Source organism: Equus asinus, chromosome 5 (genome assembly GCF_041296235.1).
Source record: "Equus asinus isolate D_3611 breed Donkey chromosome 5, EquAss-T2T_v2, whole genome shotgun sequence".
NCBI classification, from domain to species: domain Eukaryota; kingdom Metazoa; phylum Chordata; class Mammalia; order Perissodactyla; family Equidae; genus Equus; species Equus asinus.
In genome coordinates, this window is record NC_091794.1 from 113,694,024 (window position 1) to 113,967,811 (window position 273,788).

Here is a 273,788-nt window from a genome sequence, read left to right on the forward strand (position 1 = left end):
CGAAACCCCCGTGGCTATCCTCCCTCGGGAGCCTGTGCCTCCCTCCCCCATCACTTCTAGGGCCCACACCCCTTGGAGGCTGCAGCTCTTGGACCAGCCCACCACCCTGGTCCCCCATGGCTCCCTGTACGTTCTGGGAGGTGGTCCCCGCCCACACTGTGACATCAGGAGCTCAGGGTTGAACACTCTGCCTCATAACTTGCCTGGGACTGGCGTGTCACTGCATCTGAGCCTGGAGTGAGGCGGGAGAATCATTAACCCGCCATCGCTGTGGGGTGGACGCCTCTCTCAGGGTAGGTGGGTGTTCTCAGACCATTTGTGCTGGAGGCCGGCCCAGCTCCCCCTCTGGGGCCATGAGGAGCAGCGGGGAAAGGCCCAGTGCCCCTCTTGCAGCCGTGCTGGGGGGGTCTTCGGGGCAGGTCAGGCCTCGGCCTCCCATTGACAGTCAGTGCCTTGCTGGGGCCGGGCTAAGCCGCCTCACGCCGGACCAGGAAGCTCTCCTCGCTGGCCCCGTGTGGCCTCTGGCCTCTGAGTCCCTCTGCTTGGCTCCTGCAGGTGTCTGCATGGTCCCCAGTCAGTCACCTGCTCAGGAGGCCTTCCCAGGCTGAACTCACCCCAAATGCCTTCTCGACTGCTCCAGTGGTGGCCTGGCGTGTCCTGCTCTGGGCCCCCGTCACCATCTGTCCTTCCGTCTCAGGACCTTCCTCTTCCCCCAGTGTGTCTAGAACTGTGACTGCTCTCAGGGGGCGCTCAGGAAGGAAGGAGGGAGGGAGGGAGGAGGAGGCCCCTGGGACTCTGGCCATGGGGCACTTGGGGGCGGGGGGTGTAGGGTCTGGGGCTCTGTCCTCAGCAGGTCCTTTGCAAAGCCACGGGTCAGGATCCAAGGACCTGCTTGGAATTCTCAGGGGCAGGAAGGGGCTTTAGGGGGCAGCCAGGAGGCTGGGGGTGGGATCAGCATCCCAAAGTTTGGTTTGGGAACTGCTTTAGACAGAGGACACCTTGATGAGCCTCATTGGGTCGAGCAGAGGGGGGCAGGGCAGTGGCTACAGGGTGGGGCCCTGAGGGCAGGCCCTGTGACAGTGTAGGGGCTGCGCATCCTTCCACCCCCACATGAGTGGTCACCTGCCCTGCACCCAGAGAGATGGGCCTGTGGGGACCCGGTGGGGGCCCTGGGCTGAGGCCTGTAGAAGGAGAGGTGGCTTGCGTTCCACCCCTGCCCATCTCACCCCCTCCCCCAAGCTTCTTGCTCTAGGCTGAGGGCCGGGTCTCATCTGTGGGGTCACCACTGTCTGCACCCTCCAGGGTCCTGGCACCACCTGGGGTGTGGGAGAGGGTGCCCCAGGAGTGCTCTTCCTCTCCCTAGGTTGGGAGTTTGGGGGGCTGGGGCTGCTTCTCTCTTGTCCTCCTTGGGCCCCCAGCCTGGTACCCCAGGCTGAGGTCACCTCTCTGGAGAGGGTTCCAGGGTGGGGCTCTGGGGGGTGCTGACTGCAGACCCCCAGGTCACTCCTGGGTGGTGGCAGTGCTGACAGCGCGGTGGCTGCACAGTCTACTTACAGACCCTCAGTGTTGAGCCTGCTGGGCCGCTGTGGAGTGGGTTGTACCCTGCCCGCCCGGCCAACTGTGCCCCTGAGGTGAGCAGTGCCAGCTGCCGTGGTCCTCACAGCCTTTATTTCACCAATGATTCATTGTGTCCACAACAGAAACCCCACCTCAGGGTCCAAGGGCTCCCCCGCTCAGGGTCACGGGAGCTGGGAGGTCTTGGCATGGCCTGTGCCCTGGGGGGACGCAAGGGCCCCAGGCCTGGGCAGGTGTGCACCACTTGGCTCAGGGCCACTGCTGGTCCTGACGGACCACGGGCCTTGCCCTCCACCCGGCACCGGGCAAGGCCCCTCCTCCGGCGGCGGTCAGGCCGTGGATGGACGGCATTACCAGACAGTATTAGACAGAAGGACGCAGATCTAACCGTGTCTGGTAAGACGCCCATCTCAGGCTGCGGTGCAGGCGCCTTGAGTCCGGCGGCCCCTCCAGGAGGGCCCAGGAGCAGCTTCTCCCACCTCTTGTCCTGCGGCACCCAAGCAGTGGGCAAGTTCAGCTGGGTGGCAAGAACCCCGGACCCTCCTGAGTGTGTAGAGTGGCTCCCAGAGGCCCAGTGGCCTGGTTTCTGGCCCAACCTCCCGGGACCCACCTTGCCCTCAACTGTTCCAAGGAGGGCTTTCCACAGACCCTGACCCCGGCACGCAGCCCCCCAGGCACGTTTGTGGGTGCAGCTGGGGAGCCATCTGGTCGCCCTGCTCCTGATCCTGAGTGACACTCCCTGTGCCCCTCGTGGTGTCCTGAATGGCTCTCGGTCGGTTAATGAGTAACTGCAAGGCCAGGGCAGACCCCTCTTCCCCCGGGAGAGACTGGCTCGGGCCTAGTGCAGGGTGGGGTTCCTGGGGCCCAGAAGGCCCGCCCCTGTGCGTGGGGCCAGGCAGGTCTGGGGGCCGGTGTCCTGGCTTCAGATCAGAAAGATAAAGCAAAGGGCCATCCTGGCCTTGCTGAGTGCAGACACTGTTCCCATTCTTGCCTGCGACACTGGGGGCTGGTGTGGGGAGAGGGAGACTCTGTCCTTGTCAGGAAACAGCACAGAACGTCCACTGCAGTCGTCCTGTAGGTTGAGGCCGAGGCACCTGGACACACCCTTGACCTTCCTATGTCCCCTTTATGGTATAAGAGAGGCCACCACCCATGGCCAACCCCACCTGACTGGGGGCTCTAGGAGGAGGGCCAGCTCCCGATGGCGAGTGTGGCTGGGGTACCTGAGGACAGCCACAGTGGACATCTGACCCTGTGTGGTGTGTGGGAGGGGCTGGGCAGAGAAGGTGGGCTGCCTGCTACCAGCTCTGTACCAGCCAGAATATGCATTTCCCTGTGTGGCAGCTGATCTGGGCCCAACAGGCCACTTCTGCTAAAAGCTCTCAGAGACCACCTCAACCCATTGGAACGAAGTGGGCTGGTCTGGAGGGTGTGCTGGGCGCACAGGCTCCCAGGATGAGGTCAGTGTTCAGGACAGGGCTAGTGGCCCTGCTCCAGTCCTGGTGTCCTGGCCCTAATAGTCTGTCCCAGGGATCAGGTCACCCTGAGAGCCCAGCCCAGGAGGGAGCCGGGGAAGGCTCGAGAGGTCCCTTCCTGGGTCCCTTGAGGAGGTGCCAAGGGCCCCGATGTGGCTGAACTGACCCCATGCCAGGCTTGGTCCATCTCTGGAGTCCGGGAGCTCAGGACCGCGCATCCTCGGTCGCTCCCCAGTGGGCGGCAGTGGGTCACCTTTGAACATCGTTACCAGACAGTGTTAGAGTCGAGCCGAGAAATCCAGCACTGTCCGGTAAGATGCCCACAGGGGCCCAGGCGCCTCAGCCTGAGGACGTGGACGGCATGTGGCACCCGCCCCAGGTAGGCAGGCCCATGTGGAAACAGGACCGGGACAGGAGGGCCATGGGTGGCCCCTGCTCTCTCCAGAGTGAGGAGACCTGGGCCGCGGACCCTGTACCACGGCTGGCGGTGCTGCTGGTGTATGAGGTGGCCACCCACCCCGCGCTGGACCTCCGCCCCCTGGAGCCTCGGTTAGGGTTCTGCCCTGCCCACACCTGCCGCGTGTGGTGGCAGCACCTGCTCGGGCACCATGGGCAGGGCCGACACCTGAGCCTCCTAATCCGGGATCACTGGGGGTACTCAGCACGGCGGCAGGAGGCCTCACATTCTGGGGGCTGAGGAGGGGCTGTCAGACACATCCAGGCCTGGGGGGCTGCCTTAGGTCAAGTTTCTACCCCATAGCCCCACCCAGAAGCCACAGGCAGGACAGGCCAGGGTGCTGCGGGCAGGCAAGCCGACTCTGGATGTCGAGAGCTGGGGCCTGCGTGGGGAGAGGGAGGGCGGGGGGGCCGGGCTGGGGCGGGCGGCCCCCTGGCTGCGTGCAGGGCCCCGCCGTCATCATTACCAGGCAGTATTAGAGACCAGACACATCCAATGCTGCCCAGTAAGATGGCGACGGCCGCCCCGAGGTGGGTCTGGGGCCGCCCGCTGGGTCAGGAGGGACTCGATGTCGGGGACACTCAGCAGCCTGAGGCAGAACAATGTCCTCGTAGGGCATCAAGGTGGCGACGGTCCCGCGAGGGGCAGGGGATGGAGCAAGGGACCCGTGTGCCCCGAGGCCACAGCACTGGGCAGGCCCTCTCTGGGGGCTCAGCCCGGGAGCGCTGGGCTGCAGCACCTGGAAGCCCTGGAGGCTGGGACCACAAGGTGACCTCCCTGCCCGGTCAGCCCCACTAGCCCAGCATGGCCACCAGCTCCGGGCATGGTGTGGCACCTGAGGGGGGCCAGGTGTCCTGCCCACAAGAGGCTGGCAGCCCCACGGAGCAGAGGCAGAGTGGGACCCTCCCTCTGGGCAGCCCCAGGGAAAGGCCTGGACGTCAGGCCCAGACCCCTCGGGGTCCCGGGTGAGCGTGAATATGTCTGAGGCCGTGGTGCTGCTGTGGCCAGACAATGGGCTTCTGTCTCCCAGACGCCGCCCCAACGGCTGTCTCCAGTCCAGCCCCTTCCTGCCCTTGTCAAGGGCGTGGAAGGGTGTCTGGATGGGGATAGAGTGGCCGTGGCTCCGAGGCAAGGGCACCCGGGGGGCCCTCCCCAGCCCTCATCCCATCGAGCAGCGCATGTGTTCCCCGGCCCAGATCCCCTTCTTGCTGGCTGCCTTGCTCACCAGCCGGGTCATAGCTGGGGCTGTCTGTCCCCAACTTCTCCATGGCCCTGGGTGCTGGCCGCCGCTGGCTGTGAGGTCGGAGCGCGAGATGGCGCTGGGCCTGCAGGAGGGGTGCAAGAGGGGCAGCCCTGGGCAGCCTGTGCCTAGTGGTCACTGCGGCCTGTGCACCCACTGGTCTGGGGCCCAACCGCCCCCAGCCCCCAAAGGCAGAATGCAGGATGACGACCCCCCAGCTGCCTGTGGGAGCCAGGCCAGTCCTTAAAGGCACCCCCAGGACAGGAGTGTTCAGAGTGAGGGGGTCAAAGAAGTGGGCAGCTTGGGGCCCCTCCCCTGCCCAGGGCCCATACCTGGAGCCCCTGCGTGTTGCTGAGAGACCCCGGCTCCCTGCCCTGGGGAGACTGAGGGGTCTCATCCTCCGTCATCCCTTCTTTGTCCCTGCATAGGTGGCACCAGGGCCTGGAGAGCTGGCCAGAGCAGCTCCTTAAGTTTTCTGGCACCTTCCACCCACAGAGGCTACAGGGAGGGGCTCTGGCCCATGCCGATTGCCCCAGGCCGCCCAGCTGACCACAACAAAGACTCTGTCCACCCCCCTCCTGGCCTCAGCCGGGTCTACCCGGTTCTCCAGCTTGGCCCTCGAAATGGCCAACATTTCTCAGAGGATCTGACACTCTCACAGGCCTGGCGTTGGGGCACTAGTGGCACGGCAGTCCTCCGCACGGGGAGGGGGCTTCGCAGGTGCCTGGACCATGTGGGTGACCACGTCCAGTCTCAGAGGTGGAGCCCATGGCCAGGCTCCTGCCCTGTGCCCCATCCCCTCCTTGGCTGCTCCTGGCTCGACACCTCGACTTTCACTGTCCATCCCGTGGACCCCGTAAAATCAGTCTGCTTGAGGAATGCAAGTCCACTTTTTTCTGAGCTGAAGGAGACCATCTAGACTTTGCTTTCAGAGCTGAGTTAAATTTCAGCTCCACTCCCAGAGGCCAGCCGCACGGGGAGGTCTGGGGGGCTGGGTGAGGGGAGGTGGGCAGGTGCCCAGCGCCCCCCCCCCCCCCCCTGCCTAGCCAGCCCACTGTGCACAGGCTGGCCTCCTACTGTGTGGCCTCCGGAGCCCTGCCTGGAGCACCGAGGGCCCAGAGACCCCCTGGGCCCAGAGCCGGCCTGACCGCAAGCCAGATGGACCGATCACCCTTGCTATCTGTTGCCCACCAGCTCATCAGCCATCATGTTCTCACCTAAGAGGTGGAGAGCTGCACGGACAGATGGTCAGACACAGACAGACCTGTGGCAGGTGGGTGGGTGGGCAGCAGAATGATGTCTCCCAGGTTCCAGGACAGAATCCCCTCTCTTCCTGAACTCAGAACCTGTAAATCCACAAGGGAAGACCGATGCCTGGCCTGGGCCTCTGAGCACAGTTCGGAGTGGTGTCAGGGCCTGGTCGCGCGCAGCACAGGCTGGACGACCGGCAAGTCTCACGGCTGAAATGAAAAGTGAAGGCGAGTGTCTGCTTCCGAGTGCCCACGGCCTCCCTGGCCCGGCGTTGGTGGGAGTGGAGCCAGAGTGTGGTCCCTGATCTGGGGTCTGGTTAATCATCGCCACCATGACTAGGCACAGCCTGGGGAAATCGAGGAAGGAGTTGAGGCCCGAGCATCACCCTCTGGGCTCTTCTTTCAGAGCAAACACCTCACCTGCAGGCACCCGGCTGCCTGGCCCTGGGCGGTCCCACCTGCACAGGCACAGGGTGGGGTGGGACGCCACCCCAGCAGGCAAACCTAACTCACCGGTTAACCTGCCCGACGGGCCTTAATCAATGGTGAGGGCCCCAGAGAACAAAGCGCGGAAACCCAACCCGAGTGCGCGTGCTGGATCCTGGATCCGCCAGCCTGGACGAGTGCTGCGGGGCGGGGGCGGCTGCGAGCTGGCCTGTCTGCACGCAGGGCATGTCTTCAGCGTCGGTCGAGCCGCGAGGCGAAGCCGCCATTTCCCCCACTCGGCCTCGCCCCATGCTCAGCTGCCCCGGAGAACAGGCCAGGCTCCCTGGGGGACGGGGGGCTTCCATGGGCCATTTTACTTTCTCCTAAATTCACCAGACACATTCTTACAAACTGATTTTGCAAATAAAGTATTTGCAAATTACCAAAATGTCTGAAAATTAACAGCAGACTGTGCCCATATTTTATGGTGGTTTTGCATCATGCAAAGCTTATTTTGCCTCATTCGAGGTGCTGCCAGTTGCTCTAACTTTTAGGTGTTTCACCGGGTTACTAGGGAGAAGTGAACAGAACAAAGCCGAGCTCTTTTTCCTGACGCTCAGCCTGAAAAGGCCTAAAATGCTGCCGGTGGATGAAGTGAAACATTGTATCGTGATGCCCTCAAAGTTCTGTCTGTCAAGAACTGAACTGTATATTAAGCCGCAAAGACAGTTACCTCTCGGTCCGTCGGTGTTATCGCCTCCCACAATTTAGAACTGTCTAAGAAAGCCAGCGATTTGGCCACGAAAGCTGCTCTTGTCCGCCATGCGGTGAGTTCAAAGCCGGCCATGCCTGCGGCAGCTTCGCCGGACAAGGTGTGTGGCTTGGTCCCGGCTGTTGGGCTAGTTTGCATTTAAGTAAAGAATCTGTGGGATAGACTTTGGACCTGACGCGAGTAATGGTGTCGGCCCCGGGCCAGCCTACGCCTCTCCAGGGCGGTTCCGGCTCTGTTGGCGCCTGAGACACGGCGGGTGAGAAAGAGCCGGAATCTGGGCCAGACCAGCTCTGCCCCCACTCCAACCGTCAGCCGTGTGGCTGCCGGCAAAACCAAGCCCTTCCTGAGAGCAAACCCAGAAACACACCTGCACAGCCATGCGGCCTTCCCCATGCCCGCTCCGGGGGACGAAGTATCTGAGGGGCCTTGCCTTGGGGACGATTCAGGAAAGAGCTTTCCAGAAGGTCCCAGTCAGGCGGAAGGCGGGAACCCTCACAGTCGGCAACCCCCAGCTGCCCTCGGGTTGGCGGGAAGATGCCGCGCCCAGGCCCGCCCGGTCCCGGCAGACACGGCCCATGGACCGCGGTGGCCCAAGATGGCTCCGCACCCGACACCCAGCACCCGGCCCCAGCGCCACCTTCTCCTCTGAGAGGACGGACCACCCTCTCCCAAGGCCTCACCCTGAGCTGGACTCGGCCGCTGAACGGGCGTCTGCCATCACTACCCTGTCTTCTCCAGTCGGCTGAGGGGACGTCAGCGTCCACTGGGAGGCTCTCCTGCGAGCGGCCTGCCTGGCGCCTCCGCCTCCGCCTCCCGCACGACCTGCCCCGACAGGTTCCGCGCCCAAGGAGGAGGGGAGGCGGCTCCCCGCCCCCAGCCCACCGGCTGGACCGGTGTGTTCAGCACCGTCCCTGTGCCTGGGACCCACCAGGCCTCAGGACAGACATCAGAGAAGCTTTGGCACCAGTCACCCCAGATACCTGTCAGCCCGTGGTCGACAGCCCAGGCGCCCAGGTTTGGCTTCAGCCCAACCTGCCCCAACCAGGATCCGGCCTCGGGCAGCAGGGAGCGGGTGAGGACTGCCCGCCACCAGGGGCCCAGCTTTCTGCCCGTCAGCTGGGGCTCCACACAAAGGAAAACCTGAGGTTCCCCAGGTGGACAGCTCGCCGGGCCTTGTGGGAAAGTTTTGAGAGCGACTGGGAACAATGGAGGTGGCGGCGAAGGGCAGGGCAGGGAAGAGACGGCGTGGCCCCGGGCTCGCCTTACATGTAGGGCCTCACCCCGCCCCACGCAGGTGCCTGCTCCCGGCCGACCAATCTCTGCTCCTGGCCGCCGACAGGTGTGTCCCCTGGGCTCCCATAGGCCGGGAGGGAGGCAGCTCGTGACGCAGCAGCAGGGCGGGCAGCAGGCCCCGCACACATTCCTGCCCCCGCCTCGCCTGCCCGGGGCCCAGGTTGAACAAAAACCAGGGCAGAGAGCTTCTGCAGGAGCCGCAGTGGAGCGTGTGAGCCAGCGGCTGGGAGGCCAGGGCGGCGGCTCCTGTCCAGGCCCCTGGGCACTGCCTCGCCAGATGAGGAAGAGGGCAGCCTCGTGTCACGCCCTCCACCCTCTGCCTTCCCCAAGGGCGGCCAGCAGCGGCCCCCTGCCACTGGGGGCTGCGGCCTCCCTATGACAAGGGGCAGAGGCTGGACCTGCCTCTTCGGCTCCAGGCCCCCAGCCCCTGATTGTGGCAGCAGTGAGGGGGTCTGCTCTGCATGGACCTCTGAATCCCTTTCATGTGTGGCCCCAGCCGCCACCCCACTTTGGGCAGGTGGCCCTAGAGCCAGGCCGTGTGTCACACAGACCACATGAGGGGGAGAGGCTGCTGGGCAGGGGGCCCTCCTGCAGGATTGGGGGCTGGCCTAGTGGCAGAGGCTGCAGCAGACCCTGGAATGCCCCATTTTGGAACCCTGGACTAGGGGTGCAAGGTTCTGTGTTGGGGTTTGGAAGAGCCTGGGGCCTGTGGCTGCAGGGTCTGGGGAACAGGGCCCCACTCCAGTTTGTGGAAGTGCCCAGGACTTCATGTTCAGGCCCCGCTCCCGGCGGAAGGGCCTGTAATGAAACAACAACGATCCCAGTAATTAGCCCGAACGGCAGAGCTGCAGCTCCCGAAGGGCCGGACTGTTTTCCGTAACAAGCTCCTGAGGCTCCTGGTGACAGAGGCCGTCCCCTGGGCTGCTGGCGCTCCGCCCGCTCCGCCAGGGACTAGGGCTTTGTGGAGCCTCATCTTTTGGTCTGAGCTCTGGTCCTTAGACCCAAAGGCTGTTGGCCAGGGGTGGACGTGGCCAGGGGGATGAGTCGCCACCACGGAAGGCTCCCTGGGGGCTGCACAACTCCAGGGGGTGCTGTCCCTCAGCTGCTGCCCCGTTGGCCTTTGTACCCCTGTGCGGGGGGACCCTGAGCAGGGCACAGCCTCGTGGGAGCCTGCATGGGCCTGGATCACTGGGGTCATCTGAACACCCTACTGCCCCCTCGGAGTGGGGTTCTGAGTCCACTTCCCCCTGGATGCCCCACCCGGTCCACTCCCCACCAAGCTCAGCCTGTCCTCACGCCCCAAAGCACTGTGCTGGGGGTCAGGGCGCCTTAGCCAGGCAGGCTCCTTCCCCAGGGCAGCAGCCAGGAGCTGGTCTGGTCCCCTCGGCCCCAGGACAGGGTGTCTGGAGCCAGTCCCGGGAGCATCAGTGACCTCTGACTCCCAGCCCCTAGGGCTGTGGAGGGGCATGCCCCTCCTCAGGACTGTCAGGACCTGCCTGACACCCACTGTCAGGAGGTCTGTGTGTGGGGGTGGGGTCAGGACACACCTGGTCCATGGTCACTCTTGTTTTGGGGAGACTGAGGCATTGCTCACTGACCCCAAACCCAGAGGCATTTGCTGTTGGACGGGAGTGGGAGGAGGGGCTTTCCCTGCTGACCCCTTCCCAGGCGCTTGCCCTGCCCTCCACGCGGCCTCATTCACCCGCCATGGAGCCACCTGGCGCTGCCGCAAGTCTGAGCCACTGGGCTCAGACCAGAGATGCTGGGTCGGGGCTGATGGGCGCAGCATTGCCAGACTCCAGAAGCTCCAGGGGGATGTGGGGCGGCCGGAGGGAGCCACAGCCAGTGTCCGCTGAGCCCTAAGTGCCAGGACGTGGTGGGGACGGGAGGGGGACAGTCACATGGAGCACAATGGAGGAGGGCAATCGGCCGTGGTCCATCAGACCCTGAGTTGGGACAGGCGGCTTCTCTCCCATTACCACAGCAGTGCCTTGCCAGCCTTTTCTGCTCTGGTCCTACTGTCGGCTGGTCAGACGCTGTGCCGTTTCCACCAATTCTAACGCTCCACGCGCAGACCCGGACAGTCTGTGTCTGTGACTCTGTTAAGACCACATGGTGTTCTTGGGGGTTAACAAGGTGGCTCTCCCAGGTTGTGGCCAAAGCAGCAAGGCAGTGCTGTGATGGGCCTGGGACGTGGATGACCCCTCGCCAGTTGCTTCTCTCCCCCACAGGGCACTTATTTCAGCAAACTCCCCATCCCCTGGGAGGACACCCTGCTGGCCAAAGCTGTGTCGTTGAGGCACATTCTCAGCCCAGGAGCTGAAAGGCCAAGGAACAGCTGAGCATTGCCACGTGGAGGCCAGCTCCTCAGCCAGTTCCGTGACAGGAGTCGAGGCTCTGCGCTGCCCACTGGGGAGGCCCGGGGTGCACATGCTTGGGGTAGTGAAACCCTCCTTGACCATCTCCCCTGGCTCGTCACTGCAAAGAGGAAGATTCTGGTCTGGCTGACCACCTGCTACCTGACCTTGCAGTGACCGCTGCCCGTTCTCCTTGCACTGCTCTGCCCAAGTCCCAGCTAGAGTGAAAATGACCCAAAGTCAGACTGTGAGACCTGAGCTGCATCCACCATCCTGGGCCGGCCAGATGGCCAAGGTGGGGGGCTGGCAGCACAAGCAGGGTTCGTGTACCTGTCATCTCTTGGTTTCAAATGAACGGTCAGTCGAGATGCCCCCTTTGCCCCTACAGTCATCACAGGTAGCCCCTGCCAGCCCCGGCTGGGCCCCACGGACCCTTGGGTGCCTCTGAGCTCTGGCCGACTTCAAGGCCCTGAGCCCGGGGTGGTCACTCCTAACCGAGCAACTGTGGGCTGCCCCCGGTTCCCGGCTGCAGAGCATCTCACCTTCTGCCTGTGCAGAGGAGCTGGGAGGGCGGGCCTGGCACCCTTGGGGGCACAGGACTCTCTGGGGGCAGCACTCCCCCACTCTTCAAAGATGTGTGTAGACAAGAGGGTCAGTGGGGCAGGGCCTGGAGCCTCTGGCTTCCTCCAAGGGGAGAGCCATAGTGGCACTGCCAGCTAGTGTGAGTCGGGCACCTGAGCCCTGAACGGCCAGCGTCGGGCTGCCCCACAGAGCACACCAGGCCTGTGTCATCCTGGCCTGGCGGGTGGCAGCTGCACTGGGTGCCTGGATGCTGGAGAAACTGGTGGCTGCCAGACAAACGTTCTGGCTGGCCCACCTGCTGGGTGTGGACTTTGCCGTGGCAGCAGGAGGGGGCGGGCAAGCAAGGCCATCAGGACAGGAGGCCTGCGTTGGGAGGAGTGACAAAAGCCACCCCACACTTAGGGACACAGTTGGTTTTGTGGCAGAGCTGGCGTGGGGGGACCCAGCCCCCGGCCCCCCAGCCCTGACTGGGGCTGAGGCCTCCCTGGGTGGGGCAGGTGGGACAAAGAGCCCTTGTGCCGTGACTCCCGGTTACTTCCTGCATGGCGGCCAGCCACAGACAGCCGCAGGGTCTCCCACCCCCATGGCCCAGCCTTGGCCCGGAGGTCAGGTAATGAGGGGCAGACGGAGGGCCCGGAGCCCCTAGAGCCTTGGACTCAGGGCTGGGACCCCTCCCAGAACCAGGCCAGCTCTGTGCTCCAAGTGGCCGCCAGCTCAGAGACACCTACACTGGTCCTTCCACTTCTGGTTGGGTCGGGCTGTTTCTCCTCTGCATAGTCAGTGTCTTCCTGCAGGTCCCGGCTCCTCTGACTCAGCTCCTGGCCACAGCAGAGCTAACACCTGGGGCAGGTGTGGGTGGATGCTGGAGGCCATGTGCCAGCCCCACGGGGTTCCTCTTGGGCAGCCGTCCCTGAGGTCAGCACTCCCCATGGGGGGTAAATGTTGTTACTACCCCTCGCTGGCCCTCCATCAAGTCAGGCGTGTTGGCCTGGGTCAGGGAGGGGCCTGTGACTCCCCCTCTTCTGCTGATTTTGCCTTTGGCCACCCTAGTCAGCACTGCCCTGGGACACAGACATGCTTCGTGTCCAAAAATCTGGGAGGAAGATCTAGTCACAGGCCCAGCAGAGCTGGATCCTCGTGTTTGGGGTTCAGACTTGGAGGTTCTGCCCAGGAAGAGGGCTCCCCCGACGGGCACTGTCTTTGCCTTCTCGGGCCTCCCACCTGTGTCTGTCCCAGCCCCCTCGCCACCCCCTTCCCACTGTGAGCTGCCCGATGCCACGGATACCCCTTCCCGCCTGCCAGGAAGGCCCTGGAGAGGCCTCTGTGCTCCAGCATGGGGGTGGGGCTGCAGTGCCCGCGCCCGGACCCGCCCGCCAGCCTTGCCAGCCTCGCTTCCTGCCCTTGATCCGCGGGGCCAGGTGCTTCCCTGCCCAGGCCACTCCCTCCCACAATGCTGACAGGTGAGCACAGCCTGCTGGTGCAGGAGGGTGGGCCCTGCCATAATTAAAACTGCACAGAGGGGGGATCCCCCTTCACCCACCTTTTGAGCGATCTTTCCACCCCTTCAGGCCCCTGCTCCTCTCACCTGACCCCAGGGCCCAGGGACCCATTGGCTGACCCCAAGCTCAGGGCACGAGGGTTTAAGCCAGAAAGCTGGGCCAGTTCTCACCTGAGGTCCCTCCTTAGCCCCACAAAGCTGTCCTGGAGGCCTGGTCATCATATGAGGCCTCAGACGTGCCCACAGATGGGGTTAGGGTTAGCCCAGCACTGGGGGCCCTCTTGGCCCTCCCAGACAAGTCCTGGCCATGCCCTCTCACCTCCCTGCCTTGGACCACACTCTCAGGCCCCAGTGTCCAGGCAGGGCTTAGCAGCGACACCCACAGGCCATCCCAACACCACCACATGCTCCTGCAGCCTGACTCAGCCTTGACCTTGACCTCTCTTCCTGAGCCCCCAAAGCACCTGTGTCGTCCCAGACGCATGTCCCTGAGGGCCACATCTGGTCAAGGCATCCAGCAAACACTGGCTCAGAAATCTGAACACCTGTGTCCACTGTTCTCACACATGGCCTCTTGCCAGCCAGCACTTGCCTGACCCTCAGCCTGTCCATTTGCTTCCTGAGTGCTCACCGAGAGCCACCCCAATCCTCTACAGCCACTACCACTGTGGTCCCCAGTGGCCTCTAGGGTGCCACCTCCAGTGGTCAGCCCTCAGGCCTCCTCAGCCTGGCCTATCTGTGGCTGGTCACTGTGTTCTCAGAGCCTCTGCTCTGAGCACGAAAGCCACTGTCCTGGGGGGTCAGGTGAGAGCTTTTGTTCTGATGGCCTTGAGGACCTGGGGGGCAGAGATGAAAGCTCAGGGCCCCCAGTAAGTGAGGGTGTGTGTCTAACAGGATGCCCTCCCATAGAAAGCTGGGAGCCCCAAAGGTCCCACCCGACAGTGAGGATGAATTGACAGGGAACCATCATCTCAAGGTCTTGCAGCCCTGTCCAAGCCCCTGGGGTCCTCACGGACCTTAGCTCTAAGTGGTCCCGCTGAGTGGGGCCCAAGTGCCTGGCAGAAGAAAACCACATTCGGGAGGTACCTTCACCCCAGGCACCAAGTTTTTCCTACATAATAAGTTTTCAAGTGCAACGACTGGCACAAAGTCAAAGATAACCAGGCACACAAGGACATGGGGCACCACGAATGAGGGCCAGCAGGAACGACAGAAGGACAGAAGAACCTCAGAGGTTCGGATTATCAGACACAGACCGGGAAGCAGTGGACATTACTCTGTTGAAAGTAGAAAAAGAAAGATTAATATCTGCAGGGAGGTGGAGTTCATAAAAATGAGGTCATAGATTTGAAACAAAACCAGGTGAGCTTTTAGAAATGAAAACATACAATAACCACAACTTAAAACTCAATGGATATGTTAACGTGAAATTGATAGCAGCTGAAAAGAAAATTGAGGCGGGAGCCGGAAGAGAGGTAGGAAGAAATTATCCAGAATGGAGGCCAGAGATAAAAAAAAAAGACATTACGGAAAGCACAGAGGGAGTGTGAGACTGACATAAAGCAGAGAACTGGAAGAGGGGAGAGTGAAGAAGTTAGTATTTGAAAGGATACTGTCTGAGACTGGACGACTAGAGTCACGTAGGACCCGGGGGAAGAAAGAGGATATCAGTGAAAAAATAAGGAAATCTGAATAAAGTATGACCCTGGCTCATAGTAAGCACCGACGTGGTTCATTGTGACAGATCTCGCACTGGTCTGAGATGTTAGCAACGGGGGGCAAGTGTGGGTCTGCAGGAGTGCTGTGCTATCTTTGCAACCCCATCTCTGTACATGTGAAACGATCGGAAGTCAAAAGCTATGTAAATATATTTTTAAAGAGTCCCCACGTGACGCTGGCAGGGGACAGAAGTGGGACGCCGTGGGCAGAGGTTCAGGGAAGCGGAGGAGCTGGAGGCAGGGATGTGAATGGCTGCTGAAGATGAGCCACCTCCAAGACTCAGCTGAGGCACCAGGGAGGCTGCGGCCGCGGTGCCCCCACCTGCTTGTGGTTGGTGCTTGGAGCTCAGGGTCTCGGGGGCCTCTGAACGTTCCTGGGGCCCTGACCTGGCACTCAGCACTGCCACAGTCACCTCCACATGTTGTCTGCTGGGGCCACTGTTGGGCGGCCTTGCCACCTGGAGCCTACTCGGGGCCAGGTGGGTCGGCCCCTGAGAGATTGCGGGGGCCCAGGAGAGATGGACCTTGCCCTGAACAGCAAAGTCGGCTGTGCAGCAGGGCGAGCCCCAGGAGCTGGCCCTGGAGGGGACAGACTTGGGGAGCCAGGAGTGCATTCATTGTCCACCCAAGGTCCTAGGTGTCAGGCTGGGCACAGAAATTGCCTGTGGACAGAGTCAGAATGGAGCAGCCGGGCAGGGACCCCATGCAGGGGCTGCTGCTTGGTCCTGGAATGCACCCTGAGCTGTGAGGTCTGGACCAGGAAGCCTCCAGACTAAACCCATGGGACCAAACCAAGGACCCTCTCGAGGATGGGCTGGGGATCTCAGAGCCACAGGCACTTAGATCCCAGCCAGTGCTCACAGGGGCTCAGTGACCAGCACCTGCTGAAACCACAGCTACGGGCAGGCTGCCCGGCAGGTAAATCGCAGAGTGGCCGAAGCAGTGACGGAAATGACACAGGAAGATCCAGCATCACAGGGAGGTGCAACCCCGGCAGTGCTCGGGCCTCACACGGCCTCCCTCCCCGTCCTAGCCTCGCTCCTCCCGGCCTTCTTGCCTCCTCTGTCCTCTTCTGATCTCCATGAGGCCCAGAGGGAACACTGGAGACTCAGGGCCCAGTGGGGGCAGCTGCCCCGCGGGGGCTCCCCAAGGAGTCCAAGGCTGCCCTGCACGCCCCATGGTGTAAGGAGCTGCCCAGAGGCTCCAAGCAAAGACTGGCCCAGGGTCTGAGCGGCCGGTGGGTGGCCCCTTTTGTCCTGGGGAAGGGCAGCAAAGAGCTGACCTGGACCACCTGGAGGGGTGGCAAGGAGTATCCATACCCCAGTTCCCTCGTGGCCCCTCAGCTCAGGACCCTGAAGCTCCCCGCCCAAGAAGGCTGGGGAGGGGCCCCACTGGGGGTGGGGCTCTGGTCTCTCAAATGGGAAGGTCAGCTGAGCCCTGCCCACACCCTGACCTCAGCCGACCTGCCCTGGTGACCCCTGGCCTCTTGACCTCCAGTCTTTCCCAGCCTCCCTCTCTGTTTGGCTCTGGTTTCTAACTGCCCACTGGCTCGGCCAGCCAGGCCAAGGCACGGTCAGGGACAGTAGCACCGCAGGCTCACACCCCTGGCTCGGTACATCGAGAGCGGTATTTCCTGTCGTAACTGACAGGTGACCTGGGTGGGTTCCTGGCCTCTCTGGTCCATTTTCCTCATCTGCGAGGCCCAGGACAGAGTGGGGTGCCCTGCAAGGGTGCAGAGCAAATGCTGAGGAGTAAGCAGTGGAAGGACCTGAGTTCAGTCCTCCTGGGCCGGCCCGGTGGGGACTCCCCGTCCACAGGCCGGGATGGGCCAGCTGCTTACTCTTGGCCGTGCCCCCCACCAACTACAAGGCGCCCCCAGCCCAGCGGGGGAATCTGCCTCCACCTGGGGTCTCACGGTGGTGAGGCTGGTGCTGCAGGACCCCCAGGCTGTATCTGCAGGCCCCGGGCACGGAGGGCCCCAAGTGGAGCCAGCTGGAGGGGCTGGCTGACCCTCTGTGATGCTTCTGCTAGCTCCTCTGGCCCCGACAGCGCAGGTGAGGCCAGGGCCTGTGGGCAGGGGGTGCCGCTTGGTTGGGCTCACAGGGGCCCTGGGAATGGGTCAGGCCCGGAGCCCTGGCTCCTCTCTGTCGATGGGCAGCCACTGCTGGCCACACAGGGCCCTGGGGGGAATGCATCTTCCTCTCACGGTGCTCCTGCCTGCCTTGCAGGACTGAGCAGCTCCAGACGGACAGCCTTCCTGCCCCTGGGGGCATCAGCAGTGCCAAGGGAAGCCCCTGCCCTCTCCTGCCCTGCAGGGCCCATGCCTGGCCCAGTGTGGCCTGAGGTCCAGCCCTCTTAGGTGGGGCTATGCCCAGTGACTCAGTGGCCCCCCAGGAAGAAACAGAGAAGCTGGGGGCATGGGGGAGGGGCTTCCATAGGTGCTGGAACAATCACCTGGGCATCCGTGGACACCGCACAAACAGGGTGTGGCTGGGGCCTGAGGTCATGCACTTGCCCAGGAAAACAGGAAGTTTGGCCCCACCTGTGCCCACAGCCACGGCCAAGGTTTGCTAATGTCACTGTTGCCCCTGAGAACCACTTCCAAGGGCATCAGCCTCAAACCTAGCAATTGAGAAAGGAGGAGTGACCCCCCTGCCCCCCGGGACCTGGCCTCAGGGGCCCCATCTTCCAGGTGCAACGGGAGCTCAGATTCGGAGCCAGTCTGGCTGGGGGCCCCAGGCCTCCACTGACATCTCTAGTCCTGCAAGAACCTTCTGGAAAAGGGCCTGCTGCCATTGCACTCAGGGCAGACCCACCGAGGCCGCACAGCTGAGCCTGGAGTGGCCGGGCATGGGCTCCCTCAGCCTCAACTCCATCGCCAGCTGTCCAGCGTGCACTTGACCGCCCGTGGGGTCTTAGACCAGGCCCCCGGGCCTCCACCTCGTTCAGGGGGAGCACCAGACGCCGTCTGACCTTCGCAGCCTCGCAGCTACTGTACCCCCAAAACCAACCTCTTTAGCCCAGAACCCCAGCCTCCCAGGCCAGCCCCAGCCTGACCCCCATGCAGCAGCCTAATCCCTGCCCCCGAGGCCCTCTCCTGCCTGGGCTAGCCGCCCTCCCTCCGGCCTCAGGCCCCCACCTGTCATCGCCTCCTTGCCCCGTCCCTCATCCCTAGATGCCTCGAGCCGGCCTCGCCGTCAGGTGCCTCAAGGCCAAGGTCCTATTTCTTGGATGGTGTCGGCGGTAACTGCAACCCCACGACCTCAGTTCCCAGCCTCTCCGCTCCATGCTTCCAGAACCTCCCGCAGCAGGGTCCTCTGCCTTCTGCACGACTCGGCCCCAGAGTTCCCGCAGGGCCTGCTCAGTGGGAGCTCGTTTTGCTTTAAATCTTTTCCTTCACGGCATTTTTTCCCTTTATTTTGAAATAATTTCAAGCTTACAGAGAAGTTGCAAGTGCAATACTGTCTGTCAGACGGGGCAGCTGAGACAACCGAGGTTTGTCCTCACAGCCTGGGGGGCTGGGGTCCCAGATCAAGGTGCCGGGAGACTCCGTGTCTGTGAGGGCCCCTTCCCGGCTTGCAGACGGCCACCTTGCTGTGGCTCCCGTTCCTGGAGGCATGTGAGCAGAGAGGGGAGAGCTCTCTCTCCCTCTTCTTACGAGGGCACTAATCCCATCATGGGGTTCCACCTCGTGACCTCGTCCAACCCTGATCACCTCCCAAAGGCCCCCCCTCCAAATACATCACTCTGGGGTCAGGGCTTCCACATACAGATTTGAGGACACAATTCACTCCATAGCAAGTACTAAGTTTCTTCCAGGATGTTTGGGTGAGTCATAGCTGGATGCCCCTCACCACTGACACTTGTGTGTTTGTCCTACGAGCAAGGACCCCCAGAAGCACCACACCGTCCCCCACAATCACCCTCCCCAGGTCCTCCAGTCTGGGCTCCAACCCTGTTACAGTTGTCCCAATAGTGTCTGTTGCCACGAAGGATCCACCTAGGACCACGTCTTGCACTGAGCATCGTGTCTCTTTAGTCTCCCTCGGTCCGGAACATTCCTCGGCCTCCCGTGACTGCCGAGACCCTGACCAGCTGAAGGTTCCGGCCGTCCTTCTGCACACAGTCCCGCCACAGGATTTGGCATTTCCGGGTGCGTCCAGGGCGCACAGAGGTGCAGAGTTGGCGTGGTTCTGCTCCCTGGTCACGGTTCTGTCCATGCCCGCCTCTGGAGCCCTCCGAGGGAAGATCCTTCCTGTGTCCACTTGCTCATTTTGTATCTTTCTGCTTCATTCACTGGCTACAACCCGCTACCCTCTGTGCCGGTTTGAGCTGTGGGGCCTCCAGGCGGCTCCCATGGCCCTCACCCTGAGCGTCTGCTCACTTTCTGGCACAGAAGATGCTCAGTGTACTCTGCCCCCCGACTCGCTTCTCCAGGTGCTGTGCTTCCTGGTGGGGAGCAGGATCAGAGGGGGGCCAAGGTTCCCCAGTGCTCCCGGCTCCTGGTGCTGCTGGTGGGGGAGCTCCACGTCCACGTTCCTGCCTCTCCCTCTGGGGGTGAGGGAGTCACCAGCACACACCGATGGACTCCAGCCTGCCCCACGGGCGCCCTCATTTCTCCCCGTGCTGGGCATTCGGTCTCCCACGGTGTGGGGCTGGCTCCCGGGAACTCAGCATCCTCACGGATCCCAGCTCCGGTCACCGCTGCCTCCCCGGCAGGGACTCGTCAGCCCCTCAAACATGCTTTTAATTAATGAAGAAGAGGGTCTGTCGGGGTTCCCATGGTGTTTGTGAGCTTTTAACAGTTGGCTGTTTGTTTTGATTTCTTTTCAGATTCTAAATAAAAATCACACTTCATCCCAGTTTTGCACTTATTTTGTATTATTTTTCTTAAAGAGGGTCCCAACCCACAGGAACCTCACCAGCCGAGGTCGGGCCTGTTCTCTCTGCTCACCGAGTGATCCGGGTCCTGGGCTAGGATGCCCTCTTGCCCACACTCTTTCTTCTGTTTGTCAGTCCCCTCGGGACTACAGAGAGGCTGACAGGGCCTCGGGCTGCCTGTCCCCTCTGCCAGCACGGACCCTCCTGGTGCAGGGTCATCGCCAGTCCTCCCTGCCCCCTGACCCTCAGGTGGCCTCCCCCTCCCCCAGCTGCTTGTGTCAAGGTTCACCAGAACTTAGGGCTTGGCTGTCAGCCATTTCCTGGGACCTTCTGCAGGCTTGATGCCACGGGTCACTCGTTCCACCTCAAAGTATTTTCCTCATTTGGCTCTGAGCAGCCCCCTCCAGCCTCCTCCCTGCACCCCCTCCCACCCCCAGCCTCCTGGTGGCTCTTTCACGGGCTCCTCCTTTCTCCTGACCCCTGAACCTGGCAGGCCCCCGGGTCTGTCTGTGGTCTCTGCCCCTCACACTCTTTCTGGTCCCCAGACTGGAACACCCTCTGCGTGCCAAGGCTCCCCAAGAACTTCTCACAGCCTCCCCACCCCTATACTGAGTCCAATAGACACTGCAAACCCCTCACGTCTGAAATTGAACGCCGCCATTCCTGGACCTGTTCCTCGGCCCCTACCCTGTGTCCACTGGAGCCCTCCATCCCTCCAGTACCCGCCATCCCCCGGACTTTCTTCCTCCCCGGCCCCCACCCCCAGGTCAGCTGGCTGTGCTGTCAAAGTGCACCAGACCCAAGGGTCCTCCCGGCCCATGGCACTGCACGTTCTGCCCACTGCTGTGTCTCCTGGGTCAGTGCCGTGACCCCAACTGGCCCTGGCATCTGCCCTCACAGGCTACTCCACCAGCAGCTCACAGATGCCCACGGTCCAGGCACATCATCTGGCTCCAGGCACTCTGCCAGCGGCCCCACTCAGAGCTGGCCATGGTCTGGCCCACGTCCCTGTGCCTGTTCCCTTGCACCGCCTCCCGGCCTCTGCACAGGGGTCCCTGGCCCCTTAGCCCCTGGCATCTGGCTCACCTGTGACCTCTCAGTGAGGCCAGACACCCTGCTGACTCAGCCCGGCCCACGATCCACCTGCACGCCGGGTCCTCCTGTACCCGTGACTCATTTGTCAGTCATGTGCACAGTCTGATGTGGGTCCTGCCACCAGGCTGGGGTCTGTGTGTTGTTTGGGGCTAATCAGGAGCTGAGGCGTGGCACACACAGAGGGCACTGTGGGCGTTTGCTGAATGAACAAGTGAGGGAATGATGCTGGAGCCTGAGCTCCAGCATGCAGCTCTCTCCTCCGGCTCTCGAGGTGCATCTCAGGGGTGCAGAGGACTGATGGGACAGGAAGATGACCCGCAGGCAGCCCCTGGCCCATGGCTGCAGGAGGACAAGGCGGGATCAGCAGGTTGGGTTGGTGCCATCCCTGTTGGCCCCAGCACCAGAGAAGCTGTGAGGGTGGCGTTTGCTCAGCAGAGGTGAAGTGGCAGCAAACCTGCCCAGGTCGACTTTAACCAGCGCCGGTCAGAGCTGACCCTGCGCCCCCGCCCTTGCCCCAGCTGCGGCTGCCCTGGAGCAGGAGCAGGGGGCCCCGGACCAAGTGGGCGAGTCAGTCCGGGCACAGGAAGGGCCCTTGGTACGCGCCAATGCTTGACACCTCCTGGCGCCAATGCTCTAGTCGAAGCACCAACAGGGGTGACTCTGCCTCCTGGGGAAGCCTGGGCAGAACCCCCCACCCCGACTCTCGCCCGTGCGACCTGCCTCTGACCCCGGAAGGGATGGGCCAAGCAGCAGCGTGGGGTTTTGCAGGTGGTTCAGATTTGCATTCCAAATTGGCAGCTGTGGCCGCATTAGCATCTAATTTGAATGAAAATTCTCAGATTAGGGAGAGGGTGGGGGCTCCAGAGCCCAGACTAGAGCCAGAACCAGGCTGGACTGATGACTGACTGACGGACTGACTGACGAAGAGGGGCCTTCCCAGGACAAGGGACTTGCCCACCAGCCCCCAGACAGTGCTGGGCCAGTGGGGGGCTCCGAGGAGTGTCCTCCTCCCTCCCAACCTCGCTGCCCAATGGGGTAGGTGCTAGGCCGGGGGTGCTTAGGGCAGGTGGGTCTCCCCAGCTGTGCCCCCAAGGTTGTCTGCGGCCTCCTCGTCCCTGGACCCTGCACCCTCATCCTCATCTGGCTCAGTGGCCGTGCTGCCTAGCGGACTCTCCCCTCTGACCCTTGACACGCCCTCTCCAGCCTCAGTGGCAGTCATAGGTGAAGAGGGCCTGCCTGCAGCCATGATCCCCCTGAGCCTCAGGGTGACGTGGGGATGGTGGCAGCCCGGGCACAGCACAGGGGCAGTGAGCGTGGCCAGCTGCCTGCTGGTGGGTCTCGGGGTCCAGACAGGACTTGAAGCAGCCCTGCATCCTGCCCAACGCCCTCGATAGCTCCCGGGGCCTGCAGAAGAGGGCGCAGGCCACATGGATTCATCTGCCCTGTCTGACCCTCACCCCCAGCCTGCCAAGGGCTTCCCTGGCCACTGGACACGCTGCCCCTCTTCTGGAAGTTCCCCTGCCTCTCTCCCTGGTTAACCACTGAGACTCAGGGCCCCACCCCCAGCAGGCTACAGGCCCCAGAAGCCCGCAGTGTCCCCAGTACCGGCAGGAAGTGAGAGCTTGGGAAATCCTGGTCAGAGGAGGGAGGGGAGGAGGTCACTCTGGGTGGTGCAGGCTCTCCTCCATCCCTTCCGTGGGGGTCCCACCGGGGATGCCCCCTCCTGCTCCTGGGTGGCCCCATGGACAAGACCACTCCTAATATTCTAGGCACCCTTTGGGGAGCAGCTGCCCCGAACTGGAGGAGGGTCCTGGAGCCACAGCACCTCTGCCCATGGACGCCCATCTGCAGCCAAGTGGGAGCAAGGGCATCATGGCCCTGGGTTTTCTGCCTCAAGGGGGACAGAGAGGCAGCTCCTTGGATCCTGGAAGGTGCCAGCTCAGGGCCTTGGGGAGCGAGGGGGCAGAGGCCGTGGGCCCCTCCTGCTTCCGTGGAGGGTGGGCAGGGGCTCTGGATAGCTGTGGACCCTGGCTCTGGCCACAGCAACATTGAGAGGCATCTGGGGGATCAGTGGCCTATTTGGGAAATTGTTCTAAACCAGCCTCTGGTTGGGCCTTGCCCCCGACCCAGTCTTCCTTACAGGGGTGGAGGTAGAACCATCCGGAAACGCCACATCTACCAGGTCTGGAGCAGCAGGGGAGGAGGGGCGGATGGGGCGATGCTGAGGGGCGGAGCCCAGCCCACAAGGCAGTGGAAACCCCCCCAGGCAGCTCTGGCCTGGTGCTGGGGCCCGAGGGGCTGGGGGTGGGGCACGCCCTGGGCCTCAGGTGCTGCAGGAGCCCTCCCGGGCCGCCTGTCTGATGCAATCAGGGCACCGGGATGCAGGCATCAGCTGGGCTGTTGCCACGGCAGAGGGGCCCTGCAGCCAGTGCCCCAGACCCTGGGGAGGGCAGGAGTTCCTGGGGGCCGGGCCAGCCAGGCTCCTGCACCTGCAGGCCTGCGGGCCGGCCGATCGCCCTGGACCAGCCTCTTTGCTGGGCCCTCCCTTGGCAGCAGGTTAACGAGACCGCTGGGCCAGCTTGTCTCCTCCACCTGGTAATTGGTCTCCAGGGCAGGAAACTCACCTCTACGCCTGGGCCTCCGGGGGACGCGGCTCGAGGATTAGCCCCCTTTCCACTCGCTGAGTCTAATTGTGCCCTGGGCTGCCCACCGGCACTGAGCGGTTTTGTTTTTCAGATGCACACAAGGGAAGACTGGCTTCCCGGCTTCCAAGGGCAAAGGCGGTCTTCCGGAGCTGGGGCTCACCCAGACAGCCCAACACGGAGATGGCGGGGGCAGCTGCAGGGGGTGAGGGCCAGAGGGGACTCGGGGAGGCACCGAGGGGCCCAGCGGCCCACGCGGAACCTGGATCCTGGCCTGACGGGACTGGGGGCTTTGAGGTAGTTTTTTTTAACTGAGGTGAAATTCACATAACATAAACTTAACCATTTTAAAGTGAATAATTCAGTGCATTCACAATATTGTGCTACCATCACCTGTATCTAGTTCCAGAACATTATCATCACCCTGAAGGAAAACTCACTAGGCAGCCCCCAGCCTCAGGAACCCTGAATGTGCCTCTGTCTCTGCAGACTCGCCAGCCTGACACTCCCTATCAATGGACGCCACGCTCCCCACGGAGTCTGGTCTGCCCCCACCCCGTGCTGCTGATGCTCCGTTTGGGTCAGATACAGTCTAGGCCCTGACGCCCATCCTGAGCAGTGGAGTGCCAAGCCAGGAGGGAACGAGAAGCCAGCGAGGGCTGAGGTCGGGGGCCAAGGGCACCCTGAGAGCAAGGGGTTTGCATTAGACCGGCCACTTCTCCCCATGGACTGGGCCAGGAGTTGGGGGGATGACGCGGTGCAGGCCGGAGGAGGGGAGGGTCAAGGTGTGTAGAAGGCTGAGGCTGGCAGGGCTGTGTGTGGTGTGTGTGTGGTATGTGTAGCTTTGGGAAAGTGAATGTGATGTGCTGGCCAGATGCTTCCGCTGGGGCTCGGGGAGGAAGCTGGATCCGAGAGTCTGGAATCCAGGGGCATCTGTAGGCCCACCCAACTTGACCCAAGTCAAGTCAGGCTGTCAGTGACCAGGGGACTGACTCCCACGGGATCCACAGGCGTCAGGGCTAATTGGGGAAGACAGTCTACGGCCCTCGACCCAGCGTGCCCATAACCCTCGCTAGGCACGTGTGGAGGGCGACAGCAGAGCTGGGTCCCCCAAACACAAGAACAGAGTTGGGAAAGAACCTGTGAGGTGATATTTTAAAAGAGGCTGAGATGTCTGATGAGGAGGATCAAGACACTGTCGCACCTCCCTCCCTGGTAGATGCGACTCTGCTTAGAACTGTGGCCAGGGTGGGGGGCTATGGGCCTGGGGGGCTGGGGGTCAAGGGGCCAGAGGGCCATTGCTGTCACAACTCCCGTGGCTGGGCTAGGTCTGGATCTGGCCTGACCAGGTACCGCTACCTGTTCCAAGATGTGCAGGAACTCCGTCCCAGGATTTTAGCATCACTGGGGGCCTGGTGTCTGGGGATGTAGCAGCTGAGGAAGGAAGAGCCCTGGGAGCCGCCTGGGCCTGCAACGTTAGCGGGAGGAGGAGGAGGAGGTGGAGATGGCTCGGATGCAGAGGTAGGGGGAGCCAGAGGGGTCCTGGCAGCATCTGAGGGCAGCACTGAGGGCGAGCCGGATGCCCAGGCCAGGCCAGCAGGAGGGCTGGAGCATAGAGGTCACTGTGACCTTGACTAGAGCGTAGGGTAAGCAGCAGGAGGGAGGAGCCAGACTGGATTCTGGAGGCTGGAGGGGTCACTGAGGTCAAGGAGGACTTTGTTTAAAGATGGGGGCAGTGTGCTTGGGTACCGAGGGGGCTGGTACAGTGGAGATGAAGATGGACACTGTGGGAGAGTGGGGCTCCCCTTGGCCACGAGCACAGTGTCCACCCCCAGGGATGGCTCAGGTCTGACCACGGTTTGAGTGGAGGCCACCGGCTGGATGTTTCCTGCAGCCACGGGCAGCCGTGGGAGCTGCAGTGGTGGAGGGGGAGAGCGGGCACCGTCCGGGCTCTGGGGACCAGAAGCAAGCCCGACATGAAGGGAGGGGAGGGGTCCACAAACTGCACAGTGTCCCACCGCATCCCACCTGAGGGGCTGCTGGGGGCCTGTGCTCCCAAGGCCGAGGCTGTGCAGGGAGGAACAGAACAGACGGGAGCGGGGGACGCAGCCCAGGAGGCCAGGCCTTGCAGACGTTCGGGGGCTGGGATGCGAGGGCCCAGTGGAGGGACACTTGTGGGTGTGGCGAGAGGAGGTGGGAAGGCCTGTCAGGACGGGGTGGGCACTTGGCCCAGGGCAGCGAGCAAGGGGTGGGTGCGCTGAGAGCTGTTTGGGAGGCAGGAATGCTTGGAAGGGGCATGGAGGTGGCGGCGGGCATGCACAGATGGGGGTGCTGGGGAGGAGGATGTGCTCGTGCTCGTGCTCAGCTCTGGAGCTGGAGTCCGGGACACTTGGGGGCCTTCGAGGAGAGGGCGTGGGGACAGTCAGAGGGAGAGGCCCGGGCTGCTTTGATGATGGGGATGGGCGATGTCCCACCCACCAGATGGAGCAGGTGGGCTGGGCAGCTCTCCAGTCCTCACTGGAAGCAGACCCTGCCCCCACCCTGGGTCTGGGCAAGTCTCGGGGCAGCACAGGCCCTCCCTGGAGCCTACACTGTGTCATGGGTGGGGCCTCCTCTCCTGCTCTGTACTGCAGGCTTCTGGTCTGACTGTGGGTTGGGACATGACCCAGGCAGCGCCCCGGGGACCACTGCATCACATGGGGGTGTGCAGGCCTTCACACCCAAACCAGCAGCTTCTTGGGTCCTGTGGCCCTGCCCCATTTCTGCCAGCACTGTGGTGCCCCCAGAGTTGGGTGGGGGCTGGGCCGGGGTCCCCGGGATGTGGGAGCCTCTTGAAACCCCCCTGCCCATTTGATCATTTACTGGCATCTATGGATGGGGTCCTGGCCCAAGGGGTGCTGCCTCCCCTGGAGCTGGGTGCTATGGCGACTAGGCATTCCGCCTGGGCTCCTGTCTGGGTGGGGTGCGGGCTGGATGCTAAACTAACCATCGTCAGGGGTGACAGGGCTGCAGGGAGCAAAGCCAGCGGGGCAGGGCTTCCACAGTGTGGCAGCGCTGGCTCCCGGAACTGTCCTAGCAAAGTGAAATGCTGTACAAGTAGGGACAGCTATGAAAGCTGGTGACTGGATGAACGAAAATCGATTCAAACAGCTTCCGAGTGGTCCACAGGGGAGGCTGCCAGGCAGGGTGGACACTGTGGTGAGTGCATGGCTGACTTCAGATTGTCATACCACGTGGGGCAACAAGTGCTGACAAAATAATAAATAACAACAGAAGGCAGGCAGGCAGCTGCGCCCAGAGTCCAGAGCGCCCACTGTGGCCGGCTGAGCACAGCAGGATGTGGCCCGGCTCCAGGACAGTGTTCCAGTTTCAGCCAATGAGTTCCATCTGGGCTTTTGGTCTTTCAAGGAAAAAGTTGACCTGGGGTTTTCCACACCTCGTCCCAAGGGCGCCCACAGCAACCGCATCAAGCAGACCCGGGGCCTCAGGGTGAGGCGGAGGCTGCTGTGTAGATGGGGCGCATTGGAGGGTACCCCACTTTTCTGCCCTCAGGGGCCGGGGCGGCTGCGGACCAGACCTGCCCGTGAAGGGGGTTCTGGACACGATACAGGGACAGCTACCCATTTCACTGCTTCACGCGTCCACACCCATGACTGGTTTGCGTCCTGGAAAGCTCCCCGGGAGCAGATCACTCTCAGGGTGAGCCCCTGAGGCGTCCTGGGAGCGGCACATCCATCTTGTTAAGAGGGGTCGTCCCCCAGTGAACCTGCAGGCCTGGGCCCAACCCCTGCCTGGGAGGGTCCCTGTGTCCCGGTCAAGAGGGGGACCCTGGACTCACCGGCCCAGGCCTCACTCAGGACATCACCACCACCCCAGCTCTGCCCCACACGGCCGTGCTGCCCAGGGCCTCTCCCCTCAATCTCACCCTAGGGTCACACGGGGGTCCTCCCTCCTCACAGTCACATGGGGGTGTTCCTTCCTCGTGGTCATATGGGGGTCTGACCTCCTCACGCCATGGGGCTCCTCCCTCCTCAAGGCCACATGGGGGTCCTCCCTCTCAGGAGGTCTGGCACCCATGAGGTTTGAGTTCCGGCAGGAGGGAGGAGGCTGCAGTGTGTCCCCCCACCAAGCACAGTGCCCCTCCAGCGTGGCCTGCACCCCTGTCATCACCCCTCCATGGAAGGGGTCCCCTCCATCCCATTGGGGTCCCCGTCATCTGTCCTGCCCTCTGAGGGGACAGGCTCTCACCCCAGCTGCTGCCCCAGACCCCTCTGGGGAAGTGGCCTCTTTCCCATGTCCGGGTCCGGCCTGCTCTGCTCAGGCCCCTGGGGGTCTTTTTGTGGCAGGCGCGAGTAGTGAATGCTCGCACGCCCCCCACCCTGTGCACGGACCATGGAGCACCTGCGAGGGCTCACTGGGGTCTCAGATCCTGGTAGGCTCTGTGTGGACGGAGGTCAGGGCTGGTGGGGCACTGCGTGGGGCTGAGGCTCCCACATGGCATGCAGCACGAGTGTGTAAACCCAGGCAGGTGCATGCGGGCAGGTAGACACATGCGGGTAATGCAGGTGTGCACACACGTGCACACTCCCTGTCCCTGGGACTCCCTCTCCTCCTCCGGTGTGGGGGGTGACAACACGGGTAACAGCGAAGGGGAAATGGGCAGTGTGGTGTTTGGGGACGTGGCCTTCCCCCAGCCCATCAGAGATGCAGGGCAGAGGGGGTCTGCCTGTACCAGCCTCCGAGTTCTTTTCCTCAGGGGCCCCCAAGGGAGAGCAGCTCAGACCCTGGGCCTTGGGCATGAGGTCTGCTGGGGCCAGCAGGGGCAGTGGCCACAGCAGAGTCAGGAGTGCCCTCAGCGGGAGCTGACAGTAGGGCTGGGGGCATGCTGCCTGGGGCTCTGAGATGGGGTGGTCAGGAGACGCCACGAGAGACCCTCTAGAGGAGGGTCTGATGGGCCAGAGCAGCCAGGAGGCTGCCGGGGGAGAGCTGACAGTCAGTGTCCAGCTCAGACCCTAAGGTCAGCTCATGCCGGGGTGGCGGGGGTGGGGGTGGGCCCACATTGTCAAGACACCTGTTCACCCCAAGTCTTTCAGCGCAATCCCCATCCCAGCTCCACCAGCATGTTAGGAACCAGGCAGGCCTAGTCCAACAGCCACCAGGAAAGGAACACCGGCGAAACCAGCTGAGACAGACCTGGAAGGGCAGAGTGGATCGGGGACATCTGCCCTCACAGTGTCCCTTAGGTCGAGAGCGATGCACCGACGCCAGGGCAGGACAGACAGACAAGTGGGCCCGCAGAGACCAGGAACAGCCTCACCAATGCGGGAGTTCACAGGAGAGAAAAGAGAGCTGGTCAGCAATGCGGGTGAGAAAAAGAACCAAGTGGAGCTGCATCCACACCTCCCGCCTCCACAAACCAGGACGCAAAGACCTCGGTGTGACAGAGAAGAAAAGGGACAACGTTCTAGAAAAGTAAAGCGTGTTTTGCACCCTCGAGATGAGAAGGCTTTCTCCAAGCACAAAGGCGAACGAAAACTCACAAAGAGGAAAAGCACCAAGTGAACGGGACGTTTCAGGAATGACGCCGAGAGCAAAATCAAAATTCAGGTGACGATGCTGGAAGAGCGCGGACACCTCTCACAGCTCAGGATTCATAGCGAGAACACATGTCACTTCCTCTTGCCCATCCTGTCCCCCAGGGGCCTGGAGCGACCAGGGCACCACCTGAAAGGCAGACATTCGCTGGAGCCGCCCTTTGAACCGGGAGGGCAGAGGAGTTTGTAGGCAGGACCCAGAGCCCTGAAGCCAGAGGAACTCCAGGCCAGAGGAGTGGAGCCCCCACGTCCTGCCCAGACCCTCCTCACTGAGCCTCAGTTTCCCCATCCGTACCACCTCCTCGAGGGACCGATGGTGAGGGACACCATTCCCCCTTCCTCTGCCTTCTGTCTTTTCCAAAACAAATCCAAGTTAAGGGTGGGAAGCCGGAAGCAGACAGCAGCCGCAAGGGCTGGCAGCAGCGGGAAAGGCCATGAGCTGTGGCTGCCATGAATCCTGCCTCCACTTTGGCCAGAGGCCTGTGCCTGTCACACGAGTTGGTGAATAGGAACGAAGCACATCTGTACCTAAACACAAAGCTTCTAAGCCCTAGTTTTCAATTCCTGCCATCTTAGACCCCTGGTTCTCCCCTGTGTGCTGCCCGCAGGCTGCCCTGGACCTTGCGTCAGCAGCCACCACACATGGCACCCTGCCAATCTCCAGGACCCAGAGACGAGGAAGCCAGAGCCAGCCCTCAGGCATCTGGCAACCTCCCCCTGACCACCCTCCCCGAGGATGGCCCACACTGGGAACAGTGCTGACCCAAAGCCCCAGACGCCTCAGACCAGCGGGGCAGTCGGCAGTCAGCAGGCTACCTGACCCCAGGCCCCAGCCAGGCTGCCCCTCCCCCTCTAGGTGGCACAGGAACAGGGCTTTCAGCCACTGTTCTGCTCCTCCCCTCAAAAATGCAGACCTGGCCACACTGTCCTGGACTGTGAGGACTAGCATGCATTTATTTGACAAAAAAGTCATTCAAAAATGCTGCCATCTACTAGCCATCATTTTACAAAGCAAACGTTTTAACGCCAACAAGTGGGGAGGATACAACCTTGGGACAGAGGATGCTCCCTTTAAATCGCACAGGTTTAAGCTCAGCTTTCTGGAGAATTCACTGCATTCCAGTGACCATGGGCGGGGAGGGAACTGGCTCGGCTCTGAGGGCCCTCCATGGCCTGGCTGGTGCAGCTTCCTGCTCTGCAAACCCGCAGGGCTGTCTGGCAGCCCCTTCTCCTCTCTCCCTTCTCTCTCTGACTCCTCTACTCAGCCACTTCTCTCCACCTGTGGGAGCGAACACGGTGCTGAATATCCAGTGTGATGGGAGCTCAGGGAGTAGTCAGAGAGGGCTTCCTGAAGGAATCACCTGGGAATGGGGGAGAGGAAGCGTCATGCCCTGTTCCTGGAGTAGGTGGAAGGCAGGAGGAGCTGGTGGCTTCCAGCCTGGTGGAGCCTGAGTGGGAGAGAACAGCCTGGTCCAGGTGCAGCCCAGAGCAAGATTGGCACAGGCCCTGAGGAGACCCAAGAAAGCAGAGTCAAGGATCTGGAGCCTTTTCTCTTCGAGGCTGAGGTGGGGCTGCCTTGCCCCCTCCCAGGGCCCCACGCATGGGAGGACTGACTGAGATGTGGGAGTGGAGCACCCAGGATGGGGGCAGAGAGCCCTTGGCAGTGCTGTCCCCTCACTGCACTGCAGGTGCATACCTGTGTGTTCGCACGTGACTGAGCACACATGTGACTGAGTGTGTGCATGCACACACAAGCGTGTGAAGCCCAGAAGAGGAAGGCAGGCAGAGCCACAAGGGAGGGGACTGGGGGAGGGACCCCAGAAGAAGGCCAGTGCAGGTGGTCCAGGCCCCAGACCCTCTGGGGTGCCTGAGAGGCAATGAGGCCTTCGCCATCCCAGGGGACATCCCCTGGAGCCTCAGGAGACCCCCGCTGCCCTTGCCTCTATTGGCTCCTGTGACCGGGGAGGCCCTGAGCCCTTCCCCAAAGGCACAGAGATTTGAACCCAGGCCCAGAGGCTGTACCGCCCCTGAGGTGGGCCAGGTAGGAGTTGGAGTCCTCTCTCCAAGAAGCCCCTTCCTCTTTGTGTCCCCAGACCCCCCAGGGGATGCTCCAGCACTGAGGCTCAGGGGGTCCCAGTGCACCTGCGACACTGCAGGTGGCTAAGGCCCCTGAAGGACCCACAGCACTGGACACTGGAGATAGCAGGGTGCCCAGGACCCAAGATGGGCCTGGGGAAGGGGGTCAGGATGCCACCCCAGCAAGCGGCTGCACTCTCCAGGAAGCCCTCTCCGAGGACTGATTTGGTGAAGGGACGAGAAGATGGACCCCAAGGAGCCGCCTCTGCGCGCCTTGCTCCAGGCTCTGCTTCAGTCCACAGGGGCATGGCCTGTGGGGCATGGAGGTCGGCAGGGGGACAGGCAGAACTTCGGCCCTCTGACGGACACTGCTTATCACTGGCCTGACCCGCATCGGAAGGCCGCCTCCCGGTCTCCCCTTCTCCCCTTCCTCCCTTGTCCTGCGTGCTGCATGCAGACCCAGACTGGAGCCTCCGCCCCCCAGCTGCCCTCTGCCTTTGTCTCCTCTGCACCTGGCGGGGCTCGGGTTTCCCCCATCGGCTCTTGCCCCGCGCCATCCCAACACTCCCCGCCCTCCGGGCCAGCATGGTCCTGAGGCCCCCCAAATCGCCCCGCGCCCTGTTGGGTGGAAAACCAAGGGTGGGGCGTGGACAGGTGTGCGGACTCAGGCCCAGGTGCGCACAGTCCTAGTCTCGATGCCACCCCGCCGGCCAGCAGGGTGCGGTCCAGCGTCCCCACAAAGGTGCCAAGTGAGGCTGAGTGCCCAGGGCCCACTGACAGCCTGGCCAGGGAAGGCCTCCGGGCCTCCTGCCCCCACCAGCCTGCGCCCCAGGCTCCCGAGCAGCCCGGAAGGGTTAAGCCGGCCTGGGGACCGCGCCTTTGTTTGCGGATCTGCACCTGCGCTTGAATTAACCTGGACAATGAAGGCGAGACTGCACGAGTCCCACCCGAAAAAGGATCCACCCTCCTGTGGGCCCCAGGGGACCAGAGCCCCCCACACCTGCCTCCAACCAGCAGCAGAAGGCACATCTGCTCACGTCAGAGAAGTTTTCAGTTCTGCGCTGGGATTCTACCTGGTGGGCAGGTTTTGGGGTGTCTGCCCAGCAAGCCTTCAGCCTCCACCCTGTGCCCCTGGGGCTGCTGTTCTGGTGGGAACACCCGCTGTACCCAGAGAGCTGAGGCCCCCACCCCCTGCTCTGGGCTCCTTTTGCAGGGGGTGGGTGGTGGGGGTGGGGGTGATCAGAGCTTCTGGGGTAAAGCCCCTCCCAGCACCCACAGGACCTTCTGCGCCCACAGTGAGGCCTTCGCTGCCCTCAGGACACACACCAGAGCTGCCCGCACTCAGTCTTTATCCTGAGGCTTGAGGGCTGACCATCCCAGCTGGCCCAGCCCGCCCACCTGGTGTGGCCCCACAGGCCCCTCCCCAGGGCAAGGGTCCTCCACTCACTGTGCCCCAATCACTCCCATCCTCCCTCCAGGGCCACCTCCTAGCAGCCCTCCCCCGACCGCCCCAGGGCACACGGACAGCTGGGGAACAAATGGCTCCTTTTGGCCTCAGAGGGCGCGTGTGGACACGAGGCTGCCGATGAGGATGCCCTCCCTCAGTTGCCTCTGCACGCTCCCACGTGCCCCGTCAATTCTGTCAATTCTGCCCGAGCTCAGCAGGGCCTGTGGTGGGCCCCTCAGCCCAGGCCTAGGCAGCACCAGCCCCGCTGGGGCCGCGGACCACGGTGCCAGGGCCCCAAGACCTCTGCTTTCTGAGTGGGGCACCTGTGCTGCCGCAGTTCATGTTCCACTCAGGCCCACATGGGAGGAACCGTGAGCTCCGGGCCCCTCGCCCAGCGGTGCTGGATGATTCACATCTCTTCCCAGCTCAGGGCTCACGGCCGCACCTGGCAGCTTGACCGCCACAGTGGGTGTTAACACCATGGAAATGGGCAAATGATGGTCAGGCCCCACCCGAGGGCCAGCTGTTAAGCATTTACCAGCCCACCATGGCCTGGAACCGTCCCATGCCAGACCCTCTGAGACACATTCCTGGGGAGGAGGTGGCAAGACCCTCCAGTCCCCATCCAGGAAAGGGTCGGGGGTATGGGGGCACTGGTCTCCTGCAGGCCCAACGGACATGGCCACCAAATGATCCTGGGAAGCCTCGGGCCTGGTCAGCAGGGCAGTTGGAGCCACGGACAGTGGCCTTGGGACCTGGTTTTCTAAGAGCCCTGGGGGATAGTCAGAGGCTGCAGGCGGGACACCTGCCCTGGGAGGTGGGATCACAAGGTGGGGGTCTCCTAGACACAGAGGCCTCAGTGCCATCCAGTACCATGGAGGTTAAAACTTGTTGAAGCCACAAGTGTGGATGGTCTGGGCCCAGGTTGGAGCAGCCCCTGAGGATCCCATACATGGTTGGGGAGGAGTGAGGTCATGGCTCAGGAAGGGTCAGGCAGCCCTCTATACCCTCCTCACCACCCCATCCTCAGGAAGCAGCCGTGCTGCCTCACAAATGGGACATCCAGTGAGATGAGTGTGGGGTCCCAGCCAAGGTCAGTGTGGGCCACAGACCTGGCTCCTGGCCTCTGAATGCCGTTTCTGCAGGGGCGGGCTCTGTGGAAACATGGGCCCTGACGATGCCTTCTGAGGGTGCTCTGGGAACCTGTTCAGCAGGATGCTGGAAAGAACTGGTGCCCATCCCAGGGGACCCAAGGGGGTCCTACAGGTGCAGCTGCAGGTCAGGGGGAAGTCCTGAGATGCCCCGTGAATAATGAGAGCTCTTGAGGTGCAGGCTGTGCCCAGGGTCTGCTGCCTGGGTGGGGCACATGGGAGACCTTCCCTCCCTTGAGGCCACCTTGCCTGCCAGGGGACCACACAGTGGTATCCTATGAGGCAGGAGCAGCCCCTGTGGGATGTTATTGGTGAGAAGCAATGTGGTGGGGGGAGGCGGGGAGAAGGGCTGAGAGTGGCCATGTGGGGAGCCAGTGAGCGTGCTGGTGGAGGGAGGGGATGGGCACCGGGACCCTGCAAGGGGCCGTGGCGTGGTGGTGATGGTGGTGATGTTTCATTGTGCTGTTTACATGGGCCTCCGTGTCTTCGGAGGGAGAGCAAACCTTGGCGTCTTCCTGACCACTGACCACACGCATGAACTCACAGCAAATTAATCAAATCATTCTTTTCCAGGAAAACAAACACAGAATCCATGTTCAGGACATTTCCCCTCCCCAGACAATGACCCACTGGGTGAAACTCCAGAAAACTGCCTCGTCCACACAGACCTGGGAAGCCCAGACCCAGCCTGTGGGCAGTCAGACGGTGGTCCCCAGAGTTCCTGCTGCTGGTCCAGCACAGCTGGCAGGTTATAGGGGAGGGTCATGTCCCCCTGGGAGGCTCAGGAGGCAGATTTCTTCAGAAAGAGTTAAAAAGCCATCCAGGGTTAGTCACACAGAGGAGGAGGTGACACATTCACATTCGAGGGCTGAGGAGCGTTGTCCTGGTGCCTGTGCACGACCTGCTCCTCCTCCAGGAGCGGAGCTGCAGAGGCCCAGGGCTGATGGGGAAGGCACCACGCCCTGCCAAGCTCCCAGCCTCTCGCAGGGCCTCCCCTGCAGCGGCTCAGACGACACTGTCCACCTGGGAGCATCACCCTCACAGTGACCCCACTTGGGAACCAAAGACACGGGGCCCAGGAGGCCAAAGACAGGAGGCCCAGGCCCCCACTGGGGCACCCTGGACAGACCAGGTCCCACCGGGGCACCATGGACAGACCAGGCCCCCACCACGGCAGCACCCTGCACTCCTGAATCTCCAGGTCACCCACCAAGTCATTTCCTCTGTGTCTTTTCCTTGTTCCAAGCTCTCCACCTCCCTGAACCTGAGCACACATGGCCTGGAGGATATACTGTGTGACTGTGCATTTTATGGCAGTTTTACAAGAGTGACGTGTCATATGAACTTTCCACCTGTGTCTGGGATGCCCCTGAGTCACCTGGACACGTCTCTTCCATGGAAGGCTGCACAGGCAGATGCTGTTATGACTGAACTGTGTCGCCCCTAAATTCTCACGCTGAAGCTTTGACCCCCAGAATCTCAGAATATGACTTGAAGGCCCTTGAAGATTGGGCCTTTAAAGAGTGACTCAGTGAAACCAGGCTGATAGGTTGGGCTCAAACCCAGTCTGACTGGTGTCCTTGTAAGAAGAGGAGATGTGGACGCAGACACGCTGAGGGGAGGAGGCTGCAGGGAGGGACAGCCGTCTGCAGGCGAAGGAGAGAGGCCTTGGGGGCAACCGGTGCTGCTGACACCATGATCTCGGAGCTCGGCCTCCAGGATGGTGAGACATGCATTCCCGCCCCAGCCTGTGGCGTTGTCGTGGCAGTGGAGCCCACCGCACGCCCAGCATGCCAGCGCCGTGGGTGCCCAGCATGCCAAGGGGCTGGATTCGCAGATGCTCCTGGCTGTAGCTGATGTGGCCGGACCACAGTGCTCCGCATTCCTCTCGGCACACAAGGCTCGCCTGCCCCACATCAGCCCCTGTGGCCATCAGCACTTTTGCTTTTTCATTTTTGCCAGTGTGACATGTCCCAAGTGACACCTCACCCCTCATGAAGCCAGTGCCCACCCAGGTCCCTTCCAGCAACGCACAGCCCCTGCTGCCCAGGGCAGGCCACCCTCGTGGTGACGACCAACTCCCGGGCAGGGTTGCCCCCAAGCCAACAGCTCCGTCCCCTCCCAGTCCTCCGCACTCCTGAGGTATCTCCCCAGAGGCCCCCACCTCCAGATGCCCCTGTCCCAGAGAGCAGCCCCCGTGTCTGTGGTGCTCGCTTCCCTGACAGCCAGTGCACCCGAAACCTTCTCAGGTCTGATGGCTCGTGGACTTGCTCGTTGGTTCGCCCAGTCAAAGCCCTCTCCCATCTTCCCATAGAGTTTGTCTCTTTCTTGACAACTTATAAGAGTTCTTAGTACAGGGGCTGGCCCCGTGGTTGAGTGGTTAAGTATGTGCACTCTGCTTCGGCGGCCCAGGGTTTTGCTGGTTCGGATCCTGGTTGCGGACAGGGCACTGCTCGTCTGGCCATGCTGAGGTATCATCCCACATGCCACAACTAGAAAGACCCACAATGAAAAATACACAACTATGTACCAGGGGGTGGGGGGCTTTGGGAGAAAAAGGAAAAATAAAATCTTTAAAAAAAAAAGTTCTTAGTACAATATGGACTTTAGCTATCTGTCACCTGAATTAAACTAGTTTCTCAAATCAATGATTTGTCTGCTGACTTGGCTTGTGGAATATTTTGCTACATTCAAGTTTCAACTTTGACATAGTTAAGTGTGACTGTAGGGAAATATGGAAGTATATATATAAGAGATTACTGTGTTTCTCCAGACAGAGTCTGTATAAGGAGAAGAAAACCAAAAAAATTAATATCCTCAAAGAGATGAGAGAAAGTATCGTGACCACAGAAAAAGATCAGAATGCTACAGAAGTAATTATTCAGAGAACAAAAACAAGCTCTTGGAAATAAACATGACGGCAGAAATGAAAAGCTCAGTGAAGGAGCTGGAAGTCAGAGTTCAAGCGTCTCCTTGAAAGTAAAGCCAAAGACCAAAAAAAAAAAGGAAATAGGAAAGGTTTTTGGAGTCCAGTCTGAGAGGCCCGAGATCCTGACAGTGTTTACCACAGAAAGAGGGAGAGAGAAGACACAGGGAGGAGATAATTTAAAATTAGTAATTCAGGGGCTGGCCTGGTGGTGCGGTGGTTAAGTGTGCACGTTCTGCTTTGGTGGCCCAGGGTTCGCCGGTTCGGATCCCTGGTGCTTGGCAAGCCATGCTGTGGTAGGCGTCCCACATACAAAGTAGAGGAAGATGGGCATGGATGTTAGCTCGGGGCCAGTCTTCCTCAGCAAAAAGAGGAGGATTGGCAGCAGATGTTAGCTCAGGGCTAATCTTCCTCAAAAAAAAAAAAATTAGTAATTCAAGAAAATCTCTGGAACTGAAAGACAGGAATTTCCAGATTGAAAGAGCTGCTGGGCACCTAGCAATGGGATGAAAATGAAGCCACAGAAAGGCCATTTTCATGAACTGTGAGAACACTGAGGACAAAAAGAAGCCCTAAAACTTCAAGCCAGGAAAACCAACTGGGAGCAGCTCCAGTGGCCTGGTGGTTATAGTTTGGACGCTTGGCTTCGGCGGCCTGGGTTTGGTGTCCCCTGTCAGTATTGTCTGTCAGTAGCCATGCTGTGGTGGTGGCTCACATAGGAGAACCAGAAGGACCTACAACTATGTACTGGGACTTTGGGGAGAAAAGAAAGAGGAAGGTTGGCAACAGATGGTAACTCAGGGCAAACCTTTCCCAACAACAACAAAAAAAGAAAAAATGAAAAACCGAGTGGGTTTCACACCATGGATCAGCAGTGACAATAACATCGCATTTACCCACAGCAGCATTGGAAGCCGGGAGATGCGAGGACAATGTTCTCACAGCTCGGAGGGAAAATGGTGACTGTGCTGGAGTTTTATACCCAACCAAACTGTCATCTGGTGAGCATGGACTAAAGGCATTTTAAAGCCACGTGTCTGCCTGCCATGTGCCCTTTCTCAGGAAACTACTGAAGGACTACTCCACCAAACAAGGAGTAAACTGAGAAAGGGGAAGGCATGGGATCCCGGAAAATCCAACCCAGGGAAGAAGCAAAGGGAATCTTTAGGATGAAGACCAAGGGAGCTCTCAAGGTGCCAGCCCTGCCACAGACCCAGGCAGGATGGTCCAGGACTGCGCAGGTGGGGGCTCCTGCAGGGACCTCCTTGGAAATACCCTTGTGTTAGAACGTAAGCCACTGGTGGGAGCCTGAGGGTGAACTGGTGATGAGTTCAGAGAAAACTCAGCTGGCACGAAAAAAGAAAGGCAATTATTAACTCCAGGGAAAACAGCGCATCTGTGGGTAGGAACAGTAACCATGGCATGCCACAGGCCTGGCGTGAATGCAAATCTAATTGCTGAATACAGAGCTAACTAGAGATATAAGGTAACTCTGTTGGGAATATAGGAGGACCCAAGTGTGTGTGGGAGTGGGGAGAAGTGAAGAAATAATTGGCATCTTCCTTAGAGTGAATTTAACAGATAGCACCTGAGACGGAAACACTGAGAAGCTGATATTCAGTCACGTTCTCACGCAGACGCTGGCACAGGAGTCGCATGGGAAGATGGAAGTGGTTGCCCGTGGGGCTGGTGTCGAGGGTCTGGCAGAGGCTGGATTTGTTCAAGCCTCACAGAAATGTCTGACTCTTAAACTACATACAAGTATAACTTTGATAAAAAATGAAACTAAACATTCAGTTGGTGCACTCCCCATCCTCTGAGGCCTGGCAGTCATTTCAGCAAAACGGAAATGACCTGTAATGAAAGGTCAGCTGGAACTTGGCTGTGAATGTATCTGTTCTCATTCCATTTTCAAGGAAATGTCTCTGAGCACCTTTCCTGACTCTTCTACGTAACAGGCCACCTCACATTTCCACCCCCCTTTTGATAGTTGATATTCTGCTGGACAGCATCCATTTCTCTGGGTTTTCCCAGTATGGGGCCACATGCAGTCCAGCACCCCCAGCCCACTGTCCACCCTCCAGGTCAGGCACGGTCTCCATGGCGTCCACTCATTTTGCTGCGTGGCCGTGAGGCTGTGTCGCTATGGCGCTACCCTGTGCCTCGGGCCTCATCTCAGTTCACTGTGCCTGTGTTACCATGGCCCCCTGGGCACTGAATCTCGGCAGGATTGAATTCCACACATAGACGTGTGTCTTGTCAAACAGGATAAATATGGTTTCCTTGCAAGAGTGTCTGGCCATTGTCGTGTCCAGGAAACGTAAACCAAGCCATCTGGGTCTTGCTCCCTGCCTCCAGGGCCCCCAGGTTTCAGGCTGTTATCTTCAGGGATGGCTGGGTCATAAATAGGCCCGTGAACAGTTTAGGCCCTTCCCACAGGAAGTTCAGAAACACACACAAACGTCACAGAGGTCCAAGACCCCGACTTCTCCTGGGGAGCCCTGGCATCACCTCGCAGCCTTTCCATGGAGACGACTGGGGCTGAATTTCCAACAGGCCACGGTGCTGTGGGGTCTCGGCAGCCCGGCCGACCAGCACTGGCCCATTTTCAAGCCCCAGCTTTCCCATCTGTTTTCAAACACTCCCACGTGTGTGTGGGCACAATCCCCACCCATCCCCCCAACAAATAGCATAAATGGCCGCTTTCTGTAAGACTGTCCAGCAAGGGCATCCACTTCCAGAGGCCCCCACCTTCTCCCGTGGGCTCCTTGCCACCCAGGGCACAGCCCCATGCTCACAGCTGGGACCTTTCCAGAGTCCCTGATGCCCCAGTGCCACCAGCAGCATCAGGACACCTCAGAGACAGAAGGGAAAGCTTCGGAATGGGCGCTGGTGGGGGTGGGGCACGGGTTCTGGAGCCAGCTCCGTCCAGAAGCGATCAGGTAACCTCGGACCCCAGGAGACAAACCTCTCCGGACGCTCCCCATGAGCCTCAGTCCTACCTGGTTCCCGAGGATGGCGGCGTCCCGGCACGGCTCCTCAGGGCACCCGCTCTGCCTTATCATGGCCTGGCTGGTCGGAATGCGGTGGAAACCTTTGCCTGGTACAAGCGGCCTCTGCAACACAGCCCAGGAATTTTGCATTGAATAATTTTTAACTTCTGCTCTGAGAGAAAACCAGGGTTGTGTAAAGTGTCTGTCTACACAGGAATGCCAAGGGGCTTTCATTTGCAAGTAAATACCTCAATAATAACGAGGAAAACTGCCTTGGGGGAAAAAAGAAGAAAAAACAGAGAAAGAAAGTGCTCACAGGGCCTCAGGGCCCTGCCGGTCAGGCGGTCTTACCTCTCCCCCAGGGAAGTGAGGGCAGCGTCTCAGCCGGGGACCCGAATGGTGGACCGGCTTCTCTGGGGGCCGGCCCGCCTGGCGACTGCTCCCACTCTGCATCCCCCCACCTCCCCTGGCCTCTGACCCCATGCCCCGTCCTGCCATTTCTTTCAACAGCTTCAAATTTCAGAAACTGCCGGAGCCAGGCACCACCCCGGCGACCTGCCACCGCCTCCAGCACTCCCTGGGCTGCTCTGCACTCATCCGTGGCTCGGGCCGAGACCCTGTGACTGGACGTGACAGAGGCCGCACGCAGCTCCTGTAGGCCCTGTCGCCACATGGGGGCTGGCCCTGCTCCGATGACCATCACCCAGCGAGCTGGAACATGCACAGCCCCAAACCAGAGTTTTCCTTTAAGAAGACCTCCAGTTCCTCCAGCTCTGGGTCAGGCGTGACAGTCGCTCATAGTACCCAGGTAAGGCCTGCACACCCCATGTGGGAGGGCACCCAGCCCCCATGCGGCATCACCACCCACGGCAGAGGATGGTCCGACAGCCCAGCTCTGTCCCCCACAGGGGCCACAGGCTCGGCACCCTGCCTGCCGCCATAGAGAGCCCTGGGTGTTGGAGGGCTGAGCTTGGGAGGGGCTCTTGTCCAGCAGCCGGAGGTGCGGCCGAGAGAGAGGCCAGACACGAGGGGCCTGGGCAGGTGGGGTAGGAGGGGCTGGTTCTCCAAACACACCCAGGCTCTGCTCCAGGACAGTGGGAAGCTCGCCTCGCAGTGACCCGGCTGGGCCAGGCGGGTGGACGGGACAGCAGTAGGCCCTCTGTCCAAGGAGGCGGATACTCTTCCAGCAAGGCCCACGCTGGGAACCATCCTCGGGGACACGCATGGGGCAGGCCCTCAGGACCCGCGCTCTTGAGGGTGGTTGTGGAGGGCCGAGTGAGGAAGAGGACACGGAGCAGACCCAGGCAAGGCGGCGGGGCCAGGGCCCCCCACAGCCGAGGGCGGCCTGGAGGGGTGTAGGTGGCTTGGGGTTCTGGAACAAGAGGGCCCTGTCCCGCTCACCTGGGTGGGGGCACAGGTCCTGCCCCTGCCCCCGCCCGCCCCCACTCCCTGCAGGTTGTTTTGGGTGTGACGCCTGGCTGGCTTTCTTCCATTTCTTCCCTTGTTCACTCAGCATCGGATTTCAGGATGTGTCAGCGTAGCCCTGGAGCCGCTGATAGGCTGCTAGCGTTGCGTGGAGCCCACCACGGCCGCAGCCCCACGCTCAGCTCTGCAGGGATGGCCCCAGCCCGGCTGCCCTGCTGGCCCCTGGAACCCTGTACACACTGGGCCCATGGCCTGCACGTGCACCAGTGCGCCACACTGGGCAGGTGGACGCTGAGAGAGCCCTTCTCGTGACTCACTTGCATTTCTCTAACTGCTGATGAGCTTGGCCGTGCCCCTGTGCCAGGCCTTCCAGTTCAGGGTCTCTTCTTCTGGACGTGCTCACCCATGGCCTTTGCTTGCTTCCTTCTGTGTTTGTGAGATGTCTATCCTCTTCCTGTAAAAATGCAAAATCCCTTGTATGTCCCAGACCAGAGTACCTACGGATTTGCACATGTCAATTATCTCTCGGTTCTGTCGTGTCCGTTGGGCAGGAAACCCTGATTCTGATGTGATCAAATGTGTCCACTTCTCGCCGACAGTTTGTGTGTCTGAGGTTTGGTTTAGGCCCTCCCTCCCCGTCCCTCCAGGCCACCAGGCATCACCAGCGGTTCTTCGAAGATGGCTGACCCGCACGTGCGATCCGGGACTCGTTCTGTTTTGCCCACAGCACGAGCCTGTCCCCAGCCCCCATCCCGGCACTGTCATCCTGTATTAAACACACACGACCTCAGGTCTGTCCCCAGACTCTCGCTCCTGGGCCCGCGTGTCCTTCTTGCCCAGCTCCCCTGGTTTCGTAACCACCGCTTTGCCATGTGCCCGGACACCTGGAAGAGTGAGCTCCTCTCTTCCCTTTTTTTTTTTTTTAAGGTTTACTTAGTTATTTGTGCCTTTTTCTTCCATAACTTTTAGAGTAAGTTTATCTAGTCTGACGGTAATTTTCAGTAGGGTTGCGTGGACCTACCAGGTTAATCAGGAAAGACTGAGGTCAATCCAAGAACATGGACTCTCCGTGGCCTCAGATCAGCATCCGTGGCCTGTATTTGAGCTTACAGCTCTCTCCATAGAGGCTGTGTATATTCCAGCTTATGTTAATTCCTAGGTACTTTATCATATTCCTTGCTATTTTGAATTCTTTTTTTTCTAATTGGTTATTGCTGGTATAGAGCAATATTGTTGGTTTTTTCTTTTTTTAAAAATTGAGGTGAAATTTACATAATATAAAATTAACATTTTAAAGTGTATGTTCTGGTGGCTGTTAGTGGCAAGGTTGTGTAGCCACCACTGCCTCTCTCTATTTCCAGAACATCTTCATCACTCCAAAGCAAGCCAGTACCCACGAGCAGTTCCCCTGTTCCCCACGCCCCAGCCCCTGGCAACCACCAATCTACTGTCTGTTTCTATGGATTTGCCTATTCTGGATATTTCATATAAATGGAATCATACAATATGTGGCCTTCTCTGTCTGGCTTCTTTATAATACTATTGATTTTTTTATTGTGATAAAATACACATAAAATTTACCATTTTAACCATTTTTAAGTACATAGTTCAGTGACAGTAAGCACTTTCACATTATTGTGCAACCCTCACCCCCCCATCTCCAGAACTCCTTCATCCTCCCAAACAGAAACTCCGTCCCCATTAAACACTAACTCCCATCCCCCTCCTCCAACACCCCACCCTCCATTCCACTTCCTGTCTCTGAATCTGACGACTCGAGGGACCTCATATGAGTGGAATCAGCCGTATTTGTCTTTTTGTGACTGGCTTATTTTACTCAACACAATGTCTTCAAGATAATACTATCGATTTTTGTAGGTTGGTCTTTTATTCAGCAATTTTATTGGACTCTTATTCTAATATTTGCCCATCAATTCTATTGGTTTTTCTAGATAAAAACCAATAGGATTTTTATCTCTTCTCTTATAACTGGCATGCCTCTCATTTATTTCTCTTTATCACGTTGGCTATGATCTCCAGCACTGTATGAGGCAGTACCATGATATGAGATCACTCTCGACCTGACCCAGATCTTAAAGAGAATGCACCGGAAGTCTCTCCACTTAGTGTCACGTTTGCTATGAGGTTTTGGCGTGTGAGCTTTATCACATTAGTGAACTTCCCTTTTATCACTAGTTTGCTAGAGGTATTTTTCAAATTATAAATAGATAGTGAAATTTATTAAAAGCTTTTTCTGCATCAACTGAGGTGATTACATCTTCTCCTTTAATCTATCAAACCATCCTTGCATTCTTACGACAAAGCCATTGGACCATGATATATCTTTTTAATACACTGTTGCACAGAGGATCTTGATGCTACGAGCCAGCCCCTACATCCTCTTCACCACAGGGCCGCACAGCAGGACCCACCTCCTCACTGCACTGCTTGACCGTCCTCCGCCCTGACCGCTCCTTGGCCTTCCCCGACCTGTGTGAAGGTGGGCAATGCACAGGAGTCAGGGCAGGCTCAAGACACCAGAAACAATGCCAGGCCTCCAGTGCATTGAAGCCCTCCCTGTTTCTCCACACCCTGTGTTGGGCACTGGGGGTTCAACAGCGAGCAGGTCCCTTCCCTGACATCCCAGGGCATCAGGAGGTCCCCTTGGAACTTGAGTGGAGTCCTCATAGTTACGGTAGATGTTAGTGTGTTGTAAGATGTGAATTCTAATGGCATTTAAAATGCTTACACCGTTCTCAGGAGAGAGAATCCAGGCAAAGGGAACAGAGATGGCATTTCAGAAAATGAATCGTTATATACAGGGCACAGAGCTCATCTTTTCCAGTGGAAAACATGGCAGGAAAAGACCCTACTGTCCAACATATAAGACATTTAAAGAACGGACGCATTGGAATCCTCAAGCTCTCACAGTAACTCCTTTTCACAAGGGAAGCACCTCCAGGACGCTCTGCTTGGGAAAACACCCAGCACCAAGAGTCAGAAAGCAGAAGCATAAAGCACCCTGAGGACTGATTCAGACAGACGGCCTCGCGGTGGGGCCAGTGCTGCACCCCCAGGAGCCGGCGAAAGCATAACCCTGACGGTGCACCTGCGGGCCCTTGGTGTGCGCTCTTGCTGCTGCCCAATCTGCAAGCGTTGTGCCCCCTTCTCAGGGGCGGCCACTAACGCCACAGCGGCAGACCAGACCACCCAGGGGACGGGAGTAGAGAGGGACCCCAGGCCCCCAAATGGTATCCGTGAGCACCACCCAGGAGCAAGTCGGTACCAGGCACCGAGGCTGCGACAGCAAAGGGCGCAGACCAGGTCTTGGGAGATGGGGGGCTTTAGTGGGGACAGTGCAGGCTGAACAGAGGAAAGGAGGCAGGAGTGGGATCTCGGGGCATGTTCCGGGCAAGGCCCTTGCCTGAGAGGGAAGGTGCACAGAGTGGACAGGCGGTGAGGGCTGGGGGCAGATGGGGGGATGGGTAGGTGCAGCAGAGGGGGAGGTATGACTTGGGGGGGAAGGATTACGGCTAGGGGGCAGGTATGGCTGGGGGTGGGGAAGGGCCAGAGCATGTGTGATCTTGCCTGCCAGCCGGGGCAAAGGATGGGATCTGTGGGGAAACCACAAATGCACAGGAGTTGGCAAAAGATGAGATGCCCTTGCCCGGCAGGAGTGACGAAAGTGGGCAGCCAACAAAGGCCGGGGAAGCCATGCTGCCAGGGCAGGTTTGAGGACCAGGTGACCAGCAGGGCCAGCCAGAGAGGGTCAGAGGGAGGCCATGGTGCTGGAACCACAACCACATCCCAGACAGCCGAGGGGTCAGAGGTCTTGTGTGTGCCCTGGAACAAGCACCAGGTCAGGGGCCTGCAGGCCGTCCGCTCTGGTCTCAGAATCCCATTCTTCCCGCTGAACCCACAGCACCCCTCTCCCCACAGCAGGGCCCCTGGTCGGCTCTGGGCTGGACGTGAGGGCTGATGCATGGGTCCACACGATCACATTTGTCCTCTGACTGACACCTGGGGGCCAACACGCTGGTCTCTGGAGAGAAGGCCCAAGCCAGGTTGGTGTGTGACCACACATTTGTGTGAATTAAGTTAAAACAAAATGTGTATCTTTTCAAAAATGCTCCTGCGTTATACTCTTAACCAACAACCGCCAGTCCATCAAAACAAACCCATAGATGGGATGACGGCTTCCAGGAAAACACAAAACAAGCCAAAACCGAGTGAGCAATGATCCCGACCAGGGGCTGCTCTACATCCAGGTGCCCGTGGCGGGCAGCCCCTGAGATGCCATGGGGATCCCTCCTCTTGGTGTCCACCGCCCTGTGCCTCCCCTCCCCGACTCCCTGCTAAATGGACACGACTGGACACAAATGATGTCTATAAAAAGACTGTGGTTTGTCTGGGGCTCTCTCCAGGACTGCTCACCCTGGGGGCAGCCTGCCCTTGTGGCAGCCCAGTGGGGCGCTCCGGGCTGAGCTCTGAGATGGCGTGGCCCCTCCCACCCTGCGATGGCGGCCTCTGCTATGCCCGCTGCTCTGGGTTCCTGAGCCACTTTTAGCTGTTATATTTGGGGTCCTTTGTTACCAGGCAGCAGGTCACTGATATGAGAAGCCACGTGAACCCCACATGGAGGCCCCTATTCCTGCGCTCTGTTTGATGCTCAGGACCAGCCACATTCTGGCTGACCTCTGGTGTGGGCGAAAGCTCCCCGTGCACCTCACATGCCCCTGATCTCCTGCTGCCCCCGTCCTCCTCGCTCCCTGGGCTGGCCTTTGCCCTGCGCCAGGTCAGCCAAGCGTCAGCGCTACCTTCCGGTATGGAAAAGGAGGCCTGGAGCTCAGGGTGACCCCAGGTCCAGCATCCGGCACACTCCCACTGCTGCCCGGGGCTCCATATGGCTGCCAAAGGACCCTCCAACTTCAGGCCCATTTAATACTTAATCCTCAGCACCAAGCCACACCCTAGACAAATATTTATTTGGCAGTTAAGGGCTTACCAGGACGAAGGCCACGAGAGGCTTCTCGCAGCTGTGGCGGCGTGTGAGCAAACCAGGTGCTGACTGGTCTGGGAAGGGCTATCAGTGTTGGGTGGAGGGAGGGTGGGGACCAGAGGCCCCCTGAGCTGTGGGAGGAGAGCTGGGATGAGCCTTGAGGACTTCAGGCTTCTCGGAGATGCAAAGCAAAGATGTCCCACCTGGCAGGAGGACCTGGGTGAGGGTGCTTTGGACACCCGTCCCCTGTGCAGAGGGCGTGTGGGGCCCTGGCTCCGGGAGCCGGGCTGGTGGCCTGTGCCAGCTCAGGATATGTCCTGACGCCCAGGTCTCAGAGCACTGATGCTGTGATAACGAGGCAAAGCCGATTACCGGGCTACAGCCCTGGGAACGCCTTCATCCTACAAGGGTTGTGGTCTGGAAAGACGCCCGGGGGCAGCTCTCAGTGAGGCCCCAGATGATGGGTGGCCTCTGGGCCACACTGGGCAGATCTCCCAGCCCGCCAATGGCCACCCTCGCCCAGAGCTCAAGAACAGTGGTGGGAAGGGGGTAGGGTGTGTCCACCTCGAGCCCCTGGGGACCTGGCAGAACTCTCCTTGTGGCCCCACCCCCAGGCCTGGCTCACCTTGGAAGGGGCTGTGGTGGCAGAGCAGTGTCCTGCAGGGACCCCAGGCTTGTGGACTCAGAGGCCAGGAAAGGGCTTGTCCCTGAGCCACAGCTGAACCCTCCCTCCTCTGACCTCAGTGGTAGGTGGCTGCCAGCTGAGCTGGGTTGAGGCTGTTCAGGGAGGACCCCCGAGCCAGCCCTGGGCCCGTCAGTGCTGATCCTTGACTTATGCCTGGATTCCAGATAGGATGGTTTCCGCCTGGCCGGCAGGGGTTGTGTCCTTGGTCCAGCCTCCGTCCTCTTGCTGACCCCTGGGAGGCACAGGTTCCAAGTGTCCAGGGCCGTCCACTGCTCAGTCAAGACCTTGTTCCCCTCTGCTCTTTGCGCGCTGGGCCTTCGGTCAGGGTGCTCGGAGGGGTCACAGCCCCTCCAACGCAACCTACACTCTTCCGGAGAGCTGAGCCGTCCAGGGAGTGATGAGTCTGATCCCAGGGAGAGCTCCCCCAGGCTTGTTGACAAGATGAGGGAGCAGAGGTGCTGCGTGGTAGAGGGGTGCGATGGCCCGGGATTGCCGGGCCTCCTCTGAGGTGCTGGTCAGGGTTCTGGGGACCCCAGGAAGCCATGATTTGGGACTTTTGGGCACCTGGGTCAGGGAGTCACTGGGTGTCACAGGTTGAAGGAGGGGCCCCTTCCTTCCCCCCAGGAAGAGGGTGCCTCAGTGCCAACCCCAGGAGCACCCCATGTTCCTCAATGGGGCGGGGTGGCAAACTTTCTGATCCTGAGAACCCCTACTTCGGCGTCTCTCCGAGACAGGGCCCAGGCCTACCCTTCTCCCTTTGAGCCTCAGAGTGGCTGGGCAGCGAAGACAAAGCAGCACCCCGTGGTCCAGGCCAGCCTCCCGCTGGACAAGGGCGCCACCTGCAGGTCAGCACGAGAATGTGCCATCCCTGAGGGACAGGCTGTGTCCCACTGTCCACCCCAGCAGCCTGGTGGCCCAAATGGGAACCTGCCTTGGCCCAAAGGGAAGGTGGGGTCCCACTTCAGCGCCACAGCAGGCAGCTGGGCAAGGCCCCGCAGACAGAGGATCGGGGTCACCGGGGCAACCTGCAATACGCCCAGACCCCAGCCAGGGGCTGGCTGAACCCCAAAGGCAGGTGTGACCGTGGTCACCTCAGCCCAGTGCGGAGGTGGGGCCGTCCTGCAGGCCTCAGAGCTTTGCTGAGGACAAACGGGAGACAGGCTGCCCCGTGAGGCGCAGCTCCTGGAGCTCTGAGGAGGGTCCAGCAAAGGCCAATGGGCTCTTGGGCTTTCGGCAGTGAGCTTTCAGCACACGGCCAGGGGCACAGCCCAGCAAGCACTGTGTCCCATGAGGCCGGCGCCCTGGGCCCCGTCCCCACCCAACCCTGCGGCTGACCCGAGGCCTCTTCCCAAGCTTCACCAGGCGACCAATGCTCCTGCCAGGTCCCTGCAGCCCACGGGATGCCCCCAGCCCCACCCCACAGTGCCAGGCACATCTGTTGTGTGCTGGGGTCCTGCTGCAGGTGCCAGGCCTGCCAGCAGCTACAGTGACTACACACGGGTGCCCACGCCGTGAGCACTCAGCAAGCTGCCCCTACACTCCGAAAGGCAAGGCCGGAGGGTGGGGCAGAGGGGGGCACCCAGCCCGGCTTCTCCCCGGTCTGAGTTTCTCCCTGACAAAGACCGGGCACCATGCAGCCCAGGTAAACGGGCACAGTTGGGGAGGACGGGAGTGGGAGGTTGTAAACACAGCAATTACAGCCTCCTTCTAATTGCCAGTGACTAATTAACAAATAATTGAGCCTCCCCCAGCACAAGGCCTGTTTGGGAAGAGCTAACGACCTTCACCTGCTCCTCCCTGCACAGATGCTCCTGCAGGGGACGGGGGTGAGGGGCTCCCAGGGGTTGGGTTACGAAGCCTGCCTTGCTCCCCACATCCTGGGGTTCCCCAGCCCGGGGCACGTATCCTAAGGTCTGCAGACATCTGCGCCCTGGAATGGCTGCATGCGACTCGAGCACCCTTGTGGTCAGGGCAGAGAACCCGTGCTCCTAACAGGGCTGAGGAGCCAGCAGGGCAGCCCCGGGGACAAGGTACAGGTTCCACCGCCCACATCCCTGCCCCCAGGAGCAGGCAGGCGAGACTGGGCACAGCTCCTCCCTCACCACCGAGCCGCCTTCCTGAGCCACCACGACAGAAAAGCCCAGGGACGCCCCTGCAGCGAGGTGGGCTCAGGCTGCTCTGGGGCCGTCCTGGCCGGATGGCTGGTCTGGCTCAGTTGGCAGCTCTGCGTGGGTCTCCTATTTCTGCAGCTGCGGGTTATCGAGGGTTGTAATCCCTTTGTCCAAACAGCCATATTACAGGAAAAAGCTGAGCCTGAGAAAGGTCACAGGGTTTCAGGAGACAGGACAGGAACCAAGACCCAGGGACAGTCAGGTCCAGACCTACGCAGACCGGCTGCAGGGGCGGGAAGCTCAGACCTCACAGGGTCCCTGGTACAGATGACCCAGCAGTAACATCTTCCTAAAACCATGGTGTGTACCGCCAAGTGGCAGAGGCAGCATGTCTACTTCTGTCCTCTCACCCGTGTGGTCTCTGTGGCCACCTTGCAATCAGGATGCAGGGGGTTCCACCCACAAGGACCCCTGCTGCACTTGTCTGGCCCCACCACCAACCCGGACCACTGCTGTCTGCTCTCCATCACCACAATTTCGTCCTGTCAGGAATGTGAGATAACTGGAACCGTACGCACGTGACTTTTCGAGACTGGACTTTTTCACCCAGCAAACGCCCTTGAGGCCCATCCAGGTTGCTGGGTCCTGTGGTGTGGCTGTCCCACAGCTGGTCCAACGGTTCACCTATTGCTGTTTTGGTGGTTTCCAGTTTTTGCTTACTACCAGTAAAGCTGCTATGAACACAGGTTTGTTTTTTTTTTTAAGTATGCTTTTTGGTGAGGATGATTTGCCCTGAGCTAACATTTGTTGCCAATCTTCCTCTTTTATTTTGTTTTTTTTCCCCTCCCCAAAGCCCCAGAACATAGCCGTATACCCTTAGTTGTAGGTCATTCTAGCTCTTCTCTGCGGGTCAGGGCCACAGTGTAGCCTGATGAGCGGTCCACAGGTCCGCACCCAGGATCCCAACCTGTGAACCCCAGGGTCGTGGAAGCGGAGTGTGAACTCAACCACTTGGCCGGGGCTGGCCCTGCGCACAGGGGTTCATGTGGCGCGGTCGCACTCCTCCAGCAGTGCCCGGAGCGCGGCAGCTGGGCTGCCCGTGAGTGCAGGCTCGGTTTTCCAGGGAACTGTTGGTGGCCCTCCAGACCAGCCGCACCATCTTACACTTCCCCCAGCAATGCAGCCGATCCAGCTTCTCAGCCGCCCCGCCAGCACTCGGTGTCCTCACTGTCTTTAATTTCAGCCGTTCTGACAGGTGTGTGGTTTTGATCTAGGTTCCCCTCGCGGCTCATGATGCTGAGCATCTTTCCATCTGCATCTCTGCCATCTGCACATCTTCTTCCGTGAAACGGCTCTTCATGTCTTTTGCCACCTTCACATGTTTTAAACTGTGTTTACAAATGTGATACATTCTACTTCTTTTTAAACTTTATCTGAATTAACGAAATCTTCACAAATAGCCGATAAACACCTAGATTAAACTTATACATATCTTATTCCAAAAATTCTCTTAAATTTTCCAATACTTACACAACTTAAGTAAGATTTCACTGAAAATATCAAGTCTCAATAGTTTCCTTGTTTGAACAATGATTCGGTGGCAAAGCTGACCCTCTCAGGGGACACGTGCTCTTACGCATGGCAACATGAAACGTGTACGGATTCCACTTCAACACAGAAAGCATGAGTGTGGCTTTCAAGTCCTCCTAGCCCTTTCCCACACAGAATCGAAACCTCACTGGGGTGGAAGCACCCACTCAGGGACACCATCAGCTCAGTGGCCAAGTGGTACCCTCGACCCGAGGGATTTGTGCAGGATGCCCTCGGATCCGCTCACTGACCTCTCTCGGCCATGTCGGCCACATGGGGCCACCGCCCCTCAGCACATTGACCTGACATGCTTGTCCTCGTGTTCACTGCGTGCCCTCACCCAACGGCAGCTCACAGGTCTTGGGGGCCCCTGTCTGCCTTACGGAAGAGGGGGCGGCACCCAGGGAGCTGATGTGAGGTTTGCACAGGCCAGGCAGGTGCTCTGCTCCCAGGAGACCAGCCTGAGGCAGCCAGCAAGGGGCCTGGCCCAGGAGGGGGGTGCCCTGGTGGGCCCTGCTCAACTTGCAGCCCAGCCCCTGCACCGGGGAGGAGCAGACCACCCTGAGAGCCTGGACAAGGCAGGGAGAGGGGACGCTTGTGCAGCAGACACATGGAGGACAAGAAAACAGTCACCCAGGACCACAGCCAGAGGGCTGTGTGTGTGTGAAGGGGAGCACAGATATGAGGTGCTTGCTCCTGGGGGCTCAGGCTCCAGAGGACCAGGCAGGCCAGGGAGGGGGTACTGCTTGGGCAGGAGCTGGGAGGCAGAGTCTGGCAGGGGCTGAACTTAGGAGGGGCCTAGGCAGAGAAATGGTCAAAGCCCTGTGCTCCGTCCTCTGCCCCGGCAGCATCTGAGCAAAGGGGGCAGCTTGGGGGACCAGCTATGATGGGGCGGGGGATTGGGTGACAGGAGTTCCTGGGGGGTCAGGAAACAGCTGGCTGCCTGGGAGGTGGCCAGGCTCATAGCCCAGTCCCCAAAGGGTCTCTTGGGCCAGTTCCCTCCGCTCAGCCTTAGGTCGGGGTCCTGGGTACCGAGCCACAAAGACAGACATTCAGTGTGGCCCCTGCATGGGCCCAGGATCAGGAAGTGAGGTCCCTTTCCCACCCCTCCACCTGGGGCTCTGCACCTGGGAAGGTCCAGGTTTCCTCTGTGTTTCCCAGGCCCCAAAGGGAGGGGTCTCTGGTCCTCCCTGGGCCTGACACCCCCCCCCCCACCCCTTCCCTCCCCACCCTGGCTCAAGACCAACGTGGACCAGAATGGATGGAAAGGCTGCAGCTGGCCCACGGGCCTAACCGGGAACCGCCTACAGTCACCTCCTCCATGGCCAGCGACTACGGCCAGTGCCGTCTGCCCTGGGGCTCTCGCAGCAAGTCCATGCCCTACAGGCTCCCCGGAGGGCTGGCCACCCCCCACCACCAACCCCAGAGCTAGGCTCACGATGCACCTGGTGTCTGGCCCTGGGCACCTGGATACAAGTACATGGCTAGAAGGAGGGGGTGGGGTTTGCATGCCTCTCGTTGCAGCCAAGCACCTGGCCACCAGGTGGCACTGCTCCTGCCAGGCTGCCTGACCACGTGCTAACCCTAACCCTGACCCTAACCTGCCCCGGGATTAACCCTGACCCTCCACTGCGTGGGGAGGACACGATGAGGGCGTGTGGCACCAGCATCCTGCCATGGCCTGGGCAGGGCACCACCCTCTGGGAAACGATAGCCGTTGGCGCCCAGGCACAACCTCTGACCCAGCACTTCTGCCAGACCTGGAGGGAAGGTCTGGGCAGCAGGTGTTCACTTAGCGTTATGTGTAGGAGCACAGACCGAAGCAATGAGAGGTTTGCAAATCACGCAGCTCAACAACAGCGTTTAAAGCCGTCTACATTTCCTGTATTGTTAACGCCCTGCCTTGTTCAGAAAGGGTAGACTGGCTGACAAAATACACAAAACGCAGGAAGACAAAATATAAGTGGAAAAAAAGCGAGGGCCAGTGCTCAGGGAATTCTGCGGGATCCTCTCGCCCATGCCCAGCCCTGCGAGCCAGGGCCTGTGTGTTCCTGGACAGGCTGGGCAGCCCCCTGGTCAGTCTCTCAGCTGCATGGCAGTGCTGTTTGAGGCCTTGCTGAGAAACTGCGTAAGAGTGGCTACGAGGATAGCTGCAAACAGTGAACGTGCCTTTAGAGAACAAGATGAGTTCTTAGAATCTAAGTCATGGCAGCAGGAACACTGAAAACTAGGTGTAATGACTGGAAAATAGAAGAAAAAAGGAAATAAAATGTGGGAAAGTTACAGGTCATTCCAAGAGGTCCAACATCCAACTGCAAAAAGGGAGCGAAGGGAAGAAGCTGTCACCGCCACAGCACCAGCACACGCCCAGCGCAGGCGGCCTCATGTCAGAGTGAAGGGGCCCAGGTCCAGCAGGACAAACAGAGGAAAGGCCCACACTGGGGCCCGGAGTCACAGGACACCTCCTTCCAGCGGGGATGAAGAGAGGCTGAAGCTTCGAGGGAGAAAACAAGCCATCCACTGCGTGTGGAGACGGGTGACGTCCACACTAGGCCAGAAACTCCGAGGGGGTGTCTCCACGTCACATTCTACAATCTGCCGCCTGCCCACCCCACTCCAGATGTGCAGCGGCCCCGGCTTTCCCAGTGCACCCCGTCCTGGGGACTCCTGGGGGACGTGCTCCACCCAAACCGGGGAGGGAGACGGATGAAGGCTCCAGGCCACAGGGCAGCGCAGGAGGCGTGAGAGCACCCCTGGGGTGACGGTCAAACGACCCCAGAATCAGACCAAGGGAAGCACCTGTCCAGAAGGGAGCACAGAACGGAGCAGCCCAGGAGGGGCTCCTGGGAGAAAAGGAGGCCAGGGCATCTGTGTCCCGAGGGGTGGACACTGCTGTTATGTTGGGGCCTGGACACTGAGCCTACGCGGACCTTTACTCCCTGCAGGAGTCAAAGCATGTGGCCAGCAGACCCCTGAGGAGAGGAGACGGAGCTGACGGTCAGGGAGACCAACGCGGCTGGAGCTCACAGGACGGAGCAGCAGAGGGGAGAGCGCCTGCGTATGCCCTCTGAACTCACAGGGCACTGGCAGGGACTCAGAAGGGCCTCGGTCGGGAGCGAACGATCACTGCCCCAGGACCACCTCACACAGCTCACGAGAAAGACCCAAAGGACCAGGCTGCTCCCAGGTCCTCTGATGATCCCAGAGGAAAGCCCAGGAGTGCTCACACAGCACAGAATCTCCTGCACCAACGAGGTACAATGCACATTTGGCGACCGGTCACAGAACACCGAAGCCAACTGAGAGTAAGCAGACCGCTTCATCAAAGAATTGAGTGTGTAGTTAAAAACCTCTCACAAAGGAAACTCCAGGTCCAGATGGCTTCGCAAGTAAATTCAACCAACATCTAAGGAAGAGACATGGATTCTATGCCAACTGGCCCAGGAGCCTGAGGAGGAGGGGGCACCTTCAGCCCATCCCACGAGCCAGCACGACCCTGCTAACAAACCACACTCCAGCACCACAGACCCACATCCCTTACAAGACAGGTGCAAAATTCCTAGCAAATTAGGTCTTAACTTGGAAGGTTTTAGCAAGGTGTATACAGCAATATGTAAAAAAGACAAAATATCGTGACCGGACAGGTTTCCACAGGAATGTAAGGTTGGTCTAACGTTAGAAAACCAATGGAATCCACCATATGAATAAACTAAAAAAGAAAAACCATTTTTAAAAGTGTTTGACAAAACCCAATATCCATTTCTGATTAAAAACAAAAACAAATAAAAAACCTCTTGGCCCAGTGGGAGTAGCAGGAACATCGTCTGCTCAGTAAGATCAGGACTTCTGTGGGGCCGTGGAGTGTGAGGGGAGGAAACCTCCCGCAGAGGTATCTAGGGGCCAGATGGTTACTCGAGACCTCAAGAAACCTGTGTAGAAAGACCCAAGTTGTAGACAACTTTATTGTTCATTTCAGAAACTTTAAGGAAAAAAATGGAAACACCAGGTTTTCAATACATCCTGCAAAAAGGATGTTTACTCCCCATTCCTCAGAATCCTGGCCCTGTGGTGTCCACCATGCTAAACTGCCACCCCCGGACCCTCCCCTCGATGGACGACCCAGCTCCACCCAGACACCAGCCTCCCGGGCTGGGGCTCTGCGGAGACTCACTCAGCATCATCTTAGCAGCAGGTTTCTTTGGTGGCGTTTTTGGGGAGGCCGCATTCCACAGCCTGAGAAGTGCTGGAGTGAAAACGTCACCCTCTGATATTACATGAGACGTGATTAACGGGTGATCTGATACTAGGGAGACTCGGAGCTGAGGCAGGCAATAAATAACACAATCCTGGAAGACCTGCATCCACTGGTCTTCAGGAGATAACCAAGAAAGGGGAAACGCCTCAGCTCCTGGGCATCTGTGACATGCTTGGCAGGTGCAGGGCCCCAGGGGAGCCGTCAGCAGATGGCAAAGCTGGTGCTTTAATGCAGAGGAGAATGGAAGCACCCGGGTTCAGGCAAGGGCTAGGTTCCTCTCCATCACAGTGGCCACATAAGCTGTCACGTTCCCAGGCACAATTTAGTTCTCACGAGTTTTTATCATCGCTGTCAGTCACACCATTCTGAACACTTGCTGTCATCAGTGACCTTCTCAGTCCTGGGCGCTTAGGCCCAAGTTTCTGACAGAAGGAAACACAGTGCTGTTTGGAAGTCACACCTGGAGACGACATCCCGAGGGGCACCCTGGGAGGTACCTCCTGCTTCTGATCACAGAAAGTCAGTGAACACGACTCTCCCTCCTGTCCCCGGTGCTCTTGCTGGGAGAATACCCTCAAGCCCGAAGACAGACACTCTATTTCCATTGAAAACTCTGGACATTCACAGTTGGGACCAATGTCCTGAGGTGGTGTCCAAAAGGGGAAGAGAACCCCCAGGACTTGGGGCTGGATGGCCAGTTGGGACAGAGGCCAGCAAGGAAGGAGGCTGAGCAGCTGTCCCAGAGTCAGGGAGCACAGGGGCTGGGTGTGGATGGACTCCAGCTGTTCTGTGGCACCCATGTGCCCGTACACCTGAAAGTCCTAACTCTAACCCGCATCCGACTCTCACCCAGGGACGCTGACAGGGTCCAGACCCTTTCATTATCACATGCGTGATTCAATTTACTGACAAGCTGTGAGGGCTGCAGGACACACACACGGTTCTTTTTGTCCACGCGGCGCAGAGGCAGAGCTCGAGATCACACATGCGGAAATTCCCCCTGCCACGGTGTCATCTTGTTGGGATAAAGCCAGCCCAGCATGCCAGTCAGTCCTGTCACCTAGACCTCGTGGTCTTTGGGACTGTGAGGTGCATTCACAGCCCCTCCCCATCCATGAGTCCTCAGGGCCACAGGGTGGAGCTTTAGTGGGAAGAGTAACCAGTCTGACCGGCTTCTCCAGCTCAGACCAGAGGTCACACTCTCTCGTCTCTGTCGACTGTATCCATACAGAAGCGCAGCAGAGACCTGGAAAGCCTGTTAAGAGTGCCTGCTGACAGCAGTCCACCCAGCGCCCCGCACCCATGCCCAGCTGTAGGTGCCCTTCCTGGTCCAGGCCAAAGCCACATCTCTCTGTTCAGACTCATGGCCCAGACACTACTCTCAAAGTAGGGGCCCTTGAGGAAAATCAGCCCCGGCCCCATGGCACAGAAAGCAGCCCCTCTTTGTTCACGATGACACCCTCTTGGGACACCCAGTGTCCTTTCCTGCCTCCTCTCTGTGGGGTCCCCCCACCTCCAGGGAAGGTACACCCAGGCCGGACACGACAACGGCAGGGGTCAGTCTGACTCTCTTCTCCCAGAAGCTCCTTTGCACGCGCCTTCCCCAGGGCCGGCGCTCACGCCCACGGGGGAACGCGGGAGGGCAGCCCCGGTGTGGGCCGGGCACGCGACGTCCCCGGAGCCCCGGCCGGCGAGGAAGGCCCTCCGCACGGGCAGAGTCCCCCGCGGCCAGGAGCCCTGCCTGGTCTCCTCCTGCCGGCCGGCCGGGAGCCCGGGGCTGCAGCCTCGAGCGGACACGGCCTGAGGAGGAAGACGGACAGAGGGCTCACCGGAGCCTTACTGAACTGAGCGGGGAGCGCCGCCCGCTCCGGGCCAGATCGGGAAACGGCCCCGTCCCCGCAGGCGCTCCACCGCCAGCCGCCCGAGGGGGCCGCTCACGCCGTTTCCACTTCGCCCAGTGAGGCCGAGGGCGGCCGCGTCCCGGGGCTCCCTCCGCGGAGGCCGCGCCGACACCCCTACTCGCCCGGGCGGACGCCGCGAGCCTCCACCCGCCGCCCCGCTCCGGGCTTCCCATCTCCTAACGACGCCGAAGCCGGCCGGCGCGCGGGGAATCCTGGGGAGTGTAGTCTTTCTCCTTCCTTCGTGCGGCGCAGGGTCAGACGTGCCTTAGACCACACTTCCCAGGTCGCTCCGCGCGCCTCCCTCGGCCTCGCGAGAACCCTGTGCCGGAACCCATCCCGTGAGGGTGGACTCCCGCGGGACCTGCCGGGAGTTGTAGTATGGGGCTGGGAATCGCGCCCGCGAGCACCCGGGCTGGGGCGACGGAGAGACTACAAGTCCCAGAGGGTGAGGCGCGACCGCCTGGAGGGCGGGGGGTACGAAAGAGGAACCCGGAGGGCGCCCGGGTGAGTGAGGGGCCGGAGGCGGGGGCGGGCGTGGGCGCGGGCGCGGGCGGCGGGGCGAGGCGGGGCGGGGGCGCGGACACCCGAGCTGGGCGGGCTGGGCGGCAGGGGGCGCAGCGGCCAGACAGCGGTTGGCGGGGACCCTGGTCCTCCCCGGCGTCGGCCCGCGCCCCTACCCCTCGACCCCTGGCGTCGGGAGCTCGGAGCCCCAGAAACCGGAGGCGGGACCCCTAGCCCGACGCCCGCGGAGGCCGCTTCCCGCGAGGCCGCCGGGTCCTGGGCTGCGCTGACCGCGTCCCCGTGGACCGGTGATCCGGGTTTGTTCCCGTCGTCGTCGCCCGAGCAGTCGGGGCGCAGTCGCGGCGCCAGCTTCCCCACGACGACCGTGCCGCCCTCGCGACAGCGTGACCGACGCGCTCCCGCGGTCCGACGGGGCCGGGCGGTGTGGACGCCGTCCTACCCGACCCCAAGAAGCGCGCCCCGGCAATGCAGTTTCTGCCCCAAAGCCACGTGACCGAGGTCTCGGCCGCCGCGTCCTGCCGAATTCCAGGGGTCAGCCCGCCCGGCCCTTTGTTTCGCGTTTTCCCAGTGTTATCGTCGCGCGCGGAGGGAGGTCGGGGCCTGGGTCTTCTCGGGGTTTTAACCTGGGGAAGCTGGAGGCCCACCGGGTGGTCGGGCGCCCGGATCCTCTCGGGCCCCCCGCGCTGAGGGCCCCCGCAGGGGAGTCTGTGTGCAGCCAGGATCTTAATGGCCACGTTTTCAGAAGCTCCTGGAAGGAAATAAAGTCTGGACTATCCAGAAAGGCTCTTCTCCTGGCGCGTGCACACCCCCGCCCCGCGTATTCCTCCCCAAGGCGGAGCACGCAGATGTGTTGGTGTGTCCGCTGAGCCGGGTGGTCCCCCCGCAGCATCGGCCCCAAAGGCACCTCCCAGCCCCTCTTGCATCGCCCGTGCTCTCCAAGGTAAGCTGGTAATTCCTTTGAAGAACGACCTCCAGTCACTATAGCCCTGAGAATTCCCGTCCCCAAGGGAAGGATGCCTTCGAGTGTTTTCCTAGCACGCAGAACCCCACAGATAGGCTCCCGGGGTCCACATCGCTCTCCGGGGTGCTGAGTCCGCAGAGCCGTGCGCAGCGAGTGTGGGACATATCAACAGACTGGAATGTTTCCTTTACTTCCAATCAGGTCGTTCACAGCATTTACTCTATCCCAGCCGAAATGGGATAGAGACCCATTTTAGACCTAGAAGCAGTTTATGGGTCCGCATTGGCCTTGGCTCCGTTTGCTTGCTAAGAAGGTGACCAGCAGTACCTGCGGCAGGGGTGGCAGTCCAGCGGGCCCTCCTGTGTTGCCCACAGTGGGAGAACTGGAGGATAAGCACGTGTGAAACACATGCTGAGTGAGGAAGACGAGTTGCAGTGAGTGTTTATGTGGTCGCCTAGCCCTGGCCCTGCTCACCCAGCGAGGCTTCCTGATAGAGAGCCTGTTTGTCCTGCCAGCACCTAAGCCCTGTTGACTGACCAAAATAATTCCACCCAGTCACCTTGATGTGTTACTTGTTTAAAATCACAGTGACCTGGAGACATTATTTCTTCACTGAAACCAATTCTAAGGAAAAATAAGAGTTATGAAAGAACATATAGTACAATTTAAATTCTCACCACAGATTCCATTACCTTGTAGAAACTTTTTTAGCCAATTATTTAGCTTTTGGCTTCAATAAGATTTTCCAAATAGAAAATGAATTGCATTTATTTAGTTAGTTATTGAGGTGTAATTCACATATAGTGAAATGGGTAGGTCCAGTTTGACTAGTTTTGGCAAATGCATGCAGCTGTGTGACCTACACACTTGTCGTGATAGGAAACGCTTCTGTCACCCCAAAGGCTCCCTGGCGTTGTGGACTGAATGTCTCTTCTCCCCAGAATCCACATGTAGAAGCTCTGAGCCCCCAGGGTGACATGATATTTGGAGGCCTGGACTTTGAAAGGTGATTAGGGTTAGATGAGGTCATGAGGCGGGACCCTATGAAGGGATTAGTGCCTTTATAAGAAGAGGGGGAGGAGGCTGCCTGATGGCGCACTTGGCCTTGGTGGCCTGGGGTTTGCAGGTTTGGATCCCAGGCATGGACTGGTACACTACTCATCAGCCATGCTGTGGAGGCGTCCCACATACAAAATACAGGAAGATAGGCATGGATGACAGCTCAGCAACAGTCTTCCTCACCAAAAAAAAAGAAAAAGAAAAGGAGAGAGAGAGAGCTCTCCCCTCTCCACTCACATGCATCCAAGAAAGGGTGCCACAGCGAGAAGGCCGTCTGCAAGCTGGGAAGGGGCCCTCACCAGACACAGAGTCTCCTCGCACCTTGATCTGGGACTCCAGCTCCCCAGACTGTGAGAAACAAATGTCTGCTGTCTAAGGCGCCTGGTCTGTGGCGATTGGTCAGGACAGCCTCATGAGCCTGTCCAGACCTGTCCCCAGAAGCAGGCGTGGTTCCTGCTCTGCTGCCATTCCTTGGTCCTCCTGGCGCTAGACCTCATTTTGATGGTGCTGGCTGGTGGGTGTTTGTTGGGCTGCCGCTCTGAGGCCCTTGATATTGTGGTCAGCACTCCTGGGGTTGTCCTGCAGTGCACTCACCGCCCGCGGTGGCACCTGGTGGGGTCCTCAGGTCTGGTTTGCAGGACTAAAGGGATGCGCATTCCTGTGCACATTTTCTGAGCGGGCTTTCCTGCTCTGGGAGAACACATAGGAGTGAGGCTGCCCTGGTGGCCTAGTGGGCAACGCAGTGTTTCATCACGGGTTTGATTTGCATTTCCTCCAGCTTAGTTGTGGAGCGCTTTTCCATCTGCTTGTCACCCATTTGTACCTCTTCTGAAGTGTGTGATCAAGTCCTTTGCCCTTTTTTTCATTACCGAGTTGTAGAAGTTCTTCATATCTTCTGGATACAAGTCTTGTCAGATAGATATATTGTGAATATTATATTCTTTGACTTGCCTATTCATTTTATTAATGGTGTATTTTTTAAAGTTTTTTTCCCCCAGAGATTGGCCCTGAGCTAACATCTGTTGCCAATCTTTTTTTCCCTTCTTCTTCCCAAAGCCCCCCCAGTACGTAGTTGTATATTCTAGTTGCAGGTCCTTCTAGTTGTGCTATGTGGCATGTTGCCTCAGCATGGCCTGATGAGCAGTGCTAGGTCTGCGCCCAGGATCTGAACCGGCAAAACCCTGGGCCGCTGGAGCAGAGTGCGAGAACTTAACCACTAGGCCATGGGGCCAGCGCCAATGGTGTATTTTTTAAATTAACTTTAAAAATTTTGGAGTAGTTTGAGATTTTCAGAAAAGCTGCAAGGATAGCCCAGTTTTCCCTAATGTGAACGTCTGACATGACCACAGCACATTTGTCAAAACTAAGAGACAGCACTGCTACTCGACTGTTACTGCCCTGCAGACTTCAGATTTGTGCGTTTCCCCAGCGTCGTCTTTCTGCCTCAGATCATGTCCAGAACCCACACTGTGTCGAGGGTCACGTCTCCCTTGTCCGCCCGGGGCTGTGACAGTGTGTCGGGCGCTCCTTTTTTTCACGATCTTGACAGTCTCGAGGAGGACTGCCGGGGCTTTTGTGAATGTCTGTCATCTTGGGTTTGTCTGATGTGCTTTCTCGGGGTTAGACTGGGGTTGTGGGTTTGGGGAAAGACAGCCCCAGAGGTGAGCTGGCCTCTGGTCACATCGTATCAGGTGTCGACCTGGGGCGCCTGGTTCAGGTGGTGTGGCCAGGTGTCTCCTGTGTAGAGGCCCCCTGTCCCGTCCCCCCTGTCCTCTTGGCAGCCGCTCCCTGAGCAGCCCAGCCTTGGGGGGGGCTCTGGGGGTGGTCTGCCTCCCGCAGGGAAGAGCCGAGTGCTGTTTGGAATTCTGTGGAGAGGGTTCCTCTCCTCCCCTGTGTGTTGACCGACGGGTCACTTACGTGGATCAGGATGGACTCGCCATGTGTGTCGCCTGCTTGGGTTGTGGTGCAGCGCTGTGCTGTCTCCTCTGCTGCTCACGTTGTCCCAGCTTGGCTGTCGGGAGCTCTTTCATGTGCCTCTTGTGCCTGTGACGTGTCCCCACCCTGCTGTCTGTCCAGCACTGCCAGACGCTCCAGATTCATCGCGTTGTATCCCTGTCTCAGCCCTGGAATCAGCCGTTTCTCCAGGGAGCCCTGGTTTATTTGACTGGAGAATGGCATTTAGAAACCAGGCTCTGGCCCTGGGTGGGCACGCCACTGAGGGGCCGTCACTGCCCATGGTCCTCTCGGGGCGGGGCTACCTAACACATGTATGTATTCATCTTTGTGTCTGTAACCTGCCCACCACCTGCCATCCATTTTCTGGTTTGTCCAACCGCAGTGTACATATAAGGCAGTTTCAGAATTGTTTGCCTGTAACCCCTCACGATAAACAAATTTACAAACGAGAGTATGGTTTTTATGTGTGGTTTCTTTTTATCTTTAGGCTTACAGTTTCTAGTCAAAACACCGTTTTCCAAAGATGCTGAGATCGGCTCCCTTTCCCATCTCCTTCAGTGTCAATGCATCCGTTGGTAACGCAGCTGGATTCAGGAGTCACCGTCTGCGTTCCATCCTAAGATTGCTGGCATTCTGGTTGACATTGGTGTTGTTTGCATACATTAAAGTTTATTCTCTATGAGATATAGTTCTATGGGTGTTGACAAATGCAGAGTCTTGTGTCCACCATAATGATGTATTTTGATCAGAAGTTTTTATTATCGATGAAGTTCAATTTATCAATTGTTTTTCCTTTTTGGTTTATGCTTTCTGTGTCCTATCGAAAAGTCTTTGCCTAACCAGAAGCCATGCAGATGTTCTCCTGTGTTTTCTTCTTGAAGCTTTATAGATTCCGTTGTTGTGTGTAGCTTCATGATTCATCTCTAATTAATTTTTCATATGATGTGAGTTTAGGTTCAGTTTTCATTCCATGTGAGTAGCCAGTTGTCCAGCACCATTTGTTGAAAAACTTTCTTTCCCCCATTGAATTGCTTTGGCATCTTGTCAAAAATCATTTGACTGGGGGCCTGCCTGGGGCATAGTGGTTAAGTTTGGCACGCTCAGCTTCGGCAGCCCAGGTTTGCAGGTTCAGATCCTGGGTGCGGGCCTACACCACTTGTCAGCCATGCTGTGGCGGTGACCCATATACAAAATAGAGGAAGATTAGCACAGATGTTAGTTCAGGGCAAATCTTCCTCAGCAAAAAAACAAAAAAAACAAATCATTTGACTGTGTTTGTCAGGGTTTATTTCTGTATTCTCTATTCTGTTACGTCGATCTGTTTGTTCATCAATCCACACTGTCTCGTGACTTTACAAGGAGTCTTCAAGTAAGGTAGCGTAAATCCTCCATCTTCATTCTTCTTTTAAAAATTTCTTTGACTATTCTGGGTTCTTTGCATTTTTATATGAATTTTAGAATCAGCTTGTCAATTCCTCAAAAAAAAAAAAAAGCCTGCTGTAATTTTGACTGGAACTGTATTAAATATTAGATTGATTTGGGGAGAATTTACATCTTAATAATATTGGGTCCTCTAACCCATTGACATGGATTAACAGATATATCCATTATATATATAATGGTGTATATATAGATATATAGATATGTATATAGATATATATATGTATCACTGTGGTCTATCTTTCCATTATTTGGATCTTGAATTTCTGTCAGCAATGTTTCATGGTTTTCAGTATACAGGTCTGACACATTTTTTATTAAAATTTATCCCCACAAACAAATTATGTTTTTGAATGCCATTGGAAATGATATTTAAGTTTCATTATCCAGTCATCTGTTGCTAGTATATAGAAATAACAATTAATTTTGTACATTGACTTTATATTCTCGGAACATTGCTCAGTTCACTTATAAATTGAGGTGGCTTTTTTTGTAGAATTGTTAGGATTTTCCATGTCAACAAGCATGCTGTCTACAGAGGCAGTTCGCTTCCTCCTTGTACCCTTTCTGGTTTTTGTTTGTTTTCTCTCCTTACTGCACTTGCTGAACCTACAGGACAATGTTGAATGGAAGTGATAAAATTTGACTTTTTCAGTCTTCAGGGGGAAATGTTTAATATTTCACTATTAATTTGATGTTAGCTGTAGGTTATTTTGTAGATGTCTTTTGTCAGGTTGAGAGTGTTTACTTCTATTTTTCGTTTGCTGAGAGTTTTTATCATGAAGGAGCCTGAAATTTTGCCACATGCTTGTTTGCAGCTGTTGAAATGGTCATGTGCCTTTTTCCTCCTTTGGTCTCTTGAGGTGTGGGTAGCAGCAATGGGTTTTTGCATGTGAAGCCCATCTGTGTTCCTGGAAGGAATGCGTTGGTCATATTCTGTCACCTTTTTAATATTTTACTGCATGCAGTTTGTGAATATTTTGTTAAGAGTGTTTGGGTCTCTGTTCATGAGGGATATTAGTCTGTATTTTTTTCCTTGTAACATCCTTGTTTGGATTTCTATCAGGGTTAGACTGGCCTATCTTTGAGTCTTGCTTGCTGGCCTTGTAAACGAGTTGGGACGTGTTCCCTCCTCCTTTATTTTCTGAAAGACTTTGTGTGATGTTGATATTGCTTCTTCCTCAGGTGTTGGATAGACTTCACCAGTGAAGCTGTCTGGGTTCGTCCTTTCTTTGTGGGAAGTTTTTAAATTATGAATTCAATTTCTTCCACAAATATAAAGCTATTTAGATTTCCTGCTTCATCTTGTGCCTTTTTTTTTCTTCTCCCCAAAGCCCCCCAGTACATAGTTGTATATCCCAGTTGTGAGTGCCTCTGGTTGTGCTGTGTGGGATGCCGCCTCAGCATGGCCTGATGAGCGGTGCCATGTCCGTGCCCAGGATCCGAACCCGCGAAACCCTGGGCCACGGAAGCAGAGTGCGTGAACTTAACCACTCGCCACGGGGCCAGCCCCCATCTTGTGTCATTTTTGTAATTTGTATCTTTAAATAAACTTGACCATTTCACTTAAGTTGTTGAATTTGTTGGCATAAGGTTGTTTATAATATTGCCTGATTATCCTGCCATGTTGTAGGATTTGTGGTGATATCTCCTCTTTCATTTCTGATACAGATAATTTGCGTTGACATTTTTTTCTTGATTATTCTTGTTAGAGGTTTATCAATTTTATTAATCTTTTCAAAGATTCAACTTTTGACTTTGCTTATTTTCTGTAATTTTTATCCATTTTTTATTTCATTCATTTCCACTCTCATTTTTATTATTTACTTTCGTCTACCTAATCTGAGTTTAATTTACTCTTCTTTTTCTTTTTTTTTTTTTTTGAGGAAGATTAGCCCTGAGCTAACTACTGCCAATCCTCCTCTTTTTGCTGAGGAACACTGGCCCTGAGCTAACATCCATGTCCATCTTCCTCTACTTTATACATGGGACGCCTACCACAGCATGGCTTTTGCCAAGCGTTGCCATATCTGCACCCGGGATCTGAACCGGCAAACCTTGGGCCGCCAAGGAGCAGAACGTGCGAACTTAACCGCTGCACCACCAGGCTGGCCCCTTTTTCTATCTTTTTAAGATGAAAGTATAGATGAATGATTTTACACTTGTCTTCTTTCCTTCTTTTTTTTTTTGGTGAGGAAGATTGTCCCTGAGCTAACATTTGTGCCATGCTTCCTCTATTTTGTATGTGGGATGCCGCCATAGCGTCGCTTGATGAGCATGTCTAGGTCTGTACCCGGGTTCTGAACCAGCAAACCCTGGGCCGCCAAAGTGGAGTGTGTGCGCTTAACCACTGAGCCAGCCCTTGTCTTCTTTTCTTGTATAGGCGTTTAAAACTATAAATTTCCTTCTATGCATGGCTTTAGCTTCTTACACAAAATGTGATATATTGTACTTCGTTATCTTTCTGTTAAAAATATTTCAAAATTTCCTTTGTTCGATCCATGAGTTATTTAGAAGTCTGTTGTTTAATTTCAAAAGATTTGGAGGTTTTCTAAATAGCCTTTGTTATTGATTTCTAGTATAATTCCTTTGTAGCCAGAGAACATACTCTTGATTTGATCCTTTGAAATTCATTGATGTTTGTTTTATGGTCTATCTTAGTGAATGCTCTGTTTGCAGTTAAGAATGTGTATTCCATTGTTGTTGAGTGTCATGTTCTGTAATTGTCAGTTGAGTTGAGTTGGTCAATAATATTGCCCCAATATTTTATATTCTTATCAATTTTTTGGTCTACTTGTTCAATCACTTATTGAAAGAGGGATATTAAAGTCTCCAACCATGACTGTGGATTTGTCTTTTTCCTTTTAGTTCTGTCAACTTATTCTTCCTGTATTCGAAAGCCTTTTATTAAGTGCATACATATTTAAGAATGATTTATCTTCTTGATGAATTTACTCTGTTATCGTTGCAAAAAGTCCCTCTATTACGTAAAGCAGTACTCTTCTTGAAGTCTGCTTTTTCTGAGGTCAGCATGTCTGCACAAGTGTTCTCATACTCAGTGTTTTTACGGACTGTCTTTTCCATCCTGTGCTTTTAGTCTATCTGTGTCTTTCTACTTAAAGCTTTTTTCTTATAAGGAGTATACCATTGGGTCTTGCTTTTTATCCAGTCTGACAATCTCTACTTTTTAAAAAAGGCACTCTATAGGCATTATATAATTTTGTTTTTCCCAGATTTTTTTTATTGTGGTAAAATATACGTAACATAAAATTTACCATTTTAAGTGTATAGTCTGTGGCATTAAGTATATTTACATCGTTGTGCGACACTCACCACTATCCATCTCCAGATCTTTTTGATCCTCCCAAACTGAAGCTCTGTCCCCATTAAACACTAACTTCCCACCCCCTCCCCCACCCCCTGGCACCCAGCATCCTACTTTCTTTCTCTATGAATTTGACTCCTCTAGGGACCTCATATAAGTGGAATCATATGATATTTGTCCTTTTGTGACTGACCTCTTTCACTCAGCATAATGTCCTCAGTGTTCATCCATCTTGTAGCAGGTGTCAGAATTCCCTTCCTTTTTAAGGCTTAATAATATTCTCTTGTAGGTGTAGACCGCATTTTGTTTACCCATTCATTGCTTGATGAACACCTGGGTAGCTTCCACCTTTTTGGGTTTTGTGAATAATGCTGCTATGAACATAGGTGAACAAATATCTTTGAGACCCTGTTTTCAGTTCTTTTTGGAAATATGTGCACAAATGGAATTGCTGGGTCATATGGTAGTTTTGTGTTAAATATTTTGAGAAACCACCATTCCGTTTTCTCCAGTGGCTGCACCATTTGACATCCCCACCAGCAGTAGACAAGGGCTCCAACTTCTCACATCCTCCCAACACCTGCTCTTTCTGTTTTTCATAATAGCCATCCTCAGGGGCGTGAAGTGGTATATGTCTATTTCCCTAATGATTAGTGATGCTCATCTCTACTTTTTAATTGGGATATTTAGTCCAATTACATTTAGCGCAGTTATTGGAGTATTCGGGTTTAGATCTACCATCTTGATGTTTGATTTCTATTTTTTCCATCTGTTTCTTTGTTCATCCTTTCTCCTCCTTTTTTAGGTGAATCAAAGATTTTTTAAATTTCATTGTATCTCCTCTACTGACTTTTCAGTTCTGCCTTTTTGTGTTTTTTTTAGTGCTTCCTCTAGAGATTAAATGTGCATGTTTACCTTTTCATGGTCTACCTTAGAAAACATCCTTGTACTTCACAAACAGCGTGAGAACCTTGCACAGCAGGTCCCAGTGACCGTTTCCCACTCTTGGCGCTCTTGTCGGTGTATATGTTACTTCTGCAGATGCTAGAAAATTCTTCCACACACTGTTATCATTTTTACTTTAGTTAGTAGACTTTTAAAATAGTTAAAGGTGTATTATATTTATTTATTAAGTCTTGGATGCCTTTGTGTTAAATTGAGGATTTCTGTAGAACTGTACTGTACTTGGCCGCCTGTGTTAAACATATTAGTTGAATGTTGTAAAACGAGCAGTGTGCATCGGCTCCAGTTGAAGAACCCTCACATGCCAGTTTAGTGCAGTGGGAAGTCGAGGCTGTGGACCCAGGGGCCTGAACCAGTCCTCACCTGCCGCGTACTCACTGTGGGGTCTGTGCAACGCTGTTTCCTCTTTAAAACGGGTTGCTAATAGGCGTTGCCAGGAGGGTGAAATGAATTACTGGGTGTACGTGGCTCAGAGTGGTGCTTGGCGCACAGTCAGGGCTATGTAAGTGCTATTCGGGCTGCCGCTTGGCAGTGAGCAAGTCCACATCCTCTGGAGAGCCAGGAGCTCAGCAGATGGAGACTTCTTGAGCCCCTCAGACCAACGTGGGCATGAAAGGCCAGCTCTACCTCAGATACAGTCTGTATGACGAAGCTCTAAGGCCATGAAATTACATTTCTAGGAGAATAAATCTCAGAAGATTACGAATTTGATCATTCTTTGGGGAGCGCTTTAAAGATGAAAGGGCCTACTAAAATAATGCTAAGGGTAACTTAGTGGCTTAAATCTATCTTTTTGCAATTAGATTCACCTTCTTCACCATGAAGTGTGTTTAATGCATCCTTGATTTGCTTTTCTGAGGCCCACACAGAGACTGTCTCATCTGTCAGTTAAACGTCTGACCCCTTCCCCGTGAGCGAGACTCTGGGACTTGTTCCCTCAAGTGCTCGTTGCCGGCAAGAATGCTGCTCTCAGGAAGCTTCTGTGCCCGCCGAAGTTGCTTTGGTTTCTGAAAACAAAAAGCCATGCAGGGGCTGCCCAGTGGCCTAGTGGTTAAGTTCGCGTGCTCCGCTTCAGTGGCCCAGGGTTCGTCAGTTCAGATCCCAGGCACAGACCCACATACCACTTGGCAAGCCATGCTGTGGCAGGCGTCCCACGTATAAAGTAGAGGAAGATGGGCACGGATGTTAGCTCACGGCCAGTCTTCCTCAGCAAAAATAGGAGCATTGGCAGTAGTTAGCTCAGGGCTAATCTTCCTCAAAAAAATAAAAATTAAAAAAAAAAAAGAAACAATGACCAAAACTTTTCCAAGTTTGGTGAAAGACATAAATTTATAGAATTAAGAAGCTCAGTGAATCCCAAACAGGATAAATATAAAACCACACCTAGACACATCATTTTCAAATTACTGAAAACTAAGGATTAATTTTAAAAATCTTGAAAGCAGCCCGAGAAAAACAACAGATTACATATAGCACATAATTGCAAAGACTGTGAACTTATCATCAGAAATGATGGAGGCCAGAGGCAAGTGGAACTGCATCCTTAGGATGCTGAAAGAAAAAATTGTTACTGAATTCTGCACCCTCCAAGAGTGAGCAGTAAATAAAATATTTTCAGAAAAAGGAAAACTGATAGCATTTGTTGCCATCAAATGTGTGCTACCAGAAATGCTGAAAGAGAGTGATGACAGAGTGAAACTGAGCTCTTGTGAATGAGTGAACATCAAAAGTGGCAAATATCTGAGAGAAATGTTTCCCTTAACATACATATTTAAAGAAAAATGAAAACGTTTCCTGGGTTTGTAATGTATGCAGATGTAATACATATGACAGCCGTAGCCTAAAGAATAGTAAAGGGGAACGTGAACCTACCTGGTTGTAAGCTTCCTAATTTGACATGAAGTGGTACAATATTGATTCTGTGTAGCTTGTGAAAAAGTAAGGATGTATAATCCTATCCCTAGAGCAACTTTAAAAATAATGCAAAGAAGTGTAACTAAAGAACCAAAAGATAAAGTGGAAGAGAATTTTTAAATTATCCAAATAATATAAAAGAGAGAAAAGAGAGGACAGGGGAACAAAACACCAGAGATAAGCCAAGAACAAATAATGAAACGGTAGCCCTAAATTGAGCCACATGTCGTTATATGCAAAGCCCACAGAATGTGCAACATCGAGTGACCTAATGTAAATATGCACTGAGGGCAACAGTGATGTGTCACTGTAGGTTCATCGATTGTAACAAATGTACCCTGTGGTGCAGGATGTTGATAGTAGGGGAAGCTCTGCTTTTTTGAGGAGAGGGGGACGTATGGGAACTCTCTTGCTTCCTGCTCAATTTTGCTGTGAACCTAAAACTGCTCTAAAAAATAAAGTCTTGGGGCTAGCCCGGTGGCAGAGTGGTTGAGTTTGCACACTCTGCTTCAGTGGCCCAGGGTTCGTGGGTTCAGATCCTGGGTATGGACCTACACACTGCTTCTCAAGCCATGCTGTGGCAGCATCCCACGTACAAAATAGAGGAAGATTGTCACAGATGTTAGCTCAGGGCCAATCTTCCTCAAGCAAACAGAGGAAGATTGTTACAGATGTTAGCTCAGGGCCAATCTTCCTCACCAAAAAAGAATAATAATCATAAAGTCTTTTATTTTATTATTTTCTTTATTGAGGTAACACTGCTTTATAACATTAATGTCTTTTATATATTAAAACAAAACAGAGGGACAAGTAGAAAACAATAAAATAGTAGAACTAAGCCTAACCATAGTGATAATTCCATTAAATGTTGATGGACTAAACCCTCCAGTCAAAAGGTAGAGATTGTCAAAATGGATAAATAAGCCAGACTCTACTACATGCTGGCTGTAGGAAATTCACTGTAAATATAAAAACACAGGTGAAAATAAGTAGATGCAAAAAATATATGTATCTTGCAAACAGCATGAGAAGGGTGGAGTGGCTAAATTTACATCAGATAAGGTAGAGTCCAAGATATGGAGTATTAGCAACGTAAAGGGAAATTTCTATTCATAAAAGGTCATGTCTTCAAGAAGACATATCAGTTATTAATATGCCTGATAACAGAACCTCAAAATACATGAAGCAAAATTGACAGAATTCAAGGGAGAAATGGGCAATTCCACAATCATTGAAGGAGACTTTAACATCTCTCTCTCACCAATAGTTAGAACAAAAGACCAAAGAAATCAGTAAAGACATGGAGAATCTGAACAATAGTCCCAGGCATCTTTTCCCAATTGATATTTGTAGAAAACTACTCCTATCAAGAGCAGAATACAAATTCCCACCAAGTGCACGTTGTGCATCCTCTAGACCTGCTGAGCCCTAAAACAAGTTTCAAAAGAGAGTAAAGAACTAAAGCTGTACTTGTTCACAGATGGCACGATTATTTATACGGAAGATCCTAAGACGTCTGCAAAAAAACTGCGAGAACCATTAAGTGAATTTAGCAAGATCTCAGGAATCAGAGTTAATGTGCAAATTCTAGTCATTTTTTTTTTTTAAAGATTTTATTTTTTTCCTTTTTCTCCCCAAAGCCCCCCGGTACATAGTTGTGTATTCTTCGTTGTGGGTTCTTCTAGTTGTGGTATGTGGGACGCTGCCTCAGCGTGGTTTGATGAGCAGTGCCATGTCCGCGCCCGGGACTCGAACCAACGAAACACTGGGCCGCCTGCAGCGGAGCGCGCGAACTTAACCACTCGGCCACGGGGCCAGCCCCTCTAGTCATATTTTTATATACTAGCAGCAAACCATTGGAAAAGGAAATTTGAAATTCAATTCTATTTACAATAATACCAAAAAAATATTTAGTAATAAGTTTTTCAAAAGATGTGCATGACCACTTCTTCACTGAAACCCAGAGAACATTGCCGAGAGAAATGAAGGAGCACGTGGAGAAATGGAGAGAGAGCGTGTTCATAGACTGGAAGACTCAAGACAGTGTCACTTACCCCAGTCCAAATCCCAGCAGGCTTTCTTGTAGGAAGTGACAAGATGATTCTAAAATACAGAAATGCTTATGACCTAGAGTTGCCAAAACAATTAAACAGAGCAAGGCTTATGTTACCTGATTTCAGACTTTCCGCAGAGCTTCAGTAATCGAGACGGTGTGGCATTGGAGAAGGATAGACACATGGATGAATGAGCAGAATAGAAAGCCTAGAAACAGAGCCACACTTAGATACTCGATTGCTTTTCAACACGGATGTCTCTCAGAAAAGAAAAGTCAACAAATGAAAGTACATATTTAAAAAATGAACCTTGATCTTTACTTCACACCATACACAAAAGTAACTCAAAATGTTAAAACTAAAACTATAAAACTTCTAGAACAAAACACAGGAAATATTTATGACCCTGAAGTCACGGCAGAGATTTCTTAGGACACAAAAAGCAAGAACCATAAAAGAAAAAAACAGATCATTCGATTTTATCAAAATGAAAACATTTGCTCTTCTTGATACCCATAAGAAAATGAAAGGAAAGCCACGGAGTGGGAGAAAATCTCTGCAATACATAAATCTGACAAAGAATATGTAAAGAATGGTTACAACTCAGTAATAGAAAGACAACCCAATTAAACAAAATGGCCACAAGTTGTGAACAGACACTTCCCAGAAGATATATAAATGGCCAGTAAACACGTGAGAAGGTGCTGATGGTCACTGGTTATCAGGGAAACAGAGGTTAGCGCAGCAGTGAGATGCTGGGTGCTGGTGAGGATGCTGCCAGAGGAACCATCACACACTGCTGGTGGGGATGCGCATGGTGCAGCCACTGTTGAAGACAGTTTCTTAGAAAGTTATAAATACACTCACCTTGTAGTTGTTTCAGTCCTAGGTATTTATCCGAGAGAAATGAAAACAACTGTCCACACAAAGATGCATACAAGAATGTCCAGGGGCTGGCCTGGTGGCGCAGTGGTTAAGTTCACGTGCTCTGCTTCGGCACCCTGGGGTTTGCCAATTTGGATCCTGGATGCGGACCTACACACTTCTCATCAAGCCATGCTGTGGCTGCATCCCACATACAAAGTGGAGGAAGATGGGCACAGATGTTGGCTCAGGGCCAGTCTTCCTCAGCAAAAAGAAGAGGATTGGTGGCGGATGTTAGCTCAGGGCTAATCTTCCTCAAAAAAAAAAAGAATGTCCACAGCAGCTTCATTCACAGTCACAGATCTGGACAAGGCCCAAGTGTCCAAGAGAGGCGGATAGGTAAGGCAGATAGGAAATGTCACGTATCTTCATAATGGACTATCGTTCAGCCATAAAAAGGAATGAGGTACGGATGAACCTGAAGATTGTTATGCTGACTGGAAGGAGCCAGACACAAAAGTATGCATACTGTATGGTCCATCCACATAAAATTCTAGAAAACAGGTTAGTGTGCAGCGATGCAGGTCGGCCTGCCTGGGGCCAGGGGTGGGGGCTGCAGAGGGCTCAGTGTCTCCTGCACGCGGTGGAGACACCGGTGCAGGTTGTCTGGACTCACAAGTGTGTGTTCTAGACAGATGCAGTTCACTGTGGGCACGTTAAACCGCAGTACCATTGACTGACTAGCAGGTGAGAGTGTGGACTGAGATCTTGGACTGAGATTCCTGAGTTGAGATGGTGTTTTGTGATTTAGTGTGACCCTGGGGATGCCTCTTACAGAGAGTGGGCAGAAGGTCTGTGACTCCCCGACTTTTCCTTGAGGCAAGGAGAGGTAGCCTCTGCTGAGCAAAACTTGCATAGACAAAAAAAAGGGCGGAACTTGAGCACATCCTACGGGGGGGTGGCAGTGCTCTGGGACGCCAGTAGTTGCCATGGAAGGAGCAGGTGCATCAGGGAGACGCATGCGTTTTAATGGGATGGCCTGGATTAGGGGTGGGGAGGCACTTACCACATCCTGCCTCTGCCCTGGACGCAACCTAGTGTAAAGTGAATGACAGGACACACCCCAGCCCATGTCCTGACATCACTTGTTTGCAAGTGTCACCCAACCTTCGCCCTCCCCCTGCTAGGCAGCCTGGGGCAACAGCACGTGGGGAGGCAGGTCAGGCATCCTGGGCCTGCTGGTGCGGGGCCCTGGGCCAGTCAAGGGAGTGGTTCCTCGACACCCAGCCCCACACGCATTCCCTGCAGACCTTCTTCGGAAGAAGTAAGGGGTCCAGCGGATGTGGTCTAGGTTCCACTTCAGTAGCCTGGAACAGTCTGTGCAGGTGCACAGCCTCGGCCCTGCAGCTGTCTTCGTCAAGTGCAGAGTCTTTTCAGAGGTGACTTGTATATGTCAAAATATTTATCCAGCTGTGTTTGAGACAGACTACACCATGGTTGCCACCTTGCAAGCTGACAGAGGTTGTTGGAACTTGACTGACAGTTCAGGTCAGGGGCTGTGGTTTTCCTCTGCTTACATTACAAGTGTGACATGTGAGCAGTGAGTTGCACGCTGTCGGGTCTCAGGGCCTTAGTGTAGAGAGTGGACTCCCGCCGTTGCTCCTGTGTCGTCTGTACAGGTTGTCTGCTCTGGCATCATCCTGCACTGTGGTCTTAGGTTGTCCCCTTCATCCCCCAACATGGTGTCTTTCAGGTACTCTTCTGTGATGAAAGTAGGGTGAGCCACAGAAACTGTACCGAATGTCCCTGACTGGCCTGTGTTCACCCCAGGAGCCCCCTGCCCTGAACAGTTCCGTCTCTGGGTAAATTGCTCGAAATGCAAGTCAGGGTTTTACTAGGACAGAGTGAGATGACAGATGGACCAGTCCCATCTGAGCTCATGGAAAGGACTGGCTCATCCAGAACCCCTTCTGCTCAGCCCTTCTTCTAGGAGCAGTGAGCGGCTGAAAGCTGTTGGAGGAAGGAGTGAGTGTCCAAAGTCCAGATCCAGATGGGCTGAGCAGGCCTCTCTGGCCCCTGGTCTGGGCTCCTTATGGGAAGTCCAGTTGGACCCCAAGCACCAGAGGCGGAGTCCCCCAAGTGATGTGGCCATACAGCGACCAGCAGCGGGGCCTCACTGTCGGCTTTGATTTGCAGGCCTCAGAGCAGAGGTCTGCGGGGCTCGGGGGCTGACTCCTGGTTCTTGGCAGGCCTGCCCCGACAGCGATCACCGGCCAGCGAGGATCTGGATGTCTGCAGCTCACGTCCTGGAGGGCCAGGTAAGGCTCCTCCTCCTCGGCCCCACCTGGTGCCCTGGAAGGCGGTACCCGTGTCTGCACAGCACCCCTCTCTGTTGCAGACCCTGTGCTCCAGAACATGGCACTCCAGCGCGCCGTTCTCCTGGCCGGCCTCCTGGTGGAAGTTGCCAGCAAGTCCTCAGACAGTGCGGTAGGTCCCTATCGTGCAGCAGCGTGGGGGACAGGAAGTAAAGTCAGGGCCCTCTCAGCCCTGCCCCTCATGGAGGCGGTGGGCCCTTCGCCCGGGGTCTCACCCTTCAACCTTCAGGGGTCATCCTTGCCTGGGCCCTGAAGACACTGACTGCGCCCACGCTCGAGGCCAGAGGGGCTTGTGCCTTGTGGAGGGCAGCAGACACACGACCCCGCCTGCACCTGCTCTGTTCTGTCTGCTGTAACCTTCTTTCTCTCTTTGCCAAACTGACCCTGTTGCTATAATTGAAATAAGGTCTCTACAGAGCCGCCCCTACTGGCACCGACCCGAGTCCCAAGCTGCCTGCCAAGCTCCTGGGGTGGACGGAGACTGCTTACTCCAGGCGAGCAGCCGCATCAGGCAGGGTCCGCCGCACGCCTTCACGGCCAAGCGTCCTGGCTCTCCTAAGCCAGTGACACGGGTCTGCTGAGCTGTGGTTTCTCTAGGAGCCCCAGCCTTGCCCGCACATGCCTGCCACATGTCCCGGCCAGTGGGCCATGCAGCCACTCTGCCAGGGCTGGATGGGATGGGACAGCTGGGGCGTCTTCAAGGCTTGGCTCAGCTGTGAGCTGGCCTCAGCCCCTCCCGTGGTGGTGTGGAGGTTCCTGCCATTCTTTAGACGCCCCTCACTGTTCACTGCGTTCCAGTCTCGAGAAACAAAAGCACAGCTGTGATACACACACGAGCTGAGGTCCCCTTGCAAGCCCCCTTGAGGCCTGTCAGCTGCTCAACCCGTAAATGCCAACCCTTGGCACACCTGTGCCCCATGCTGCCCGCTCCTGCATATGGACGTGGCAGGTATGAGTTCATCCACCGGGCACTTCCTCTGTGGGGCCAGGTGGGAAACCCCGATGGTGGGGTGTCCGTAGAATTGCAGAGAACATCAGTGAAGCAGCCGGAGCCTGTGGGATGACTATTTCTTTGGGAACACAGGGCAAACATGCTTGTGTCAGCCCCCCTGTCCCTCACCAGGGAGGCCAGGGGGCCTGGGTCAATCTTCGTGTTTTATCATACTCTAGGAAGACATGTGTTTCCTTTCTCATGAAGGCACTGTGCACACTTAGCAGCTTTAGTTTCCAAAGCCACCATCTGGCAAGTGGTGACTAATAGGAATAACTTCATGGGCTAGAATGACCCCCTTGGTGCCCACCTGTGGCCATGAGGTGAGAAGCAGTAGCTCTGCCCTGGACCCAAGAGACCCACGTGGAGAAAGGGCTGCAGTCCCCACCACCTCCCAGGTGAGGCTCTGAGTGGTCGGCCAGGCAGGCTGCAAAAGGAGATGACCACAAACCGCAGGGTGCCCGCAGACCGGGAAGGGTCCCAGGACCACTCCCTGCCCCACCAGGCTGCTCCCAGCCTGGGCCCCAGTCAGAACTTCTGAATGGGCCCCCAAGGGATTCTCCTTCTTGGCCTGTGGGAGTTCGGGTGCTGGGGAACACACCCTGGCAGGTCCCAGCCCAACACTCCAGTTGTTTATTCAGTCATCAAACTCTCATTCTCAAATACCAAGTTCTGTCCCAGAGAGCATCTATGTGGTGTGGCCGTGAGTCCTCACCTCACCCCGGCTGATCAGGGGACAGTCACCTGATGCTGAATCAAGAAGAGGCCAGAGCCATGGGCATTGGGATGAGCTTGTGAGGCGCCCCCTCTGCAGACACCATCTTTGGCCTGGCTTGCGTGAGCCGCCTGGCTCTGGCGTTGGAAACTCACCGCCATCTCCCCTCTAGGGCCAGCAGCCTGAGTGTTGTGTGGACGTGGTGGACGTCAATGCCACCTGCCCAGGCACAAGCCTGTGTGGCCCAGGTAAGCCACTTTGGCCTGGGCCGACCTAGACCGGCCTTGGTGATGAGGATGGCGCTCGTGTGCGCTGCGGAGCTGTTGCGCTCACCATGCCCCGTGTGAGCAGGAGGGCACATGGACCTCTCAGGAAGGAGGCTGGCATGGGACTGGGAGCTGGGCGAGGGGCTCAGGGAGTGGCCAAGGCAGCAGGAAGGTGATGGCTTGTCCCAGCCTCCCTGCCCCTGGCAGCCTGGCTGCCTCTCCCGGGCGTGGGGCAGGGCCCTGTGGAGAGACTGTGGTTTGGAGCAGTGGGAGGTGTGGGGAGGCCAGACCTCCCCGTCCCCCAGGGGAGTTTCAGCTGGGCCTGAGAACTGCTGACGTAAGACAGGCGAATGGGAAGCACAGGAACGTGTGTGGATCACTTGATGGGAGCCCTTGTGAGGCAGCAGAGACCCCAGGAAGCGGCAAGGCCTGAGCGTTTGCCTGTGCGGTTGAGCAATGACAGCTGTGGAAAAGTGGCTGAACTGTGTGGGGAGGCTGCCGAAGATGGGTGGGGAGGAGGTTTAACAAGGTTTGTGCACAGAATTCTCGCAGCCTGGCTCCTGTCCTTGAGGATGTGACTGTTTCCTCCTGTACCGGGAGGGTGTCTTCCTCTCCTGCTTCCTGGAAGAAAAAGGGAGGCCAGAGCATCCTTCTTGCATCGCCTGTTTTCTAAGTGTCTTTAGCTCAAAATAATCCTTATGCCAAAGAGGCATGTTGGGGGCAACATGTTCTGGTTTCCTTCCCTCCCCCATGTGAAACTTCATCTTCAGAAAGTTTCACATATTAAAAGCCAAGTTGGTAGCTGTGGGGGGATTAGGGTTTGCACTTGTGAGATAAGAGAGTGGCAGAGGGGGAGAAGAAACATAGATGGGACAAGCAGAAGAGCTCATCCAGGTGCACCATCCCGTGTCCACATGCACCGTCCCATGTCCTACTGAGTCAGCTTCTGAGGCTTGGGGAGAGCCCGCTCCAGTTAGACAGCTGCGTTTCATGTTAGGAGGCTGTACTGCAGGTTGCCTCTATGTGGTGTGAGCAATCAGGTATGTAGTAAGAGGCATTTCTATAGAAACAGAAGAAAAACAAAGGTTAATGATTGGAGCAAATGAAAATCCCGGTTGTTGAGTCCAGAAGGCAGTCAGTCAGCTGAGAAAATGTCTAGATGTTGGCTCAGAGCATCTTCACATGAACTGGGGCAGCAGTGGCCGTCTCTGATGAATTTCCTGGTTTGCGGTTTGAATGTCTCTGATGATGGGCTGGGGGTTCTTGTGAACTTTCCGCGTGGTTCACACAGCAGCAGGCACAACGCTGTCCCACGCGGTCTGTCGACGTGGTTTCTCTGAAGTTCACGTTAAGTTGTCCGTCCTTAGTTTGTGGGGCTTCGGGGAAAGGACAGTTTTAGTTCTTAGTGATTCCAAGTCCGAAGGGTGGGAGAAATTGGAAACGTTAGTTTGGAGAGTTGTAGCCAGATATTGGAGGAGACTAGAAGAATGCACGATCCAGTCCAGTTTGCAGGTAGACAAACTGCAAAGACAATGAGCCAGACTAGAATCTGATATCCATGTAGGTGATTTTAATTTTTACTGAAATGTCCTTTTTCTCTCTACAGTCACCCCATTTCTACCTAAGATAATCACAGTAAGGGTAATTTGCTTGTAAAAGAAGTCTGGCCTCACTAAATTTGTCCTGGTTATTTACATAAGTGGAGCAAAAACAGTGATGACCATGGGGCCACCTGGTGGCTGAGTGGTTAAGTTTGTATGCTATGCTCTGGCAGCCTGGGGCTCACCAGGTTTGAATCCTGGGCATGGACCTACACACTGCTCTTCAAGCCACACTGTGGTGGCATCCCACATACAAAATAGAGGATAGTTGGTACAGATCTTAGTTCAGGGTCAATCTTCCTCACCAAAAAAACCCCAAACACACCAGCAGTAACCATATGGGCAGGCTGTTTAAGTCTGTCTTGCTGAGCCTATCACTGCAGTCTCAGAGTGGACTGTTCAAAGTCTCTCGAGGCCAGGAAGCCAAGCTGAGGACTCACCATCAGACTTGGCCTGCAGTACTTACGGATTTGGGTGAACACCTCTCTTTTCAAGGTCCCCAAAATAGCCTGAGTTTCCTGGGCCTGCCAGGAAGTGGCCCTCCTTATTCACCTGGTAAGGCTGCTGGGAACCCTGTAAGCAAGGTGTCGGGGGGTTTTTAAAGGGGCTGTATTGGCTGTGTAACGTCAACCTCAGCTCCTTAAAACGTCTGGTCACTGGTCCTGGCGCTCCAGCTGCACTTTGTCCCTGTCCACACAGCCCAGCCGAGGGTCTCCTCGTGGCCAGCAGCCCTGGGTCGCTCCGCCAAGGAGCCCAGCCGCTGCCGAGCTGGTCAGAGGGTGCTTCTCAGGAGACTTGCTGTGTTGGCGCCAGGTCTGGGTCCAGGACCCCGTGTTCCCAGGCCTCCTGGAGCAGACTTTGGAGCAGACACCTTGTGCCTTCCCCATGGTCTGCCCCCCCCCCCCCCCCCCCCCCCCCCCCGCAATAGGGCCAGGTCAAGGCAAAGAGGCCCCGTGCTGAGAAGAGAAACTCTGTTTTTACAAGAAATGGAGGCCTGTTTCTGGTGCTGTTTATGACTCCATGTCAGATCTGACATGGCCTCCTGGTGCTGCTTGGCCTGTCTGCCCACGCTGTGCTCATGTCACGCTTCAGGACCTGCCATCTGCTCGGTGTCACTGCGAAAAGGCCTTCCTCTCACGGTGACCCATTTGTGTATAGACTAAACGTCGGTAAATTCATTATGAAGGGCCTGCAGCCTGTGGCTTTTCCCCAGATGCTGCCCCAGTGGCCAGCGCTAGCCTCCAGCACCCACAGTCCATACCAGTTACCATGTGTTAGCTCAGCCTCTGTGCTGCACGTTGGGGATGTTAAGAAAAAACAGAGGTGTAAGACGATTCCTGCCCTAAAGTGGGCAGTTGGGAAGATGGGCTGTCCATCAACTGCTGGCCGGCCAGAGCTGGACCACTCTGAGCGCTGGATGGGTAGCTCCCTGGGCCCCTGGCTGGGGGAGGGCATGGCTGCTGGCAGCAGTGCAGTCTGGGATGGCAGTGGAATTTGAGAGTGTGGGGACCCTCCAGGGAGGGATGCAGGGGCAACAGAGGGAGCAAGGGCCTCGCCTGGGCCGGGAGCAGTGCCACTGGTGGGGTGGGCCTTGTCCCTCGTACCGACTGAGTGAGGAGTGCACTGCAGCAAGGTGGGGTGAGGGCCCGGGGTTGAGGCTGTGGGGGTGGGAGGTGGAGCTCACCCTGGTCCTCTCCTGAGTGTGAGGCCAAACATGGCACCTATTTTGGATTCCCGTCCCCAGCCTCTCTGAAGTGTTTTCCAAGACATCCAGGGAAGGACCCCCCAGGGATGCCCCTGCACCAGAGGGCTCACCGTGGTTCCTGTTGAGCTTCTTTTTCTGAAACTGGACCATGTCATTCCATCCAAATGACCAGAATGGGTTAATTAGCTGTTGTTTTACAAACTCAAAATATAGAGAAACTTCCAGCAGACAGCAAGCTGAGTACCTGTCTCTTGCACAGGCTGCTACAGGCACTGGAACGAGGACGGGAGCATCAGCTGTGTCCAGTGCAGGAATGGAACCTACAACAGTTCCGAGTGCAGAGGCCGTACGTCATTGCCCCATTTTCCCCCACCCGCTCATGCCCACCTGGCCTGCTTTTCCTTGAGGGGCCACATCTCCAAGTTCTGGAGGAACGGGCGGGAGTCTCTATTCTTGTCCCCTACTAGTGGGTGACCCACCTCACCCTGAAGCACTGTCCATCGAGGGAACACCCCCAGGACCACCCCACCCCTGTCCTCTTGTCTATCCAGGACAGCTGTGAGGTGAGGGCCACTCCGCTGCCATGGTCCCCTCCCTTTGTCGTTTCTGCCTCATGGTTCCCCTTTGGGCTGTGTCTCTCTCCCTGGGGGTCCTTGGTGGGGTTTCCATGCATGGCCCAGGACATTTCCATGGGTCTGGGCTGTCCACAAAGCTGGCAGCACTGACAGCTCTGCTCCCCCATAGTTGCTGGCCGGGGTGTACAGTTCCCGGTGAACAGGAGCACAGGGACGCCTGGGCGGCCAAATTTCAGTAAGTCTCTCAGCTCACCAGAACAGAGCAGGGCCTCTGCCCAGGTCCTGTCGGGGGAGAGGGGGCATCATCCAAGCCTTTCCCAGTGCAGACCCCAACCACAGATGCTCGCCACAGAAGGGCCATGTCCACAGTCAAGGTCAAACTCCACCCCAGCCAAGAGCTCTGTGTACAGGGACTCAACCCTGGTCACGGAGACGGCCTAGTAGAGAGTCCAGCAGCCCCTTGGGCTGGGTCAGTTGCACGGCCACAGCCCTCGCTGTGCCTCTGAACAGTTCCTGTTAGTGGAAGCCCTTCCAGCCGCACATCTCACCCTTGGCCTCACTCTTAGTCCACTCAGCCCCGAGGGCCATGGGAACTTGGGACATGCAGGTCTTCTGGAGATTGGAGGACACCCTGAGGTCCCCTAGCCCCCATCCCCAGTGGTTCCTCTAGAATGTAGGGCTTGGAAGAGACTGCAAACATTGCATGCCAGACAGAAGTACCCGTCACACCACCTGGTGCTCAGGGGCAGACACAGGACCCACCTCTTGGACGCTCTGTCCCCAGCCTGCTCCTGTCTGCCAGGCATCTCATCCTACCCAGATGCCCACCAGCCTCAGGGCGTGGCCGTACCTTGGGGCACTGCAGTCAGGGAGAGTGTCACCTCCTCTTCTGAGGTGGCTGGGTGGTGTCACCCCTAGACCCTGCTCCTTCAGCAGAGGACATGTTGACCTGGGCTGAGGGCTCAGGACCAGAAGCAAGTGGCCTTGTGCTGAGCTGGCCCACTGAGGCCGGCCACATGGAGCAGCAGCACTGGAGGGTGGGGTCGCTTCAGAGAGCTGACATGGCCAGGCCGGCAGTGGCAGGGCAAGTGAGGGAGGCCCGAGGGGCTGGCTGTTAGCCCCTCCACTGCAGCACATCTGGGCAGGACACACTCACTTGGCTGGAATTTGTCACTCCTCTGGGTTCCAGCGCCTGGGTCTCAGGGTTAGAAAGCCACCTCCCGACAGGCATCTACATGCACGTTCCCCCAGCTGACGGTCACTGACTGTCCAGAGCCCTCGGCCTGGGTGAAGATGGCCGGGGCTCAGAGCACTGGGAAGGCCGCTCCAGGCAACAGTGAACAAGCTCCCAAGATGTGAGGATGTGGGAGCCCCTGGCGTGGGCTGAAGGCTCCGGCCCAGTGTGCCAAGGGGCATGGGGCCCCACAGTCTGTGCTGAGTCTTGAGGAACAAGCCTGAGGAGCTGGGGCGGGAATCCTTAACCCTCTCCACGGCCCTCCTCCCTGTGGAACTTCCCCAGAGCCCACACCGGGCCTCACTGGGCCTGCAGGGCGTCCTAAGCCCCTGTCTTCGGCCAGCCCCTGTGAGGGCCCCGGGGTGTCCAGGGAACAGGGATCTGGGGAGGAGCCTGGGACCGTCCCCACTCTGAGCCTGCCCAGGCCTGCCACTGGCAGCTGCTCCCCTTGCTTGCAGGGGGCCCTCAAGTGGCAGCCTCCCTGTTCCTGGGGACATTCTTCGTCAGCTCGGGCCTCATCCTCTCCGTGGCCGGGTTCTTCTACCTCAAGCGTGCCAGTAGGCTCCCCAGGGTCTTCTACAGGAGAAACAAAGGTACCCCTCGTGCTGCCGTGGCGAGACCCTGCCCAGCCAAGGGCCCGACCAGCACATACCCCCACGCCAGGCTCCTCGGAGAAGCACTGGGGGCGACTGATGAGGGCGTCCAGGCGTGCAGCCCTGTGAACACAGCCAGAAGGGCCGGGTCATCAGGTGGTTCTTGTGCCCAGGAATAAGAGGGGCAGTTACTTCCTAGAAGCGCTCCTGCGAGGACTCCTTGGGGCCTGAGCGTAGAGGGCACTGGCCTGACTCAGCACCTGGGGCATCATGGCCGGGTTGCTGGGGTGGGGCAGGGCGGGGAGGTGGCGTCCCTGGTCTTGGGGTCACCTGTGCACAGCTCCCGAGGCAAGCTGTGTCCTCTCCCCATCCCGCCCCACTGGGGTTGGAGTGGCCAGGCCGCCCCCACTTACCCTGGGCCTGGGTGCCAGCCCTGCCTCCCTCCTGAAGAGGTGGGAGTCACTCCTGCTGTGCCAGGCAGGTGGTCCAGCCAAGGCATCTGACCCCTGGTGGGCAGCACCAGTGGGTGGTTACCCAGAGCCCAGCCCATCAGGAGCTCCATGAGACCCCTGTCCGCCCCCTCTCAGCCAGTGCTGGACACCTCAGCAGGGCTGTTGTAGCTCCCAGGTCCTGAGCGTCAAGGGCTGGGCCCCTCACTGCCATCAGGACGGATGCTCTGGGTCAGCTCGAGGAGGGTGCTTGCACAGTGGTGGGCACGGGGGTCTCGGTGTGTCTGTGCAGTAGCTGGGGCAGGCCCACTCTGTGTCTCCTCCTGCTGTCTCCAGAGCTGGGCTTGGTCACCCTAGGTGGCCACGGGGCCAGGGAGAAGCTGGGGTGGTGGAGGCCTGTGGCAGCCTCCCCAGTGGCAAGGGAGGGGGGCAAAGGTGGTCTCCCCAAGGCGCACCTATGACCTGGGCATCAGCTGGGGCAGAAGGCAACCTCGCCAAGCACCTGCTGGGACCCGGGGAGGGAGAGCCACACTCTGCCCCCTTGGCTGTGCTGGAGGCCTAAAGAAATGCACTTTCTGAGGAATGGCTTGTCCACTCCACCGAGCGGGCAGGAAGAGGGTTCTGGGGAGGAGACGGCTCACCTGGGAACCTTGGGGGCCCACCGCCCCCAAGTGCAGGTGGGAAACGGGGCAGACAGCCAGGCTGAGGGCACTGCTGGGCGAAGGTGTGGAGGTGGGATTGGGCTGAGCCTGGAGCTAGGGAAGCAGCTCTGCAGGCCCTATGGCCCCCACCCCAGGCTAAGGGATCCCACCCAGGCTGAGGGACCCCACTTAGACTGAGGGACCCTACCCCAGGCTGAGGGACCCCACTTAGGCTGAGGGACCCCACCCAGGCTGAGGGACCCAACCCTAGGCTGAAGGGCCCCCGCCCCAGGATGAGGGACCCCACCCCAAGCTGAGATGGCTGCGTGACCCGGGTGACACCTGTGCTCTTTCCCTGCAGTCCCTGCCCTGCAGCCTGGAGAAGCTGTAAGTAACCTGGACGGGGGGCTGGGCACCCCTGTGCTGCGTGCTGCGCGGGGCCGTCCATTGTTCTCATCGTGCTCTCTCCTTTTTCAGGCTGCGATGATCCCCCTGCCGCAGTCCTCAGGTAGGTCAGCTGTCACTGCGCCTCGGCCCCTCGAGAATTTCACAGGCAGCCCACGGTGTGTGGGCGCGGCCCACTCCAGGACCAGCCCCGCCTCCCCCCCGCCCCCCCCACTTCCCTGGCGCCTGCAGGGATGGGCCCAGCGGGTGGATGCCTGGACCTGCCGCTCCACCACCCCCACCCCCCACTGCTGGGGACGCCGGCCACGTTCCTTCCCCCTTCAGCAACCGGAGCTTTAGTGCCTTTTCTCTTTATTCCTGAGACATTGAGTCTCCCCAGCGCGAAGTCAGAAGTCGCCTCTGCTGCCCTTGCTTGTTGACCTGAGCAGTGGGGTGTGGCCGGCCAGGCACTGGGCCCTTGGGCAGTCCCCCCTCCAAGCGGCTGGCTTTTGTTCTGCTGGGCCAGGCGCATGGCACCTCAGATGGCTCCAGGAGTAGGTGCAGTCTCACCACGTTACAGGTGATGCTGTGAGCACAGGCCGCACAGCTACAGGCCCAGAGTGGGTGTCTCCCCCAGTTGTGTTCTTGCTGCTCTGCAGGGGTCTGGAGTGGGGACAGGGGAGGACGTCCCTCTTCTGTGGGGACAGAGAAGTTCCTTTCTCAAGGCTGGGTCAGCCCGGTTCCAAGACACTCGTCTCTTGTTTCTCTCACGCAGCAGTGTCTGCGGTATCTTGAGTTTCCTAAGGTGCCTTGGTAGTTTCCCAGGGCTGTAGAGACAGGTGGCCACAGATGGGGGGCTTGAGACCACCGAGACGTCTGCTCACAGTTGAGGAGGCTGGAAGTCAGGAACCAGGATTGGGGGGGTGCTCCCTATGGATCTTTCTTGCCTCTTCCGGCCTCTGGGGGCTCCAGGCGTCCCTGGGCTGTGGCCAGACCCCTCCAGCCTCTTCCCCAATCCTCACGTGTCTCCTCCTCTCTTGACCTCCCTGTCATGAGGACGCTGGTCACTGAATTCAGGACACATAGTCCAGGAGGATCTCATCACGAGACCCTTAACTTAATCACATGCGCAAAGACCCTTTTTCCAAGAGAGGTCGCATCCACAGGCCCCAGGCTTAGGACGTGGACGTGTCTTTTTGGGGCCACCATCCAGGCCCCTGCAGTGCATCATGTGACCTGTGCCTCAGTGATTTGTGAGAGCCAGGCCCTCGCCCAGGCCAGGGTGCTCGGGCCTCTGGGGAGAGTGGGGTATTCATCCCAGAGCCTCTCCTCAGCTGCCACATCTGTACAAGCTGGGGCTCGGCGGGGTGCTTCGGGGCTGCTCCATGTCCCACTCCCAGGAGCTCTGTGGGGGCTGCAACCCGGGGCGTCCCTGCTGTCCCAGGCCCTGCTCTGACCCCACCTGTCTGACCCTGTTTCAGTGCGGAAGCCGCGCTACGTCAGGCGTGAGCGGCCCTCGGGCAAGGACACAGGCCCCACTGCTGTCTCCTTGGTGGAGGCCCGGGTCAGCAACGTGTGAGCTGGAGGCCCACCTGAACTCCACACACCACCTTGGAGGAAGCCCAGCACATAGAAGGCAGCACTGCCCAGTGAGGCCTCTGGACGGGCCTGGACACAGCCCCTGGCTCAGCTCATCCGCCTCCCAGTGACCAATGCTCAGTGGAAATATGCCCGGTGTTCTACAGGTGACTCCTCCCTGCCCACGGCCTCTCGGGGTGACTGACAGGAACAGGTGACCCTGTGACAGGCTCAGCCCTCAGGAGACTGTGAGCTCCCAGCGCCCACAGTCTGCAGGCCTGCCAGGCTGCCTGGTGCCTGGCAGAGCTGCAGCCGGCCACCTCACCCCTGGGAGCCCACAGTGGGCAGATGCCCCTGCACCACTAGGCCACATGGCCCCCTGGACCCTTCTGAGAGGAGAGAGGCCGAGGCCTACGGGTGTTCCAGCTGGTGCCGGACAGGGTGGGGTGGGGTCTGGGGACTGAGGTGCCCACAGGGCTGTCCTATGGCTGAGACCCCTGAGCCTGCGACCACCTGTTTCCAGGAGCTGGAGAAGCGAGTTTCCTGGTTTCATACTGACTTGTGTCTGTTTTTAGGCAGAAATGCATTTTGTAGAGAAGTCTGAGTGGCACTGCCATCCTCGGCCCCCTGCCCCTGCCCCCATGCCTGGGCCCCAGGCACTGCTATCCTCGTCCACCAAGGGACTACACTAGCCTGAAGCTGTGGGAGGTCAAGGCCAGCCCCCACTGGGGTGTGTCCACCCAGGGTCACATTTCCCTGTGACTGCCGCCTGCACCATCAGGTTTTGCTGGACCCATGGAGGCCATGCTGGCTGCTGGTCCTGCTGCCCCAGGCCTCAAGGTGCCACCCTGCACGTCTTCAACCTTGACTGGTTGCTGATGGCCGTGGTTCCTGTGGGGAGAGGAGCGTTCGCCGCCACCTCCTGTGCCCGGGGCCTCGCTGGCTACTTCCCAGGTTCTCAGCCACCACCAGCGTGTTCTCTTGCAGCGTCTGGTCCACATCTGAGGGGCCCGAGGCGGACCTGCGTGGTCAGCCTCCCCTGCTCTGCATCATGATGCCTGTCTCAAGCATTTAGTATCTGCATACGCGCTTGTTCTTGAAGACCGAGCCAGTGACCTGGCCCAGCAGCTGAGGGCACCAGCTTGGTCAGTGCCAGGCGAGCCCTTCAGGGCGCTCTCTTCCGGGCCTTCTAGCCCGCCCAGGGCCATCTGTTCCTGAGTGAGGGTGAAGCCCCACCCAGGCCCACTGCCCAGGGCAAGGATCAGCACCCCCGCCCTGTCACTCCTCCTGGGCCTGAGAGCCTGCGCCTCTGCCAGGTAGAGCCACACCAGCCCCGCCTTTCAGGACGGTGTCCCGGGGGAGGGGCCTCCCCAGGCCGCCTCCCATGAGCAGGACAGCCTAGGGGCCCCCCACCCCCATTAGGACCTGAGAAGGGAAAGACTGTGGGTGCCTCTTAGGGGGCTTTTCTGTAAAATGACCAGGCCTAGTGGGGGGGCGTGCAGGTCCCGGGTGATCACAGGCCCCCTGTGCAGAGAGGACACCCATGGGCCGGCTCACAGCCTCCCGGGAGGAAGTTACAGAGGGGCACAGAGTGCAGGCTGGAGCCCCCTTGGGGCACAGGGGTCCCCCATGCTCACAGGTGGATGGCTCCTTGGAGGGGCTGGAGAGCGGGCAGGCCTTTGCTGACTGGCAGTGGGACTGCCCAGGAGGCCCAGAGCTTCATCCCTGGACGTCCACCTGGGGGAGCATCTGCATTGCCGTGGGCCTGGCCGTCCACCTGGGGGAGCATCTGCATTGCCGTGGGCCTGGCCGTCCACCTGGGGGAGCATCTGCATTGCCGTGGGCCTGGCCCCCACCAGGCGGGGGGGAGGAGCCGTGTCCACACAGCCAGGGGCTGCAGGAAGCCTCCCTGGGGCTCCATCCTGGGTTCTGGGGACAGCCACCCGGGGAACCGCCTGTCTCCGTGGCCACAACATTGAGAAGCTTTGGGGTTGCCACAGGCTTCCTGTGTGCACAGGGGACTCAGCTGTGGCAGGGAGGGTGCTGGCCCCCCAGAGCCACCTCTTCTCTGATGCTCAGCAACTCCCCAGGGGGCTCGGCTGCCCCGGGTCCATCTGTCTCTGAGCCTGTGTCTGCAGCCAGGGAAGGATGCCTGGCCAGGCCGAATCTGACCTCCTGGGGGGCAGTGCAGGACAGGCCCTCAGCGTGAGTTCTGATGGGAGGTGGGCAGGAAGGGCGTCGGCCGCAGCACTGGGGGGCAGTCTGAGGGTGCTCAGGAGAGCCAGCGGCCCACCCCTTCTTGCCCCCCGTGCACCCCACTGGCCAGGCTGGTATGGACTTTTCCACTACAGCAGGGACAGGGACGGCCAAGGGCCTGGACTGTGCCCCTGTGGACACCTCCATCCTCTCCATCCCCTTGCGTGAAGAGAAGGGGACCCGGGTGGAGGTGGAGAGACCGGTTCAGGGTCCCCATTGGCTTCAGGAACCACGAGGAAGGGAGAGGACGCTGTGCTGTCTGTGTGGGAGGCTGGGGCTGGAAGGGGCAAGGTGTGGGGCCCTCCAGTCTCTCATGGGTCACCGTGGGTCCCTGGGGGACAGAGCAGACGGGAGGAGGTGCCCTGTCCCTTGCTCCTGTGCTCACACCAGGCCAGGCTTCTCATTTGGGGACGAAACAGAAAATGCAGGGCCCTGTCCAACCAGGACAGCAGGTCTGGGCAGCCAGGCCCTAGATGCCCCGCCCAGGCACAGACAGGGCCTCTCCTCTCGTCCCCGCCTCTGAGGGACCACCCCCCAGGCCCTTGCATCACCCCCCACCCTGAGGTGCAAACCAGAAACCAGGGTCATTCCAGCCACCTTCACATCCCTCCAGCCCCCTGCCCCCCCTCCTCCCAGTCCCCAGCCCACAGCCTCAGCCCTGCCACATCCCTGGCAGCAAAACTCCACTCTGAATTAGACCCTGTACCCCGACCTACAGCCCCCGGCCCCCACAGTTGGCATGCCTCATGCCCTTCCCCTGACCTTCAAGGCCCGTGCAGCCTGGCTCCTTGAGCCCTCAGCTTCGCTGGGCATACCTCTGCGGCCGGGCACCCCTAGGCCTAGGTACAGCTCTCAGGCCCCCAAATAGTGGGGGTGGGACAGCTGGACTGGCTAGCCGGTGGCCCTATCCAGGCCACAAAGCAGGGGCATGGGGTGGGGGAACCCAAGGTACGCGTGCGGCAGGGGCAGGTGTCTGCAGTGGGGGCCCTGCACAGCCTCTCTGCAGCTTGTCCATTTGAGCCCCTCACCCAGCCCTTACTGGATCCAGGTCCTCACATAAAAGGTCCAAACAAGGCCGATTTTGGGGTCATAGGCTCAGGCCAACCAGGCAGGTGGGGCATGTCCCCTCCTCACCCCGGTATGTCAACTGCTGTGGGGCCTCCCACACCCCAGGAGGCAAGCGTGGAGGGGGGTCAGGCAGCACAGCCCTGGGGTCATGGCTGGCAGCTCATTCCTTCCCTCATCAATTCATTCACTCAGCACTAGGAGCACCCAGAGCTGATGAGGTCAGAGGTCAGCAAGAGGAAGATCCACCGCAGCCTCAGAAGGTGGACACACAGCAGGACCAAGGGGCCTGAGGAGTGATGTGGGCAGAGGTCCTGCGGGGCCTGGGCAGGGGATCCCGGTAGGAGCCGCCACAGCGAGATGGGACGGGGCGGCCAGGCTGCCCTGCGGGGCCCGGCTCTCACTGCTGGGCACAGGAGGGATAGGCCTGGCTGAGTCCACTGGATGTCCCGGCAGGGCCACCTCACGCCCAGAGGGCAACACCAAGCCCATCGGGAGCCCAGGCTCAGAAGGAGAGGCAGAGACTGAAACCCAAGCCCACACCCCTCCCCAGAGCTCCTGCCACAGCCAAGGCCTCCCGCCCCAGCCTGGGGGAAACCAGTTTCTGCCCTGTGGGGAGGCCTCACCCTCGCACGCACGCCTGGTCCAACAGGAAAGAATTGCAGCCCCAGACGTGTCCCCAGCCTCGCTGTGTCAGTGTCCCTGGCTGGCAGGGGGTGGGGCAGCAGAGTGGTCAGCAGGTCACCCACACGGGGCAGGCAGGAATGGAGACTCGGCTCCAAATGAGCCCCCGAGGCCATCCCCCACTGGCTGTTTCTGTGTGCCCTGGCAGTGCTCGCGGATCTGAAGCCAGTTCTGTCCTCAGTCCTGGGGTGGGGGACGTGGGCCTGGGGTGCAGTCCTCTCCTCTGCTCATCCGGCTGAGCACAACTTTGTGTCCAGCCCAGGACTCCCAGCCCCACATCTAAGAGCCACAACTGGACAGGGGGTGGTCACTGAGGGCCTTGTCCTCTCCCCAGTCCAGTGAGTCCAGGGGTGTGGGTCACATGCTGGCAGCCGTGTCCCCATCACATGCAGGGATACACACACCCCCTCATGTGCAGACACTTGTGCTCACACACTCCACCAGGTTAACGTGGTGGTGCACACATACCCACCCACTCAAACAAAGGACACGAATAGCCCACGTGCTCCCAGAGCACTGCTGCCTGTCGGTGGGATGGAGGGTGAGCAGGTGCCTGGGGACCAGGTGGACCAGCCAGGTCCTGAGCACACTGAGATCCCAGCCCTGGGTTCCGGGCCTGCGTCCCATGCAGTGAGGCCTGGCACTCCCCAGACTGCTCACTCCCCAGGCCTCCCTGTCCCCTTGGGTCTGGGCAATGCTCTCAGAGGAGCTTGGAGTGACCTCAGAGCTCAGATATTCCCAGGAGTCCTTGGGAGGTGTTCTCAGAGCAAAGGAACCAAGGACACTTCCTGGAGGCAGCATGTGACCCCGAGTCACAATCCCCATGGGAACTAGTCCCATCATGCACAGGCTGGGCCAGGCCTCACAGCAGCTCCCCACACTGAACCCCTACTCTCTGTCTCAATGCTCACCCCCTCTCTGGGCCCCCACCCTCTCAGCAAGCCCCTCATGAGACTTCTCCCCCTCATGGAACAGCTGGGAACCCTTGCCCCTTCTGGAGCCCAGGTCCCCCTTTCTTCTGCAGCCACCCCACATCCCACCTTCCACGTGGGTCTCGGCCACCTCTTGTCTCCTTCCTTGGCCTGGCCACCCCTCCCCTTCTCACTGTGGCCGGCTCCCCCTGGGGTCCCAAGTCCAGGCAGCCTGCTTGGTGCGCCTCCCTCCTAATGCTGCTGTAGTGCCCTCTTCTTACTGACCTCTGACCTCTGTTGGCTCTTGGTGCTTCTCCGAGTGCTGTTGGGGCTGGGCAGCCTCTGAAGTTCCCAGCCACTCGCTGAGGTGGTCAATGGGTGCCTGCCTGCCTGCCAGGTGGGTGGGTGTGGCCTGAGCCCAGCCTGGGGTGGGGGCCAATCCCCCACTAGAGTGGGCCCCTGCTCCCAGCCTCACCAGGCCTGACATGCCCTCCCCACATCTCAGGTTTGGGTGCCATCTCAGGTCCAGGGCCCCAGCTGAGCAGCAGGGGAACCACACCCCTACTCCAACTCAGATGTGCACTGAGGTGTGCTGTGCACTGCCAGGGAGCAGAGAACCCTTGGGGAGTTGGGGAGAGCCTGTGTGGCCGCAGGGACCAGGAGGGGGTGTCAGGTTGGGGAGCCTCAGGAACACCTTGGGCACAGGTGGTAAGGGGGCTGCAGTCCCTGCCTTGACTAGGTTCAGCCCCTCCACCCTGGCCCCCAGGCCCTCCATCCCTGCCCTCCCCTCCAGCCTCAGCCCCCAGCCAGGCCTTTGCACAGGTCACTCTGGGGTCTGCTAGGCCCCAATACTGAGTAACTGAACTGCTCCCCCTTCCCCCAGGAAGATTTCCAGAGCCCCTGGCTGGGGGGGGTGGGGGCTTCCTCAGGCTCCAGGGTCCTTGCCCTACGTGTGTAACCGAGGGTGGCCCCAGTAGACACCTGAAACAAGTTCCTGTGGCCAGCCTGGCCCCTGACTCATCTTCATCCCTGACCTCTAACCCCACTCCCTGGACCCAGAGCAGGGGGAGGGGCAGGGGCAGCAGAAGTGCAAGCTTGGAGGGCCATGCGTGTGGACAGTGGGATGGCACATGTGTGTGGGCACGGAGGTAGGGGGCAGGAACAGGGCTGTTGGGGTGGGATCGGTGAGAGCAGAGGTTGGGGGGGGTGACAGGCTGAGCTGAGACTGGGGGGGCTCCTCGGAGGGGCCCCTCTGGAGGCCCCCCAGGAGCTCATGTGCCACCAGGACCTTCCCTGAACTGGGTTGGTAAGTGGGTCTGTTTCCAGAGGGGCTGCTCTAGCATCCCAGGGCTGCGGGGGCAGGTGTTATCCAGACATCCAACTCCCCCAGATCTGCCCAGGCTGTGGAGGCCTACACTGACCCCAGCCCACCCCAGGCTCTGACCTCTCACCTCTGGGTCTCCATTCCCCGGGTATCCACTGCCCAGCCTGCTGGGGAAAGGACAGGAGGCCAACCAATCCCAGAGGCCCCAGGCCACACCCCTGGCCAGCACGCCCCCGTGAGCATATAAATACACCTGCCGGTAGCCCAGCCCAGAGAACTCAGACCTGCCTGGGACAGCGCTTCGCACCTGGAAGAGCACACACATCCCCTGTGCCCCACCTGCCTGGACAGAGCAGAGGGTGCACCTGCCAGACCAGTGCCATCGGGACAGCTGCTGGCAGCCAGCTCCGCAGAGGGACACCTTCCAGGTGGAGCACAGGCCAGCCGGCCCAGAGAAGGAGGGGACACTGCTGGAGCAGGAGAGCTCAGGGCTTTGGATCCTGGCTGTGGCCAGCCAAGAGGATCATGCCCAGGCCCCGCTGACCCCTGGCTACCAGGTAAGGCCAGCCCAGCTGGCACTCCCCTCCCACCTGGACAGGCTCAAGGTTGGCACCTCCCCAGAGGGGCAGGTCCTCAGAGCTAGGGAACGAGCTATGTGGGGTGAACCAGCCTGGGGAGGACAGCCTGCAGTCCCCCAGACCCTGCTGGGGCTACCGCCTGGCCTGCAGCCAATGCTGTCACCCAGACATGGTGACATCTCAGCCATGATGCTGGGGGCACTCATGACATCATAGGGATGTCCCCGTGACTCACAGCAGTCACAGTCATGATGTAGCAACACCCAAGCCTTCAGGGTGCGTCACCAAGAAGTCATCCCCCAGTCTACCTGGACTGATTGGCAAGTCAGGGTTGGGGTCACCTCTGGGGAATGTCCTGGGCTCCATGGGGTCACACCACCAGGGTCTTCCCAAAGGCCCTGGCCTCCTCTGTCCACTGTGAGGGTGATGGGTAACACCTCCCCTCACCTGCTCTCCCCTAGGCAGGACTCATGGGGCTGCCTGGGGTGTAGACCTGGGCCCCGTGGCAGGGCAGGGGTGCCTGGGTGGGCCCTGGTCAGCAGGCAGTCACCTGAGCCCACCCAGCGAGACTTCTGAGGAAATGCAAGTGGGCTGGGAGGGCATCCCACTGTCTCCCGGACGGCAGCGTGTGCTCGTGCGACCCTCCAGAGCAGCGGGCCAGCCCAGAGAGGAAGACTGGGCTTGTCCACCTCCCATTCTCGCTGCAGGCGGAAGTGCATTTCCAGGCCCTGAGGGCCATCACCAGGCCCTCGTCATCAGCCAGACAGGCTGGCCTTGCAGGCTCAGGGTTACTGCTGGGAGACAAACCCTCCTCAGGCCACTGGCTGCCACTGCTGCTCATGCCCTCCCCGTCTTCCCACAGCCCAGCTGGCTCAGACCAGCCCCCAGACCCAGAGTCCCTACCTGTACCCCACCCAGCTGGGCACCCCGCCTGCACACAGCTGCCCGCAAGTTGGGCATGTGCCCACTGAGCTCCATGCCCAAACCCGCTGCACCTGACCCAGAGCCACATCCTCCTATGAGATCCTAGATTGTGCTGGCTCTTGGCCCGGTGACCCTGGTTGAGTCACCCCACCCTCTGTGACTGCTGCGTTACATAACCTGAGCCCAGCCTGGCAGAGCCCACACCTAAATAGGAACTACTGTGGGCCACTGTCAGTGTCACCTTTATTTCTGCCCAGGTGGCACAGCCAAGTAGGGCAGGGCCAGCAGGAGGTGCCCACTGGCCAGTCAGCATGATGCCCCCAGGACGCTCACCCCATCTCAGCCTGGGAGGAGGTGGGGAGGGCAGGGCACAGGTGGGGTTTTCTGGAGGTGCCCACAGGTGGGCAGTGTCCTCCTGGGATCTTCGAGGCTAGTGCCAAGTAAAAGAGACAGGGAGAGGGCAACAGATGGACCTTCCGGGAAAAGGACAGCCTGTGGTCATTCACAGTGGTCTCGTTTGTCCCATAGCTCAGAGCCATGTCATCAGGCCAGCAGGTGTGGCACACAGCCACGCCACGCCACAGCCGGAGCAGTCCCACAGCCACAGTGCCCAGGACCCCCAGCTCAGCCAGCAGTCCCAGGTCACCCAGCTCAGCCAGCGGCCCCAGGTCCCCCAGCACCCCTGGCTCAGAGAAGGTGGCCTCCCCACTAGAGTGCTCCATCTGCTTCTCTGGCTATGACAACATCTTCAAGACACCCAAGGAGCTGTCCTGCACCCACGTCTTCTGCCTGGAGTGCCTGGCACGGCTGGCAGCCGCCCAGCCAATGGGCCAGCCTGGTGGTGAGGCTGTGCCCTGCCCATTCTGCCGGCAGCCCACGGCTGTGCCCGCTGCCGGGGCCCCCGCGCTGCGCACCAGCCACCAGCTGCAGGCCAGGATGCCGGCGCACCTGCAGCATGAGGAGCCTGTGTGGCTGGAAGGCACCAGGCTGTGCTGCTGCCCCCCGCCCGCTGCGCCTGGCCTCACAGCACCCGGGTTCATGTGCGTGGACGTGGGCCTGAGGAAGCCCGCTGAGCCCGCTGCGCCCCCACCCACCCTGGGCCCCACCCGCCCCCAGGGCCGCCTGGCCCACTGCTGGGCGTGCTGCCGGGCCTGGAGGCGTGTGGCACTTGTCACGGCCCTGCTGCTCCTGCTCTTCTGTGTGGTGCTCTGGCCCGTGCAGTGTGCGCTCAAGACTGGGAACCTGCGCTGCCTCCCCCGGGCCCCCACCACTGCTGCCACCGCCGCTGCCTTCTCCCTCGGGCCTCTGGCCGACAACTAGGGCCAGCCACCCTGCCCAGCCTCATGGGTGGAGCCCACGCTGGCGTTACAGGGTGCAGCAGCTGTTGGCAGTTGGTCACCAGGAGCCAGAGGAGCCCCAGCATCTCTGAGGACCCCAGATTCCATTCATCCCCCTGCCCCCCGCTCTCTGGGGCTGGGTCCTGATGGGGTGGACAGAAGGGCCCCCAAAGCCTCCAAAAATCACAGGCTCCCATGGGCCCCAGAGACCCCCGACCCCCTTCATACAGATGGGGAAACTGAGATCCAGGAGAGAGTCTGCCGAGGCCCCTCCTTGTACAATCGCCTGCAGGTGCAGCTCCTTACTGAGAAGGGAGGGGTTCACCATCCACCCATGGCTCCTTCCCATACCCCTTCCCTGGACAGGGCTGGCCCCTGCCCCTGGGTGGGTGCAGACCCTGCCCTCTGGCCACGGAGTCCACCCCTCAGTGCCCATCCCACTCTCCTGAACTGTACATTTTTAAATAAATTATTTTGTATCCATGTTTGGTAAGGAGCCCTCCCCTGTGCACCCTCCTCCCTGTACCACCAAACTCCTCCTCCAGGAGCCCCAGCCTGGTCTGCTCCTGGGAGCCTCAATCCAGCACACACTGGCTGGGACTCCCAGCAGCCCCTAGGGCAGGTGGGTCCCAAGTCCTATGGGTCCAACTCCTGCCCCTCCAGGCTGTGGATGGGTTGCAGCAATTCTGGACCTGACTGCCCCCCAGGACTGTGAAGCACCTCCAGGGACACAGGGAGAGACCAGAGCACTGGGACAGGCAGGGGTGGAGCCCTGATTGGTCTGGAGCCTTCCTCCCTGCCCCCACTCGTGTCATGTGGCCCCACAGTCCTGCTGGGTGGGAACCCTGACTGGAGAGCGGTGGAGCCCATGCACCCTGAGAACCAAGGCCCACAGCCACTGCACAGAAGCAGAGGGCTCTGGCTGGCCCCCTAGGCTGGGCCTGGGTGGTGAAGAGGCAAAGTGCAGCATCACGAGGGATGGGCAGGAGTCCTGACCCCTCCCCCTGGCCCCGGCCCTGGACTGGTTCTGCTTCCAGCCCCAGGAATCTTGCACTGCTGGGTTGGCGTGGCCAAGAAAGGCCCAACCAGTTTGGGCTCACACAGGGCTCAGCCTCGGCATCCCTTGCCCCAGAGCCCACGACTTCCTGCTCCAACCAGCCGGGACTCTGGCTGGGGCTGCAGGGCTAGGGGAGACCCTGGAGAAGCTGGGCCCAGTCGAGGGGACCACACACACTCTTGCCCCAAGCCCCAACAAAGACACAAAACTGAGAACAGGGTATTTTACTTAGAACACCACAAAGCCACAGGGCCACCGTGATGGTGGGGTGTGACCATGGAGCACGTGCCAGTGACATCACACCCATCACACACCAGTCATGCACACATGGAGCCTCACCCTTGTTACCGGCAAGACCAACGTGAGGCTGTACACACAGTCACATGAGCATCTCACAAATTCCCTCATTCCACAAGCATTTAACCTCATGTGACAGCAATGAGAAGGCATGGGCCTGGCCTGGACATGGCAATGACTGAGCCACTGCCTGGACCACATCGCAGACCTGTGGGCAGCGCTGAGGAGCAGCTCTGAAGGGGGTGTGCACAGGATGCAGGGGAGCCAAGCACAAGCACTGGCGGCTGCAGTGAGGTCAAGCGCAGACTGGCCACCTGCTTGCTGGTCATTCAGCCTCGTAGCACACATAAGGTCACACGTGGTCACTGCATTGTGCAGGTAGTCATTGGTGGCCTCCCACAGAGAGACAGCGACAGCCCTGCCTGCCCTCCTGTACCCTCACCTGGGAGCCCCAGGAGCAGCAGGGACACCCGGGTCTCGAGACTGCACCCCGCCCTCATCTCTAGGCGTCCAGGCCTGGTCGAGAGTGTCAGAGCGGCGACTCCGGGACGAGCTCCGGTCAGAACGGTCTTAAGACAGTCCTTGCGAGGAACGCGAGGGCCGGCCTTGCTGGACGCTCCCTCCTCGCGCGGCTCCAGCCCTGCCGGGGCGCGGGGCCCTCACCGCCCGAGGCCGGGCAGGTTCTCGTACACGCCGCCGGAGGGCTCGGGGGTCCTGAGGGTGGACACGGGGTTCGGGGACGCGCACGCGCGGTGTCGCGGCCGCACCCCCGACTTCTAGGCCGCGCCCCCGCGCCCCAGGCCACGCGCTCCCCACCCCGGGCGCGCCCTCCATCGGCGGGCCGCGCCCCGCTGCTCCCGGCCCCGGGCCGGTCCCGCCCTCCGACGCCCCACTCACGTGGCGGGCGCCCGGATCGGCGCCGGTACCGGGCTGCGGTGGGGGTCGGCGGGCGCGGAGCCCACGTTCAGGTAGTCGGGCTCCTCCGGCCGGGCGCGCTGCGGGGAGGGGCCGCCGGTCACCTCGGAGCCGCCCCTGCAGGCCCCGCCCCGGCCCGGCCCCGCCCCCACCTGCTCGCGCAGGCGCAGCTGCTCGCCCTGGATGTACCGCTGCAGCGCCAGGTACACGAACTTGTACTGCGCCTCGGTCTGCACCATCCCCGAGCGCTGCCGCCGCACCAGCTGAATCGTTGTGGGGACGTCGATGTCGCAGTCCAGCCCTGAGGACCAGCGCGCTTAGGGAGGGGCGGGGCCGGCAGGGAGGGAGAAACGGGGCTAGGCGGGAGAGGCGGGGTGGCTCACCTTGCCTGCGGATGACGTCCACCAGGATGTCAATCACGATGATGGTGCCTGTGCGTCCGATGCCGGCGCTGTGGGGACGGACCAGGAGGCCTGTGGCGAGTGCACTGGACGAGGCCCAGGCCTGCCCGGAGGCCCACCCTCTCGAGGCACGGCCTCGCGTGGCCCCGCCCCGGCCGCACCTGCAGTGCACCACCATGGGTCCGGCCCCGGGCATGCTGCTCTGGGCCCGGTTCACCTCGTCCAGGAAGCCAAGGATGCCGGCGGGCTCGGCCGGGACCCCGTGGTCCGGCCAGCTGAAGTACTGGTAGTGCTTCACCGCGCGCGGCGGCTCTTCCTGGCAGGGCGGGCTGGTGAGCGGGGCAAGGCCGTCTGGGCAGCGCCCAGGTGGGACCCGCGAGGGGTCAGAGTGGCCGGCACTGCGGTGACCCCGCGGTGGGAGGGGCGCAGGGAATGAACTGGGAAGAGGCAGGCCGGGGCTGCACAGTTTGCCAGAAGTGACCAGCAAGGCCAAGGCCGAGGAGGGGGTGGGAGGAAGAGATGGGATTCAGGGCTTGGGGGCCCCCAGATGACCCCAGGTGGCTCAGGAGCCTGGGGAAGGGAAGGGAGAGCATGGGGAGACGACGCAGGCTTCAGGGTCAGTGAGTTCCATTTGGGTGGGGCCAAATGTGAGGGGCCTGCAGGACCCCCAGGTGGTTAGGCTTAGGGGACCTGGGGGAGGGATCTGTGCCTGGGACAGAAACAGGCATCACTGGCATACACAGGAGATGGCCCACGGGGACACTGCACAGGCAGAGACGATGGGGGCCTGAGGCCACCCTGGAGCCAGGCACCTGGGACCTAGAGCCTGGGGTTGAGAATGCGGCCCACCTGTATACACTGCTCAGCAGAGCCCAGGCCAGGACTGTGCCCACTGAGCTGAGGGACATGGAAGCCACCAAGGCCAGTCGGTTTGGGTGGAGCCAAGTAGGGTTCTCCCAGGATGGGGCCGCCTCACCCCCAGTGTGGACTGGGAACTTCCCGACCACTCTGACCCAGGCCCCTCATGTCTTGCTGCCCTCCAGGCTTACCTGGTCTGGCCGCCACACCTGCAACTCCCGCACACAGTAGCCCTGGGCCTGGTACTCAGCCATACTGCACACACACACACGGCCATACTCTTGGCTGTCATGTAGCTGGGGCCAGTATCGGAAACACTTGTTCTGGGGGGTGGGTGCACTGCATCAGCCGTGCTGGGAGACCACCAATACCCTCGCCCGTGTGCCCTGCAGGGGCACAAGCATGCACAGGCACACACAGGGCTCTCCAGGGCCCTCCCCACTCCCCTAGGTCCCAAAGACTGAAGAAGCAAGGCTCGGCCAGCCACTGACACAAGTCCAGGTGAGCACACAAGGGGACGAGCCCACACTCCTACCCGGCCTCGTTCCACCTCCCTGGTGGTCATGACGATGACCCGTGTGTTCTCCTGGTGCACCATGGCCCAGAAGGCAGCCACTGTGGTCTGCAGACACCCCTGGGTAGCGATGTACACCTTGCCCAGTCCATGGCCTGGCTTCTCCTCTGGGTCACTCTGGAAGTGGGTGAGGATTAGCTGCTTGCTGTTTCCAGGAATTAAAGTGCCAGAGAACAGAAGCAAATGGAGGCCAATGATCCGCAAAGTAGTCCCAGGGCAGGGGTGGGTGGGGGGAGGGGCTGGCACATAGCCCCTCCCACCCCAGGCTGAGGGTGCTTAGGACCAATACTTAGTCCAGTCCACTCTGAGGACCCCTTGGGGGACTGCTGCACCCCCCTCCCCCCATGAGTATCTACTGTCCTGCCAGGGTCCATGGATCACTGGGGGTCCTGGCTCTTCCTAGGCTTGCCAGCAGGAGCTCCAGACTCATGACAGGGGGACAGGGTGACTGGTGTGTGGCCAGACATGGCTCAAGATGTCCTGTTTGATCCATGCCAGCCCACGTGTGTACCTGCCCCATGCACACGCACCCTGATGTAGTTGGCGTTGATGTAGTCAGCTCCAGGGACGCTGCGGTCCACGTCATGCAGGGCAACACGGGTGGTGTCAACTGGGAAAGGTAAGATGCCACTCAGCTCTCCAGGGAAGCGGGAAGCTCATGGCTTCCCTGCCTCCTTACCCACTGACCCGGTGGGGAGCAGAGACGAGGAGAAAGGGGCCCTGCATGTGCAAGAGGGAACATCACACCATGGTGGGATACAGCCTCCTGCTTCCACCCTCAAGCCCGCCCTGGCAGATGGGCCTGCATGTGGGGAGTGGGGCCCCACATGGCCCCACCCCAGCCCTCACAGGGGAGGATGTTCTTGTAGCGATTCTTGGGCTTGTTCTCTGGCCGCTGTCCCTCCTTCCGGGGAAACAGGAGCCGGCATTCCTGCTGCTGCAGCATCTGAGGAAGCGGAGGGTCAGCCGGAGGCCCAGCCCTCCCCAGAGCCCTCAGCACCGACCCCTCCCGGCTTGCAGCCCTCCGCTGGCCCTCGCCCTAGCCCCAGAGGACAGGAGTCTGGGGGTATGGGCAGCAGGCAGGCACCTCAAACTCCTCCCAGAAGCCCTGCTTGGCCTTCTCGGTGGCTTCTGTAGTCTTGCTGAGCTCCTGCACGCGGTTCTCGATGCTTGCGGCATTGATCCTCGTGGCCTTGAGGGGCTGCAGGGAGAGGCCCGGTCCAAGCTTAGCAGGACCCCACAGACCCCACAGCGCCCTCCCCTAGGGGCAGCAGCCCTGTCCCACACTCTTCCCGTCGGCCGCCCCAGGGCCACTGCCCCGGCACTGCCTGGTGCCCTTTCTCCTGGTAGGGCTGTGCCTGTGTCCTGGGGGCCCCCCCAGGGGGAGAAGCCCACTCTGGATCCCAAAGGCCACGCGAGGCATACCTGCTTGAGATGCACCACGGCCCCCGACTTCTCCACCATGGGGTTCTTCCTGTAGCGCTCGACCAGGTCTCCAAGAGTGTGGAACTGCTCCCCACCCCCCACGTCGAACTTCCCGTCTGGCTGTGGGGTGGAGGTGGCAGTGAGGGGCCTGGCCACCACCTCTCGAGTCACACCCCCACCCCGCCACAGCCTCCCACCTGGAAGTGAATCATGACGTGAGTGACCCGAGGCCGGCGGTCAGCCTTGTCCGGCTGCTGTGTGAGCACCGACAGCACAAAGTCCCCAGGCTTGCTCTGACTCTCCCGCACCAGGAAGCTGCCTGGACGTCCCTTCTCCATCAGCAGCTTCTCAGCCTCCTTGCCAGACAGGTGCCCATGGTACCACCTGGCCAGGGCAGTGGGGCAGGGAGCACAGGTGAGACTGGGGGCAGCAGCCTGGCCAGGTGAGGGGCACAGACCTACATGCAGCCAGAGGCTCCGAGACAGACATTAAGACACAGACACAGAGACAGAAAAACAGACCCACCCAGACTCGGGGGCCCAGGCAGCACCCTCACCCCGCTGGCCTGGTCTGCCCTGCCCACCTCTCTGACCTTCAACGACCCAGGAGCCCGCAGGAGGCGGGACAGGCGGGCTCTGCGTGGCTGGGGCGGCCACCAGGTGGCAGCATGGTCCTCGCAAGGAGGGCAGAACCGCCTCCCCAGACCAGCCCACCCGCTTCTCTCAGGTGCTGAGGGGGAAACCGAGGCTGGAGGAGCCTGTTCGCCCCAGGTCACCAGCCCGGGAGGGCAGGGGTGAGACTGCCCGCAGGGTTCCTGCCCCACTCCCACCCCTGCGGTGCCAGGGCCTGGAAAAAACGAGGCCCAGAACCCAGGGGAGGGGTGCAAGTCCCCTCAGCTGTGCCGCAGCTCTGCCCAGTCCCGACCCTGAGCCGGGGGGCCGCGACACGTCGCAGGCCCCGCCCCCGCGGACACGTGCACATACGCCGACAGACAAATAGACGCCGGCCAGACCTGGACGCCAGCCGCTCACCGTTCGGTCGTGGGGTCCTGGCAGCCCAGCGGGTGTCGCAGCTCGACGGGGGCCCCGCTGCGCTCGCGGAGCAGTCCCCCGCGCTGGTCCATGTAGTGCTGCACCAGCTCTGCCAGCGTCGCGAACTTCTCCCCTCCATACAGGTCATAGTAGTCACCCGTGTTCTGGATCTTAATGTGGGTCACCTCGTCGTGGCGCCTGGGAGGGCGGTGCGCCAGCTGGCATTGGGGCCCTGCTCCCACCAGCCGCCTCTTCCCATCACCATCCTCAGCTTCCGGAACAGTCCCTGGGCTTTCCCTGCCCTGAGGTCTCCACCTCTGCGGATCCCACGCCAGGAACAGCGCCAAGGCCAGGCCCTCCCACAGCAGCTCCAGGTCCAGCCAAGGGGCGGGCCCCACCTGGGTGGTGGGTACCCACCCACACTGCCCCTTGGGCAGCCAGCACTGGCCTTGCAGGCCATACGCCTGACTCTCCCTTGGCCTGGAGGCGGAGGCTAGGGCCGCCCTCCATGACGGGCTCTGCCTCACCCCAGACCACCTGTCCAGGGGCTCCGGACTACTGGAACAGGGCCCCCAAGAGAGCTTCCCCCAGGCACACAGTGTGGCCTGAAAGCCCCAAGGTGAGGGAAGTCCATCCTGAGGCTAACCTTAGCCCCACCTGCTGCCTTGGGTTTAGCAGAGAACCTGGGAAAATCTAGAGCCCTCTGGAAGCCCCTTGCCCAGACCACCACTGCTCCTCACAGATTGACACCTCCCCATCCAGGGCAGACATAGGTCCAGCTGTCCACTATGCTGGCTGCAGCCCCTCCCTGCCCCTCCTCCCCACACAATGGCCCTTCTGTGGGCCCTGGCCAGATCCCCAGTGGGCAGCAGTGTGCAGCATCCCCAGGAGACAGGAGCACAATCACAGCCGTTGAGGTCCCCTGCCCGCCCCACCAGACCCCTCAGAGGTCCTGCCTACACCCCACCTCACAGAGCCCTCCTGAAGCCCAGGGCCACCTGGCCTGGAATGCTGGACTCCCACCCCCACAAAAACCAGACTCTGGGCATCCAGCTGCCAGCAGGGTCCTCGCTGCCCAGGATGCTGCCCACCACCCCTCTGGGAGGACTGGGGAGCCTGATCCCCACCTGCGCCTGCAGCTGAGGGTGCTCAGACCCTTTGAGGCCTCCTGGGACCGCAGACTGTCCACGCCTGGCCATGGCACCACCCACCTGACAGACAGTGTGAAGCCCCCGGGACAGCTCCTGCTGGGTCTGGCCAGGAAGCTCCCGTGCTGGCCCCGGGACAGGAGCAGCTGCTCCGCCTCGACCCCGCCAATGTTGGGGTGAAACCACCTGGAATGGGGACAGCAAGTCGGTGACCGCAGAGAGCCGGGGGGATGCTGAGCACTCTGCGCCCCACCCTGACCCACACCCAACCTCTGTCAACGTTTCAGTGGCAAACACCCACGACACCTGTTGTGGGCGGCCCCCAACTCACAACCTTCCACGGGCAGTGACCATAGGGTCTGAGGTCATGGGGAGGGAGGTGGGGCTGGGGTCCGGGGACACAGGCGGGTTGGAGGTGGGGGCAGACCCCTCCAGTGTCACACAGACACTCCACTCTCTGTGCCTGTTCTTCCCCTCCCCTCAAGGGCCTCCCAGCTTGGCCAAAGGCCCTAGGGGTCCCCCAGAGTCACGTGGGGCTCCCTTGCTCCCCTCACAGCCCATCAGCAAATCACAGTCTCCACACGAGATGGAGGATAGTCCACGGGGCCCCCCATCAGGCTACACAGGAGCCCCTGTCTGAGATAACTGTGCTCTCTGTGCCCTGGTGGCTGCTGTCCCAGTGTGTCCCCTGCCCTCAGGGCGGGAATTTCTGGGCCCAGGATTAACTCGCACGTGGAGCCCCAGAGTGTCTCAGGGTGTCAGCAAGAAGGGACGAGGGAGGAACAAGGAAGGAGAGGCTCCCCCAGCCTCTGCCGCTTCGCCATCCTCCAGTGGTAACACCGTCACTCTGCAACTCATCTACCTCAGGCACTGAAGAGTCACCGCGGGAGGGGCGGGGACATCTCCTGGTCACCACATACAGGACACACAGTGGGGGCCCGAGATCCTGTGTTAGCAAGAAGCCAGGGCCCCGACTCCACCTCTGCTGCCTTGCAGCACCCCCCGGCCCCACCGGTTGTCTGCAGTCATAACCTGGGCACTGATGGGGTGGGGGCGGCTGTGCTCTGGGTGGGCCATGGGCCCACCCTCCCACCACACTGACTAGCGGGATGGGAACAAGGACGATCCTGTCCCCACAGAGATCTTTCTAGAACAGCGATCAGATCACATCTCCTGTTGAAAGCAGCCCTGGACCCTTCTCCCTCCAGGTCCCCCCGCTCCCTCTCAGGCCTCCCCTGCCTTCAGCTCCCATCCTGACCCCTCCAAGGAGACTTCTGTGCTTGGTCTATACCAGCACGGTCCAACGCAGCATGGGTCCAACCTGTGGTGTGCGTGGGATGTAACTGTAAATGCATTAAAATTCAACAAAATAAAAATTCCCATTTCTCGGCCACACTGGCCACATTCCATTGTGAAAAGCCACACGTGGCTGTTGACAGTGCAGGTAGGAATCTTTTCCATCATCACAGAAGGTTCTCCTGGTCTGTGCCGGTCAACAGTGCCTGACTACCTGCCTCGCTGGGGTCCTCACAGACCTGTTCCCCTCTGCCCTCCAGCCCCACTGAGACCTCAGCTCTCAGGGTCTTCATCTGCCTCCCGGGGCAGTGGTCAGCCCTTGGTCCCCAGCAGCGGGTGACACAGGTAGCCACACCTCCTAGAAATGTTCATCACTAGCTTGTCCTCGGCAGCACACCATGTTCCCTGGTTTTCTGCCTCGCTGGCCAGGCCTTCCTTCTCCTCCTCCTTCTAAGCCCTCAGTGCTGGAGCCCCCCACCTGTGCCCAAAACGTCTACACATCCACACGCTATCTATGCCTCCAGCCCCACTTGGGCTCTGAGCTTCAGACTCAGACACGACTCTTCTCAGCATCTGTTTGGAAAGGCAGCAGCATCTCCATCTTAATGTTTGCAAAATTCAAAACTCCTGAAAATGCCCCAAGCCTGTTCCGCATCATCCTCGCTCAGTGAAGGGAGCCGCGCTCACCAGTGCTCAGGTCCCTCCCTGCAACCTCTCTGCTTCCTGGCACCAGCACCCAGTCCATTGGCACCTCATGTCCTACCTTCCAAACGCACCCAGAACCACTTCCCCGCCGGCCAGCGCCCGCCAGCTCTCGCCTGGACTGTCAGTTCCAGGGCCTCACCCTTGACCCTAGAGCCAAGCCATGGCAGACAGAGGGAGTCTCAGGAAATGCACATCACAGTTGCTTAAAGCTCGCCAGTGGCCCTCTGTGCCTCTCAGCACACACAGGCCTCGTGGACTCATCACTGGAAATCCTCCTGTTCTCCATCTCTCTGTTCACTGACCTCACCCTTGTCTGGCCACCTCCAGCTGGCCTTCTGGGGCACAGCTCATGCCCCCTCACCCTCAGCTCATATTTCCCAAGATGCCCTCCTGGCTGACACTGTGGCCCCCTTGCCGTGCCGAGTGTCCATGTGTGGCACTTGCTAACAGCAGATAGGTGTGTCACACTTCTGTGTTTGTCTGTCATCCTGTGACTTCATCACCAAGCCTAAGACCCCATGAGGACAGGCTCTGTTCTGACCTCAATGTACCCCCGGGATCCACGAACTAGTTCGCATAGGCCCAGAAGCTCAGATGACCTGTCTAGGGCCACCTAGTGTGAGCAACACTCCTGTCCACGCTCTCCCTGGGGGGAGGGGGGTGCTGCCAGCCAGGCACCTCCTGAGCATGGTTTGGGCCTGGTGTCTCGAGCTCCCTCTCACTCTGGCTCACAGGGGAGCCGGACCTGGGGGCAATTTTGGTTGAGTGTCCAGTAGATGAGGCTGCCAGAGAGGGCTTCCTGGAGGAGGAGCTGCCACATGGTGACCTCCAGAGCCAGTCACAGGAGAGCAGGCAGGGCCACCAGGAAGAGGGTGATGGCTTTGTGCCATCCCTGGACCCGTGCTGGGACGCTGCAGGTCGGGGGGTGCTGGAACTCAGAAGAAGGCTTCTGACACCTGCTGAACCACATCCTGTGCCCAGATGCCCCCTCCCCCCAGCCCCAGCAGCCTCAGACTCCAGTCCAAGATGGGCAATGCCCAGAGTGCAGGGGCAGGGCAGAGGATGGAGGCCCTGATCAAAGCCGCAGAGAGGGGTAAAGGGCACCTTGTTTGTCCTTTCGGGGACTCTCAATCATACTTTCCATCCCCTCTCCTCCCCACAAACTGCCACTGGGTCTATCAGGTGGAAATCTCCGGGGGTGGGGCGTCCTGAAAGGCTGCAGCAGCTCGCGCCACCGCCCTCCCACAGTCCCAGGCCGAGGTGGGGCCTCATAGCCCCCTACCAGGCCTGGAGGTGGAGCCTGGTGCCCTGCAGGGCAGTGTGGCTTGCTGCGCCTGGCTGAGGGGTGGGGAGAAGGTAGAGACTCTGGGTCCCTGTCTCCAATGCCCACACCTGCTCTGTGCCAGGGCCCAGGGTCACCTGTGCGGAAAGGCTCCCTGCTCCGTGGTAGGTCAGTGACTCAGCTCTGCCCTGGTGACCTCTGCTGTGGCCTATGGCCAGGATGGCCCGGAAGAGGGGTCAGGTGGGGTGGACAGGGCATACAGGGCCCCCAGTAGATCTAATGGCCTGGGCATCTCAAGGCCCGCTGAGCCCAGTCAGTGCTCAGGAGCCCAGGATAGCCCAGGTCACCTATGAGATCATCCTGAACCCAGAGTGGCCTCTGGGTCCAGTCCCTCCATGGCCTTGGTGTCCCATCTGTAGATGGCAGAGCTCCAACCCTGAGAGACACATAAACAGCCTGTCAACACACTCACACACACATGCTATGAGGCTGGACACGCCTGAGGGGAGACGCTTCCATGACAGCGGGAGCCACACAGGCCAGTAGAGAAGGGTCCCGGGTTGGAATTCCAGGGCTGAGGGCCCCAAAGCGCAGGTGGTGTCCTTCCCTATCACCCTGCCCCTCGGCTCAAGGCCTGGCCCTCCCCGTCCCAGAGGAGGCTCAACCAGGGTTGGCTCTGACTGGATAGGACCAGATTAATCAGACACCTTTTCTTCTCCAAACCTGGGAGAGAGAGGAGCCTGAGGGGCTCAGCAGGCCCCCACAGGACCAGCCCCTCTAGGTACCCACCATGGAGCTAGGCAGGACCTGCGCCCAGCCCTGTGCCACAACACCAGAGCCCTGGGGCGAGAGGTGCTCACAGAGGCGCCCGTTGACCCACAAACCACAGGGCCACAGGAAGGGGCCCTGGGTGGGGGCGGGCATGGGGGGATGAGCTTTATTTGGTTGGGCCTGCCCAGGCCTGATAGGGGTGTGGGCAGGGGCCCAGGGGCCGGAGGAGTGACAGTCCAGATGGTCATCCCAGGGTGGGGCCGGGAGGGGTTGGCGAGGGCCGGCAGAGCCCCACCCGGGGCTTTCCCAGGTTGGCCCAGGGTCACATGCACATGACATGGACACGGCCTTCTCTGAATGCCAGAACCTGCCCAGGAGACAAAGAAGAGTGAGGCCAAGGGAAGCCTGAGGGGTCACTCCAACCAGACCCCAAAATCCCCTCCTCCCTCAGTTCTGGCTGGATGTTAAACTTTGGGCCTGGCAGGTTCCTAGAGACCCAACTCACCTCCTGACTATTCCTGAGTCTGAGGGCCCAGGACCCTGCCGAGGCCACTGTGTCTGCTTGCCTGCTCAGCACACCTCGTAGGACCTGGCACCCTCACCGCGGAGGCGCTGCTGGCAGAAGGTAGAGGCAGAGGTCTCTGGGCTGAGGACCCGGCTCAGGCAGGGAGAAGCCCTGTGGGCCCTGCAAATCAGACCTAGTCCTTGCCCTCCCTGATCTAGGGGGTCACTCGGGGTCATAGGATGACCCCTCCTGTGACCTCTGGCTCACCGAGCCTCAGTGGGGGTGTTCTGAATGTGCCATGTGTCTCACAGCTGTGTGGTTCCCCACTGACATCCACATGCACGCTGAAGTCTGAGCTCCCACGCGTGTGCACACACCCAGAGAGTCGGGCCGGCAGAAAGGGCAGGACGTGCCCAGTTCCTGTCACACTTCCACTTTCCTCCCCACGGAGGCAGGAAGCTCTCACACACATCCCTGCCAGGGAGGTTGCCTCCTAAACCCGGCCCTCAGGAGGGTCTGGAGGTGGACTGGTCCTCGCAGGCAGGCAGGGGCAAGGAGCCAAGTCTAGAGCGGGGACTAGACTGCCTGCTGCCGCCCCGGGTTTCAGGCCTAGGGAAGGGAGGGGTACCCATGCCACTCATCTCTGGTGCCCAAAGGGAGCCTGGAGCAGAGCAAGGAGTCCAGGGGAAGGAGAGAGGGAGGGTCTGCCACTGTCCTGACACTTACTGCCCACTCTAGGCTCCAGCCACCACCACCCACCCACCTGCAGGGCACAATCTGCTCCCTAGGGTCAGAGTACTTCTGACCTTCACCCAGCCCCGGCCCTCGATCTGAAAAAGTCCTTTCCACCCGCCTGAGTGAGGCCGGGTCTCGCGGGCCCGGGACCCAGGCGTCCAGCCCTAGCCTGGAGGGGGCCGGTGTCAGGACGGTAGGCTTAGGGGGCGCCCGGCGGAGCGAGGAGACGTCCCGGGCCGCATCTCTTTCACGCCCCGCGCCGGCGGCCGGTGGCCGGCGGCCCGAAGCATATCCCCCGGGGTCGCGACGTCGGGCTCACCTGCGCGAGGTCATGTCTGCTCCGCGCCGCTCTTTAGCCCGTCCAGGCGGCCGCGCCCTCGAGGCGCTCCGAGGAGGCCCCGCCCACGAGAGGCCCCGCCCACCGCGGGCCCCGCCCCCGGCCTCCTTAAAGGCGCCGCGCCCACGCCTGCCTGACGCGCTTGGAAGTTGGGATAAAAGCGAAATTTTCGAGGGAGCCCAGTTATAGCCCCAAGGGCTGCGCACGCGCGGCTCGGTCGGAGTGGCCACCAGCCCGGCTATCCGCCGCCTCCGCAGTGGAGCGTCAAAGCGATTAACACGGGTCGGTGGTCCTGCTCCGTCAGGGCGCCTTCCTTCCAAGAATCTCTAGGCGCCGCCTCTGTAATGGAGGGGAGCGGGCTGCGCTCCCTGCAGCTGGGGTGGGGAGGGGTCGGAACAGGCCCACCCCGCGCCCCCGGAGGCCCCAGAGCGGCGAAGGTGGGAGGGTGGACCCCGGGTTTTCCCTCTGACCCCTTCCACCTGGGCTGCCTCCCTCTCTCCCTGCCTCCACCACCCTCGCTGGAGTCTCCCCACTTCCTGAGACCTGACACCTCGTTTGGCCTTAGGGCCTTTGCTCTTGAGACAACTGCTCCTCAAAGTTGGCCTCCCCACCAGGCTTGCTTGTCTCCTGGGCCCACAGCCACAATCACTTTCTCCTCTCTGCCCCACTGGCCAAACCACCTTTCCTGAGCCTGTCCCTGGGGGGCACCACCCTTCCTCACTTGGGCTCTCCTGCCCAGCCTCTCCCGCTGCGTTTTCAGTATGGTGCACCTGGCATGCAACCTGCTGCTGCTTCCAACCCCTGACCCCAAATCCCACCCACCACTGCTGTGCCCACAGCTCCTCCTCTCCCACTCACCCAGGTCACCTCTCTCCCGGCCACCTGAGGGTCCTGATCTTCAGAAGCAGTTGCCCCAAGAGTCCCTCCTCCTTCTGGAAGCATGGGCACCCTGTCCTGGTCCTCCCAGCCTCGCTGTTCCACCTTCACCTTCCTCCCAGCGTGGGGGCCTCTTCTCCCCTCACTCAGTACTCAGCCGAGCCCAGCTGCTCCCTTACTGCAGGGCCTCAGCCCTCCCTCCACCAGTGCCCTGGGGTCTCTGGAGACCACTCAGGTGGCTCTCAGCTCCTGGACCCCAGCCCCTCCAGATGCATCACACCCAGGTGCTCCAGCCACACCTGATCTCCATTAGGGCCTCTCCCAGCAAGTCTAACGCAGCACAGGCCAATCATCCGTTCTACCCCAAACCCCTCCCTTCTCTCGTTTGCTCTGTCCCACCAACTCCTGCTTAAACTCCTCCAGGAGCTTCCTGCAGCTCTTCAAGCAGACCCCCAGGCCCTCTTCCTGGCCCACGAGGCCCCAAGGGATCTGCCTTCCCCATCTCCGTCCAGTTCCTACCACCCTCACCAACAAGCTCTCGGGCATGTGCCCTGGCCCCCAGCTGCTGAGGCTGGCCCTGCACTTCCTTTTTCTGCCCAGAGCACCCTCTGTCCAGCTCAGGGCCCTTGCACTGATGGACAGTCGCTTCCTGCCGTCCTCAGGCCTTCACACCCTCGCTCCAGCAACATCCTTCAGGTCTGGGTTTGAGTTTTTCCTAGACCTTTCCTGGAGCCCCAGGCTAGTCCTGCCCCCGTCCCCTGCACTCACTGTCACCTGCTTATCCCCGCCCCCCCCCCCCCCCGCCCCGGGTCCCAGCACCTCACAGCTGCCTGACACACAGCAACCACTGCACACGCAACCCCTGAACAAGCAGGCTAACAAATAAGGGATGAGAAAGCAAATGCCTCGGGCCTGACGGGTCACCTGGGGGCTGAGCTTGTGGCTGTTTTCTGTTTTCTTATTTTCATTTTGTGATTTTTCCTATTAACACAAAATCAAAAAAGAACACTTAGTCATCTTTAATAAAAGTCAGGAGTTCCAAAGAGGAGGCCACACAACCCTCCCTTCTTTCTTGCTCCTTGTTAGGGGCTCCCAGTTCCACAGGCCTGACCACTCTCAGCCTCCTGCTTAGCGTCTCCCAGCAGGGCCAATGGCCACCCTCACAGCTGGGCCAGTGAAAATGTCTGCCTGCCACCCCCACACTCCCCCTGGCTCCCCCCAGGCCCTCCCGTCCCCAGCCCACCCATGCCCCACTCCCAGGCCCTCCCTGCCCTTAGTGCAGCCAGCCCCCTCTCCTCACAGCCCCCTTCCCACCCTGTGCTCACAGATACACAGACAGGCAGGCACACATATGCCACACGTGGGGCCTGCCAACCCCAAGGAGGCCACCTGAACTGCATTCACTGCATGTGGCGGTCTCCTTGCCCAACGCAGCCCCCACCCCAGTGCAGGCCCCCTTCTCCATGCAGAGCTGCCTAAGGGAGCTCGAAGCCAGCACCACGCACACAACAAATCTCAGCAAGAAGCCACCGGAGAGAGGAGCCAGCCAGGGGGCTGGTGGGAGTGGTGCCCGGTGTGGATGGACGAAAGCTCCTCTTTTAAAGTGTTCAGACTTTATTTCACGGTGATTAACACAGACACAGACTGGAGTTAGTAATGTGACATATGGGGCTGCCTCCAGCCTCTGGGTCCCATCAGCCCCAGCTGTGGGAGGGCACTGCAGAGGGTCAGGCTGCCACCCCACCAGGACCAGGGCGGGAGGCGATGAGACGCATGGTTGCAGTTTAAGGCATTGCTGGCTTTGCCATGTCTCTGCCACCCCTGCCCCCCTCCCCTGGCCTCGGTCAGACACCTGGCCAGCCCCTGGTCGTTCGTGGACGTGGACAACCACCCCTCACACCAGAATGGGAGAGTTTGCTGTGTGGTGTCCTTAGCTGCTCTTGTGCCAGGACAGGGAAGATGACAGCCCCGCCGCCCAGGTGTCACATGAAAACAGTGCATAAAGAACTCCGATTGGTGGTCAGGTCGGGATGTCTGTCCTTGAGACGGGGACACTGGCTGCCCAGGCAGCAAGCCATGGATGCAACCAGGTTTCACAGTGGCCCTGCTCCCTCTTGGGGCTCCTCACGGGAACTGGGGTGTCAGGAGGGGACACAGCCACGTCCAAGGGGGCTGGGTGGACGGGCACAGCCAGCTGAGAGTCAGGGTGCCCAAATCAGGCCTGGGCCTGGGCTCTGCTTTCCAGCACCCTGGGACTTGTGGACACAGCTGGAGGGAGGGGCGCGGTGTGGCCCAACAGAAACATTGTTTCTAAGTCACAGTATTGGCACAGGAGGCCCGGGAGGGGCCAGCCCAGCTCGAGGCTAACCCATCCACAGTACATGTGGTGGGGAGGAGCAGCTCCAGTGGGAACCTAGAAAGGCACCCTCAAACCCCAGCAGCGCCTTCTGCTCTGAGGACATGGGCCTCGCCAGATGGAAAGTGGATGATGTATGTGTGTAGAGTCTGCCGACAGGCTGGACGACACAAGGGCTCAGCACAGGTGGACACACAAGGGAAACACAGCACGAGGGGCTGGGCCACGGGGGCGCGAGGCCAAGGGGCGCTTCCTGGGGCTGCTGTCCAAGCCGAGCCCTCCATGCTGCCGCGTCCCCTTGAATCTCTTGGCACAGAGTCTGTCTCCACAGCCCGCCAGCCTGGACAGGACAGAGCTGGGCCAGCAGTCCCTCCGGCCAATACGCAGGCAAAAAATCATATCAAAACAGCAACGAGTTTACAAAAATAGAAAATAATTACAGCAGGGTGGTGGTGGGCTGCAGCACGGCTCACGGGGTGGGACAGGGCCGGAGCTCCGGCCTGGAGACGGCGTCCTCCAGCAGGTGCAGCGGGCGCCGACCCACCACAACGTCCCGCAGGCAGCCCACGAAGCCCGTACCGTAGGCCTTGGGCAGGGCCTGGCCCACTGGCAGCTTCTCCAAGCCACCTGAGGGAAGTCAGAGGGGAGGTCACCCGGCTGGGACTCAGTGATGGGCAGGCCTGGATGCTGGCACCAGAATGACGAGGTGAGTCACCTGGGGCCTGTCAGTGCCCAGGGGGACCCAGTGACCAGCCGACTGGCCCTACCCCACCCTGGGAACTGCAGGGGCTGAGACACAGCCCTACCCGGGCCGGCCCATCTGCTGTCCTGGATGGGGTCAACTCAGATGCCACTCTTGGTTGCCAGCCCCAGGGGATGGGGTCTGTCTGAGACCCTTGGCTGCCCCCACCATGGCCTCCCCCTAAAACACTCACCCAGCCACAGGGCTCCATCTGTGTCCAGCTGTGTGGCACCCAGTGGGGAGGAGCCGGTCACGGGGGCCTCGTTGCCCACCTGAAGGGAACCTTCCCTCTGTTCCCTGGGGGTGTGGGTGGGAGGAGGCCATCAGGTGGCTCCAGAGGGCCCCTCCTACCACCTCCAGATCCTGAACCCCACATCCCTTTCACTCGACTCCTAGCAGGTGCCACGCCCTGGGGACCACCACCAAATGTCACCCCTGGAGGCCAGGATGGGGCAGTACTGACCCCCAGGAGAGTACCTGGTGGCCAGGGCAGGGGGGCCTCAAGTGGGTCAAACTTTGCTGGAGAGGATGGCCAGGCTCAGCCCAGAGGAACATGTCCCCAGCCAGCATCTGAGCAGAGTAGGGACTCCCTTGTCAGATCAGGAGTCCCCTGGTCATAGCTGCTGCTCCCACATCCTCTTGTCTCTCCCCCCTTGCTGGCAGTGACCTCACCCCCCACAAACCCCCACCCTAGCCATGAGTGACCAGGCATGCCCTGGCCGGGCAAGTCCAGGCACCGCCCGCCGCTATTCTCAGTGTGTCCTGGGCTCCCTGCTGACCTGTGTGCCCTGACCCGCAACCAGCGGTTGGTGTTGACCGGCACGGTGGAGCGCAGAACCATGGGCTGGGAGCCCAGGTCGTAGGCCAGCTGCAGGCGCCCATCCACAATGGCCAGGGCAACGTAGTCGGCCCGCTCTGTGGCCTTGCCGCTCCACAGCACCAGCCCCTGTGTGGCCTCGGTGCGCAAGCTCAGCTCAAAGTGGTTGCTCTGCAGCGCCTTCTCGCTGGTGGGCAGAGAGCTGGTCAGGGCCTCCCGAGGGTGGCAGGGGATGGGGTCGGGGAGGTGGGAGGGCAGGGGCCACGACTGCAGAGCCACAAAAGGATGATGATGTGACCCAGGGCAGGTAGACGGGCAGACACATGAGCAGAGGCATGGGGGGAGCAGACAGAGGGATAGCTCGGCAGAGAAATAGTCAGAGAGTTGAGAAGACAATGGGCAGACAGCATGGCCAAGGTGTCAATGCTCACCTGGGAGGGGCCCCGGAATCCGGAGCTTCGGGGCTTAGCAGCAGCAAGAGAGGGAGGAAGATGAGCAAGGGACAGACGTGCTGTGGGCAGGGTGGGGAGGGACCCAGCAGGAACCTCCCCACGTCCCCTTTCGGCCGTGGAAGGTGGGAGGAGCAAGCAACCAGGAAGACACACGGGACCCAGGGTGTCGGCTCCACCCACCTCAGAGCCCTGGCAGCAACACGCGTGCAACACACATGTGCAGACAGAGCTGCTGGGCATGGCCCAGGCTGGATGCAGAGCTTAAGAGGTGAAATGTGAGGTAGCGTGGAATGGAGACCAAGGGCTCAGCTGTGTGGGAGAGGCCCCTGGGTGTCCCAGCACACATGGGCATGTGCACACACACACAGGGACACATATGCGCACATTCGACACATGTGCACATGTACACAGAGACACATGCAAGTGCACACATACACACACGCGTGCACACTGTGCTGGTGCCTTGTGTGAGGTGTGTGGCTGCGGGGGTGGATGGGGTGACCGGCCTTCAGCACATGTCCTGGGAAGGGGTGACCTCCCCCTGCAAGCTAGGAAACGGAACTTCGTGCACCACAAAGAGTCCCCCAACCCCTCTCCTCCTCCACTGGGGATGGAAAGTTCAGCCCTTGCCCTCGGTGGGGCTCAGAATGTGCTGCCGAGTGGGAGGAGCAGAGGAGGATGCGATGAGTGTGAAGGTGGAGATGGGCTGTGGTGCTACTTACGCTGGGATCTCATTGGTCAGTTCGCTTGGAAACAAAGAGACAGAGACGGTGAGAAGGAAGGAGGGTGGAGGAGAGGGGAAGCGGGCCTGCCCTTCCTGGCCACAGAGCCAGAGCCAAGGGCGGCTGCCCTACAGGTGCATAGACAGGACCAGACAGACGGCAGAGGGTAGAGGGGGTGCTGGCTCCCCAGCGGTGCATTACCTCTCTGTCACGGCATTGAGGTACTCGATGTAGGTCCGTCCATCAAAGGCCAGTGTGTCCAGGTCCCCTGCTGACTTCTCAATCAGCCCTGAGAAACGGTCGGAGTGAGGGCCGGCCTCGGCAGTGGGGCCTCCTCCCACTAGGCTCAGCTCCGTGCTGGGTGGCACTCACCCTTCTCGCAGTGCAGCCCCGAGAAGCCCCCAGGACACAGGCACACGTAAGAGGCCTCCCGGGGGAGACAGGAGGCCCCGTTGAGGCAAGGGTGGCCTGAGGCCCGGGTACAAGGGTGGTCTGCAAAGGACGAGACATCCACCGCCCGTACCACATGCTCCTGGGTCAGCAGCTGTTGGCCTTTCAAGGAGACCTGGGGGGTGGGGGTGAGAGCCTCTGTCCTTACGGTGACAGCCCCACCCAGGGGCCTACTCAAGGCAGCCCCCACCCCAGCAGGGCAAAGCTCCCTGGAATGGGCCCGTCCTCATGACTCTACCCCCAGGCTGCAGAGAGCCCCACCCCGCCCCACGTACCAGCTGGATGGCGCCATCGAAGCCAGAGGACACGGCAGCTGCCCGGGCCAGCTTGCTGAAGTCAGGGGCCCCCCCCACATAGAGCGGTTCCTTCAGGTTGAGGACCGTGTGCGGCACCTGGGGGCAGGTACTGGGTGAGGGGGCTGTGGAGCCCGCCCCTGGGCAGGACCAGGACACTGAGCCCCAGACCAGGGGCCCCCACCCCAGATGGCCCACCCTCGCCCCAGCCCATCCAGGAGGCAGTTAATCACAGGACAGCCGATGGGGCTTAGTCGAGAGGAACTACTCTAGGTGGAGGCGGAGAAGATGGATGAGCAGGATGAGAGGGAGGCCATACCTTGCGGGATTTCTGACATCCGAAGAGCGGGGTGGGGGTTGCCGAGCAAGGGCCAGAGAGCAGTGGGAGCAGAGAGGAGACAGACAGAGGCCCAGGACAGACGGAGAGAAAACAGTTCAGTGAGAGCTGGCGGGGGTGGGGCTGCCACACCTCGGGAGGAGGAGGGGGGAGGCCCCCGGCTGCACACTCACCGGGGACTCCCCCAGTACACGGGGCCCGTCATCAACTCGCATGGCGCCCTTGCGGCCACTTCGCTCCAGCGAGACTCTGGTCCAGGTGCCCAGGGCCACGGGCTCCTTGCTCCTGGCGAGGAGGGGGCACCATGAGCAGGCTGAGGCCAGCCCACCTACCAGGGGCCCAAGTGACACTGCCACCTGTCCCAGCCTCGTCCCCCACCCCAGGGCCAGGCTAGACCCCACAACCCCCATGCAGGCACACCTGATGACCGCTGCCCCCTTGCCCAGGTCATAGCGGAACTCCAGACGGTGGTCATGCAGCGCCAGTGACACGAAGTCCCCCTTGCCGTCTGTCTTCTGCCCATTGTACAGGAGCAAGCCGCTGGGGCTGCGGGCCAAGAACACCACCTCCAGCGCCATCTTCTCCCTGGGGTCACACGGGGTCAGGTGGGGGCATCTCAATGGCCCCTCGCCCCGCAGGCTGGATGGGAATTGGGGGGCTGCATCTGCCCCGTCTCTCCTACTGACCCAAGGTCCCGATCAAAGGTGTGAAGCCCTTTCAGCTCCAGGTAGGAGAAACCGTGGAAGTCGGCCAGGAAGGGGCGGGGGTTCTCCCGCTCCGAGACTGTGGAGGACAAGAGAGGAGGAGTCACATAGGGTGCTGAGCCCTAACCCCTGGGGTCTCCTGCCGCCCCCCCACTGCTCTCTGAGCCCTGGGCCTAACTCAAGCCCTAACACTAGCTTGAACCCCAACCCTACCCCCACCAGAACCCACACCTGAACACTTGACCCTAACCCCCCGTCCCTGCCCCGTGAGCCTGGTGCCTTACCTGTCTGGCAGAAGGGACCCCCTCGTCCCAGGGGGCACTCGCATTTGGCCTGGCCTTCGGGCAGCACACGGCAGGGGGCTGCCCCATGGCAGGGGTTCGGCTGACAGGGATTCTTCTCCTCAGCACAGGTGGGGCCTGGAGGCAGAGGGGATGGGGTTCCAGGAGGCCTGAGCCCCTGCCCACAGACATATGGCATCCCCCAGACCCCGGCCTAGGCCCCACCCTTACCGAAGTGGCCGGGAGGGCACTGACAGTGGAAGGCGCCGGCTTCCAGAGCCTGGCACGGTGCCCCGCCGAGGCAGGGGCTGGGCAGGCAGGGATGGTCCCCGCACTCGCCCACACCGGAGCTTCGAGTCGCAGCCCCCTGCCAGTCGCTGAGCTCCAGCCGCTGGTTGTTGATGTCCAGCAGGCGAATGCAGCCCCTGAGGCCAAGGCCGACGGAGGTCCGCTCGAGCACCCTGCCACCAGGATGAGGGTCAGGGGTCAGACCAGAGGCATTGTCTCTCACAGCCAGCTGTACTGCTGGCATCCCCCCGTCAGCCAGAGTCAGGGGTCAGGGCTGCTGCTCCCTGTCCCCATCCCCGCTCTTGGTGCTCCCAAGATGGCCAGTCCCACAAACAGGGCTGAATCAGGAGGAGGCTGAGGGTCAGGGCCAGCCCAGCCTCTCCTCCTTGGCGGTCACATGGCAGCCTGGTCCTCAGGGATGCCACCTTAGATACGACAGGACCAAGACGAGGGTCAAGGGTTGAGGTTGAAGTCAGGGTCCCTACCATTACCCACACCCATCCTTCCACCCCTTTGCTACACACAGGGAGCCCCCTGGATGCTGCCCACAAGAGTCAGGGGTCAGGACCAAGGTCAGGGATCCAGGTCACAGCCACCCCACCCGCCTTGATACTCACACAGAAGCCTGGTCCTCTGGGACGCCGCCCACAAAGAGGTCCGTGTCCAGATTGAGGCCGTCAGTACCACTGGGGCTCTGGCCCAAGACAGGGGTCTCACCGTCCACTGAGAGCGTGCCCCGGCGCCAGTGCCGGGACAGCTCCAGGCGATGCCACCGGCCAGGCTCCACAGGCACCGAGCTGGTCAGCACTGCAGGGCCCGAGCCCGTGTCGAACCTTGGGGGGGGGCGGGAGCAGGCAGTCGGGACGGCCAAGAGAGCCAGGACAGCACCAACCTGGTGACCTGCCCCAGCCCTGACCTGCCCTGCCCCCCACCTGAGCTGCACGCGGTCCCCCACCTGAGCTGCACACGGCCCCCCAGCAGTGCCAGCGCCAGGAAGTCCTTGCCCCGGTCATTGCCGTTGTAGAGCAGCAGCCCCTGGGGCTCCAACGCCCTGAACTCCAGGGCCAGGCGCAGTGTGTGGTAGGCGCGCAGGGTAGGGAAGGCCAGGAAGGAGTGGCCCCCGAAGGCTGGTGCGGAGCGGGAGGGGCCCAGCACTACGGAGACAGGAAGGGACCACTGGGGGTGAGGGAGCGGGTCTGTCCCCCTGCTAAACCCCAGCCCTACTCCCACCCCCCCGACTCCCACGTGGCCCCAGGCCCGGCCCCGACCCCCATCCACCTGCCCCCACCCGTGCAGCACCGAAGGCCCCTACCTTTCTCGCAGACGGTGCCCCCCCTGCCCACTGGGCAGCTGCAGGTGAAGTCTCCCCCTGAACCCAGGTCCTGGCAGGTGCCCCCGTGGAAGCAGGGCTGGGAGTCGCAGGGCCTGGGGGGCTGCTGGGAGCCTGGGGACAAAGGCAGGTGTCCAGGCCCACGACGGGGAGCAGAGGTGGGGGGCCGGCGTGTGGGGGTGTGGGCTGTGGTCCTGCTGCTAGGCCTGCTGGTGTGACTGGGGTGGAAGGCCCGGGGGGTCACAGCAGAAGGCAGGCGCGCCACAGTGGTGGCTCTGGCTGTGGCCGCAGCAGGAGTGGCTCCCGTGGTGGCTCCGGTGAAGAACGCAGGAAACCAGTCTGCGGATGGGGGAGCTGTCAGCACCGCAGTGGGTGGGCAGGGGAGGGCTGTGGGGGACAGGCAAGTGTGGCGCAGCAGCCCTGTCGCTCACCCAAGTCCAGGAAGCGCACGTGCTCCTGTAGTGGCCGCCTCACCCCCAGGGAGCGGCGTCTGGACACCTGGATCTGCCGCAGCAGGGCCCGGCCCACATCTGGTGCCCTGAAGGCTGTGGCTGGGGAGGAGGAAACACTGAGCATGGCGGAGGCTGTGCAGTCCACCACTACCTGCCGGGACTGGGGTGGGGGCTCACTGGGGTCAAAGTGCACATCCACAATGGCTCGGACTGAGTTCCCCGGCCCCAGGTCCCGCAGACGGACGCTCCGGAAGTCCTTCTTCACGTCTGAGTTCCGAAAGAGGTCGTCCAGCTGTGGGTGGGGAGAGGGCAAGGGATCTGGGGGGCTGCCAGGCCAGGCTGTTCAGTCTTGCCAGCCCAGCACTTGTCTGGGGCTGTCCTGGGAGGAAGGCCAGTGGCTGGGCAGGGGCTTCCCCGACCCCGTGGGCCCCACACCTACTGCACTCTCGATGCTCCTCGCGGTCTCCCCAAACAGCTCTGACTTGGGGTCAGCCATCTCTGGCGTGTAGAACAGCTCCTGCCCCTCAACGGACTCAAGCTCCAGCACACCCTGGAACGCCTTTGTGGCTGTGGGGGAGGTGGCAGTGAGGCCCCGCCTGGCACCCACCCGGCCTCTGGGCCGGCCTTGGGCATGGGCCCCAGCAGCAAGCCACATGGAGCGCAGGGCAGGTGGCAGTTAGTCAGATGGCCATGAGGTTAGTGGGGACCCGGGGCAGGGCTGGCACCAGTTACCAGGCAGACTCCTCGGAGCGGTGCCCCAGGCCGGCTGCCGATGGGAGAGACAGGTTAGCCACAGGGTTCTGGGCACCCACGTGTGTGCGGAGGCCAAGACCACACATGTGCGTGTGTGTGCTGAATCCCCGAACCACGCACGTGCAAGTGCTCAGACCAGAAGATCACAGACCCAGTGCCCACCTGCTGGACAGGCTGCTGACTGGGAGGATAGACAGCATCCCTGGCCTTGTCCCGGCCACTCCTCACGCTCCACCAGCCCCCGCCCCACTCACCGGGACAGTTGGAGCCCTCTGCGTCCAGCGAGGGCGTCTTGCCATCTGAGCAGCAGCCCAAAGGCGAGTTGTAGCAGGAGGCCCTCTCGACAGGCAGCCCGGGGCTCACAGCACTGCCACCCTCAGGGGGCTCGAGTCCTGGGGAGGTGCAGTCTGAGCCCGGCTCCTGGTGCAGCCCTCCTGGACCCTGCCCCCACCTCCCTGAGCCAAGGCTCACCGCCTGAGCTGGCCCCGCTGGCCTCCAGGTCCCCACTCAGCTCCTCATCGCCGCTCCCATCAGCGCTGCCAGATTCGCCAAAGGCAGACGAGGCGAGGCTGGCTGCTGGGAGGGAAGCTGTGGGGGGCATGGTCAGTACAGGCCTCTCAGTGGTCCTGGGGATGCTGGCAGTGGTCCAAGGTCGTGGTGAGGGTCGAGGGGTGGGCCGGCTGTGGGGAGTGCTGCTGGGAGCCAGGGGGAGGGCGCTGGGGGGCAGCGGCAGCGCCCTGCTGGGGTTAAGCCCCACAGTGGCCACAGACGTGGATGTAGGGCGGGTACCGGGCGTGACGACCTCTGCAGGGAGAGAAGAGTCTGAGCAGGTGGCCAGGGTCAGCTGGTCAGGGCAGGGCCAGGCTTTCCTGGTGAGTTTTGGATCAGCAGGTAGGGCCTCACCCTGGCATGGGCCGAGGCTCTGGATAGAGATGTCCAGGCCCTGGCGGCAGGCAATGGTCCTCAGCTGACACTCGTTGCCATAGGTGACTCCATCTGACCCACAGACCTGGGGTGCAGGGCATAGATGCTGGGGGGAGGCCCCTCCCCACCCCTGCCGCCCTGCACACTCCCCACTCACCACTCCTCACCTTAGTAGCATTGGCCCCCAGACAGGTGGGTGTTGGGCACACACAGTGGGCAGAGCCAGCCTCCTCCACACAGGATGCCCCAAACTCACAGCGTATCTCAGCACAGGTCTCGGGCACTGAGGAGACTAGGGCACAGACGTGGGGGACCCCGCTGGCTCAGGAGGCCCAGCCCCTACCACAGCTCCACCCCCAGCACAGGGAGCCCAGGCTGGCGCCAGGCCTGGCCCTCACCTGTCTCACAGCCAGCAGGGCCCAGGGCGCGGCCGTCTGGACACTGCCCGCACTTGGGTCCAGCTACCCCAGGCTTACAGGAGCACAGCCCGGTCATCTGCTCACAGTCGTCCCGCACGGCCCCCCGGGGGTCACAGCTGCAGGCTGGGGGCGGGGAGGCGGGGCAGGGACCTGAGGTCTGCACCTGGCCTCCCCACTGGCTCTGGAGCCCGGCCCAGCCCCTGCCAGGTGTGGGTCAGGCCAAGGCCTGAGCAGACAAGGGGCACAGTGACAGGGTGACAGGCGGGAGTGCTCGGCTGGGGATCGACTGTGGGTCCTGTCACTCACGGGTACAGCCGCTCCGGCCATCGGTGACAATGCCACGGAAGTTCCAGAAGCCAGGCTCACAGCGGTCACATCTGAGGCCCCCCACGCCCGGGCGGCAGGAGCACTGACCTAGGGCTGGGTCACAGGTGCTACCGTAGGCACCGTGGGGGTTGCACTGGCAAGAGCCTGCAAGGCCAGGACAGGACCAGTCACTGCAGCTGCATGGCTATGCCTGGCTGTGGGTGCGGGCCAGGCTAGGGTACTCACTGGGGCAGCCAGCCAGGCCCACGCCTCGGGCAGCAGTGATGTTGTCCTGGCAGCAGCCGTAGGGAGTCTGGGCGCAGTGTGGGGGCACTGCAGGGGGTAGGGGAGCCAAGGTGGGGCCTGTGGGGAGGCGGGGCAGGGGTTCAGACACCACACATTGCTGGATGCCCCTCTGGGCCCAGCCACTCTGCCCAGCCTCCCTGGCCACCACTGTTCAGCCCTCCTGAAGCCAACTCCCACAGGGGTCTGGGAACCTGGAGCTCGGGTCACATGAGTATCCCATACCACACACAAGGACACATCTGTACACACAGGACCAGGACACACAGAACACCCAAAGATCATGGACACACAGCTCCCCGCACACATGTACAACCAGAACCACACATGCTCAGCTTAGTGTCTGCAAACTGGCAGACACATGTTCAGACACACGTACACACATCCAATCACGTTCCTCCATTCACACCCTGTGAGACACACACGTGCATGCATATACAAGCGTACACACACGAGCACCTATGCACATATAAAATTTCTTAAAACTTGAAGTGTGACATTTACTGGGTCACCATCAATCTCTCCACATGAGAGAGAAAGTGCCCTGGGTGTGGGCCTCACCAACTCTGCTGCCTCCCTGCACCAAACACAGACTAGTGTGGCACACAGCAGGTATGCACTTGTTGACTGACAGGCACACGTGTCCACACTGCAGCTGCACAAATACGGATATGCGCCAACACAGCACACATAAGACACAACACACGTGTCCATACATGCCTGCGACAACACACATGCAAAACCCATGAAGAGGATAGGCATGCTTACACACCTCACACCTGTGCACACACACCTGTGGACATGCACATACAGGGAACACAGAGGCTGTTGTGCACATGCACAAGCATGCACGCACTGCACCTGTACCAGGCGCACCCGCACGCCTGCTCACCTTGGCAGGCCCCCTGGGCTGCGACGTACAGTTCTCGCCCCGACTCACACCTGGCCTTCTTCAGCTCACACTCGCTACCATAGGTGACCCCATCCGAGCCGCAGACCTGGAGGAGGGGTGTCAGTGTGGACGGCTGCGGCCCCTTCCTCACTGCCCACCTGGAGCTGGGGGGGTCGGGGGGGCGGCCTCACTGGGCTCCTCAGGACGCTCTGACAGCTGAAGTCGCAGACGCATAGCCCGTCTTCCGAGTCCTCGTCCCAGATGCCACCGCGCCCCCGGCACAGTTCTTGCTCACACTCCCCGTCCTCTCCGGAGCCAGAGCCTCCTGAGCCGCACTCGGCTGCAGGGAGGAAGCTGGGTCACCCATGGGGGTCCTGTCGAGGCTGCGACCAGCAGACCACACCAGCTGGCCCCCAGCCTACCCTGCTCACAGGGCCCTGCCCGGGCCTCCTCGATTTGTGTCTGCTGCCGGCAGGCAGCCTCGCGAAGCTCGCAGGTGCTGCCATAGGTGACACCGTCACTGCCGCACACAGGTCCGGGCACGGGGCGCTCACACCGGGGACACACACACTGCCCCGCCAGGCACACTGCCCCGAAGGTGCACAGTGTGTCTCCGCAGGTCTCTGCAGAGGACAGAGCCGGGGGGGGGGGTGGGTAGGGAGGGGTCAGTGGACCCCAGTTGGGGAGGCATGGGACCACAGCCCTCCCCAGCCCTGCAGCCCTGCTCACGGCAGTGTCCAGCCGAGGCCACGTGCAAGCTGATCTGGTGTGTGCAGGCGTGGACGTGCAGCTCACACTCGCTGGCATATGTGTGCCCGTCAGAGCCGCACACGGGCTGAGCATAGGCCACACACTCAGAGGGGCACACGCAGCGCCCAGTCTCAGCCTCACACAGGGCTCCAAAGCGACACTGCCCACAGCGGTCTGGGGAGGAGGCTCCGTCACCATGGCGACCGGCACCACCCCCCAGCAAGACCCACTGCCCACCACTGACCACAGGGTCCTCTGCGAGCCACTCGGATCTCCTGCCCAAGGGTGCAGGCTGTGGCCTCCAGCTCGCACGTGCTGCCATAGGTGATGCCGTCGCTGCCACATACGGGATCATAGATGCCCGGACACGCCTGTGGGCACACGCACTCGGCTTCCCCGTTCTTCACAGCACACGTTGCCCCAAACGAGCACTGCACCCCGAGGCATGGGGACGGACGCTGGTCTGGGGGGACATGGGCGTCAATGGCCCTGCCTGCTCCTCTGGGCTTATGCACAAAGCCCCCAGTCCATGCAGCAGACCCTCTCCCAGGGTGGGCATGGCGAGGAAGAGCGGACGGGGAGAAGGGCCGATGCACAGAACACAGCAGAGAAAGGGACAGACACGACAGACGTGCACAGGGACAGACCCAAACGGCCCAGCGCCCCACACCAGTGTGGGCAGACTGCCCCCAAGACATGGGAGCTTCCTGTCGGCCCCCTGAGCACCAGCAGCCCGGGACACCCATGCATGCGTGGGGGGCTCTCTCTCCATGTGGGAAGGAGCCTACAACCCAGAGTCACACCCAGGGCCACACGGGGGAGGAGGTGTCTGTCCACTTGCTCTGAGGACCACAAGGCCAGGCAGCAGCGAGCCACCCCCCCCTGCCGCGCCAGGGGCAGACCTCGGGCTGCGGGCTCCTGGCGGCAGGCGCGGTACCTCATCCTGCCAGCAGGTCAGGCTGGAAGACACAAGAGGCGGAGCCGAGAGGGAAGGAAGGACAGAGAAGAGGAGACAGACAGACGCAGAGACCAGAAAGATGGACAGACCAACTGAGGGAGACAGAGCTGGAGGCGGGCAGAGCCTCAGCAGCCACAGCCCAGGCAGGACACCCTGCCTCTGCCCTCCGCTGGCCCCTCAGAGCGCAGTGAGACTCTGCCTCTAAGGGCTGCATGTGTCCCAAGAGTGAGGGACCCAGAGGACCAGAGGGCTGCAGGGGCAGCTCGGCCACACACAGGGACCAGGGGGCCTGCACGAGGACCCCAGCCTGCACCCACCTGCCCCAGGAGCTCCAGGTGCCCTCTGATGTTTCCCCTGTCCCAGAGCCTGGTGGCAGACAATAGCCCTGCCAGGCCTCCCAGAGGAACCAGCCCTGCCCACGGGCCCAGGAGGAGCATGACTCGGGATGGAGATGGCGTGTGATGGCGGGGGCAGAGACCGACACAGGGCAAGCCCCTCCCAGCATGGACTGTCCATGGCGCTCACCACACGGTCCTGGGTGCTTGGTGGGGATGGTGCGCTGCTGCCGACACTCGGCCTGCTGGCGCCAGCAGTCATTGTCATACGTGTGCCCATCGTGCGCGCACACAGGTCTGTAGGCTCCGTCACAGACAACGCGGTCACAAGAGCAGCGGGGACGGCCTCGGCGGGATAGGCACACAGCGTTGAACCTGCAGGTGTCTGGGCACTGGTCTGCGGGTGCCAAGGAGATCAGAGAGACCAGGGTGCCCACCAGATCCCACCGTGGGACATGCAGGGGAGCCATGGGCACAAGAGGTGGAGAGGGGACATGCAGGCCTGCAGGAGAGGTGGACACGGGCAGGATGGAGTCAGGGGGTGGCAGGGCGGGGCTTTCCCCAGGAGCCGCCCACCTCGAGGCTGGCACTGGCCAGAGCGCACTTTCTGCAGGAGGAGGCCGCGGGCAGCCCCAGTGCGGCCCATGACACAGTCACTGTCGTAGGTGACCCCATCATCCCCACACACAGGGGCCTGCCGGGGAGGGCAACTCTCCGGACGCAGGAGCATCTCAGGGCGCCGTGTGCGTGGGTTCACGCGGCAAACGCGGCTCAGGTCGTCGAGGGCACCCTGGCAGGGGTCTGGGGGCGGGAGGGCAGAGGTCAGGGCGCTGTCGCCTGCGCACGGGCACGCACAGGTCATACGTGCGCAGAGGCAGCGCTCACCACAAGGGCCGTCGAACTTCTTGAAGATGTTCTTCTGGCGGGCACAGGCGCTGCGCAGGAGCTGGCACTCGCTGGGGTAGTCGATGCCATCACTGCCGCACACAGGACCCTGGGGGGCCCCCTGGCATGTAGTGGGGCACAGGCACGTGGCCATTTGTCCGTCGGCCGAGCGTGCACAGGTGCTGCCGAAGCTGCAGGTCACGTTGGAGCAGGGGTCTTGGGACCCTGTGGGGGACGGGGGTAGGGTCATGCTGGCCAGCAGCCCCAGCCAGCCGCCCCGCCCCCTGCAACACACCCTGCCCCCCCGCCGGTGCCCCGCTCACTCGCCCGCCCGCTCGCCGCACCCACCACAGGGCCCCCGGCTGAGCAGGCGGATGCGGCGCTGCTGGCTGCACTGTGCCCGTTGCAGCTCGCACTCGTTGCTGTAGGTGGAGGCATCTGAGCCGCACACGGGCGCCACCACTGAGGGGCAGGCGCTCTTCTTGCACACGCAGGAGGCTCGGCCTGGACCCTCTGCACTGGGCTCGCACACGGCGCCGAAGCCACACAGCATTCCTCGGCAGGCTGGGGATGCAATGGGAGGAGGGAGGTCAGATCCCCACCCTGCCGCTGCCCGCCCCGGTCATCTGTCCTCACGGCCCAGCGTCCACACACCCACCGAGGCCGTGCAATGCACACAGTTCATTCATGGACCCCCATGGACACATTCACCCACGCACGTGCGTCCGCACATGTTCACGCTCGCGCTCACAGAACATGTATGTGCCCATCACGGCCATGGGCACACACGCCTGTGCACGTTCACAGGGCCTGGCCCTGCCCCCAAGCCCCACCCACTACAGAGCTCCCCCATCACCTTGGCTCCTCTCAAGGGAGAACCCTCTCTGCCCTCCCCACGCCCGACAACCTGGAGGGGCATCTCCCGGACCCCCATCAGCACCATGCCGGTCAAGCCCCTGCTCCTGGCCCATCTCACGGGGAACCCCCCACATAGTGGCGGAAACAAGTAGCCCTGGAGCCAGTGCTCTCAGAGGCCACCTGCCCTCTCCCCACCTGGTAACAAAGCCCTCATCTGACTGGGGACCCACCTCTCAGAGCCCTGGTCCCATCCTGGGAGCTGCTCCAGAGGCCACCACCACCCCGACCCAGCTACCTCCCCATGGACCAGCTCCCCGTCTTTCCTGGACAACCTGAGGTCACACAGCTACAGGAGGAGTGTCAGGCCACATGCTCCACCCAGGGGGCGCCTCAAATCGCCCTGCCCCAGGCTCCCTCCAGGGCCTTCTTCCCAGAGCTTCCGGCCCCTGCTTCTCTGGAGGCCACCCCTCCCCTCGGCCTATCCCCCTGTAGGATCTGCCTCTGCAGTCCCTTCTCTGCCCACCCCCACCTTCCACGCCCCACAGCCCACCTCCCCAGGTCCACACTCTGCTGTGGGTCTCAGCATAGCCCTCCCACCATCCCTAGCCGCAAGCTGACTGGGCATCTCTTCCTGGGGCCCCTCGGACAACCCCACGGCTCGTCCTCCCCCACTAGTCCTCCCCCCACCCCACGCCTCCTCCTCGTCCTGCTGCCCCACCTCACACTGAACAGTGGCCTCCTCAGGGGGGCCAGGCACGAGGGCTCTGCAGACCTGTTGCTTTTTTCTTCAAACATTTTAGTTCCTCATGTTGTAGCTGAGAGGTGCTCTGTGCTGAGCATGTATCCAATTACTGAACCTCTACGGCAGCCCAGGGAGTGGCCACTCCTGACCCCCTCTGGTGTGGCACCACGTCCCCAAGTGCAGGAATGAAGGAGGCCTGGACATTTAAACCCAGAGCCCGTAGGGGGCAGGCTGCTTCCTCAGGACTCCCACCCAGGATTGCACACCCACGGGTGGGGCGGGTCCATTAGGGCTGCAGCTGTCTGATCTAATAAATGTTTAATTGGGTCCAATTATCATGAATAAGTTATGGAGGGAGGGGCAGCTCCACCCCATCACCTCCCAGCAAGCTCAGGAAGTAGGGCTGGAGGAAGCACCTTCAACTCCCAGGGCTAAGGAGGGCTGGCTGCCATTGCCACGACAACAGACCACCCCAGGCCCCTGCTGTCTGTCTGGGAGTCCCTGCCCCACCCCACACAGGCTGACGGAACAGGGGCCTGAGCAAGGGTGGGGCCAGTATGGATACCCCAGCCTCACGTCCCTAACCCACCAATGCTCCTGCCAACACCCCCAGATCCTGGAGCTAGGCTGCCCCCAACGCTGCATCTATCTCCTGTGAATGGGGACAACAGAACCCACAAACAGGGTGGTTGTGAGGCTAAATGGGCCAAAATCTGCAAAGGCTTGGATGGTGTGCAGCATGGGCTCTACGTGGAGGGTCAGCTCCCACGGTAACTACGGTAATACACCGTCACTAAAGCGGCTCAACCAGCCTCAAGCCGGTCCTGCTTCACACTTTCCATCTCCCTCTCTCTCCCCCTCAGTGCTTCCTCACCACCCAAGGCCCTCGAGACCCCCAGGCCAAATCCATGGGCACTTGCTGAGGGCACTTGCTGATGTCTGGCTGGCTGCTCTATTTGGCTTCAACTGGACCTGCTGACCAAGGTCTCTCCCAGGATCCTGACCCCGTGGCCAAGGACCTGGTCACACTGCACTTCAGGCTTCTCAGCCAGCTGCTGTGTCTGTGCCCTTGGGCTCAGGCCTCTCTCTCCCTCTGGTCACCTCGGCCCAGCCAGACCCCTCCCAAGGTCCCAACCCTTTAGCCAAGGATACCTACTCCTGGACGGCCAGCATGTTCCTCACCCACCAAGACCTGCACCCTCCCTCCACAGCCCAGGGTTCTGCTTGTCCCTCTGAGACAGGAACCTGGAGAGGAAAGTGATGGTGATGATGACAATAACTTGTGCTGAGCGAGGCTGGGGCACTGGATCGCGTGCATGAGAATGAACTGGAAGGCGAGGGGCAGGGGACCAGGGATACCTCAGGGACAGGGTCCCTGGAACCAGCTACTAGGCTGGAGGTGGCCAAGGGCAGACAGGGGCCAGGGCGCCCTTGGGGGGCCATCAAGCTGAGGCCTCAGCACTGACCCCCAAGTCAGCTGGGCAGGTCCAGGTCCCAGCCCTCCCACTTCCCACCATTCTGTGGAGCCTGCTCCCTGCTTGCTTTGGGTGGTAGTTCCTGAGGAGCAGTCTCCCGGCTCCCAGGGCAGCTGTGGCATTTGGTGACACAATGTGGGCAAAGCCGAGGTTTGGAGCATACAGTGCTCGTCCGCCGTCCTGGCTGAAACGGTTCCTCCTCCCTAGGCCCACGATCTGGCTGTCAGGTCAGGTGCAGGCTGCTCCCACACACCCCTCTTGATTCCCGCTTCACAAGCGCCCGTTTACAAGTCTGCTCCCCCACAGGACCAGGGGACCGTTGAGGCTCAAGAGGAGTTTCTTGACTGGACATAAAACGTACACAAGCACGGAGACCACGTGCACAGACAGGTACGCTTCCACACGTACACGCGCACATGCGTGCAGGCACAGCTCATCATAATACCACATCCTGTGCGCTAGGCGCCACTCGGCCTCACCTGTTAGCCATGCAAACTGATCACCATGCAAGCGTTCCCTCGCGAACACAGGTGGAGCACCTAGCACCCATGAGCCGCCCGCCCTCACAGGCCACTTCTGGGCCCTGCCAAGCCTGCCCCAGCGCCGACTCCTGCAGGAGCCTCTCTGGCCACACAGTTTCCCTCGAGCAGTCTTGCGCCCTGCAGCCCAAGGCCCCTCACAATGTGCGATGTTGGAGGCGGCAGGCTTTTTATAGCCTCCGGTTGGAATGGGTATATTTAACTCCCCTCCTGGTCTCGGTGGGCTGGGGAACAGAGCAGATGCCCTGAGCTCTGCCTGTAGCCACAAATAGGCAGTGTGTGCGCCTGGGAGGAATGACGACGGCCGTGGCGTGTAGCTGTCCCCAAGTGTGCAATGGGATCAGAGTGTGGGTATGGGGCCCACGTGTGCCGCTGTGGGGAGGGCCAGTGTGTGTGTAAAGGAAGGGAGACTCACAGGCTTCTGAGCTCCAGGAGAGGAGAACATTGGGAGGAGGTGTCCTCCCACCGAGCCTGATCTTTAAATCCAGATGACGATGGGAAACTCAGTCCCAGGCCCGAGATCCCAGCCCAGTGCAGACCTCCCTCCTCCCACGGCCTGTCCCATGTAGGGACATGCTCTGTATGTGACTTTCGAGAACCTGAGCAGGCACCGCCCAGTAGGGGGCCCAGGTGCTTGAGAAAACCTGCCCCCCAGAGGACCCCAGGCTGCCCCTCGCCCTGGGCCTCCTGCGGCAGCGCTCACAGCTTCCTCTGCTCCCCTCTCACATCAGCTTAATCACAGTGGCCCACATGCCAGCAGGCCACACAGGAAGGCCAGGCCCCAGCCCACAAAGCAGGTCAAGAAGGCCAGCCGCAGCCTGCTAAGCCTCAGAGACAGGCCCTCCAATCCCCCCAGACAGCTGTCATTGGTCCTGCTGACATCCTCCCCCTGTGCTCCTAGTCCCCTAGACTCTGCACAAATTGTCTGACCCATCTCACAACCTGTGGGCTCCAGGACTTATTCCCAATTTCTCGGCCAAGGAAGCCGAGGCCCAGACAAGTTAGAGCCAAACTTGCGTGCGATAGCCGGCGGCCAAGACATGGCCAGGCGCAGGGACTCCAGACCCCAGCTCCCTCTGCTGTCCATCACTGTGGACTCCCCAGGAAGAACCTAGGCTCCCTCGTCCAGCCTCCTCCCCGCTCCAGCCACACCTGCCACGTCTGGTGTGCACACACCAAGAATAGCCCCCAACCCCCGAGAGTGCCACTGCCCCTCCAGGCACAGACTCCCAAGCTCAGACTGTCACCAGCTGAGGCCCCCACTCACCATCCGGAGGCGTTGGGGGCGCTGGTGTAAAGTGGGTCCCAGGTTTGTCTAGAACAAAACAAATCTCCATGTTAGGCCCCCTGAGAAGATCCTTCCATACCTTGTCCCTCTGCCCAGCCCGGAGGGGTCACCCCTGCCCATTCCTTCCCTGGCCCCACTCTGAGCCCTGACTGGCCCAGGCCTCGGGGGGACAAAGGGAGAGGCCCTTACTTTCTTCTGCCCCTCCAGCTGCACTGTCACTGCCTGACACCTGTCCAGGGGCTCCAGCAGCAGGGTGAGGGCAGCCACCTATTCCCTAAGTGAGCTCCAAGCCCCACCAAAGCCCTCACTTCCCAGCGTAGCCAGCTGCCCCCTTCCTCCCCAACACCCAAAGAAAGTTGTTTCTGCGGATCAGGATGAGGGCCCCCAAGGATGAGCCCAAGGACAGGCCTCAAGGGGCCCAGGGATCCAAAGAATGCTCCATCCTGTCCCTGGAAAATGCTAGCGGCCTCTGTATCCCTGCATGTCCCCTAGTCCTTGGGGGCCAAGGCAGGAAGAGCTCGGCCAGTGATGCAAGGTCACTCAGGTTGGCCTGGGTGGCCACGCCCGCAGCCACGTACAGTTGTTGAGGAAGAGCAGCACGGCGAAGCCCAGCGTGGATGTGGCCAGCAGGATCAGGCAGACGTTGCAGGGTATCATGAAATATCGCACCAGCAGGGAGACCCCGCGCTGCTGCCGGGGGTCCCGCTCCAGCGGCAGGGGAGGCATGGCCTCGGGCTCCTCAGCCCCAACTCTCAGGTGCGGGGGTCCTCACGGGGTACCCTTCGCCCTCATCTGAGCTACTCCCCCCATTTTGGGACCCCTGAGGCAGCTGACAGCAGCTGTGTTCTCAAAGTTCAGTCCAGTCACAGCCCAGGAGATGCCAGGCCCCCCCACAGCCCTCGGGGCTCATAATTGGAGGTGTGCAGAATTCTCCCGCAGTAGAAATCCCAAATTTGTGCTCAGAGGGAGGCGGGGGAGGAAGAGAGCTCCAGTGGCCACCCCTGCTGTCCACTACCCGTCCTGCCGCGCCAGAGGCGCCAGCAGCTCTCCGCAGGGCTCGGGCGGTGCTCAAGCTTCCTGGAGCCCCTGGGAGCCTGGGAGCCCCGCAGCCCCGGTCCTGCCCGCCCGGCCACCCTGGAGAGGGGGTCCGAGGGGGAGTGGCGGCCCTTCGCTGGGGACTCGGCGGAGAGGAGCGGCGGGCCGCAAGGCGTGCAGGGTCCCGGCTGCTCCTGTCCCCGGTAGAGGTGGGAGCGGCGATGGCAGCGAACAGGAGGAGCGAGCGCGCGTCAGGAGCCAGAGAATAAAGAGCCGGCTGCGCAGGGCCGCGCCTCAGCTCCCGCCTCCGGCAAGCAGCGCCAGCTCCCCTCGCCCTCGCCGGGGCTGCGGCGGTGAGTGAGGGGCGAGGGTCGCCGCGGAGGGAGGGCGGGGAGCAGAGACAAAGGAAGACGCCTCTGGGGACCCCGGCGTCCGCGGGGAGTCGCGGCTCGCGGCGCAAGGAGGGATCGTGCGGGCGGATGAGGACTGGAGGGCGGCGGCACAAAAGGGAGACGGGCGCCGGGGTAAGGCTGGGGAGACGGGGGCAGGGGAGATGGGGGGCAGGGGAGGGGGCAGGAGACAGGGGCTGGGGAGACAGGGGCTCGGGCAGGGGAGGGGGAAATAGTTGCTGGGGCGGGGTGGGTGGAAGAGTAGGGGCGGGGACAGGGACGGAGGCGGGGGTGGGTAGGAGCCGGGGGCTGCGCTGGGCCCTTCTGCCCCGCTCCCCCAGGAGGGCTGGGCCGGGCTGGGCTGTGCGCGGCCCCGGGAAGGCCCGTCTGCGTCCCGCACCGGGGGCCCGGTTCTCGGCTGCGGGCAGCGTGTCGTGCGCGTGTGTACCTGCGAGCGTCTGCTCCTGCCGGCCCCACCCAGGCACTGTGTGTAGGGAGGGCCCCCAGGTACTGGTCCCATACGGAGGGTGGGGGCGGCACGATGGACTCACCCCTTCCGGGGAACTGGCAGCAATACCTCAGACCACCCGCACACCCCAACTCCCTTCCACGCAAATGAAGTCTATGTAGCAAGCGGTATGCAAATCGTCGTGGGACGCCCGAGGCGGTCCCACGAGCCTGGAGCGCCCCCCAGAGGCCGCCCCGGGAACGTCGGGGCCGTGGCGTCACAGCGGGGCCTGGGGCGCAGCCCACCAGACGCGGGTCGTAGCCTAGCCTCTGCACATTCGCCCCCTGACGACGCCCTTTCCCCAGCTCCTGCCCGGGCCCGTCAGGTCTTCAGCTCCCTGCCTGCTGGAGGCTGGGGGTCGTACGCCGTCCACACGATCCACACCAGTCACGGCCCAGCCTCCGCGGCCGAGATCCCATAGGTGACCATGCCTATGACCAACACCTCCACTCCCCTGCACCCCCATCCCTCCACCACCTGCAGTCCCATCCACCACGGTTGACCCCCTCCAGCCTGGACTGGGTCGCAGGCCCCTCCTCGAGTCTGGCAGCCCTTCTGAGGGTGGGGCGGGGCGGGGAGCATGGCCTCCAAGGCGGGAGGATCCCTCTTCTCCTTTAGGTCAGGCCGCACCTGCCCCATCCAAGGACTCCTTCAGGTCAGTCCCCTGAATGGCCAGTGACCCCACACCAGCTGAAAAGACGTTAACTGCCCCCCCATCCCATCCCTCCACAGTCACACACACACTCACTCATGCTTATACATACCTCTCAGGAGGTACCCCTTTCAACCAAACTGCTGTTGCCACGGCCACCAGTGCTACCCCTGGTCACTCTTAGGCCTCATTTCAGTCCATCTTGGGAAAGAAGCACTGACCACACTAGCCTCCCTGGAGTCCCTACCAAGGTCTGTGGAGCTCCTCTGTCCGGGCCCTGGAACAAGCTCTTCCTGGTGCCACCCCGACTCTCTGCTCATCTGCGTGGCACCACCCCAGGGCACCAACTGCCATCTCTGTGCCTCAGCTCCCACCTTGCCTCCAGCTGGACCCTCCCCAGGATCGCTCCACCTCACCATTACCTGCCTCACAGATGTCCCTGGAGCCTCCACCCTGCTCACTCCTCCTGGTCAGGCAGGCTCCTCCATGCCCTCCAGCCTTCCTCAGCCAGGCAGCCACCTGCCAGCCAGCGCCCAGTTCTGCCAGGTCCATCTCCTTTGACTCCTTTCTGTCTCACTGCCAGGCGCACTAATGCCACATCCCCTAGGGGGCCAGCCCGCCATGTCAGGGTGCCCCTCACCCATGGCAGAGGTCTTCACACCTCTTGGAGTCCTGGAACTTCAGGTTCTAATGAAACTTTGCAGGAAAAGCAAATAAACAAAGTGGTTCCCCTACAGCATGGTCTCGGAGCAGCAATCCATCAAACCACCAGGAGGCCCTGGCCCCTGGCTGGCCTCATCCTCTCCTCTGGGAGCCTCCCACCCCCTCACCTCACCAGACCTCAGCATTGCCCACACCACACTGAGAGTGCTGGCAGCTCCCCGGACGCCACCCTGGACCCAGCACACCCAGAGCAGGATCTGACTGTTTATCTCCTCAGGGTGGGCTTGGCCCAGAGCCCAGGGACTTGGGGTGGGGAGCCCAGGTGAGCCACACATTCTCCCACTTGCTTCTCACTGCAGCCCCCTGGGACTGCCATCTGCATCCCTTGTCTGAGAGAGGACCCCAGGGACAGTGCTGAGGGTCAATGGCCAGGCAATGCCCATTGGGCACCTGCTTGCACATGGGCTCTGTCTGCTGCAGCCACTGAAGCTGGGGGACATTCTGGGTGGCTCCACAGGAGGGAGAGCAAAGGAACCAGGGTGTGGAGGGGTTCACCTGGGGATCTGTGGAAGCCCTGGTGGGGGCTGGCAGGGAGGGGAGGCCTCCCCAACACAGAGACCTGAGATCTGCCAGCAAAAGGGCTGGCCTTCAGATGTTCAGTGGTGGAAGAGCCTGGCCCACCTGGCCAACACTGGGCTGGGGCCTAGGGCCTACCAGGCCTGGCCTGGGGGAGGGGAATCAGCAGGCAGCCTGGTCCCTCCCACCCTCAGAGTCTGAGCCCCCGACAGGGGCTGGAGCCTTCAGAGAGACAAAAGGCCATTGAGGCCCCAGACTCAGCCTGGGAGGGCTGCTCAGGCTACCAGAGCTATTTTGGGATCTTCAGACTCAAAATCATTCAGGCCTGACCAGCTCCCGGCAGGCTGAAGCCCCAGGAAGAACAGAGGATACTCTGAGCCAGGAATTAACCTCACTAGACTCTGGGTTCACACACAGCAATATGTGGCCGCACACATTTATACACACACACTCAGTGTTCCAGGGCTCACACAGGTAGACACACACATACACCCACTCACTCAAGTCTGCACAGGCACTGGGTGTCACACACTCCCTCCACACTCACAGGCCCGCATATACACTGGGTGTCACATGCACACTCACCTGTTTGAGCGCGCGTGCACACACACGGCATCATCCACACTCACCTGCGTGCATACACTGGGGAGTCACACACTCGCCTGTGTGCATACACATTAGGCATCACACACTGACCTTCATACAACACAAAGCTTGTCCCTCACCCACACAACACCCATTGGGTGCACCCCCAAGTACGTGCATGTGCACACACGCAGACTCTGAGCAGGAAGGTGGGGGATGGGGTCCTGAGAGGAGCAGTGCAGCCCACGGGCAACCTGCCCACCCCTTTCTCATGCAGATGACCCCTCCCACTCTGCGGAGGGACCGTCCGCCCCGTGGGTACGCACACCCGCACACGCACACACGCCTCTAGTGCTGGGGCCTCCCCGACGTGTTTTCTCTGACCTCGGGGCTGGCCGCGCGCGAGGTGTATCTGCGCCCCGACCCTGGGTCTCAAGGCGTGCGCTGCTCGCATGCATGGATCGAGCAGCCTGGCGCTGGCTGCCCGGCGGCCGGGGCCACAGGTGTCCTGCCGCCCCGTTGGGGGCGGGGACGAGGACCGGGCAGAGCAGCCCCTCCCCCAGCCCCGGCCTCCGGGCGTCCGGTCTCAGGCTCCGTCCCCTCCCCCTCGGCCTCCGCAGACAATGGGCGTCTCACGGCGGGACCCCGCTGCTGGGCCCGGGCCAGCCGCCAGGGAGGAGGTGGCGTCGCCCGGGCCCAAATAGCCGCCCCAGGTGAGGCCAGGAGGTGCCCACCCACCTAGCCACCAGGCAAGGCCCGCACTTCTGCCATTTCGCCCACAGTACCGGTGGTGGGATTAAATGAGAGTTTTGAGACGGGACTCACTACTTGGAAGGGACTCGCTACTTGGAAGGCTGCTGCGGGACCACCGGTCTCTGCACCCCTCCGGCACCTGTCACTCAGGAGTGCTCACGTCTCATCATGGCATCCTCCCCCCCCCCCTTCGTCTGTCTGAGCTCCTCCGTGGGCAGCTCCGTGCAAGAGGTGTGTCCTGAGTCAGATAAGCTCCCCACCCTCAGGGAGGTCACACTGAGGCAGAGGGTGCACTAGATTGGAGGGCCGGAGGGGCGATAACTGCAGAGACCTGAATGACAGGGCGAAGAGTTTGCACGGACCTGGAGGAGCCCCCCGCCCTATACAGTCACTACAAAGGCCCAGGTGAATGCGGGCTCAGAAGGCGGCAGGAGACCAGGAGGAGCCAGCGTGGGGGAGCCTGCGGTGACAGGGGCCCGGCGTGGTGGATAGGAGCCAGCGGGCAGATCCTCACGCCTGAGGAGCGCTGGGGGGAGCCCAGACCCCGCGCCTGGACACCTGCCAGGACACAGGCCGCAGCCACCAGGGGGCGCCAGCTGAACAGAGGCGAGGAGAGTGGGCACGGGGAGGGGAAGTAGGGATGGGTGGGGCTGGCCCTGCCCTCTGTCCCTCCCTTCTAGGACAGCCCCAAACCCACCTCTTTCCACCAGGCCCTGCCCATCTCCAGGAGGAAACAGAAAGCTGGAGGAGCCAGGGAGGTGCACAGGTGTGGCCAGTGCCTGGTGAGTCAGGAGACCCTGTGTTCCTGCTGAGGGCCTGGCCATGTTGAGCTGGGCACCACGGGGAGGCAGTGGGAGGTGCGCTGCCTCACACAAGGTTTGAGCCGGGGGGTGCTGCATGGAGGTGGTGACAGACTGATTCGCTGGGCCCAGGAGAGGCAGAGGCACACGGAGCCAGGGCAGAGACAGGACCCAGAGAGGAGAGGGCCGCAGGGATGGAGTGGCAGACACAGGCCAGACAGGAGACAGGGAGACAGGCAGGCAGGCCCAGGTGGAGCTCCTCCCCTGATGGAGGGCAGATGTGCTGGCAGGTGGGAGGGCTCCCGACCAGGGAGCTGGAGGAGTTCTGACTGTTGATCCTGGTTTCCTGCCCGTCTCCTGTGCCACACCCACAGACGCTTTCTCCCACACAGCACCCGGGCTACAGGGGCTGCCTGCCGCTCCCCCTAGCCACCGAACCATTGAATACCATCACACTGTCGCTTCTGCCCACAATGCCCTTCCCCCTTCGCCTTCACTCCTCAACACACAGCTCACACCTGGTGTTCTCAGAAGCACTGCCACACCCCAGCAGGCCTGGGAGGACACTGCTGCAGGGCAGAGAATGCAGGAAGATGAGGAGGGAACCATGACCGAATTGACAAGCTGCGCTGCCTCCCCTCCAGGAAGGGAAGAGGGCACACACCATCCCCTGGCTGGCGGGCACCACAGTTGGCCCAGATGTCTGTGCTCCTGTCTCTCAGGATGTGCCCTGGGCCTCACACCTATGGGCAGAGGGGCAGGTGCCTCCAGCACCTTCTCCAGGGCCAGCGTGGGGTGACAAAGGGGCTGCTAAGGGGAGGGGCAGGGAAGGCTCAGGCCCACCCCCGGCCAGCAGCCCGACTCCCCGGCTGCCCTGCCACCCTGAGCCCTGTGTCGGACTCAGGGTCTGGCAGGCACATGAGGGGACTCTTTCCTGTCCTCACAGCTCTCTCATCTCCCGCATTGAGAAACCACTGCGGTCACTCTCAGAGGCAGAGGCTGCAGGAGTTCATGCCCTGCCCTCTGCCAGGCACAGGGGCACAGCTGGGACACTGGGGCAGCAGGCCGGAGATGGAACCACCAACAGCAAGCAGAGAGCAGGACCCACACAAGTGCAGAGGGCCGGAGCCTGCTGCAGGGCCCCTGGGACAACACAAGCAAAGGTTGCCCGCACCTGTGGGCAAACCACCTGCAGGGCTCCCCACCCAGGCCGAGCCCAGGGAACAAGGTGGCAGGAACCACAGGCCACCAGCTGGGGCTCTGGCCAGAATTCTGTGTGCACAGATTAGTACAACTGAGGCTGCAAGCACACGTGCACACACATGTGTGCAGGCCACACAGCTGGAAACAGCCGGCTGCCTGTGAGGACAGAGAGCTCCCCGTCTCCCACGCCTCACTCCATGGGGGGAGCAGGGGAGGGGCCATCTTGCCTTCCCAGGTCCAGCTGTATGTAGCCCCTGGCAGGGGGCCTTCCTCAGAGGAAGTTCTCAGGATCTGCTCTGGGGGAGGCCCCTGTGAAGGGAGCTTCCCTCCCCACTGGGGCCTCCCTCAGAGGCCCAGGTCACCCCTTCCGATCCCAGCCACAGCCTGGGGCTCAAACATTGCCCATCTGGAGCCCCAGTGTAGACCCACAGGGGTACAGCGCCCCCCTCTGCTCAGCCATGTCACTGTTATGGGGTAATTGTCACTGGGGTGCATCTCATTTCTCTGAGCCTTTTTCCCTGGGTGAGAGGTGGGCACTTCCTGGAACTCTGGGTGTCAAGTGCCAGGGGAGCTGGGACTGTGTGGTGACTGTCCTGCAGGTCCCCGCCCACCAGTCCACCCAGCTGGGCTTGTGGCCTGCAGGGGAGCTGTGGCTCCCAGGCCCAATGGCGAGGGGGGTGCTAGGCCAAAAGGGCGGGTCTGGAAGGGGAGTCCATCCCCTGCCCCCTAAGGCTCTGTCAGCTTGTGGGGGCAGCTGGCCTGGGTTCCACAGGTGAAGGCAAAGCACTGGGGGGTGGGATGAGGCCTGTGTCTGCAGCTGTTCCCACCCTCCTGCGGTGATGGGGGCAGGCTTCGATTCTCAGGAGTTTTGAAGATGAACCCCCTTCAGGAGGGAAGCAAGGCAGCCAGACTGGAGGACGCTGTCTGGCCTGACTGCAGCAGGATGACGGGAATGGCCCCTGGCTGGACCCCGAGCGCTGAAGTCTGGGCCTATTCCTCTGCTTACCTTCCCTGGGGCAGCCCCTCCCACCCTCTGCAGTCCCTGCACCCCCCACCCCAGCCCGAGAGGATTGGCAGGGGCAGGGGGTGTGGCCCCCGGACCTCAGCCACCAGCCCTGCCCAGGTGACCTCCCGTTCCTCATCCATGAAGCGCAGGTCCCAGCACCGGCGGATGTGCTGAGGGCACAGGCCCCACCAGGATGTGCAGAGCCCCTGGGGGAGGCGGTGGAGACAGACAGGGAGAGGGGAGGACAGTTTCAAAACAACTTTTGTTTCCATTTCCAGTCTGCTGGGGAGAATGGAGGCTGGGGCTCTTCTCTGTTGGGGAGTGAGGGGGCAGGGTGGGGTCTGGAAAAAGCCGAACTATTTCCAGCAGCTCAGCCCTGCCCAAAGGGAAGTGCCAGGATCAAAGCCCTTCGGTTTCACCCAGCAAAGCCCACCCCCAGGGCTGCTGCAGCGAATGCACGCCAAGGCACGGGGGACCCAGGTGAGGTCAAAGCCGGCACAAGTCCATTCATGTGCTGGCTTCCTGCCAGGGACCCCAGTGGGGTGAGGACAGCACAGCAGGGGTCACGCCCCACGTGGCAGAGCCCCTGTCCAGCTGCAGGAGGGAAGGAGAATAGGGCAGCCTCCAGCCAACCTGCCTGGGGGAGGGGCTGGGGAGGGCACCAGTGGGGTCTGGAGCGGGGGCAACTCCGGTCTAGACGGGAAATGTGAACGGGAAACGTGAACGGGGAGAGGCTACCCGCTGCCGGCAGGGAGGAATGTGGGAGAGCTGAGGAACCAGGGGTGCAGAAGCTAAGTGCCAGATGGCAGAGGGAGCCAGTCCCAGCCCTGAGGAGGCAGCCCAGAAACCTCCCCCTGGACGTCTACTTGCCCCCGCATGGTGGAGAGCCAGTTTTGGTCTGGAGGGGTCCACAATCTGCAGGACCTGCGCCAAGACCGAGGGCCTGGGACCCAGTGCCCCTCCAGCCTGAGCTGTAGGACTGCCCTCCTGAAGGCCCTAGACAGCTGGCCTGGCAGGGAGGAATCAGGCTGGCCAGGCTGGGCTGGGCTGGGCAGAATGGCCGCCAGGACCCCCGTCTTCAGGGCTGGGCGGGGCTGGGCTGGGCCTGAGCCAGACTCACTCCAACCCTGTTCCTGTGCCAGGCTCCTGTGCCTGTGCCAGGCCCCGGCGAGGGCAGACAACACTTCCTTTCTCTGCTCCTGGCTCCTAGTTGGGAGGGAAGGGCCCCAAGCCGCCCTGCTAGCCTTTAGCCAGGCCTTCGTCCCTCCTGGGGGCTTCAGGGTAGGCCCCAGAAGCAGTCTCGCGGGGGGCGGGGGGGAGTGTGTGGGCAGTGCCCAGACCAGGACAAGGTGGCCGCGGGTTGGAGGAGATGCCCACTCAGCTGCTAGCCTGGGCAGGCTCACAGCACGTGGGCGGCAGGCACTGGAGGAGAGGAGGCCACTTCTCTGACAAAGCAGGGGGCGGGGGTCTCCTTCTGGAAGAGGCCGCAGGAGCAACAGGCCTCCCTCACCCAAAGGTGGCGCAGAGGGAGGGACACATACCTGCCTCAGCTATGCCAGGAATGTGGCTCCCCAGGCAGAGGAGGGAGGAGGAGCCTTCCTGGGGGCTGGAGGCTGGGGAAGGGGCCTGACCAGGTGGAGCTGCCAGCAGACCCGCAGGAAAGACCCTGGGGGGGAAACTGAGGAAGGCCAGGTGTGCTGCCCAGCAGAAGGTGCCCAGGCAGGGATGTGGAGGGGCCAGGCCAAGGTGACACCCCGGGAGGTGGGCCTGGGAGGACATGCCCCCACCTGGGCTGCTGTGGGCCTTGGTGGGGGCAGAAGGGTGCTAGGGGCAGGGATTCCCTGCACAGGGTGGGACCTGGGGGTCTCAGGGTGATCTGCACAGATTAGTGGCTGCCCAGACTTCACCCTGGGCCCTGTGGGGCTGGGGCAGCTGTGGGGCCCCTGGGAGCAGAAAGGGGTCAGCGTCAGACCGGGAGGGGTCAGCTTAGCTCAAGCCCTGTCCATCTGTCTCCCTCACTAGGGTGAGGCCTTGGCTCCCAGGAAGCCTGGGGTGGGGCCCTAGGGCGGGGTCCTGGGGTGAGGTTGGAGGTCCTCATCTCCTACAGAACAGGAGGCTGACCCTCCTCCCACCCTCACCCAGTTTGGGGGAGGAGGGCATAGAATTGTTCCTTCCCCAAGCCTGGCCCCAGCTCCAGGGGACCGTGCCCCTCAGGCCTCGGGGAGCCTCAGGAGGGAAGCACCCCCATCTCACCCTGGGCCCCTAGGGTGCATCAACCCTGTCGAGCGCCCAGCCCTCCCAGCCCATCCCAACGGTGGCCTGGTCTGCTTCCAAAGCAGAGACCCATGTCCCTAGGTTCAAAACTTCCAGTGGAGCCCAAGCCCCTCATTCTGGGCCCCTCCCGTCCTTGGGCTTCCCTTCCCCCAGGCGCCACCTGCGAGGCCTCAAGTCAGTCCCGCAACTTCCTTTCCCTTCATCTCTGTGAACCCCTTTCCCCGAGACCTTCCTTCCTGGTGGGCCTACCCTAGAAGGGCCCAGTGGCCTCGGGCCCCCCTTCCTGGGTGCTCACCCCATTGCTGCATGCTGGCCCGTGGGTCCCAGTGCCCCTCCTCAGCTGGAGCTCAGGTCCTAGACTGGTCCCTGAGTGCCTGCTGCCAGGGCAGGTGGCACACAGTAGGTCATGTTCACCCAGTCCTGGCTGAAGGGCTCTCCCTGTGGACCCTCCTTTTCCTCTGTCCCTCTGCCCAGCCTGACAGACCCCGAACCAGGGCCTAGCAGGTAGAGCGGGCTTTGGCAAGATGCCAAACCTTGTTCTACCAAGGGTGGCCCTCCTGCCACATGCCCTCTGACCCCTCTGAAGGCCTCAGTTACTGAGTCACGGACCCTCGGCTGGACCCGCCCAGCTGTGGAGTTAATGATTTGCCCTCTTGGTCTGGGGACTTTCTGCACCCTAACCCCTGTTCTCCAGCCTCTCCTGAGCCCTCCACTCATTCCACAACTTACTCCATCTCCATGCCACCCTTCCATCTTTGCCCTAGACCACAAGATTCCACAGCAGGGCCCAGGTCTGAGTCCTTGCCTGGCAGGAGGGCCTGGCTGGGTCCCCTCAGCTGAGCCAGTGCTGGAAAGGGACCAGGGACATAGCCCTGCTGGGTTCCCCATGGGATGCTGTGACAGAGTCCCTGGAGGGCAGACTGATGGTGGGCTGGGCAGATGCCATGGGGCTCCACATTCAAGTCCTGCCGCCCTGCAAAGTCCTCCCCAGGCCAGATGAGTCTAGCAGCCGGGACCCCATAAGAGCCAGCCGGCATAAAAGCAGCGCGTTAGACAGAAGGCGGGACTTCCCTGCTGGCCAGCAGAGCAAATCAGAGGGACAGGGTCGCTTCCCAGGACAGGAAGTCACGACCCTCCCACTGCCCTGGGAGGAAGCATTCTCCTGCACCCCCCACATCCCTTCCCAGGCAGCCAGGAGGGGACAGACAGGATGTGGGGGCACCGGGGCAGTTCCCACATTCTCCCTTCCACATTCCCCAGCAAGGATCTCAGCCCCCAACTGGGACTGTCCTGGGCAAGGCGGCGAGCCCCGGTCATGTGATCCTGCTCACCTCCCAGAGGCTAGGGTGGGGGAGGGGTGCTCGGGCCATTCAGAATCGACACGTGGGACAGGAGGCAAGAAACAGTTCTTCACCTCCATTAGGGAATCCCACACCCACTCAACAGCCCAGAACTGCCTCATCCCAGGAATGACAAGCCCCTTGGAACACACACGGGGGCAGCCCCCCCACCCCTATGCCCCACCCCAGGGGTTTGCTCAACATCTGGGCCCCGTCTAGACAGATGTTTGGGCTTCTGTAGGCACATAAACAGCTGGTGTTCATTCACCTCGTCCCACCCTCTTCCCTAGAAAAGGACCCTCCAGGAGGTGGTGTGCAGAGCCCGGGAGGGCGAGGCGAAGAGGAGCAGCAGAAGCCTGTGTCCCTTTGCAGGGCTGGGACTTGCTTGGCTCCAAGACGAAAGATGGTGGCATTGCGGGGGGTCAGGGGGAGCACTGCTAATGTCAGAGATTGGAGCTGACCTTGAGGTGGCCAGAGAGCAGCTGGGAAGCAGAGAAGGTTGGACCACGAGACACCGTGTGCTCTGGCCTATGACAAACTCTCCTCTGCCCCACAAGGACGCCTCAATCACCTCCCAGAGTCTGCCCACCTCGGCCGCCCTCTGCTCCTGCACCAAGCCCCACGCACCTTCCACACAGTGCTCCACCTCCTCCAGGTTCCGCAGGGTGATGCGCATGAGGCTGGAGTTGAGCATCAACTCATTCTTGTGGGCTGGCCACAGGTATGGGGGTGCAGGGTTCACAAAGAAGATCCTGGTGTCCCCAGTGGACACCTGGTTGTCACAGATGAGGGGGTCTCCGAAGCCACCAATCACCACCTTGTTGCCGCCATCCAACAGGCTCTCCTGGGTCACCACATCTCTCCCCTTCAAGTACCGCCAGACCCGAACCTGGGGTGGATGGTGGGGGGCAGGTATCAGTGGTTCTCTTCCCAGTGGGGAGAGGGGGCCACAGAGCACAGAGGCAAACATGAGACCGGGCGCCTTCCCACCTCAGTGGCTCAAGCCAGATGTCCAGAGTAGACTCAAACCCTGGCAGAGCTGTGCAGAGGCCTCTGGGGCAGCCCCTCAGGAGGCGGCTGCAGGGAGGCACACACAAGAGATGCCACTGCTCATGCACGTCACACATGAGGACACGCGGCTCTGCACACACCCCGTCTCCCACTGCCCAGGTCTAACTGAGCCCAGCCATCCTGACTGCAATGACGTCCATCTAGCTCAGGCTGGATACGACAAGGGAGCCCACTTGGCCTGCGATGCCCAGCTTCCACACCCCCACTCTCCCCATCTGCCTGCCACAACTCTAGACCCCCCGGGGCAGAGCCGAGGGCAGCCAGCATGGACGGTGGAGTTCCAGGAGGATGGGCTCTGAGCTCAGGGCTCTGGGCCAGCTTGGCTCCTCCTAGCCCTGTGGGTGGGCTAAGACACCCTCCCCACCAGGAGGTGAAAGACCCTCCTCCTGCCAGGCTCCTGCTGTGAGTGCAGGCAGGCAGCCTTCGAACCACAAAATCAAGTTTGGGCAGCACAGGGCGGCCCCTCCCTCCACTCTTGCTCTTGGGGCCCTGAGGGCACCTGCTCTGACAAATTGTGCCCTGGGACGCCCAAAGCCTTCCGGGGGACCCGGGGTTGGGGGTAGGGTGTGCCCAGGAGGGTCGAAGGAGCTGCAGGCCGAGTGGGCTCCTCAAAGGAACAGGTCCACAGGGTCATGCACCCGGAGGACATGAGCCCCGCAGTCCCTGAGAAGAAGCCCATTCTTCAGGAGCTCTGAGGGGCTGGGACTTCTGGAATCAGGATGAGAGACGATGGTGGCCTGTCCACCTGCTTGGCCTCTGCTGGGAGCCTCGGGTGCAGCATCTGCAGGAAGCCCTACACCCTTCAGTGGTCCAGGTGGAGCCTTGTCCAACCCCTTCCCCCCACCTCCAGACACACAGTAGGCTCTAGAAGGCATAACCAGCAGGGGGAGGGCTGGGCGCTTTTCATCTCCTCCCCCCCCCCCCGCCCCCACTCCCACCCCTACCCCCACCCCCACCCCCTGCCACACCCAGGAGCAGCGGGGAGGAAGTCGGGAAAATCCTGCAGGGACTTGGCAAAGCGCCCTGGCAGAAGTGGAGGGGAGGGGCCGGCGGGGACCCCAGCTGTAGCCTGCACAGGCCAATCTGAAAGAAGCTGCCACCCCGCCCCCCCATCTCCACGGAGGAGGAATGGTCCGATTTCTGGTCAGGGAGGTGGTTTTAGCGGCCAGAGGAGGGACGGGCCTCGGCTCCCCCGAGCCCTCCCTAGGAACAGATTGTGGGGAAAACCCCACCATACCTACCCGAGGGGGCTCCCAGATCCAAAACAGAGGGTCGGGAAAGTCCCCCCTCCCTGTAGCCCCGGGAGATCCAGTTCTCCCAGGAGCGGGATGGGGCACCTGCCCCCACCCCACTTAAGGCTCGGCTACCGCCCCGCCCACTTCTCTGTTCCTGCCCCCACACCCAGTCCCTGCAGCACCCCCACCAGGATCCCCGGGGTTGGGAGATTAGATGTGCATTCCCCCTCTCTCCTGACCACCCCCTCTCGCCTGGTATAGGCCTCTGGGGAGGGGGCGACAGCACTGACCAGAAGCCGAACCCCCACCTCCACCCGAAGCAGAAAGCGTCCCCTCCCGAGGTCCCTATTCCTTTTTTTGGCTAGTGGGGAGACGGAGCGGTAGTCATACATTCTCCCTGGGGGGCGGGCGCACTTGTTTCCAATAAGGGAGTGGGCCTAGGGTGGAGGGGCAGCCACAATCGGTTCTCCGGGCTGCAACCCGCGAGGGGGGACTGCAGGGCACCGCAGAACTTTCCCTCTGCGCTCGCGAGTTTTCTGGGACCCGGTGCCCCACCCGGGGGCTCGGCGTCGCCAAGGGAGCGGGAGCGGGAGCGACTGAGCTGTCTGGGGCTCGTTCCCACGGCCTGGGGCGGGGGTCTCAGCGGGGCGGCCGGCATCGCGAGGAGAGGGCCCCCGGGCTAGAGGCCGGATCGCGGGGCAAGAGGCCGCCAGCCCAGGCTTCCAGGAGGGTTCGGTGGGGGAGCTCAGGGTCCCGGGGGTCCCGGCGGGGGCCCACCTTGCACGAGTACGTGTGCTGCACCGGGTCCACGTTGAGGATCTCCTCCACCGTGCCCGTGAGCACCACGTTCGCCTCCTCCTCCCGCCGCTCCAGCGCGCGCTCTGGGCACGTCCCGTCGGCGCCGGGCAGGGCGCGCGCGGCCACCACCAGGAGCAGCAGTAGCGGCTGCAGCTGGGCCAGGCCGGACCGCCGCAGGCTGGCCATGGCGCGGGCCGAGGACGGCGGAGGTGGCCAGAGCAAGCGCGCGGGCCGGGCCGCGCCGGGGACGGGACTGGACAGGACGGGACGCAGCTCCCGGGAGGCGGCGGGCGCGCGGGCGGCGCGGGGGCGGGACACGGAGCAGCTCCGCCCCCGCTCCGCCCCCCCCCCACCCCCCCCCGCCCGTGCCCGCCCTCGGCCCGCCCGGCGCCCTGCGACCCGCGCGGCCGCGAACAAAGCGCTGGGAGTGCGGCGCCAGCCGGAGGCCGGGCTGGGAAGGGTGGGAGCCGGGCGGGGTCGGGCCAAGGTGGGTGGTGAGACTGGCCAGGGCGGACCGGGCGGGGAGCGGGGCGGGCCCTGGGCGCGCTCTCTGCTGCGGCGCTCCCCCACGGACGCTCCTCCCCCGCCCGCGCGGACTCTTCCCCCCCCAGGAAATGCGGCTGAAATCGGGTTAATGCATAATCTGGACGACGTGACGGGACTTCCAAGGGGCTTCAGACTGCGCCGGGGCCGCAGCGGCGGGGATTCCTAGCGGCGGGGAGGGGCTGTCAGATCCTGGGACCCCGCCGCCCCTCGGGCCCTGCAGGGCTGCGCTCCTCCCCCGCCGCTAGTAACCCGATGGGGTACCCCAGGCCCTCGCTGGCACTGGGGACGGAACCTCGGCGGAGCCGGGACCCTCAGCGGGTCCAGGCGAGGCCGCGCCCCTGGCTGACTGGGACCAATGCGGGCCGGGAGCCGCGGTCATTGGTCAGGACGGAGCGCGGACCCGCCCACCTCCTGGTCCAGGGTCGGCTCCGGCCCCGCTGCAGGGCGGAGGGCTCCCCCTGCCGTCCTGAGGCCGCAAGCTCGAGTCAGCGGCGGACGGCCAGCCACGCCCCTCCCCAGCTCCCAGACAGGCGCTCCTCCCTATGGCCGGGCTAAGAACACGCGGTAAACCGAGCTCCAGAGGGTCCAAGTTAGTGCCCGGCCTAGCTGAAGATCGAGGAGGAGGGAGAGGAGGCCCGGAGACCCCTCTGTCCCTCCAGGGCTACATCTTCCGTGCCCCCGCCCCAGGCCAGCTAGAGATCTCTGAGCCGGAAGTAGTGAAGGATGAGCCGCCTCCGGAGGAGGACCCCACCTCCCCCAGACCCTGGTAGGGGTTCAGGAAAGGAGCGTGGCACCGACCTGTGTGCTCACACTTGCTAAGTTGCAGTGCGACTAAGAGGTGAGGGTGGGAGCCCAGAGAAGAGGCTGGAGCCAGGAGAGCACCCCCTATGCATACACACAGCTGCATGTCTACACGGATGGGTTACAGGCAAGCCAGACCTGGGGTCCCCCAGCACAGATACAGACCCCCACAGACTAGAAAGGGGGCTTCTGGGTCTCCAGCCAAATCCCCCTGAAGAGTCTAAAAGCTGAGGTCTGAGCATCCCCAGAGTCATGGACTTTGGTCGAGAGAGGTGTACGTTCTGTGTCCCGTCCCCCCCATCTTGCCTGTGTCCAAGGATGACTCAGCCTGGCTCTCATGGGCCTCTTTTGGGAAACTGGTATAGAAGGAAGCATCTGGTATGGAAGCAGGTGTAGACAGCACCAAACTAGGTGCCCTCCATATGGGACAAGACCTTCTGTGTGGAGTGGAGGAACCCCCATTCCAGGTGCCCCCTCACCTGCTGACCATGGCCTCTCCATTAAGTGAAACCCTGAAGGGAACTGTATTTGTTGACGAACAGTCTCCATTCGGCAGCTCACCCCCATTGTGATATGTGTGTTCAAGGCCCTGTCCCCACCACTTTGCAGACCAGTACAGGCTGGACAGAGCAGGCTGGTGTGTCCTGGAGGGCCAAGGCTCCCAGAGCCCCCAGCTGGTGTGGAGGAGCCTCCCTCACAACCCACCCAGGCAGGCCCTAGAGACTCATACCCCCACCGCTTTCAGGGCGCTGGGCCCAGTGGCGACCTCACTTTGTGGTCTTTGGAATCAGGCCTCCCCTCCCTGTGCTGTCTGTTGACCAATATGTGGGGGGTGGGGACCAGTTGTGCAGTGGCTCAACCTGGGGCCAGGGATGGGCTCCAGCAAATGTGCCTCTTCTTTCTCTAGAAGTAAATTTCCCAAAGGTGTGGGGACACGTCTTCAATTTCTTGGGGGGTCACTATTTTGATCCCACTAGGGCTTGTTCCTTAACTTGGCAACCCAGCCTCCATCCCTTATTCTGCTCCCTCCTCTGCCCCTCCCCCAACCTCACCAGCAGGGGTGAGGACAGAGGCCTGGCCGCTGCAGGTGTGGGGAAAGGGGGAGGGCAGACAGAGGCAGCATTTTAGCATTGCATAGGCATTTATTACCCACACTTGGCCAGGGACTTGGGTGGGGGGCCTTTAGCGCGGCCCCCATGGCCCTGCCCCGCCCCCCCGCAGGCGCAAGTTCATGTACACGGTGCACCCGGCTGTAAGCTTGTATTCCCCCAGGTGGAGCTGGTCGTCCATGGGCTTCCCCTCGAAAGTCAGCCAGAACTGGTCGGCCTGCACGCTCTCCCGCAGGCACACCTGCTGCTTGAGCTCTGCCACCGTCTGCGTCAGCCGGACCTCATAGGCGCTGCTGCGGCCCTTGCCGTTCCTCACCAGGATGCTCAGGGGGGTGTCACAGTTCTGCACGACAAGCACGACCGTGCTGCCGGGTCCCAGGCCCTGGCTGACGAGGGGGACCCTGTCCTGCAGCACCATGCCGGCTGGGTGGGTGGCCAGGCGCTGCTGGAAGGGGGGCACTCCCGTCTTCTGGGCGATCTGCTGCTTCAGCTCCGACACCAGCATGGAGTCCTTCAGGGGCACCAGGAACTCACCCCCCAGCATTTTCACCTTCAGCTCCCCACCCTGTGGGCATCACACAAACTCAGATCTTGCACCAGTCCTGGGCCCACTACGTTAGTCGCGGGGCACCCTCCTGGGGCCCTGGACGCTGCTCTCTCCCCCCCATACTCCCCACCCTCCAGGAGAGGGACACCAGGCGCTGGAAATGCTCAGGAGAGCCTTTCTAGAAGAATGGCCAGCCTCCCAGGACTATCACATCGCCACCCTTCACCCACTAAGATGCCCCCCTGTGCCGACCCCAAGGGACTTCGGGGTTGGCTACTGGGCAGAACCTGCCTTCCAAGCCCCAGACCCTGAAGTCAGAAGGAGGCCTGTCCTTCCCCTCCAGCTTAGGAACCTGGGGCACTGTGAGCAGCTCTGCTTGCCCGGCACACAGTAGGTGCTCCAAGCCCGTGAGACCCCACCAGGAGTAGGAAAGTCAGCTGGTGAGGAGCCCACCTGTCCCCACCTGTCAACCCCAGCTCACCATGGCTGTGGACTCTAGCGTCAAGTGATCCGCAGGCACTGACCAGTCCTCTGGGCTCAGCTTCCAGCTCCCTCTGCAACTCTCGGAGGCTCAACCGCTTTATAAGTCTGAGCGAACACGTCAGGGGGCGGTGTCCGGGCGAGCATGCCGGCAGCCTAATTGGGTTCCAGTTTCAGTTTCCTTTTCCCAAGGCCAGCAAGTGGAGGAAAACAAAACAGAACGATGACGATAAGAAGATTGGGAGGGGGTGGCCGGTTTGGGCAGCATCCCTGCCCCAGGAGTGCATATTCAGAAATCCCCTGAATGTCCAGCGCTTTACAAGATGCACCAGAGTCACAATAACATGAACTGAAGACTGGAAACTTTCACTTTCCATTTACCAGTTTGCAAAATTAGCAAACTCGGAAAGCAATGTCGTGGTCAATTCCGAAATAACATAAAATAGTGATAGTCCAGACTACCCGGGGGTAATCACCGTTGCTTTCGGACAGTGTTCGCTCAGGGTGCTTTCCTGTGAAAGAGATGCATCTTTTATTTTCTACAAAAATGAACTCGTGGACACTATCCCTTAACCCAGTGAGGCCACTATAGCCTCGAGTATGATTTAGTAACCAGTACTCTATTGTTGAAGATTTAGATGGTTCCCAAATTTTTACCATTACACACAGCATTGTAACAGGCATAAGTTAACTAAAATTAAGAAGAAAGTAAATACATTTTTAAACAAAAAAGTGAAAGAGTAGAAAAAACAAAAATGTTTTAGATATGAATCTTACCTCCCTCCCCCACAAAAAATCTCATAGGCACCAAAATTGTTAACACGCAAAAAAGAAACGGGGGGTTTTATTTTACTTTTTTAATTTATCTTTTTATTGAAGTCACATTGGTCTATTACATTATGTAAATTTCAGGTGTACATCACTATATTTCCACTTCCGTGTAGACTACATCATGTTCACCACCCAAAGTCTAGTTGCCGTCTGTCAGCATACACACACGTGCCGCTTCACCCCTTTTGCCCTCCCCCCGCACCCTAAACAAAGAGTTTTAAATTTCTTTCTTTTTATTATTTTAAGTTTATATCTTGACTCATTCCTTGCATAAATAAAATTGGTATTATAAAAAGAAAACCACATTTGTTGAAACAAAGAGTACGGAATGTGAAAATCCCCGTCCCCTCCAGAGGCCTGTATTAAATGGTATATGCGTCTCCTGACTTCTTGACATTAGCAGACAGTACTAGAATCCTCACTTTCTTTTAGTGGATTCACGCCGTGTTACCAGCTGTCTTCCTGCTTCTGACAGGAGGAACTAAATTCAAAGTCATTAAGGAGGCCAGCCACGGACCCGGAGAACAGGAGCGCCTGCCTTGGTTTCCTGCTGTGACAAATCGCCACAAATTGAGAGCCTTAAAAGAACAGAAACTTATTCTCTCACAATCCTGTGGCCAGAGGTTCGAAGTCCAGGGGCTAAATGACCAGGACTGCCAGGCTGGTTAAAAGCAACCTGATTTTATGTGGCTTACAGAAGACAAGAATCGCCTGAAATATAAAAGATACAGGAAATTTGAAAATAAGAGGATGGCAAGAAACATACCACACAAATATTGACTAAAAGGAAACAGATGTGGCCAGGTTAACAGTTTTATTAACATATTAACAAAGAAATCTTATAGGCAAACTGTTTCCAGAGATAATAGTAGGTTCACTATTATTCACTGTAAAATAAAATAATTTTAAACTTGTAGGCACCTAATAACACGGCCGCAAAACATATATGTTCTAGTCACAAACCTTAATATTCGATTTATGAAATTATAACAGTCACTTATAAAGGGCCTTTGGTTAATATTTGGTCCCATTTACAAACTAATTTAAACTTCCTTAAGTTTTTAAAACGACATCTATAATGTTTGACATACTTGGTTTTATTTTTAAGCCCTTCAACTGTCGAAGGGCAGCAGCAACAACAAAAAACCTTCCCAAGAATGTCCACAGTCCTCACTGCTATGCCTGTACACCCTGGTCCAGGGCCACACCCCCTCTCACCAGGGCCACTGAAGACACATCCTGGGGGTCCTGCTTCCATCCTGCCCCATTCCCATAATCTGTTATTGACCAGGAGCCAGAGTGATCACACAAAACCTTCCATCCCATGGCTTCCCATCGCTCTCAGAGTGATAGAAGGAGTGTAAGCTGGCCACAGCACAGTGGGCTCTGGCCATGCCATGGGCCCTCTCATCTCCTTTCTTGTCCCTCCCTCCTTCCCTAAGCGCTTGGCTCCAACACACTGGCCTCCTTGCTGTGCTTGGGGCGCACCAGGCACACCCCTGCCCCAGGGCCCTTGCACTGCTGTCCCCCTTCCTGGAGCACTCCCACAGGCCGACATCTACATGGCTCACTTCCTTCACCTCCTTCAAGTCTTTGTTTCAGTGTCACCCCCAGGCAGAGCATCTCCTGACCACCGGCTCCCTTGCTGTTTCTCCCCACAGCACTTTTCACCTTCTAAGAACCATGTGATTTACTTATTCACTATTGTTGTGGTCCTTCTCCCGCACTAAAATGTTCACTGTGGAACCTGCCCATGGAAGGTGCGGAGGACACTTGTGTGTGAACGAGTGAATCTTTACACATATAATGAAATCAGATCTAAAAATGTGCTGAATCTAGAGCTTTCAGAATTCTGAGTTCTTAACAAGTTCATCTTCCTACTTTTCTGCTTTAAGTCATAAACTTAAATATTTTATTAAGCGTGCATTTGAATTTAGAATCTCAAGGCTAATCTGATATAACATTCCAAAGTGCAAAACTGTCTGATTTTTTTTTCTTTCTTTCTTTTTTCATTTTGAGGAATATTGGCCCTGAGCTAATATCCACCAGCAATCCTCCTCTTTTTTGCTGAGGAAGACTGGCCCTGAGCTAACATCCATGGCTATCTTCCTCTGCTTTATATGTGGGTCTCCTGCCACAGCATGGCTTGACAAGTGGTGCATAGGTCTGCACCTGGGACCAGAACCGGTGAACCCCCAGGCCGCCAAAGCAGAACACACGAACTTTCTGCTATACCACTGGGCTGGCCCCAAGTCTGATTTTTTTTTGCAACTTTAATGAGGTATAATTGACATACAACAAAACCTGAGCTGTTTTATGTGCAATTTAAAGAGTTCCCACACAGGTACCACAGTGAACCCCTTATCACAACCAAAGATGGTCTTGATTTTGCATTCTCTTCTCTCTACGTAATTCTGACTTTTGGAGGATCACATAAAGTTTCTCGCCTGTTCTAGAAACAGTGCTGCCTCCCCCCGGCTGGGGTGATTCTCAGCTGGCTGAGCCCCGGTCGGGCCTGAGGGCTGGGCCGCACGTGGGACTTGCTATCCCCCCGTCTCCTTCCTCACAGTGGCTGTTGTAGGAACCCTACTCACAGCCCAGATTCTTCCATCTGAGGTAAGTTGACCAGCCTCCACCTTCTAAAACTTGGCTCATCTCCCTGTTCTCCTCTTTCCATCTGGCCAGTCACCGCTCCTGACACATCTGATTGGCTAGAGGCCCGGAGTCACAGCTCAAAGTCCCCCTGATGACAGGGCTGCGGCCCTGTGGAGTGATGGCCTTGGCCGCCCTGCAGGCCTCCGGACAGATATGTCAGGGCCGCAGCCGCACCACGGCTTCTGAGAAAGCAGCACAGGACTTGTTATTCACTGTGGCCACCAGGAGATGTGTCATCAGAGACCCTGAGTGGGCCACATTTCTTAAGGAACGTGTACTGTTGAAGTCTAATTAGCCTGAGTTCATTAAATAAGCAGCCCCCTCCTTTCCATATTCTCACAAGAAATGTCACCCTGCACCTCCATTGGAGACCAGGAAGGCTGAGCAGATGGCACCCCCTGACCCGGGCCACAGCCTCACTGTCTTGGACCCCATTGCTTCCCATGCCAGAGCTTTACCACCCGCTTGTCGGGCACGCCCGTTCCCAGCCACAGCCCCCTGTAACGGGTGTCTGGGAGGGGCAGGACCCGGTGTAGCAGAGGGCACTAAGGAGGCTTCTGCTCCCACACTGAGCTGCAGGCCCAAGGGGGCACTCGACCAGCCAAAACAGACCTTGGGCTGGGAGGCTTGGCCCTCAAGGAGGAAGGGAAGGCCTGCAGATGGGAAGGATTCCTTTAGCTGCACCATGAATGGCCTGAAGAGGCAAGCAGAGCTGAGATGAGGCAGGACTGTTCTCATCTGGGGGAGGCAGAGAGCTGGAGCTGGGCTGTGGGAGAAGCGGAGTGTGGGGGACTTAGCTTGAACCCACAGGACCTGGTGAGGGTCAGGGAGGAGCCCATGCCCCTGGTGGGAGCAAGGAGGGACCCACAGGCCCCATGGCCAGCTGGACACAGCTGGACTCTGGCCCATGGTCCCTGTGCTAGGGTTGCAGTGGTGTGAGGGTCAGGTGTACCCTACCTGAGTATTAGGGGCAGGTCAACTCATAGCCCATATTCTCTGAGTTCAGACCCACACGAGAACAGGGCCAGAATCTGGAGCAAGGAGACCCAGGGCCACCATCCTGGAGGCACCAACGTTGGCAGAAGGGGAGTGGGCTATGCCCAGATCAGGCTCCCTAATGTCGCCTGGCTCTGAGACACTTCCAGCCCCGACCCCAGACCCAGCTGGGCAGGAGCACCCAAGCCTGGTTAGGAGGACACAAAATGGAGAAAGCCCAGTGGGAGGCATCCTCAGCCCCTGTCCCCTAGGAGGTAAGAGGAAGAGGTGGAAGGGGAAGGACAAGGAGGGAGCAGCAACTCTGCCCACCCTTTGACAGAACTCAAAGCTGGCAGATTCCTGCCTGATGCCCTGTGAGCCACACCCCACAATTCGTACTTCACTTGGTGGAGATCCGGGCCTTGGGGCGGAAGCGGGGGAGGCTCAGCTGGGGAGGTTGGAGGAGAGGCCTCCACTGCCGGATGGAGGGAGAGAGCATCAGTCCCATTGTTAATAAAATTATCCCAAACTTGGAAATCAGGCACAAGGAGCCGTCCTGTCCTTGAAGGTCCCCTGGAGGCATATTTGCTGATATTCTTGGAGTTACAGGTCAATGTGCGTTGATGTCTGGCGCACCGGACACAGAGGGCTTCTGTCCTGGGGAAGTGTGGTCTTGCTGCCCCGTGTGGTATCCGTCAGTTTTGCGTCTGACCTGCACCCCCTCGCTACCCACAAGACTCAGCCCCTCAAAGTCGCCTGGAACCGGCTGGTGTCCTCACTGGGAAGCTAAGCAAACCCTTGACATATGCTCATTCTGTTTGTAAGAAAGTCATGTCTTTTTGCCTTGAAAATCATATTTCCACATCAGATACTGGAAGACATGTCCCCTTTCCAGACGCTGGGATGCTGTCACCACTCAGATTTTGGGACAAATGGCATCATTGCCTGGATGGTGGGAGATGCCATCTCTGTCATTCCCTCATTCAGTCAACATGTCTCCACAGAGTACACGCTATGTGCCAGGTGCTACTCCTGGACAAAATGGAGCTCACATTTTGTGAACCTAGCATGCACCTAGTGTGGTGCACAGACAGTGTGTATGGTAAGCAGGCACGGGAGGCACGTGCTCCAGGGACAACTGTGGAGGAGAAAAGCAGAGTGGGAAAGGAGCATGTGAGTCCTGAGGTGCGGCAGGCGGGAGAGGAAACACCAAAGCGGCCTTTGAGTGAAGACTTCAGGGAAGGAAAAGCTTCCCAGGCAGAGGCGCAGGCCATGCAAAGTCCCCGAGGCAGGAGTGTGCCTGCACATGTGAGGCCGTGAGGCTGGAGAGTGGATGTTGGAGAAGAGCTGTGGTGCAGATGGCCACCAAACACTACGCTTTCTCCAGGGAGGGCCTTGACCTGATCCAGCTCAGGCTTAACAGGCTTGTCATGACTGTGGCATGAGGGAAAGACCACAGGTCAGGAAGGAAGCTGGAGACCATGAGGAGCTTCTGGGAAAACCCAGACCAAAGGTGGTGGCTGCAGGAGAGCAACTGGCGAGAAGTGGGTGTTTGGATAACCAAGGGGGTCCTGATGGGCGGTGTCAGGGTGGACTCTGAGTGTCCAGGACAACGGCAGAATGTTGCTCTGGGACCTCCGAGCAGGGTCAGGTGCAGTGGAGGCAAAGAGCCTCAGTCAGGCCCGGTCACCAGGCAGAGACACCCCAGTGGTCTGAATGGGAGGGTCAGTGTGGAGACTTGCTCGCCAGGTGTCAGAGGATTGGCAGGCACAGGGGGAACATGGTGGCACTTCTGGGTCAGTGCAGGGGGCACCAGAGGCAAGGCCAAGAAGTGGGGCTCTGCAGGCAGGAGGCAGGACCCCAGTTCATGCCCAGAGAGAGCTTGACCTTCTGCCTCAGCTCCAGGGGCACCTCCCACCCCGCCCCTGTCAGCAGAGCTCTGGGTGGGCGGCCTCCAGGTTGGGTGTGAAAAAGAAAGCAATGGTCAAAACTCAGCATGGAGGGAGACTGTCAGGACCCCTTATACCTGGAAGGCCAATTAGAAGTAAAATCGGGTAAGAGATATGGCCCGGGGTCCATGGAGAAGTACAGACTGGGGATACCAATTAGAAGTCATCAACAGGAACCTGGGAAAGGTGTGCGAGGGAGTCAGTGTGGACAGGGGACCCAGGTCAGAGCTGGAGGGTGGGGAGTCTTGGAGAAATCAGAAAGGCAGAAGGAGTGGCCGTGAGCAGGAGAGTAGGAGGGCTGTGAGGGCTGACACTGCTGAGAGCCAGTGGAGAGAACGTGAGCCTCAAGGTTAGACTGTGGGGGGACTGGGTCAGGAGAAAGGACCTCCACCAGGGGAGCGACTGGCCCAGTGGGGGGGGGGGTGGCAGGGACGGTAATGGGGCCACCAAAGGAGAGGAAGTCCAGAAGGCTGGAGATTCATCCATGTGGATTTTGAGATCACCAAGAACTATGACAGGCATGGTTGGGAAGTGACAGGGAACTAGGGGTGACACCTTCAGGAGACCAGGGAGGCTCCCAAGGTGCCACCGACTTCCACAGGGTGAGGTCTGACGAGACAGGGTTCAAAGTGGAGAAGAGAGTGGTCCGGAAGTGCCAAGGAGGAAGGAGGATGCGCCCCTCTCCCCAAGTGCGGTGGTCCCAGGTGTGGCACCTCAGGAGCCAGCGGGGGAGGTGGCATCCCAGGCAGACAGGGCTTGGTAGGAGAGTCTGTACTCACCCAGAAATTAGGGGAACATGACTTCCTAAACGTGGAGAGGTGTCAACACTCAGATTTTGGAGAACAATGTTGACAATGCCCAGCCACAGGGAGATGCTGCCGCTCATCAGGCGCTAGGATGCTCTCGCTGCCCAGTATCAGGTGGCTAAGGGAATGGGTGTCGGTCCCATGGCCTGTAAGAGTGAAAGACATGGGGGTGGGGACTGACTGAAACCCCAAGCCTTAGCATCAGCAGCCTGGTGCTCCCGGCCTCTGCCTGGGTCCTGGGTGTCTGCTTCCCCCGTCTCCATCCTGCCTCCTGGATTCCTTCAGCCTTGGCCTCTGTCACAAACACTGACGGACAACTCAGCACCCGATTCCCACTCTCAGGCAGAGAGAATCTGTGATGGTTCTAGCCTGGTCATTTGACAGCTCTGGTCCCAGCTGCCTGAGTCCACAGACTGCTCCCCCTTGGCAGAAGAGGAGAGACAGACTCGAAAGAGGGTGTGGGGGCCAGGGGCAGGCTGAGGTCTGCAGTATCTCTGATGTTCCGGAGTCTGTGTGCCAGTGGGATGCTGAGGGGCAGAGTGAATGCGGTTGCCACTCTCAAGTCAGAGGTGGGGAAGGGCACGCGTAGATGGCATTTGGCAGGCCCTCAAGGGATGTTAGTTGAACTCTGTCGTGTGGAATGCTGTCACAGTGGCCAGATGAGAGGAGAGGCCCCCTTAAGCCTGGAGCCCCATGTCTGGCCTGGAAGGTACCTCCGTCTTTCCCCAGAGACTCCTCCACTGACTTTCCTGCCTCGCCCCCTGCCCCCCACCCCGCATGGCCAACAGTGGGCCCTGGAGGTGCCCCTGGGACCACTAGCCATCTGGGGCTTGGCCGGCTTGGGCCTGGGTCCAGGAGAACAGACAGCTGGCCTTTGATGGCTCCCAAGAAGCACCTCATCAGATGAAAAGCCAGGGCCCAAAGCCACTGAGCTTCTGTAAATGCTGCAGAAAGGAAGGGATAAGGACAGGGAAGGAGAGGGTGGAGGAAATGGACACTATCCCTGGGTCCAGGGCTTGGTCCATCCCAGCTATTCCAGTTAGTACTGCTGTGTAACAAATGACCCCCAAATCTCAGGGTAAACACTGTCCTCTTCTGAATCAGGATCTGGAATGGAAGACGCGGGGGCAGCTAGGAAGATGCAAAGGGTGGCTCGGCAGCCGTAGGCTGGGATCACCTGGCGGTGTCTCACTGATATGTCTGGCAACTCAGACCGCCACTGGGCTGCTGGTTGCAACACTTGCACAAGACCTCTCCGTATGGCTTCTCCATATGGCCTCTCCATGTGGCCTTTCCATGGGCTTCTCCATGAGGCCTCTATTTGGGGCCTCTCTATGGGGCCTGTTTGGGTTTTCTCACAGCATGGCATCTGGGTTCTGAGAGTGGATGTCCCAAGACAGCAAGGCAGACGTGTGTGGCATTTTTAGGATCCAGCCTCAGAAGTCACATCTCGCCACTTTCCCTATCCTTGTTTGTCGATGTCACAAAGTCTCATCAAGGGCACACCATGAGGGTATGTAGGTGGGAGCTAGTGTTGTAGCCATCTTTAGAAAATATGATCTGCCACCCCAGGGTCTAGCCCCATTTCCCCACTGGAGCCCAGAACCCCCTCCCTGCTCAGAGCAAGGGAGCCAGGTGGGTCCTACCAGAGAGCAAGTCCAGATGTGAAAGGCAGGGAGGGGGCAATCAGAGTGACAAGGGCCCAGAGACACAGCCACACAGACTGTGGGAATGCAGCCCAGTGTGAAGGACACGGTGAGTGATGACCCCAGGGAGGCGCACCTTGCTCTGGCCTAGAGGGGGCTCCTTGTTGGGCCAGAGCTGGGAAGGCCAAGACAGGCCCCTGGAGACCCTGGTGGGGGACATCCCTCCCTCTCTGGCAGGCATCTGATGATGAGCCTAGAAGGCTCCAGAGGGCGCAGAGGGTTGTGGGGCACCAGGCAGAGTTGAGGACAGCAGCCCCTCCCGGCCTCAGCCTACCCTCTGTTCACTCCCTGCACGAGGAGGCCTCCCGGGGGCAGGAACAACAGTAGCTGACACGTATCCAGTTCTCACCGTGTGCTGAGTGCTTTCAAAGTCGGATCCCATTTCCTTTCCAGTAACCCTGGGATAAATAAAAAGGTAACCCATTTTACAGGGGAGGGCACAGGCACAGCAGGGCAAGTCCATCTAACAACTACGAGAGAAAGAACGGCGAAGAACCGGCTCCTCGGCCTCTCCTTCCGGCCTGAAGCCCTGCGGGTCTGGTCCCCGCGGGTGGCTGGGGGCGGCCGGGGCCCACGCAGACGGGCCCCAGCTCAGGCGGGCAGCTCCCCGACGACTCCAGCAGCAGGAGGCGCCGGTGGCCGCCGGGGGCGCTCGCGGGCTGTCTGTCCCCCGCGCAGCCCGCTCGCGTGGGTGGAGGCTCTGTGACCCCGGTGGCCTCCTGGTCGGCAGGACTGGTCCTAGCCGCCCCGGCACCGGGCCAACCAGCGTTCCCAGGGCTTTCCGAGCTGGCAGGGTCCGCTCCGAGGATTCCCGCCAGACCCCTGAGGCTTTCCAACGCCCTCCTCCTCCACTCGGTTTCTTCCTCCCGGCCCGAGTGGAGAGTGGGCTGCCCCACCTCCGTGAATGGCCGCCTGCCTGGAGGCGCGCACCCGGCGTAGACGCACGTGTGTAGCCCAAGGACCTGAGCCGCCCGCCGCCCCAGATCCGCGGAGGGATCGGTTTGGCGCCAAGATTCCGGAGGGCTTCCCGGAGGGGGAGGCGCGGGACTTTGCGTGGCACTGGACCAGGGCCAGACTAGGGTTGGCCAGGGAAGGGAGAGAAGGAGTCTGGACAGCGGCCGTGAGCTGGGACCCGGGAACAGGTGTTGGGGCGGGGCTAGCCGTCGACACCACCTACTGGGTGGACCCACAGCCGCCGTGGCGACCCCTCCCGGGCGGAAGCCCTGGGTCCCCGCGCCCCTGCCCGCCCTTGCCCTCCTCCCTCGGCCCTGCGGCCCCTTCCGGTCCTGGGACGCCGCTCCCTCCCGGGGCCTTGCAGAGCCACCCGCTTCCCTGAGGACCCCACTGCGAAGACTTCGGGACCACCCAGTCCGAGGAAGGCTTCCCGGATCCCCGCCACTGACCCGCCTCTTTGTCTCGTCTCTTAACGACCGAGTCACTATTTTGTCTGTTTGCCGTCGCCTCCCGCCCGGGATTCGAAGCCCCAGAGAGACGTCACAGCCGCAAGGGCGGGTGGGCCGCGGGCTCCCGAGACAGCTCTGGGTGGATGCAGGGAAGGACACGGGGCTGTCGCCGGGCGCAATGGGCTGGGGACCCCGAGGACTCCAAAGACCACAGTGCCCCCCACTGCAATTAAAAATGAAACATCAAACACGAACATGTGTTTTTCCCACTATGCCGCTTTGAATTAATAAACAAAATTTTAACAATTGTTCCTCATTTTTCGTGAGCCCCACTTTGCTGGTGCTTAGCCTGCTGTCCAGTAATCTAGAAGAGTGTGACATCACCAGCCCCGTGACATCACCCCATCTAGCTAGTGTCATCACCTACCTTCGCCCTGAGACATCAGCTCTGATTATCTGGTGAAATCGCCAGCCTGACTAGTGACATCCTTACATTCTGTTCCATGACGTCAACCTGCCTGACTGGTGACATCACTCGTCCCGCTCATTCGTCCTATGCCATCATTTAATTGTCCTGTGATGACACCCTGCCTGTCCCACGACCTTGGCCAGCCAACCTCTCTCCTGCACAGTGACTGGTGTTTCACGTCTGCCGTGTCACAGGCCTTGCGTGGGTGCCGCAGGCGGCGGCGGTCGCGGAGGCTGAGCGCGGGGTAGGTCAGATTGGGAAGCTGTGCGGAGGCCCTAGGCTCGCACGGGGACCGGGGACGGCAGAGGAGGAAGGAGAAGTGTGACCGAGGATGCCTACTCCTCGGGGGCGCCTGACCCGGTTCCCCTCTTGGATTTCCCTTTCAGGTTTCCCGCGTCGCCCGCCGTGACCTCTGCCCCACACACCCCCGCCCCGGGTCCTGGCCGGAGCCAGCCCGGAGAGGCCCCTCCTGGCGCGCTGCTCGGAGCGCGGCAGCGGCGCAGGGAGCGGGGCGATTTTCCCGCCTGGACCCGGCGATGCCAGAGGCGGGCCGGGCGGGGTGCCCAGCTCGCCTTTGTCGCCCGCGGCGTGGTGGGCTGGGAGCCGACGCGTGACTGACAGTCGGCGGGGGCGGCGGCCCTGAGCGGGTGGGGGGGGGGGTGAGAGAGGAGCGCAGCCGCTCATTGGCTGGCTCGAGTGTGGGAAAGAATGCGGAGCCGGGTTCACACACCCCGCGGCGGCTCTGCCTTAAATAGCCGGGCGGCTGGCGACGCGCGCGCGGGCCTGCGGCCTGGGACCCGCCTGGGAGGGATACGGCGGGCGGCGCGCTCCGCCTGGCACCGGGAGGCGCGGGAGCGCATCATGCCTGCAGACACCCCGGGGAAGCCGCGAGCCTCGCCGCTGGCAGGAGCCCCGGCTAGCGCGAGCCGAACCCCAAACAAGCCCCGGAGTGCGGCCGAGCACCGGAAGGTGGAACCTAGTCGGGCGTGGGTTGGGAGGCGTGGGGTGGGTACCGAAGGACGCGAGGCTTAGCCACTGCCCGACCCGCAGTCCTCCAAGCCGGTCATGGAGAAGCGGCGCCGAGCGCGCATCAACGAGAGCCTCGCTCAGCTCAAGACCCTCATCCTGGATGCCCTCAGGAAAGATGTGAGTCGGGGCTGGGGGCGGGGGGGGGGGGGGTGGGGAGACGGGGTGGAGGAGGCGGGGGGGGGGTGGGGTGGGGAGGCGGGAGGGCGGTGCGGGCGGGGAGATCCAGGGGCCGGGGCGCGGAGTCCGGAGTCTGGGGCACTACTGGGCTGCAAGCCGCCCACACCGGCCCCGCCCCCAGAGCTCGCGCCACTCGAAGCTGGAGAAGGCGGACATCCTGGAGATGACCGTGAGGCACCTGCAGAGCCTGCGGCGCGTGCAGGTGACAGGTGAGGCGCGGGCGGCAGAGAGGGGAGGAGGGAGGTGCGGGACCACTGCCGCGGCACCGACCCCCTGTCCCCTGCCTCCCCCTCAGCCGCGCTTAGCGCAGACCCCACCGTCCTGGGCAAGTACCGCGCCGGCTTCAACGAGTGTCTGGCCGAGGTGAACCGCTTCCTGGCCGGCTGCGACGGCGTCCCGGCCGACGTGCGTTCTCGCCTGCTCTGCCACCTGGCGGCCTGCCTGGGCCAGCTGGGGCCCTCGCGCTGCCCAGCCCCACCGCCGGCCGCTGCGGAGGCCCCGGCGCCCGAGGTCTACGCTGGCCGCCCGCCGCTGCCTGCGTTCGACGGCTCCTTCCCCCTGCTGCGCCCCGGGGCAGCCTTCGCGCTGCCCCTCCTCCCGGGCCTGACTGGGGCGCCCCCCGCCGCCCCCGGAGCGGTCCTACAGGGCCGGAGCGCGCCCTGGAGGCCCTGGCTGCGGTGAGGCCGCGGCCTTTGCTGAGACTGTAGCCGAGAATATTTATTTCTTGAGTTTTGTTTCCTTGTCTTTGCGAAGAGTCTAGTCTAGTAGCGTCTGCAGCCGAGGCAGCCCTGTGCTTCCTGTGGCCCCCAGCGGTGGTGGTGGTGGTGGTGGGGGGTGTCAGCTGATCACTTGGCGCTGGACCCTGGGAGGGGGGCTGCAGGAGACCCTTCCCCAGGCTTCCACCCCTGCTCCCAGCCCCTCCTGTCCGACCTGCCTGGGGGTTGGGCCTCCGCGTGGGGTCCGCCTGCATCTGCACTGGAGCCGGCAACCCACCTTAAAGTGGGAGGTCTGAGAGGTCCCTCCGGAGGCTCAGGCAGGGAAGTGACAGTCACCACATTTTCCAGAATGTATCCCAGTGTTGGGAAGCAATCAGCAGCACTACACAAGTGTTTTTTTTAAGGTTCCTTTCCCTGCTTATACTTCTGGGGAACCTGGAATGTTGTCCCAGGGCCCTGAGCTGTGGTGAGGGGCAACCGTGCCCTGTAGCTTCACTTTTGGCGTGGTCCACCTCCTGCTTTATTCTCCTGGTTCAGCACAAAGCTGGCTGTGCCCACCATGAGCTGAGCCTGCCCCAGGCCAGTGTCTGCGCAGGAGAGAGTGGGGAACTGGGGCAAGGCTGGCAGAGGGCACTTAGTGCCGGTCTGCTATGTGCCCTATCCTGCCTGAAAGGGGGTCTTCCTCCGGGGAAGGGACTGGAGGTTTGTCCTGCCCATGGATCAGTCCTGAGCACCGGCTGTGTGCTGGCCCTACAACACTGGGCAGCAATACTAGCCAGGTTGGACATGGGCCCTGGAGTCACTGTCCTGTGGTCTCAGGTCTTCCCGAGCTGCTGCCGGGGGCTGTGCTCCAGGTGTGATGAGGGGGTGGTCGGAGTCACATGAGCTGAGACTGGAGTGTCTCGTCCTGAGCCGCCTGAGGCTGAGCCAAGATCCATTTCCCACCTGTGGCCAAGTTCATCGGATGGTGCCTGCCGCCTGCCTGGCCAAGGCCCCTCACCGAGGAGGAGGGTGAGTCACAGCCAGGGGCTGGTCTGCCCCTCCTCCAACGGCTCCCAGGTCTGTGCTGTAGCAAGGGTTCACCTGGGCCTTCCTGGACGTGGCCATGCTCACCTGGCAAATGTGAGCCAAGTCCCCACCAGCCAGTCACCCCCTGCTCTCTGGCTGCCTTGCCCATCTCCCTGAGCATCCAGAGCCTGGGTCAGTGGTCTTGGACGGGGTGGCGTGTGGGCCAGGTGCTGCTCCCTTGGACATAAACTCAGGGAGCCTGACCCTGGGGGAGCCTCAAAGTAATGCCTCTTCGTTCCGAGCAGGGGCAGTGGTGGGACAGAGAGGGAGGGGGTGTTGATCAGACCTGGGGGCCTTCTTGAGCAGGAGTGCTGCAGAGGATCTACTGTGGGAGCTGGAAGCCCAGTGTGATTGGGGGAGGGGAGCTGCTCAGGGAGGGCCTCAGTGCAGAAGCGGAGGGGAGGGCCTAGGGCTTCGGGATGTGAAGCCGGGTCAAGGGGTAGGGGGTGGTCAGGGCCTGCTCACACCTGGGCCCCACACATCCTGCAGGAAGAGCAGGGAGAAGGGTGGCCTGGGGACATCACCTGGAACTTGGGTCATCACCCTCTCCCATGGGCAGTGACAGCTGTAGACCAGACCCCTGGCCTGTGTCCCCTCCCTGCCTTTCTTCCTGTCCCCTCTCCCCCACATGGCCTCCTGACCCCCATCTTCCTTCTTTCCTTCACTGTTGCCATGGCGATCTCTGCCTGGGGACCCTGTTAGCCCTGCAGGGACCTCTCAGGTCTGGGAGGAACCACACGCCAGTCCCTCAGACAGCCAAACTCCTTCCTTTGCACTCAGCCTCCCCCTGGAATTCTCTCCCCACTTTCCCACCTGATGCAGCCACCCCAGCCTTGGTGGGCTCCAGAGACCATGTCTGTGTCACTCAACTCTGTCCCCAGCACCCGCATGGAACAGCAAAAGAGCTCAATCTATATTGACCTAATTAATGAACTTGAATGAAAGATGAGCCAGGAAGTTTGGGGCTGGTGTCATCCTTGGTTAGATTAGGGAGCTCCCAGGGAGCACAGCCCAGGCTGGGCCCACAAGGAGAGGAGCCTGGGCACAGGGCAGCACAGGGGGCTGTCTTGGGCCCCCTCCCAGGCTGCCCCATGTCAGCAGCTGAAGGGAGCTGGGTCTCAGGAACAGCATCCTTGCCTCCCATTGCAGAAGGAACCATGCCTCTCCCCACGCCCAGCCTGGACGCCTGCCTGGTCCAGGGCAGAGCTGGGCAGACTCCCAAGTGCTTTTTCTGGTGGGAGGTGGTGGGAGTTATGGCCCCAAACATGGGGTACTCTCCTCACCCTCTTCCTTCCTCCCACCCCCTGTTCCACCCATTTCCCACCCCTCCCCCTACCTGGGACAGGTCCCTTGGAGGATGGGCTGTCCATCATTCCCCTGTCTATCCCCCACTCCCAGCTATTTTTATCTTAGCTTTCTTCTTGCAGACCCTTCTTGCTGAATAATAGATGAAGCGCCTTCTGGGGCGACGCCTGGGAGGGGGTGGGGGAGGAATCAAGACTTCTTCCTCTTGGGGGGAGGGTGTGGCTAGAAGACCTGCTGGTCACTTCCCCTCCACGCAGGTGGAGTCTCATTTGTTGGCCTCCTTCCAGCCCAGTTTCTGGCAAAGACCAAGGGTCAATAAACATTTGCTGAATTCACATGCACAGTCAGCTGATCTGCCTGCCTCTGTGGGAGCCCTGTGCATCTGGCGCCTGTTTGCTTGTGGGACCAGGGCTTGGGGACCAAACAATGACAGCAAATCATAGGTGTTTGAAATCTGGAGAAAGACTGAGTCCCTATGGTGACAAGTTGGCCTGGCCTGTCACCAAGTCGGTGACAAGGTCCATGAAACTCCAGTCCCTTGGAAATTCGGGGTGGGGGAAGGGCCAGGGCTGCTGGGAGCCCTGGCTTGTGAGAGGTGAGGCCTTAGCCTACCCACCAAAGCTCCTGTGATGGTCTCCAGGCCCCAGCAGCCTCCCCGCCTCACCCGGCGCGTCCTGGCTGCAGGATCTGCTCCTTTCCTGAGCAGGAAGCTGAGCCTAGGGGGCTCCACTGCTGTCCCTGGCTCCTCTGTCTCTGCTCCAGGGTATACCTGGAGGATGTACCCATCCTGGGATGCACCCAGGAGCAAGGAAACAGGCCCTGGGGTTTACAGCCTCCCAGAAGGCCCCAGTGATGCCGCTCCTGGAATTCAGCCTTGTGAATGAGTTGAGGTTGGCCTGCGTGACCAATAGGGTCCTGAGACTCGATGGGATGTCTCTTCGAGATTAGGTTCAGGTGACTCCTGGTGTCTCTGTCTCTGTCTGTCTCTGTCTCTGTCTCACCTGGTTCACTGGGGGAGGCCAGCTGTCCTCTGCTATGGAGAGGCCAACAGAGTGGACCTGCAGCCTCCTGCCTTCCGCAATGAGAGTGAGTTTGGAAGCAGATCCTCCAGCCCCTTGAGCCTTCGGGTGAGACCCCGGCTGCTGCCGACATCGTCATGGCAGCCTTGTGAGAGACCCGCAGCCACAGCCACCAGTCGAGCAGCTCCTGGGAAGCTGGGATGATGAGTGCTTGTGGATTTGAGCTGTTTTAGGTTGCTTTGTTATGCAGCAATAAATAACAATAGTAAGTTTTATGTAAAATTTAAAACAAATATAAATAATAGCAGCAAACAACTAATTTTCCCAGGGTCACCCAGGGGTCACTACCGCTTGCCCTCATGATGAAGGGGCTGTGGAAGAGGTTGAGTGGGGGTACAGACAGCAGCGGGGGGAGTAAACCAAGAAACAGCCGCTGCCGCTGTGGCGATGAGCAGAGTGAGTCGGCCTAACTTTGATCTGGAAGCAGTTTCCCAGTGACCCCTGCCCAGTGGGTGCAGGGCCAGGCCAGGCCCAGCCCAGCCCTGCCGTGCTGGTGCTGAGCAGTCACAGCCCAAGCCCACCCCTGCGGTGTCAGACGGGACAGGCCTGGGGGTCATTTCTGTGGCGGTAACTGACGGGGCAGCCTGGATCTGACCGCAGGGTTGAGGGTTCACAGTCCCCAAGATTCAAACAAGGACAGGTGTGGGAGACCCTCTGTGCTGAGACCCACCGCCTTTGGTGGGCCTGGCCACAGCTGGCCTGCCACCCGCAGTGCACTGTGACATGCCAGGGCCACCCTGACCTGCCCCAGGTGGAGCACACCCACCCTTTCTGCAGCCTGGTATCCATGGTTACCAAAAAGCACCTGGCAGCTGCTGCCTCAAAGCTGTCCCCTCCTGGTGCCCTCCCAACCCCACCCCCACCTGGAGCCTTCGGGCTCACCTCCTAGGCCCTTGCTGCGAGTGAGGGTCTCAATGTCTGTGGGGGGAGTAGAAGATCAGGGGTGGAAGCCTGAAGCCTTGTGCTTGGCCCTCATCAACACTTGACACACTCACAGAGGGGATGTGCACACCCCTAAGCCAGCAGGAGCCCACACCTCCCACTCTCCCATCCATACCCACGTGGTGGGCTTGGAAGGGGGACCTCCCTCAGCTGCTTGTCCCAGCCAGAGGCTGGTGGAGGGAAGCCTGCCCCAGCTCCGTCCCTCCCTCATCCAGGCCCCTCGCCCCAGCCTTGCCCTGTCTAGCACAGTGAAGGGGAGGGTCCAGCAGCCCCAGGTGATGGGAGGCTCCACCGTCCTCCTCCGGCTCCCACGTCCATCCCCCGATTTATGAGCTGATGTGGCCTGTGGCAAGCACACCCCTCCAGAGGGCTCCAGCCTGAGCACCCCCAACTCCTGACCCTTCTCATTGTCTCTCGTGGTCCCAAGCCCTGCAGGGTCCTGGACCTCGGCTCTCCCTGACAGCCCAGGGTCAAGAAAGTCTTATGCAGGCCCTGGCCAAGCATCTTTCTCTTCATGGACCAGGAGGAGACTGGCTCTGCGTGCCATGCCAGGGTGGGACAGGGCATCATGTGGCTACCTTCTCTCCCATTCAGCTGCAGGAAAAGAGGAAGCTCCGTGAACGTATCCCTAGGAATTTGGTTTGCTGAATTCAGAGGTGAAGGTAACATCCCAGGAGTGAGCTGACTGACCTGTCCACATGGAGCTGGCAATCGTTGTTGGACTCTTCCAGAGCAGAGGCCAGGCACCGTGAACTGTGTGTGTCCCCCCTCAAATTCATATGACGAAAGCTACCTGATGGGGTTAGGAGGGGGGGCATTTGGAGATGATTAGGTCGTGAGGGTAGAGCTCCCAGGAATGGAATTAGGGCCCCTACAAAGGGGACATGACACGTGAGCTTGTGCCATGTGATGACACAGTGGGAACGTGGCATCTGCACCCCAAAGAGGGCCCTCACCAAACCCGACCCTGCTGGCACCCTGACCTTGGACTTCCAGCCTCCAGAACTGTGAGAAATGCATTTCTGTTGTTGATAAGCTGCCTGTCTGTGGTGTTTTGTTGTAGCAGCCTGAACAGACTAAAACGTCAGGGTTTAATGTGACCAAGGAGATTGAGAGCAGGTGGTTGTCACTGACTTTCGAGAACCGTTAGGACAGATGCCTCCCCCTCCCGGGGACAGAAACTAAAGCTTTGGGTGTCTGGCTGATGCTCTTCTGTGCATCGGGCCCCTCCCCAGCACCAGGGCACACAGTGGGGAGTGGGGCCTAAGGATCTGTGGGCCCCCTCAAACCACCCCCAGTGAGCCTTATCCTCAGCCTCAAATTTGGCCTCCTGCCCAAATCCAGCCAGGCAGCTTCTTCCTTCCTGCAGCACCTACTGTGAGGCCCAGAACACTGGGCAAGTCGGGGCCACCCCAGCCTGGAGCCTGGGAGTGCTGTGTGGAGTCAGTGAAACAGTGCCTGTGATGTCCAGTCCCCAGAGGGGCTTGGAACTCGGGACCTGTGATTACAGGGCCCATCACTGTGACGTGTGCATGTGTGACCAGGCTGTGGGTTTCTTGGCTGCCATCCCCTGCATTCAGGGTGCATGGTTCCCTCAGGTCCAGGATGTGCTGTTGGAGGAAGCTGGGAGAAGGGAGGGGGGAAGGGAAGCAGTTACCACCTATTCCTGGATCTATACCTGCTTCTGGGCATCCAGGAATCATCCCGCCCAGAATCAGGCTCCATCTGGGCAGTAACAGGAGGACAAACACACAGAGCCAGAGACACACAATCTCATAGTCAGAGATACATGGTTGTGGAATTGAGAGACGTACCCTGAGTTGGACACAGAGAGAGAGCCCCCAAGAGACGGCCAGGGCCCTCCCCACAGAGACACACAGCCTCAGACCTGCTCTCCAAGTGCCTCTGAGCCTCCTTCAGTCAGCTCCACGTTTGGGAAGCCCGCAGACACGCCTCCTAGCCATGGTTTCCTCTTGGAGCGCCCTTGCTGGGGCAGCCTCTGGCTCCTGGTAGCACACGAGTGGCTCGGAGAAGGCTTCTAGCACAGCCTGCGTTGAATCCTGCTTCTGCTGTCATGCAGTTGTGTGCCCTTGGGCAAGTCACAAGATCTCAAATATCAAGTGGGATCAGTAATAGAACCTATCTAGTAGTGCTGTGTGGCTAAAAGGATTAAATAAGATAAATAAGCTATGTTATGACAATTACTTCCAGCCAAGATGGAGTAGCAGGGACTAGATTTACTCTCCTGCCTTAAACTACTAAAAAACTGGACAAAATATATGGAATAGCAGGCGATGAAAGAGTGGTCCCTGAGAAGTGGGGAAACAAATGGAGTGAGCCTCGTATTGCCCCAGATGACCCCTTGGAGAGAGTCTCCAGGCCACAGTGCAGGAGAGGGGAGCCGGGCAGAGCTTTGCAGGCTCCCTGAGTTGAGGAGCTATTGCTGACAGTCTGGGGGCATGAAAGTGGAATTCATAGGCTAGAGCATCAGAGATAAGAGAGGTGCCAGAGAGAGTGCTCCGGAGCACTGTGGGGTCCCCCCAAGTCTGATCAGAACATGCTTGTGAGAGTCCTCGAGGCCAGGGAAAGAGCCACCCAGAAGGATTAGAGGGAGAATCCTGAGTCCACACAGGTCAGACAGTTCCAGTCTCCACCAGCCAGAATGGAAAACCTCATAATTTGTGGGGCATGGCAGAGCACTCAGAAGGGTCTTGTCCCAATGGTGAGGAATCACGAGCCTTAGACCAAACACTGTTCTGGTCTCGCCTAACAAAGTTCATAAACAACACCTGAAAGGATCAAACTGCTTCCAAGTGACTCAACTGCATCCAGGACAAAGCTCAAAAAATGTTTATAGGAGCACAGAAATATCCAGCACCCAACACTTTAAAGTTCACAATGCCCAACATCCAGTAAAAAATTACCAGGCATACAAAGAAGCAGGAAAAAGTGACCATAATGAGGAGGAAAATCAATCAATTGAAAGCAACCCAGAAATGTCACAGATGATCGAATTGGTAGACAAGGACTTAAAAGAGTTGTACAGTTGCGCTTCATATGTTCAAGAAGCTGGAGGAAGCAGTCGATATGGGAGAGACGTTGAAGGTACAAAAAAACCCAACTGAACTTCCAGAGATGAGAATTACGACGTCTGACAGGAGAAGCGCATCAAGTGGGAGTAATGGCAGGGGAGACATCGAAGAGGAAAATATTAGTGAACTGCAATGTAGCAGTGAAATAAAACAGGTTGAAAAACTGGGGGAATAAAAGAAAAGAGCATGAGTGAGCTGTGGGGCAACTTTAAATGGCCTAATACGCATGCAATTGGAGTCCCAGATCAATGAAACTCAAGCACAAAAAGTTTGAAGAAAACTTCATCAAGGACAGCGCACTCAAGCTGCTAAGATACAGTGGTGAACGACGGTCTGCTCCTGCCACTGCCACTCAGCAGTGTTGGAGGTTCTGGCCGTGCCAATCAGGCGAGAGAATGAAACAAAAGGCATCCATGTTGGGAAGGAAGAAGTGAAACTACATCAAATGACATGATCTTATACCTAGAAAATCCTAAGAAATCCCCTAAAAAACTGTTAGAACTAATATATGAGTTAAGCAAGGTTTCAGGGTACAGGATCAATATTTCAAAAATCAATTGCATTTTTACACACTGGCAACAAACAATCTGAAAATGAAATTAAGAAGTCCTTTCCATTTATAATATCAAAAAGAATAAAATACTTGGGAATAAATTTAACAAAAGAAATGCAAATGTTAAGGTGAATGCTACACAACGTTATTGAAAGAAATTAAAGAAGATCTAAATAAATAGAAAGATATTCCACGTTCATGGGTGAGAAGATTTCACATTGTGAAGATGACAGTACTTCTCAAATTGATCTACAGGTTCAACACAATCTCTATCAAAGGTCCAGTTAACATTTTTGCAGAAATTGACAGACTGCTCCTAAAATTCATGTGGAAATTCAAGGGACCAGGAATATCCAAAACGATCTTGAAAAAGAAGAACAAATCTGGAGGGTTCAAACTTCCTGATTTCAAAACTTACTACAAAGCCACAATAAGCAAGACTGTGTGGTGCTAGCATGAGGTTAGATACATTGATAGATGGAAATAATTGAGAGTTCAGAAATAAGCCTTACATTTACAGTCAATTGATTTTCGACAAGGACGCCAAGACAATTCAACGGAGGGAAGAACAGTCTTTTCAACAAATGTGCTGGGACACCTGAACACCCACACGCAGAAGAGTCAGCTGGACCCCTTTCTCACACCACACACAAAAATTAACTCAAAATGGACGATACACATGAATAGGAGAGCTAAAACTATAAAAGCCCTAGAGGAAAATATGGGAGTAAATCTTCATGATCTTGGGTTGAAGTTGGGTACCTGAGGGGTACTGTAGATACTTGATAGGAACATAGTTACACTTCGACCTTGTTCCCAACACAGACACAGATGAAGAGAAGTTAACCCAGGCATCATTGTTAATTTGCTGTTTTCTTGTTTAACCTGAGGGGAGACTCAAGGATCACAAGGATTTATGACCTAGTTTTGCAGAAGAAAAGGAATGCCTTCAAGGAAGTTACGACCACCAGATCACCAGCCCCTAGCTGCAGCTGACGCCCAGAAGTCTGGCTGCCCAAGGGCTTATCTGGAGTGAAAGAAACACAGATTTCCCCTTTGTTTCTCCAAAACTCCTCCCAAGCCCCTTCACTCTATAAAGACCAAACACTTTCTTCTTTGTTAAGGTGGATTTGAGAGAACCTATCCTCCCATCTTCTCATTTTGAGCCAATCTGGATAAACTTTTCTCCATCTCCAAGCACTGGTGTCTCAGTGACTGGCTTACTGCGCGTCAGGCACACGGACTTGAGATTCAGAGGTTCAGTATCAGGGTCATGAAGGACCTTTAGGCAAAACCTTCTTAGATATGATACCAAAAGCATAAATGACAAAAGAAAAAAAGATAAATTTGACTTCATAAAAATTAAAACTTTTCTATTTCAGAGAACATTATCAAAAAAGTGAAAAGACACACAGAATGAGAGAAAATATTTGCAAAACATGTATTGACAAGGGACTCGTATTTAGGATATATAAATAACTCTCTCAATTCAATAATAAATATATAAATAACCCAAGTAAAAAAATGGGTGAAAAATCTGAATAGACATTTCTCCAAAGATATATAAATGGCCAAAAAGCACATGAAAATATATTCAATATCGTTAGCCATCAGGGAAAGTTAAATCAAAACCACAATGAGATACTGCTTCACACTCACTAAGATAGCTATAATAAAAAGACATAGCGACAAGTGTTAGTGAGCTTGTGGAGAAATTGGAACACTTACACATCGTCGGTAAGAATATAAAATGGTGCAGACACTTTAGAAACGGTCTGGAAGTTCCTCAAAAGGTTGACAAGAGATTTTCACATGTTGAGATATATGAGTGTAGCTATTCTGTTTCAAAACTGATTCAACTTGAACAAAAGAAGTCTGACTTATGGTCTGTCAAACATGCAGTGCATATCTGCCATGAACATTAAAGTGAAGAATGCATTAAACATTATCTCAAAGTAAAAGAGTGCTCTCTTCTAAGATAAGAATGCATCCTTCCCCTCCTACAGCCACCAGCATTGGTAACCCCGTATCAGTATCAGTGCTCCTGAAGGTAAGTTCCCTTTCCCCATATCAGGGTTATGTTGACATGCTAACTTGCAACTGAATACCTCTTTGAAACTTTGATGAATATGTGTTCTGGACATGTTTAATGTATGTTTTTGTTCTAAGAAGGTATAAGGCTATACTGAAAACCATGCTTCTCTGGAATACCTTCTTCCTCTGTGGAGACTGCCTTCCTGGGTTAATCCTCAGCTTGGTTCAAGTAAAACTCACCTATCTCTCTCGTCTATAGAATGGTGATTGGTTATTTTGTGTCAACAGACTTAACTGTGGAGTCACCATATGACCTGGCAATTCCACTCCTGGTATTTACCCAAGAGAAATGAAAACATATGCCCACACAAAAACTTGTGCACAAATGTTCATAGCAGCATTTTTCATAATAGCAACGACGTGGAAATAACCCAAATGTCCATCAATGGATGAATGAATAAATAGAATGTGCAATCTATGCAACAGAAGATTATTCAGCTACAAAAAAGGAATGAAGTATTGATACATGCTACAGCATGGGTAAACCTTGAAAATATTATGCTAAGTGAGAGAAGCCAGTCACAAATATGCCACATATTGTGTGATCGTATTTACATGAAATGTCCACAATAGGCAAATTAATAGAAAGTAGGTTAGTGGTTGCCCAGAGTCAGGTGGAGGTTGAGGAAAATGGAGAATGGCTGTCTATAGGTACGGGATTTCCTTGTGGGGTGATGAATATGTTCTAAGCTTGGTTATGATAATGGTCGCACAATTCTGTGACTATAGTAAAACCACTTAATTTAAGTGAGTGAATTGCATGGTGTGTGAATTATACATCAATAAAGCTGTCAACTCCCTCCCTACAAAAAACAGCAATAAAGTTTTAAGAGCCACTAGAGAAGAAAAGACACATTGTATACAGAGGAATAAAAATAAAGTGATGGCCGATTTCTTGTTGGAAACAATGCATGTGAGGAGACAGTGGAACATGTGTGAAGTACTAAAAGTAAAAGCTATCAACCTAGAATTCTATAAATAGACCCAGCTGTACCTGTGTGGTCAGTTGATGTTTTTTCTTAAAGATTGGCACCTGAGCTAACATCTGTTGCCAATCTTCTTTTTTTTTCCTTCTTCTCCCCAAAGCCCCCCAGTATGCAGTTGTATATTCTAGTTGTAGGTCCTTCTGGTTGTGCTGTGTGGGATGCCACCTCAGCATGGCCTGATGAGTGGTGCTGTGTCCGTGCCCAGGATCTGAACAGGTAAAACCCTGGGCTGCTGAAGTGGAGCATGAGAACTTAACCACTCGGCCACGGGGCTGGTCCCACGGTCAGTTGCTTTTCAACAAAGGTGTAAAGACCATTCAGTGAAGAAAGGAGAGTCTTGTCAACAAATGATCAGAACAATTGGATATCCAGAGGCAAATAAGATAACCTGGATCCACACCTCACACCACACACACAAATTAACTCAAAGCTGTCAGAGACATAAGTGCAAAACCTAAAACTATAAAACTTTTTGGAGAAAACTTAGAAAATCTTTGTGACCTTTGGTTAGCCAAAGATTTCTTAGATATAACACCGAAAGAACAATCCATGAAAGAAAAATGGATAAATAGGAATTCATCAAAATTAAGAACTTCTGCTCATCAAGAGACATTGAGAAAATGAAAAGATGAGCCACAGACTAGGAGAAAATATTTCAAGTCATGTGTCTGATAAAGGACCTGTATGCAGAATATATATTGTATACATATTATATATTGAGTCTCAAGACTCAACCATAAGAAAACAAATAACCCAATTAAGAAAATGGGCAAAAGATTTGATCAGTCATTTCACAGAAGAAGATACATAGATGGCAAATAAACACATAAAAAGATGCTCAATATCATAAGTCATTAAGGAAATTCAGATTAAAATCACCAAGTATCTGCTGGAATGACTAAAGTTGGAAGACTGACCCCACCTAGTGTTGGCGAGGACGTGGAGCAACGGGAGCTCTCGGGCACTCTGGGTGGGAGTGAAAACTTGTAACTACGTTGGAAAACAGTCTGGCAGTTTCTTAACTTCAGCACGTGCCTACCATCTATGATGCAGCCATTCCACTCCTAGGTGTTTACCCAGGAGAAACGAAAGCACGTGCCCACACAAAGACAAACACAGACGTTCATAGCAGCCTTGTATATAATAGCCCCAAACTAGATACAACCCAAATGCCCATCAACGGGTGAGTGGATAAACAAATTGTGGTATATCCAGCAATGGAACACTCCATATTAATTTAGAAAAAAGAACTGGTATACACAATAATATGGATGAATCTCAAATAATTATGCCGAGTGACAGCAGCCAGACACACTGCACTCTTCTGTACTGTGCAAATGACTGCCCTCTGCATGATCCCGTTTGTACACAGTTCTGGACGGTGCCGCCTAACTCTGGGGACAGAGAGCAGACTAGTGGTTACCTCGGGAGGAGGGCAAGGAGGCCTTACAGGAACCTCTAGGGTGGACGGGCGCATTCACTCCGGACTGTTGTGATGGTTTCACAGTGTATACATATGTCAAAACTTAGCAAGTTTATACTTTAAATATGTGCAGTTTATTGTATGTAAATTATACCTCAATAAAACTATTAAAAAATTAAAAGTAAAAAGCCCATACTCCATCTGTGTAAAGTATTTCTGACTGTCTGGCATGTGACAGCTGTTGCTTGAAGCTGGCTATTATTTCTGAGCTCTTACTGTGTCAAGGTCAAGGGCTCAGAGGGGCAGTGGCCTCAGGAGAGTGGGCTGGTGCTGCCGGCTCTGGTGGGGTCCTCCTGCCCCCTGGTGGACCCCCGGGGTACAGCGGGCTGCGCTCCCGTGGACCCGTGGCCCACTCCTTGGGGCCGTGTCTGCCTGTCTGTCCCTCCCTGTGTCTGTCTGCTGCTCCCGCTCGCCCGGGTGTGGTGTCCGCCAAGACGTAGTGCCTGCACCGTGGATCTGGGTCAGGAACGCCGCATGCCCTGGTTCCTCACCCTGTAGAGTCAGCCTCCCATTGTCCCTCCCCCATCCCCACCGAGGAGGTCCATGTCAGGAGGAAGTAGATGAAAGGGAAGCCTGGGTTAGAGTTACACTGGTGAACCCTGGTCTTCAAAAGGCCAGCTTGGTCCTCGCATGGCCCAGGTGAGACCCTCCTCTCCACTACCCTGGGCTCCTCCCACACAGCCTGGGAGCCAGCTTCCCTGCCTCCCTTCTGACCCTGTATTCCGTTCTCCCGGGGCAGCCAGGGCGGTTGTTGAAAAACCCCTGCCCTCAACCCTCCAAACCTCCTCATCTCCTTTAAGTCCACAAAGGCTCGGCCCCTGTAGAGAGACACATCCACACTGTGCACCACCAGAGCCCTGACAGGGCACTGGGACAACTGGACGTCCACAAGGAAACAAAAAAGCGTGAACGACCCCTGTTACCCATCACAGAAGTCAGCACTAGGTGGGGTGCAAGTCCAGTGTGAAAGGTGAAACTATGCAGCCTCAAGAAACCATGCAAGAGGCCGGCCTGGTGGCACAGTGGTTAAATTCGCACGTTCTGCTTCTGCGGCCTGGGGTCCACCGGTTCAGATCCCCGGTGCAGACATGGCACTGCTCAGCAAGACATGCTGTGGCAGATGTCACACATATAAAGTAGAGGAAGATGGGCACAGATGTTAGCTCAGGGCCAGCCTTCCTCAGCAAAAAAAGGAGGATTGGCAGCAGATGTTAGCTCAGGGCTAATCTTCCTAAAAAAAAAAAAAAAAGGAGCCGTGCAAGGGGGTCCGACCCAGTGGCCTAGTGGGTAAGTTGCCGTGCTCTGCTTTGGTGGCCCGGGGCTATGCTGGTTTGGATCCTGGGCGCAGACCTAGCACCACTCGTCAAGCTACACTGAGGCGGCGTCCCACACAGCACAACTAGAAAGACCTACAACCAAAACACATAACTATGTACTTGGAGGCTTGGGGGAGAAGGAGGAAAAAATGAAATCTTTAAAAAAAAAAAAGAAACCGTGCAAGGACATCTCAATGAAACTTTCACGACTTCGGGGCTGGCGGAGTTCTTTAAAAGGATGGAAAAAGCCACCGCTGTGAATGAAATTGTTGACAACTTGGACCGTGTTAAAATTTAAAACTTCTGTTCATCAAAAGGCATCGTTAAGAGAATGAAAAGGCGAGATAGAGGGAGAAAATATTCAATAAAGAATTCTTATCAAGAACGTATAGCAAATGCCCACAAATCAACAAGAAAAAGGCATAGAAAGTGGCAAAAGCAGCGAAGAGACAGACTTCTCACAAAAGAAGCTACCGACGGCCAGCAGCTTGGTTATTATTAAGGAAACATGAATGAAAACTGCAGTGAGATAGAGTCAGCTGGAGCCCCAGACACCTAGAGAAAGAGACGATCGGAGGTGTTGGTGAGGACGCTGGGCACGTGGGAGTCACCTGAGTGAGTCTGGGGAGTGGAGCGGGTGCACGGCCCCTGGGAAGACTGCTGGGCAGAAACTAAAGCTGGGCAAACACACCCTGACCCAAGGGCTCCAGAATCGCATCCATGGGTTTGCCAAAAGAAATGTTCCAGAATGTTCATGACATCACTGTTTGTAGTACCGTTGTCCTCCCTTATCCGCAGGGGTCCATCCCAAAGCCCCCGTGGATGCCTGAAACCGTGATAGTGCTGAACTCCAAATAGACTGTTTTTTCCTATGTATACATACTCGCGACAAAGTTTAACTTATAGATTAGGCACAGTAAGAGATTAACAACAATAACTAATAACAAAGTTGGCTTTGGGGCCATTATTAAGTAAAACAAGGGTGACTTGAACACAGCACTGCAACGCTTGACAGTTGATCTGATAACCCAGACATCTACTACGTGACTAACGAGTGGTGGTATCTACGGCTTGGATGCGCTGGACAAAGGGGTGAGTCACGTCCCCGGTGGGCTGGAGCAGGAAGGTGTGAGATTTCATCGTGCTACCCAGAACAGGGCACAATTTAAAACTCATTAATTATTTCTGGAATTTTCCATTTAACCTTTTCAGACAGAGGTTGACCTCGGGGAACTGAAGCCGTGATGAGCGAGACCATGGACGAGGAAGGCTGACTGCAGTGCAGAACGGGAGTGACCCAGGTCTGCACCCACAGGAGGCAGCGATGCGCACATTAGCATGGGGACCCTCCGTGCTGAAGCTGGCCACACAGCCCTCAGGCGCCTGGCTCCAGGGCGTGATGAGGAAGGGAGCAGACCGAGATAACAGAAGATACACATTGTGGTTGCTGCCACCGGTTGCTGGCACAGAGCTCCTAAAACCCTTGTAAATACCTGAGTGACAGGAGCACTCAGAGCATCTTTTGTGCTGATGAGGTGACTCTGGTGGCTCCTGGATTGGGGCTGGTCACCAGAAAGACCATCCATGATTAGAAGCTCTGAATCTTCAGCCCCATCCCCAGTCTCCCGAGCAGGGAGAAGGGCTGGACAGGGAATTGATGACCCACCCCGTCTGGGTGTGAAGCCTGCAGGAGCTCCCAACAGTGCCGGCTCAGAGAGCTATGGGCTCTTCACTCCTTCAAAATAAACTGCTAAATGCAAGTAAATGTTCCCCTGAGGCCTGTGAGTCATTCTGGCAAATTACTGAAGGCAAAGTAGGGGAAGGTCATGGGGGCCGCTGATTTGTAGCCAAGCTCGGAAGTTGTGGTCACCTGGGGACCTGCTACTTGTGATTGGCTTCTGAAGTGGGGCAGACCGTGTCAGCACTGAATTAAAGTGTAGGACGCCCAACCCGTGTCAGAGAATTGCTCGGTGTGGGAAAACCCCACGAATCTGATGCCCATAAGTGTTCTGTGTGTGCAGTGAAGGAGACTCGCAGGAGAAAACACAGGAGGGAAAACTGGGTTTTCTTTACACACAGACGCAGAAAGTGTCGTAGGGCGCAATTCCGGTGGCAGGCCAGGCGGCTGGGGTAGCAGACACCAGCAGGCCTCGTCCTTCCCCGGGGTCTGGCTCTCTCACCTTGTGTCTATTTGTGCCCTCCTTGCACGCATTACACTGAACAGTTTACCAGGAATTGAAACGCCGCGCCTCATTGTCCTCCTCCACTGTCATCCTCACAGCCTCGGCCCTTGCTCTCCCCCCTGCCGAATCCTGTCCCTCAGATCCTCAGGCCTTTTGGTCCAAGGCCCCTCCCTGGAGAAGTTTCCAGCCCCTTGAGGCTGCCCCCTCTCTCCACTCTCCTTATTTCTTACAATGTGACGCTGTTGGAAACGATATTATTTACCTGTTTATTCAGATGTTTGCTATCTCTCTACTCCCTCCTCGTGTCCCCCAGCAGGGAGGCCCAAGAAGTGTGTGTCACAGTGACCTACCCAGGGATGGGCACCACCAGCCCCAAGGTCAGGATGGCCTGGAGCATGGCTAACAGCAGGGGCTTTGAGACCCAACTCTGTCACTTACTGTCTGTGTGCCTGTGCACAAGTCACTCACCCTCTCTGTGCCTCACCAACTTCAACTGTGAAGGAAGGGTCCTCCAGGCACCCTTCTCAGGATGAATGCACTTTTGGAAAAGTGCTCAGGGGAAACGCGTGGGAGGAGCCTGTGAGGAGCTGCTGTTCTTGAGGCCAAGTTGCCCCTGACTGTCTCCTCTGCGTGACAGGTTCACCTCTAGTGGCGGTAGCAGACCCCTTTTCCTGGAGGGACAGACCCTGCATTGGCACCCCCATCTTGGGCCCTGTCCACAGGAGCCCAGGTTGGAGAGGTGGTGGTGGAGAGAGACCCACTTTCCTCCCTGGCCCCTCCCAACCCTTTCCAGAGGCCCAGGGCCCAGCCCCTTTGGGGTGCCCTCCACCGAGAGCCCTCAATGCCCCTACTTGCACCCTAGGCCCCACTGGCAGGCTCAGCAATGCTGCCAGGGAGGGGCTAGTGAGCCCCTTGAGGTCAGACCAGGGAGGTGCAAGGTTGCACCCAGGTTGGCAGCAGCCCACCCCCAAAGGACCTCTAGGGACATTCTGGAACAGTCCTTTCGCAGCTCATCACTCTGTAACTCCCTCTGGTCCCCACAGGCCACAGGGTAAAGTTCTAAGACCCAGAGGGGCTGTTCTGGTCTTGGGGGGCTGCCAGCAGGCAGGTGGCAGTAGCGGTGGGCATGAGGTCTCACAGCGGGTGGGCGGGGCCACTTACAAGGAAAGGGCAGCCGGCGGGGACACGGTGTGCACGGTGGCGAAAGGGAGGCCATGCAGTCCTGACTGCTGGTCAGCATTCTCTGGCAGGCGTCTGACCTGACAGGAAGGCGTCCCTCACATAGCTGGAGGCCCCTCAAATACCATCTATTTGTGGCCTGGACCCTGACGGCTGGCAGGAGCCATGTGACCACAGAGACGAGGTATTTTTGGCAGTGGGGGTGGGGCCCGCGTGGGAGCCCAGCACCATGCCCCTCCGGGACAGGCAGCTTGGATGCCCAGCTCCGCTGCCCCGGCTGGCTGCGGGGTCCCAGGTACGACATGGTCAGCCCCTCTTTCCCACCTTAAGGGGTCCCAAAGGCGGACAGCCCCCATAGGGACCTCCCCAAGGGCCAGGGAGGAAGGCAAAGTTCAGTGGGTCAGGAAGCCACGGTCTCAAGCCATCTCTATGTTAGGACTGGCCTGGCCAGAGTGGCCTCCTACCTCCCTGGGTCCAGCAGTAGCTGACAAAAGGCTGAAGGGCAGCTCCCCATAGGGTCAGCTGTGGCCGCCCTGGTTCAATGAGATGGGAGTGGAGGGGCTTTGCCAGCTGGGCAGGCCAGGGTCAGGGCACAGGTCCCGGGGATAGCCCTGGGGGCCGATGAGAATCAAGAAGGTCATATCTGGTCTGTGACCTCCTGCCGAGGCAGGCAGAGCCAGGCTCTTCCCAGTGACCCCTGAGTGGGCTCTGGTCTGCATCACTGTGACCTTGATGAGCTCAGAGGAAGCCCAGCAGCCTGCCCCAGCCAAGGTTGGTGGAAGGTCATCACCAGAGGCTGGTCACCTGGACACTGTGGCCCCTCCCCCATGGCCAGCTGCCACCTGGGGCATGCTGGGACAGGCCAGGGTTGCCCATCGCCCAGGTGAACTAACTCCTCGTGGGTGGTCCTTGAAATGGGCTTTGCTGTGTAAAGTTGGCCTCAGTACAGACAACTCTGGAGGAAAGTTGGAGGAGGTGAGGCTGACTCAGCTGGACAGAAATGCTCCATGATGTGAAGGAAGCCACTTCTGGGGGCTAAATTCAAGCACAAGAAGGCCTGTTTTGCAGCCTACTTCACTAATCTAAAACCTATCTGATGGTAGGCACGTACAACCTGTCGTTATATAAAGTTATCGCCTGGGGTCGGCTGGAAGCAGGGCCGGTGGGAGGTGCCTTTTCTCTCCTGGAGGAAGAATCAGGTCTGGAAGCAGCACAGCTCCCTCCAGGGTTCTTTCAGGACCAGGTTCTCCAGCTTCTTTCTGCTCCGCTTTCTTTCAGGACAGAGATGAAGTGCCAGCCCCGGAGCCAGGGAGGTGGGGGCACCCAAGGGGGCGGGTGGCAGTGTGTGCTGGCCGATGCCCGGGGCCTGGGTCCGTGAAGGCTGGATGCTCTGCTGCTCAGGCGCCTCTGCTGACCCGAGATGGAGAACTTCCAGTACAGTGTCCAGCTGAGCGACCAGGACTGGGCTGAGTTCTCGGCCACTGCCGAAGAGTGTGGCCTCCTGCAGGCCGGCCTGGCCTCTGGGGATGAGCTCTTGTCCAGTGACATTGACCAAGGGGACAGCAGTGGCAGCAGTCCCCCTGGGCCCCTGCCCCTTCTCCAGGGGCAGCCGGCTTCTAGGGAGAGGGGCTGGCCTGGTCTCGAGGAGGAGGACAAAGTGGCCACTCGGCAGCTGGTCAGCAGGTCTTGGCATGAGCCCACCTTGGCCCCGGAGCCCGGTCAGCAGACGCCCAGCACGTCCGCACAGCCAGAAGCTCAGCTGTCCCTCAGCTCTGGTGCCACCCCTCCTGGCCAGAGCGCATCCCTCCTTGGGCCAGAGTCTTCCAGACAGGAGATGCAGAGGCTTCTGCAAGGGCCGGCCCCCCGGGGCCCTGCCCCTAGTCCCCCTGGGGAGCCCCCCCAGAGCCCCGAGTCTCCTGGCCGCAGCACTGCCCCCCAGAGGCCTCCTGGAAGCCCTGGAGCCCCACCCCGCAGCCCCAGCCGAAAGAAGAGGCGCCCTGCAGGCACCAAGGTGGGTGGGCGCTCGGGGGCCGCCGGCTCTGCTCCCACCCAGCCGGGCTGCCTGCTGCTCACGGAGCCCAGGCCTGAGGAGGGTCTCGGCCTGGCTGGGTCCAGGGGGAAGGGTCTCTCAACTGGGATAGCAGAGTGTACAGCAGGAGCTGGGCAGGACGAACTGGGGTCAGAGTCTGCAGGAACCCCTGAGCAGGTGACCAAGCAAGGGCCAGGTTTGGATCTGTCTACACCTGTTCCTACAACTCAGCAAGGTACAGACCTGCTCAGAATGACCCCCAGAGCTGGGGTACACACTGTGACCACATCTGCCCATAAAGCTCGTCTAGACGTCTCAATGGTTAAGTCAGATGTGGCTCTGTCAACACCTGTCTCCAAGCCTCAAACTGACACAACTCTGTCTACATCGGCCTCCAAGCCTCAACCCAAGATGCCTCTGTCTACACCAGCCTTCAAGTCTCAACTAGACACAACTCTGTCTACACTTGCCTCCAAGCCTCAACTCGACATGCCTCTGTCTAGACCGGCCTCCAAACTTCAACCTGACACAACTCTGTCTACACCAGCCTCCAAGCCTCAACCTGACACGCCTCTGTCTACACTTGCCTCCAAGCCTAGACTGGATGTGGACCTGCCTACACCAGGTCCAATGGTCAAGCCAGAGGTGGATTCATCCACACCTGTCTCAAAGGCTATACCATGCACAGCTCTGCCTCCCCTTGTGTCCAAGGCCCAGTGTGATGTGGATGTGTCTATACCTGCTGCCCTTCCCCAGGCTGAGCCTGATGTGGTGGAGGTTGCCCCAGCGGTAGAACTGGGTTTGACCCCTGTTGTGTCTCCAGGAGGGCAGCGAGAGAGGCCCAGAGGGGAGCCTCCAGCAGGTGCCCCTGGACATCGCTCAGGGGAGCCCCCCATAGGGCCTGTCCAAAGCGCCAAAAAGAAGAAAGTGCGATTCTCCATGGCTGTGTCCAGTCCCTCCGAGGACCCAGGGTCAGGAGAGGCCTTGGGCCCACCCTCACCAGCCACAGCCCGGCCCTCAGCCCCCAGGATGGCAGCTGGGGGCCGCGGGGGGCCTGGAGCCTGGGACGCTGTGGCAGTTGGGCCCCGGCCCCTCCAGCCTCGGGTCCTCAAGCTTCTGCCTCCCCCGGCCTCCTCTGCCTTGGAGTGGCCCGAGCCCAGGAGCTGCTTTGCAGTGACCCTCCCAGAGGCCTATGAGTTCTTTTTTTGTGACACGATTGAGGAAGAGGACGAAGATACCGTAGAGGCAGCAGAGGCTGGCCAGGCTGCAGCTGAAGTCCAGTGGCCGGACGTGTGCGAGTTCTTCTTCCAGGACTTGCAAGCCCAGAGGTCGGAGCACCCAGTGGGGCGCTCCTTGGCCCCACCCCCTCCGGCCAAGCCTATGCCAGCTCCTCCACCTGGAGACCCCATGCCCATCTCCATCCCTGAGGCCTATGATCACTTCCTTGGGGAGGACAGGGTAGACAGCATGCTGGGACCGGCTGCCCTTCTCCAGTTGCAGGCCACAGAGAACCCCAGGTCGGTCCCCCATGGAGTGGGCCCTGGAACCCCACCAGAGCCCTGCCCAGCCACAGCAGAGCAGCTCAACCTGGCAGTCAGGCAAGCAGGTATGTGTGGCATGGGCCCTATGGCCTGTCCAGGTCCTGGGAACACACTGTCCAGAGAGTTCAGCCAGGAGGGCTATTGGGGAAGGGCAGGCCAGGACCCTGGGTCATGAGCCAGTAGGGGGGCCTTGGGGATGCTCTGGGAAGGAACGACCTGCTTCCAGCCATCCCAGGACACAGTCCAGGTGGGGCAGACCAGGCCAGGCATCGTGCCCATTCAGGGGTTTGACTCTGCACTCACCACCACTGTGTTTAGGTCTGATGACAGTAGCACCTGCCCCCAGCCTCTGGCAGGGCAGGTGTCAGGGTGGTTCCTGCTCAGCCTTGCTGCCCGCTGGGTCAGGCAGTCAATAGACTCATCTTACGTTCCCTTTAGAAGATATTTTACAAACGGTGCCCCAGAGGCAATTTGCCGAAGGTGGCCTGACTCAACTATGCCACACATCACCTTGTGTCTTGGGACAGAGTATCATGGGGAAGGGGTGACTCAGACAGCCTGTCCCGGGGCAGGCGTGTCCCAGGATAGACATGTCCTGGGATAGACATGTCCTCAGGCAGGCATGTCCTGGGGCAGCCATGTCCCAGAATAGATGTGTCCCCAGGCAGGCGTGTTCCAAGATAGACACGTCCCGGGATAGATGTGTCCCTGGGCAGGCATGTCGCAGGGCAGTCATGTCCCAGGATAGACATGTCCCCGGGCAGGCATGTCTGAGTGGAGCAGCCGGAGCTCAGGGTGTACTTCTCTTTTCTAGGGGAGCCCTGGGGTCCCCTCACCTCGTTTACCTTCAGCCAGAACGACATGTGCCTAGTGTTTGTGGCCTTTGCTACCTGGGCTGTGAGAACATCGGATCTGCATACCCCAGACGCCTGGAAAACAGGTTTGGGGGCTCTGGGGGAGGAGGGACAGTGGTGTCCAGTCTCACCAGCTGGGCCAGCAGGGATGAGCGTACATGGGGAGGCACAGGTTTCTCTCCGACGTTGCTTTCCCATTGCTGACTCCCATGCCCCGCCAATCTCCTCCTGCCCTTTGAGGGCTGGGCCATACGGGTAGAAGGTGGTGACCAGGCTGGAGTGGAGCTGGCACTCAGGGGCCTGTGCTTCTCCTGCAGTCTTGCTGGCCAACATTGGCACCATCTCTGCCATCCGATACTTCCGTGGTCAGGTGCGGAGGGGGCGCCGCAGCCCGAACCGCAGTCGCAGCCCCAGCCCCAGCTCCAGTTCCAGCTCCTAGGACCCAGTCTTGGCCCAGGAAGACGCAGGATGAGGAAACGGCCACAGGTGCTCAGGGCAGGCGCTGCCCTCAGGCCTTGCACTTTGACCTCTGTTCTCCACCATCTAGGAAGGAGCCAGCATCCTTGGTCTTGGCTCCTTTGGACTCCACCGAGGGTCCAGCCAGTGGCTGAGGCCAAGGCTGTACCCCACACCCGGAGAGGGGAAGGTTCTGGAAGGCTGGGCGAGAAGGGGCTGAGCAGGGAGCTGGTTAGTAAGGTGGCCAGGGTAGCAAATCAGAGCACAGGATGTCCAGTGATGCCTGAAGTTCAGACATGTAGTATTTGAGCCGTATTTACACTAAGATATTATTTGCAGTTTATCTGAAATCAAATTTGACTGGGTGCCCTGTATTTTACCAGCTTATCTAGTCAGGGGGTGAGGGCAGGGCACTGGAAATTAGGGGGTCAGAGCAGCAGCAAGACCCTGCTGGAGACCTGGGCAGGGGCAAGGGTGATGAGGCTGGGTGGGCTTGAGGCTGGGGGGGCAGGTCCCAGGGACTCTCTGCCCCATTTAGAAGTGGGCTGGACTGGTGAGGGCCTCTGAGGCCTCCCTGGTCCCTGAGCCCCAAGGGCCTGTGGCCAAGGCCTCCTTGGCTCCTGCCTGGGACAGTGAACAGGGGCCTACAGGGGCCTATGGGAAGGGGCTCCAGAGGCCCCTGCAGGGCGGGGGTCTATAGGGCAGAGCCTGGACAAGGTGCAAGGGCAGAGTGCAATGGTGTCAGGTAGAGGGACTGGACCTGGGATTGTCCCGGGGCTGAGAGGAGCCGGAGATGGGGTAGGTAGGTGGGCAGGGGACTGGTGGTGGCAGAGCAGCGGGGGTGCTGGGGGGGCATGCATGGGGTCCTCAGGACGACGGGAGACTCCAGGCTGCTAAGTGGAGAAGGCATGGATACAGCACCAATAAATCTCCTTCTCTTTCTTGTTCAGTCTCTTGTCAGTTCCTCCCCACCAGCCCCATCCCACTCGCACACCTAGGCAACTCTCCTGCCTCTCCTGATGATGTCTCAGACCTCGTGGACCTCTGACCCTCAAGCTCTCTGACTTCACATACTCTGACCCTCATTAACCTGACTTTCTCAGCCCTCTGACCTCCTGCTCCTAGGTGAAGCCCCCATCAAGTCCCTTCCCTTATTCCTTCCTGGGGAGCAGGCCAAGGTCCGGCCCCTCTGGGCATCCTTTCCTGATCTGTGGTCCAGTCACTTGGGCCAGGGCATCCTCAGGATGACGCCCTTCTCCTGGCCCATCCAGAGCTCAGGAAAACTCCATGTTCTGGGGACCTTCCATCCTGCTGGGGCCAGAGCCTGATGTGGTACTGGACGGGGGGTTGGTCAGCCTGCGGCCCTGCTGCAGACCCCCGTCCAGGTCGACACTGGCAGATGGTCCCGAGAAGCGGCCTGCCCGGCCATCAGATCCACTGGATGAGCCCCTCCTCAGCCTCAGGCGCCCCGCGGGGCCACCGCCGGTGGGAGGGAGAAGGAACCTTGTCCCAGATGTTGTCATAGCTTCTGGGGGGACGGCCATCTGGTGGGGAGGGCAGACAGACATGTGCCTTCAGGAAGCAATACCCAGGGGTCCCCAGAAAGAGGCAGGAGCCCTCGCTTACCTGGGGGAGGCGGCAGGGGGCCCAGCGACGCTTCTCTTGCAGGGGAGGCCTGGGGACACAACCACAAGTCTGAGAGCCAAGCACCGGGGGCCCCTGAGCCTTCCCTCGTGCCCCCCGCTGCCCCTTCCTGCCCACTGCTCCCTGTCCTTGGCCTGTGCCCACTCCATCCTCCCATTTCCATCTCTCCTGCAGGGTTCCGGGAGGCCCCCCCGCCATTTTCCCTCCCCCCAAGAAGCCCTGTCCAGGGTGCGGGCTGCTACTCACAAACTGAGGGGAGTCTGGGGGCTGGGACCCCCGGCCCTTGATGGAGCCTCGGTGCCGCTGAGGGGCTCGGGACTGCAGGGCACCCTTCTCAGAGTGTCCAGCGCTGGGCTCAGAGACAGGCACGGACACGGGGACAGATGGGAACAGGGCAGAGGGCTCAGGGCCGAGCGAGTTCTGCATCACACTGAGGAACTGTGGGGAAAGTGGTGGTGACCCAGGCCCTGCGCCAGGGCCTCCATGGAGCTGGGGGACCCCCGCTCCAGAGCCCCACAGCCTCTCATCGTGGCCTGAACCAGCCCAGGCTTCGGGCACCTCCAGCCCCTTCTGTCACCCTCATGACTGACCTCGTCCAGGTCCTGGACGTCTGTGATTATGTGGTGGGAGGTGGCAGGTGGCGTGTAGGGATCAACGTAGAGTGGGGAGTGTGGTGACTCCAGGGGGTGGTCTGGGGCCACAGGGCCGCCCTCCAGGCCCGCTCTGCTCAGCTGCAGGAAAGCAGAGGAGACAGGTTTCCTGGAGCTGCACATGCCGTCCTCCCTTCTCCATGCAAGAGGCTTCTGCATGGCTCCAGGACCACCTGGGCCCAAGACACAGAGGCCAAGGAGGGAGGACGGGAGGGTGAGCCAGGCCCGGAACCGGTTCAGCGCGCTGGGCCCACCTTGGTCAGGTCCAGGTGCAGTGGGGTGGCTGGACTGGGCCCCTCGCCCCGAACCTTGCTCCTGGGTGAGCGGCTGCTGCCGCCCCGTCTCAGCTCTGCCCTCTGTCTGACCATGCTGGTGCAGCTGGGATTGATCTGGTCCTGTAGAGACCAAGAACCTTCCAGAAAGTTCCCTGGGGCCCTCTCCCACACAACCTTCTGAGGCTGCATCAAGCTCCCGCCAGCCTGACTCCCCTCCCCTGAGGACCTAGGGTCCCTCTTGGGATGGGGTGCCATGGGGACCCAGGCTCCCCAGCACAAACTCGCTTCCTGCCCCCGTCCCTTTCCCTCGCCCATTCCCTTCCTCCAGACACTCACGGGTGCAGACTGGGCAGGGCAGCCTGTGGTGGACGGCACTGAGGACTCGGGGAGGGAGTGGCTGGTGCGGGTGGAGGGGGGCACCGGGCACCCAGAGTCCCAGCTGGTCTGTCCATCTGAGGTGAGAGAGCCTCGGCCGCCGCCCATGACCTGGGCAGCGCAGAGGTGGGTGAGCAGGATGGCAGGACCCTCTCCACACCTACCCGTGCCCAGACCCACCCTTCTGTCCTCCTGTGGCTACACTGCCTGGAGCCTGAGCTGTGGGGCGGCCCCCTACACTGACCCTCACCTGTGTGGGTGTCTGCAGCCCCAGGAAGCTCTCCAGGCCTAGTGCAGCGGGGGCCGCCTCCCTGCGGGAGATGGCCTGCAGGCAGAGCAGCCAGTGGCTGTAGTCCTCGTAGCTGGCACACAGCACGCGGATGGTGTTGATGAGGCGCCCTGCACACAGATGCTGTGAGGGGCCAGGTGGGCAGGGCGCCCTGGGGAGGCCCCACTGAAGAGCTGGCACCCTCCAGGCTTGTGCCTCCCTCCCAGCCCCGCCACAGCCCACCTTCAATCAGGAAGGAGCGGATCTGCTTCTCTCTCTCCTCCAGGTTGATGTGGACGGCTCTGAGTGGGAGCTCCCCCTGTGAGGAGCAAGCAGCAGGGAGGATGGGGCCTCTGTTCCAGGGGGCAGCCAGGCACCAGGCCCGCTTGGAGAGACAGGCCCCTCTCAGGACACTGAGAGCCAGCACACGAGAGCCACCCAGGAGCGGCCGTGCCCCCGCCACCTGCCCCCGTGATGGTCTGGCTGGTGGCTGAGGACCCTCTGGGATGACACAGGGCACCAGGCAAGGGCCCCTCCTTGCCCACGTCAGAGCTGAGACCAGACTGACCAGGGAAGCGGGCCTGGTGGGTTTGGCCAGCACGCCTCTGTTCCAACAGGCCCCGAAATACAGGTTCCTCCTGACCCAATGCCCCCTCCCACCCCCACACATAGGGTGCCTCCCTGGGGCGGGTCCACAGTGGGGAAGACCCACCTTAAAGGAAAGCCCATCTGCTTCCTCAGAGAAAATGGCCAGGGAAGTCGGGTACAGGACCAGCAGCCGGTCCCACTGCTCCTGTGAGGGGGTCAAAGGGCAGAGTGGGGACATCTGGCCTGGCCCCCATCTGCTACCTGCACCCCTCCGCTGCCTCCTCACCCCCATCTTCTCCCCTACCTCCTCACCCCTCCCCCATCATCTCACCCCCATCTCCTCCCCCATCTCCTTACCCCTCCCCCACCTCCTCAACCCTCCCCTATCTCCTCCCCCACCTCCTCACCCCTCCCCCACCTCCTCACCCCTCCCTCATCTCCTCACCCCTCCCCCACCTCCTCACCCCTCCCCCATCTCCTTACCCCTCCCCCACCTCCTTAACTCTCCCCTATCTCCTCACCTCATCTCCTCCCCCATCTCCTTACCCCTCCCCCACCTCCTCAACCCTCCCCCATCTCCTCACCCCCATCTCCTCCCCCATCTCCTTACCCCTCCTCCACCTCCTCAACCCTCCCCTATCTCCTCACCCCATCTCCTCCCCCAACTCCTCACTCTTGCCCCACCTCCTCACCCCTCCCTCATCTCTTCACCCCTTCTCCATCCTCCCTCCACCCCCCTGCCCTCACCTTCTCTCACCCCTGTGTCCCGCCCCACCTGTGAGGGCAGATGCTGCAGCTTGACCCTCGAGGCGCAGATGGCGCTGCCTGCCACTTGGCGTCCTGAGGCCGTCCGCAGCTGAGTCAGCCTGCGCTGCAGAGTCCAGGGAAGCTCGTCCTCGGGGGGGTCCTGGTAAAGGGGGGTCAGGGCAGGCTGGAGAGGGCGGGGATGGGAAGGGGGTGGGGTCCCAGCACTGACCTGTGGTGGCGCTGAGTGACAGCGCTGCAGTCCTCCCACAAGGGCCATCTGCTTCTCCAGGTGGTATAGCCAGCGGCCCAGCTCCGCCTGGCTGGGGCAGAGCACCAGGAGGGGGGCGGGCAGCGGGCCTGCGGGCGGGTGGCAGCAGAGGGGGCTGGGCCAGCAGCCCACAGGCAAGGCCCCTCCCAGGGGCTCCTCCTGACCCCGGACCCAGGTCACACACAGTTCTGGAGATCCCCACCCACTGCCCTCACCCAGTGTGATAAGTGCACGTGTGCCCATTGGAGCCAAGACCCCTAATGCGCTCAGGGTCCTGCCAGTGTCCCAGAGCCTGGCCAGAGGCCAAGGTCACTGAGCAGCCCTGGCTTTCTCACCCTCCCAGGGGCCTGGTCCACTCATGCTTCCCACATACCTGTGATCTGGAAGGCATGCTCTCTGGACCCCTCTAGTGGGCAGACCCTCAGCTCCATCAGTGGTAGCAGCCCCTGCCAGGGCACAGCAAGGAGGGTAGGGCTGGGACACTCTCAGTGGGAGGTGGCCGCTCCCTCTCCTCCCGCCTCCTCCCTGCGCCCATCCCCTCACCTGGAAAGTGAGCCCTTTGGAGCCATGGGCCTGGAAGTAGAGGTGCGAGGGGAACAGCTCCAGGTAGCAGTCGCTGGTGTCCTGGAGGAGAGCAGGCGGCGTCTGAGGGGCTGGGGGCAGGCCTCAGGCTGGTGCCTCAGCACTCCTCACCCGGCCAGCCCCTACCTGGCTGTGCTGAAATCGCAGCTGGACCTTGGCATAGTGCACAACCTTGCCCAGGTTCCTCACGGGTACCCTCCGCCGTCCTTTCTTGAACACAGTCAGGAACGGCTGCTCCAGGTTTTCTCGCTGGCTCTCCAGGCTTGGGATATCCTGCAGGGAGCAGAACTCAGAGGAGAGGGCCTGACTTGGGGCCGGCAGCCCCGAGCCTGGACATACCTGCCAGTCACACAAGACACAGATTAAGAACACACACACCCCATCATGCATGCCTACGGAACCTACACACTCACGCACGCACGCACACATGCACGGCTTCCCTGCCATCAGAGCGATGTGGTCTGGTGGTGGACACAGTGAGGCGAGGTCTGGACTCCGCGGAGAGTCACCCATGTTTCTGCCACTTCCTGAGCTGTGTCCCCTTGTCCCAGTTACTCAACCTCCCGAGACCTGTGGGCCAGAGGGGTTTCCAGGCCTCTGAGTGAGGCTCGCTCGAAACCCTCGGGTGCCTCGAGCTGCTGGTGGATGTTTAACATCTGGTTCTACAAAAGGAAGGCATACATACTCCCGCCACAGCCCATTTCAAGCCACTGACGTGACGTCAGTGGATGTGGAACTGGGGAGAGATGCAGCGATCGGTTCTCGAGAGTTGGTGCTAGCCCCCAGCCCCACCACGTGCCCTGTGACCTTGCTCACAGTGACGGCCAGGGTCCTGGTGGCCCTCCCCTCACAGCAGGTACACGTCTGTCCTCGCTCTTGCTGTTCCCTCGGCCTGGAACATTCAGCCCAAACTCCCTTCTCACCCTTCGGGGCTTGGCTCAGACCTCACCTCCTCCGTAAGGTCCTGTCTGGGTACCTTCTGACCTCCCACCTTCCCTGAGCCCTCGGCACATGTTTCCTCCTTAGCGACAGCCACATCTAACTTATTATATCTTCCACTTGTCTTGCCATCTGGCTCTGTCACAGGAATGGGAACACAATGAGAACAGGGTCTTTGTCTGTTTTTCCCACTGCTGTGTCCCCAGGGCCTAGAGCAGGCCTGGGATGTCTGCAGAAAGAGGGAGGGTCGGTGCCTGCAAGCCCTTGACCAATCCTGGTCCAGAGAGCCCTCTACAAAGAGGGGCTGAGTCATCAGATTGGAGTCAACAGGGACGGGTGCTGACCTGGGGCTGAGGGGCCGAGGTCGAGGGACTGAGTTGGGGAGAGGGCCACGCTCCCTGTGGGAGCTGGCTCGGGCTACCTCTCGGGCTGCTGTGCTCTGGCCAAGCTAAGCTGCCCCTTGGGCAAGCCCAGGAATGTGAACAGACCGACACACAGCTTCCTGGCCTCCCTGCCTCTGGGTGGGGCCTCCTGTACCCACACCCAGGGCAGGGATGACGCCGGGACGGGACCATGAAAAATAGGCCACGGAGCAGGACAGGCCAAGCTGCTGGCCCTGTGGGCCAGGCTCAGCCTTAGGGAGGAAGGGCCCAGGGAGGGGCCTGCTCAGAGCCGTGGCAGGGCTGGCTCATGTGTGGGTGCAGAACCCTCCATAGGGCAGGGCCCATGAGAGCTGGCTCCTCCCCCCGCCCCACCTCCCAAGGTTCAGCATGTCTGGCACCCCCTCTAGCCACCATGCCCTGGCAGGAGAGGACCATCAGGGCCACCATGCCTCAGGGAACCCCACCAAGGTCACATGATATGTCCTGGGCCTGGACAGATGGAGTTGAGGTCTGAGATACGGCCACATGGAAGGAGTGCATCCTGGCCTGGCCAAGCCAGGCCCTGAATGGAAGTGCTCTGTCCATGTCTCTGAGGAAGCATGGTTTCTGAAGCCAGCATTGGCCCACAGGGAACCCTGCGACCTCAGAGAGCAGAAGAAGGGTCAGGCCCACTAGTCCTTCCCAGCCTGATGGGAACACATTGGAAAAGTGGGCTCTGAAGCCCACACCAGCTGCTAGGCCTCAAGAGGAGGGTGTGAGGACCAAGGAATAGAGGGGGGGAAGCCCTGGCCCAAGCTACTGGCACAGAGTCACAGGTATTCCTCCTCTGTCCTCTCCAGATGCTCCTGGGGTAAGAAATTGGGGGATCATTTCCCTCACATCCTGGGGCCTCCATACATAGTGGAGCCTGGCCTTGATCCAACGCCAGCCATGTTGGGAATAGGGCTGGCTGTCTCTCTCTCAGCTAACCCTTAGCCCCACAGTGAAGGGCAGGGCAGTTGCGTGGTATTCAGCTCAGAGGTGGCCTAGCATGTGCTTGGGAGCCACGTCCTTGCTGTGTGGACTTGGCAAGGAGACATAGCAGATTGCTGTGAGATGAGGCACAGGACATACCAAGGAGACACCACCTGGGAGAAACTGAGGCCTGGAGTACGTGAGAGGCTGGCTCACTGTTTACCTGAGCCTCTCACTCTCTCAGAGTGACAAGGGGGGTGAGGGTTCACAGCCACACTGCCTGCATGACACCAGTGCCCACACAGCAACAACACAGACAGGCGTGTGCCTGGTCCCGGGGATCGGGCAGACACCAGGGCTCATGGCTCACAGGGATGGCTCTGAATGTATGGCTTGGCCATGGCACCCCCTCCGGTGCAATAGAGAGACTCCTGGAGGCCCCGCCCGTGGCCCGCCCCTGCCGGCTGCTCGCTCACCCCACTGACTCAGTGTTGGGTCTCAGTTTCGCTCTCTGCTCAGACTTTCAGCCAGATGAGCTCCCCAGGGCGGGGCAGTGTCTACTTCCTCACCTTGTTCTGGATTTGACTCCCCCCAGCTGCCAGGGGAAGACCTTGAGCTGAGCGAAGACAGGACACACACATGCAGTCACATACAGACCACCGCCACCGCACCCCTGCAAGTGAGCTCGTCACTTGAGCTGGGACACGCCCACCCACCAGCTCACCGTCCCAGGGATGTAGCAGAAGATCTTGTCGGCAGTGGTGTCCCCGTCGGGACCGGCCTCGGTGCCAAACAAGCCAGTCAGCTTCCTCGCGCCATCCTCTCTGGGGACAAGGGAGGGGGGCTCACAGCCTGGCCCCCAAGACAAGTTGAGGGCGACCCTGTGACCCAGAGGCGAAGGCTGGGCCCCTGCCCCCCTCACCTATTTCCCTTCAGTGAAGGCTTTCTGGAGAAGGAGGCCCGGAGCCTCCGAGGTGCCTGAGGGACGCAGGGGCTGTTCCCCATGGCGTTGGCGGCAGCAGTGGTGGCTGGCCAAGCTGAACAGGTCGACGTCTGGGTCCCTCTGTTCTGAGCCTCCTGCCCCCGCCTCCTGGGGCGGGGCTCTGGGAAATTGCCCTGTATCCAGGAGCCCGGCAAAGGCGGAGCCTTTCCAAGGAGGGACCTGGCCCTACCTGAGCCGGGTCTTTCAGTTCTTGCCCGAGTCCTCCACACATGCAGTCCAGCCTGGGGGACAGGGGGGAAGTACCCCCCACAGCCCAGTCAAGAACCCCCCACTCAGCCTCCAGTCTACAGGAGGGCCCTTGAAGGCCTGGCCTGTGAGTGCACTCCCTGCCTACACGTAGGCTGGGGGGTGCCTGGGGCTGGAGGTTGGTGAACCGAGGGACCCCCTTCCAGGCCTCCCCTACGTGAGGACACATCCTGTTTCCACGTATATACCAGTCTCTGAGTCACCGGTGACTGTAAGGGGGTGTGCCTGCTCTCAGCCACGGAAGCAGGAGTTTGCAACATCGGGGAAGGGGAAGCCAGGACCCTCTCCCAGTCCTCCCCTGCCCCAGTCCAATCCTCATCTCCAGCTGTCAAGGTCCCCGAGGCCTACCCAGAATCAGGAAGGAGGCCACAACCCTCCCAGGTACACCCAGGCCATCACGGTGAGGTGAGAGGATGCTGTGCAGGCCCCCCTCCCCAGAGCCTGAGGTGAGCCAGGGGCCACAGGAGCCTCTCAGGATCAGGCTGACGGTGAACCATGCTCCTGGTTGGCACTTGTTGAGGACGTCGCCAGTTCCGCCCCACCTGGACACGATGGTGCTGCCTCAAAGCGCTCAAATGCCAACGCAGTGCCTGAGCCCAGCTGCAGACCCACCCCGAGGCCGGCCCGCTCCACCCAGACAGCACCCTGAAAGGCAGAGATGGATGCTCAGCCTCAGGCCCACAGAGCCCAAGAAACGTGTTTATTGTTCAAGTCGACTCATATTGCTGTGTGTGGTCTGTGGCACACGTGTGCCCAGCTCAGTGCAGGATCCAGAAAAGACACTACCCCACAGGAAGGAAGCCCAATTTGTGCCCTCCCTGGGAGCGTGCCTGGCTGGGGGAGGAAAAGGCGGTGTGCAAAGTACAGGCTGGGGGGTCTGTATCTGATTAGAAAGCCCCCCCACTAACCCTGGCTGCTCTGCATCTGACCCGTGATCCCCCAGACCTGCAGAGGCAGAGTTGGCCCAAATGTCCACCCCCATTGCTCCCTGGAGCCCCCAGCGGATGGTAGGACACCCTGAAGGGCAACTTGCTCCCAGAGACACAGACACTTCGACTAAACGTATAAACTGGGAGCTGCAGCGCTGCTCATCCACCAATAAATAATGAATAAATAAACGAATAAATAAATAAACGGCACACAGAAAAACTAACGCTGAGGAATGAACACAAACGGGTGGCCTCAACAAAGACGTGGACAGACGGTGCAGGACGCCCCAGGTGGGGCCACCCCTTGGGGCTTAAGGCATGTGGAAGGCCGCGGGGTCGGCCTCTGTGCAGTCCCTGCCGTAGGTCAGAGGCTGGTGGACGACACGGACAGCGTGGGCGAAGAAGGCGGCGGGAAGTTGAGCAGCTCAAGCACCGCCACACCCACGCTGCTGCGCCGCGTGAACATGCAGGCGGCAGCCACCCACTTGTTGGTCCTCGGGTTGTACTTCTCAATGGAGTTGAGGCTGGAGCTACCGTCGTTGCCCCCCACGGCGTACAACCAGCCATCCATGGCCACCAGGTCATGCGTGCTCCTGGAGACGGGTGGTCAGTGGGGCATGAGCGACGGGGCGGGGCCACCAGGGCGTGGGAAGAGCCTCTGGGGGCGGGGCCACCAGGCGTGGGCGGAGCCTCTGGGGGCGAGGCCACGGGGGGGGGGGCGGGGGAGGAGCCTCTGGGGACCAGAGTTGGGAAAGCCTAGAAGTAGAGGGCAGGGGAGGGAGGTGTGGGCACACCACACAGGGGTGAAGCTGTGGGACACATCTGTCAGTGTGTGTAGAGGGGAACGGCGACAGGGGACACAGCAGGCCAGTGGGGTGGGGACTGGCGCACCTTCGGATGTTCATGGGTGCCACACTCTCCCAGGCACCAGCCTTGGGGCTATATCTCTCCACCGAGTTGAGACAGCTGGTGCCATCATTGCCGCCAGCCACATAGAGGGCCCCCTCCAGCACTGCCACACCCGCGGAGCTGCGCCGGCTCAGCATGGAGGCCACAGGTGTCCACGCGTTCACCTGCAGTCAAGAGCATGGGCTAGGGGCAGACCCATCGCAACCTCCCTCCACCTCCACAGTGTAGACCCCTACTCCAGGGTGGGGTGTCTGTGGGACTTGGGTGGCCAGAGTGGTGCCCTCAAGCAGCTCTTGGGAGGCACTGTGATAGTGGTGTGTTTCGCACCTGGGGCTCGTACTTCTCCACGGAGGCCAGGTGTGATGAGCTGTCGTAACCACCTACGGCGTACAGGTTCCCATCTGCAGGGAGGCAACATGCCCATGGTGCACCTGCTGGGGTGGGGTGTCGGGGGGGCAGGCAGGGGTGGGCACTACATGAAGCAGGCCCTGTCACCCACCGAGCATGGCTACACGCACGTATCGTCTCCGGGTGCTCATGGCGGCGATGGATGTCCATGTTCCCGTCAGGGGGTCATAGCGCTCGGCACTGTGGACACCAGGACCGCCGCTGACCTTGAGCTCTGGCAGAAAGGCTGTCCTGGCCCCAAGACCTGCCCTCCCCATGGAATGACTAAAATCCCACACTGGGCAGTCATGGAGACTGACTTGAGTCCCCCTGGAGCAGGAAGCAGGGCCTACTAGATGGGCACCATCCACCTGGGCCCAGCCCTGGACTGGTGGGAAGGATCCCAGAGAGAAAAAGAGGGGGCAGTAGGGACTCTGGTGACGTGAGTCAGGTGGCATCCCCCTTTGCTCCCCTCAGGTGTGACCTCTGCTGCCCTGATGCAGCCATACCTGTTGCTGAGACAACCCCGAAAGGCCACCCGGCCCTGACCCCAGCCACTACCTGTTGAGGCAGGAGGCCCCATCGTAGCCGCCAGCTGCATACAGGAGCCCGTGCAGGGCAGCCACACCCAGGCAGCTGCGCCTTGTGCCCATGCACACCTCTGGCTGCCAGGTGTTGGTCACAGGGTCGTACGACTCTACAGTGGCCAGGTCTGAAGTCCCATCGTAACTAGGGGAGGGATCCGCTGCCGGTCAGGGCTGGCCCAGAGAGAACACGCCAAGCCCCTGACCCAAGACCATCCTCCACGCTTACCCGCCCACAGCGTACAGCCTGTTCCCAACTGCTGCCACGCCCACTCGGGCCCGGCGCGTGGACATGGAAGCCACCACGTGCCAGCGGTCAGTGCGTGTGTCATATGCTTCACAGTCCCCATGGATGGCAAATAGGCTCCCACCACCTAGAGAGGGGGAGGTGACAAGGCAGGAGGAGGGACCCAGGGAGGCAATGGGCTGGTGGGTGTTGGCACAGCTCGAGGTCAAGGGAAAGGGGACTCTAAGGGTGGGTGGGGACAGGGATTGGCAAGTGGGTCACACTGCACAGGGTCCTCCATGGGGGGACAGAGTAGAGATGTGGGGTGGGTACCAGACGTGACCAGCACAGGGTAGGTGAGCTCTTGCTGGGCTTGTGGAGAAAAAATGCGGGGCAGGGACGTGGGGGAACTGGACGTGAGGGGACAAGACAGGTGGGCGTACCCACAGCAAAGAGCACGGGGCCAGCACCCTCGCAGCGCCGGGGCCGCGTGCGACTCGTGCCCAGGACGCCCCTCTGTTCGGGCAGCAGGTGGAACTTGAGGGCCTCGATGAGCAGGTCCTTGCAGTCAGGGTGGTGCCTCACCAGGCTCTCGGCATCCACGTGGCCCAGTAGGAAGTCCCGGCTCAGCAGGGGCAGGCGCACACACTTCATCAGCTGAGGGGGGGACGGGGGGTGGGCACGGTCAGGCAGCAGGTGGCACCCATGGGCACATGTTGCCCCGGCCTGAGATGACCCTAGGACACCCTGAACCCTCCTTGAGACATGTGCTCATATCACCCCTGTGGGGGGTCTCTGAACACAGAGAGGCCCAGGTGCACCCAGGCCCTCAGCCATGGTATCCCCTCCCGGACACCACAGGCCCCCCAGGGCCTGGCCTCACCCGAGGGACATGCTGCCTCCGAGCATCCACGTCATGCTTGACCCAGCTCAGGACGGCACGGTAGACATCCTCCTCCGAAGGCACGTTCAGGCTGTCACTGGAGACCAGTTCCAGCACCTGGGGGTGGGGACCCTCAGACCTGAGATTTGGGCAGGACCCTGAGGGCCCATGGAGCCCTGAAGGTGCCTGGGAGGGACAGTCCAACAAGGGGCCCAGTGTTTCTATGAGGGAGCCAAGCAGGGTCAGGAGCCTCAGATCTGGTTCTTGGGGGCCTAGTCCAGAGCAGCCCTGGGGACGTGGAACCAGGAATTCAGGGTTGAAAGCAGGGATGTGGTCAGGACAGAATGAGGTCAGGACAGGATGGGGTTAAGAGTCGAAAGTGAAGGCCTGGGTACAGTCAGAAAATAGGGAAAGGGTAGAAGGACCCAGGGGATGGATGGTGGGGCTGGAACATGGGTCAGAGACTGGGAATAAGGACTGAAGAGCAAAGGGCCAGGTCTTAAGGGCCCAGGGGATGGGGGCCAGGGGCTGAGGGCTGGGTCAGGGTCCAGGCTGTGCCCCGGCTGGCACGTTACCTGCTTCAGCGGCAACAGCATGAACTCCTCGGTCTTGGCCACGTCCACGAAGTGCTGCAGCACGTACCTGTGTGCCGCCTTGAGTAGGTCGCTGCACGAGTGTGTGTCGGCGAAGCCCCGGATGCCCAGGCAGTTGGAGGGATCGAGCTGACTGAGCAGGAACTTGCAGCAGGCATCACGGACGCCATTCAGCTGCAAGAGGCTGGCAGCCGGGAGCAGAGTCTGTGGGTCGATGTGGGAAAGAGGGCCAGGAGAGCAGGGACAGAGAAATGTGATATAAGGAACTGAGGGAACAAAGAGAGGCACAGGGGGACGCTAGGGACATAGGGAGAGCTGAGGCACAGGGCCCAGTGGGGAATGGGACTGAGGGACAAGGCAGCTCACCTGCACGTTGCCTTCGCCCACCACGATCTCAGCCGTGTATGCAAACTGCACCAGCTGGTCCAAGGCCTGGGGGTCGATGTCATGCAGAGTCACGTGCGTCTGGCGGCTCTCACTCATCTCATCTGTGGGGACAGCGGTCAGGGTGGTGCCCACCTGGGAAATCCGTAGAGCCCCCAAGTGCCCAGACTGGATGGAATGGTACTTGCTTGTGAACATGGCGTGGAAATAGGGGCTGCAGGAGGCCAGCACCACCTTATGCGCCCGGATCTCCTTGGCAGCCACGTGCAGGACGATGTCACACAAAAGGCCGCGCTGCCGCATGCGGCTCATGGCCACGAAGGCATCGTGGTAGTGCCGCTTGGAGTTGTGGGACACAGTGTGGCCCTCGCGGCTCAGCAGCTGCACTGCACCCTCCATGGGGGCAGTGGGCCGGGCCTGCCGCGGACGTGCACGCTCTGCCTCCGGGCTGCAGACAAGCAGTACCAGGTCAGGGTGCACTGTGCAGGGAGCTGCCCACCCACCCTAGACCTTGGGCAGGGCCAGCACTGGTCACCCCTCCCCAGTGGCCCAGACCTGGCTTCAATCAAGGACCAGCTCTCCAGGACCGCCTCTGTCACCTGGGCTCCACCCCAATCTGCTCCTTCTGTGTCCAGGGAGCCTCCCTGGAGTCAAGAAGACTCCTGCAAAAAGCACCTGCTCCCGGCACAAAGCGGGAAGATGCACCTGGTGCCCAGGGTTGGACCTGTACAGCTTCCTCTGCCACTAGCCCTCCCCAGCCGCACACTCCCCTCTGCCCAAGCACCCCCATAAGAGCCAGGCCCCCCTCTGCCTGCGACTCTCATTAAGAACCAGGCTTCCTCTGCCCTCCTCTGTCCATCGCTGGCCACCCTTCCCGCACCCCCGTGGGAGTCCCGTTTCCTCAGCACGGATTGGGCACACAAGAAGTACACGAAGTGAAACTGGTCAGTGCTGTCCCAAGGCTCTGAAAGGGACCCCTAGACCCACCAGCAGAACTGACCTCACTCGACCCTCTGGAGTGGCGCCCCCGCCCCGCCCCCGCCCCCGTCCCCGGCTCATTCTGCAGACAAGCCTCCCGAGCCCTGACCAGAGCAGCCGGGATTCAAGGGCGGCGGGAGGGGGCAGAGCCTCCGAGAGCAGCCGTCTCTGGACACCCTGCCCCGGGTCCGCTGTGTGCGGGGACCAGCGAAGGGGGCTGGACCCTCCACGGGCGGACGGAGCCTGCGGAGCGCCGAGGCTGCCTACTCCGGGCAGCCCGCCAGGGTCGGCGCGCGCGCCCTCCCTCCCTCCCTCCTTCCCGGACCTACTCGGCCCCCGGCCGGGTTCACGGTCCCCAGTCTCCCAGCCCACTCACGCCGGCGGCTGCGGCTGTGGCTGGGGCGGCGGCGGCGGAGGCGCCTCGGGCCCGGGCCCCGGGCTGCCGTGCTCCGGGCTCTGCGTCCTGCCGGCCGGGCGCTCGCTGCGCGGCTGCATGGGCTCGGCCACCGGACCCGCCGCCGCTCCGCGGAGGACGCACAGATGACCAGACGCACGGACGGCTGGAGGGCTGCTCGGCGGTGGCGGCCTGCTCAGCGTCCCCTGCTCCCGCCGCCTGCCCGCAGCCGCTGTTTCTCGGCGCCGCCCGCCCCGCCTCCTGCGCTCCCCCGCGGCTTCTGGGACGCAGCGTAGGCCACGGATCCTCCGCCGGCGCCCCGCCTTTCTCCTCCACCCGGAAGCCCCCAGGTCCCGCCTTCCGACTATCTCCAAAAAGCCTCCAGGACCCGCCGGCCCCGCCAGCTCGTTCAGGAAGTGCACCCTCGACACACCGAGAGCCCCGGGGCCTCGCACGTGCTGCCCCTGGGACCTGAGCCAGCCCTGCCTGGGGCCTGAGCCAGCTCCAGGGCCGCAAGCGGCTCTGCCTCTCTGTGGCCCTCGGGCGGGCCCCTTTGCTCTTCGGGCCTTTGCTGGGTTTGCGCCTTGAATCCTACAAGTATAACACCTACAATTACCAGGCCTTGAGCTGGACGCTGGCTGCCGGGGCAGCGGGAAGCACACAGCTTGGGGACCTGCCCAGAGTGTCGCCGGCGCCCTAGAGGCTGTGGGGTCTCCTATTGTGGGTTCAGGCCCGAGGACCCTCGCCCTTAGGCAGGTGGGGCAAGGGAAGTAGGGCATAGGCTGGCTTCCCCACCTCCCTCCTTCCTTCCCCAGGGCAACCTTCCAGCCTCCGGGCCTTTGCACATACTGGCAGTCCCCACCTAGCCCCGTGTTGTGGACCTAGGCAGATGTGTTCGTAGGTGAATTTCTAAGAGAGGACTCGCTGGACTGAGTATCAAGGATAGCACTTTCAGGCAGCTTTGGCCAAAGTGGCTTCAATATCAGCCCCAGTTCTGCGCGCTGCCTGCCCCCTGCCCCCGCACAGGTGTGGTGGGACCGTCCCGTGACGTGGGGACGGCTCTCGTCGCGCTGACGCTCCTTTGATGGGGCGAGGCCACCTGGCCAGCAGGGCGTCGTTCGTCCTTGGGAACTGCCCACGTGGCGTCGCCATCTGTTTTCTTTGGCGTTTCTTCCCAGACGGCTGGCTTTTTGTTACTGGTCTGCAGAAGCTCCCTGGACAGCAAGCCTGTCTGCTGCATGATCCCCCCCAGACGCGCGTCGTTCGTCGTCCATGCGCTGATGTCCTCACAGGCACGTGTTTATGGAGCCCGGGGCAGCTGTGGGCCCGGCTGGGCGAGGGCGCCGCGGCCCGGCCTGTCTTCCCCGAGGTCCATACTGTTATTACTGCCTCTTACAGAGAAGGACACGGATTTGTGAGCGGCAAGTCCTGCCGATGCTCGAACTCTGTTGCCCGGCGCGCAGCAGCGGCGTGCGGGAGCCCGGACAGAAGCCGCCGCGCAGAGGGTGTGAACGCGCCCTCCCGCCTGCGTGCCGCCGGGGCCGCGGTGGGAGAACCGCAGAGCCGCCCAGCGGGGCGCGGCGGGGCGGGGCCGGCCCAGAGGAAGTGCGACTGCCGCGCGGCCTTCTGGGACCGGAAGTGCGGCGCACGCTGCGGTCGGCGGGTGAGGCGGCGGGCATGGCGGCGGCGCGGGGCCGCAAGCGGTGAGTGGGGTCTTGGCGGCCGGCCGCTGGCGCGCCGGTGTCCGAGGGGCGCTCGCGCCTTCCCGGGGCCCGGGTGGCGGGGTTCGGCGCACGCGCCGGCGGGGCCGTGACCGCGTCGTGCCCGCAGGCGGCTGGCGGAGCTGACCGTGGACGAGTTCTTGGCCTCGGGCTTTGACTCTGAGTCCGAGTCTGAGTCCGAAGGAACCCCGGACGCGGAGCCACGGGCGGGGCGCGGAGCCGGGCGGAGCCGGGACGGGCCGGGCGGGAGCCCTGCGGCCAGGTGAGCGAGCGTCTCCCGCGCGGCGTGTAAGCCCCCCTCGGCGTCGCGCTCGCCCCACGAGCGTGCCGGCTGCCCTGGGGTTTCGGGACCTCCGACCCTCCCCAGACCCTTAGCGTATCCGGTCGTGGTTCGACGTTTACTGCGCGCCTGCTCTGTGCTGAGTCTTTTCGGCGGGGTGCTCACGTCGGTGAGTGATACGAAGGCCGTTTTCTGGGCTGGGAGAGCTGCCTCGGCCGCGGATGAATCGCAGGGTGTGGTGTCTTAGAAAAGATAGGCGCTGGAGGCAGAAAGGAAAAACAGAAGGGGCTCGAGAACTAGTGGCACAGCTGATGGTCTCTGTTGTGTTCAGTGGAGTGGAGAAGGCGTTCTGGGGAGGTGATAAGTGAGCAAAGGCCTGAGGGAGTCGGTCACGCAGATGGGTGAGGAAGTGTTCTGATGTTTCAGGTGGTGGGAGCCAGCCTTATGCAGAGGTGAGTGTGGCTGTGGCAGGAGTGGTGGGGAGAGTAGCAGGAGGTGAACCCGGAGAGGTGATGACGGGGTCAGATCTTATAGGCTATAGGCCATTTGTGAGACATCCTAGTACAGCTGGGAGTTATGATGTTCTCTAGCAGTGAATTAAAGTCACGTGACACATAAGATGAAGGTCATTTGCGTTGCTGTGTTGAGAGTAGGTTGGCTGCAGCGATAGAGATAGGAAGAGACCACTATGGTGACTGAGAGAATGGAGCTGTGGTGCTGATTTGAGAGGAGGCGTGAGGGGTTTTGAAAGTGCTGCTGATGCCCATGACACATTGCATGCTGGGTTTGAGAGAGAGGTTCACTTTTCATCTGAGTGTTTGGAGGGGTGGAGTTACCAACAATAGAGCAGAGAGGAGGCAGACCTAGTTTGGGGTTCCCCACATTCAGTGTTGTGTGTGTTGGGTTTGGAATGCACACATTGAAAGGTGTTTAGAGAGGCTGTTGGATGTGTGAGTGGGGGAGAGAAAGATCTGCTGAAAACCTATCCCCTGGAAATCCCCTTGCCTTGCTTGTTGGTAGCAGTTGTGGAGGGAGCAGACTGAGCCCCATAGCTTCTCTGAGGAGGCCAGCTAGCTGGCGGCGTGAGGGACAGGAAACCTCACACCCCCTCACTTCCCGCTGGTTGTGCCTGTCCATCGGACTTGATGACCTTCACCTTCTCAGCCGGCGTCAAGGCTGTGCATCTGAGCACAAGGACCAGCTCTCTCGGCTGAAGGACAGAGACCCCGAGTTCTACAAGTTCCTGCAGGAGAATGACCAGAGCCTGCTGAACTTTAGCGATTCGGACAGCTCTGAGGACGAAGAGGAGCAGCTCCACTCCCTGCCAAATGTGCTGGAAGTGAGGCCTGAGCAGAGCTGGGCTGGGGCGGGGGGCACACTTGTGGTCTCTCCATCCTGCTCCACCGTGGTCCTCTGTGTGTCTGGTGCAGGAAGCAAGTGAAGAGGGAGACGAGGAGGGTGAGGATGGGTTCCGCAGAGGATCACAGGGGAAGAAGAGGGATTTTGCTCCTGTGACTCTTGCCATGGTTGAGAGATGGAAGCAGGCAGCAAAGGTGAGAAGTGGCATGGAGTGCGCAGTTGGACACACCTCTCCTTTAGGAGTCTACCCTTGCCTCATTTCAGTTACCTGGGGCTGTGCAGGTGGGAGGAGGCAGGTGGCAGGGTATCCTCTCTGAGCACTGGCACTGGAGTTTCCTTTAGAGCGAATGAATCTCACTTGGTTTTTCCTGCATGCTAGGAGGATCCAGGGCTTTAAGACTCCTTCAGTAACAGATTCTAGGGTCTCTGTTTGCTCCTTTTTTCTCAGTTTGTCTCTTGGGTTCCCTGCTCCCCCAAGTCTCTTGTGGGGAGGATGTGGCCTCTGTGCCTTTGCTGGTTAGTGGAGTCAGGGCCCTTCTTCTCAGATCTTGCAGTGGCTTCTTCAGGGAGAGGACAGAAAGGGAGAACTGCAGATACCACCTGGAGCTGGCTATTGTCCAGATCCAGAACCCTCAGCTCCTCCCCCATGGTTCCTGAGCTAGGCTCCCTGTCCTTCCAGGAGGATTCCAGACTTTGTGTTTTTGTTCCCAACACGTGGTGCAGTAACGCTGCCCCCACCTGTGCTCTGTGTCTGAGAATGTGGGCAAGGGGTGCCTTTTTCTCATAGAGCAGGTTCCTGGAGTCCTGGCTGCTCTCGCTCTGTCCAGCACAAGCAACTGCACCCCTAACATTCTGGGTCCTCTTGCCCCTTTAGCAGCACCTTACTCCAAAGTTGTTCCATGAAGTTGTGCAGGCGTTCCGAGCAGCTGTGGCCACCACCCAAGGAGACCAGGAACGTGCTGAGGCCAGCAAATTCCAGGTTACTGACAGTGCCGGTGAGCTTGGGTGAGGGGCCCTGGGATGCAGGCTCTCTGTTGCATTTTCTGTTGTGTGAATGCCATCTGTGGTCCCCTCACTGCAGTGTTCAACGCTCTCGTCACCTTCTGCATCAGAGATCTGTTGAGCTGCCTCCAGAAGCTGCTCTTGGAAAGAGCCCCAAAGGACAACAGCAGGTGAGAGGGAAGGTGAGGTGGCGGCATGGTCAGGGCCCTGTGCTGGGGAAGGCAGAGGCCTGGTGACCTGGCGGCCCCTCTAGACCCAGCCGCACAGAGGGATGTTGAGAGCAGAGCCAGGCTCTTTGTGGGGTCCTGGGAGAGGCTGGGCTCAGGGCTAGTTTGTTTCTGCAAAGGGAAATTCTCTGCCTAGAATGTCTCACGCCGGAGAGTGTGTGCTTGGCTTTGCTTCCCGGTTGTTCCAGGTCAGCATTCTCTCCATTTTCTTCCTCTTTGGATGACTAAGTCTTGTCCACTCTCTTTGCTCTTTGCTCTGTGGCTGGAATGTGTGTCTCTGGGTACAAGCCTTGTTGGTCTGGGTTTGAGAACTATACCTTCCACATCAGAGGTGGATTGAGCAGAGAAGGCCGTGGAAGGTCTTTAGAAGGGAGAGTAGAGCAGCAGAACTTTGGTAGAAGAGGGGCTGTATTGGGGCTGGGGGGCTGTGCAGCCACGTGGCCTGGAGGCAGTAAGGGCCTGGAGGGTCGCACCCAACCCACACCTTCCAAAGGAATAAAGGAGGCTTCAGGGAGGGGTCCTCCTGTGGGAGGTGGGAGTTCCTGGGCCTGGTGGTGGCGTCAGGGCTGCACTAATGGATCAGGGGGTGCAGCCCTGTCTGAAGCGGGCAGGGAAGCTGACAGATGGGTGAGAGTGCAGGGGACTGGCAGTGAGTCAGCGGGCAGCAGACGTGCGCAGGGTGAATGGAGCCGGTGCTGGCCAGGTGTGTGCTCTCGTGTGAAGGGGCTGCTGCACTGGGGACAGCAGTCGTCAGGAAGGGCGGTGGGCCTTGGGAGAGAGTGAACAGCTGCTGCTGGGGCGGGGTGAGCTGGCTGCAGGTGCCTAGCAGCTGGTGTCAGTAGATGGGCAGACTTTCCAGGGCCCCTGCCTTTGTCCTTTCGTGCACGTCAGCAGAGTTTGATGAGCACTGCTGTGTGCTGGGTTCTCTGAACCCTGGGGGCGACGCCCTCGAGAAACTTCCAGGCACATCAGCTGCTATCATCAGCTCTTGCAGTTTTTCAAGAGGTCAGAGTCTGGATTAAGTGGTGAAACTAAGTTGTAAGTTGGATGACTTGGTTTTTTTAAGAAAACCTCCTTGTGACGGTGGTTAGCAGTGCTGGTGTTAGACCTCGGGCTCTGTAGTGCCGACTGAGGAGTGTGGGTGCCTGATAGTATGGGTGCCTGACGTGGGACCAGGAGGAGGTTTATGTCTGAGGGAGGGAGCTGGAGGCGGGGAGTTCTCTGGGGGCTTTCCGGGAAGTGACCTGCCCTGGGCTCAGACAGGGAGGACAGTTGCTCTCGGTCCTCTGGCCAGGATGGATGGCCCGTGGGAGGGCCTGGTGCTGCTCCTCCTCAGGCGTTGATTTAGGCCACCCTTGAGAGGGTCTTGGGGCAACCCTCATGTCAATCCAACAGTAAGGCGCCCCTGAGTTTTTCGTGGGGAGAGATGGGGGGGTCTCCCCAGAGGGCCCATGTGCCCATGTGTCCTGGGCACTGCACGGATGGGACATGGCTCAGGACACACTCCTGCCTCCTTGCGGCCTCGTGTCCAAGCTGCAGGGGCTCACTGGATGGGGTGGGTGCGGTCTCTGCAGGGTGCTGCAGCCGTCCAGTAGCCCACTGTGGGGGAAGCTCCGCCTGGATGTCAAGGCTTACCTCAGCTCGGTCATACAGGTGCGGTTCTGAGGGGGAGGGCCATGTCCAGTAGTCCAGCCTTTCCTTGTATCCTGGATGTGAGTGGGTTTTGACCTCACTGAGCTCTCCTTCCTTAGCTGGTGGCCTGCGTGGCAGAGGCAACAGTGGCGGCAGCCGTCCTTCAGCATGTCAGCAGTGCTGTGCCCTACTACCTGACCTTCCCCAAGCAGTGCCGCGTGTTGCTCAAGGTGGGCAGCCCTCCCTGTGTTGGCATGATTGGGGTGCACATGGCCACCCCAAACATGTTCCCCTCCTAGCCAGAGTGGAGAGGGAAGGGGAGGCATCTGTGCCCGCCTTGCCCTCAGGACGGCACAGCTGGTCATGTGAGGACAAACTCCCTCGGGCAGACGTTTTCTGACGTTTTTGACAAGAGCCAGGATGAGATGCACGCTTGTCATCGTCACGTGACGTGCGCTGATGCACGCACCCATAATGACAGAGCACCGCCCTGCTGGGTGAGGTGTTCTGTCTGGCACTCTGGCTTCTCCCTGAGCGAGTTCTAAGTCTTGCCGCTCCCCCCCACCCCCCGAGGTGCTTTGGGAAGGGCTGCGCTCAGCAGTGACCACAGGAGCCTTGGGCTGGCTTGGGGAGACAGGGACGGGCAGTGACGGCTGCCTTCTGCAGAGGATGGTGGTCTTGTGGAGCACGGGCGAGGAGACGCTGCGAGTACTGGCCTTCCTTGTCCTCATCAGAGTCTGCCGGCACAAGAAGGACACCTTCCTGAGCCCCGTCCTCAAGGTAGGTGGGCTGGGGTCCCCTGCCTGTGGTGCCCCCAGGTCTGTGTCTGTCAGAGTCTGGGTTGAAAGTCTCAGCCCGAGGGCCAGCAGGCTGCTTTGTGGTCGGTGCCCCTTGCTGGCTCTGTGGCCCTGAGCAGTCCCAGGCCCTCGTCATGGTTCCTCCCTGAGAAGTGGGGGACAGTGACAGGGATGGGAGCCCTTGACCCCCCTGGGGCTCCATGGGGACTGCTCCACACAGCTCTCCCCTCCATGGGCGAGGACACTGGTTGTGGAGAGAGACAGGGACCCCGCTGCCTGGCCCCAAGCCTGGGGTGGCCTGCCCTGCACAGGGACCCTCTGGAACCCCCTGCATAGGCCTGGCATGCAGTAGGGGCTTCCCACCCCTCCCTCCCGGTTTCTCCAGGGTCTCCTTGACTGTTCCCGAAGTTATTTCTGTGGCAGCTCACCCTTCCCCTGGTACCCAGCCTTCCCTAAGAGATCCCTCTCCTCTGCACTGCAGACTGTGCCCAAGGTTGGGGGACACACATGTTGGGGCTGAGCAGCAGTGGGGGCCAAGGTGCTGGTACCACGCAGGGGGAGGGGGCTGCAGTAGACATGGCCGGGCTGAGGTACTTGCTGAGGCTGCGGCTCCGAGGGGAAGGCCCAGGTGTCTGGCGGTGGTGGTCTATAGGGCCCTGGGAGCTCAGGAGTGGTTCTGACTAGGGTCTTCCTGCAGCAAATGTACATCACATACGTGAGGAACTGCAAGTTCACCTCCCCCAGCGCTCTGCCCCTTATCAACTTCATGCAGCGGACTCTGACCGAGTTGTTTGCCCTGGACACCAGCGTTGCCTACCAGCATGCCTTCCTCTACATCCGCCAGCTTGCCATCCACCTGCGCAACGCAATGACCACGTGCAAGAAGGTGTGCAGTTGGGCTTGGGGGCAGTGAGCAGCCCAGGAGCCCCACCCGACCAAGGACCTGGGGCCTCCTGGAAGCCCCGTCTCTTGGGAAAGACAACTCAGCACTTTGGTGGGATCAGGGTCATTGCTGGTGGGGGCTGTGGGTGTAGGTGGAGGATGGGGGCAAATCAGAGGACCTTGAGGGGCTGGGGGGGGCGTGGGGGGCACAGTGCTGCTGCTGGCTGGGACCCTGTGCACACGGTGAGTGAGGCGGGCTGAGTCCTCCTGGGACCCCTGGCCTGATCTGTATGTGGACTCCACTTTGTGCCCAGGAGACATACCAGTCAGTGTACAACTGGCAATTTGTGCACTGCCTCTACCTGTGGTGTCGTGCCCTCAGCACCATCTGTCCCAGCGAAGCCCTCCAGCCATTGATCTACCCTCTCTCCCAGGTTGTCATCGGCTGCATCAAGTGAGCAGGGACGGGCGGGGCCACCTGAGGGCTAAAGGAGGTTGGGACCAGGATCCCACGGGGCTGTCCTGGGGTCAGGGTTAGGGGAGGCCAAAGTTACACAGGAAGCCTCCTGGAGGACCAGGAGGGTCTGGGCAGTGCCTCTGGTGTCTGGGGCCTCCAGGGTTTGGGGTCTGTGACTTGGCAGCATCTGAGGTGAGCAGGGACCTGGAGTGGGGCTGTCTGTGGCCCATGCCCAGCAGGGGGAACGCCCTGCGCTCGTGGGCAGCAGGCTTCTCGGTTGCCTGTGGTGTAAACTCTTCCCCAGCGCCTTGGTCCCAGGACGTGGCACATATACATTCTGGGGATGCTGGGTAGGGGGCCGTGTGCAGTGTGAAGGAATTGGGGTTCTTGGACAGAGTGGGTCTGGTGTGGTGTGCCACATTTTGGGTGTGAATGGTCAGCGTTGTCTCCAGGGGCAGAGAATGCAGGAGCCGCATGTGGTCAGGTTGCTGCCTCTGTTAGCCAGGAGGGGGCACCCCTGTCCTCCTGACGGGGGAACCCTGAAAGCTGGGAGCAAGGAGGAAAGAAGGGCTTGACCTAACAACCTTGCCACATTAAATTGAAATTAAGTTACAAGTTGTGAGGGGTGTTCCCTACCCCCAGTAACTGACGAGGAGGCAGGTCCTTCAGCCTGGGACTCCAGTTGGGGCCTTCGTCCTGCCCTGTTCTCTCAGAGGACTCTGATGGGGTGGGTGTGACCCCTGACACAAGTGACAGGGAGGTGCCCTGCTGAGCTTGGAGCCCTGTGGGTAAGGAGGGGTCTCTGAGGCTGGGGCTCTGCTGACTCCTGCCTTCCCGTGCCCCCAGGCTGGTCCCCACTGCCCGCTTCTATCCGCTCCGCATGCACTGTGTGCGCGCCCTGACTCTGCTCTCGGAGAGCACTGGCACCTTTATCCCGGTGCTGCCCTTCATCCTAGAGGTGAGCGGGGTGCATGCCGGGGTGGGTGTCCTGGAAGCACTTCCTGCTGCTCGTGGACCATCACCCCTTGACACAGGTTGACTCCTGAGTGCTGGCTCCTCATCTTTAGAGCACAGGTTTGGGGAGGGTGTTGCTCCGCTCAGCGCCTTGCTGCCTGCCCAAGCTGGTGGTGCATGTCAGTAGGTGAGAGAGGTGACAAGGATGAGGACAGCTGCCCTGCGGGGCCAGCCTGACAGTGGTAGGGCACAGACTTGAGTTGGTCTGGGTGTTTGCCCAAGATCAGAGTGAGCAGGAGAGCTGGGTCAGAAGCCTAGGTGTGATTCCAAAGCTGTTCTCTGCACCCCTGTTGTGTGTGTCTGTGTGTGTGTGTGTACGTGTGTACGTGTGTGCATCTGTGTGTCTGCACGTGCACGTAGCTCAGGTAGGGAAAGGCTGCCATCTAAGGCCCAGAAATCCACTGGGATTTCACGTCCCCCATTAGAGGGGCTTTAGCCCCCCGACCCTGAACTGCCTAGGGCAGTGTCCCAGCTGACCAGGGCTGAGGTCTGCCCCTTTACCAAGCAGAGGAGGGAGGGGAGACCCAGGGTGTTCCAGCTCTGATTACCTGAGGCAGGGACACTGCAGTTTCATGCTCTTACAAACGTCCTTTGGAGACACATCCACTCCCCCGTCGTGTCCTCCGACCCAGGTTTGTGGCCCTTGGCTTGGTGCCCCAATCCCACCCTGCCAGCAGTTCCTGGCATCTGTCTGTCCTCTCTGCCTATGGTCTCTCAAGGTATCTTGCCCTTTCTTCCTTCATTTTTGTGTGGCCCTCATCCTGAGCCATGCCTTGGCTTGCTGCAGCTGCACCCCACATATCCCTCTCACCCAGGGGTGCAGGTCTCTCCTCTCTGGAGAAAACAAACCACAGAGGTGGAAGCAAAGCTCTCTGCCTCCGGGAGTCCCTGCCCTTCCCTCTCTGGGTAAGAAAGGGGTTCAGAGCTGCCCTGTGTGGGGTCAGGCCCCCTCGCCACTCCTGGGCTGAGCCAGGCAGGAGAGAGGGCAGTGTCCTCTTGGGAAGCGCTTCTTTGTTGCCTCCATCATGGCTGTTTGTCATCTGGAGCTGGCTGAGCTCAGCTGTGAAGCATCCTCCCCACTCTGCTGGGCCTTCCCTGTTAGGCCTCCCCAGTGTCGGCCACCCATCCACCTCAGGGATGCACCCTGGATCACCCCTGTGTGTAAGTGGTGGGGAGGGGTCCCCTGGCTGAGAGGCCAGACACGGCTCTGGCTCTGCTCCCCCTGGCAGCCCGCAGCCTTCGGACCTAGGGGACAACTCCCGAGTGGCCAAGGCTGATGTGCGCAGCCTGTGGTCTCTCCAGAGAATGCAGGAGCGGGAGCTGCCCAGGCCGTCACCTGAGACCCTGTGTCCCTTGGTCTGTTAGCCCCAGAGGTGTAGTCTTGGGGTTGGACCAGGCCGTGGGGACACGACCCTGGGTGAGGATGTTGCAGTGATGGTGGCCCTGTATAGGAAGGATCCCTTGTTTCCAGACACTGGTCCTTAGGGCTTCCTGACCCAGTTTTAGGAGAAGAGGGGATCAGTAGCAGTGCGTGTGTGTGCTCTCTTGGTTCTCCCCTTATTGACCAGGGCCCAACTTTGGGACCAAGGGACTTTCTTGGGTGCCAGAGCTCTGGAAGGCAAGCAGACTTACTTGAGGGGTGGGATCTCTGGGGCTGCGGCATTGGCACTGCATCTGGCTGCTTGCCCCTGGTCTCAAGATGGGTCTCCAAGGATCCATGGATGGGGTGTGGGGTGCAGTGGGGTGAGGGGTACAGTGGGGCAGGGGGTACAGTAGGATGTGGGGTGCAGTGGGGCATGGCCTACAGCCGGGCGCAGTGGTGGCGGCTGGGCTGACAGTCATGGCCTTGGGGGCAGGTTTTCCAGCAGGTTGACTTCAACAGGAGGCCAGGGCGCATGAGCTCCAAGCCCATCAACTTCGCCGTGATCCTGAAACTGTCCAAGCTTAACCTGCAGGAGAAGGCATACCGGGTGAGGCTGGCTTCCAAGCTTACTGGGAAGGGACTGAAGGGAATGGCCTGAGTGGGATCATGGGCAGGGTCAGAGGGCACTGAGATCAGCATGCTGGGTGACTTGAGGCAGATGAGCATGCACAGGAAGGGGGCTCACCACCCTCTGGAGTTTAAGCATGGACTGGGTCTCCCAGGGCCTCCTTGGTCCCAGCCCTGGTGAGCCTGAGTGTGGCTTCTGGGGAGGTTGTGGCTCACATCCTCTTGGCCCCACCCGTGAGAGCGAGTGTACGTGTCAGAGAGGTGTCTGAGCTCCCCTCCCCTGCTAGTGCCCTGATGCTGCCCCACTTGCTGCCTCAGGATGGCCTGGTGGAACAGCTATACGACCTCACGCTGGAGTACCTGCACAGCCAGGCCCACAGCATCGCGTTTCCCGAGCTGGCGCTGCCCGCCATCCTGCAGGTACGTGCCACTGCCCGGCTCCCCATCCCTGCCCAGATCCCTTGGTGGTGTCTTCCAATGGGTTCAGCTCCCCATTTACACAGGCCAGAGGGAGGCAGCTTTGTCACAGCCACACAGGGCCCACAGCAGAGCCTGGCCAGCATAGGGGTTCTGTGTTGCCACCATCAGGAAGCTAGATCCCTGGGGCCAAGGTATAGGGGGTACGAGCATAGTAGGGTGGAGCCTGAGATGTGGGGCTGTCCTGGGCAACTCAACAAGGACTCCAGGACCTGCCAGGCCCTCCCGAGGCCTGCTACAGCCTGGGGACCAGACCAGCCATGAGGTCTTTCCTGGGGGGAGTCGGGACTGAGCAGGCTCGTCCCGGGCCTCCATCCCTGGATTGGGCTGGTCTCCTGCCTGCATGCTTCCCCAGGTGGTCCTGGGTGTGGGTGGGAGGTAGGGCAGGCTCCCAGTGGCAGGAAACCCTGGCACCCCCACCCCCAGACCTCACCTCACCTTTCTTTCAAGTGGTATGGGGGTCTTTTCTCTCAGGAGTCTGTTCTGGGCCCCTGAGGGGGGTCGATTTGCTTTCAGCCTGGATGTTTCCCATCTCAGGCAGGCCTGTGTCTCTCATGGGTGGAGCGCAGGGGTGGGCACCACCTGGCTCTGTCGGGCCCTAGTGGGCCGATCAGCCCCACCAGTTAGGCCTGCCTGGTGAAGGGGTGGGTGGGGTGCTGCTCACACCTGTGTTGCACCTGGCTCAGAGGCCTGTCCAGCAGGTGCATGTGTGTGCACGTGCAAGGCTCTGTTTCTGGGCTTAGAGTCCTAGGGATCATGGTCTGAGACAGGTGTCAGCAAATTTTTTTGGTAAAGAGCCAAATGGTGAATATCTTAAGCTTTGCAGTCACATAGTTTCTCTCACAACTCCTTTAGTTTCCTGTCGAAATACGAAAAGACCCCTAGAAATAGGTAAACGAATGAGCACGGCTATGTCAATACAGCTTTATTTACAGAGACAGGCAACCAGAGGAGTTTGGCCCGGGGAGTAGATCCGTGCTGCTCTACTGCCGCTGCCCCTGTTCCTCCGCCTGGCCCATGGGGCGAGCCCTCCCTAGGCATGCACCCTGTGTCAGCTCTCCAAGGGCTGGTCATAGAGGCCCTACAGCGCTCCCCCGCCCCCGTCCCCCAGCCCCAGCCTGTGGACTTGGCTCTGAGCCCGTGGACCCATGACCCTGACCTCCCTGTGGTCACCTGGGTTTCCCAGGCCTGCGCTGATCCTGGGGTGCAGAGCAGCCCTGTGCCTGGAGCTAGGTGGAGCCCCCTTCCTTCTGCAGCTGAAGTCCTTTCTCCGGGAGTGCAAAGTGGCCAACTACTGCCGGCAGGTGCGCCAGCTGCTTGAGAAGGTGCAGGAGAACGTAGAGTTCATCCACAGCCAGCGCCAGAGGGTCTCCTTTGGTGTGTCTGAACAGCACGCAGCGGTCAGTTGGGAGCTGGTGTCTGGGCCCTGGGAGGCAGCACTGCCTGAAGGCACCCATCAGTGTGCGTGTGGGGTTTGGGGGTTTGCGCAGGGTGGGGTGTGACCTGAGTTTGCACACAGGATGCCTGGGAGAAGCAGACCCGTGAGGAGGGAACACCACTCACCAAGTACTACAGCCAGTGGCGGAAGCTGAGGGACCGAGAGATCCAGCTGGAGATCAGCGGAAAAGAGCGGGTATGGCTGCGGGAGGTTGGGGCGTGGGCATGACTGGTTGGCTTGCTCTGAGACTCAGACCTCGCCCCCTGCTCTGCCTTCAAGATTTGGGCAGGGAAGAGGGCTGTTGGGGAGGGTCCAGTCCCAGAGACGATGGCAGCAGGGGTGGCTGGGGCTGTCCCCAGCTGCAGCCTGTCCTGGTGCTACCTCTGCTCTGAGGAGCAGATGTTGTGCAGAACTGGGTGGAATCAGGGGCTTCTCCCATGACCCCCAGGAGGAGAGGCCCGAGGGCTGTGCTGGGGCGCAGAGGCTGCTTCCCCTCCTCAGGCCTGAGGGCTGGGGGCTTCCGGGGAGCGAGTGGCTAGACTGACCTTGTTGCCCAGGCCAGCCTGTGGACACCAGGAGGGCAGGTGGGAAGGGGCAGGAAGCCTAGGTCTGGCCAGTGCTTTCGGGATAGCATGACCCGAGGAGACAGCTTCGTGCTGAGTAGCATGCTTGTGACTTTCTGCATCCCTGTCATGGTATCTTTATGGGTCAGTTGTCCGTCCTAGGAGTGATGGCTAAAGATTCAGGAATAGAAAGGTGGCGGTCTGCAGCTGGGCCTCCAGCCAGTGGCTGTGGCGGCACTTAGTGGCCAGTGTGTGGCTGGCAGGGCGGCCATCCAGGAATCCCACCCAGTGGTACTGACCAAGAGTCAGCTAGAGAAAGGGGCCAAGCTGGGCCCTTGCATGGGGCGTGCTAAGAGGCGAGGCCTAAAGTAGGGGAATGGGGTGTTAGTCTGGGTGGAGCCTGTCTTGGGGAAGATGAATGAGGGAAGAGACGCGACTGCAGTCAGGCCCAGTCAGGCCCGGCTGTAGGGTGGGCCTTGAGGTGGAAGGTGGGCCCTCAGGGCTGCCTGCCCACCCTCACCTGCTCTGGGTCTGGGTCCTTCCAGTTGGAAGACTTGAACTTCCCAGAGATAAAGCGGCGGAAGGTGGGGGACAGGAAGGATGAGGACAGGGAAGAATTCAAGGATCTCTTTGACCTGGACAGTGATGAGGACGATGATACTACGGACTTCTCAGAGAGAGGTGGGGGCCTGCACGTCAGCTGTCCTGTCTGCTGGGCTCCTGTCATGAGCTCCGTCTAACCCTTCCCCTGCCACCTTGCTTGCTTTGGGGGTTGGATTTCCTTTGGGTCCTGGAATGGGAGCCTTGTCTTCCCCACTTCTTTTGGGGCAGTTTTGAACTCTCTCTCCTTGTACAAAGGAGGCTTGAGGGGCGGGTGGGTGCAGGGCTGTGAGCCTGGCTCACTGTCCTGCCTTAGCTGCCCCCACTGTGCATTTGCTGGTGGGCCTGCTCCCATGGGCTCTTCTTGGTCCCCAGGGACGCCTGGGTCCCCAAGACCTCGGCAGAGGGTAGAGGAGGAGGAGGAGGAGGAGGATGGCAGCAGGAGTGGTCCAGAGGAAGCCAGTGACTCAGAGGGTGAGTGGTTCCTGGAGGTGCGGGGGCTCTGAGCCCATGTGTCCGAGAGCCTAAGGCTGTCTTGGGCTCGGGTGGGTGGGCAGGACCATCAGGAGGATGGCTCTGAGCCAGGTCCACTCCCCTCCCTGGGGATGCCAGGCCAGCTGCTCCACTCCCCCTGGCTCTGGCAGGCAGCAATAGTGGCACCAATAAATTAATTAGTGCTGTGATTAATTAGTGATGAGTAACCTCCAAGGCTGGCTTCTTCCTGATAAAGCAGGATTTATGTAGCCTCCGTCTTTCCCTGCAGATGGAGGCCCAGACGCAGAGGCGGGGCTGGACCCCAGGGAGCTGTGGCAACTGGCCCAGGGGCCGGAGGACGAGCTGCAGGATCTCCTGCTCTCCGAGGAGGACTGAGGGCCACCTGGGGCTGCTGTGCAGTGTCCCCGCCTTGCGGGCAGTCAGCATGCAGCTTCCTGGCTGGGCTGGCTGGCACTGAGCCCAGAAGCCCTGAGGTCACCGAGTATGCAGGGGGGAAGGGCAGCTGTTGGTGGACGGGGCTTTATTCTTACAACATGAAAGACCATAACATACCGAGCCCTGTGTGGATCTCTGGAGTGGCCTCCGTAGGGTTGGAAGCCTGTACTGTAGAGCTTGCCTTCCACTGTACCCCAGAGCTGCTGGTGGGGTACTGTTGCCAACCCTGTGGGGGACCTGGTGACCCCTTGCCTGAAGTCAGGACACGGAAAACCTCACAGAGCAGTCCCAATGCCAGAGGGAGCCAGCAGGCCTGGCCAGGGCATGACGTGCTGCCTCTGCCTCCTTTGTCTTTGGTTTGTCTGCAGCTGCCCAGGATGCAGAGCTCCTGTGCCCAGGCTCGGGTGCCTAGGCAGTCGGTACTGGGCTCTACAGTCACCCCCAGAAAGCCTTTGGAAAGTCATTTCTTTCAAGTTGCAAGTTTTCATTGTAAAAATTCGTGGTTTTGCATCCAAAATCAAAAGGAAAACAAGTTGTGGAAGGAGGAGGCTGCCGCTGGTGTGGCTGGCACTGAGGGCGGGGATCTGAGTGTCCACCCGGCTCAGCACAGGGGCTGGGAGGGGTCTACAGGCCCTGGGAGCAGAGCCAGGGTTCCATTTTCTTGCTTGGGGGAGGCTCCCGCAGGGGAGTGCTCGCCCCCACAGGGGGAGGGGGCTGTTGCTGGGGACAGGGGCTGTTCCCCAGGCATCAGTTCCTGCTCTGGGGCCCGCAATGGGGGCGGCTGTAGCGGCAAAGCCACTGGGCAGCTGGCCATGTAGAAAACGCGGCCCAGGCGCCTGGCCACCTGTGGAGAGACAAGCCAGGTAGGCCTTAGCCCCTGAGAGCTTGATGCTGCCCCTCCATTGTCTGGGGACCACCACTCCCGTGGGTGCTCACCTGGGCCCGGATCTTGAGAGCAGGCCCCAGCTTCAGCCCCATGGTTGTCAGGAGATGCTCCTCAGTCAGCAGGGGCAGGGTCTCTCCATCAATGCCCTGTTCTCTGAAGACCTGGATGGAGGTGATATGGGCCTGAGGCCAGGAACAGTGCTTGCCCACCTGCTGGGTACCCTGCAGCCCAGGGAAGGCTGGGTGTCCTGGAGTGACTCCAGGCTTTCCAGAGAGCAGGATCAAGGAGCTGTTGGTGCAGCTTACAGGGAAAACATTCAAACAAAAGAAAGATACCTGTTTTGCCAGGCATATACCAGTGTTGAAGGCGGAAACCCTGGTGTGGCAGAGAAGCAGGAGGAGCATGCCCCTGTGTCCGTCCCCTCCCCAGTTTTCAAAGAGAAATCGGGGGTGGGAAGAGGCACTAGGGGAGCTGAAAACCATCTTGGGCAGATGCCCCCTCACCGGTGCGTATTCTCCACAGCCAGACAGGCCCCCCACAAAGCTGCAGACATCCTCCACTGTCCACTTGCTGACATCCTCCGGGGCTGTCGCCTCCCCATCCGTGAAGAGTCCCCCCATGGTGCCTGGCAGGGGATGGGGCTTGTTATTAGGACTCTGACCTGCTCTTTCCTATGCTCCCGCCCTGTCTGCTGACCTTTGCTTGCCCTAATTGCTCAGAGATGTTGGATCAATGACTGACAGGCATTTTTCTCCCCATGGATGCCCTCCCTAAGACCTGGGGTTGGGCGGGGACAGGGACTGGGTCTCCTTCTACCTCATGGAGGGATCTAAAGCATGGAGTGCGGTGCCCACCTGTGTGGAAGTAGGGGCTGACGGCGTAGGGTAAGCCCAGGGGCAGTGGAGGGGGCAGCATGGACCCTGAGAGAAGCCCCTTCCCCTCAGAGCTGGCCCCTCCAGCTGGGGCTTGGCCTGGGGTGGGGCCCCGGCCCCCAGCAGCCACCATCTCAGGATCTTCTCCGTCTGAGTCCTTGGGGGGCTCATCTTCAGAACCATCTGGTGCCCAGAGCCCAGTCCCGGTGGTCTCCTTGGACTCACTGGGCCTGGCTGAGGCAAGGCTGGGGCCCCCCTTCCCAGGGGCCCGGCGGGCAGGCTCCCGGGGCGGGGTGGGGGGCCCGGGGCCTGGGGGGCCCTGGGGGGGCAGGGCCAGCAGCGGCGCGGAGCTGTGTCTCAGCACCAGCATGGCGCCGCGTCGCTGCAGCTCCTCGGTGCCCTCGGGCGGGCGCAGCGCGGCCTCGGGCGCCAGCAGCTGCGGCCGGTGCGCGCTCTCCAGCTCCTTCTGACGCAGCAGCTCCGCCGACATCTCCAGCCTGGCCCGGGGAGAGCGGGCCAAAGAGGGTCAGCCGGCTGGCAGTGCCGCCTCCGCCCCACCGTCCCCGCGGTACCTACCGCGCCAGGTTCTGCTTGCGCAGGAGCTCCTGCTGCCGGGCGAGCATCTCCGCCTGGGCAGGGGGCAGGAAGCCGTAACCTGGTGGGAAGGGGATAGACCACGAGGCCAGGTGGCCGAGTGGTCCAGGGCCACCCAAGCCCACCCTGGCTGATCCTTGGCTTCAACAGGGGCGGGACGGATCCTCCGGGAGCACTCGTGGATGCAGGGTCGGTCACGGGCAAACCCGGATGGCCCCGTACGAACGGCCCCCCAGGACACAAAGGGCTCGCGCACCCGCCTGCTCCTCACCTGGGGTCTGGCACAGAGCCGAGGGCACCCCCAAAAAGGGGGGCCTGAGGTGGGGGCCCAGGGCGATGTGCGGAGCATTCTGGGGCGACAGCAAGGGGGGCGGTTGCGACAGCTCCCTGCGGGCGGACGCCGCGCGGTGAGCCGCCCTCCATTCCCGAAACGCCCCGCCCCCGCGCCGCCGCCTCCGCTAATTGCCGCCCCGCGGGCGGTCGATGCGCCGCTGTCACGGCTCCGGGTCGCCCCCCCGCCCCCGCCGGCGGCGCCAATTAATCTCGGCGGCGGCGCGGAGGCGCTGACCCGGCGGGCGGCGGAGACGGCAGCGGTAATTACCGCGCGGCGCCGGGCCCCCTCCCGCCGCCGCCCCGCGGACCCCGCGCGCCGGGGGCGGGCCGCAATTAGCCGCAGGCTGGGGGCGGCGAGGCGGCTGCAAACGCTCCGGGGCGGGGGCGACCGCAGGAGGGCCGCGAGCCGGCGCAGCCCTGCCGGCCTCCCAGCTCGCTCACCCTTCGGCCTGTGCAGGTCGACCAGCCCCCTCCCCTCCTCCGGGTCTCCAACCCCCGACATGCCCGGGAGGCCCCGTCTGTGTCGCCATCGGCGCGTATGAATCCGTGCTGCGGCGGTGCCCTCCCCGCCCCCGCTCCTCCGACTTCGGGGTTTTCCGACCTCGCGCTGCTCGCCTCTTCTGCTCTCTCCGCACCACCCTCTTCACGGTCTCCCCCAATCTGCCTCAAGCCCCCTCACCTACCTGGTGGAGGAGCAAAGCCCTCAACTGTCTCAGGGCCACCTGGATTCAAGTGGCCCCACAGTTGCTCAATGGAGACGGGAGTCGCCCTAACACCCCGCCGAAAGGCGGTCACCCCACACATTCCCACCCCAGGAATGTTCTCCTGGACCTCTGCCCAGCTCACTGGGCATGGACGCAGGGCCAAGTACAGTGCCTGGCACACTCCAGTGCTGTACCCACACGGCCTTGTGGCTGTGACTGGGGAGGGCAGTGTGCACCAGTAAAGGTGCCTGATAGGTGTGGAGGTGCAGGCTGTGCACACGGCCTGCAGGAACCAGGTAACAGATCTGCCCACCCCAGCTCTGTGCCCCAGAAACGAGCATAGGGAATATGGGATCCTCTTTGAAATGCAGGCACCCCAGTACCTCTCTGAGAAGGACGGGGCGCCAGCTGGGGTGGTGCCCTCTCGGTGCTGAGCCAGGCCCTGCTTCCGACGCTGACCTGCTGTGGATGAGGGCAGGTGGACTTCCAGGCCACTAGGGCTCCTCACAGCGGCTGCTGCCACCTCCTGCCGGACCCTCAGAAGATCTGCCAGGGTGGGGGGATGACACACAACAACAGTGACCCAGAGGCCAGGCTCCTCCTGGGCTCTCACTCCCTCCATCCTGGTGAGCATAGCACACTGGCCAAGGGAACCAAGACCAAGTGCCGGTGAGCACACATCCTACACCGACCCTGCTGGTTGGTCACCGGGACAAAGATGAGCAGATGGCCAAAGGCAGGGGTGACACAAATCAGTACTGTGCTGGAGAATGCTGGGCATGGGGCTGGGGGACCAGGAAGCATCTGAAAGGGATATGGGGATGGAAAGAGGGAAAAGGATGGAGGAAGGGAAAGGCCCACAGGCAGGGGAGTCTGGTGGGGCACGAGTGTTGACATTGACTGGAGTTCACAGGGCACCGGAGGGTAGGCTGCAGGAGCCTTGAGGGGAGGGGGTCGTGCTAAGGCCCAAGAGTGGGGCGCAGGCCTGCTCCTGGAGGCAGTGTGACCAAGGTCCAGGGGTTGGAGTGAGTCTTGAACCCTTCCTGACGCTGCCCACATGACCCTCTCCTAGGTAGTCTGCGGTGGGCTCCATGCGTCCAAGGCACTCTGCTCCCCATTCCTTCCCTTCATCCTGCCCAGGGCCGGGCCTCCGAGTCCCCCCGCAGCACCCCACTTGTGCAGGCTCCGCGCCGTGCCTGTTTATAAATTAATTACCCGAAAAGCGGAGGTGGGTCCTGCCTGGGCCGGGTGCCAGCCCGCAGAGCCCAGCCGGCGCGGCCGCCTGCCTCCATCCCCGCGGGGCCCCGCGCCCCCGCCCGCCCGGCGGCCGCTGTTATTTACAGTCGGCTCTGCGGCGGGGGCGGCGGCGCGCGGCCTGATTGACAGCCTGGCTCCCGCGGCTCCTGGCGGCCGGCACCCCCTCCCCCGCGCAGGCCAGCGAGCCGCCCGAGGCAGGGCAGGGAAAGCAATTAAAAGGAAGGTTTTTAAATTATTAACATTTGGTGAATTATTCAGGCTCTCGGTGCCTGACTGCCCTGGGGGACAGTGCCCGGTGTAAGGAGAGGAAGTCCTGCCCCTTCCCAGCACCACCCCCCTCCTGCCGGAAAAGCCGAGCTCCCCTTGCACGAGGGCTGAGGTCTGCGAGGCCAGGGTACAGCCTGGCAGGGCACCAGCGTCTGCCCCAAGTGCTGTGAGAGGTGGCATGGACAGATGGAGGGAGCCTGTCCTGAGGGCGGGGAGTGGGGCGAGGGCTGCTCCTGAGGGCCTAGTGGCCAAATCTCAACTGCTGCCCATCCTGCCTTCTGGACCTTCCCTAGTGGACACGTTCTGGGGCTGATGCTGCCCTCCTCCTGGCCCCTCCCACCTGGAGACCCAGGCTCTCCCGGCCAGGGGCTTGCGGCACACTTGCACAGACGGGTGAGTCACACACTGGGCCCTGATGCAGCTGGGGCCTCGTGCACACACCAGGCATCCATGGGGACCCGTGTGTCCGGGAGAGGGGCAGCAGGGCCTGGTTAGATCCCACCTCCTACCCTCACTTGGGCTCACGTGACTCAGTTTCCTCACCTGTGAAAGGACACTGCCCGAATGTGGGCAGTGAGGAGTGGCCTTGCTGGGAAAGTGTGGGAGACGGTTTGGGTGGGGCTGCAGGGGACCTGCTGGTGGGGGACCCTCCAGATCCTCAGGCAGAAGGAAGAGTAGAGTCATGCCTCGTCGCCCACCCACAAGAGGCCCATGGACCCACATCCAACCCGGCCTTGGTGTCAGCAGCCAAGACCCCAGGGCCTCTTTCCAGATGGAACAGAGGCCTCCAGAGACAGGAAGAGCCCAGCGCAAGTGGGTGGACACTGGGTGAGGGGATTGTGCGGGGGTGTTCGTGGGGGCACATACCGTGGCTGGGCAGGCCCAGGTGGTAGAGACGCTGGGGGTCCTCAAAGGTGCTGGCCTCACTCAGGGCGGACACGAGCCGGCGGTAGTGGTCCTCGGGGGCCATGCTGGGCCCTAGTTCTGGCAGCAGCAGAGTCTCTGTGTGGGGGGAACCGTGGGGGGGGGGGGCTTTTCCTCCAGATATTGCCGAGGGGGAGACACAGGGCCTCTGCTCTTAGAACCTGCCACTGGGGCTGACCTTGCCCTAAACTGTTGCCTTCTCTCCTCCAGTGACTTGTCCCCCCACCCTGGGGTTGGGCTCCCACCTTGGGGGGACTTGCTTCGGGCCTTCTTCTCCAAAGGACAGTCACTGCTGATGTGGGGGGAGCGGCCCAGCCTCTTGCCCAACAAGTCGCCTGGGGGAGGGAAGAGTGAGCTGGACCCTGTGTCTCAGGGCCTGGAGGGGATGCAGGCTGGCAGACACCCAGCCCAGGCCCACCTCAACACCAGCCTCAGTCCCTGCCCAGCCCCAGCTCAGCCCAGAGCCACACCACATTGCTCAGCAGTGCCCATGGGTCCTGGCCAGGGCAAGGCCTTGCGCAGCCGGGGTCCCAGGCCTTCAGCCAGAGGACATCATGCTGCATTTGGAACAGTCCTGACCCAGGGCTCTGGGTCGTGTGTGTGCGCATGCAGATGTGATGGCAGATTGGTGGTAACAGCCTCAGGCGGCAACTCAGGACTCCACAAGTGCCCTCTGCCCTCCCAGCCAAATTAAGAAGCCTCCTCAGTATCCTGCAGCAACTCAGGACTCCACAAGTGCCCTCTGCCCTCCCAGCCAAATTAAGAAGCCTCCTCAGTATCCTGCAGGAGAGGAATGAAAGGCTTTTGATTTGACTGGAATGCACCTTCTCTTCCCAGGACAGGGGTGAGGTGAGGACTAGCAGTCAGGGTCCCATGCCAGGGCACCCCAAACCTCTTCCTGCTCAGGGAAGTCCCCAGGGTGCAAGTCCCCGAGGTCAGGTGCACCTGCCACATCCATCTCTCCTCGGCCTCTCCACCCAGGCTACACCCCTCGCTGTCCCCAGGAGGCCCGAGCCAGCACCCCAGTCTTGCTTCACATACCTGCCCACCTGCCTAGCGGGCTCTGGGCTCCTGAGGGCATCCCTGAACAGCCTCGCCCACTGTTTACAGCCCTGCACACAGCCTGCCATTGCAGTTGGGGACCCAGGCCCCACCCCACCCCTCTCCTGAAGCCCTCTTAGGTCCCACATCCAAACCACACTCAACCGTCTCCCCGAGCCAGCCCCTCTCCATCGCAGCCCCTTGCTCCCCAAAGCCAGGCTCCCTCCTGAGCCCAAGGCCTGGGGGTCCCTACGGAACAGCTCAGCAGTTGTCCTGATCTCCTGGGCCCACCACAGTGCTGGCCTCCAGGCCAGACCCGTTGCCTCTGGGCCCCTATTCTATCCTCACAAGGTCATCTGGGTAGGTGGAGTGAGGGGCCGCCCCCTCTGTGACCCAGGCCCACTCTGACACCTCGGTGAAGGGGGCTCCGGAGAAGCCCTGCCGTCAGCTCCACAGCCTAATTCCTTTTTCTTATTCCCTTAATCTGTCATTTTTATCAGGCCAGGGAAGTGCGGCAGCCGATCAATCTCCACTTTACAGCTGACAGAATGGTGCTAATAACTTATTGATCTCGGCCACCTCAGCGGCCCAGGCCCTGCCCTGAGAGGGACGAGGTCCCCACTGCCCAGAGACCTGGCAGGAGAGGCAGGGGGCACAACCAGCATGAGGCCCTTGAGGAGTCCAAAGTCGCCCCAACAGCCTCAGGGCATCAGGGCTCAGCCTCTGTGATGCTGGGCTGTGCCAGGCCTGGAGGTGGGTCTGGGCTGGGTCTATGCCTGTTGCCCACGCCCGGACCTGCACGTGCCCCTCAGGATTTAGCAGATAACTCAGGGATCTCCCTGCCCTGCAAGCTGTTTCCCATTTTCTGCAGGGGGACCTCCCTCTCCCCTGGAAGGGGGACCTGAGGGGAGACCCAGCCCTGTGGGAGCAGTGAAGACCTGCTACGGGGTCTGCGTTACCAGTCCCTGATGAGGCCACACTCACTCGCAGACACACCTGGGGCAGCCACAAGCAGACACAGTCATCAGACACCTGCACAGACCACGTGAGCCCCTCAGTCCTCCCTCCTCCCAGGGTTGTGAGAAAAGGACTGATACGTGGCTCCTGGGGAAGGAGGTGACCCAGGACCGACAGGAATGCATGGAAGCAGATGGGGGACTCTGATGGAACCCAGACACAGCACACACGCGACCCTTTGCTGAGCACGTGTGACTCCTGATGTGCCTGCAGGCTGCCCCGCATCTCAGCATAAAGCGCAAGTGAGGGCGCCCAGACACAATGCGCCAGTGAGCCCTGGCCGCGCAGAGGCCCAGATCACGTGGCCTCTGGTGGCAGCTGGGTGCACACGTCTGCTTCCACACGCACACTCGTGCCTGTGTCCCAGGAGGAGGTCCCTGTGTGCAGGCAGCCGGGGCAGGGCCTGCTGGCTCGGAATATCTCAATCACTGCAGGGCTCCCACGGCTCTGCCGATCGATGGGACAATTAGATTTTATCAGCTGCCTGCTCTGCTGCCTCTAACAGGCTCCAGAAGCAGCCCCCCACACCCACCCACACAGGCCTTTCCAGGCATTGGCACACCTGGAGGCACTAATGGGGGTGTTTAGGGGTCCCGGGACAGTAGCCAGTCAGTCCCCAGGCCAGCATTCCTGAGAGCTGCAGCCACTGCTGGAAACTTCCCTGCCCAGGGTCCACAGGACAGGAGGGACCCCCTCCACCAACTCCTTTCGCCCCTGTCCCTTCAGCCAAAGCTCAGCTGTGCCCCACCATATGCAGTGGTGCCTCGTGGCCAAGTCCTCCCAGGACAGCCTGAGTCCCCAGGCTGCCCCCTCCCTCTGAGCTTCCGCTGCCTCCAGGAGCCGCCCCTCTGCAGTGACCCCAGGAGCTCCTGGCCAGCACTCTCCTGCTCCACTCCTGCGGAGGTCCAGTCCTTCTCTCAGGGCATGGACCCCTTCCCTCCTGGAACGCCTTGCTCCGTGGGGTTGGTGGGCACTCCCCTGCACACAGAGCATGTCCCTGCCCTCGAGTGAGCCCTGGGTGTGCATTTCTGAGTCTCAGTGAGGCATGCACATCCCTGACCATCCTGCCTTCATCTGCCCCTGTGAAGAAGGGGTGGTAGTGCCCTAGGCCTCTTCAAGCCCACCCCAGCAGCAGCCACCGTGGAGCCACCGCCTCCGCCTCCTGTCTGCCTGGCTGGCCGGGATTAACACAATTACCATCACATGGAGCCCTGGGGGACAGCCGGCCTCGCCACCTCCCGCCTCCTCCACTGGCCTCCCTGGCTGCCCGCCAAGGCTGCTGGGGGTGGCGGCATCCAGAGCCACTGAGCAGAGACATCAGGAGGGTGGCGGGGCGGGCTGTCCTCAGGCTGAGCTGCCACAGCCTGGCAGCCCCGTCATGCCCCCCGACCCCCTGATGCCCCTGGCTCCTCACCTGTGGCTCCCAGGCCGACCTCCACGCCACCTCTCTGGAACTCACAGCGGCTCTGATGCTCGGGCATAACGAGCTGGCGGCTTCGGTGCACACTGGATATGAGGGTGGAAAGGTCGCTGTCCTGGCTGCAGCAAAGCAAGACAGGGAAGGTGAGACCTTGTGAGGCCATGTGTTCAGCCCTGGGCACAGCAAGCGCCTGACCACCCTCGAGCTGTGGGCACGCATGGCACCTGGGGACAGCACCTAAGCATGGCAATGCCTTGTGCACATCTCTGCTTGCCAAATGTCTGCTGGCACAGGGGCCTCGCACTCAGACCCACACTGCTCCAGGGAGGGCATGTGTGGACCCAGGGCCTGGCTCAGTCTTGCCATGCTCTCTCCATGGTGGCCAGTGACTGTGTCCCTGCTCCCCACCTCGGAGGGCAGCCAGGCACCCACCAGGGTGGGGTGCCTGCTCCTGGGGGACAGGCGCCCAGAGGACACACTGTCACACGTACCCCACACTTACTACTGCACCAGCCAGCTGCTTCAGTGAGAACATTGCATGCGCTATTTCAATGAACACTTGCAACCACCCATGGACCCCCAATTTCTTTAAATAAGGAAACCGAGGTTCAAAGTCCCACACAAAGAGATGTGCACATGCAGGGACACAAATGCAGGCACACTCAGGGACACACAGGCACACGCAGGGACACACGTGAGCACACTAAAGGACACACATGGGCACACGCAGGGACACAGGCACACGCAGGGACACACACGAGAACACTCAGGGATACACGTGGGCACATGCAGGGACATGTGGGTACACTCAGACACACATGAGCACATGCAGGGACACACGCCAGCACACTAAGGGACATATTTGGGCACATGCAGGGACACGCTCAGGAATACATGTGCAGGAACACATGAGAGCACACTCAGGGACACACATGAGCACACGCAGGCACACACAGGGCCACACATGGGCACATGCAAGCACACTCAGGGACACACAGGTGGGCACACACAAGGAGACGTGCAAGCACAGTTAGGGACACGCGTGAGCACAGTCAGGGACACACATGTGGGCACACATGCCCGGGCACACGCAGCACCTGCAGACGCACAGACACAGACACCGCAGGCTGGGCCTGCTCCCCTGGTGTGCTCATGACACTGTGCTCTCCCCAAGGCTCCCAGGCGCGTGTGGGCCTGGAATAAACATGGACCTAACTCTTTTGTTCCCTCATCTCTCCTCCTGCTCAATCACAGAACCCGAGAGAGAAGGGGGAGGAGAAAACCCCAGAGTGACTGGATATAAACGGACCCCCAAGCATTTGCTCTTGGGGTTCTGAGAGCCTCTCCCTTAGTGGTCACAGAGAAGGGTCACCTGCCACTTTGCAGACCAGTCTGGAGGGACAGGAAATCAGGACAGGACAGAGAAAGAGCAGAGAGGGAGCCGGGAGCCTCACCCTCCCCCCCAGCTCCCTGGCCCACCTGTACACCAGCAGCCTCCCAGCTCAGCTGCTGCATGGGGACCTCCATGGACTGACCTGGGAACTGACCCTCAACCTCACTAAATAGCCCCAGCCCCCCGGCTGGGGTGGCTGGAGCAGGCTAATCCAGGGCTGGTCCCTAAGCAGATCAGTTTCAGCACCAAAGACTCCAGGGCTGGGCTCTAGAGCCTTCTGGGAGACCCAGACGCGGCTCCCTCCCCCCGTCCCCAGAGGAGGGAAGGCACCCCCTGCAAACAGGAAGGCAGGTGGGGTGGCAGTAAGTACTTTATGGGATTAGTCGGCAGCCTCTCTCATCCTCTATATCATCCTCATCAATGCGGGGCTGTCTGAGAGAACTGCTGTCCTCAGCACCAGGGAGGGCCGGGCCCAAGAGGCAGGGCCACTATGCCGCGGAGCCTCCCTGAGGGGACCCCCCCCCCTGCTGTCCCCAGGACTCCCACAGAAGGTGGAGGCAGAACAGTGAGGACAAGCCCATCAGTCTGCTCCCTGTGACCCTCAGCCTGGTGCCCACAGGGACCTCGTCCGCCCCACGCCCACCACGGCCATCAGCTGTCACTCCCTGGCTGGTCACTGAGGCCCTCGGGTGGTGCTGCAACTGTGGAGGTGACACCTGGTGGGAATCGGGACACCACATGTCCACCACACCTCAGCTCTCTGCCTTGGGGGTTCACCCCACTGGCCCCAAGACAGCCTGGTTCAGCTCTAGAGAACTGGTCCTGGTCACCTGGTCGATAACTGAACAAATTATGCCAGGTTTTATGTAAAGAACAGAAAGAAAGTTTGCACACACCAGACTGAAAAGGCCTGAGCCCCCTGCCCGGCGTCCTAGCGTGAGGTTCTCGCAGCCATGAAAACACCCTCTCCACCCCGCTATGCACAAGGGACGAAGCCCACGAGGGTCTTGCGAGCTCTCTGTGGTGCCATGGAGTGAGAATACAGAACAGGAGGTGAGGGGAGAGCCGGGGGACCAAGGAGACACGAGGCGGCAGGGAAGGGGCTGCATGGAGGAGGGTGTGCTGGGAGGCCAGAGGGAGAGGGCCTGGAACGCTGAGGCTGGGCCCTCAGACTCCAGCTCCCCTTGAGGACCCCTGGCCTCCTCCAGGCTCCCTCAGCGACTGTCACTCTGTCCAGTCCTTCCCATCTCCTGGCCAGCTCAGGGCCGCAGGAGGGCAGGGACCATGTCTCTTGCCAGCTGCCCGGGGTGCACAAGGCTGAACGGGGAGCTCCATGCAGGCAGGCAGTCCACTGCAGAGCCAGACAGACGGAGGGATAGGGACAAACGGACAGATGGATGATGGACAGATGGATGGACAGACAGATGAAGACTGAGGAATGGAGTCAGACAAACAGACAAATGGAGAATGACAGATGGGGATGGACAGATGGATGGAGAGTGAGAGATGATGACAGACACAGACAGGCACTAGTGGACAGAGAGATGGAGAGACAGAGTGGATAGAAACAACAGGAGGACAGATGGACAGAGCCTGAAGGACAGACAGGAGACTAGAGACAGAAGGACAGACGGACTGGGCCTAAAGGAGCCAGGAAGAGACAAAGAGAGAGCCAGGACGGGGGCAGTGTGAGGCAGCTGGGCTCTGCGCCCCCACAGCCCTCCCTGGCCAGACGCCGGGGTCTGCTTTGCAGGCAGGGCAGATGGGCTGCCGTCTCCCACTGGTAAAACCCAGGAAATCATGCGGGTGCCTCTCCAGCCCGAGCAGGACCCAAGCAGCCCACTGCACATGGACCTGGCCTCTCACAGGGGCACCTGTGTCTGGACGCCGAGACTCTATCCTCTCCCCACGCTGGGTCAAGGGGTCTGCATGCAGGAGGAGTCACTCCTGGAGCAGAAGAGCAGCCCTGGGCTTCCCGACAGATTGATTCTGTAGCTTCCCAAGTAAAAGGCTCATAAAGTGTCGTCAATGTTCACGACAGATCAGTTGAGTGGGAGGCTTCAAAATGAGGTGGAAGTAAGTTTAAAGATATTTTCATTGTAATTCTGCTCCAGGACGCAAGTGTTCTCAGAGATGTAAACAACACCACACCTGGCACACAGCCAGGCTGGCCCCTCAGCTCTGGCCACAGGAAGCCAGGCCTGCACTGCTGGAGCCCTCCTGTGCCCTCCCCAGAGGCCATGGGGTACCGCTTGACCCCATTGACCGGAAACCACAGCCTGGGCTCCACCCACAGACCGAGCACCCCCTGCCCCTCTGGAACTGAGAACTTAGGTCTCCCCAACACCCCCAAACCCTCATCAAGTTCCCTCACTTTTATCTCCTTCCTACGTCTTGGATTCCCGGCCCCCTCAACCTTCGTCCAGTTTCCACATCCTGAATCGCCATGGACTGGCACAAATGCCCAACTTCCTGGCTGGTGCCTCTAGAGGACCTTTTCAAAACAAAATGTGGTCACTCCCCTGTTCCAGAACTTTTGGTGGCTCCCCACTGCCTGGAGGACAATGACCAAGAGGCTCAGCATTCAATGCCCTTTAGCACCCAGTTGATCCAGACCTGCCAGTGTCCCCTCCTCCTCCCCTTCCACATCCCCTTCCCTCCTTCCTGCATGTCTTTGCAGACATCCCTTTCCCCTAGTGAACTTCCATGCATCCTTCAAGATCCCACTCATTCATCACCACTCTCATATCCTGATGGGTCTCCAGGAGGGTGGGAGGGACAGGTCACGGCCTCATCTTTGGGCAGATGGGTTCACATGGCCAGTTCCATGGGGGGGGGTTTGGCTCCAGAGTTGGGCTGCCCAGAACCCACACCTGTGCTACTGCCAAGGCCTGGGCAGTCGACAGATAGACAGACTAGGAGGGGAGGAGGGAGGGAGGCTGGAGAGATTCAGCAGCAGATCCAGCGGAAGCAGAGCCCACAGGTACGCCCCGCCCCGCACCGCCTGTGGGGAGACGCCCGGCGCAGGCCAGCCCTACCTGCAGGACGTCTCCCTGAAGGAGATGTTCACGTCCCAGTGGGTGTGGACTCTGAAAGGAGAGAAGCAGAGGGTCAGTGTCGCCTCCAGGACCTGGTGCCTGGACAGCAGGGCATGTGTGTGGCGTGCCCCTCATCTGCCCCAAAGCGCTGGCCCTGAGGGAATGGGTCTGGCTCAGACCTGTCTCCAGCGCCATCTGGTACCAGCTCACCGGCCAGAGGCTGCCACCAGGACAGGCCATGGGCGGGAGACAGCTCCTGGCCTCGCCAGACAAATGAGTCGGGAAGGACAGAACTGAGGCTGGTTACAGTGGACCCAGAGGAGCCCCCACGTTGTGCTGGGGGTGGGGGCTGCAGCTTCCTCTGCACATCACTCGCACTGATGGATGCCAATTCCTAGTCACTAGGGCCGCTCCGGAACCAGGTCAGGGAGTGAGGCCTACAGTTGCCATCAGCACCAAGGGTCAGGTGTCAGCCCCTGTGTCCCAGCTACTGCCAGCCTACCTCCCAAAAGTGACCATCACACAACAGAGGCAGGAGGGACACTGGGCTGAGAGGTCAAGCACAGAAGCAGCTCTGCCCTGTGTCCGTGTCCTCACCCATAGCAGAGTCCCCGAAAAGACCCAGGAGCTGAGGGAGGGCGGTCAGAAGCTGTGTGGTGCTTCACATTAGCAAGTGGGGGTGTGGGGGCTGGGAACTGGGGGTCTTGGGGGTACGGGGCGGTTACTTTAGAACAGGAGATATTGGAACATGTTATAAGACTAAGCGGGAAGAGAAAAGACCTAGAAATTGTAGGAATGCAATAACGTGCTGAAAGGACAGACCGACAGATGGGCACATAGATGAGCAGATCGATGGAGGGAAGGACAAAGAGGTAAGTGGACAGAGGGAGGGTGGGAGGTCAGGAAGGGTGGCCCTAAGCCTGGAAGGGACAATGAGCAGGCAGGAGAGCTGCCACCTGCCAACAAGAATGAGCACAGTGTCCAGGAGGCCGGTCCCACGTGGGTCTGCCCAGCTCCCCTCTCCCTGCCTGGCTGTGGCAGGACCAGGCTCTTCCTCCTGGGCTCCCCGACTGCCCTCTTCCTTGAGTCCCTGGGCTGAGCCTCTTCCTTCCTCATCCCTGGCAGCTCCATCCCTCCTCGGCACCTTCCCCACAGGGAGCCACATCGACCCTTTCCTGGCCCCTCTGGTCTTGGCAGGGCCGCTAGTGGTACCCGCTCCTCAACAATGGTGATCTGGCCCTGGCGCGACCCTCGGTCCCCAAGTGGGGGCAAGGTGTGTTCGCACTCTGGTCCTGCAACAGGGAGTGGGCTGGGCCGTCCCCGGAGGTCCAGTTTGTTTCAGCTGTTGGCATCCCCCGAGGCAGGACAAGCTAAACTCAGGCCCACTGCCCCACCAGGCTTTGCCTTCAGCTGCTTGGAGACCCCCGTCTTGCTGTCTCCACTGTGCCAGAGCTCGTGTGGCCCCCACCCCACAGTCGGCAGAAGTACCTTCTCTTCATGATACGGACATGCGGGTCGTCCTCCTGCTTCAGGCCCGGCCGCCGCCCACAGGCCGGGCCACTCCCGTCACTGTCACCATCACTGACCGAGAAGCTGGGGGTCAGCTCCTTCTTTAGGATCCGCACAGGGGATGGAGCAACTGTCCTCTTGTCTGCCAGCCGCCCCCGGTTCTGGGCAGGGTGGGAGGAGAGAAAGGTTAGGCCAAGCCAGGCTCCTCAACCTCCTGGGCGGCTTCCACCCCAATCCCGACTCCCCTGCAGGGCCCAGGTGACAGAAGCCCTTGGAGCAACTGCTAAGACCAAACAGGCGCAGTCACCAGCCATTCATCCCTGCTCGCTTTCCCTGCCTCCAGCCTCCAAGACAGGCCCAGGGTTGGCAGGAGCCACAGCGGCCAGAGGCAGGGAGAGGATGTGCAGGTCAGGGGCCCCTCCACAGACTGCTTTCCTTGCTCCACACCCCCCGGATGGGGCTGAGGTGGGGGTGGCCCTGGCCAGACTGCCATGGGCACGGCCACATCTACACTCTGCACTCCAGTCCAGGCCCCTCCACAGGCACTCGGCCTGAGTGTGGGGACGCCCACCTGGAGGCAGACCCAGGCTTTCCCAGGTCCCGTGAGTCCCAAGGGGCCTGCAGGATGCAGCATGGCTGTGCATCCTGTCCCCGATTCCAAGGCAGTCACTGTGCACTGGTGTCTGCCTGGCCATCCCCCTCAGGTTCTGTGTGGGCCTAGTCTGTCAGTGCCAGGCAGAGCTCAGCTAGGGGTGGTTTGAAGGTGGGAGCCTGGGCCTGAGCCTGCTGACCCCTTGCAAACTGCGGGCCTGGGGTCCACAGGTCACCTGGCAAGGAGCCCTGGCCAGCCCAGACCCTTTGTCCCATGGGCCTTGGTGGGCTTGCCCTCTGGGTCAGGAGCTGAGAAATTCAGTTTTTCCAAAGGTCCACCACCCCTTCCCTGTGCTCACAGCGAGGGCAGAGTGTGGGCAATGAGGCAGGGCACACAGGCGGGCAGCTCTGGGACTGAGAAAGGAGAACAGAGAGGGAAGGCGTGTCCCACACACAGACGCGCAGGGCACTGCACACAGAGCTGGTGTGTGCTCAGGGCTCGTACACACACACCGGTGGGCACACTCAGTGCTTGTGTATACAGGCAAGGTTCTCTCTAGTGTGTCCAGGCTCCTCTGCCCAGGGGAGGAGAGAAAGTGATTGATTGTTTTCTGATGGGCATGAGACTTTCTCTCATTTAACGACAGGTTACTGGCTCAGGGAGGTGGCACGGCCTGGGGATTACCTAATTCTCTCTCATCTTTTCAGTTAACTGGGCCTCCTTGGACCCCTCCTCTCCTGTTGCCAGTACAACTTGCCCCCACCACACCCATGAGCTTGAGGAGGAAGGTGTCAGGGAGCGTCTTGCCTCTCCCGGACCACGTCATCCTGGACCCAAAGGGCAGCTGTGCAGCCACCGCAGGCCTGTCTTCCAGAAGAAAGGTCCTTTCAGACTCAGATCACTGTCATCTCCACACGCACAGCCCACTCCAACCCCAAAATTGGGCAGTACCCCCGACGGGGCCAGGGAGCCTTGGTCTTCTTCGTGTCAGGTCTGGGAATCCCAGTCCTGGCCCCACCCTGGGTCTGGGAGCCACAGTCCCTCCCCAGGCTTCAGGAACCATAGGTCCCCCATACCGGCCCTCACGAATGCACCCAGGCCACCCTCTATTTTCCTCCCTGCAACATACACTCAGTGGGATGGAGTGGGCAGCACTGGGGCAGGTGGGGTGTGGTGGGGCAGTGGAGTCTGAGGGCAGGCCTGAGGGGGCCGGCTTTGTGACCCCTTCTAAGACCCTGGCCCTGACCCTGTGCTATTCCAGCAAGAGTAGAGCGTGGCGAGGCTGCAGGTTTGACAGCCCATCTGGTCTCCCTGCCTCTCTGTGCCAGCCAGTGGGCTCTGGGGAGTGTCTCCAGCAGCCCCTGCCCATCTGGAGTGTGCTCTGCTGGGAAGTCTCACTCAGCGCTGCCCTTCTCTAGCCTGCTGTAGCCCAAGCACCGGGATCTCTCTCTTTCCTTTCTGTTTTAATTCAACCATTCTCTTCAGAAGAAAAGGAAACGCTTCTTCCTCTGTTTCTCATCTGTGGGTCGGGGAAGAGGAGAGGGAAATGCCGCTTAGGATGAGGCCAGACCAGCTATATGGCCTGGGGTGGCTCCTGGGGGTGCTCCCGTGGGAGGAGGGGCTGAGGAAGAGGGACCAAGATGGGCAGCCCAGAACCCGGCCAAGGGCAGGGACCACACAGGCCTCCCACGCACACCTGAGACCTCGGCCGCTCAGCCGTGCTCAGCAGCACACAGACTCAAGGGCTGGGTGCTGAGCCCGCCCCGAGCCAAGCTGGCTCCTTGGACAGCAAGGGTGGTACGTGGAGGCCAGCTTGCATGGCTGCATGACCCCTGTGCCATGTGCACACCCCTGGAGTATCCGTGCCATGAAGCGTGCACATACCTGTGGACCTGGCTGTGGGGGGTGGGTGCTGGAAAGACAAGGGTGTCTGTGGGGCTCCTTCCTAAGGGACAGCCCTGGGAGGGACCCGGCTCAGGAGAGGCAGGCCCAGGTCTGAGCCATCCCTCATGCAGGGCAGGGACCTGGGAGCCCCAGAGAGCAAGCAGCTCTGGGCTGTGGCCCCATCCCTGTCTGAGCCCCATACCCAAGCAGTGTCCTACAGGGGATGGATGCTAGGCTCAGGCTGCCTGCCTCCCCACTCCTGTGGATGACCTCCAGAAGAGGGAGGGTTGGGAGAGGCAGGGCCCCTCCCCACCAACAGAAACCCCAGGCCAGCCTAGAGGGTCTAGAGAGTGCCCAGGGGACCCCTCTCTGGCCCCAGCTGCTTGAGAAGGTGCAGAAATGGAGACGGAGCTGGGCCTCCTGCCTAGGAAAGTATGGTGGCAGTGGGCAGGAGACGGCTGTTTGTGCGCACACACACACTGGGAGCCCTTGTGCACAGGCGTGCCTGTGCGTGCGATGAGCTCATGTCAGATGGTGTGTGGAGCGGGCTCATGGGTGAGGTGTGGCTGGATCCCCTTCCCCTGCTCAACTTCATGTCTGTCTTCACAGGTGTGTCTGTGTCTTCCCTCAGGGTCCAAGAGGAACCCAGGACACCCTTTCCTGAGCCCTACCACCAGTCCAAAGTAAACAAGCCCAAGGCAGGTGCCTCCAGGCCTCTTAGGCCCAACTGTCCCTCTGCCTCTCCCACCCCTTCTTGTCAGAGGGGGCTGCTGAGTGGTGCCAGGATTAGCAGCAGCAATCCCAACCACCACCAGGAGCCACAGCCCTAATTGGCTCTCCCCCAGGGGCTCAAAATTGGTTGCTCTCAAGATGCAATTTCCTTTTCTGATCAATCCTCCAACCATACTGCGTGGAGGGCAGGCACCCTGATTTCTCCTGCTCCCCTAGGCCAGTGAAGGGGTGAATGGATGTCTACACTGGGTTGGGGGGCCCATACCAGCCTCCAGCTCCAGCTCTTTTTTTTTTTTTCTGCTTTACCTTCCCAACCCCCCTGGTACATAGTTGTATATCTTAGTTGTATATCTAGTTGTGGGATGTGGGACGCTGCCTCAACGTGGCCTGACGAGCGGTCCCATGTCTGCACGCAGGATGCGAACGCTGGGCCACCGCAGTGGAGGGGGCGAACTTAACCACTCGGCCACAGAGCCGGCCCCTCCAGCTCTCTTGATACCAGAGGCTCACACTGCACAGATCCTGCCCCTGACTGTGTTGCATCCCGACACTCCTGGACATCCAGGGCCTCACCTAGCAGGACTCCAGCCTCGGCATCCCACAGACGCACACCACTCTCCTCTGGGCCTGAAACCACCCCAGAACGCACATCCAGGCCAGCCAACCCTGTCAGACCCCAGAATAAGCCTTACCCTAGAACTGGCCCCTCTCCCGAGCTGGGCCCCACGACACGCTGACCCTCAGACCCGTGGCAAGGCAGAGTGACACTGTCCAGAGAGGAGACTTTCACTCCCGGGCTGTTCCCAAGGCTTCAGGAGAAGCAGCTCCAAGGCTCCAGGACGGGAAGACCTGGGCCCGCATCCAAAGGAGAAGAGCTCTGGGTGCCCCCGATTCCCACCCAAAGCAAAGTCTCAAATTTGCCCTTCGAGGGCTCCCTGCACCCTGCAGGGTTGAGGTTAGGACTGTGGATCCTGGAAGACACGGACACAAGCTGCCGGGGAACAAGAGGGGCCCCGAAAGCCCAGCTTTCCCGCACATCTCACCACAGGGGAGGATATCCGACAGCCCGGACAGTCGCAGATCGGAGGGTGCACTTGCAGAATCCCCTTGGACATAAGCGTCTTCAGACTTTTCCCTGCGAGGAGAGCGAGGCGGGACCGGTGAGGGAGCAGGGCCGAGCACGCTTCCGGGGCGCAGTCAACTGCAAGGCCGGTCTCCCCTCCTGGCAGGTGTATGAACGCCCACCTCGTCCAACCTCTGAACCCACCACCCGGCCCTGCCGCCCACCCCACCGTCGCGGACGCCGCGGGGATCTGCAGAGCTCTGAAACTCGAGATCCGGGCGAGCGCCCTCCCATGACGACAGGCGGCCTCCTCCCCGCCCCCTGCGCCCCTCCTCCCGCGCTCCACCCTCGCCAAGCCGGTCCGCGGGAATCCGGAGCAGGGCCGAGGAAGGTCGAGCCTGGCCGCAGGTGAGCGGCGCCGTCAGGACCCGGGACTGCGCCTGACCCCGCAGCGGAAAGACGGCAGCCACCGTGGAGCCGCGAACCCCAAAGTCGAGCGCGACTGCATCCCTAACTTTCTAACTACCCCACACCCCCAAGCCTGGCGCTCACCACGCCTCCCCCACGTGCCGGCTCAGGAACCCGCAGGTCGCTCGGGTGTAGCCAGACTCCTGCCGGGGCCCAAGCACGTTGCTCCTAGCCGGGCAGCTGCTCCGGCTCCGCGCGCGCCCCCGCCCTGACGCGCGCCTCCGCGGCCCCCACCTGCTTAGCCTCCCCTACGCCTTCCCCTTCCCTCCAGCAGCCCGCACCCGCACTCCGGCCGCACGTGTGCCCCTCTACTCCCGCCAGAACCGCGCCCGGGGAGGGGAGTGTCCCGCCCAGCTGGCCTCCCGCCTGCTCTCTCTCCCGAGTTCCCGTAAACTTCCTCTCAGCCTCACGGTCCAGGAATCCCGCAAAGACCTTCCGAGCGGAAGGAGCTGCCAGCTCGTGCGCGGCCGGGAGTCCAGGGCACCGCGGCCCGAGCTAGCGGGATGGTGGAGGTCGAGGGCGCTTTGCCCAGGTCCACCACGGCGACCGTGCTGCGGGGGACGGGGGGCGGAGGGGGGGGTGGTGTTCCCTGTGGTAGTCCCGGAGTCACAGCGCCCTCTCTGGGCGGAAATGGAGTCTCCCAGAAGGCAGAATGAGGGGGGTCCGGAACCACGGGTCCTCGGGGAGCGGAGGGGAGGGACGGTAGCGGCCCGCGCCCCCACCTCGGCCGCACCTTTGTGGCGGATGCTGCGCTTCCAGTCCTTGGCCGTCTCGCGGCCGCTGACGAACTGGAACTCGTTGGGTGTGAGCCACTCGCCGCGGTGGCGGATGGACGGACCCTTGCTGCCCTGGCAGAGTTTGCGCACGTAGAGCAGCGCGCGGTTGGCGCCGCACTCCACCTCGATACACGGCTCCCCGTTGTCCAGCAGCGGCTGGAAATCCGGTGCTGCGGCCGCAGTGGCTGAGAAGCGCTCGAGGGCCAGAGGGTCCCGGGGCAGGTGGAGGTGCGGGGCGGCCTCGTGCAGGCTCAGGTAGGCGCGTGGGGCGCGGAGCGGCGGAGCCAACAGCGCCTCGTAGCCGGCGGTCGCGGCGGGTAGCGAAGCGGCCGGGGGCAGAGCGGCCGCGGCGGGCAGTGGCGTCAGGTAGCCGGGCAGCGGCGGCAGTGGCAGCGCGGCCAGGGTCGGGTGGAAGGTGGCTAGAGCCAGGGCCAGGTCTTCACGACCTGGGAGCTCCTTCTTGACCGCCGGCATGGCGGGCCGGTGGTCCTGCAGCCTGGCTCTCCGCCGCCGGCGCAACTTGTTCTGGCCCCGGCTAGAGTTGGATCTCGAGGGCGGGGGCCCGGGAGGCGCCTGGCCGCACGCCCGCACTACCCGCTACTGCGCCCCAGCGTCCGCCGCCGCGCCGCCCGCCGGGCCACCTCGGACCGCTGCCCGGCCGGCTGGCGGGGCCTCGGCTCCCCGAGACATTGTGCTGCCGGAGCTGCTATCGATCCCCGATCGACCTGCCCAGCGCCGCAGCTCGAGGGCCCGGGGGCTCCACGGGGCGCCGGGCCACCTGCGCCCGCGCCCCCTGGGGCGGCCCCGCGCCCCGCTCGCTGGTCCGCCCGCCGGGCCGAGCCGGGCAGTGAGGAGCCGTGGAGTCTCCGGCCTGGCGCCCCGCCCCGCCCGGGGGTCCCACGCCCGCCCCGCCCCGTCGCCCGGGCCGCGCACCCGCGTAACTGGCGCGCGCCCGCCGGCGGGGACTTGGGAGACTCCCGCCGCCACCGCCGCCGCCACAACTTGGCCCATTTAAACGGCCCCGGCGCGGCGGGCGGGCGGGCGCGGGCTCCGGCAGGGGGTGTGTGACGGCCGACTGGGCTCGCGTGGGGGAGGCGGCGCGGGACTGCACCCTTGCCCTGTTCCAGATAGGAAGAAGGGAGACCCAGTGGGCGGCCGGACTCTAGCGAGACGCGGCGCACGGACTGCGCCATTGTTGAGGGAGTCACTGAGTGCAACTGAGTCCGGGACTCCACATGGGCGTGGGCAGACCCAGGACCAGGAGTGGGCTCCTTGCGGAGGAGGGATCCGGGGTCCGGTGGGCCCATTTTCCTGGTGGGGGTGTGTGTGTGTGTGTGTGTACACTGGCGGCTTTGGGTGCGTGGTGGGCATCCGCGTCTGGGCTGGCGTGGGTGGCCTCTGCATCCGCAGGGTGTGAGGCTGCGCGTTTGTGGTGTGTGGCCTCAGCACATATGTTAGGGGCGGGGGTCCTGTTCTGTGAATAACAACCAAAACAATTGTGCCATTTATTACCACCTTACTGTGCAGTTTACCCGCCTTAGTTCACCTGGTCGTCCCACTCGGACTTTTTCTTATTATCCCCATTTTATAGATAAAGAAAGTGAGACGGAGAGAGGTCAAGTAACTCTCTCTTTAAAACACACAGGCGTTTCAAATCCAGGCGGTCTGACTCCAGGACAAGCAGTATCTGAGCCTTGGTGTGGGGCAAGAAGGTGGATTCACCCAGTCTCGGTGAATCCAGGGGAACAGGGTCTATGGCAGGAGGGGTAGCTGAATGCGGGATTGTGCCCTTGAGCACACTTCCGTTCTCTACTGCTAGCAAGACTGGGGAAGAGGGACCTGCTACATCCATGTCCACCTCCATGCCTTGGAGGAGAGGTCAGCCCTGGCCCAGGGCTGGAATGAGGGCAGCTCGTCCCCTGGTGATCAGCCCACACCTCCCTGTACATCAGCATGTGGGCCTTGCTGGGGGTGGAGTTAGGAAGAGAAACTGAGGAATCCAGTGGCTTTGGTTATAGCTGGCAAGACAGGCTTGTCTTTCTGTGGTGTGTCATTTTGGACAAGCTAGAAAGTAGCCTCAGATCCCAGCCCAGAACCCAGACCCCCACCCCTGCGCCTCTGAGATGCACCTGGTAGGGCATCCTTGTGGCATCTCCCTGACCAGGGGTTGGAGCTGGGTCAGAGGAGGGCTTGCGACTTCTGCAAGGGAGGGGCTGGGAGTGAGGGAACACGCCGCCCCACCTACCTCCTTCCAGCACCAGCACCAGCCAGGGATGGGGCTGGCTCTGGCAACCACGGTGTTTTCTCTCGCTGACACACTGCCCACCTCAACCTCAGCCGAGGCGCAGTGGTCTGTTGGGGTTTAAGGGGCCAGCTGGGAATGTGAGCATGAGTGACCCCTCCTTACTTCACCACCCTCAGCCCCATTGTCCCATCCACAGCCTGGACACCTGTGCATACCTAACCCCAGATGTGACAGCTGAGGAGGGAGGGTGCCTCTGTGTCTGGTGGGTGCAGGAGGCTGTCTCTGCCTGAGAGGAAGGCCACGGAAGGGCTGTCACATGAAGCGTGGCCGCAGCTCAGCTGGAAAAGTTCCCAGGGCTCAGCTGGAGGCCCAGTGGGATGGGCCTGTGTGCCCACTGTCTGGCCACCTCCCCTGACCCTGCTGCCGAAAACCATGCCCCTCCACCCACCCTCTCATGGTCAGGGCACCTGTCTGCTGAGCCTCAGGCCTCCGAACCCCTGACCTGCAGACTATGGTGTGGGGGGAGGCTGGTGAAACACATCTCTGGATCTGAGAAGGTGCCACGTGGCTCACGGCCAGGCCTCTCCTCTGACCTCAGCTTGTGGACAGGGCCTTCCTTCCCTTCTGTGGGACCGCCCATCATTCACCCCGGACTCTTCTGTCACTCACATGCCCACAGGGGTAAGGAGGGGCGTGCTGGGCCCCTACTCTGGCTTTCAGGGGAGCGTCCAGCTGGCAAGGATCTCCATGCTGTTATCTGGCTCCACCTCTCTTTGGAGGGCCAGGGTGTCTTCCTGAAAGGTGCCTGACTGGGTCCAAAGCTCTCTGCAGGACCCCCTGTCCTTGGAGGGCCACTCCCTGACTCCCAGGAGACCTCTTTCCAGGGGCTGGCCAGGGTCTTGGCCAAGCAGGGCAGTTCAGTCCCACCCTCCCCCCAACCTGTTTTCTCCTCTTCACGGAAAATAGACACCTCTGCCCACGGCCCACAGAGCCACTTTCCCATGAGGACCAGACATCTGCCTTGATCTGTGGACATCATATCCTTCCCATGAGGATCTGTCCATTTCTTCCCGCCTGTCCACCTGTGTCCTGGTCTGGCGCCCGGGCCCGCATGTTCCTCTGCACTTCTCAGACTAGAGCCAGAGACCAGAGGGACATAATTTTGGCGCTAGAATCAGTCCCCGCCTGGCGCTCAGGCCTGGGCTCCTCCGGGGACGCAGCCCCTCCTCCGCCTGCGGAGGCTCCGCCCTCGCCGCCCGCCCGGTTCCCCGGCGGCGGCGGCGGCGGCGGCGGCGGCGGCGCCGTCGCTGCTCGGGGTCCCCCCCTGCTCGGGGCCCTCGCCGCTGGGCCGAGGCCGGAGCCGCCGCCGCCGCTGCCGCCGCCGCCGCCAGGGAGGGGGAGGGGCGGGGTCATAAATAACTGCGGGGCGGCCGCCAGCGTGCAGACGGTGACCCGAGACGTCCCCAGGGAGCGCGGGGGCGGCCCGCAGACCCTGCTGCCCCTGGCCCAGGCTCGGCCAGCCTGGACCGCCCCCGCTGGGGCTGCTCGATCCCGTCCACAACTGACGCTCCTGCCGGAACCCTCCCTCCCATCCTGGAGTGCCTGCCTACCCCTCTCCGGACTTGTGCCTTAGAGCCCCCTTTTCATCCATTCCTTCATCAATCAGTCATTTATGGAGCACCAGATGTGTTATGACCACAGAAAGAGAAATCCAGAGGTGAGGTTGGAAGGAGAGAGTGCAGAGGAAAGTGGTATGTCCCTCAGACCACAGATGCAGAGTCTTCCTGTGCTCACCCAGGGTGGCTGAGGGGTGGGAGAGCAGGCCCAGATGCCCAGACACAGGGACATGTGGGACCCACAGGTGTGGGCACAGCTGACAGCCATGAGGAAGCACACCCATGTGCACACATACGTGTGCCCACACGAGCACAGACAGCAACCCACATGTGTGCTCACACACATACACTCCCACGTGCATACAGCAGCTCCCAAAGCTGCACAGACAGGACAGGTGCACACACAGATGACATCTTCACCACGGATACACATAGACAGTATGTGTGCTAACTTACAGCACAGCCAAGACTAAAGACACCACTGAGACCTGTGCACCACACACACAGGCACACAGGCCTGCAGCAGGAGCACCAGGTGGATGCAGCTGTCATGTCCAAGACAGCGTGTCTGGGGCAAGGGTCTGATTTGCAGCACTGTTAATGAAGAAGGGTTAACCTGGGTCACAGTTTAGCGGTCAACCAGCGGGGGCTCCCTCAGACACCCCTGAAGGGTGGCCAGAGCCCCCAGGGATGTGTCCGCTCCTGGCTCCAGTACAACACAGGAGGGGCTGCCCTGCTGCCGTGTGCCTTCCTTTTGTTGGCCATGGGCTGACTGTAGGCCATGCCCTCTCTCAGGAGAGGAGAAGGTGTTTCTGAGGCCAGTCTGTTCACTGACCTTAACTTATGCCATTTAAAGGAGCAAAGAGATAGGGCCTGGGATCAACCTCACACCCCTTGTGGGAGTGCAGACTGGGTGCACACACTGCCAGACTAAATTATGTGTGCCATGGTATTCACCTGCTATGTCACACATATGCTGACACACATCTCAGACGCAAGCACAGTGACACACAAGTGCTCAACACCCCACAGGGTGCGCTGGGTGCACTCTGATGCCATCACAGAGGAAGTTGTTGGTCTGGCAACATGAGTAGGAATCTTGGCTGCCACTGGCTCTGCGTGCCCCCGCTCTCCCTGCCCCCCGCCCCCGCCCCGGAGGAGTGAAGATGCTCCTCGCTGGCATCACTGAGGGCAGAGAGCAGCCTCTGCCTCAGGGCAGCCTGCTGGGTGCTATCACCTGTGTGGGCCTGGGCTGTGCTGGAGGAGGCCAAAGAAGGCGGTAGAGAGGGTGCACTTGGCAGAGGCCTGAGACTCAGGTCCTCCTGGCTGGCCTCTGTCCTTCTCGGGACCGTGGTTTCCCCATCTGAAAATGAGAGAGGGGCTCAAAAATCTGTGGAGTCCCTTTGGTCTAGAGCAGAGCAGTCAGCGTGCAGTGTAGCTGCAGGTGCCCTGGTCAGTACAGTGAGGTGAAACTGGCACATCTTCCATGTTTCCTCCATAAATGGGTTCAGAGTGCAGGAGCTGCAGGGTTCCCTCCTCAAGGTGGGGAGAAGCAAAGGGAAGGAATAAGGTCTTCCAGGGCCCCTGGGAGCAAGAGAATCTGTCCCAATGAATGGGCATGAGGGCTGGTCCCACCCCTTCCTCGCCCTGCAGACACTGCCGTCCTGTGACCTGGACCTGGCCTGGGGTGTGGGGGAGAGGCTCAGGGGATGGGAGGACCCCTGGATGCAACTGCTGCCCTGCTGGGTGGACGTGGTGCCAAGGGCCTGTGCAGTCCTCATTCCTCATGGCACAAGCCACCGCAGCACCGCCATCACCCCCCCTTTCAGGCGGCAGGTCAAGGAGATGAGCAGAGCTGAGTAGCAGAGCTGGGGCCCAGCACGCAGCTTCGGGCTTCAGTCCCATTACAAACCCTGTCCCAGCAACGTGCCAGCAGGGTCTGAGGGTGCGGGAAGAGCAGATCCTGACCTGGATGGAAGGATGTGCGCTCACATGTGCCCATGATGTGTACCCATGACAAGCGTGCACACACATGCCTGTGACCTGCTCCCTTGCATGTGCCCGTGACGTGTGCTCACATGTGCCTGTGACATGTTGAAGGGATGCCCGTGTGCTCTTGCGGGTCTGTATTTTCCTCCTCCTGAGACCACAGTCCTGCTGTCTGTATCGGCTCACACTCAGTGCAGACCTCACACAAAGGCCTCTGGACCATGCTCCTCACTGTGGGGTCTGGGCCCTGGAGGGTCACTCTCAACCGTGCTGGTCACGTGCTCATTCTGTATGTTTACCTGTCATGACCTGGGCAGACCTGTGAGCACTCAGAACCCATCACAGACCCTCAAGAAACACCAGGCTATGCTGTCCTCGGAGCTGCAGGGCAGCACTCAGGCCCCCATGGGGCAGTGGGAGTGGGTGTTGGGGAACAGTGGGCTCAGGCGGTCTCTCTGCCAGGACCGTGAGGTGGAAGTTGAAGGAGAAGAGGGGACACCCAGGAGGGGACCTTGGAGGCAGAGGGAAGCTGGAGCTGAGGGGCTGGTTGGGGAGGGCTGGGGGTAAGGGGTGTAAGGAGTCCAGACTGGCCCTGGAAGTGACTGTTTATAAGTGGGACTTCCTGCCAAATGTGAGCCCCCTGCAAGCTGGATTTCTGTTTGTTCCCTGACATACTCTCCTGTCAGCATTTGAGGGCTGCACATGGGAGGCCATCCCAGTGCCGCCCACTCTCAGCCCAGCTTGGCCTCCCTGGCCTGGGGCAGCTCCATCCCTGCTCGCCTCTTTTCCCTGTATCTGTCCACTGGGCTTCTGCCCAGGCAGGACTCCAAATTCCCTCCCATCCCCAGAAACTTCTTTAGAATTTGGCCACAGGCATCCTCTTCATTAGAGAGAGAGAGAGTTCAGGAGCCTGGGAGAATCTCCTGGCAGGGCCCAGCGTGGGCATCCTTGATTCTACCAGGTGTTGCCCAGACTGAGGTGAGGCTGGAGTCCAAGGACAGTTGTGGTCTTCTGCTCTGAGGTCCCTGCTGGTGACACAAGGGTAGTACAGGGGACCCGTGATGGATCCCATGGGGCCGGGGACAGGCAGGGCTTGCACCTGCTCCTGCAGGAAGAAGTGGGGACAGACACGTAGAGAGGCCTCCAGGATGCTGTACCCAGTACAGGCCATGCCTGCCGAGGCCTCCTGACACCCATCCCATGTTCCTCCATGAAGTGCCTTCTCTGTGTCACACAGGGGTCTTGGGGCATTTTGTTCTCCGGGGCCTTGGAGAGCAGAACTCAGTCACAGAGGGGGCCAATGTGAAGCCTTGAAATAAAAACAGCCAGAGTTCCCTGGAAGCAGCCTCTGCTCTCTTCTGGGTAGTGAGCTCCTTGTCCAGAACCCGCCCTGGAGGGCCTGACACTGATGGCGAGGGTGCAGCGGCCCAGGCCGGGTCCCAGCGCACACCTGGAGCCCAGCACACATGCACTTGCGCCTGCCCCGCTGTGGAACAGCAACGTGCACACAGCACAATGGGAACATGCACATGGGTGGATGACATGGAACATAGCCTTCACACATGCCCCTGGCTGTTCCTCAGGGCTCCTCACGGCCAGTGAGGGGGCCAGGGGTCCTGAGGAGCCTCACGTGAACCCCAGTTGCTCTGGATTCTCGTCCATTTTTCCTTATTTAATGAAACTTGTGCCCTGACAGAATTCACAGGGTTCCACTGTGCAGGTGGCTGTGTGTTTTAGGGTCTCATGCACCATACCCCAGGAGGATTGTGGCTCTGTACCTGCCTGCTCCCAGGGGAGGGGAGGGTGGTCTGGGTCTCCCTCACAGAGTCCCACCATCAGGGTCACTTTGTCAGCATTGATTTATGATGTCAGGGATTTTCAGAAGTAGCCAACTGAAGTGGACAATGAGTTTTATTGTTTCCTACCACAATTCTGGCCCAGACTGGCTTTCTGAGGTCATAGACTTAGCCTGACCCCATCCAACACCAAGTCCTAGACTCCCATTGCCAATGGGCCCATCCCTCTGAGGGCAGGTTGAGTCAGTAACATCCCTATGGGGTGCACTGACATTTTTGTGGGTGTTGTCTGGGTGTGACAGTTCCTTTACTACTATGACTGGCTCAGCCCTCCGTGGGGCCATCTAGTCTTCTGTACTGCTGTCTGTGGTGTCACAATAGGACTGCCCTGTATGTTGTGCTGTGAAAGCAGGAACTCTGTGATGCACAAACCTCTGGAGTTGTGCACGGTGCCCCAGCTGCAGCCCCAGAAGTGGTGGGCTGAAGGGCACAGCCTGGTATTGGTTGGGACCCTGAGTGGAGCCCATGTGCAGAGGCTGGACCTGAACCTGCACCAGCAGGGGAGGGCAGCAGTTCCAGGGCTCTGTCCAAGGCCATAACCTGGTGCTTTCCCCAGGGCATTTAACAAAGTCCCGGGTTGGCCCTGGAGGACTTCCCACTTGCAGACTGGGGAACTGTGCAGACTGCTTGGAGGCCCCTGAGAAGTGGGAGAAGAGGCAGCTCACAGGACTGGGGCTGGTCTAAGGGTATTTCTACCTCTGCATAGAGGAGTGTGGGCATCCTCAAATGTGGGGTCCTCATGCCCTGACCAGGACAAGATCCGACCTTTGGTGCTCTGTGTACACGCAGATGCCAAGAGATGTCAGTGTGCTACAGACTCTCCTCAAAGAAGAACATACAGACCATCCCCCTGGACTTGTAGTCTTGCCAAAATCTGAGAGTTTGCCCCATGTCAGCAGCTGAGTAACTGTGTCAGAGGCCCAGGGTGTATGTGTGGGCTCCTGAGCCCCAGAGGCCTCAGAGACATGACAGGTTGATTTGTAACTGGTAAAGGGCAAAGCTAGGGCTCAGGCTGGGTCATCTCATCTTCCATCCAGGAACACGGCCCTCAGCAAACTTGTCAGCTTCTGCTTGATGCTGATGTTCTGCTTCCTATTTCTGTCCTAGTCTGGCCTCGACACATTGAGATTTTTCTTAGTGCTTCCAGTTGGTGCCTTTCTGTATATTAGATGAGCTGCACCCACGGGCACATGCCCTGAGACCCTCTTCTCAGATCAGCTTCCCATTCCCTTACTTGTCAGTCCTTCCTTCAGGATCCTCTTCTGTCTCACCCATCCCTCAAGCATAGGCTGGCTGGATAGGGCATGGGTGGGTGGATGGGTGGGTTCCACCCTAGGCACTCTTCTTTTTGTGTGTACTTCTGTGGTTTTCTTTACAGATTATGACCCTGAATCTCTAGCTTGAAGGGTCTACAGCCTGCTGTGTGTGTCTACCTCACAGTCCTTGGACCCCTTTTCTCACCGCATTGTCATTGCCATCTGGCTTTCAGTCACCCAGAGTTGGGACTGCCCTAGACTCCTCCCCATTAACCAGGCAGCAAGCTCATCTGTGCTCCCTCCTAGATCCTCTCACTCCTGTGATGTCACCCCCCATGACTTCCGTGACATCCCCAGACTCTGCCCCTGCTCACCAGAGCCTTCTTGCACGGCTGGCCTCCCTGTTCTCCAGGGGCTCCTTGGGGACCGTCCAGGCCCTCTGCCCTCCAGGCCCTGCGTCTGCCCCAGGGCCAACATTTGATCTCCCTGTCCTCCCTCAGTGTCTATGCGTAGCCCAATGGTTGCCTCTGCCCAGGAGTCCTGCCCACTGTTAGGTTCCGTGGCTGCCCAGGCCCATTGCCACTCGGGTGGCACCTCCTGCCCTTGTGGGCCCCTTCTTCCATTAAAAATTTTGAAATTACATTTTACAACTATGTTGGTATGGCATGAATATAATCAATACTAGATTCATTATTTGTTATTATTATATTCTTTTTTCCTTCTGATTTTAAAGGATATTAAAATCAGGGGGTCCAGGTGCTGTGCCTGCCACTCAGGTTGGCCCTGCTGCCACCTACCTATCTTCAAGACTCACAGCAGCATCACCCTTTCAAGAAGCCTCCCAGGATCTCCCTCCTTTCCTGTAGGGCCCCCTGTGCCCCCAGAACCTCAGCTCATACCCTGGCCCCATGGGTGTCCTGCTGTGCTGCCAAGGCCCTGGGCAGGCCAGTGTGCTCAGAGACGCTCCAGTTGAACTGAACTCCGTGTGGGTGTGGAAGAGGGCACTGGTTCAGAGGGGCCAGGCAGACCCCACTCAGAGGGTGGCTTCCCTGAGAGGCAATGCCTGCAGACTGTTCTGGAAGTGGGGCTGGAAGTGTGGTCAGCAGGTGAAGGTGGTCTTGATAAAGATTGAGTTTTTGAAGAGAGACTTGACCTCCAGGGAGGGGCGGCAAGACCTGCGGGCATGTTCTGTGAGGGTGGCAGGAGCTCCACCCCGTGTGGCCTGTAGCTGCCAAGACCTCCCGTGTCTGCTGTGGGGACTCTGAGGGGAGGTCTGCACCGCCAAGTAGAGCTGGACCAGGCTACCGCATCTCTGGAGCTCCCTCCCTCTGGACCCCTCTCCTTGAGCCCTTTGGCCCCAGAATTCTCAGGCAGGTCCAACTGCTTCCCCCCAACCCCTGAATCCCACAGTCCTGTCCAGCCCTGTCCAGGCTCCCAAAGGTCCACCACGGAGGGAGGGGCATCCATGGACACACATCTGGGTGCACACAGGGTCTTTGTCTTGATCCTTGAGTGCCTAGCATGGGGGTCCAGCTATGGCTGCTTACTCTGGTGCTGTGGGGATGGGGCTCTAGGGGCAGTTACAGCCCAGGGCCAGGGGATGCCCAGGTACCTGGGGCCTGCCCATGATGATGGGGGGGATTCAGATCCCTGGGCCCCATCAGGCCCCTCTGAACAGTACAGGAGGATCCGGCGCAGAGACCTCCCCCAGCCCCGCACTGCCTGCAGCACTGAGGCCAGGACCTAATAAAACACCCACCTCACGGGAGACAGCTTTATCTTGTTGATCGGAAGTCTGCCAGTCCAATTTATGATGGAACATAAGCTCTCCAAATCTGAATTTATGCGCTGTAGTATAACGAGAGGTCAATGAGATTAAAAGTGGGCTCATGAGAGGACCATAGCAGCCCACTCCTCAGCTCTGCCACGGGAAACCTCCCTGCCCGAGTCCCTGGGCCCAAGGGAGGCCACGGCACAGCCCAGCAGCAGGACAGGAGAAGGGAAGGCAGGGGAGAGCAGCCTGTGAGGCAGGGACAGGAGGGTGGCAGAAGCAGAGGGAGTGGGGCAGGGGCCAGGCCTTGGGCAGCTGGCCTGAACCATCGGCTGCAGGAGGCGGATGCCTGGGGAGAAGAACGAGGACAGGGAGGCAGCAGAGTTTTCCCTCAGGGACAAGGGGCTTTCTCCCACCTCCCAAGCCCTAGGCCAGCCCCTGGCTCTGAGAACAGGACCTGTTGTCTAATGAGGTTGCAGTGGGCACACATAGACCCAGGTCTTCCAGCTCAGCCCACCTCCCTGGCCCCCCCGACCCAACCCCCCAGTCTTCATCACCTGCTGGAGTCCTGGGGGAGGGGGAGGGGGGGTTGTGCTCTGTCCAGGTGGGGGCCTGGGCATCTGGTCAGCTTGAGGCTGGCTGTCTAAGCTTACGCTAGACCCTGACTTCAGAATTTATACAAATAAACGAAATGAAAAGTGCTGGCAGCCCTGATCTGATTACAGAGTCATTCATTCTCTGGTTGTTAATAATTTGTGCAATGAGGGATTGCAGCCATTGGAGTGAGGAGGAGGCTGTGGCCCAGCCTTCCCTCGGCGCCGGGGCGCGGGAGCTGGAAACATAAATTATTAGTTTCTTATCGCTCAGCATGCCATCGCTCATGCTGCCAGGGGCTTGGCAGGAGCCGGCGGCAATCCTGCCGCCTACCTGGGCCTGGCTCTCGGCTGCTGCTTGTTGTGGGGACTCTGGGTGAGGCCCCTCATTGTCCCTACCCCAGCCCTTCAGTGGCAGGACACCCGGAACCTCAGCCTCAGCTGGTGCTGAGGCCAGTTCTGGTGCTGGGGAACTTTGGGGCCTTAGCTTTTGTGCTCTGAGCCTCAGACCCTCTCCCTCCGGACCCCCCCATAAGTGAAGCCAAACCACTGGAGGTTGGTAAGGAACCGCATATGCTTGACCCATGGTACTTGCTCAATAAGGGCAGCAGTCATTATCATCAACACAACAGAGGCCCACAGACCGCTCCAGCCCAAACCCTTTACCAGGGGAAAGGAAAGGTCTCTGTCTGGGTTTGTGTCAACTCCTCCGCGTGTGTCTTTGCCTCCCTGGGTGGGACTCAGAGCAAGCACCTGTACCTCAGTGTACACACCATCAGGCACGGCACCCATTCCCTGGCTCACTCTGTCTTCCTGCATCCAGCACTGGGCTCCTGGTCCGGTGGGCAGGCATCCAGCAAACAGGCTAGACATGGGGTTGGTGCTGACAGAGGTGCCCAGTGCCCGAGCTGCAGCAGGTGGGGCTGGGTGAGAGTGGCTGGGAGCATGTGCTGTCGCCCCAGGCTGTGCACCTGCACCCCCAGGTGGGGGCTGAACACAAAGGCCCAGAGCCCAAGTGGTGATTAAGCACTTACAATAATTACAGAAATGAGCACCCTCAGGCAGGGCTCCTGCCCTGCCTGCCCCACCCCAAACTGGGCAGGCCAAGGCCAGGTTGAGAAATTGGGGTGGGGGCTCTAGACTGTCCTGGACGGAGGATGCAGAAGGAAGCAGGGCACTGGCGCTGGTCTCTGCCTCCTCCAGCCAGTGTTGTTGGACCCGAGCTCTCTGAGGTGCCTCCCAGTCTCAGCTTCCTTCCTGGGGCACGGGGGTTACCCTCAGCCTACCTTGAACCCCGCAAGTTGGTGAGACCTGGTGCTCAGGGGTGTGCAGCAAGAGTGTTTAAGGCTGCATGCCCAGGGCACTGCACCCACCACTTCATGGCTGTGTGGCCTTGGGAAGACCTTTAACCCCTCTGAGCCTCAATCTATAAAATGGGAATGAGAATTAAAGACAAAACTAATATGAACTGAGCCCCACTGGGTGCCGGGTCTGTGTAGGGTGGGATGGAGATGGCTCATCTCACAGCTGCATGTGTGCTGGCACCTCTGCAGGCCTGGGTCTGAGCCCTAGCCGTCTGCTCAGAGGGGTCGCTCTCTGTCCACATCAAGCTTTCCGCCTTCTTCCTGTGACTGACTGCTTCTCAGCAGCACTCATCTTTGTGCAGAATGCCCCTGCCTAACACATTCGATCTGTCCTCTGGTTTCTTGAGCTCCTAAGCACAGCAGGACTGAATGCACCCACCTCACCTCCCAGTCATTTCTGGGTCAGCATCAATTGACCTATTTTCTTCCCATTATAGGTTGTATTTTCCTCCTTCCTCGTATGCCTGGTGACTTTCCAATGGGTGAACAAGACTGTGAGCCTTTTTGGGTGCCGAATATTTTCCTAAACTTTCTCCCACTTTGCTCTGGACCCAAGAAGGCACTGGGAAAGCAGTTCGGTTGCATCAGGTCTTGCTGGGAGGACCGGAGCAGTGTTTAGTGGAGGCTGATTTTGTCCACTTCACTGTGGCAAGACCCACTTGTGCTCTGCCACAGTGAGGTAAGTCTCCCGCCTGGCTGTTGGCCAGCATTGTCACAGCCCTGTGTAAGCTTGGGACAGGACTCCCTCCCATCCTCTTGGGGGTCCTTCCCCGGCCTTCAGCATGTTCCTCGCACACACGTGCTGATCCATGCACCACAGATCCCGGGGCTCTGTCCTCTCTGACGCTCTGTCCTACGAACTCCAGCCGCCTTGGCTTCCCAGGACGCCCAGCTCTGTCTCTCCCCTCGGGGGGCCCCTCAACCCGCCTGGGTCCCCTGCCTGCACCACAGCTGGAAACTCTTGAGGCAGTGAGCTGGGGCCGTCTGAGGGCTCCCCGTCCTTCGTCACCTGACATCCAGCGTCTTGAGGACTGTTGTCTCCTGGATCTTGTCTGGGGTTTGTTTCTGGCGGGAGGGTAAGTCTGGCTGCTGTGCCCTGTCAGAGCATCTGTCCCACGAGTGTACTTGCGATGTGCCTGCACCTGGTGCAGGGCATAAAGGAGGCTCTCGGCCCATGTTTTCTGAGCGTGCCTGGGCTGCTCTTGTGACCTGGGCCCTGCAGACTGTACAACCTGCTGCACAACAGATGCTTGGCCCCGTCACTTGCCATTCCACTGAAGCCTAGTGCAGGCTGGGACATTCTGAAATTCAGCCTGGGGAGGGGGCATCAGAGGGGCCTCCATGGCCTGGGAGCTACAGCTCCTTGTTGCACCCCCAGCCTGGCCTACACTGGCCACTTCCACCTCCAGGACCTCAGGCCAATCCCTGCTGCCCAGGGCGGCTGGTTGCTTTACTGTGGGGACCAACAGATCAGGGAAGGGGGGGTGGGCCACAGCACATCGTCTGTGGAGGTACCCCCCATGCCGGGAGCAACAGGAGCTGGGAGAGGAGGCTGATCCACTCTGGGGAGAGCCTGGTGGGTCCTGGACCAGAGGTCCATCCCTCAGCAGAGAAGGCTTTGTTACCAGAGCCCCAGTGAGAGGATGCTGCCCCTGGAAGAGGCAATTTAATCTTGGAAAACCCTTGGGAGAGGAGCGAGGGCATAAAGATGCTGGGCGTGTTTTATTACCTGGACATGCACTCCGCAGACTGTGTGAGCAGCAACCTTGGTCCTACGTACACATGTGTGTGCCACACAAGGGCACACATTTGCTAACATGTGTGCACACGTGAGACACAGGCAGGCTTGGCAGCATCTGGCTTTGGCTTGGAGTGGACATTGTCTGAAACATAGGTGGATTCAGATCTCGGCCTGTCACTGCCCAGGGGTTCCAAAGATAGAGTGTTGTTGACGTGGGGAGCTCGGGGGAACACTCCAGGGCTGGCCCTCTGGCCAAAGGAGCAGCCTGGGCGTGGTACTTGGAGGAGGCAGACATCTGACCTGCAGACAGACTGGGGCCTTGGCTCCCAGCTCTGCAGATGGATGGGCAGATGGTGTCAGGAATGGGGTGTCCCAGCGCAGGGTGGAGGGGCAGGAGGCAGATGGAGTGGAGGGGAGTGAGGGCACCAGAGTCTTGGTCTCGAATTGGGCTGTTTCTTCTGTTTGGGGGACAGGTGGGAGCCAGGCATTCTTTGTGTGGCAGCTGAAACTTTTTCCCAGAGAGGACCTGGGAAAAGGGCCAGTTCAGAATGGCACCCACCTTGAGTACAGCCAGCAGCAGGGAAGAGCCTCTGGGAACCCCAGCTGGAGGCCCATTTCGGGGAAGATGCACCCCCCAGACACCCCTAGGGGGCTTGGAGGCCAGTGTTACTCCTGGGGGGTGGCCTCCCTCTCCACCAGGCACTGTCCTCAAAGGCAGCGGTTTTGGGAACCTCAGTGCCCAAATAACACAGATGCCACAGACGCTGGACCCTGGCATTCTCTCAGGCCCCGTGCTGTTTCTTAGGTGAACCCCCACCCCTGTCCCATGCTTACTCTCCTGTTAGAGTCTCAGGCCTCCCTCAACCTGACTGGCCACAGCCCTCCTGCTGTTTCTCCACTGGCCTCTCCTGCACTGCCCAGGCATCTGACCTGTCATTTCCCGACTCGTTAACTCCATGGCTCAGCTGCCCACGGTGGGGAGCACATATTCATCATTTCTCCCTGATTCATTCAACTGCGCCGGGCACAGTGTGGCACATCCAGGGACAAAGGCGAGTGGTTCACGCAGCCCCTCCTTCCTGGTGTGGGAGTCAGAAAGGGAAGCTCCAACCATCCACCTGGAACAGCAGACCCAGCTTCTGTCACAGCTTCCTGCAGGACACAGCCCAGGAGCGGCTGGACCACCCAACATGCCAGGAGAGTACCTTGACACCAGAGCCCTGCATGTAATCTTACTCATGCTCTGATGATGATTTATTTCAAATGCCACTTCCTCCATGAAGCTCTCCAGTCAGAACGAGTCCATGGTCCCTTGAGCTTCTGCACACACAGACCTGCATGTCCACAACCTTGGGTCTGGCTCTCACAGGAGTCCAACGCTCCTACCGGGACTGAGAGCCCCAGAGGGGTCTCATCTCTGCCCCCAGGGCCTTGGAAATCGTGTCTCAGTGACTCAGCACTTCACAAGCACAGTCTCTGGTGCCCTAGGAGCAACCTGGGAGGCAGGTGCTCTTTTTACCTCCTTTCACAGGTGACAGCTGGCAGGTGGCAGAATAGCTTTGAGGCCTGGTCCTGTGCACCTTTGTGCCTTAATCAAATGAGCCCACAGCTGCTCCTGAGCTCCTCACTTAGATTATTAATTAACCCCTTAGTTATCAGTCAAGGACTTCTCAGGGATTCTTGGGCTGAAAGCAGAAGAAAGTGGGAGATCCAGTAGAATCCAGAGGAACCATCGGGTGTCATCCTGCTGCCCCGGGCTGGTCCTGAGTTTCTTGACCTCTGAATCCCTCAAGTCTAGAGGCTCCAGTGTGGAGGGGCAGGGGCTCACCTGATCCCTGAAGCTGCTGGTGGCTGCTTTGCCATGTCATCTGCAGACACAAGTCACCTGCCAAACTGCCTGTACACCTGTGAGCTGCCTGCTCCCCTCCCTCGGCATCCCCTGGGCTTCCAGTCCCTCCTCTTGTCTGCCCCAGCACATCACTCCATGGCTCACCCCACTTTCCTGATTCCTCCAGCCGCTTCCTCCGGGGATGTAGCCTCTGCGGCCCTATCCAACACCCACCTGGCTGCCATGCCTGGAGTGGGATCCTGGCTGGCCTGCCTCCAAGGCTCAGCCGGCCCTGCCCCCCCACAGCCCCCCGCCACAGGGCAGACAAGTTGGCTCAGAGCACACACAGAATCCCATGCACATGTCTTTTTTTTACCAACCAGAGTACACCTTAGGGCACGCAAATCCCTAACTTGGCCCTTGCCAGGCTGTGCATTAACACAGAGACACAATTCACACGGATTCCCTCACGAAGGCCCAGAAACACCGAATGGGGTGCCCTACCCCCACCCGTGTGGTCGCCTTTAGACTGACTTCATTTATCACTGGTCGGGGATGAGTAATTTTATCGTGAAACGCAGTTCAGGGTGATAGATGAGGGAGCGGGGGCAGGTGATTGCCTCCCTGCCTCCTCCCCTTGAGAGGCAGGCTGGAAGGAGATGTGGCCCTTTCACAAAAGGAGAGAACTGGGAGGAGGAGGGAAGAGCTGCAGAGAGGGTGACTGGCAAGGCCAGGGTGGGAGTGGGGTGCAGAAGGCAGGGGCACAGACCAGGGTCAGATCCCCATGAGGGACACGTGGAAAGACCCAAGCAGGGGAGCAGACGCATCCTTCCTCCCAGATCTTGTTCAGGGCTGAGGTCTAGAGGGTCTTGCATAGGGGTGGGGGTGGGGGGAGGCAGGTGAGCTGCTCCAGTGTCCAGACAGAAAAATCATGGAGAAACTTTCCTGAAAACCACCAGAGTCCTCCAGGATTCTTAACCTCATCTTTTATTTGCAATGAAATTCTCTATGAGTTGATGTATTGTACAACCGTGCCCATCCTACTGGCGTGAGCAGACTGACGCTTTTCAAAATGACAACTGAGACTATCAACGTTTGCCATGGCCAGTGGAGCTTCTTCTAGGTGCTCCAGTTAGGATTCTAGTCCAAAAGGCTGCCAATGGGCGTGTGGTGGTGGTACTGGCTTGCCCATCCACCACCAAGGTCCCAGCCACAGTGGAGTGGCTGAGGGCTCTGCAGGAGGGTGCTGGCAGGCACAGGGGGCCCAGAGAACAAGCTCACCCGTCTCTGTTATGGTCTATGAGGTCCCTGGGGTCTGGCAGGGGGATGAGAGCCTCCAGACCCATCCCTCCCCCAGGTCAGCCAAAGTGAAGGCACACCACTACCCCAGCTCATGGGACCAGGCTGGTTTCCTCATGGCTGGACATCGGGCAGACAGGTTCAGCCCCACAGGTGACCTGGGCCCTGTGCCCTCCTGGGAGGGTAGAGGTGCCTCTGGCTGGTGGGCCTGCCGTGGAGGCGCTGACAGCTGTGCTGTCACTGCAGCTGATGAGCACTGAGAGAGACAGTCCTCACCGTCCCCAACCAGGGTGGGAGTCTGGGAGGGCTGGCGCAGGAGCAGAGCTGTCCCCAGGCCGCCGGGCAGCGCGTCCCCGGAGGCCGCCGGCGGCGCAGCGGAGGCGCCAGGCGCGTCCGGGAAGTCTGGGCGGCCGCCCGCCCGCAGCTGCCCCCGGGTCCTGTGCCCGAGCCAATCGTGGCGACTCGCTGGCGGCGTCAACCCCCCCCTACTGCGGCGGCGGTTAACCCTTCCCTCCCTGGCCGCTGTGGGCTGTGACCTTCGGACCCTGCGCGGCTCAGGGGACCCAGCCTGCAGGCTGGCGCCCAGCCTGGGGGATCCCCGCCTGAGTCTGGCCCGTGGAACTTGGGGTGTTCCTGGGGCCTGGTTACACCGCCCAGACAGAGATCTTGGGGGGCATCCCGAGGGGTCTTCACACACGGGTCCTCTGGCCTCCATCAGTGCCTTCTCCTGGTCTCTGAGGAAACTGTCCCTCCCTGCCGTGGTCCCACACTCCACCCAGCCCCCTTGCTCCACCCTTCAAGTTCCCTGCAGCCACATCTGCCCTCCTGTTCTTCCAAGATCACAGGTATAACAACCATGAAGTACCAGCAACAATGACTATTCCTACTAGCGGTATTAGAACAGCGGCCACAGAGCTGTTCACACAGGTCAAGGAGCTCAGGATCACTGGACGGCCCCAGGTTACAGATGAGGAAACTGAGGCCCAGAGAGGCCAAGGACTTGACTACAGTCACAGCTAAGGAAGCTGAGCAGGATCCTGCTCCTGCCTCAAGGATAATGTTCCCCCCCTCCCTCCTGCACCTTCCTCCTCCTGCACCTTCCTCTCCCTCCCTCCTCCTGCACCTTCCTCCTCCTGCACCTTCCTCTCCCTCCCTCCTCCTGCACCTTCCTCCTCCTGCACCTTCCTCTCCCTCCCCTCCTGCACTTCCTCTCCCTCCCCTCCTGCACCTTCCTCTCCCTCCCTCCTGCACCTTCCTCTCCCTCCCTCCTGCACCTTCCTCCTCCTGCACCTTCCTCTCCCTCCCCTCCTGCACCTTCCTCTCCCTCCCCTCCTGCACCTTCCTCCTCCTGCACCTTCCTCTCCCTCCCCTCCTGCACCTTCCTCTCCCTCCCTCCTGCACCTTCCTCCTCCTGCACCTTCCTCTCCCTCCCCTCCTGCACCTTCCTCTCCCTCCCTTCCCTCTTGCACCTTCCTCTCCCCATCTGTAGACTTTTCTTTCTTTGCAGCTGCTTCCACCCAGCCCCACAGCCTCACCACAACATCACAACTCAGACACTTGTTCCAAGACCAGCTTTTCTTTCCACCTCCCACCTCTCCAGTCAGGAAACCAGTCCGTCAGACGTTGCCAGGCAACACCCCCGCCCCCCCCGCCCCCCCCGCCCCCCCCCCATGTTCTAGCCACTCTCAGCATCAGTGTTGGGTCCCCTACTCTCTTCTGCACCCCCTCTGACCCTCCTTTTCCTCTACACCTACTGCCATGTAGCTTTAACAGCCCATATGCTGATGACCAGTTTTTACTGAGCTCCTGTTGTATGTAGGGCTCTGCTAGGTACTGGGAAGTCCCTGCTGCTTGGAGCTTGTATTCCACTGGGGAGTGGGACAAATAATGAACAAATAGACTGATGAATAAATAAGAGAAATACGGGACAGTCCTACGTGGAGAGTGAAGACAGAGTCATTGTAACAGGGTAAGTGCCTCTGAGATGGTTTCTGACTGAGAGTGCCCTGAATGTTGACAGTGAGCTGAGACTTGGCCACAGGGAGCCCTCTTCAGGTGGAAGGAGAGGCTCTGGGAAGTTCTGAGGCTAAACGAGCTTGGTGGGCTGGAGATGCGGGGACCGTGGGTGGTCTCCACCCTGGGGATGGCTGCACTCCCATGGCTGGTTGCTGGTCAGGATGGAGGGTATGTGTAGGATTTCTCACCACCCAGGAGAGAGAGCTGGCCTGGGAGCTTCTTGGTTCTCCCAGCAGACTGTGTGAGAGGGGATGCGGCCCATGGGTAGGCAGATCACAAGATTCCCAGGGCTCATGAGGAGGGTCTGCAGGCAGTGAATACCTAGTGGTGGGAGTGGGCGTGTCTGTGGGTCCCATGGAGGAAGGGGCAGCTCCAAACACTCACTGAGCCCAGAGAATATGGATTCCTGAAGCTATAATCAGGGGAGACCTTCGCCCCTTACCTCTCCTCCTTGATCCTCCCAGAGCTGAGGAATTGCACAGTGAACCAAGTCCCTTCTGCCCACTGCAAGAGGCCAGCTTGAATGCTTACACAGCATTGGGCATTCCAACTGAAATGAGACTCTTAAAAATGACTTTGAGGAACAGAAGACTTCAATTACTGAAGAATGGCAGAAAAGTCTTGGGACTTACCTTAGATTTCATCTAGGATGGGGAAGATGAGTTGCCACAAAGTGGGGCTCCCTGGAGTTGTTTCTGTGGGCCCGGCTTCTTTACATGGTGACACACGTAACCTGTGCTCCCCAAGACTTCAGGCTGGGTGTCTGGGCACAAAAACTGTAGAATTAGTGTGTTTAACAGGGAGATGGCTGCAGACTCAGGAGGCACTGGGCCATCTGTCTGTAGATAAGAGGAGAGATCTGAGCGTAGATGCCGCATGCAGGTTGTGGCACAGAGGCCAGCTGACCCTAAAAGTCTGCCTCCGCTCCCATAGAGAAGTGTGCTGCAGGGAGCCAGGCTGGCCCCACGTCTTTCTGGCCACTGTTTTAGGTGAGGAATGGCTGGATCTAATAGTCTGTCCTTTGATCATGATCCTGGAGGCCACAGATGGAGGCGAGGGGATGAAGTGGCTCTCCCAGGTCACAGCTTAGAGAGCTGCCTAGGGGATCCTCATACAACTTGGCTGAACCAGGAAGGACCTCAGTGATGGTGAGGTGAGCCTCAGATTCTGGGTTATGTGTCCCCAAAAGTCTGCCCATCCTGATAAATACAAGGCAACTATTTGTGGGCACCCCTCAGGGGTAGACCGCAAAGAGGAGGGGTCCAAGACAACTCTGAGAACACTCCTTCTCATTTAAGGAGTGGGAGAAGGAGGGCTCAGAGGAAGCCAAGAGAGCTGTGAAGGGGCAAGAGTGAAGTTAACGAGGAGGGGAGTTGTCAATTCCAAGAAGACAGTACAGCAATGTGCTCCTTGGAGTTGCCACTGTGAAGACATGGTGGGGCTGGTGAGGTTTGGGATGTGGCAGGACACAGAGTGACTGGAGAAACATGTGTGAACTACTCTCCCTAGAGGCTTGACCAGCTGCATCAGAGAGAAGACCAAGAGGAGAGGGAAATTAGAGTCATGGAAAACTGACCCTTCTGCCTGTAATCAGGGAGACCAAGTGTTAAAGAGCCAAGGATCTGCCTTAGAGGCAGGAGTTGAAGACCCAGGAGGAGTTCGCCACAGGGGCAAAGTCAGCTTAGACAGGAGGAGGGACCCCCAGCATCAGGCTGTGGGCGGGAGGGCCTGAAAGGTGGGGGTCTTCAAGGCCAGGTCAGGGCTGGTGAGGGAGGAGGAAGGGCAGGCCTAGAGGCGGCTGCTAGGTGACTGAAATTGGGGTGTGGGTTCTGGAAGTGGGGTAGTCATGGGTGTCATATGGGGTGGATGAAGCAAGGGAGACAGAAGACATGAAGCAGGTGGAGGGTGGAGGGCCTGGGTGAGGGCAGGTGAGGTGGAGAGGAAGGTGCCATCAGGGACATAGAGGGGGCCTGTGGGTGCCAGATCTAAGAGCAGCAGACTGTAGGGCTAGTGTCCCAGGGGACAGCTGGGCTCCCATTAGTCCAGGCACAGCTGGATGACCAAGTGCATTGGGCACATGAGGCTGGCTTGGTTCATTTATTTATTTTATCGAGGTGACATTCACAAATGTAAAATTAACTGTGTTAAAGGGAACAATTCAGTGGCGTTTAGCGCATTCGTACTGTGCAGCCAATATTATTGTTTAGTTCCCATCTTCATCATCCAAAAAGGAACCCGTGGACCCATTAAGCACCCATTCTGTTACCCTCCCCCTCCAACCCCTGCAATCATTCATCTGCTTTCTGTCTCTGTGGATTTGCCTTTTCTGGGTATTCATACAATATGTGACTTTTTGTGTCTAACTTCTTTCATGCAGCATGTTGTTTTCAAGATTTATCCATGTTGTAGCATGTGTCAGTGCTTCATTCCTTTTATGGTTGAATAATATTCCATTAGCCAGCCCTGGTGTTCTAGTGGTTAAGATTGGCGCTCTCACCACTGCGGCCTGGGTTCATTTTCCCGCTCAGGGAAACATACCACCTGTCTATTGATTGTCATACTGTGGTGGCTGTGTGTTGCTGTGATGCTGAAAGCTCTGCCACCAGGATTTCAAATACCAGCAGGGTCACCTGTGGCGGACAGGTTTCAGTGGAGCTTCCAGACTTGGATAGTCCAGGAAGAAGGACCTGGCCACCCACTTCTGAAAAATTGGCCATGAAAACCCTATGAATAGCAGCAGCGCATTGTGTGATATAGTGCTGGAAGGTGAGGATGGCACAAAAAGATGAGGCAGGGTTCCCTCTGCTGTCCACTGGGTCACTATGAGTCAGAACGGACTCAACAGCACCACCACCAACAAAATATTCCATTGTGTGGATATACTCATTTGTTTATCCATTCATCAGTTGATGGATGTTTAGGCTGTTTCCACTTTTTGACGATTGCATGTAGTGCTTCAGTGAACATGTGTGTGCATGCATATCGATATGAGTTTTCGATTCTTTGGGGTACACGCCTAGAAGTGGAAGTGCTGGATCATATGGCCATTCTGTGTTTAACTTTTGCAGAAAGTACTACCCTGCTTTCCTCAGCGGCTGCGCCATTTTACATTCCTCCCAGCAGTGTGCAAGGGTTCTAACTTCTGCACATTCTCACCAACACTTGCTTTTTTAGTTTTTATATAAATGTTTATCATAGCCATTCTAGTGGTTGGCTATAGCTTATTTTATGTACTCTTTTTCTCAGTTGAACAGTGGTTTCAAAAGGCTGCATTTACCAGCGGGGGGATGGGGGGGTGAGAGGGTCAAACCGCCTGGAGGGGGCGGCAACTGCACACACTGCTCTGAGGGTTCCAACACCCCTTCCGGGAGGCACTATCGTCTCCAGGGCCAAATAGCCTCTGAGAGGCTGGGTGACTTGCTCAGGGACGTGCAGCTTCTTGTGGGGAGAGAATTGGCTGATTCCAAAGCCCCTCCTGCCCTATTTAATTCCCTGCTGTCCCCACGAGACTCAGTCTTGGGAACTAGGCTGGTCCCCACGAGCCCAAAGGCCACGCCTGCACCGGGCAAGAGTCCCGCCCGCGGCCACGCGGAAGCGGGGAGTTGGGCCGACGTCAGAACCAACTTTCTAGCAGTACATCCTTCCCGGAGCAGGAGGCTCTCTCCGTGAATTCGGCGTCCAGGAGAAGACTGCTTTGGGCCACTGCCGTGCAGATGACTTTTCTGCGTAGGCTTTCCGTTCACACGCCCCTGTTCTGACGGCGCCGCCCCCCGTCTGCAAAGTCCGGCGTTTCTAGGAGGCGCAGCGCCTCCTGGTGGCGGCGCGGCGCCCCTGCGGAGGACCGGCCGAGCTCCCGCCGGGACAGCGGTGAAGGTGTGCTGATCGCGCGGCAGCTAGGGACAGGACAGGGATGCAAAGGGGGCAGGAGGGCACAGCAGCTCCGTCATCCAGGTAATGGAGGAGGGAAGACCCAGGTACAGGCGGCCACATGGGCCCAGTACCCCAAGCCCCAGGGATTCTCTTAAGGGGGTGAGCAGAAGAAAGGGACTTGACTCTCCACATTTCTTTGACACAAGGCGCGTGATGGGAAGGGGTATCAGGTGGCCCTGGTGCCTCACCTAACTCCTGGGAGCAGGGGCCTCTTTGGACCTCACAGATTTGAGGGTGGGAAGGGATCTCCATACTCTTATTCTCAAGGCCCTGACTCTAGAGCGGAGAATCTGGGTTCAGAGAGGCAGTGACATGGTGCAGGCCCTACCAGTCTCCTGCTGCTCTTCCCAGTGCTTCACCGGGAGCCTTAGGAGAGCCTGCCCCACGGCAGATGAGGCTCAGAGGGGCGAAGGCCTTGCTTCAAATCACAAAACCGTAAGGCCAGAGTTCAGTGGGACTCACACAGTCCTGTGTGGCTGGCATAATACTCACCTGTGAGCCCCGGTGGCTTTGTGTGGCTCAGTTATTCTTACTGCTTGGGTGACATTGCAGTGACAGAGGGAACGCAGGCTGTGGCTGTCTAACCCAGAGCCACATCTGTCTCGTTGAGAGACCCCTTACTTGGGCTGAATTCTGTGTTGCTACAGCCCAGATCCATGCTCTTTCTTGGGCCTGGTCACTGGCGACACTGTCTGCAGCTTGCTGGTGCCCCCTCTGGTGCCAGCTCTTTCCTTGACAGCAGAGGAGAAAGGTTGGGACATCCCTCTCCCCGGACCTCCAGCTCCAGCTGTCTCTCAAGTCCCCCTGCACAAGCCCAGCATTCAATCTTGTCTTTGGCATTTTAGAAATGTTTTTCCAGCTAAAAGTTCAACCTTTATGAGTTATCTTCCTCAATAGTATGCATTTACATAAATTAGCATAAACTTAATGTAGGGCCTAGTGAGGAGCTGAGCTGGTGTCCAAAGAGTATCAGCCTCTGGACCACTTCCAGTGCCAGGCCCTGGGGTCTCTGGGATGGGGTGTCATCTGCACCTTGAAGTTGAATTGATGACCTTTAGGTGGGGTGGGAGTGGGGGGAACAATCTAGAGGAAGGAGATGAACATATGTTAGCAGATGTGCACAGATGTGGGGTGTTCATTCATTCTCAACTCCTAAGTGCCCAGCAAGTATAGCTGTTGGGAGCAGCTCAGAGGCAGTGCTTAGAGTAGAGCATGAAAGAAGATGAGAGCCTGTGAAAGCCCCTAGTGAGCCCCTCATGGTGCCCATGCTCTGTGTAATGGCAGAAATGATGGATCTTCACTTCTGAGATTAGAGTATAAAAAGACTTGGTGAGAGGAATGGATGAACACAGTGAGAACTTCAACAAAGAGACAGAAAGTATAAGAAAGTAAGAATAGAAGTCACAGAGGTGAAGAATACAATAACTGAACTGAAGAGTACGTGGGAGGGGCTCAATAGCAGACTAGGCGAAGCAGGAGAAAGGACCAGTGAAATCGAAGACAAGGTAGCGGAACTCACCCAATCAGAGCACCAAAAGGAAAAAAGAATGAAAAAAAGTGAAGCCAGCTTCAGGGACTTATGGGACAACAGCAAACAGACTAACACTTGCATTATAGGAGTCCCAGAAGGAGAAGAGAGAGAGAAAGGGGCAGAAAACTTATTTGAAGAAATAATGGCTGAAAACTTCCCTAATCTGGGGAAGGAAATAGACATCCAGATCTAGGGAGCCCAGAGAGTTTCAAAAGATGAACCCAAAAAGACCCACACCAAGACAATTATAATTAAAGAGTCAAAAATTAAAGACAAGGGGCCAGCCTCGTGGCGCAGTGGTTAAGTGGGCATGTTCTGCTTTGGTGGCCCAGGATTCACTGGTTCGGATTCCGGGTGTGGACATGGCACCACTCAGCAAGCCATGCTGTGGCAGGTGTCCCACATATAAAGTAGAGGAAGACGGGCATGGATGTTAGCTCAGGGCCAGTCTTCCTCAGCAAAAAGAGGAGGATTGGCAGCAGATGTTAGCTCAGGGCTAATCTTCGTCAAAAAAAGAAAAAAAGACAAGAAAACCTTAAAAGCAGCAAGAGAACAACTTGTTATGTACAAGTGAACCCCCGTAAGACTATCAGCAGGTTTTTTTTTAAGATTGGCACCTGAGCTAACATCTGTTGCTAAACTTCTGTTTTTTTCCTTTCTTCTTCTTCTCCTCAAAGCTGCCCCCCAGTACATAGCTATATATTCTAGTTGTAAGTGCCTCTGGTTGTGCTATGTGGGATGCTGCCTCACCATTACTTGATGAGTGGTGCCATGTCCACGCCCAGGATCCAAACTGGCAAAAGTCTGGGCCACTGAAGCAGAGTCTGCTAACTTAACCACTTGGCCACGGGGCCAGCCCCTATCAGCAGATTATTCAGCAGGAACTCTGCAGGCCAGAGGGGAGTGGCATGATCTATTCAAAGAACTGAAAGAAAAACACTTCCAACCAAGAATACCCTACCTGACAATGTTTTCACTCAGAACTGAAGGAGAGAGAAATAGTTTTCCAGACAAGCAAAAACTAAAGGAGCTCATCCCCACTAAACTGGCCTTATAAGAAATGTTAAAGGGACTTCTTTAAGTTGAAAAGAAAAGGTGCTAATTAGTAGCAAGAGCACATGTGAAAGAATAAATTTCACTAGTAAAGGTAAATATATAGTAAAGATAGTGGACTAGTCACTTATAAAGCTAGTATGAAGGTTAAAAGACAAATGTAGTAAAAATAACTATGATTACAATAATTAGTTAAGGGATACACAAGATAAAAAGATGTAAAGTGTGACATCAAAAACATAAAATGTGGGGGTAGAGAGTAACAGTGTAGAGCTTTAGCATGCATTCAAACTTACGTTGTTATCAACTTAAAATAGACTGTTACTAACCCTAACTCGGGGCTGGCCCCATGGCTGAGTGGTTAAGTTTGCGTGCTCCGCTGCAGGCTGCCCAGTGTTTCGTCAGTTCAAATCCTGGGCGCAGACATGGCACTGCTCATCAAACCACGCTGAGGCAGCATCCCACACGCCACAACTAGAAAGACCCACAATGAAAAATATACAACTATGTACTGGGGGGCTTTGGGGAGAAAAAGGAAAAAAATAAAATCTTTAAAAAAAAATAAACTGTTACAAATACAAGTTGTTATGTAAAATTTTCATGGTAGCCACAAAGCAAAAACATATAGTAGATGCACAAAATATAATAAGAAAAGAATACAAGCATACCACTAAAGAAAGTCATCAAACTGCAGAGGAAGAGAGCAAGAGAAGAAAGGAACAGAGAGGAACTACAAAACTGCTAGAAAAAAATTAACAAAATGGAAATAAGAACATACTTATTAATCATTACTTTAGGGCCTGGCCTGGTGGTGTTGTGGTTAAGTTCACACTTTCTGCTTCAGTGGCCCAGGGTTTGCACGTTCAGATCCCAGGTGCAGACTTGGTACTGCTCATCAAGCCATGCTGTGGTGGCATCCCACATAAAATAGAGGAAGAGTGGCACAGATGTTAGCTCAGGGCCAATCTTCCTCACCCCCCCTCCAATTACTTTATATGTAAATGGGCTAAATTTTCCAATCAAAAGACACAGAGTGGTGAATGGATAAAAAACGAGACCCATCTACATGTTGCCTACAAGAGACTGACTTTAGATGTAAGAACACACACAGACAGAAAGTGAAAGAATGGAAAAAGATATTCTATGTAATGGAAACCAAAAAAAAAGCAGGAGTAGCTATACTTATATCAGACAATTTCAACTTTAAAACAAAGACTACAATAATAGACAAAGAAGGACATTACATAATGATAAAGGGGTCAATCCAACAAGAGGATATAACATTTATAAATATTTGTTCACCCAACATAGGAGCACCTAAATATATAAAGCAAATATTAGCAGACCTAACTGGAGAAATAGACAGCAATACAATAATATTAGGGGACTTGAATACCCTACTTACATCAATGGACAGATCATCCAGACAGAAAATCAATACGGAAACATCAGCCTTAAATGACATGTTAGACCAGATGAACTTAACAGATATTTACAGAACATTCCATCCAAAAGCAACAGAATACACATTCCTCTCAAGTGCATGTGGAACATTCTCCAGGATAGATTATACATTAGGTCACAAAACAAGTGTTAATAAATTTAAGAAGATTGAAATCATATCAAGCATCTTTTCTGACCGCAATGGTATGAAACTAGAAATCAATTACAAGAAGAAAACTGGAAAATTCAGAAATATGTGGAGATTAAACAACATGCTACTGAACAACCAATGGGTCATAGAAGAAATCAAAAGAAAAATAAAAAAGTACATTGAGACAAATGAAAATGGCAATACAACATATCAAAACTTATGGGATGCAGCAAAAGCAGTTCTAAGAGGGAAATTCATGGTGATAAATGCATACATCAAGAAACAAGAAAAACCTCAAACAAACAACCTAACTTTACACCTGAAGGAACTAGAAAAAGAAGAACAAATGAAGCCCAAAGTTAGTAGAAGGGAGGAAATAACAAACATCAGGGTGGCAATACATGAAATTGAGGCTAAAAAGACAATAGAAAAGATCAATGAAACTAAGAGCTATTTCTTTGAAAAGATAAACAAATTGACAAACCTTCAGTTAGACTCACCAACAAAAAAGAGAGAGAGATACTCAAATAAATAAAATCAGAAACTAAAGAGGAGACATTACAATTGACACCACAGAAACACAAAGGATCATGAGACTACTAGGAACAATTATATGCCAACAAATTGGACAACCTAGAAGAAATGGATAAATTCCTAGAACATACAACCTACCAAGACTGAATCATGAAGAAATAGAAAATCTGAACAGACTGATTGCTAGTAAGGCGACTGAATCAAAATAATCAAAAGCCTCCCAACAAACAAAAGTCCAAGACCAGGTGGCTTCACTGGTGAATTCTACCAAACATTTAAAGAAGAATATGTACCAATTCTTCTCAGACTCTCCAAAAAAATAGGAGAGGAGGGAACACTTTTGAACTCATTTTGCGAGACTAGAATTACCCTGATACCAAAACCAGACAAGGATACCACAAGAAAGGAATATTACAGGCCAATATCCCTGATGAACACAGATGCAAAAATCCTGAATAAAATATTAGCAACTCAAATACAACAATACATTAAAAGGATCATACACCATGATCAAGTGGGATTTATTCCAGGGATGCAAGGATGGTTCAACATCCACAAATCAATCAATATGATACACCAAATTAGCAAAATGAAGGATAAAAATCATATGATCATCTTGGTAGAGGCAGAAAAAGCACTTGACAAAATTTAACTTCCATTTAGGATAAAAACTCTCAATAAAGTGAGTATAGAGGGAACATAACTCGACATAATAAAGGCCATATATGACAAACCCACAGCTAACATTATACTAAATGGTGAAAAGCTGAAAGCTTTCCTCTAAGATCAGGAACAAGACAAGGATGCCCACTCCTGCCACTTTAGTCAGCACAGCACTGGAAGTCCTAGCCAGAGCAATTAGGCAAGAAACAGAAATAAAAGGCATCAAAATGGAAAGGAAGGAGTAAAACTGTCACTATCTGAAGATGAAATGATATTGTATATAGAAAACCCTAAGACTCCACCAAAAAACTGTTAGAACTAATAAACAAATTCAGTAAAGTTGCAGGATACAAAATCAATAAACAAAAATCTGGTGCATTTCTATACACTACTAATGAACTATCAGAAAGAGAAATTAAGAAAACAATCCCATTTACAATTGCATCAAAAAGAATAAAATACCTAGGAAGAAATTTAATTAAGGATGTGAAAGGCCAGTACACTGAAAATTATAAGACATTAATGAAAGAAATGAAAGAAAATACACATAAATGGAGAGATATTCTGTGCTCATGGGTTGGAAGAATTAATGTTATAATATCCATACTATCCAAAGCAATCTACAGATTCAATGCAATCCCTATCAAAATTCCAATGACGTTTTTCACAGAAATAGAAAAAACAATCCTAAAATTTTTAAAACCACAAAAGACCCTGAATAGCCAAAGCAATTTTGAGAAGAACAAAGCTGGAGGCATCACACTTCCTGATTTCAAACGGTATTACAAAGTTATAGTATGGCATTGGCATAAAAACAGACACATAGGTCAATGGGACAGAATAGAAAGCCCAGAAATAAACCCATGCATATATGGTCAATTAATTTATGATAAAGGAGCTAAGAATATACAATGGGGAAAGGACAGACTCTTCAATAAATGGGAAGATGTTGGGAAAAGTGAGCAGCCACAGGCAAAAGAATGAAACTGGACCCCTGTATTACACTATGCACAAAAATTAACTCAAAATGGGTTAAAGACTTGAATGTAAGACCTGATACCATAAAGCTCCTAGAAGAAAACATAGGCAGTAAGTTCCTTGACATGGGTCTTGGCAATGACCTTTTGGATTTGACACCAAAGGCAAAGGCAAAGGCAACAAAAGCAAAAATAAACAAGTGGGGCTACATCAAACTAAAAAGCTTCTGCACATCAACAAAATGAAAAGACAACCTATCAAATGGGTGAAAATATTTGCAAATTGTATATCTGATAAGGGGCTAATATCCAAAATATGTAAAGAATATATGCAAATCAGTAGCAAAAAACCAAACAATCTAATTAAAAAATGGGCAGAAGACCTGAATAAACATTTTTCCAAAGAAGACATACAGGTGGCCAACAGGTACATGAAAAGGTGCTCAACATCACTAATCATCAGGGAAATGCAAATCAAAACCACAATGAGATATCACCTCACATCTGTTAGAATCGTTATTATTATCAAAAAGATAAGAAGTGCTTGTGAGGATGTGGAGAAAGGGAACACTTGTGCACTGTTGGGAACATAAATTGGTTCAGCCACTGTGGAAAACAGTATGGAGGTTCCTCAAAAAGTGAAAAGGAGAACTACCATATGATCCAGCATTTCCACTTCTGGGTATTTATCTGAAGAAAACGAAAACGATAATTTGAAAAGATATAAGCATGCATGTTCATTGTAGCATTATTTACAACAGCCAAGACATGGGAATAACCTAAGTGCCCAAGAATGGATGAATGGATAAAGAAGATGTGTGGGCTGGCCTGGTGGTGCAGCAGTTAAGTTCACACATTCTGCTTCTCGGCGGCCTGTGGTTCGCTGGTTTGGATCCTGGGTGCAGACAGGGCACTGCTTGGCAAAAGCCATGCTGTGGTAGGCGTCCCACATATAAAGTAGAGGAAGATGGGCATGGATGTTAGCTCAGGGCCAGTCTTCCTCAGCAAAAAGAGGAGGATTGGCAGTAGTTAGCTCAGGGCTACTCTTCCTCCAAAAAAAAAAAAAAAAAGAAGATGTATATATATGTAAAGGAATACTACTCAGCCATAAAAAGGAATGACATCTTGCCATTTGCTACAACATGGATGGACCTTGAGGGAACTATGCTAAGTGAAATAAGTCAGAGAAACACAAATACCATATGATCTCACTTATATTTGGAATCTAAAGAATAAAAACAACTGAGTTAATAGATACAGAGTACAGATTGGTGGTTGCCAGAGGCTGGGGGTGGGGGGGTGAGCAATATGGGTGAAGTGTGTCAAAAGGTACAAATTTCCAGCTATAAAATAAGTAAGTCATGAGAATGTACTGTACAGCATGGTGACTATAGTTAATAATACTGTATTGCATATTTGAAAGTTGGTAAGAGAGTAGATCTTAAAAGTTTTCATGACAAGAAAAAAAATTTGTAACTGTGTGGTAATGGATGTTAAGTAGACTTATCGTGATGATCATTTTGCAATATATACAAGTATTGAATAATTATGTTGTACATTTGAAGTAATATAATATTATATGTCAATTGTACTTCAATTAAAGAAAAACTATGGCTCCATCTTGGCCCCATGCTAAGTTAAGTAGTTACCATGTAGTGAGGCAGCCCCATGAGGAAGCCCAAGTGACAAGGGACCGGGCCTGACCACAACCTCATGAATGAGTTTGGAAGTGGTGGTCTTCAGATCAAGCCTTCAGATGAGACCATAACCCTCTGTCTGGCCAACAGCTTGACCGAGATTCAAGACAGAACTTGAACCTGAGGTATCCAGTTAAGTCACACCTAGATTTCTGATCCACAGAAACTGTGAGGTAATGAATGTTTGCTGTGTTAAGATTTGGAGTAATTGGAAAGGCTTTGCTGAGGACGTGGGCGTTTGAGCTGAGACTCAGAGATGGGAAGGAGCAGCCACAGGGCCGGCTGCAGAGGGAGCAGTGAGTGCAGAGACCCTGCATCAGGACAAGCCTGGTGTTTTCCAGGGCTGAGAGAAGGGCAGGGTGGCTGGAGCGTAGTGAGTGGGAGAGAGACAGCTCTTGGGCCAGGGAAGGGAAGCTGCATGGAGCAGCTCGCAGCCTGACTTGAGAGTGAAGCTCGGGGCCCCCAGAGGTCCAGTGATTGGCTAGAAGCGCTCAGACTCAGAAAAGCCGTGATACTCAAGGTGAGGGTTGATTACAGTGAGAGGATATGAACTAAACTCAGCCCTTGGACAGCACTTATTTCTCCATTCTGCTTCCAAGGACACCCACGTGTAGGTGCTAAGCGGGCAATTGAACATGTGCGTCTGGAGTTTAGAAAGCAAATCTGGGATACAGATGCATATTTGGGGGGGTATCAGCAAATTGAACCCACAAGTGATTGAGGCCATGGGCACATTCTCCAGGGAGTGTGTGGGGTGTGAGGATGAAGCTGGAAGGTAACCAACGTCTACAGGCAGAAAAGAGGGTCTGGAGAGGAAACAGGCAGCCCCTAGGATGGAAGGGCATTGGGAGGGCATCCCACAGGCTGCCCAGAGGTCAGGGAGGAGAAGGCTGAAGAGTGTCCTGGACTGGTTCCATGGAGGCTACTAATAACCACCCGGAGCTTGACCACAGGGGATGCAGACAGAGGAGGTGAAGGAATGGAAGCCCCCCTCCAAGAAAGGGGTGCATGAAACAGGCTGCTGGAAAGGCACTGGGCCCCCTCGGTCCTGAACACATTGGCCATGGCGGGAAGTCTGCTGGTCTGCTGAGTGGAATGCTGGAAGGCAGAGACCACACAGAACGGCCTCAGGATGGGGTCGGTGGGGCCCGTGGATGAGAGGGCTCCAGCGCGGGAGTCCCCAGGTACTCCTGGAAGGTCCCCAGGTCTCCTCTCCAGGTCACACTCTCAACACCTCGGCTGTGCAGCATGGCACAGCCACCTTGGCTGATGGGCCTCACGGCTGCCCTTGTCAGGGGCAGAGTCATGAGGGGCTCATTGCCCCAGACCTGGAGCACCTCGCTTGTGCCCAGAGCCTCTGCCCAGGGTCACACACAAAGACTGACCTCTTCCTTGGCCACATGAGGACACCTCCACACCCACACTTCTCAGTAAATAGAATTGGCTGATTGGCCACCACCCCACTCAGGGCCACATGTGCTGACCCCCTAGAGACCTCGCACACACAGATCCTTACACATGGCTGCACACACACAGCACCCCCCACGTATGGATAACCCTTCACCCTCACAGACTTCTCTGGCCTCAACACTCAGCCCACGTGGACCCCACCCCATTCACGGGTTACAAACGCAGGAGATGCCCCTCACACAGGCACTCACACCCCCTGCACCTCACCCCCCCATCCCTGGTGGCCTGTGAAGATTCCCCCACCACAAAGACCCTTCTCCACCCACACACCTAGAGGGAAGGGAGGGGTTTTCCGGGAGGGTCTCTTTTCCCTAGGACGCCTTCAAGAGACTCCAGGCCAGGGAGGGTGGACAAGTGCTCTTTGTGGTGGCATTTCCTTTACAGAAAACAGTCCTGACCCCTCCCCACTGTGCCAGGAGCCTCGGGGACCTTGTTTCTCCCACGTGCCACGTAGACAGCAGCTGTGATGGGGGAGGCAGCTCAGGACCCTGCTGTCAGCACCTGCCCCCACCCCCTTACTGACCTCCGGCCTCGGCCTGGGTCAGAGTCTCGCCTGGGAAGGGCATACCTGATGTCCTTTGAGAAGGCGTCTTCAGAAACATATTTTATATTTAGAAAATAAAAAACAAACCCTAGTGTGTGTTTGCTTGTTAACACGAATGTGGAACAGAGAGAGCCATGATTGGCAGGCCTCGCAGAGACTGTGTGGGAGGGAGGGTCATCATCCTGCTGGCAGCCCCGTCTAGGCCACCTTCCCGGAGGGCCTCATCCCTCTCATCCCAGGGACAACAGCAGGAAGAGAGGGCAGTTGAGGCCAGACCACAGACATTCCAAATCTGGGCTGCCGAGCACCTGGAGGGTCCAGGACGCCAGGGGGCTTTCACCCTTTATTAACACCCTGCTCTCCTAGTCAACAATTCTTTACACTAGAAGTTCCCCCTTTAAGTTCCTGGTGTGGCTTTTGTGTCCTGACTGGACTCCTACGGATGCCACTGCAAGTTGCTGAGTTTTTGAGCTTGTTTCTTACTCAGAGTAACCCAGAGAAAGCTGACAGATACAGGTGTTGCATGAGAGCAGCTGTTAAAACCAAGGGGCCCTCTGCACTCAGGCCTCCCCGTCCCAGCCCCCAGAGCCGCTGCTGTGAGCTCACGGGGACCTCCGCATGGGCCAACATGGCACCCTGTGGAGGCTACCATGCCTCCTCAGTCACAGTGTTTCATGGGGCTTTTAGGTTTTTCTCCTCTCTCCTCGGTCACAGTTTCTCAGTCTCTTCCAGGTTCTTCCTCCTCTTGTGGACCTCTAGAAACTGGAGGGCCCAGTGGCTCTGTCCTTGGGCCTCTTCTCTTCTCAAAAGGCACTCTTGGTGATGACCTTACCTGGTTTTGTGGCTTCACGTGTGATCCTGCCCTCCCTCTCACATGGACTTGCATAGCTCCCTGCTTGCACCTCCACTGATGTGGGAGCAGATGTGGTCAGAGCTGGCTTACCTCTCCACACTCACCTACAGCTTTTGTCTGCAAGCTCCTCCACTCCACCAGGGCTTTCTCTGCTCACAGGAATGCACAGGCCCAGGCCAAAGTGCCGGAGGATCCATGCCCTAGAAGCAGCCTTCTGACAGAGACGGACGGGGGTCCGTGACCAAGTCCCAGCCACCTATGCCAGGGTGCAAATCAGAGGCGTGTTCTAGTCTCCCTGAAGCCCTGGAAGGACTGAGTCCAGCTGCCCAGCGATAACCTGCTTGCCCATCCCCTCCCTGTGCTTCCTAGGACCTCCCCTGCCCAATGAACCACTTACACCCAAATACTTTTCTCAGGGTCTGATTGTGAAGAAACTCACCCTAAAAAGCATTCTCAATCCTAGGTTTCTCAGCCACGATCTGTTTCTCTTACATCTTCCTGTCATAGACTGAATGTTGCTCAGGGCAAACTGTCGGCCTTATCACTGTCTTCTCTCTTGCCACACTCTAGACCCCTCTGCCTTGCTTTGTCCATGGTCACTGCCCTGGGAGAGCAGGTAGAAGAGGTGTCTGCCGCATCTCTTCTATCTGCTCTCCCTCTCCCACCTTCATCCTATCCAAGGTTAGCTCGCAGCTCAGCTCAGGTTGCCCTCTTTCCATCTCACACCTGCCCAGCCCTCCTGCCCCGCTGTGCGCACAGCCCACCTTCTCACTCCCTCCCCCTCTTCATTCAAACATCCCGTCTCAAGGCAGGCTTCGTTGGCCACCCACAACCTGAGACCGCCCCCTGCGCTGCCTTATTTTCTCTTTAGAATTTGTCCTTCCCTCTCTGTGCAGCAACGCAAACCACTTCGAGGGCAGGGGTTTTGTCTGTTATTTATGACGAACAGCGCCAGACAAAACAGACGCTCGATAAATATCCGTTGAACGCTCCTCCCGGAGCCCCGGCCCCTCCACTATCCCGCTGACCAGCTCTGCTCGCAGGTTGGACCCGTTCCCTGCCTTTGTCCCACGAGTTGCTCAGCTCCGCGGGTCCCTGGACTACAAGCCCCAGAATACCCCACGCCCTCCCGTCGTTTGCGCCCCTTCCGAAGCTGCGGTGCGCCTTCTGGGAAGTGTAGTCCATGATCCTCCACCTCCTTTGCGGAGCCATCGGGAAATCTAGGCGGTCCTCTCCTTTTTGCGTCGGTTCACTTCTGCTAGCGATGTACCTACTCGCGAAACAGGCTTTCCACCTTCTTCTCCTGGTCAGATGCAAGCCCTTTGAGTCCCTCCCTCCCAAGGTGCGCCAAGGCCCCGTGTGTCCCCTTATCTCTGCGCCTTCGGGTATGGGAGTATTTACTGCGTGGCTCACCTGTTTCCTCAGAGGCCGGCAGTTCTTTTAGGTGGGGCCTGCGTTTATCCGCCTCGGTGTCTACAGCCCCGCGCGCCATTGCATGCATCCAACAGTTCTGCCCGCCTGCTGCATCCCAGGCTCCGAGTGCGGAGGATGCCACGGCCTGAAAACGTCGCCACCGTCGCTGACACGACATCAGGGGCGGGGTTCCGACAACACACATGCGTGACTGGATGTGTCCCAAGTGCGACGAGTGCCAATTAGAAAAACGAACCTGGGAGGGAGTTGGCGTGGGGCTGGGTATTATTTTAGAGGATGCTCTGAGAAGCCCTGAGGACACCAGGACGCAAATGTTGAGCCCGCGCGTATCTGGGAAGACTGTGGGGACCCCACAGAGGAAGGCGGCAACGAGAGGGTGTGAGCGCTGGGCAGAGTGGGAAATAGGTCAGGGTGGAGGGGGTGGCGCTGGGTCCTGTAGGGCTTTGGCTTTTCCCCCACTGAAGTGGGAAACCATTGGAAAGTTATGAGCAGAGGCATGACGATCCGGGATGTGTTTTTCAGTGGCTCACTCTGGTGACTGTATTTAAAAGAGACTTTAGAGGGGCGAGTGCTGAAGAGGGGCACCCGTTAAGAGGCTCCTAGCTGTGAGACCTTGGGCAAGCCAGTTAACACCTCTATGACTCAGTCTCCTCATTTGTAAGCTGAGTTTAATAATAGTATCTACCTCATGGAGTCAATATAAAAGTTAAGTGAGTTGATGCCCAGGAAGTATTTAAACAGTGCCCATCAGAGGGAAGGATCCATGCATGTATTAGCAATTCTCATTATTAAAATAAATGCCACAGCCCAGGTGAGAGGTGATAGGCCAGCTGGGAGCAATGGAGCTTGTGAGAGATAGTCACAGTCTGGACCTGGTTTTAAGGTGGAGCCTATGCATTTTGCTGAAAAATTGGATGAAGGGTGTGATACAAAGAAAAGAATCAAGAGTTTTGACCTTAACAACTGAGAGGGTGGAGTTGTCATTTCCTGAGATGAAGGAGACTGTGGGAGAGTCGGTTTTTAGGGAGCATCAGTAATTGCGGTTTGGATATATGAAGTTTGAGATGCCTATTAGACACTCAACACAAATGCTGAGTAGACAGTTGAATGTGAGACTGAAATTTAGGGGATAAGTCCAGGCTGCAGGTACATATCCAGGAGTCACTGGCATATAAATGGCATTTGAAGCCACTCGGCTGAATGAGGTTGTTGAGGGAGTGAGTGAGACAGAGAAGCAGCTGGGATCTGAGCCAATGGGCAAGTTGGCAGAGGGGAGTCTGTCCGGAGGTCCTGGTTGGGGAAGCAACAAGGATTGTAGTGCAGCCTGGGTAAGGATCCAGCTCTGCCATTTGGGAGCTCTGTGACTTCAGGCAAGTCAGCTAACCTCCCTGAGCCTCAGCTTGCTCACCTGGGGAAGAAATAGGAATGGCCATATTTAGTTTGCAGGATTGTGTGGGGATTAAAGTAAATAATGCAGCTGAAGGGCCCAGCAGGAGGCCTGGCTGCAGTTAGTGCTTGGAGCAGCCGTGAGCCTGGAGTTACAGATGCCTCACTCCTACCTCTTACCCTTTCCCCGTGGATTTCTACCAAGGGGCAGACACACAAGACCAGTTGCTCAAAGAGAGAAACCTGCAAATGTCAGGCATCAGACATGCCTCCTCTTAGCTCAGAGCTGGCTTGCTGGTTCTGCCTTCTCTGGTCAGAATGGATGGCCTTGGGGCCTACTCCAAGTCCAGAGAGAGGGCTCAGAGCCAGCATGCGGGCAGGAGAGAAAGAGGCCCCTTCCATGGCTCTCTTCCTGTCTTAGTCCAAATACCACGGACTATGAAACCCAGGATGAAGGAGCTAAAATTTCCCTGGATGAGAGTGAAACACTGCCTTGTACCCAGGAGGTTAACGTGGGAAACTAGTAACCAAAGTTTCTGAGCTCACCTTGCAGAACAGCAGGATGACACAGATAAGAGAGCAGCTTGCTGACAGCCCCTGCCTGACTAAGCATGGCACAGGAGCATTGAGAAGCTACAATGACTGACCATAAACTTTAGATGTCACTGACTAAAAATCCACTTCACACAACACATACAACCCCCACCCCCCAACCAACGAATTTGCAGATGCAACTCATGAAGAAATGCGAAAGACAGTTGTGCCTGTACAGAGGATTCTTAAAACTTCAGTTCCCAAGGCCACATGCTCCCCCACCCTTACCTAAAACACCAGATAAAAACCCCTACCTTTTTCCCTTCCAGGAGGTGGATCTGAATTTTAACTCCCATTCCCTCGTTTGGCTGCCTTTTGAGAATAAACCTCTTTCCTTGCCACATGCCTGGTGTTCCAGATATTGACCCTCCTGTGTCGTGGGTGAATGAACCTGTGTTTGTGTTCAGTAGCAACTGGGCAGCTTATAAACAGCAGAAACTTAATTCTTACAGTTCTGGAGGCTGGAAGTTTGAGATCAGGGTGCCAGCATAGCGCCAGGATGACGGCCTTCTTCCTGGTTCCTAGCTGGTGCCTTCTTTCTGTGCCCTCCTGTGGTGGAATGGGCAAGGGAGCTCTGTGGAGTCTCTTTTATAACAGCACTAATCCCATTCATGGAGGCTCCACCCTCATGACCTAATCGCCCCCAAAGGCCCCACCTTCTAACATCATCACATTGGGTGTTAGGATTTCAACCCGTGAATTTTGGGGAAACATGATCATTTAGATCACAGCACCTCCTGACTAGTTGAACAGGACCAAAGTGTTCTGTGGTGGGAGCCTAGTTCAGTGTTCTGAGCTGTGAGTGGCCCCCGAGGGCTTGGCTTGTCTACAAGAGGTGGCCCAGGGCTGTGTGTTGTCCAGGGCGTGCTGACTGGTGACAGGCATCAACCCTTGGCTCTGAGGTTTCTCTTAGATAAAACTGTTGTTGATTTTGCCTTGTTGGTTACATATCATTTTCCCAGGCAGACAAATTTGTATAGTTTTGATTAAATTGCTGTTCTCTTTAAACTGGCGTTGCTCTGTCCTGAGTGTATTTCTGGTCATGTTTATTTGATATATTGTATCCTGGCCTCTCAATTAGATTTTTTATTAAATTCGATTTTGATTTTGATTTTTTATTAAATTTGCTAGACTCTTCAGATTTCTTGGTAAAGATGCAGGGAATGCCCTGGTCCCATAAGTCATCCAGACCTCTCAGGATGGAGTACTGTGTGGTGGCTGCAGTGGGCAGAGTTATGTCAACGCTTCTATTCACCAGAGGGGTATCTCATAATTATTTGTGACTATCATCAGGAAAGTGTAAATTATGTCTGCTCTTTTCTCTTTTCTAATGAAGAGATTCTTACTCATACGAGCCTCACTGATGTCACGTGGGTCTGGGTGGCCAGAACAAGGGAGGCCTCAGCAGTGATCAGGAAGAGGAAGAAAGTGGAGATGATTTCAGGATTCACTGTTTTATTTCCCTTCTCTTGGGGTTAGAGCCCTGCCCTGCCTGCTTTCCAGTGTCTGTAAGCAATTGTTTCTATTTTGTCCAGTTTCTAGTTGCTTACATGGTTCAAAGTCAAACCAGCATGAGCAGATGGGCTCACAGACGTCTTGCTTCCATGCCTCCCTCAGACTGCTCTCCTGCTCTCCATACACAGCACATTTCATTAGTTTCTGGTTTATCCTTATTTTGGAAGCAAACTATGAACTGTCTGCACGTTCATTCCTATTCGCTCTCCTTCTTTCAGAGGATAGATCCTGTGAGGACTGCTTGGCACTTTGCTTGTATCCTGGGGATCACTGTACCTGTCCACGTAGGGACCCTGCTCCCTGTCATGGTACGTGGTGCTGTGTTACGTGGACGTGCCACGGTTCATTCCACCAGCCCCGCTGACAGCTATTTGGGTTGTTTCTAATATTTTGCTTTGACAGATATCGTTTGAAGTGAAAATCTTGTGCATATGTTATTTTGACCTGTGGAAGTATATCTTCAGGATAGATTCCTAGATGTGAGACGCCAGGTCAGAGGCAAATGTATCTCAACTTTGTTAGGTATAGCCAGACTCCTCTCATTGGTAACGTACTATTTTGTGTTGCCAACATGCATGGAGTGCTTATTCTTCCACAGCTTCACCAACAGAGCATTTTGTCAAAATTTTGGATTTTTGCCAATTTGATAGATGAGAAATAAGTCATGATAAGTTGGTGTAATATAATTTGCATTCCTCTTATTATGAGGAAATTGGACATCTTTTTTTTCTTCCCCTGAGGAAGATTAGCCCTGAGCTAACATCTGTGCCAGTCTTCCTCCACTTTATATGTGGGTCACCCCCACAGCGTGGCTGACCAGTGGTGTAAGTCCGCCCTCGGGATCTGAACCCATCAACCTGGGCCACCAAAGTGGAGCATGCTGAACTTAACCACTACACTGCGTGGCGGCCCCGAGCATCTTTTTATATGTTCAAGGGCTGTTTGCACCGACTTCTCTGTGAAGTCTGTTCATGTATTTTGTGTATTTTTTGTGGGGTTTTGAGTCTTTTTCTTCTTTATTTTAAAAGCTCTTTGTGTATCAGGAATATTCATAATTTGTATGTTTTCTCTACCAGCCATTTTAATTCTGTCCTTGCTCGTGGGACCACAGCTCCTTCCTGACCGTCGTCTGCCCTTGGCCTCTGCTTCACTCTGACTTTCTGGCTGCTGCTCTTCTGAGACCTTCCCCCCTGCCTGTCAGTGTTGGTGTCATGTGCTCTGTGCCCTCTTCTCTGCCTGCACCCTCTTTCTGGATGATCTGGGTCATAACCGAGGCCTCAGTGAATATCTCTGTGCGGGTGTCCCAGTCTGCGCCCCTAGCTGGGCTCCCATCGGAGACTCC

The 273,788-nt window shown here is 58.9% G+C and overlaps 12 protein-coding genes and 1 long non-coding RNA gene across 77 annotated transcripts; 6 read left to right on the forward strand and 7 right to left on the reverse strand.

The window, feature by feature from the left end:
- Positions 1-19,980: 19,980 nt before the first annotated feature.
- On the forward strand, positions 19,981-42,374 carry LOC123285438 (uncharacterized). The gene is made up of 5 exons (XR_011503707.1): positions 19,981-21,654; positions 22,389-22,550; positions 23,356-24,782; positions 39,959-40,256; positions 40,539-42,374. It is a non-coding gene; the product is annotated as an uncharacterized lncRNA (long non-coding RNA).
- Positions 24,800-39,968, reverse strand: LOC139045384 (uncharacterized). The gene is made up of 3 exons (XM_070511367.1): positions 39,800-39,968; positions 39,458-39,571; positions 24,800-36,021 (listed from the first exon to the last, which is right to left on the reverse strand). Exon 3 carries the CDS (start codon positions 25,952-25,954, stop codon positions 24,896-24,898), a length of 1,059 nt encoding a protein of 352 aa, XP_070367468.1. The 5' UTR covers positions 25,955-36,021; positions 39,458-39,571; positions 39,800-39,968; the 3' UTR covers positions 24,800-24,895.
- A 14,003-nt stretch (positions 42,375-56,377) lies between the features above and the next one.
- On the forward strand, positions 56,378-85,648 carry C5H1orf159 (chromosome 5 C1orf159 homolog). Of its 44 annotated transcripts, XM_070511392.1 has the most exons (13): positions 56,897-56,918; positions 57,262-57,467; positions 57,682-57,876; positions 73,226-73,334; positions 73,669-73,790; positions 73,871-73,959; positions 75,726-75,801; positions 79,385-79,471; positions 79,870-79,935; positions 81,393-81,527; positions 82,979-83,004; positions 83,095-83,125; positions 84,483-85,648. In XM_070511392.1, exons 4-13 carry the CDS (start codon positions 73,273-73,275, stop codon positions 84,578-84,580), a joined length of 792 nt encoding a protein of 263 aa, XP_070367493.1. In that variant the 5' UTR covers positions 56,897-56,918; positions 57,262-57,467; positions 57,682-57,876; positions 73,226-73,272; the 3' UTR covers positions 84,581-85,648. The 44 variants fall into 44 exon arrangements, 35 of the variants coding, with proteins under 35 accessions (XP_070367489.1, XP_070367490.1, XP_014718686.1 ...); XM_070511399.1 differs by lacking the exon at positions 73,226-73,334 and having other exon boundaries at positions 56,875-56,918; positions 57,679-57,876; XM_070511404.1 differs by lacking the exon at positions 73,226-73,334 and having other exon boundaries at positions 56,877-56,918; positions 57,679-57,876; positions 73,722-73,790.
- A 2,618-nt stretch (positions 85,649-88,266) lies between these two features.
- RNF223 (ring finger protein 223) lies at positions 88,267-94,149 on the forward strand. Its single transcript, XM_014863204.3, has 2 exons — positions 88,267-91,376; positions 92,850-94,149. The coding sequence occupies exon 2, from the start codon at positions 92,859-92,861 to the stop codon at positions 93,639-93,641; it is 783 nt and encodes a 260-aa protein (XP_014718690.1). The 5' UTR covers positions 88,267-91,376; positions 92,850-92,858; the 3' UTR covers positions 93,642-94,149.
- A 774-nt stretch (positions 94,150-94,923) lies between these two features.
- Positions 94,924-108,846, reverse strand: LOC106845198 (tyrosine-protein phosphatase non-receptor type 11-like). Of its 7 annotated transcripts, none has more exons than XR_011503708.1 (15): positions 106,978-107,061; positions 101,428-101,550; positions 100,217-100,414; positions 99,383-99,569; positions 99,186-99,305; positions 98,848-98,961; positions 98,610-98,706; positions 98,291-98,370; positions 97,722-97,877; positions 97,378-97,509; positions 96,490-96,644; positions 96,311-96,378; positions 96,117-96,228; positions 95,910-96,007; positions 94,924-95,726 (listed from the first exon to the last, which is right to left on the reverse strand). XR_011503708.1 is itself a non-coding variant. In XM_070511384.1 (15 exons), exons 1-15 carry the CDS (start codon positions 108,837-108,839, stop codon positions 95,672-95,674), a joined length of 1,776 nt encoding a protein of 591 aa, XP_070367485.1. In that variant the 5' UTR covers positions 108,840-108,846; the 3' UTR covers positions 94,924-95,671. The 7 variants fall into 7 exon arrangements, 6 of the variants coding, with proteins under 6 accessions (XP_070367485.1, XP_070367483.1, XP_070367486.1 ...); XM_070511384.1 differs by lacking the exon at positions 106,978-107,061 and adding an exon at positions 108,796-108,846 and having other exon boundaries at positions 96,080-96,228; XM_070511382.1 differs by lacking the exon at positions 106,978-107,061 and adding an exon at positions 108,796-108,846 and having other exon boundaries at positions 96,080-96,228; positions 101,344-101,550.
- Positions 108,847-109,467: 621 nt separating this feature from the next.
- Positions 109,468-143,718, reverse strand: AGRN (agrin). Of its 9 annotated transcripts, none has more exons than XM_070511374.1 (39): positions 143,390-143,718; positions 140,934-141,195; positions 128,502-128,549; positions 123,969-124,184; positions 123,621-123,845; positions 123,312-123,536; positions 122,926-123,132; positions 121,687-121,905; positions 121,422-121,616; positions 121,115-121,315; positions 120,884-121,032; positions 120,693-120,798; positions 119,744-119,860; positions 119,498-119,662; positions 119,171-119,314; positions 118,940-119,064; positions 118,752-118,857; positions 118,320-118,670; positions 118,103-118,240; positions 117,535-117,662; positions 117,273-117,387; positions 117,075-117,194; positions 116,626-116,982; positions 116,269-116,467; positions 115,931-116,146; positions 115,257-115,486; positions 115,029-115,163; positions 114,727-114,823; positions 114,461-114,625; positions 114,214-114,325; positions 114,023-114,034; positions 113,686-113,802; positions 113,333-113,525; positions 113,162-113,249; positions 112,961-112,984; positions 112,218-112,250; positions 111,749-111,973; positions 111,163-111,266; positions 109,468-110,854 (listed from the first exon to the last, which is right to left on the reverse strand). In XM_070511374.1, exons 1-39 carry the CDS (start codon positions 143,594-143,596, stop codon positions 110,697-110,699), a joined length of 6,234 nt encoding a protein of 2,077 aa, XP_070367475.1. In that variant the 5' UTR covers positions 143,597-143,718; the 3' UTR covers positions 109,468-110,696. The 9 variants fall into 9 exon arrangements, with proteins under 9 accessions (XP_070367475.1, XP_044625326.2, XP_070367469.1 ...); XM_044769391.2 differs by having other exon boundaries at positions 118,320-118,652; positions 143,390-143,717; XM_070511368.1 differs by lacking the exon at positions 114,023-114,034 and having other exon boundaries at positions 143,390-143,717.
- Positions 143,719-145,881: 2,163 nt separating this feature from the next.
- ISG15 (ISG15 ubiquitin like modifier) lies at positions 145,882-154,255 on the reverse strand. 2 transcript variants are annotated; one of them, XM_070511411.1, is made up of 3 exons: positions 154,083-154,255; positions 146,895-147,074; positions 145,882-146,431 (listed from the first exon to the last, which is right to left on the reverse strand). In XM_070511411.1, the coding sequence occupies exons 2-3, from the start codon at positions 146,895-146,897 to the stop codon at positions 145,940-145,942; spliced, it is 495 nt and encodes a 164-aa protein (XP_070367512.1). In that variant the 5' UTR covers positions 146,898-147,074; positions 154,083-154,255; the 3' UTR covers positions 145,882-145,939. The 2 variants fall into 2 exon arrangements, with proteins under 2 accessions (XP_070367512.1, XP_014718700.1); XM_014863214.3 differs by lacking the exon at positions 154,083-154,255 and having other exon boundaries at positions 146,895-147,213.
- A 3,539-nt stretch (positions 154,256-157,794) lies between these two features.
- HES4 (hes family bHLH transcription factor 4) lies at positions 157,795-159,628 on the forward strand. The gene is made up of 5 exons (XM_044769390.2): positions 157,795-157,931; positions 158,074-158,656; positions 158,738-158,833; positions 159,015-159,102; positions 159,189-159,628. The coding sequence occupies exons 2-5, from the start codon at positions 158,396-158,398 to the stop codon at positions 159,572-159,574; spliced, it is 831 nt and encodes a 276-aa protein (XP_044625325.1). The 5' UTR covers positions 157,795-157,931; positions 158,074-158,395; the 3' UTR covers positions 159,575-159,628.
- A 17,236-nt stretch (positions 159,629-176,864) lies between these two features.
- Positions 176,865-182,124, forward strand: PERM1 (PPARGC1 and ESRR induced regulator, muscle 1). Of its 2 annotated transcripts, none has more exons than XM_070511380.1 (4): positions 176,865-177,073; positions 178,168-180,524; positions 181,274-181,399; positions 181,631-182,124. In XM_070511380.1, exons 2-4 carry the CDS (start codon positions 178,310-178,312, stop codon positions 181,750-181,752), a joined length of 2,463 nt encoding a protein of 820 aa, XP_070367481.1. In that variant the 5' UTR covers positions 176,865-177,073; positions 178,168-178,309; the 3' UTR covers positions 181,753-182,124. The 2 variants fall into 2 exon arrangements, with proteins under 2 accessions (XP_070367481.1, XP_014718701.2); XM_014863215.3 differs by having other exon boundaries at positions 176,893-177,184.
- A 145-nt stretch (positions 182,125-182,269) lies between these two features.
- PLEKHN1 (pleckstrin homology domain containing N1) lies at positions 182,270-190,701 on the reverse strand. Of its 3 annotated transcripts, XM_044769389.2 has the most exons (16): positions 190,365-190,591; positions 190,167-190,266; positions 187,293-187,439; positions 187,128-187,208; positions 186,958-187,030; positions 186,546-186,673; positions 186,345-186,476; positions 185,694-185,774; positions 185,225-185,300; positions 184,964-185,112; positions 184,675-184,824; positions 184,318-184,458; positions 184,004-184,144; positions 183,660-183,851; positions 183,396-183,444; positions 182,270-183,313 (listed from the first exon to the last, which is right to left on the reverse strand). In XM_044769389.2, the coding sequence occupies exons 1-16, from the start codon at positions 190,445-190,447 to the stop codon at positions 183,198-183,200; spliced, it is 1,839 nt and encodes a 612-aa protein (XP_044625324.1). In that variant the 5' UTR covers positions 190,448-190,591; the 3' UTR covers positions 182,270-183,197. The 3 variants fall into 3 exon arrangements, 2 of the variants coding, with proteins under 2 accessions (XP_044625324.1, XP_044625323.1); XR_006527359.2 differs by having other exon boundaries at positions 184,964-185,125; positions 186,345-186,673; XM_044769388.2 differs by having other exon boundaries at positions 186,345-186,673; positions 190,365-190,701.
- Positions 190,702-191,350: 649 nt separating this feature from the next.
- KLHL17 (kelch like family member 17) lies at positions 191,351-197,840 on the reverse strand. The gene is made up of 12 exons (XM_044769383.2): positions 196,941-197,840; positions 195,775-196,034; positions 195,569-195,690; positions 195,185-195,406; positions 194,610-194,726; positions 194,170-194,383; positions 193,730-193,874; positions 193,478-193,645; positions 193,029-193,117; positions 192,857-192,930; positions 192,512-192,693; positions 191,351-192,213 (listed from the first exon to the last, which is right to left on the reverse strand). Exons 1-12 carry the CDS (start codon positions 197,735-197,737, stop codon positions 191,985-191,987), a joined length of 2,619 nt encoding a protein of 872 aa, XP_044625318.2. The 5' UTR covers positions 197,738-197,840; the 3' UTR covers positions 191,351-191,984.
- A 665-nt stretch (positions 197,841-198,505) lies between these two features.
- Positions 198,506-212,447, forward strand: NOC2L (NOC2 like nucleolar associated transcriptional repressor). Of its 4 annotated transcripts, none has more exons than XM_014863217.3 (19): positions 198,506-198,661; positions 198,789-198,941; positions 200,124-200,298; positions 200,390-200,512; positions 201,193-201,313; positions 201,400-201,490; positions 203,122-203,200; positions 203,299-203,409; positions 203,846-203,959; positions 204,674-204,862; positions 205,173-205,312; positions 206,162-206,273; positions 208,186-208,299; positions 208,638-208,739; positions 210,053-210,196; positions 210,316-210,429; positions 211,343-211,478; positions 211,773-211,871; positions 212,161-212,447. In XM_014863217.3, exons 1-19 carry the CDS (start codon positions 198,636-198,638, stop codon positions 212,265-212,267), a joined length of 2,250 nt encoding a protein of 749 aa, XP_014718703.3. In that variant the 5' UTR covers positions 198,506-198,635; the 3' UTR covers positions 212,268-212,447. The 4 variants fall into 4 exon arrangements, with proteins under 4 accessions (XP_014718703.3, XP_014718704.3, XP_070367478.1 ...); XM_014863218.3 differs by having other exon boundaries at positions 201,196-201,313; XM_070511377.1 differs by lacking the exons at positions 205,173-205,312; positions 206,162-206,273.
- Positions 212,448-212,865: 418 nt separating this feature from the next.
- On the reverse strand, positions 212,866-233,720 carry SAMD11 (sterile alpha motif domain containing 11). Its single transcript, XM_044769385.2, has 14 exons — positions 233,055-233,720; positions 231,834-231,925; positions 227,562-227,743; positions 226,074-226,124; positions 221,637-221,761; positions 218,410-218,499; positions 218,108-218,242; positions 216,100-216,262; positions 214,951-215,066; positions 214,662-214,740; positions 214,068-214,582; positions 213,717-213,838; positions 213,264-213,374; positions 212,866-213,171 (listed from the first exon to the last, which is right to left on the reverse strand). Exons 1-14 carry the CDS (start codon positions 233,569-233,571, stop codon positions 212,929-212,931), a joined length of 2,541 nt encoding a protein of 846 aa, XP_044625320.1. The 5' UTR covers positions 233,572-233,720; the 3' UTR covers positions 212,866-212,928.
- Positions 233,721-273,788: the final 40,068 nt, after the last annotated feature.

Bases quoted from the DNA above. Each gene is read 5' to 3' on its own strand.
- PERM1 (XM_070511380.1), top strand. From the start codon at position 178,310: ATGGAGAACTTCCAGTACAGTGTCCAGCTGAGCGACCAGGACTGGGCT. The intron at 180,525-181,273 runs GTATGTGTGGCA...TCTCTTTTCTAG, and splicing joins CCTGGCAGTCAGGCAAGCAG to GGGAGCCCTGGGGTCCCCTC. The intron at 181,400-181,630 runs GTTTGGGGGCTC...CTTCTCCTGCAG, and splicing joins CCCAGACGCCTGGAAAACAG to TCTTGCTGGCCAACATTGGC.
- HES4 (XM_044769390.2), top strand. From the start codon at position 158,396: ATGCGGAGCCGGGTTCACACACCCCGCGGCGGCTCTGCCTTAAATAGC. The intron at 158,657-158,737 runs GTGGAACCTAGT...CCCGACCCGCAG, and splicing joins GTGCGGCCGAGCACCGGAAG to TCCTCCAAGCCGGTCATGGA. The intron at 159,103-159,188 runs GTGAGGCGCGGG...CCTCCCCCTCAG, and splicing joins GCGGCGCGTGCAGGTGACAG to CCGCGCTTAGCGCAGACCCC.
- C5H1orf159 (XM_070511387.1), top strand. From the start codon at position 73,273: ATGTCCCTGACTGGCCTGTGTTCACCCCAGGAGCCCCCTGCCCTGAAC. The intron at 73,335-73,668 runs GTAAATTGCTCG...TTTGATTTGCAG, and splicing joins CTGAACAGTTCCGTCTCTGG to GCCTCAGAGCAGAGGTCTGC. The intron at 83,005-83,094 runs GTAAGTAACCTG...CTCCTTTTTCAG, and splicing joins CCCTGCAGCCTGGAGAAGCT to GCTGCGATGATCCCCCTGCC.
- KLHL17 (XM_044769383.2), bottom strand. From the start codon at position 197,737: ATGCCCTACTTCCCTTGCCCCACCTGCCTAAGGGCGAGGGTCCTCGGG. The intron at 195,407-195,568 runs GTGAGCTGCCTT...ATCGACCCACAG, and splicing joins TGGGCGAAGGCAACGTGCAG to ACTCTGCTCCCGGCTGCCAG. The intron at 192,694-192,856 runs GTGCGAAACACA...TCTTGACTGCAG, and splicing joins TGGAGAAGTACGAGCCCCAG to GTGAACGCGTGGACACCTGT.
- PLEKHN1 (XM_044769388.2), bottom strand. From the start codon at position 190,447: ATGGGGAACAGCCCCTGCGTCCCTCAGGCACCTCGGAGGCTCCGGGCC. The intron at 187,440-190,166 runs GTGAGCTGGTGG...TGCTCCCTGCAG, and splicing joins TCTGCTACATCCCTGGGACG to GATATCCCAAGCCTGGAGAG. The intron at 183,314-183,395 runs GTAAGCGAGGGC...CCTCCCCACCAG, and splicing joins CCCCCTGCCGCCTCCCCCAG to ATGGCCGTCCCCCCAGAAGC.
- RNF223 (XM_014863204.3), top strand. From the start codon at position 92,859: ATGTCATCAGGCCAGCAGGTGTGGCACACAGCCACGCCACGCCACAGC.
- AGRN (XM_070511374.1), bottom strand. From the start codon at position 143,596: ATGGCCAGCCTGCGGCGGTCCGGCCTGGCCCAGCTGCAGCCGCTACTG. The intron at 118,858-118,939 runs GTGAGGAGTGGT...CCTGCACCCCAG, and splicing joins TGGGGGCCAATGCTACTAAG to GTCTGTGGGTCAGATGGAGT. The intron at 117,663-118,102 runs GTGAGTGGGGCG...CCTCCCCCACAG, and splicing joins AGAGGGCTCCAACTGTCCCG to CCACAAAGGCGTTCCAGGGT.
- LOC139045384 (XM_070511367.1), bottom strand. From the start codon at position 25,954: ATGCAGTGGTCCCCGGGGCGCTGCCTGGGTCATGTCCCAACCCACAGT.
- NOC2L (XM_014863217.3), top strand. From the start codon at position 198,636: ATGGCGGCGGCGCGGGGCCGCAAGCG. The intron at 198,942-200,123 runs GTGAGCGAGCGT...TCACCTTCTCAG, and splicing joins GGCGGGAGCCCTGCGGCCAG to CCGGCGTCAAGGCTGTGCAT. The intron at 211,479-211,772 runs GTGGGGGCCTGC...CTTGGTCCCCAG, and splicing joins TACGGACTTCTCAGAGAGAG to GGACGCCTGGGTCCCCAAGA.
- LOC106845198 (XM_070511381.1), bottom strand. From the start codon at position 108,839: ATGAAAATAAGAAAACAGAAAACAGCCACAAGCTCAGCCCCCAG. The intron at 100,415-101,427 runs GTGGGTGGTGCC...CCGCCCTCCCAG, and splicing joins GGCTTCACACTGTCTGTCAG to GCGCCACGACGAGGTGACCC. The intron at 99,306-99,382 runs GTGGGAGGCTGT...TCCACCCCACAG, and splicing joins ACGTCATGATTCACTTCCAG to CCAGACGGGAAGTTCGACGT.
- SAMD11 (XM_044769385.2), bottom strand. From the start codon at position 233,571: ATGCCGGCGGTCAAGAAGGAGCTCCCAGGTCGTGAAGACCTGGCCCTG. The intron at 213,839-214,067 runs GTGGGCACCGCA...ATCCCCTGCCAG, and splicing joins CAGCCCCTACTTCCACACAG to GCACCATGGGGGGACTCTTC. The intron at 213,375-213,716 runs GTGAGGGGGCAT...ACCTCCATCCAG, and splicing joins GCTGTGGAGAATACGCACCG to GTCTTCAGAGAACAGGGCAT.